Source organism: Dipodomys spectabilis, unplaced genomic scaffold (assembly GCF_019054845.1).
Source record: "Dipodomys spectabilis isolate Male_0828 unplaced genomic scaffold, ASM1905484v1 ptg000018l, whole genome shotgun sequence".
In the NCBI taxonomy this organism is placed as follows: domain Eukaryota; kingdom Metazoa; phylum Chordata; class Mammalia; order Rodentia; family Heteromyidae; genus Dipodomys; species Dipodomys spectabilis.
In genome coordinates, this window is record NW_024870695.1 from 13,878,472 (window position 1) to 14,159,771 (window position 281,300).

Below are 281,300 nucleotides of genomic sequence, written 5' to 3' on the forward strand. Positions count from 1 at the left end.
GCCCCGGTGGAGCCGGGCCCTCGCGCCTCCCCGTGCACCGGCAGCTGGGCTCCGGAGGCCCTGAACCACCTCGGGGAACAGACCGGGCGGTCCGGCGATCCCGACTCCCCGGACGGCGAGGATGCCGACGTTGCGGTGTGCTGGAGCGGCGGAGAGAAGGAAGAGGGCGGAGGCAGTTTCCCGCACTTGGGCTCTCGTTCCTGCGCACCTCCCGGCCACTGCCCGGAGCCCCGCAGTCCTCGGGAGTCTTCGAACAGCTCCGCCTCGTCTCCGCCTAGACCAGCTCCGGGTCTCGAGTCCCAGCTCGATCCAGCCGCCAGCCCGACTCAGGAGCTCAGTTCCCAGCCTCCGCCGCCACCTGCGGGCCTCTCCACCGAGACCACGGCCCCAGAGGTGGCTCCGGAGCGGTCCCTGCCGGGCCAGGAGGCGGAAGACGAGGGGAACCTTCCTCCTGCGGCCCCCGAGGCTGAAGCCGTTAGCCCCTCGACGGCCAGCGCAGCTCCGGCCGCGCCCGGCGATCAACGCCAGGAACATTTCGATCGTCTGATCCGCAGGTCGAAACTGTGGTGTTACGCGAAGGGCTTCGCCCTGGACACGCCGTGTTTGCGCCGGGGGTCTGAGCGGCCGCCGGCGAAAGGGCCAGCCCGGGGAGCAGCCAAGAAACGCCGGCGGCCAGCGCCGCCCCAACGCAGCTTGCAGCCCCGCCGCCCGGCACCCACGCTCCCCTCCACCAGCACCTTTAGTCTCCTCGACTGCTTCCCCTGCCCCCCGGCCCTGGTGGTGGGGGAAGATGGAGACTTGGGGCCCGCCTCTTCGCTTCGCCTCCAGGGAGACGCCAAGCCACCGCCTGCCCACCCATTGTGGAGGTGGCAGGTTGGGGGACCCGCTGTCCCCGAGCCCCCCGTCCTCAAGTCCTGGAGGGTCAATCTGGAAGAACTCTGAGCGTGGAACATCATCTGGCAACGGGGAAAGTTGGGGCCTTGGCCAAACTGCGGGCTCGAGGAGAGCTCTTTGACTCTCAACATTTGTTTCTACTTTTTTAGGCTGTGGGTGACCGACCGAGGGACCTCAAATGGCAGTGATCTTCAAGCATCTAGAAGGTTGGGTTGACGTTCTCTCCAGTTCATCTTTACAGAGGAGCCAAAGGCAAGAGTCCCGGAGTGGGCTTAAGTGAAGAAGACTTGAGTGACACAGATTCCAATTCCTCCTCCGTCGCGGCTCTCTGGGGGCAGAGCCTTCACCCTAGGGGAGCAAGGAGGCCACTGCTCAAAAAAAAAAGACCCAAAAAAGGGAGAGAAGGACCTTGATGATGGACAAACCGGTTGTTTCTGTGTCAGAAGGCAGGCCTGGGAGGTGTGGGGGCTGTGGTGGGGGTGGGAAGGTGATTGGCAGCTCCCTGGGGGCATCCCCCACTCCCCCAGCGGCCCAGACCTTTAACCCTTCACTCCCCTTAACCTTTCCCAGCACTCTTAGCACCAGTGGAGTCACGATGGAGAGAAAGAGGCGGGTCACCTCTTTCCTGTTCCCTTTTAGTCTTGCCTCTTCCCCCCTCCCTCAGTTCAGGTGACCCCCTAATGGGTGAGAGCTTCTGTCTCAGCCACCAAAATCCAGTTTATCCAGTTGTGGAGTTTCCTTTTCAGTTTTCCGTTTGCATTCGGTTCATAAGGTCTAATGGGTGAAAAGGACCCCCTCCATCTTGGTAAAACGGCTCCCTCCCCCCAGTTGACTCTCCTAGGAGGAGCTGGGTTGGAGGTCTGGCCTCCTCTCCCCACTCACACACTTTGCTTGGGGAAGGGGCCTGAGATCGTCCCAGGGAAAGTAATGGAAGGTGGAAGAAATCAATAAAATCAGACCAAACAAGTTGCCTTTCGAGGTCCTCTCCACCGATTTCTGGATGGGAGAGGGTTGGAGGTATAGGACCAAGCCGATTTGGACCCCAAAACTCAGCCCCTGTAAAGAGTGGTGTCAAAACCAGTTGCAAAGAGTAAAGAAAAGGACCCTCGGGGGCCTTCTGGGCCCAGGAGGGGCAAAATGGGGAAGTAGGTTTGAGCTGCCCCCCTGCTTCCTCCATAGCCAGAGGCATTTGGGAGTTGTCAGGGAGCTGATGGATCCGAAAGGGGCTGGGCCTAGGGATTAGCTTTAGGGTCAGAGGTTCTGTTTTCTTGGTGGTGGAGTTGGGCCTGGACCACACCCTGGCCAGGAGAGCTCCCTGAGTCAGCACAGAATAACTGCCCAAGGTGAGGTCCAGGGAGGCCGGGGAGATTGAAGGTGGGGTGTGAAGGGCAGCTGGGCTGGCTCCCATATCTGCCCACCCCGCACTAGTGGCTAGTTGACCCCTCCTTCCCTAAAACCGGTGAGGGAGGAACAATTCCCACATGGGGGCCCCCTGGGGAAGGACTTGTCTCCTTTTCTGTGAAAATGCTTTGTAAAAAGTTGTTATTGTTTGCATAGAGCAGATTCTTGAGAAAAACTGTTTGGGACCACAAAAGTTGTGTTTGTTTTCAAAACTGTCTCCTTTCATTTTTCTTCCCTAATGAGGGAATTGGTTGGGGGGGGTGTGTGTGTGTGCCCCCGACCCTGTCTTTTTCCTTAACATCTGGCCTTTATGAACCCTGCTGACCTCCCCTCCCCCTTCCAGCTGTGTTGTGGGGAGGAGGAAGGCTGTGGGAGAGTGCCTTCCATTTCAGTGTGGTTAAGGGGGTATCCATCTCCTCTTGCCCCCATGAATGGAGAAAGGGAGGAAGAAGGCAGACCAGAATCCCCTCTGAAGAGGGCATGATATTATGGGAAGAAATTGGAAAGGGCTTACTTAAAATTTCCTTACTGTTGCTAATGTAGTTGGGGGTGGGCTTTGGCCCAGCTGGAACTAGGGGCCTGTTTCTACCATTTAGGGAAGGGAAAGGAGGATACCGGTCTCTTAAACTCCCTTTTGTGGGGGAGGCTGATTGGGAGTTTTACCCTTCTCCCCCTCTAAAAGGCTCTTCAATTTGGGAGGAGTGGGGCTGGGAAGGTGGCTCAGTGGTAGAGCGCTTGTCTTGCATGCATGAGCCCCTGGGTTCGATTCCCCAGCACCACATAAGCAAAAAGAAAAAAAGCCGGAAGTGGCGCTGTAGCTCAAGTGGTAGAGCACTAGCCTTGAGCTGAAGAGCTGAGGGACAGCGTCCAGGCCCAGAGTTCAGGCCCCATGAATGGACCCCAAAAAAAAAAATTTGGGAGGAGTGGCCTTTAAGCTTATTTATTTTTGCTGGTCTTAGGGCTTCAACTCTGGGCCTGGGCACCGTCTCTGAGCTTCTTTTGCTCAAGGCTAGCACTCTATCACTGGAGCCAAAGCGCTACTTCCTGCTTTTTCTGAGTAGTTTATTGGAGATAGGAGTCTCAAGGACTTTCCTGCCCTGGCTGATTTCAGATCTTAGCCTCCTGAGTAGCTAGGATTACAAGTGTGAGCCCCCAACTCCCAGCATCCTTTAAGTTTAAACACACACATTCACTCACCTTTTAATCTGATATCTAGAACATCCCTCCCTAGAAGCCCAAAATGGAGGTGTCACAGGCTGTGCTACCCAAAAGCTCTAGGAGAGTCCTTTCCTTTAACCAGCTTTGGTGCTCCCAAGTTCTTCTACCTGGTCTCCAGCCCAGCTTAGTCTCTTATAGTACCTTTGAGTAGCTTTGAGCCCACCTAATAATCCAGATTTATCTCATCATGGCATTCTTTATTTCATTACCTTTTCAAGACCCCTTTTTTTCTGGCCAGTGCTGGGGCTTGAACTCAAGGCCTGGGCACTGTTTCTGAGCTTTTGCTCAAGGCTAGCACCCTACCACTTTGAGCCACAGTTCCACTTCTGGCTTTTTCTGTTTATGTGGTACTGAGGAATAGAATCCAGGGCTGCATGAGTATTAGGCAAGCACTCTACCACTAAGCCATATTCCCAGCCTAAGAACCCTTTAATTTTCTTTTTTGTTGGGGGGGTGGGGCCTGAACTCAGGGTTGAGTGCTGTCCCTGAGCTTTTGTGCCCAAGGCTAGCACTCTACCACTTTGAGCCACAACACCACTTCCAGTTTTCTGGTGGTTAATTGGAGATGGAGTCTCACAGACTTTCCTGTCCAGGTTGGCAATGAACCTCGATCCTCAGATCTTAGCCTCCTGAGTGGCTAGGAGTATAGGCATGAGCCACCGACGCCCGGCTAATTTTTTTTAATATGTAATTTTATTATTATTAAGGTATACATAAGTCTGGTAATCAGTACTTTTTTTTTTTGGACAATGTCACTTCTTCCTTTGCTTTCCCCCAGTTTCCCCCTCCCAGCCCTGCCCACGTTACAGTTACATAGTTCATTTTCCATATTTAACACCTTTTATTTGACCTGGGGAAACTCATTCCCATGCAGAAATGAGTTGTCTCAATGTTCAAGGGAGAAAACACATAATGGAACAAGTGTTGGGATTGGGTGGGCAGAACTCAAGAGCTCAGACCCTGGTCTGTACCGAGAAAGGAACTCATTACTGACCCTTCTGTCTCCCCTGCCTGCCTGAGAGATGCTGGGACTCCCCTCCCCTGCCCCTTAGAGAAGGGAGGAAGCTGCTAAGGTCCCAGTCCACCCCCCTAGCTCCTAGGCTCCCTAGGCACCCATAGCTCCTGCTTCCTCCCCCCCTTTCCTCATCTTCTGGTATTTGAAGTCCCAGGTCTTGGTTTCCTTCCATCTCAGGGTTTTCTTGCCCTTCAGGGTCTCTGCAGGACTCACAAGTGACACATCATTGGCTCACCTCAGTCTCCTCTGCTTAGTATCTTTTCTCCTGTCAGCCTTAGCAGCCTTGGCACACAACTTTCAGCCTTTGCAGTCTGGCTTCTCCCCTTGAAATTCTTTGTGCTAGGGTCACTGTAACTGCAACTCAAATGGCCACTTCCCCGCCCTGACACCTGGGTTTCTCCGTGGCCTGTGATGCTGATAGATACCCCCAGGGCTGTCTGTCTTCAAAGATCTCTGTCTTTCCCTAGGATGTCTTACTGCTGCCTGTGCCCAATTTCCCAGGAAATTTCCTTGTCTTCCTCACCCACCTTCTGTCCTTTTCTCCCAACTCATTCTTCCATGTTGACTCTGACAGCTCATCTTTGTATTGAATATTAAGTTCATTGTCCCTGCTTCTGCTCACATCAGTCCTGGTCAAGTCCCCATTCTGGTTACTTGGTTTCTTTCTCCCTATCACCTCCCCCAGACTCAGTACCTTGAGTTCTCAGCCTGCTATTCCCCTTGAAGCCCCAGTGATTTCAAAACCACCTCCCGTTTCCTGTTTCCCACTTGCTTCTACAATCTCCATTCCAACACGCTTCTGTGATCACTACCTCAAGCCTGGGCTGTTGTAGTAGTCACCTGTCTCCTGAATGTCTGTTGTTTTTTGATTTTTGTTTTGTTTTTCCCTCTAGTCCCCTCTGATCAGATTACCTTCTTACTAAGCTAGCCCCTTGATTTTATTAAATACAGCCTCCTTGGCCGTCATTTGGGATCCCCTGCTGTCTGGCCTTGACTCTCCTGTCTAGCCTCATCCACTTCACTTCACTGTATGGGCAGCGCATCTACCAAACTGAAATGCATGTCCTTCCCCAGCCACGCACCCCTTCCTGTCCCTTCTCCAAAGTTCATCTGAGCACTTTTATGACCTCCCTTCCTTCCCTCCTACCCTCCTTCCTTCCTTCCTTCCTTCCTTCCTTCCTTCCTTCCTTCCTTCCTTCCTTCCTTCCTTCCTTCCTTCCTTCCTTCCTTTCCTCCCTCCCTCCCTCCCTCCCTCCCTCCCTCCCTCTCTTTCTCTTTCTTTTTCCTCCCTCACTTCCCTCCCCTCTCTGTAGGGAACCTGGGTCAGTTGTCCTCTATCCTGAGTCTGCATTTTATGTCCTTGTCCCAAACTGAGAGTCACTGATACATAACACCACTTCAGAACGACTCCTGACATTGTAAAACTTCCCCCAAAGATAGCTTCTGCCAAGACTCTTAAACAGAGTTTATATTTTCTTTCCTTTTTTTAGCTCTCTACCACTGGAGCCACAGTTCCACTTCTGGTTCCTTTTGGTGGATAATTGGAGATGAGAGTCTCATGGATTTTCCTGTCTTGCCTGGCTTCTAACTGTAATCCTCAGATCTCAGCCTCCTGAGTAGCTAGGATTACAGATGTGAGCTACTAATGTTATTTCTTTTTTCTCTTTCTCCTTCCTTCCTTGCTTCTTCCTTCCTTCCTCCCTTCCTCCCTCTCCCTCCCCTCTTCGTCCTCTCTCTCTTCTTTCTTTCTTTCTTTCCTTCCTTCTTTCTTTCTCTCTTTCTTTCCTTCCTTCCTTCCTTTCTTTCTTTTTTTCTTTCTTTCTTTCTTTCTTTTTTTTGTGGGTCCAGTCATGGGGCCTGAACTCTGGGCCTGGGCGCTGTCCCTCAGCTCTTCAGCTCAAGGCTAACGCTCTACCACTTGAGCCACAGCGCCACTTCTGGCTTTTTTCTTTTTGCTTATGTAGTGCTGAGGAATCGAACCCAGGGCTTCATGCATGCAAGGCAAGCGTTCTAACACTGAGCCACCTTCCCAGCCCTCCCTCTCTCTCTCTCTCTCTCTCTCTCTCTCTCTCTTTCTTTCTCTCTCTCTCTCTTCTTTCTTTTTCTGGGACTTGAATTCTATACCTGATGCCTTTGCTCATTGGCTAGTGCTTAACCCCACTTTTTTTTTTTTTTTTTTTGGACTTTTTCACCAGTCCTGGGTCTTGAGCAAAGAAGTTCAGGGATAGTGCACAGGCCCTGAATTCAAGCCCTAGGACTGGCAAAAACAACAACTACAACAACAAACTAGAGTAAGAAGGGTATAATCATTTGTGATTTTTTTCCCCCTGTTGTAGGGCTTGAACTCTGGGCCTGGGCGCTGTCCCTGAGCTCTTTAGTTCAAGGCTAGTGGACTACCACATGAGCCACAGCACCACTTCCAGTTTTCTGGAGATTAGTTTTACAGATTTTCCTGCCCATGCTGGCTTTGAACCACAATCCCCAGATCTCAGCCTCCTGACTAGCTAGGATTACAGGCATGAGCCAGCAGCACCTGACCATAATTCTTTTTTTTACTTTTTTACTTTTTTTTTTTTTTTTGCCAGTCCTGGGGCTTGAACTCAGAGCCTGGGCACTGTCACTGACCTTTTGTTTAAGGCTAGCACTCTACCACTTAAGCCACAGTGCCACTTCTGGCTTTTTCTGTTTATGTACTAAGGAACGGAACCCAGGGCTTTATGCATGCTAGGCAAGCACTCTACCACTAAGCCACATTCCCAGCCTCATTCTTCATTTTTTTAACATAGTGTATATTGACTACAATGACTTTCATCTCTTGCTTCTAGGTCCTGGATCATTGTTGGGTATACAGCAGGCAGTTAATGAATGCTTGCAGAATGAAGAATGAATAGTCAAAAAAAGCTTTATTTAAAGGACTACACTGACACTTGGCCAAAATGAAGTTCCAAATTTTGTCCACTAGATGCCGCTGTCTGCTAGCACCAGAGGAGGAGAACTGGTCAGACAAGAGTGAGAGAAGCGATTTGTTCTCCCAAGCATCTCAGTAGCTTCCAAGGCTGAGCCCAGTGCTAAGGCCTTAAGAACTACAGATATGGCTCCCGCACTCCAGAAACTGGAGTCAGTGTCAGGTTTTATTATCTGTTTAACAGATGAGGAAGTGGCATTCAGAGAGGCTAATCAGTTTTCTTGAAGTCACATAGCCAGTGAGGAGAGTTTAGCTCTGATCAGTTTGCCTGATGATAGTTGTCATAGCAAACACTTCTAGGTACATGCTGGGAAGCAGGCATTGTTCAAGGAATTTATGCTTAGTTAATCATTTAATAATCAGAACCACACTGGAGTAGGCTAGGTTCACCTTCAGAAGGTAAGCCCATGGAGCTACAGAATTGTGGGAGCAAGGAGGTGGCCTCTTTCTTTCATCATTATGGCCGGAGGACCTACCTCCAATGTGTTGTGAAGTTCTGTTTAACATAATCATGGTGGTAGAATACCAGCCTTAAGCAGAAAAAGCCAAGCATAGGGCACTGAGTTCAAGCCCCACCACTTACAACACACACACACACACACACACACACACACACACACACACACACACACACGAGGAGTGGGTTCAGAACTGGTATGAGGGACAATCTGAGTGTGGTATGATCAGGGTAGAGGCAGGGAGCCCAGGGCTGTGAGGACCTGAAAGGAAACAAAGAGGAGAGGCCTTGGTAGTGCAGACTTGCCAGGCCAGGCATGGGCTAGAATTGCTGGAATCCCACGTGCCCCTTGTCCATTGTCCCTGGTCAGCCTCTCAAAGGGTTGGATCTTTTTGGCCACAAGCACAGGGTTGTACAGGAAGAGCCAGGGGAGGTGCGAGAGTGAGAAGAGGGGAAAGCACGGAGCCCCGAGGGCCAGTCCGGTGACCAGGGAGCAGGGAGGGGCGCCACGGAAGCTCTGGCACCCACTGCTGCTATCCGCTAGTGTCAGTGCTCCAGGGCTGCCCAGGTGAACTGGCTTCCCAGCCTCCTGCAGACAGGTGACTCCATTCCCACCAGTGGGCTACAGGGGGCAGTGGTGTGTTCCCTTCCCTATGGGTTTGAAGCCCTAGGGAAGCCTTTTTTCTCTGCCCTTTCCCCTGCTGGCTGGTAGGATTCCAGCATGGCAGACAACCAGCTTTGGTCATGAGACAGTGCTGGAGGGGGTAGCACAGAGTCCCGTGGAAAGAGCCCGAATCTCTGGATGGCTGAGAGCAAACGCTCCTGAGTTTCAGTTCTTGGAACTCAAGAAAGAAATATACTTTACCTTCTCTTCTTATTTTCCTTCTTTCTTTCCCTCTCTCTCTGTCTCTCTCTCTGTCTCTCTCTGTCTCTGTCTCTCTCTGTTTCTCTGTCTCTCTCTCTGTCTCTCTGTCTGTCTGTCTGTCTCTCTCTCTGTCTCTCTCTCTGTTTCTCTGTCTCTCTGTCTGTCTGTCTGTCTGTCTGTCTCTGTCTCTGTCTGTCTCTCTCTGTCTCTCTCTCTCTCTCGTCAGTTATGGGGTTTGAATTCTGGGCCTGGGCGCTGTCCCTCAGCTCTTTAGCTCAAGGCAAGCAGCTCTACCACTGGAGCCACAGAGCCACTTCATATTTTCTAGTGGCTAATTGGAGATAAGAGTCTCACAGACTTTCCTGCCCAGGCTGGCTTTGAACCTCAAATCCTCAGATCTCAGCCTCCTGAGTAGCTAAGATTATAGGCGTAAGCCAGTGGTGCCCAATTCTTTCCTTCCTTCCTTCCTTCCTTCCTTCCTTTCTCTTTTTCTTTCTTTCCTTCTTGGATAATTTCTTAATTACTATAAGAGCCAAAGGAGGGGCTGGGATCCTGGTTCAGTGGTGGAGAACTTGCCTAATGTGTTGGATGCTGTGAGTTTGATCCACAGCCACAGTGCAGAAAGAAAGGAAGGCAAGGGAAAGGGAGGAGAGGAAAGGAAGGAAGGAAGGAAGGAAGGAAGGAAGGGAAAAAGAGAGTGCCAGGTATCGGTGGCTCATACCTGTAATCCTAGCTTCTCCAGAGGCTGAGATCTGAGGATTAGGGTTCAAAGGTAGCCTAATCAAGCCGGGCGCTGGTGGCTCACGCCTGTAATCCTAGCTACTCAGGAGGCTGAGATCTGAGGATCGCGGTTAAAAGCCAGCCTGGGCAGGAGAGACCGTGAGACTCCTATCTCCAATAAACCACCAGAAAACCGGAAGTGGCGCTGTAGCTCAAGTGGTAGAGCGCTCGCCTTGAGCTGAAGAGCTGAGGGACAGCGCCCAGGCCCAGAGTTCAAGCCCCACGACCGACAAAAAAAAAAAAAAAAAGGTAGCCTAATCAGGAAAGTCCATGAGACTCTTATCTCCAATTAACTAGCAAAAAGCCAGAAGTGGCGCTGTGGCTCAAGTAGTAGAGCACTAGTCTTCAGCAAAAATGCTCAGGGAGGGCTGGGAAGGTGGTGGCTCAGTGGTAGAGCGCTTGCCTTGCATGCCTAAGGCTCTGGTTTGATTCCTCAGCACCACATAAGCAAAAAAGAAAAAGCCAGAAGTGGCGCTGTGGCTCAAGTGGTAGAGCACTAGCCTTGAGCTGAAGAGCTGAGGGACAGCGCCCAGGCCCAGAGTTCAGGCCCTACAACTGGACCCCCCCCAAAAAAAATGCTCAGGGACAGTGCCTAGGCCCTTCGTTCAAGTCCCAGGGCTGGCACGTGCGCACGCACGCACATATACGCGCGCGCACACACACAATTAGGCAAGAGAGGAACAGATGAAAGAGAAAGCAGAAAATACTGTGGTCCTGCAAAGATCAAATGAAATGAAGCGGGGAAAGGTCCACTGGCCTTGGCAAACAGGAGGTCACTGGTCAGGCTAGCGATCTCTCCCAGGCACTGAGGAGGGGATGGAACAAGAGAGATGGAGGTCAATCCTGTAATAACATCATCTCTTCTGTGAGTGAAGGAAGGACAGAGATGTGGGGAGGAATCTAGAATGGGGCCCAGAATGCAGTGACTTAGGAGAGGTTGAGAGTTGAGGCTACTGGACAGAGGCTGAGCAAGGCCCTAGGAGGGCTGGGTCCAAAGCTCAGGTGGACAGGGAGGGGGAGTGTGTTCCCCAGCAGGCTCTCATACAGGTGTCTGTGTGTGTGTGTGTGTGTGTGTGTGTGTGTGTGTGTGTGCGCGCGCGCACGCACGTGCGGGCGTACTCTCAAGAGACAGCTGCAAGGAGAGGCCTGGAGACAGCTGTGGAGGGGGAGGGGGAGGGGAGGACAGCTTCTAGACAGCTTCCACTTTGTGGAAGAGGTGGGAGACTAGGTTGAGGGGTGTGGCGGGGGAGGAGAAGAAGGAAGAGGACTGAGATGCTTGTAGGAAATGTGCTGATGAGAGAAGGACACAGGAACCAAGCGAGGAAACCAGCACTGGGGGGAGGCACAGGCTTCCTGGGCAGGGGCCTTTTTTCCAGTGGGGCTCATTATAATCTAGGAGGGCAGCAGACAGGGGGCAGGGTGGGGGAGGTCCCACTTCAGGCAGAGCAGGTTAAAGACCACCAGGAAAGTGAGGATGAGGATAAAAGGACAGATTTAAGGGATTGGTTGAACCTGGAAAGAAGCTGAAGCTGGAGATGGGGGATGGGTGGGTGGAGTTAAAAAGCCCCATAGAAACCCAGCAGGCAGCACCGGTGGCTCCCGCCTTTAATCCTAGCTACTCTGGAGGCTGAGATCTGATGATTGTGATTCAAAGCCAGCCCGGGCAGAAAAGTCTGTGAGACTTTTAGCTCCAATTAACCACCAGAAAATAGGAAGTGGTGCCGTGGAAGAGGGCTGAGCTTCGAGGTATGTCGGAGCTGGTCAGAGGAAGCTTCCTGCTTTCTGAATTTTGCAAGGCTCCTAGGCTGCATGCCCAGAAACTAGATTACAGGGGAGTTCTGGCGCATATCTGTAAGTCCCAGTCCTTGGGAGACTAAGACTGACAGAAGGATCTGGAGTTAGAGAAAGCCTGGACTACATAGGGCACTCTGTTTCAAAAGAAAAGAAAAGAACACACACACAGAGCAATAAAAAACAGAGGTATGTTCAGCACTGGTGGCTCATGCCTATAATCCTAGCTACTCAGGAGGCTGAGATCTGAGGATCACAGTTCAAAGCCAGTCTGCACAAGAAAATCCTTGAGACTCTTACCTCCAGTTAACCACCAGAAAACTGCAAGTAGAGCTGTGGCTCAAAATGGTAGGGCTCTAGCCTTTAGCAAAGAAGCCCAGGGACAGCACCCAGGCCCCTAGTTCAAGTGACAAAAACAAACCAGACTCTGGCAGTCAAGCACCAGAGTCATGGTAATTTGAGGGGTGTGGGAGGAATCCCCAAAAGAGTAGGGAACATTGTGGCACAAGTCCTTTCCCTCTGTCCTAGCCCCTATCCTTGGGTCCCCTGCTTGGCTACTTATAAAAGGTTGCCATATTCCTTCACATATCAGTAGGTATTTGTTTGTTTGTACCGATCCTGGGGCTTGAACTCAGTGCCTGGGTTCTGTCCCTTAGCTTTTTTGCTAAGGGTGGGGCTCAACCACTGGAGCTACAACTCTACTTCTAGCTAGCTTTTTGCTGATTAATTGCAGAGGAGTCTTATAGACTTTCCTGCCTGGGCTGACTTTGAACTGTGATCCTTAGATCTTAGACCCCTGAGTAGCTAGGATTGCAGGCATGAGTTACCAGTACTCAGCTCTATTTATTTATTTATTTTAATCATTATTTTTTGAGACAGAGTTGCTATGTGGCCCAGGCTGGCCTCAAACTTAATCAGCCTCCCAGGTGCTGGGATTACAGGTGTGGACAATCACACCTAGTTTAGTCATCATTTTAACAGAGGAAGCACACAGAGACATTAAATGCAATGCTCAAGATCCCTCATGGTCCCTTACCCCATTTTTTTTTTCTTTTGCCAGTCCTGGGGCTTGAACTAAAGGCCTAGGCACTGTTCCTGAGCTGTTTTTGCTCAAGGCTACCACTCTATTATTTGAGCCACAGCACCACTCTGGCTTTTTCGTTTATGTGGTACTGAGAAAGCAAACCCAGGGCTTCATGCATGCTAGGCAAGCACTCTACCACTGAGCCACCTTCCCAGCCCTGACCCCTAATTCTTTGACCTCCACAAGTGTGACATATGACCTTGAGTTAGCTGCTATAGGACAAGGGGCCATTAGGTTCCTGTGGCGCATGCCTGTCCCAGTTAGTCAGAAGGCTGGTTTGAAGCCAGCCGAGGCAGGAAAGTCCGTGAGACTTATCTCCAGTTAACTACAAAAACAAATCAGGGGCTAGGAAGGTGGCTCAGAGGTAGAGTGCTTGCCTTGCATGCATGAGGCCCTGGGTTCGATTCCTCAGCACCACATAAACAGAAAAAGCCAGAAGTGGTGCTGTGGTTCAAGTGGTAGAGTGCTAGCCTTAAGCTGAAGAGCTAAGGGACAGTACCCAGGCCCAGAGTTCAGGCCCCATGACCGACAAAAGAAAAAAAAAAAAGAGAAGTTGAGCTATGACTCAAGTGGTAGAACACCAGCTCCAGGACAGCACAAGCCCAGAGTTCAAGCCCCAGGAAGAACACAAAAATAAACAGACAGACAAGGGAAGAGTCCCCTACCTTGGTCTCAGGGGGCACCTGGGCTTGTGCAATTCCTTGCGGCAGACACAGTAGAGGGAAGAGGGGAGGCTTGGAGCCTATTCATGGGTTTGGGGATCTCTGATGACATGGGTATGGAGGAAGGCCTCTTTCAGTGTTTCTGGTGTTTCAGCCTAGAGGATGGGGATATGGGGTGGAAGCTGGAGAGAGAGTGGAGAATTACTCTTGTTGTTGTTGTTGTCAGTTGTGGGACCTGAACTCTGGGTTTGGGCACTGTCTCTCAGCTCTTCAGCTCAAGGCTAGTGCTCTACCACTTGAGCCACAGCACCACATCCAGCTTTTTCTGCTTATGTGGTGCTGAGGAATCAAACCCAGGGCCTCATGCATGCAAGGCAAGCACTCTACCACTGAGCCACCTTCCCAGCCCGAGAATTACTCCTTTTTTTGGGGGGGGAGGGGGGTTGTTGTTGTTATTGGTTGTGGGGCTTGAAGTCAGGGCCTGAGTGCTGTCCCTGAACCTTTGTGTGCTCAAGGCTAGAGCTCTATCATTTGAGCCACAGTGCCACTGACAGTTTTTTGAATGATTAATTGAAGAGTCTCATGGGGACTTTTCTGCCTGGGCTGGCTTTGAACTGCAGTCCTCAGATCTCAGCCTCCTGAGTAGCTAGGATTACAGGCCTAACCCACCAGCTCCTGACTCTGTTGGGAACTCTGTGTTTGCACTTTATGAGTTTCTGTGTGTCATTTGTTTGTATGTCTGGGCAGTTGTATGTAGTCCTTAGGTGTGTTCCTGAACTGGGAAGATGCCTTTGGATATACAGGTACAACTCTGAATGTGTTTGGGAATGCATGTCAAGAGTCACGTTGTAAGTTCCTGCGTCGGTATATCTCAAGCGTGCTCAGTGTGTCTCTTGATTACATACAGCTTTATGTCTAGCAGTAAGTAAGGATGTAGCCCCTGTGCATTGAGGTAGAAACTAGGTCAGCCTGGAGACGTGCAAGTGCGAGTGAAGTCAGTGATCAATTTTCCAGTAGAAACAGGCTAATGGGGAAAGATGGCAGGGAAGGGGGAGGGGCTGGAAGTGGTCCTGGGGAGACCTGGGAGACCTTATCCTCTTCCTAACATCCTCCCTGGAGGGAGAGGCCAAAGAAGGAAGTGAGAATAGGGAGACCTTGTAACATAGGGATCAGAATTTTGGGGTAGAGGAAGCAGGCAAAAAGAGGGAACCATTGGTCCTGGCCTAGTCTATTGGTCCTGGCTAGGGACCAGCTGCTTACACAGAACAGTTATCTGGGACTTTGGTCAAGAAAAATGGCTGCTTGCAGAGTGCTGGTGGCTCACACCTGTAATCCTAGCTACTCAGGGGGCTGAGAGCTGAGGATCATGGTTCAAAGCCAGCCCCAGGAAAGTCTGTGAGACTCTTATCTCCAATTAACCCCCAGGCAACTGGAAGTGGAGCTGTGCCTCAAAGTGGTTGAGCTCTAGTCTTGAGCAAAAGACCTGGGAGACAATGCATAGATCCTCAGCTCAAGCCTCACAATAGACCATATAACAAAGAAAAACTGTCTTTCTTGGAAAAAGCGTTGACATCCCTCCATCCGAAGCCAGATGTGGCTGGGGGATTCTTGTACTCCCCTAACTCCCCGCTACCTTCCTGATTCACACCCTGGACATAGGAACTGCAGGTAGAGCCTAATGGAAACAAGGCCGGAGGCCATCTGAGCTGACAGGTGAGGGGATTGGACTTCATTAGGACAAGGACATGGCACCTCTCACCTGCCATTGGGAAAGGGCTTTGTTTTCCCCTGGTCCCTGGAGGACATGGAGGGACAGGGCACCTGTCCAGGGACCTGGTGCTAGAAAGGGCCATCTATTCTTGAGAAGGAAATCCTCCAACAGGGAAGTTTGTCTGCTCCCTCTGTGCCCCTTTACCTAGGGTAGATAGCCCATGTGCCCCGTGTGTAATGGGAGTGGGGAATGTGGGGGCCAGAGCCCGGGTAGGACCGTGGACCCTCCTGGTCCTGGCTTCCCTGAAGGAGGAGCGCTACCCCATGCCAGGGCCCTGTGCCCGTTCCGCCTCCCTCTTCCCACTTCCTCCTCCATCTGAGCTGGCACAGCGGCACCTCCTCTTTCAGCACCTTCCAACTGGGCCCAGCTAAGTAGCACTCAGCCCACAGCAGCCTGCGCTGGCACGCACCCTGGTGCCAGAGCCTTCCCTCTCCAGCTTTCTCCTGTCCCTCCCTCTGCCTGCTTCATCTTTCTTGAGATGTTCATGGGGAGCCCCCCTCCCCCACCCAGGTAAGCCTGAGGCTCCTCCTTACACTGTTTCAGATCCTTGTCCAGCCAGGCCTGCTGAGTTCTGTCACCCCTGAACCAATGGGGTGTCACTGTAGTCTCCCTCTCTCTCTCTCTCTCTCTTTGGTGGTACTAGGGTTTGAACTCAGGGCTTTATGGTCACTGGGCTTACTTGGTTTGCTGGTTCTCTACTATTTGAGGCATGCCTCCAGCCCTGCATTTTGCTTTCTGACTCTCTTTTTCTGTGCGTGTTGGTATCAGGGCTTGAACTCAGGGCCTTGTGCTTCCATGCAGCTTTTTTTATGTTCTTGGATAGTGCTCTACTACTGAAGCCACGGCTTTTGTCCAGCTTTTTAAATTGTATGCTGGTATTGGGACTTGAACTCAGGGCTTTGCCCTCTTGCTTGACATTTTTTGCTCAAGGCTGGCTCTCTACAACTTGAGCCACACCTCCATTTCTAACTTAATTGGAGATAAGGGTCTCATGGTTTGTTTTTTTTGGTCTGGTCGTGGGGCCTGAACTCTGGGCCTGGGCACTGTCCCTCAGCTCTTCAGCTCAAGGCTAGCACTCTACCCCTTGAGCCACAGCGCCACTTCCGGCTTTTTTCTTTTTGCTTATGTGGTGCTGAGGAATGGAACCCAGGGCCTCATGCATGCAATGCAAGCACTCTACCACTGAGCCACCTTCCCAGCCCTCAGTGTTTTTTTTTTTTTTCTGCCCAGTAAAGTATCAAACCATGATCCTCAGATCTCTGCCTCCTAAGTAGCTAGGGTTACAGGTGTGAGCCACCTGTGCCTGGCTCTCTATTATTGTGAAGCAATGTCTATACCATGTTAGTCAGCCCCAGCCCCATTGGGGTCAAGGCCACTCCAGGCCCTGTGAGCTTCATCCCTCTGAAGCTGCTCTGGGCTCCTTGATGCTCAGGCCTGGGCCTTCTAGGTCCGGTGTGGGCCAGTGCAGGTACCACAGGGTTATCAGTCCTTGCCTGCTCACTACCACAGACAGATGCCAACCTTACCTGCCCTCCATGGATAACGTCCCTGGGCTTTAAGATACTCTGGATTGCTTTGGTTCTGTATGTGCTGTGTCCAGTAGACTTCCTGTGACTTCAGTTCTTTACCTCTGACTGGACTAGACCACAACCTGGACCACTTGAGTGGTCCCAGGCCCCACCTTCTTCTGGATCAGTCAGCCTTGTCAACCAGACCCCCAGAGATCCTACATACATACATTCCAGCTTGAGAGATCCTACATACATACATTCCAGCTTGAGAGATCCTGCATACATATATTCCAGCTGGAGAGATCCTACATACATACATTCCAGCTTGAGAGATCCTGCATACATTCCAGCTTGAGAAGTACCAGTGTCTTTTTTTTTTTTGGCCAGTCCTGAGGCTTGATCTCAGGGCCTGAGCACTGTCCCTGAGCCTCTTTTGCTCAAGGCTAGCACCACTTCCAGCTTTTTCTGTTTATGTGGTACTGAGGAATCAAACCCAGGGTTTCAAGCATGCTAGGCAAGCACTCTACCACTAAACCATGATCCCAGCCCCCAGTGTCATTTTTTGTGTATGTTAGTACTAGGGCTTGAACTCAGGGACTGATTGCTGTACCTCATCCCTCAGTGCGTGTTTTTTTTTTTTTTTTTTTTGGTCAGTCGTGGGGCTTGAACTCTGGGCCTGGGTGCTGGCCCTCAGCTCTTCAGCTCAAGACTAGCACTCTACCATTTGAGCCACAGTGCCACTTCCGGCTTTTTCTGTTTATGTGGTGCTGAGGAATCAAACCCAGGGCCTCATGCATGCAAGACAAGCACTCTACCATTGAGTCATCTTCCCAGTTCCCCCTAAAGTGTTTTTGTTCAAGGCTAGCACTCTACCACTTTGAGCCACAGCACCACTTCCAGCTTTTTTCTTTTTGCTTATGTGGTGCTGAGGAATCGAACCCAGGGCCTCAGGCGTGCAAGGCAAGTGCTCTACCACTGAGCCACCTTCCCAGCCCCCTACTTTTAAGCCATGATCCTGGGCTGGGAAGGTGGCTCAGTGCTTGCCTTGCATGCATGAGGCTCTGGGTTTGATTCCTCAGCACCACATAAGCAGAAAAAGCCGGGAGTGGAGCTGTGGTTCAAGTAGTAGAGCGCTAGTCTTTTTTTTTTTTTTGTCGGTCGTGGGGCTTGAACCTGGGCCTGGGTGCTGTCCCTCAGCTCTTCAGCTCAAGGCGAGCGCTCTACCACTTGAGCTACAGCGCCACTTCCAGTTTTCTGGTGGTTTATTGGAGATAGGAGTCTCACGGTCTCTCCTGCCCAGGCTGGCTTTGAACCGCGATCCTCAGATCTCAGCCTCCTGAGTAGCTAGGATTACAGGCGTGAGCCACCAGCGCCCGGCAGAGCGCTAGTCTTGAGGTGAGGAGCTGAGGGACCGCGCCCAGGCCCAGAGTTCAGGCCCCATGACTGAGAAAAATAAAAACAAACAAACAAAAATCACATGATCCTCAGATCTCAGTCTCCTGAATAGCTAGGATTAAGGCATGAGACACAGGTGCCCGTATTACCACCCCCCCACACACACATTGGTCAATAGACCCTGTCATGGTACCATATTGGAGGCACCTGTGGTTCTAAGCTGAGTTGAGGTGTGCTTCTTATGACCCCAAGGTCCCTGCTTCTCTCTCTTCTGTTACCTCTTCCACGCCGAGACCTTGCCTTGAACCAGCTCCCTTCTCCAAAACCAAGTGCCTGTTCTCTTCCTTGACTGAGTCTCTGCTCCCAACCCCCACCGCACAGAATTGCATTGCACAAAGGGCTTTTGTCACCCCCTACTCTGAGCTCAGCTTTGGGGCTCCCACTTGACCTCCCTCCCTTCCTCTTATCCGAGGCCACCCTGGCTCGAGCCTAGAGGCTGTGCAGTAGTTTTCCATGATCCGCTCCCTGCCTCACACACGCACTGCACAGATAGAGCCAAAGTCTATATCTATATATACCTCCCCACCCCCGGACAGCGTGCGTCTCCTTTGCCAGGCTGTGGTGGTGCAGTCTGTCGCTCGTTAAGGCACTGTCTCAGATTTGCATGTTTAATATTTTATCCAGGAAGCGCTTCTGGCTGGGGCTCTAGGCAGTGGTGTGAAACCAGCAGAATGTCAGGGCCCGGAATGGATGCTCACCAGTGGTGACGGTGGGACTCATGTCTGGGGGACAGGAGCATGGTGATGCCAGTTTCTAGCTGTTTCTTTGGCCTTCAGCATTGGGGTGGGGTGGCAAGGTGAATATGTGGGAGATCAGTTCCAGCAGCCTGCACAGAGAATGTCCTTTCCTTGGGACACACAGCAATCATGAAGATGAACCCTGATTTGAAGCTGCTTCTTTCCCCTCCCCCGCCACTCCCCTGGTACGGGGACTGGGTACTGTGCTTTGGCTTTTTTGCTCAAGGCTGGAACTCTGCCATTTGAGCCATACCTCTGATGGCTTTTTTTTTTTTTTTTTTTGGTCATGGGAATTGAACTTGGGACCTGGGCACTGTCCCTGATGCCTTTTGTTCAAGGCAAGCACTCTACCACTGAGTCACAGCTCCACCTCTGGCTTTTTGGTGGTTAATTAGAGATAAGAGTCTCATACTTTCCTGCCTGGGCTGGCTTTGAACCATGATTCTCAGCTCTAAGCCTCCTGAGTAGCCAGGATTACAGACATGAGCCACCAGTACCCCTCCAATGGCCTTTTGCTGGTTAATTGGAGATAAGAGTGTCCTGGCTGGTTTAGAATCAGGATCCTCAGATCTCAGCCTTCCAAATGACTAGGATTTACAGGACTGAATCACCAGCTCCTGACTTAAAATTGCTTCTTGGGTTTGGCGGCTTTACTAGGACTTGGACTACTTCAATGTTCTTCCTCCAATGTGAAGAAGCCTTTTGACTCCATAGGGTACTTTTGAGAAACTCATCTTCTTACCATGGGTCACCTCATACCCAGGGTTCATCATGTACGGGGACAGAGAGCCTGGCTGGTATGTGTGCCCTTTGGGGGCGTCTTTGAACCCTCTGCATCCAGCCTTCCTGCCTAGCATGTTACAGACGTGAGTCAGTGGCCAGCTGCACAGAGTATTGTAGACACATCTTCTGTCTGGAGGGCAGGATGGGAAAGGCGGGAGGAGGAAAGGAGGCTGTGGCCCAAAGACAGATGCAAAAATCTGAAGATGGGGGGTGGGGTGGGGTGGGAGCAGACAGACACAGGCCTTTCATTCCAACCCTTTCAAAGCATGAAACACCCGATTATGCTTGTGTCCAGAGGGTTTAGTGGTCGGAGAAAGAAGTGAGAGGCCGTTCCATCCCCCAGGCCTCTGGGGAACAAGATCCCCACACATTCTGCTGCTGCCTGGCCCAGCTCAAACAGAAAGGATCTCAGCAGAGACAGTGTGTGTGTGTGTGTGGGGGGGGGGGGTACATGGCTTGAGGTCCTGCTTCCCTACTGTTTGCTGAGGTTCAGGCCCTAGAGGTCTATCTATGTGAGATTTCTGGACTCAGCCTTGGTGGGGGACAGAGGAAAAACGGGGGGGGGGGGGCACAGGGCGGATGTAGTAGACATAGATCTACCCCCCAGACATGTCTCATGTTCCTCTCCTAGATGACTAGGTTAGGAAGTTCTTCCTGGTGTCTATTCACTTCAGTGGGATGACTCTTGTTCCACTAGAGGGTGAGGATTAATAGGGATCCTTGTCACCCAGGTTTCATGGTCTGGTCTGCTACTCCCTTCCATGCTCTGAACACATACATAGAGTGAGACTCTCTCACAGGTATTCCTGTCACTCATTGGTGACAAGGAGCCTGGGAAGGAAGCTGGGAGGGGCTCTGCAGGGCCACCACACAGCCACCAAGACACATAGTTCAACTCAGGATTTCCCATCTAGGTCAGCAGTTTGCAACCACCCTTTGGGACTTTTTGCCCAAAGGATATTGCACCGAAACAGAGAAAACCAACACGGGCTGAGTTGTTGGAGAGCCACTGAGGGTGGGGGCCCAAGAGACCAGCCTGCTGGTACTCTGCACCCACTCCCATACCTCCTGGGGTTTCCAGAAGTCTCTCAGGACTCCAGGGCTTCGCAGGGCATTGTTAGAGAAATATGGCAATTGTGGGGCTTGAATTCAGGGCCTGCGTGCTGTCCCTGAGCTCTCTTGCTCAAGACTGGCACTCTACCACTTTGAGCCACAGGGCTGCTTCCAGTTTTCTGGTGGTTAATTGGAGATAAAAGTCTCACAGACTTTCCTGCCTGGGCTGGCTTTGAACCACAGTCCTCAGATCTCAATTTCCTGAGAAGCTAGGATTACAACCGTGAGCCATTGGTACCCAGCAAGAACGTATTTCTTTTTGGAAAATGTCACTCCTTCCCTGTCTCTGTCTGTTGGTCTCTTTCTTTGAGACAGGCTCTTTACTCTTAGCCTAGGCTTACCACAAACTCACGATCCTTTTGTCTCGGCCTCTGAAGTGCTGGTGTTATAGGTATAAGCCACCCACCTAGCCAATACCTTTTTTTTAAAAACCCCAGAAAGTTATTGACCCACAGCAATTTGGTCCACAGAGACAAGGAAAGAAAGAACCCATAGGAGCCAACTGGATGACAGGAAAAAGGTTAGCGGGGTGCTGGTGGCTTACACCTGTAATCCTAGCTATTCAAGAAACTGAGATCTAAGGATTGAGGTTTAAAGCCAGCTGGGAAAGGAAAGTCTGTGAGACTCTTATCTCTAATTAGTCACCCGATAACTGGAAGTAGAGCTATGGCTCCAGTGGTAGATCACTAGCCTTGAGCAAAAGTGCTCAGGGACAATGCCTAGGCCCTGAGTTCAAGCCCCAAGATCAGCACAAAAACAAAACAAAGCAAAACAAAACAACAACAAAAAAAAAAGAGATTGAAGAGCACTAAAAAGTGGCACAGAAGATGTGGTGGTGTCACATAGTTTGGAAGTCACCTTGATTGCTGTCAAGAATCTTTATGGTTGAACTGAATTATAGTGCTTTCTCAGAGTTCAGGCTGGGCACCAGGGAAGACCTTGCTTGGTGGAAAGAAAGGAGAGAGCCAGGTACCAGTGGCTTGTGATTTAATCCTAGCTACTCAGGAGGCTGAGATCTGAGGATTATGGCTTAAAGCCAGCCCAGGCAGGAAAGTCCAGAGACTCTTTTTTTTTTTTTGTCCAGTCGTGGGGCCTGAACTCTGGGCCTGGGCGCTGTCCCTCAGCTCTTCAGCTCAAGGCTAACGCTCTTCCACTTGAGCCAGAGTGCCACTTCCAGCTTTTTTCTTTTTTCTTATGTGGTGCTGGGGAATCGAACCCAGGGCCACATGCATGCAAGGCAAGCGCTCTACCACTGAGCCACCTTCCCAGCCCAAGTCCAGAGACTCTTATCTCCACTTAACCACCAGAAAGCCAGAAGTGGAACTGTGGCTCAAGTAGTAGAACACTAGCCTTGCACAAAAGAGCTCAAAAACAGTGCCCAGGCCCTGAGTTCAAGCCCCAGGACCAGCATAAACAAACTAATAAAAGCTAGAAGAGAAATATTAGACGGCCTTTGGTCTTTTGAGCCAAATCCTTAGCTCACTCAGTATGTTGACTCTCCCAAAGGGCTCGACCTTAGATTTTTGGTTGGTGTCCTTTCTTCTTCCCACCCTCTCTCCTTTTCTTTCTCTTTCTCATCTTTCTCCTTCTCTTTCCCTCCTTTCTTCCCTCCCTTTCCCCCTCTCTCTTTTCCTCTTTCTTTCTCTTTCTTTCTGCTTTGTTTTTGAGATAGGGTATTACGATGTAGCCAAGGCTGGCCTTGAATTCTTCATCCTCCTGCCTCAGCCTCCTGAGTGCTGGAATTATAGGCATACACTACCACCCCCAGACTTCAGTGGTGATCTGAGCTGGAGTAATTTTACACTCTCCTGGGTATTTGGCAATGTCTGGGGACATTTTTGTTTGTCAAAGTCAGGGGTTGCATTGGAGGGACAGCTTTCTTTGTTTTGTTTTGTTTTTTTTTTTTTTTTTGGTCGGTCGTGGGGCTTGAACTCTGGGCCTGGGCGCTGTCCCTCAGCTCTTCAACTCAAGGCGAGCGCTCTACCACTTGAGCTACAGCGCCACTTCCGGTTTTCCGGTGGTTTATTGGAGATAGGAGTCTCATGGTCTCTCCTGCCCGGGCTGGCTTTGAACCATGATCCTCAGATCTCAGCCTCCTGAGTAGCTAGGATTACAGGCGTGAGCCACCAGCGCCCGGCGGAGGGACAGCTTTCTAATGGACAGAGCCAGGGGTGTTGTAAACATCCTACAGTGCACAGGAAACCTGCTCACAAAGACTTATCCCGTCGAAATCTCCACAGTGCTGAGCTTGAGAAGATATGGGAGTCTTTACTATATTCATTTGTTTTCCATAAGAGAATAGGATGTTCCTATTCGTTCCTGAAGCCTGCTTGGCCTTAGAGAAGGCATGTCCTATTTCTATTCAGTGACCCTATCTACAAGGGTTCCCGACCCCTGCAACCCTGGGGGAAATCTGGGGAGGGCTCACCCACAAGTGCCTGAGCTATTGACTCAAAAAGAACAGATGCTCATTCCTGGTACAATTTACATCTCATTTGCATATTTCTTTGAATATAATTTGCATACTGCTCCTTTAAAGTCAAAAGGCATGGATCAGCTGGGTGCCAGTGGCTCACACCTATAATCCTAGCTATTTAGGAGGCTGAGATCTGAAGATGGATGTTGAAGCCAGCCCAGCAGGCAAATCTGTGAGATTCTTATCTCTAACCACAAAAAGCCAGAGTGGAGCTGTGGCTCAATTGGTAGAGCACTGACTTTGAGCAAAAGAGGTTAGGGGCAGTGCCCAGGCACTGAATTCAAGTTCTAGTACACACACACACACAGACACACAGACACACAGACACACACACACACACACACACACACACACACGGATCTCCTGGACCCTGTCCTACTTTTTTGCTTCCATAATATGGGTCCCCAACTCTATTTCCTTGCTCACTCTCTAGGGAATACTCACCTGTAGGTCACATATTTGCTAGTTTCCCTGTAGCACGGCACACACACACACACACACACACACAAATCAGGAAACCTATTAATGGCCTCTCAATCTCTCTCTCTCTCTTTCTCTCTCTCTCTCTCTCTCTCTCTCACACACACACACACCTTTTGAATTCCATTTGCCCCTTACAGTCAATATCATGGCCTCAGTATCAACTAGCCTCTAGCTGTGAGTCTAGCCCTCCCTGAAATGGGATCATGATGTGTATGTCATTGAGTGACTGTCAGGACTCTATTAAAAGTGCAGGCTTTTTTTTGTTTTAATTTATTTTTGTACAGTCTTGGGGCTTGAACTCAGGGCCTGGGTGCTGCTCAAGGCTATCACTATACAACTTGAGACACAGCTCTACTTCCAGCTTTTTGGTAGTTTATTGGAGAACAGAGTTTCATGACTTTCCTGCCAGGGCTAGCTTTGAATCTGGATCCTCAGATCTCAGCCTCCTGAGTAGCTAGGATTATAGGCGTAAGCCACTGATGCCCAGCTCTTTCTTTCTTTCTTTTTTTTTTTTTACTTTTTTGCCAATCCTGGGGCCTGAACTCAGAGCCTGGGCACTATCCCTGAGCTTCTTTGGCTCAACTTTAGAGCACTCTACCACTTGAGCCACAGCATCACTTCTGGCCTTTTCTTTTCTTTTCTTTTTTTTGCCAGTCATGGGGCCTGAACTCTGGGCCTGGGCGCTGTCCCTCAGCTCTTCAGCTCAAGGTGAGCGCTCTACCACTTGAGCTACAGCGCCACTTCTGGTTTTCTGGTGGTTTATTGGAGATAGGAGTCTCATGGTCTTTCCTGCCGGGGCTGCCTTTGAACTGTGATCCTCAGATCTCTGCCTCCTGAGTAGCTAGGATTACAGGCGTGAGCCACCAGCGCCCGGCTTCCGGGTATATCTTTTCCCTTCCTCCTGTATTAGTCATGTATTGCTGTGTAACACATTATCCCCACAAGCTTAGTGGCTTCAATAATCAACAGTTTTTAATCTCACATCTTAATGAAGTCTCTGAGTCAGGAGCTGGAAGCACATGCCCCCCTAGGGCTATGTGAGGTTGTCAGCGGGATGCAGTCAGTGAACAGCTAGAGGGCTTGCTCCCCCCCCCCCCTCACAGGCCGGTTTCTCATTGATAATGGTTAGCAGGACCCCCCTCAATCCATACCTTGCCACAAACATTTCCATAGAGTACTCTGAGGGTCCTCAGAATGTGGCAGCTAGCTTCCTGCAGCATTAGTGGCTGAGAGGAGCCTGTGTCTCCTCACCTTATCCCGGAAGTCACACCCTGAACTTCTACCAGGTTCTCCTGGGCTGTATTCTTTACGAATGAGTCACTAACTCCAGCATACAAACTGAAGTTCCATCCCATAAAAGTGAGGACTATCAAAGAATGTTGGACATGCTGAAAACCACCCCCTCCATCCCTCCATTTAGTTTTGTGGGCTTGGATGATCAATGATGTCTTTTTTTTTTTTTTTAATGCTAGTTTGAACTCAGGACCTGGGTGCTGTCCCTGAGGTCTTTTGTTTTTTGTTTTTTTTTCTCTCAAGCCTGGTACTCTACCACTTGAGCTATACCTTCACTTCCAGCCTTTTGGTGGCTATATGGAGATAAGAATCTCATTGACTTTCTTACCTAAGCTGGCTTTGAACTATGATCTTCAAATCTCAGCTTCCTGAGCAGCTAGGATTACCCGCATCACTGCCTTTGTTGTGGCAGTGACCTCCTGCCTGGCTTTCTTGCTTCTACCCCTGACCTTAACAACTTGTTTTCCACAAAGCAGCAGAACAGCTTTGGAGAAAGTTGGGGTTTTCTGGTTAATGATGATGAATTGCATGTGCCTTCAGCCTCCTCCCTTTTGAGGTTCCACTAAAATGGTAGTAAAGGAAGAAGGAAGGGCTGAGACCATGGCTCAAGTGGTAGAGTGCCTGTCTAGCAAGTAAGAGGTCCTGAGTTCAAACCCCGATATGGAGGAGAGAAAGGTTAGGTATGGTGGAGCAGGCCTGTAATCCCAGCACTAAGAAGGTTGAGGCAGGAATATGTCAAATATGAGGCTACTGGTTACACAAGACACAGAAAAAGAGAAGAAGGGGGGGGGAGTCTGGGGGAGAAGGGGGGAAGGGGTGGGGGAGGATTTGGAGAAGCCAAATTAGGCAGTGGGGCAGAGGTATAGTACAGAACAGGCCTGTTGTCCTGAACAGAAAGGCAAAAAGAAGCTCCCTGCCTCCAGGCAGAAGAAGACCAAAGTTTTCTTATCTGGAGAAGCTGAAAGACTTCAAAACAAAATTCCATAGCTAACATTTGGAAGTTTTAGAATGAACCAGTTGAGTAGTTGGCTTTTTGCCCAATCACTGAAGAACAAAATCGCCAGTAAAATGCCTTCCTCCTGGTGCTCCTGAACTCCTAGTTTGACTTTTTATTTTTTTTTTGCTGGTCCTAGGATTTGAACTAAGGACCTAGGCACTGTCCCTGAGCCTGAGCATTGTGTGTGTGTGTGTGTGTGTGTGTGTTTACGTACTTAAGGCTAGTTCTACCACTTGAGCCACAGCTCCATTTATGGCTTTTTTTTTTTTTTTTTGGTGGGTCGTGGGGCTTGAACTCTGGGCCTGGGCGCTGTCCCTCAGCTCTTCAGCTCAAAGTGAGCGCTCTACCACTTGAGCTACAGCGCCACTTCCAGTTTTCTGGTAGTTTATTGGAGATAAGAGTCTCATGGTCTCTCCTGCCCGGGCTGGCTTTGAACCATGATCCTCAGATCTCAGCCTCCTGAGTAGCTAGGATTACAGGCGTGAGCCACCAGCTCCTGGCTGGGCTGGCTTTTTTTTTTTTTTTGGTCGTGAGGCTGGGGCTTGAACTCTGGATATGGGCACTGTCCTTCAGCTCTTTAACTCAAGGCTAGAGCTTTGCCAATTGAGCCACAGGGCCATTTCCAGTATTTTGGTGGTTTATTGGAGAGTCTTTCCTGCCCCAGGCAGGCTTTGAACCATGATCCTCAGATTTCAGCCTCCTGAGTAGCTAGGATTACAGGCATGAGCCACTGACAACTGGCTTGGCTTTTTTTTTTTTTTTGGTCAGTTATAGGGCTTGAACTCAGGGTCTTCAGCACTGTTTCTGAGCTCTTTTGCTCAAGGCTAGTGCTTTACCACTTTGAGCCACAGCTCTGCTTCCAGTTTTTGAGTGGTTAATTAGAGATAAGGGTCTCACGAGAACTTTTCAGCCCTGGCTGGCTTTGAACTGCCTGAGTAGCTAGGATTATAGGCATGAGCCACTGGTGCCTGTTTTGTTTTTAATTTCTTTTTTTTTTTTTTTTTGTCGGCTGTGGGGCCTGAACTCTGGGCCTGGGCGCTGTCCCTCAGCTCTTCAGCTCAAGGCCAGCACTCTAACACTTGAGCCACAGCCCCATTTCTGGTTTTCTGGTGGTTTATTGGAGATAAGAATCTTATGGACTTTTCTGCCCAGGCTGACTTTGAACTGCGATCCTCAGATTTCAGCCTCTTGAGTAGCTAGGATTACAGGCATGAGCCACTGACACCCAGCTTGCAGCTAACATTTTTTAATTAAATTCTTTTTTTTTTTTTTGTTATAGGAGTCTCATGGACTTTCTTGCTTGAGTTGGTTTTGAACCCTGATCCTCAGATCTCAGCCTTCTGAGTAGAGTATTACAGATGTGAGCCCACTGGTGCCCACCTCCCAGTCTGACTTTTAATGCTTTTCTTTTAGGCACAAGTGGCTGATGGAAGAGAAACTGGTGGTGGTTCTAGTCTTCTGGTGGAATAGTCTGGATGAATGCCAACCTCCCCACCAAAGCCCATTAAAGGTTTAGATTTTTATGCGGCAGTGGCAGAATCTTTAGGAGGTATGGACTAGTGGAAGGAAGTTAGGTCACTGGGGGCATGCCCTTGAAGGAAATATGGGGGCCCTGTCCCTTGCCCTCTCCTTTGCTTCCCAGCCACAGGTAAAGATGCCCCCTTTACCACAAACTCCTGCCATGATGTACTGTGCCATCACAGCCCGGAGACATCCAAAGCAGGTGATCATAGATCTTTCCTTTTGCTCAGTTAATTTGTCTCAGGTATTTGTTACAGTAATTGTAAGCTGACTAACACATCTGGGAAACACACACATAAAGAGTTTTGCTGGGAGCCGGGCGCTGGTGGCTCACGCCTGTAATCCTAGCTACTCAGGAGGCTGAGATCTGAGGATCGCGGTTCAAAGCCAGCCGGGGCAGGAGAGACTGTGAGACTCTTATCTCCAATAATCCACCAGAAAACCAGAAGTGGCGCTGTAGCTCAAGTGGTAGAGCGCTGGCCTTGAGCTGAAGAGCTGAGGGACAGGGCCCAAGCCCAGAGTTCAAGCCCCACGACCGACCAAAAAAAAAAAAAAAAAGAGTTTTGCTGGGGGTTGTGCTATGAGGCATAGAAAAAGGACATAGCAGAAATAGACAAAGTCTTCAGGCCATACTGGGCACTGGTGGCTCACACTAGTAATCCTAGCTACACAGGAGACTGAGATCTGAGGATCACGTTTAAAGCCAGTCCAGGCAGGAAAGTCTTTGAGACTCATACCTCCAGTTAATCACCCCAAAACAGGAAATGGAGCTGTGACTCAAATGATAGAATGCCAGCCTTCAGTGAAAAAGCTAAGGTATTGCACCTAGGCCTTGAGTTCAAGCCCCACTACAAAAAGAAAAAGTCAAGCCAGGCTCTGGTGGCTCATGCCTGTAATCTTAGACACTCAGGAGGCTGAGATCTGAGGATGGAGGTTCAAAGCCAGTCCAGGCAGGAAAGGCTGTGAAACTCTTATCTCTACCACCAGAAAACCAGAAATGGTGCTATGGTTCAAGTAGTAGAGTGCTAGCCTTGAGCTGAAGAGCTGAGGGACAGTGCCCAGACCCCGAGTTCAAGCCCCATGACCAACAAAAAAGAAAAAAAAAATTCAAGTCACAATGTAGGGCTGACATGTGTGAAGGAACAAAAGGAAGGAGTGTTAGGAAAATGGCGGAGAAAGGAAGGAAACAGACTGGACTTGATCTCAACAGACTAGGACTGTTGATTGCCAGCGAGGGACACAGACCTTTCCGTGGGTGTGGAGGTTGGGTCAGGGGAGTGGGGTTGGAGTCAAGGTTTCTATAGGATTTGAGCAAGGAGACAGGAGTTACATGAGTTTAATATAGGGGGGTGAGTGCAGGTGCAGGCAGAGAATAGGGTAAGTATTCCCTTATCCAAGGTCTCAAGCTTTTTAAATGTTCAAACAGCTCTACATCTGTCTTGCCTAGACAGTTTGACCTTCACAGGATACAGTTTTTAGTCTTCCAGCCTCTTAACCCTTTCCTGGCCTCACAGCTTGGCCTCAGAGGCTTATAGGCTAGGCCACCATGGGATGTTGACAGCTAGGCTTAGGTAGATTGCCCTGCCTGTGTCAGGCAATCTGTGCATATCTTGGTGGCTTGCCTGGTATCTGTATGCAGATACAGATACAGAAAGAGGGTGGGAATCAACCCTTCAAGGAGGACCAGGGAGGCAGAATCTCAGGCTGCAGCAAAGTTCTGAAAACCTTAGTATAGAGATTGCCTACTGGAGGAACCCTAATGGGCACAAGTGTCCAGGCTCCAAATCTCCCATCATGCTCAGGGTTTAGCTATAGCTGCCTGGGGAAAGCTGGTCCATAGTTCAAATGTTGGTGTTGATCCAGAAAGTACTGCAGCCAGAGATGCTGGCTACGCCCTCACCTGCTTACAGAGGATTCATCTCCAAGTGAGAGCAAGTGCTGTTTTCTTCCATGGCTGCCATGTTCCCAGTATAAAAGAGAAGGACCAAGCCAGGTGCTGGCGGCTCATGCCTGTAATCCTAGCTACTCAGGAGGCTGAGACTTGAGGATTGCAGTTCAAAGCCAGCCGTGGCAGGAAAGTCCATGAGACTATTATCTCCAATAAACACCAGAAAACCGGAAGTGGCACTATGGCTTAAGTGGTAGAGCGCTGGCCTAGAGCTGAAGAGCTGAGGGACAGTGCCCAGGCCCAGAATTCAAGCCCCACAACCACCACCACCATCACCACCACCACCACCACCACCACCAACAACAACAACAACAACAAGATTTGAAGCCAGACAGGAAGTTCATGAGACTCTTATCTCTTATGTACTCAGAAAATGCTGGATGTGGTGTTGTGGTTCAAGTGGTAGAGTGCTAGCCTTTTGTAAAAGAAGCTTAGGTTCTGCACCTAGGCCCTGAGTTCAAGCTCCAGGACTGGCAAAACAAAAAAAAGAGGGGGGGGGGGCGCGGGAGAAACTAGGTGCATTGGCTCACACCTTTAATCCTGGCTACTCAACTCAGGAGGCTGAAATTTGAGGATTACAGTGTGAAGCCAGCCCAGGTAGGAGTCCGAGAGACTCTTATCTTCAACTAACCACAAGAAAGTTGTAAGTGGAGCTGTGGCTCAAGTAGTAGAGTGTTAGCCTTGAAAAAGAATGCTAAGAGACAATGCCGGGGCCCTGACTTCAAATCCTGGTACTGGGGGCTGGGAAGGTGGCTCAGTGGTAGAGCGCTTGCCTTGCATGCATGAGGCCCTGGGTTCGATTCCTCAGCACCATATAAGCAAAAAGAAAAAAAGCCGGAAGTGGCGCTGTGGCTCAAGTGGTAGAGCGCTAGCCTTGAGCTGAAGAGCTGAGGGACAGCGCCCAGGCCCAGAGTTCAGGCCCCATGACCAGACCTCCCCCCCCAAAAAAAACCACAAAAAACAAATCCTGGTACTGGCACACTGGTACAGTGCACATGTGCGTGCATGCACGCACACACACACACCTCAGAGAAAGAGAAAGGGGAGAAAACCCGCCCAAAATTACAAAAAAAAAAACCTAAGGAAAAACAAAAACAAACAAAACAACAACAACAACAACAAAACCAAAGCTTGGTACTAGTGGTTCAAGCCTGTAATTCTAACTACTCAGGAGACTGAGCTCTGAGGATGATGGTTTAAAGCCAGCCCAGGCAGAAAAGTTGGTGAGACTCTTATCTCCAATTAATCAAAGAAAAAGCTAGAAGTGGCTCTGTGGCTCAAGTGGTACAGTGCTAGCCTTGAGCACAAAGAGACTCAGGGATAGTGTCCAGGCCCTGAGTTCAAGCTCCAAGACCAGCAAAAAACAACCCCTCAACCCAAACCCACATAAACACATAAACACATTCCCCCGATAATAAATAATCTCTAATAACTATAAAAGAAAAAAGAATAGGATGCAGTAAAACAAGTCATAAAAAATAACAGAGCTCTTGGAAATTAAATTAAATAAGGATGTAGAGGAAATTAAATTAAGTAGGCAGGTTGGAGATGAGATAAAAATAAAAATCACCTAGAGATTTGCACAAAAAGACAGCGTGATGAAATTGCTTCGGCGGGGTAAATATCTGTGGAGTAAGCCTCTGTTGAGCATCCTTCTAGTCAGAGGAGAAACAGCAGCATCTAAAGCTGACAGAGTGCTTGCTCTAAGTGCCTCTCAGGAACAGAAATGGGTGGGGAGAAGATGGAAGGCTAAGGTGCATCTCCAACTTCTGATTAATAGGAGCTCCTGAATGGAGGAATAAGAAATGAATTTACCCTCCCACCTGAAACAACTAAAAAGCCAGCCTCTCACCTTAGTTTTCTGAGTGCTGAGATTACAGGCGTGAACCACCATGCCCAATTCAACAATGGGTTTTTAACATGAGGCATCAGGCAGAATAGGGCAGTGAGCCTTCAGCAGAGCATGGTTTCTTAAATGAGACACAGTGTCAAGGGTCAATAATAGTTGCTTGGTTAACAAGTGTCCAGGGTCCCCTTTACCAACTTTTCTGGGAGAATCTCTTGGAATACAGTTCCTATGTCAAACTTAGCCATATTAAGCCACTGAGTTCTCCTATGTCCGCAGGAATTTGCTGCTCATGTTGGTCCATGATCCTCAACTAAAGAGGTGCCCTTGCCAGTCACCCAGAGAATGACAAAGTCAAGGGGGTATGGTGACAGGTGAATTCTCTGCCTTCCATCCCCACCCATCCCTCTCATAGTACTCTTCCTGCTCACAGCTACATGATTTTTTTTTTTTTGGGGGGGGGGCGTCGGTCATGGGCTTGAACTCTGGGCCTGGGCACTGTCCCTGAGTTCTTCGGCTCAAGCCAAGCACTCTACCACTTGAGCCATAGCTCCACTTCTGGTTTTTTGGAGGTTTATTGGAGATAAGAGTCTCATGGACTTTCTTTTTGTTTTGTTTTTTTTTGGGTCCGGTCATGGGGCCTGAACTCTGGGCCTGGGCGCTGTCCCTCAGCTCTTCAGCTTAAGGCTAAAGCTCTACCACTTGAGCCACAGTGCCACTTCCTGCTTTTTTCTTTTTGCTTATGTGGTGCTGAGGAATCGAACCCAGGGCCTCAGGCATGCAAGGCAAGCGCTCTACCACTGAGCCATCTTCCCAGCCCCGACTGAGCCATCTTCCCAGCCCCTCATGGACTTTCTTGACTGAGCTGGCTTTGAACTGCCATCCTCAGCTCTCATCTCATCCTCCTAAATAGTTAGGATTTCAGGCATGAACCACCAGTGCCCAGCTAGCTACATGATTTTTCTTTTTCTTTTCTTTTTTCTGTCGGTCGTGGGGCCTGAACTCTGGGCCTGGGCACTGTCTCTTCAGCTCTTCAGCTTAAAGCTAGTGCTCTACCACAGCACCACTTCCAGTGTTTGCTGCTTATGTGGTACTGAGGAATTGAACCTAGGGCCTCATGCATGTAAGGCATTCTACCACTGAACCACCTTCCTAGCCCCTGCTGAGGAATCGAACCCAGGGCCTCATGCATGTGAGGCAAGCACTCTATCACTGAGCCACCTTCCCAGCCCCACTACATGATTTAAAAAAAAAAACAACTTTTTGTGACAGTCCTGGGGTTTGAACTCAGAGCCTAGGTACTGTCCCTGAGCTTTTGTGCTCAAGACTAGTGCTCTACCACTTGAGCTACAGCTCCAGTTCTGAACTTTTTTGGTAGTTACTTGGAGATAAGAATCTCACAGGCTTTCCTGCTTGGGCTGGCTTTGAACCTTGATCTTTAGATCTCAGCCTCCTGAGTAGCTAGGATTACTGTGTAGGCAGAGCCACCAGTGCCTGGCTTTGATCTTTATGAATCCCGTCACTGGAACCTCAGTGGGTATCTACAGGACACACCTCTTTTTTTTTTTTTTTGAGTCCGGTAGTGGGCCTGAACTGGGCCTGGGCGCTGTCCCTCAGCTCTTCAGCTCAAGGCTAGCGCTCTACCACCTGAGCCACAGCACCACTTCCAGCTTTTTTCTTTTTGCTTATGTGGTAGCTGAGGAATTGAACCCAGGGCCTCAGGCATGCAAGGCAAGCGCTCTACCACTGAGCCACCTTCCCAGTCCCTACAGGACACACCTCAAGCTCCTTAGCTGCCATTCTCCCCACACGTCTCCTCCAGGGTCAATCTGTCCTGCCTCTTCTGCTGCCATTGCCTTTGCCAGCCCTGGTTCAGGGACTGCAGCCCTGGCTTCCCACATCTGGAGCTACTTCCTCTTCTCTACCCACCAAAAGCATAAAGTTGTTTTTCTTTTTCTTCTGGTACCTAGGGTTTGAACTCAGGGACCTCTTTCTCACTTGGTTTTTTTGCTCACTGCTGGCCTCTACCACTGGGACTATGTCTGCAGCCTTGCTTTTTGCAAGGTTATTTTTGCTTGGCTATTTTTAGTGATGGGAACCTTGTGGAGTTTTCTGCCTGGGTGAAGCCTTAAACTATGATCTTCCAGATCTCAGTCTCCTGAGTTGCTAGCATTATAGGCATGAGACACCAGTATTGGCCTCCCTCCATTTTTATATAATTTCATTGTTATTATTTAGGTGTTATACAGAGGGGTGACCATTTCATAAGTCAGATAATGAATACATTTCTGTTTTTGGTCAATCATACCCCTTCCTGTTGCTTTCCCTCAGTTTCCCCTTCCCATCCCTGCCCACAGTTACATAGTCATTTTCTGCATAGTGTATATGGAATAGCATGATTGTATTTATTCATCCTTTCTCCTTCCCTAAAACAAAACAAAAAAACAAACCTAAAGCTGGGGCTGAGAAGGTGGCTCAGTGGTAGAGCGCTTGCCTTGCATGCCTGAGGCCCTGGGTTTGATTCCTCAGCCCCACATAAGCAAAAAGGAAAAAGCCAGAAGTGGCGCTGTGACTCAAGTGTTAGAGAGCTGAGGGACAGCGCTCAAGCCCAGAGTTCAGGCCCCACAACCGGACCAAAAAAAAAATAAAAAGCCTAAAATACAAATAAACTGTAAATTTGAAATAAAAAAAGAAAAATTTTTACTCAAACAAAAAATCTAAAGCAAATAAACAAACAAATACCACCAACTAAAACTGTTCTTTGGAAGGACAGGGGTCTAGAACTCACAGCTTCTCACTCACTAGGCAATTACCTTACCACTTGAGCTATGGCTCCAGCCCGTCCCACAAGGCTTTTCCAGAGCCCTTTCCCTGAGGACTGACAACTCCTTCCTCCGTGCCCAGCTGTCCCAGTGGCATTTCAGATCCCAGCTGTTCTGCTGCTGCTCCTCTGGGCCAAGGACAGGCGTGACTGGTCTCCTGTCCCCACTCTCACCAGCCTGCTAGATGCTAGCTCAGTTCCCTCTAGGGTCCTTAGTACCTGTTCTCAGCCCCCCACTCTGGGCTCTGAGCCCTAGAGGTAGCAGGTGTCTCCCTCATCCAGCAGGCAGGAAGGCTCTGGTTCCACCCTGCTTGGCTGTGTGTGAAGCTGTAGTACAGATGGGGATGTCGAAAATATCTGTGACATATTCCAAACTGGCCTACTTTCCTATCATGAGAGTCTGAGATGGAGATGGGCGAGGATGGGTGAGATGAGAGCCTGGGACCTGTTCCCACCTCCTTCCTCCCCTTAGTTCAGTTGTTAGACAGGAGAGAGACTTGCAGCCTGCCTGTACCACCACTCCATTCTAAGGCTGTGTGATAGGGAGATGGGGAAAGGGCGGCACAGGAGAGCAGGGATACAGAGGGCTTAGAATTGTTGATAAAGAATACAGGGAAAAGCTGGGTGCTGGTGGCCTGTAATCCTAGCTACTCTGGAGGCTGAGATCTGAGGATCATGGTTCAAAGCCAGCCCAGGCAGGAAAGTCCATGAGACTCTTATCTCCAATAAACCACCAGAAAACCGGAAGTGGCATTGCCACTCAAGTGGTAGAGGGCTCACCTTGAGCTGAGGAGCTCAGGGACAGTGCCCAGGTCCAGAGTTCAAGCCCCATGACAAAAAAAAAAAGAATCCAGGGAAGGAGTCCTGTGTCCTACTCAGGAAACTTCCAGTCCAAGAGCCATCTCATTAAACATGTGGACAGAAGAGCTGAGTCCTGTGTGTCATTACCAGGGCTTTTGGTTTTTGTTTTCTTTCTTTTTGTTCTTGTATTGGGGCTTGAACTCAAGGGTCTTGTTTCTCAGCTTTTCTTTTTTCCCCCAAGGCTAGCAGTTTACCCCTTGATGATTAATTGGAGAGAAGAGTTTCATGAATTTTCCTGCCTGAACTGGCTTTGAACCTGGATCCTCAGATCTCAGCCTCCTGAGTGGCTAGAATTACAGGTTTGAGCCATCTGCACTGGGCCTGCCCAGGTTTCTGAAGAACTCTGGCCTTTAGTTTTCTCCTCAGCAAAATGGGCTGATCAAATGCTGCCTTTCCCTCTTCAGTGATGTGAGGGGTAGCTTTGAAGACACTAAAGCTCTTGGGCCTGCCTTATGAATGCAGCTATCAGCCTCGTCCCCTGGGGGAGACTGGGCTCTCATTTATCCAGGCTTTTGCCACCCAGAGGCTTGCCTGGGCCTCCACATTTAATCTCAGTTTAATGATCTCCAAGTAGGGAGTCCTCCAGAGTCCTCCCCCTTGAGGCTGGGCCAGCATCTCCCTCTCCACATTGCCAGGAAGTTTGAACTCAGAGCTAATTTCAATCTCTCTTGCTGACAATAAGAGCCCTGGGGTGTTCTCCAGCTTGCCTGCCCCATTTGCTTTGCACAGGAGGTGATTGTTAGTTTAGTTTCTCCCTTTTCAGGATAGACAAGCCCTCCTTCCCTTGGTTTCTCAAGGTGGTAAGGATCCTTCTAGCTCTTGTGAAACTGGGCTTCTTCCAGTTTTCAGACCTTGTGATTTAAGCAGGTGTATTTGAGGTTGGGTGCGCAGGGTGGCCCTCTTGGGAGGGGCTGGAATCTTTAGGGGGCAGGGCCTAGCGGGAGGTCTTTAGGTCATAGCTGGGTAGGGGGATGTGCTGGAAAGGGATTGTGGAACCTCAGTGACTTCCTCTACTGTTTTGCTCTCTGGCTCCTGATATATGTCATTTTGTTTCACTACTTGTTGCTGCCATGATGTGCAGCCTTCCCACAGGCCCAAAGCCACAGAATTAACTGATAGTGGACTGTAACTTACAAAACTGTGAGGCAAAATAAATCTTTCTCTTTATAAATTTGTTATCTTCAGGCATTATTTTGTTTATTTGCTTGCTTTTTGTTTGGTGGGTAGTAGGGCTTGAACTTAAGGGCCTCAAGCCCTGGCTCATAGCTATTACTTTACCACTTTAACCATACCTTTTGCATGTGTGTGTGTGTGTGTGTGTGTGTGTGTGTGTGTGTGTGTGTGTGTGTGTGTGTCGGGGGCTTGAATCTGGGCCTGGGTGCTGTCCCTCAGCTCTTTAGCTAAAGGGGAGCGCTCTACCACTTGAGCCACAGCACCACTTATGGTTTTCTGGTGGTTAATTGGAGGTAAGAGTCTCACAGATTTTCTTGCCCTGGCTGGTTTTGAACTGCGATCCTCAGATCTCAGCCCCCTGAGCAGCTAGAATTAAGGCGTGAGCCACCAGTGCCCGGCTTTTTATATATATAATTTGTGTTTGTTTTTTTTTTTTGGTTCAGTCGTGGGGCTTGAACTCTGGGCCTGGGCACTGTCCCTCAGCTCTTCAGCTCAAGGCTAGCCCTCTACCACTTGAACCACAGTGCCAGTTCCGGCTTTTTTTTCCCCTGCTTATGTGATGCTGAGGAATCAAACCCAGGGCCTCATTTATGCAAGGCAAGCGCTCTACCACTGAGCCACCTTCCCAGCCCTATATTTTGTTTTTGAAGTTTGGTCTTGTGCTTACTTTGCCCTGGCTGGCTTTGAACTTGTGATCCTCCTACCCCCATCTCCAGAGTCTCTTTTGGGTAGTTCAGGAAATACAGAAGAGAAAGCTAACCCCATTGGCTTTGGTGTCTCCTGCTGTACAGGAAGGACACAGATCATTTCCCACACTGAATGTGTGGGATTTCTCCTACCAGCAGGCAGGCAGGCAGTTCTGCAGCAGACAAGAGCCACAAAGCCCACAAATACAGTTTAGTTCTGACAGAGTCTACCTGAAGATGGTGTTAGAACTCATAGGCTGATGATGGCTCAGTCCAGGAGCCTGCCCTCCTTCTTCCTGCCAGTCTCAGAGCACTGGTGTTTTACCTGTGTTTCTAAAGATTGGCCCACAACTCTCTTCTCAGATTCTGTTAATTTGCTTGGATGGCTCACAGAACTCAGGGAAAAAAATGTAACTGACGTATCCTTAGAAATGTATTAAGGGGTACAGATGAGGAGATGCCTAAGGGGAGGGGCTACACTCTGGGGGAGGGACTTTGACCTCTCTGGGCCACCCATTTGGGGACCTTCACATACTGAGTTATGTGAAAAATCCTGAGCACTGTTCTGTTGAATTTTTATGGCAACTTCATTGCGTAAGCATGATTGCACGGGGAAACCCATTTCCCCAGCCAGGCCTGACATGCAGCTTTCACAGCATTCCTTCCTTCCTGGAATAGGTCAGGATCCCTCTAAGATGAGGCCTATGAGCTGCTATTGGACAAGTCTAGGCCAGAGCATTTCTTCAGATGCTACTGAAAGGAAGAGGAGATCAGAGTTTCTAGGTCTCACCTTAAGGAAAAGAAATTCTAGATTCTATGGCTTGTCTTCAGGAAGGAGTTATAAGCCAGGGATTTATATGTGTGTGTGTGTATATCCATATATATGTCATTTATATAGTTATGTATATGATATTTTTATATAAATTAAACTTTGTGATTAATGGTTTTGCTTTTTTTGTTGGTTTGTTTCCAACTCAAGAGTCTCAAACTCTCATTCAGCTTTTTTGCCCACAGCTGCTCTACCACCTGAGCCACATATCCAGTTTTAGGTAGTTAATTAGAGATAATAGTCTTATGGATTTGTCTTCCTGGGCTGGCTTTGAATCCTGATCCTCTGATATCAGACTCTTAAGTAATTAGGATTACAGGCGTGAGCCACTGGTGTTCAGTTTGTGCTTTTTTTTTTCTCTTAAATATCCAAATGAGATTCTGCACCCATATTTCTGTAAAATACAGTAAAAAACAGTCATGTGTCTTAATGTTGTGGTAAGTCAAATCTCTGTAAGGAGTCCTCAAGTTTTCTCTCCATTTCTGTACTCCTAACTCCAGCAGTTAGGCCAGCACTGGGCTATGGACATTGTGGGTAGCTGTGCCCCAGGGATCATGGGCTACAAAGGTCATCTGGGTACAGATATTTGTCATTGTTGAACATATGTACATTTGTCTAGGGAGAGGACACAGACCTGTTGTCTGAATCTCAAAGGGTTCAGGGTCCCATAATCCTCTGCTGTAGGGAGTGGGGAACCAGTGAGGGTCTTAGAGTAGAAGGGTCTATGCAGGGATCAGTAAACATGTATGATTCATCCTAGAGTGTCTCCCCACCCGACCTGTACCCTGAGCAGCCTGTCTAGCCTGGGCCTAGCCCCTGGGGAAGGAAGTAGGGTAATGTAGATTCCAGAGAGGAGGAAGGCTACCTAGGTGTGATTGAAATCTTTGGTGGTAAAGAAAAACAGAAGGCATTTTAAAGGTATTCCTGCAACAAGAAAGTCATGGAAGGGGTCTGCCACTGGGGAACCACAGAGTTAGTTGCAGAAACTGAATTGAGCTCCTAGTACAACTTAACATCTGCTGCCACTCAGGAGGGAGGCAGGACTTGGAAGGGAGGCTCCTACTTGCAAAGATAGAAGTTTTGTAGGGGCAGTCTGGGTCTAGAAAATAGTACCCTGGCCCGGTGCCAGTGGCTCATGCCACCTCGCTACTCAGGAGGCTGAGATCTGAGGATCATACTTTGAAGCCAGGCTGGGCAGGAAAGTCCATGAGACTTTTTTTTTTTTGGGGGTCTGGTCGTGGGGCCTGAACTCTGGGCCTGGGCGCTGTCCCTCAGCTCTTCAGTTCAAGGCTAGCACTCTACTGCTTGAGCCACAGCGCCACTTCAGGCTTTTTTTTTTTGCTTATGTGGTGCTGAGGAATTGAACCCAGGGCCTCATGCATGCAAGGCAAGCGCTCTATCACCGAGCCACCTTCCTAGCCCTTTTTTTTTTGTCAGTCGTGGGGGTTAAACTCTGGGCCTGGGCACTGTCCCTGAGCTCTTCAGCTCAAGGCAAGCACTCTACCACTTGAACCACAGTGCCACTTCTGGTTTTCTGGTGGTTTATTGGATATAAGAATCTTAAGGAGGGCTGGGAAGGTGGCCCAGTGGTAGAGTGCTTGCCTTGCATGCCTGAGGCCCTGGGTTCGATTCCTCAGCACACCACATAAGCAAAAAGAAAAAAGCTGGAAGTGGCGCTATGGCTCAAGTGATAGAGTGCTAGCCTTGAGCTGAAGAGCTGAGGGATAGCGCCCAGGCCCAGAGTTCAGGCCCCATGACTGGACCCCCCCCCAAAAAAAAAAAAAAAAGAATCTTAAGGACTTTCCCACCCAGACTGACTTTGAACGGTGATCCTGAGATCTCAGCCTCCTAAGTAGCTAGGATTACAGGCATGAGCCACCAGTGCCTGGCTTCGGTGAGACTATTATGTCCAATTAATCAGAGAAAAAACTGGAAGTGGCTCTGTAGCTCAAGTGGTGCAATGCTAGCCTTGAGCACAAAGAGGCTCAGGGACAATGCCCTGGCCCTGAGTTTAAGCTCTAGGTCAGGCACCCCTCCCCTGCCCCTCTACCTCCCCCCCCCTCACACACAAATAGTACCCTGTGATCCTTTGATCATCTTCTGAGAGTATTTAGAATACATGTTGGGGAAAGGCTGTGGCGTGTTGGACATAAGCTCTTGTTTCCAAAGTAGGTAACAGAAACATTCAGATGGTGGCACATGCCTGTAATCCATCACTAGGGAGGCTGATACAGAAGGATTTTGAGGTCAAGCCTAGCTTGAAAACTAGTGAAAACTTCTCTCAAAAAATTTGCAAAAAAAGAGTATTTTTTCCCAGATGGATTGACTCAGTGAACCTCCTGTTAGCTCCTATTTTTATCCTAATTTTTAAAAATTGAAGTGACATAGTAACAAACTTTTTTTTTTTTTTTTTTTTTTCCGTTGCTTGTGGAGCCTGAACTCTGGGCGTGGGCACTGTCCCTGGGCTCTTCAGCTCAAGGCTACCACTTGAGCCACAGTGCCACTTCTGTCTTTTTCTGCTTATGTGGTGCTGAGGAATTGAACCCAGGGTCTCATGCATGCAAAGCAAGCACTCTACCACTGAACCACCTTCCCAGACCTATTTTTTTTTTTTTTTTTGGTCTGTTGTGAAGCTTGAACTCAGGGCCTGGGTACTCTACTACTTTGAGCCACAGCTCTAGTTCTGGTTTTCTAGTGGTTAATTGGAGATAAGAGTCTCATGGACTTTCCTACCCACTGTGCTTTCAACCATGGTCCTCAGATCTCTTGAGTAGCTAGGATTACAGGTGAGAGCCACCTGTGCCCAGTGTACAAACTAGTTTTCATAAAGTGAACAACTGGAAGTGGCGCTGTGGCTCAAGTGGTAGAGCGCTCAGGCCAGAGTTCAAGCCCCATGACCACCACCACCACCACCAACAAAAGTAAACAACTCAGTTGCATCTGGTGCCTTTGTGACGCTACACCACCACCTCCATTTAACTACTTCCAGCATCCATTACACAATTGTTCCATTCTTCCCTTCCCCAAAGCAAGTCTGTACGTTGCCAATCTATATTTTATCTATGCAGAATCATCTAACATGTGTCATTAAGTGACTGACTTATTTCCCTTATCATGGCATGTGTTTAAGGCCTAGTCAAACATGTTGAAGCATGTTTTTTTTTGTTTGTTTGTTTGTTGGTCATGGGGGCTGAACTCTGGAACTGGGCGCTGTCCTTGAGCTGATTTGTGCTCAAAACTAGCGCTCTACCACTTAAGCCACTTTTTGTTGTTGTTGTTGTTGGTTTTGGGGCCTGAACTCTGGGCCTGGGCGCTGTCCCTCAGCTCTTCAGTTCAAGGCTAGCACTCTACCACTTGAGCCACAGTGCCACTTCTGGCTTTTTTTTTTTTCTACTATATGGTGCTGAGAAATTGAACCCAGGGCCTCATGCATGCGAGGCAAGCGCTCTACCACTGAGCCACGTTCCCAGCCCCTGTTTTTTTTTTGTTTTGTTTTTGTTTTGGCTTTTTTTGTTTTAGTCAGTTGTGGGGTTTGAACTCTGGGCTTGGGCTCTGTCCCTTCGCGCTTCAGCTCAAGGCAAGCATTCTTCCCCTTGACCACAACACCACTTCTGGTTTTCTAGTGGTTTATTGGAGATAAGCCTGCCTGGGCTGGCTTTGAACCGTGATGCTCAGCTCTCAGCCTGCTGAGTAGCTAGGATTACAGGTGTGAGTCACGAGCAACTGGACTATTTATTATTTTTTGTGTGTGCCAGTCCTGGGGCTTGAACTCTGAGCCTGAGCACTGTCCATGAACTTTTGTGCTCCAGGCTAGTGTTCTACCACTTGAGTCACAGCTCCACTTCAGGCTTTTTGGTGGTTAATGGAGATATAAGAATCTCTTGGGGGGCTGGGAAGGTAGCTCAGTGGTAGAGCGCTTGCCTTGCATGCAAGAGGCCCTGGGTTCGATTCCTCAGCACCACATAAGCAAAAAGAAAAAAGCTGGAAGTGGCGCTCTGGCTTAAGTGGTAGAGCGCTAGCCTTGAGCTGAAGAGCTGAGGGACAGCGCCCAGGCCCAGAGTTCAGGCCCCACCACCGGACTCCCCCAAAAAAACAAAACAAAACAAAAAAAAAGAATCTCTGCGAGATCCTTTTCTGGTTCATAAGCATGATAATTGGGTTCTCACACACTTACGTGATATGTGCCTCTCTCTAAACCTTGTTATGACGTGGGCACATTACCTGTCTGACGTGAAAAAAAAAAAAAAGAATCTCTTGGAAGCTGGGTGCCTGTGGCTCATGCCTGCAATCCTATCTACACAAGGGGCTGAGTTCTGAGGATCACGATTCAAAGCCAGCCTGGCAGAAAAGTCTGTGAGACTCTTATCTCCAATTAACCACCAGAAAACCGGAAGTGGTGCTGTGGCTTAAGTGGTAGAGCGCTCACCTTGAGCTGACGCGCTGAGGGACAGCACCCAGGCCCAGAGTTCAAGCCCCACAACCAACCAAAAAAGAAAGAAAGAAAGAAAGAAAGAAAAGAGGGCTGGGAAGTTGGTTCAGTGGTAGAGTGCTTGCCTCCCATGCATGAGGCCCTGGATTCCATTCCTCAGCACCACATAAACAGAAAAAAGCTGGAAGTGGCGCTGTGGCTCAAGTGGTAGAGTGCTAGCCTTGAGCTGAAGAGCTGAGGGACAGTGCCCAGGCCCAGGGTTCAAGCCACACGACTGACAGAAAAGAAAAGAAAAGAATTTCATGGACTTTCCTGTCCAGGCTGTCTCTTAACTGCAATCTTCAGGGGCTGGGAAGGTGGTTTAGTGGTACAGTGCTTGCCTCGCATGCATGAGGCCTTGGTTCAATTCCTCAGCACCACATAAGCGGAAAAAAGCTGGGAGAGGCACTGTGGCTCAAGTGGTAGAACACTAGCTTTGAGCTGAAGAGCTGAGGGACAGTGCCCAGGCCCAGAGTTCAGACCACAGGACTGGAAAAAAAAAAAAAAAAACTAACTGCAATCCTCAGATCTGACTCAGGTAGCTGGGATTACAGACATGAGTAACTGGTGTCAGCTTATTTTTCTTTTCTTTTTTTCCCTCCTTCTTTCTTTCTTTTTTATTGTTCATTTTTTAAGTCAGGGTCCTGGGATAGGGATGTGACTCAAGTGGTAGAGCTCTTGTCTAGCAAGCAAGAGGCTCTAAGTTTAATTCAAAGTACCATAAATAAATGAATAATTAAACAAATAGCCTGGAGTCTTTTGTCCTATTCATTGAGTGGGTCTTGTTATGTAGCTCAGGTTGCTCTGGAACTTGCCATCCTTCTCAGCCTCCTGAGGAATTACTAGCAAGTACCACTATGCCCAGCTCAAAGCAATTCTTAGGCCTAGGGGACTGAGTGGGTGGGGAAGGAGGTAGGGTGCTGCATGAGTGTTCATGGACCACCATTACAAGCTCCTCATCCCTAGGCCCCAGGAGGTCACCCAGAGAAGGTGAAGTGGTAGAAAGCCTCTCTCATCCATTATTCTCTCCTCCTCCTGCCAGATGATACTCACCAGCCTTGGTAGTAGGAAGCATGCACTAGGCACACATCAGGGACAGAGGCCCACAAGGCCCACTCTGGTCATCCCTCTCCCTCAGTATCAGTGGCCAAGCAAAATACAGACAGGAAGTAGGAGCCAGGGATGCATATGGAGCTGAGAACCAGCCTTAGTAGTGATAGGGAGGGAGAGGAGTACATTCACTGCACCAAGATTTTCTAGGCACTGCCTATGTGTGCCAGACCCAGCTGGGACTTGCCTCAAAGCCACATTTGTAGACAAAACGCTCAGCTGGAAAAGCAAAGACAAAGGATTCCCCCCTTACCCCTCCCCACCTCAGTCCCTGCCCTTCTTCCTCAAGTGTGATCCTTGGCCAGTAGCAACAGTATTTGGGAAGTTGTTAGAAAAACAAACATTCTTGGGGCTGGAAATGTGGCTTAGTGGTAGAGTCCTTGCTTAGCATGCTTGAAGCCCTAGGTTAGATTCCTCAGCACCACATAAACAGAAAAAACCAGGAGTGGCTCTGTGGCTAAAGTGATAGGAGTACTACCTTTGAGCAAAAGAAGCTCAGGGACCACGCCCAGGCTGAGTTCAAGCCCCAGGACTGGCAATAAATAAATAAATAGACATTGCTGGGATCTGAGGATCTCATTCTAAAGCCAATCCAGGTAGAAAAGTCCTTGAGGCTCATCTACAATTAACCAGCAAAAAGCCAGATGTGGAGCTCTAGCTCTAGTGGTAGAATGTTAGACTTGTGCAAACAAACAAACAAACAACAACAACAAAAAACCCCTCAGGGACAGTAACTAGTGCCTGAATTCAAGCCTCAGGACTAGCACAGAAGAAAGGAAAGGAAAGGGGGGGGGGGGGAGGAAGGAAGGAAGGAAGGGAAGGAGGGAGGGAGGGAATCCTATATTCTCAGGCCCTTCCTGAATTTGGTAAGGGTGGACATCTTTCTTCCTCTAACAAACCCTCCAAGAGGTTCTGCTTATCCATTTAATGTAAGAGTCATTCCGTTAGTTTCATGAGGAAGGCCCACCTCAGATTCCAGGAGGATGGGAAAGATAGTCAGCACCCCTGTCATCAGACAGAGAAGATGGTGCCTTGGGCTCAGAGACCCCCACTCAATGGGGGCACTGCTGGGCTCCTCTGTGAGGCTTCCTAGAGCCCCTCCCAGCAGGAGACACCTGGAAGGGGTTCTTCAATGAGGGGGCTGGACCCCAGAGAACCCCTTCTACTTCTCCCTGTGTTCTTCTGAAAGCAGTTTGAAGTGCTAATGAGAGCCATCAATTATTGAGCACCATTTGCATTCATTACAATAACAGGCCAGGAGAGGGACCTTGGGGAGTTGTGGTGGGGGGGATGTTTTGAATTTATGTCACTGACTCCTGGACATTGGAGGGGGAGCGAGGTAGATGTAAAGGTGCTTGGAGACTGGGCTATGGTTGAAAGTCCAAGATGCAAGTCGGACAGAGGAAAACATCATCTCTCTTCCTTTGTGTCCGCCACCGTGGTTTCTGCCCCAATGCCTGATCATTCTTCCCAACACAGAAACAGGTCCTAGCCTCCTTCATTGCCTTTTGCTGACTTTAGTATAGTGTGTCTGCCTTATGGGATTCATCCCTTTTTTTCCCTTTTTCTCTTTGTGTCTATACTGAAGCTTGAACTTAGGGGCTTGGATGCTAGCTCTTAGCTTTTTTTTGCTCAAAGGCTAGCACTGTACCATTTGAGCCACACCTCTACTTCTGGATTTTTTTGGTGGTTGAGATAAGAATCTCAGATTTGAATGCCAGGACTGGCTTTGAACTGTGATCCTCAGAGCTCAGCTTTCTGAGTCACTAGGATTACAGGTGTGAGCCATTAGGGTGCCCAGCTCTTGGGGGGATCTTGAGGAGAGTGCTCTGAGGTACAGAGTAGGCAGTGCAGGGGTCTTGGCCATCATTTCCGAATGACCCTTTAACCTGCATCTTCTTCTGCACTCCTTTCAGTCCGCCTAGGCTCCTCTCCCTCCTGCCTAGATGTTTGCCCAGGTGCCTCCCCACCCTCCCACCCACTACTGTGTCTTGGAGGAAAGGAAAGAGAATCTTCACCTGTTGGTGCTCTCCCAGTCCTCCGCCAGAAACAGACAAGGTGAGTCATTAGGACCTGCTGTTCCAATCCTCAAATGTGCCAGCTGCCCCCCTGTGGAGGAGCTGAGCCTGGCAGAGACTCAGGGAAGGGCAGGGGCGGGGTTACCTGTTGAGGAATGAAAGTGGGGGTGGGTAAGCACCTGAGGCATCTCAGGTGGAAGCAGCTGGCACACTGGTTGTGCTGGGCACCATGCCAGCTTAGAGAAGCAATCCTCCTTTCTTGGCTAGAGAAGGAACTACTCTCACCCTGATCAGGAGGTGGCACCCCCAGCCTTGTCCTTATACCAGCCTCCTGTGGAGGCCTTATGACAGGAGGGGGAGGCCTGTCTTCTCTGGGAATGGAGGATCCAGGAAGCGTGAGTGTACTAGGCCACCCCAAGCTCTGCTTGGGGTTTTGATTTTTTTTGGGGGGGGGGAGGGGACATTCCTAGGGCTTGAACTCAGCCTGGGCACTGTCCCTGAGCTTCTTTTGCTCAAGGCTAATGCTCTACCACTTGAGCCACAGCACCATTTCTGGCTTTTTCTGTTTATGTGGTTATAAGCAATCTAACCTAGGGTTTCATGCAATACTCTACCACTAAGCCACATTCCCAGCCAGCTTTGATGTTTTTGATCCAGTTCAGGAAGCTTCTTTCTTCTTATTCTTCTATGAGACCCACAGGTCAGCTCTGTGTGTGTGTGGGGGGGGGGGGGTAAGGTGGGGGACCTTGTTTCCATAGATGAAGCATCTCTAGATGGGAGGGAGAATTAAATGAACTCCTAACTCAGATGATCAGAAACATGAAGGACTCATGAAAAGTGAAGTACAAGCCAGCAAGACTGCTCAAAACCTGTAATCCTAGCTGTTTGGGAAGTGGAGATGGGGGAATTATAGTTGGAGGCCAGCCTGGGCATAAAAAATTTGTGAGATTTCATCTCAACCAGTAGATGAGCATGGTGGTATGTACCTGATAATCCCAGTGACAGGGGAAAGCACAAATAGGAGGATCAAAGTCCAGGCTGGCCAAGGCATGAAGCCAGACCCTATCTGAAAAATAACCAACACAAAAAAAGTTAGGGGGCATGGATTAAGTAGTAAACAGCCTGCCTAGTGAGTATAAGGCCCTGACTTCAAACACTAGTACACTAGAAATAAGTAAAAATTTAGGGCAGGTGCCCACTGGGTGGGCAATTGTGGCTTCAAAGCCAGCTGGGGCAGGGAAATCTGTGAGACTTATCTCCAATTTACCACCGGCAAACTGGAAGTAGAGCTGAGCTCAGAGTGGTATGGCTCTAGCCTTGAGCAAAAGAGGTCAGGGACAGTGCCCAGGCCTTAAGTTCAAGCCCCACCACTGAAAAAAAAAAAAGAGGATTGCAGTTCAAGGCTTTCTTTCTTTTTTGCCAGTCATGGTGTCTGAACTCTGGGTCTGGGCACTGCCCCTCAGCTCTTCAGCTCAAGGCTTGTGCTCTATCACTTGAGCCACAGTACCACTTCCAGCTTTTTCTGCTTATGTGGTGCTGAGGAATCTAACCCAGGGCCTCATGCATGAGAGGCAAGCACTCTACCACTGAGCCACCTTCCCAGCCCCAGTTCAAGGCTTTCTGTGCAAAAAGTAAGTGAGCCCCATCTCAACCAACAAGCTAGGATTTGTCGGCTCAACTACACAGGTGTTAATAGGAGTGTTGTAGTCCAGGCTGGACTCAGGGAAAAAAAGTCAAGATCCTAATCTGAAAAACAAGTAAAGCCAAAGGATCTAGGGGCATGGCTCAAGTAGTAGATCGCCCCTGAGTATTGGGGCACTGGTGGCTCACGCCTGTAATCCTAGCTACTCAGGAGGCTGAGATCTGAAGATTGTGGTTCGAAGCCAGGCCCAGGCAGAAAAGTCCCCATAAGACTCTTATCTAGAATTAACCACTCAGAAACCAGAAGTGGCACTGTGGCTCAAGTGGTAAAGGGCTAGTCTTGAACACAAAGAGGCTCAGGGACAATACCAGACCCTGAGTTCAACCTCCACAACCAACTCCCCCCACCACAACAAAAAGGCTCTGAGTTCAAACTCCAGTACCACCACCAAAAACAAACAACTCACCCATTTCACAAATGAAAATTACTATCTGAATCTGATTTAAAGCCCTGCTCATGGAGGGAGCCCTCATGAAGGAGTTCACTTAAGAAGAGAAAAGTCAGGGATACCTTGTATCTAGTGACACCTTTGGAACCAGTGCCATTTCCTGAGGGCTTATTCATAGACCCTTTCCCACCAGGTACTACCCAGTGGCTTCTTGGCAACTAGTGTTAGGACAGAAGATCTGCAGGCTATGGGTCAGCATCTTTCCAATCATCGTCACTTACAGGAGAGTACCCAGGTCCCCATCACTGACAGAATTCCTGTCTTAACTTGGAGCCCTAGTCCTGCTCCTCACTCTACTAACAACGATATGGTGATGAGACTTGGTGTCCAGGGCTCTCCTAGTCTACAGGTTAGGTGAGGGCAGGGGTGGGGAACATTGGCATCAGGCACACCAGTTTGTTTGTTTGTTTTAAGTCAGGGCCTCTCACTTGCTTAAATAGGCATTCTTATTGCTAAACCATGCCTGTAGCCTGATTTTTTTTTTAGGGGGGGATGCCAGACCTAGGGCTTGAACTCAGGGCCTGGGTGCTGTTCCTGAACTTTTGTGTTCAAAGTGAGCACTCTATCACTTGAGCCACAGGGCCACTTTCTGCCTTTTGATGGTTAATTGGAGATAAAAGTCTCATAGGTTTTCCTGGCTTTGAACCATGATCTTCAGACTCAGACTCCTGAGGTAGTTAGGATTAAAGGCATGAGCCACAGGTACCTGGCTTCTAGCCCTGATTTTTGCTTGTTATTTTCAAGTTTGGGGCTTGCTTTCTGCCCAGGTATGTTCCCGGGCACAACCCACCCAGGTGAAGCTTCCTGGTAGCTAGGGTAGCAGATTCAGGCCACTATGACTAGCTCTTTGTTTAGAGGAGTCTCTTGAATTTTTTTTCCTTCTTCTTAGAATGGTTTCAGACCTCAATCCTTACCATCTCAGCTGCCCAAGTAGCTAGGGTTACAGATGTGAGCCTCCAGCATCCAGCACAATTTTACCTTTGAGACTCTTAGGTTGGGCAATGGTCTATATTTCTTTTTTTGGGGGGGGGGGTCGTGGGGCCTGAACTCTGGGCCTGGGCGCTGTCCCTCAGCTCTTCAGCTCAAGGTTAGCGCTCTACCACTTGAGCCACAGCGCCTCTTCCGGCTTTTTTCTTTTTGCTTATGTGGTGCTGAAGAATCAAACCTAGGGCCTCATGCATGCAAGGCAAGCACTCTACCACTGAGCCACCTTCCCAGCCCAATGGTCTATATTTCTCTAAGCCTCAATTCCTTTATCTCTGATATGAAGTTGAAAACACCCTTTTCTATAGGGCTGGTGAAAAGATTAAATAGAGACCATGGGTAAAGAGTAGGCAGGAATCTAAGTTGGGGCAGAGTCTTGTTTAGTTAAGTGGGGGCCTGAATACAGGTGCAGTGTATGCCCAAGAGCTGGGCTCCCAAAGACTTGAGAAGTAGTGCCCTGCAGATGAGGGGAAGTTACCCCTATCCGCTCTGACCCCCTCCTCTGCACAGGGACTGTTGCCTCTCATGCCCATCCTGGGCAGGCAGCCAGGCAGGGAGCTGGACAGGTGCCCACTGGGTGTTCAGAGGCTAAAAGATGGGCACCATCCAGTTGGCAGAGGGAAAGGCAGCTGGCCCAAGAGGGAACAAGTCAGGGTGCCGACTGCTGGGGTCGTGTGCCCAGGCAGTGTGTTGTGTTGTCTGGTACATAGCTCTTGGCTGCCCTCCGGAGCTGTCCAGCTGGAACTCGCAACGGCCCCTCCTCCAGTCCTGGCTCTGTCACCTGAGTTACTGAAGCTGGACATTGATCTGTAAGGGGTATCTGGGACCTTGCCCCTAACTGGGCATGTGGCTGGTTTAGAGGCAGGCCTGGAGGCGGGAAGGAAGGCAGGAGTGCCCAGATTAAGGCAGCCACTGGGTAGATCAAGAAGTGGGGAAACCGGTTTGTCATTTGGGCCACTTGGGGTGGGGTCTCTTCTCCTGGGCTCTCTGTGTGCCTGCCACTCTATCCTGTGGCCTTAATCCGAGATATATGTATTGTGCTTGTCTGAACTGACTTTGGGAATGCCAGGAGTAAGCAAAGGAAGCAGGGGGCTCAGCCCACCCTCTCCTTCCCAAGAGAGTCTGGAGAGAGAAGGGACTTGCCAGAAAACCAGAGCAACAGAAGGATGGAGCAGTCTGAGCTGCTCAAAGATGGGTCAGCGTCCACCTGGGTTGGAGCGAGAGAACTTGGAGAAGCCCACAGGTAAGCCAACCACAGTGGACCAGGAAGGGGTGGGGCAGAGCCGAGCTCTTTGCTCTGCTGGCTGTGGTGGAAGTAGCAATGGCGTTGCCAAATACTGCATGCAAAGGCTAAGAGCCAGTAGCTCAGGTCTGTAATCCTAACTACACAGGAGGCTGAGAACTGAGGATCCCAGTTTGAAGCCAGCCTGGACCAGAAAGTCCATGAGATTCCTATCTCCAATTAACCACTAAGTGGGAAGTGGAGCTGTGGCTGAAGTGGTAGAGTGCTAGCCTTGAATACAAAAGCTAAGGGTCAGTTCTCAGGCCCTGAGTTCAAGCCCCAGGACCAGCAAACACACACAAAGGGTCTGGGAGTGTTTTACTTTTGTTGTGGAGGAGGGGAGGGGTCTCACTTGACAGAGGAGCAGAGTCCTCTCACTCCAGAACATGCTGCTGTGAAGCAGGGGTCACAACCCCAAAGTGGGGGCTAGGAAGCTGTCCAGTAGGGAGCGCCCAGGAGGCGGGTCCCTCCCGAAGAGCTTGGGCTGAGGAGTGGGGAGAGGCCCGAGGTGAGGGACGCGCCCACCGAGGCAGAGAATGGACCCGACTCTCCCGGGCCTCTACAACCATCCTTGCCTTCAGAGGTCACCTTGGCTGAAGAGTGCCCCCTCCCTTTTCCACGATCTTGCAACCTGTCCCACACCTTCCGTCCTGCCCCGCCTCCCCACTAGTGCTTTTCCATGCCCGGACTTGGAGCCCCTGGGGTCCCCCACCCGCGAGCTGACCCGCTCCCTCCCTTGGCAGGTGCTCCCTCAGTGGCCAGTCCTGGGTCAATGTATTTGTCTCTATTGTGGCTGGAGGATGGCTTGCGGTGGGGGGGGCGAGGGTGGGGGGTGGAGCAGGTGGAGTGGGGAGGGGAGCGTGAGCGCGCCCCGCACCCCTGCTCCGGCGGCGCGCTGCGGGATCCCGCGGTGCAGCTCGGAGGGCGCGAGAAGGCGCGGTGCCCCTTCCCCCTCCCCCGCTCCCCCGCCACCCCCGGCGGCCCTTTGTACCATCCGGCCACCGCCGAGTGCGCGCGGCGCGCGCTCCCGCCCGCAGTGACACACCCGCGCCGGCCGCGCGCGCGCTCCGCTCTCTCTCTCTCCCTCTCTCTCTCACACACACACACACTCGCTCTCGCACACTCGGTGACACGCCCGCGCGCGCGCGCGCACCCACACGCCCGGTACCGGCGCCCTCCCAGCTGGTCCACCCCGGCGGGGCCCGCGCCCCCGGCCCGCCCGCCTGGCACCGCGCCCCGGGGCTGGGGCCGAGCGAGGAGCCCGCGAGGCGGCGAGAGGGAGAGCGCCAGGCAGGCAGGCAGGCCGGCCCGGGGCCCCCGCCCCCCCGCGCCCCCGCCCGATGGGGAACGCTCCGTCCCAAGGCATGTCCCTGTCTCTCTCCTCCCTAATGTGCCTCCATGCTTAAGTGGAAGGTATTTCTGTTTTCTTTGTGTGTTTTCCCCTCGGCCGGGGGCGGGGGCGGCGGCCGGACGCGGGAGGCGGCGGCCCGCGGGGCGAGGGATGCTCGGGCCGCAGGTGTACGGGGCGAGGTGGGGGTGGGGGTGGGGACCTCGGATCACTACTCGCCGGGCTGGGGAGGATCCCTTCGGGAGAGTGTTGGGACCCGACAGGGGGTCAGGGGTTGGCGAGGCTGGAGACCGGGCGGATCGGGCCTGGCGGTGCCGGGGGGAGGGGGGCCTGAGGGGTTGAAATGCTGAGGGGCTTGTGTGGAGGAGGGGTGGGAGAGGAAGAGGAGAGATGGGGGAGGGGAGGGGTCCATCAGCCGAGCAGGCCGGGGGAGGTTGGAGGGGGGATGGGAAGAGGATGGAGAAGTGAAGAGCAACACCCCCCCCCCCCACACCCCTCACCCCAGCCCCAGCATGGGGTGCAGGCGCTGGGCCGACGGTGGTGGGCCCTGGACCAGCCCCCTCCTCGGGAAAGGAAGGGGCTCGGTGTATTCTGGGGTTGGCTGTGTTACCAGGATACAAGCCTGTATTCCTCACCCCACCCCTGGCACCTCGAGGCCCTAGCCCTGGAGACCTCTGAGCCTCAGCAGCAGTCGCAGAAACTGGGGACCAGCTCCCCGCTCGGCTGGAGGGTAGAGAGGGCCCTCAAGGGGGAGGGTCTGGGGGAGGGGCTATTGGTTCTTAAACCCTCCCTCTGGAGAGGCTAGAGGGCAGGGGAGGGCGCCCCCAGCTGGGGAGGGCTTTCTGGGTGAATGAGGAGGTAGGGACTGTGGAGGGATAGGGGGAGGGCTGAGGGCCAGAGGGCGGGGCTGGGGAGGGGACTAGCTCTGCTCCCCCCTCTCTACGCGCCCCCCCCTCCCCTGCTACGTCAGAAGCTCCCGGGCCAGCACCGAGTCCTGTCGGTGGGGGCAGCAGGATGCTGGTGGCAGCAGAGGGGGCCGGCCGGGTGCCTCCGCAGCTTGGCTGGCAGGGCCCGGCGGGGCGTGTGCGGCTGCTGGTACGCGCCCCCCGCCCCAGGCCTCCCCATGCAGCCCTGGCAGTGCCTCCGGCGCTTTGCCCTGGCCTGGTGGGAGAGGACCGCGGAGGGCCGTGCCCGCTCTCCCAGGGAGGAGGCTGGACCGAGGGACGCTGGGGGCCGAGGGGAGCCAGGTGAGCCGGATCAGCGGTGTTGGACAAGGAGGGGAGCCTGGTTTGGCTGTTAAGCTCCTTTCTTCAACATACTGCGAGGCGAGGAGGTCCTGCAGAGCCCCCAACTTTGAAGACAGTGGGTTCCTCCAGCTGGGAGTTCATGGCTGAAGCCCTACAAAATGAGAGATGTACTAGCTTCAGTCTGGGAGAAAGGCAAAGAAAGTGGGGGGGGGGGGAGAGGAGGAGGGAGTTGGAGGAAGCTGAGCAGACTTCAGATCTGTGGGTCTAAATGTTCTTTTGGGTGGGTTGTGAAGACTTTTGAGGGGTGGCGGTTAAGGTATCTTCTTCCCAAATGTGGGTATCTTGGTTTGGGTGACCTTGAGCCATCTGCTTTGCTGTCTAACTCTGTGCCTCAGTTTCTCCCATTCCTTTCCCTATCCCTCTAGCTGGTCTTTAAAAATTGATGATGCATTTGATGGAGACTCAGTGTGAAAATGTGCGGCTGTCATCCCTGGTGGCAGCTGGGATGGTGGCGGTTTCTGGCATGGTTTTGTGTGTATGTATGTATGTGGGGGCAGTTGTGTTTGGGGGGTTTCACCCGTGCTGGTTGGATCGGGGCTACCCTGAGTAAGGGTCAGGGGCTGCATTCACATTGGAAGAAGTGTTCCAGGCAGGCTGAGAGTTGTCCAGGGAGGTTTTGCAGGTGACTTTGTGTAGAAGCAAGGGATGGGAATGAAGGCTCTGAGTAGAAGGGGAGGGGGCTCCCAGAATAAGATGCCCCCCCCAACTCCCCAACCAGACTGCCTGGCACCCAGGCACCATTGGCAGCAAGTGCAAAGGCTTTGCCCTGGCCTGCTGCCACCCTGCCTTGGGGACAAGAGGGTCTTTGTCCAGTGCCCCCCTCTAAACCTGCTCCTTCCGCCTTTTCCATGATGACTGCTTCTCTGTGATGACCCTCGGGGTTGGGATGGAGATGTGATGGGTTCCCCTTTCTGGCTTCTACTGTGGAAGAAGCAACTGGGGTCTCAGACAGGGAGGGTACCTTTCTAAGGAAAGAGCCCTAGAATGAGCCCTCTGGAGGGCTCTCCATTTCAGGCTTTTACTTATTATTCTGCTTGTCTAATGCAGGGGGTCTGGGTCTTCATGGCCTGATTTCTGCATGGCTCTAAGATTCTTAAAGATGTATAGAAGACCTGCCAGGGCACTGGACCTCTTTAATGCTGTCTCTCTGTCTCTTTGGCCAGGGACCCACCCTAGAAAAAGGGTTTAATTAGAACCATTGATTCCTTCTTTAGCTGCGGGCATTGATCTCAACGGTGTGGTCAGAGGCTGGGGAGGGAGGAGTGGGGAGAGCATGACTGCTGTTCTGCCCAGTGCCAGCCTTAGCATTCTCTGCCAAACCCCTGATTTGGAAGTGAGGAGAAAGGACTGGGTTCTTTGAAGTAAGTACCTGGTCTATTTAGCTCCCCATCCCCACCCAGGTTAAGTCTTGGGGAAAGAAGGGAGGTAGGGCTGAAGATTTGAACTGTGGGACCTGTGTTTGGGGTTAGAAGATGGACAGTTCCAAATGTTTCTCCTCTGCATAGTGGGCTAAGGGGTACAAGAAAAGGGATTGAGAGGGGAGTCAGGAGGAATGGAGGGGCCCGTGAGTGCCTGAGCAGGTAGAATTAGGGAAGGATCCAGGACTGGCCATAAAAGCTTCTCTTTCGAGGAATCCCAAGCACTTGTCTTCTCCAAGTCCTGGCAAGGAGATCTGTTCTTCTTTCATTTATGTCTTCCAGGCCCAGAGAGGGACAGAGGCTGTCTCTAGATGTCCCTCAGGCCCAGGTCTGGTGGGTAAGCTTGGCTCCTGACCTGGTATCCCATGCCTGTGCATGAGGTGTTAGGGATGAGGTTCCTGGCAGCCGAGGCTTGGTCCCCAGGGCTGGAGGGGGTGGGGATAGGTCGTACCCCAGCCCTTGGTGCCTGCAGTGGGAGGGCTGGTGCAGGTGCAGCTTCAATGAGGCACTCAGCCGCTCTTTGAAGAATCTCTTGCTGGCTTCCCAGGGCCCATTTGAGCAAAGATAATAAAAATCTGGCCGTCAGCGGGTTTGAGGGCTGCACTGGCTTCCCCTTCTTTCATTCCAGGCTCTAAAAAGCAGAGATGAAGGCTTTGGATTTGGCTGGGAAGCAGTGCCTGCTTGCCCCGAGGGAGGGAGGAGGGAAGGGAGGGAAGCAGGAAGGGAGGATGGGTTTCCTGGCAGGCAGGGTAGCTGCTGGGGAGGTGGGCAGAGGGGGAGAGGCATTGTCCCCAACTCCTGCAGATAGCCTAGCACCTTATTGTCAGGTCTCCTATACTCCATATCTGGAGTCCACACTGTCCTCCAGGTTTCCTCTGGGCACTCCTGACCCCACATTCCTCTCTGGGCCTCTCAGACTTTCCCACCATCTCCCCAATCCATCAGTCTCCTCCTTATTTCCTTTCCCTCTCTGCCCCCATTTCCACCACTCTGCCCTTCATGTGTTCTTTCTCTCCCTACTCCCCTGCCTCCCTGTCAACCTTCTTTAGTCTCCCCCTTTCTCCCTCTGGCTGCCCCTCCCATCTGTCTGTCTTCTTTTCCTTTTCCTAGCAGCGGTCTTGCTTTCTAGGACTGTCTGGAAGGTTGAAATCCAAAGAGGGGGAGGGAGGTGTGTGCTCAGAAAGCAGCCGCAGCCTCAGAAGGGATGGGTCTGGGCTGGCTATTATGGTCTGTCAGGTGCCATAGTTATTAGAGTCCAAGCAGTAGGGAGATGTTGTGCGTTTAGGGGTGTGTGTGTGTGTGTGTGTGTGTGTGTGTGTGTGTGTGTGTGTGTGGTGAGGGCGCCAGCCCCTCCCCGCAGCAGCACCTTGTCCTGACATTGGGCTCTTCCTCTCTTGCCTCAGACACTTCAGGTATCCGGCTAGCTTGCTTCCATTTCCAGAGCAGGTATCGATTTACCCAGTGCTAGCCCCAAGCCCCTTTGTACCCTTGGACTTTCAAGTTTCCTGCTGCCCATGCTCACTGTTTCTTTGCAGACTGCCTCCTGCTCTGAGGAGAGGGGGAGAAGGGAGAATGGAAAAGGAATCCAGGAAACAGTTGGGTTCCATTCATCTCCCAACCCCTGGCCTCTGATAGGCTGGGCTGGAACCCCAGTCAGGCCTTGGGCTCCTTTTGCCCAGTTGTAACATTCCCCTCCCCCAAAAGAAAGACAAGACCATCACAGAAAGAGTGCTGGACTGAATCAGGAAACCTCCTTCAGACCCAGCCTCAGTGCCCAGGTGTCTGTGTGACCTTGAGCAAGTCCCTTCCCAGTGCAGGCCTCTCTCCTCACCTGTGAAATGAGGGGGTGTGAGCTGATTCTCCAAGGTGTCTCCTGATATTCCAGTGATGTTGTGTCTCTCTTCTGGGTGACTTGCATATGCTTTGCATATATTAATAGTGCCTGCCTGAAGGGGGAGGGCACCACCCACACTGAGCCCAGAGCCCCACCCACTGTTCCAACTCCCCTTGCCCATTGGCCGAGGCTCCCACTGTCCCAGTTTCCCAGAAGGGGGAAGCTGAGCATTCCCTGGGCAGGTGGGTCTGGCCTGGTATCCCAGCTTTGCAGAAGCAGGATGGTGGAATGACCTTTGTGGAGGGAATTCTGAAGGTCCAAATAGGAATCCAAGTGCCACAGTCTCAACCACACTCCCAGGCAGGGACACTCTAGATTCCAGGAGCTTTACCAGGTCCCCTCAAGGCTTCATTCAGTGCCCTCCACCTCAGCCTTAGTCCCACCTTGATTTCTTCCATCCACATGGGGCATGGCTGGGGTAAAATTGGGTAGCCTGGAGAAGATAGTGTTAGACCATTGACTAATAATGAAAACCTCTGAAGGAAGAAATTTTAAAAAATCTTCTAAATCATAAACTCAACAAGGAGAATTGGACTAGAGAGAATACAGCCAGGGTGGTCAAGATTCTGCTTAATCTTAGGGAAGGACTGCCATAGCTAGCGGATTCTTTTTTTTTTTTTTTTTTTTCTTTTTTGCTGGCTAAAAAGCTGTCCCTGAGCTTTTGTGCTCAAGGCTAGCACTTTGCCACTTGAGCCACAGCTCCATTTTTTGTCTTTTTTTGGTGGTTAACTGGAGATAAGAACTCAAGAACTTTCCTGCCTAGGTTGCCTTCAAACCTTGGTCCTCAGATCTCAGCCTCCTGAGTAGCTAGGATTACAGGGGTGAGCCACTGGCCCCCGACTCTGGGTTCATTTCTTATCATGGAGTAGTGGTAAAGAATAAATTAAGGGCTGGGAAGGTGGCTCAGTGGCAGAGCGCTTGCCTTGCATGCCTGAGGCCCTGGGTTCGATTCCTCAGCACCACATAAGCAAAAAGAAAAAAAGCCAGAAGTGGCGCTGTGGCTCAAGTGGTAGAGCGCTAGCCTTGAGCTGAAGAGCTGAGGGACAGAGCCCAGGCCCAGAGTTCAGGCCCCACGAATGGACCAAAAAAAAAAAAAAAAGAATAAATGAAATACCAGATAAAAAATATCCAGCACTGCACCTGGTACTTAAATGGTACTAGAGAGAGACTCAGAGACTTCTGGCTGAGCTTGGGACTCAGGATTTGGTAGCATGATTTCCTAGAAGAGCTGTTTCTCCCAGGCTCAGGCTACGGTCCTCTATCTTGCCCTTTGTGCCCTACACATGCAGGGACTCAGAATTAGCCATACTGGTGTACCCTGCCTTTATCCTTTCATATGAGAGAGTGAGCAAACAGAGGGTTTGGAGGCTGGAAGCCTGCTTTTCTCTGCATAGGACAGCTTGAGAGGAAACAGGCCCACGCTGCAGCAGGAGGAGTCAAGGTTAGATGGGAAGAAAAATTGTCCTGTGCATGAAGGTTTGCCACATCAAAAATAGGTGCATGAACACAAGTGGGCTAGTGTTATACTTGGTGGCATGGGGCTGGTCAATATGACCTTCCAAGGTAACCTTTGCACATCCTGAAGAATATGACCATTGTAATTGGCTGAGTGCAGGAGTCTAAGATGGGGAGGGGTCCAGAGAGAGTAGAGAACGGAAGGGAATGGGAAGTTACTGTTCCATTCTCCAGGGCAGAGAGGTAAGATGCAGTGCTAGAGCTTGTTTACACTGTTATCAGGTGGTCTGTCTCCCCTGATGTTGCATGACCTTGGCAATTTCATTATCCTCTCTGGCCTTCAGTGTCCTTCGTACAAGTAAAGTGGGACTAGAGGGTCTTTATGTTCCCTTCCACCAGCTGTCATCTCTTCTCCCCAGAGATAGTTAAGGTCTTGCCACAGGAATAATGGAGATTAAGGTCAAGACAATATTAGGTGCTATGTGTGGTTGTATGTACACACACACACACACACACACACACACACACACACACACACATACACATACCCCAGAGAGTCTTACAAATACTCCTCCTGTTTCAAAAGCATGCCTTGCCCCAGCTGTCTTTGGGCTAGGGGATGAATTCAGGAGTATCTACAGGATCTGGATGTACTACAAACTCCCTGTTTTTTTTCCACCCTGGCAAAACTGACTTTGCCACACTTCACCCCATCCAGAAACTATAATCCAGTCCATGTTTTCTCTCACAAAGCCCATCCACTTCCACGCCACCACCCAGCCAGGTTCCTGTACTTGTCAGCCAGCAGGCTTGGTTGCATGTATGTCCTGGACTGGAGTAGTTTGAGCCTGGAAAGGATGTTTCCATCCTCACCTCCACCAGCCATCCTCTCTCCAGTCCTCTGGTGTCCCTCAGTTCCGGCCATAGCATAGGTGGGGTATGCCATACCCAAAGGCTCACAAAAGGGCCCCAGACTCAGAGGCCTCAGGGCCCAAAGCCTCCACAGAAAGACCCTAGCTAGAATTAAATGTTTGTGGAGAGCCTGGAAGGGAGATGCATTCTGTGGTCTCCCCCATCCCAGGGTGCCTGATCATTGCAGAGGCAGCAGGCATCTCCTGTGTCACCCCCAGCACCAGCAGCTGCCTCTTTGGGGGAGAATTGATGATTCCAGCTATCAGGGAAGGCATTTTGAGATTCATTGCAGCCCTGACAGACACAGCTTTGTTCATTTGCATCTTCTCCTGGGCCCCTCCTCCATTTTGTCCTTAGTCTCTTACAGGTTAGGCCTCTACAGAAAAGACTGACATAGATCCTCACTCTGTCAACTGTCAGGCTTTTTGGGCCTCCTCAGCTTAGATCTTCTGGTAGTCAAACGTGAAGGGGCTTTTGAGGAGCTCAGGAAATTTTGGACTTCCTCTACTGAGCCTGACAGCTCTTCCTTTCCTCATTTGGCAGTCCAGAGTCAGAAACATCTGCCCCTCACCCATCCTGGAAGACTCCTTCTGATTGGATGAGGCAGAATCCTGCAGGCCAACTGTTTGCCTTGTTTGATACTCTTAGTAGGAATCAACAAATGAGAAAATTTGATTGAGCTTGTGCTGGTGGCTCACAACTATAATCCTAACTACTCAGGTAGTTGAGATGGGAGAATCTTGGTTTGGAGCTAGCTAAGTAGACAAATGAATCTCCAGTTAACCAGCAAAAAGCCAGAACTGAAAGTGTGACTCACGTGATAGAAAGCCAGCCATGAGTGAAAAAGCCAAGCAAGAGCCCAAGGCCAGGAGTTTAATCCCTAGTACTAGCACACCCAGACACAGACACACACAGACACACACAAACACCCCCCCCACACACACACCAAGATTGCTATGATACCATCAACTGTACATTCACTAACCTTACATTACAGCACATTTATCTTTATGGAACTTATTTTCATTTTCATTTTTATGTTTTTGCTGGTCTTGGGACTTGAACTCAGGGCCTGGGCACTGTCCTTGAGCTTCTTTTGCTCAAGGCTAGAGCTCTACTATTTGAGCTACAGCTCCATTTCTGGCTTTCTGGTAGTTTATTGTTTTGTTTTTTTTTTTGTTGGTCGTGGGGCTTGAACTCTGGGCCTGGGCGCTGTCCCTCAGTTCTTCAGCTCAAGGCGAGCGCTCTACCACTTGAGCCTCAGCCCCACTTCTGGCTTTTTCTGCTTATATGGTGCTGAGGAATTGAACCCAGGGCCTCATGCATGCAAGGCAAGCACTCTACCACTGAGCCACCTTCTCAGCCTGAGTTTTTTTTGTTTGTTTTGTTTTGTTTTTTGTCGGTGGTGGGTCTTGAATTCTGGGCCTGGGTGCTGTCCCTGAGCTCTTCAGCTCAAGGAGAGTTCTCTATCACTTGAGCCACAGCGCCACTTCCAGTGTTCTGGTGGTTAATTGGAGATAAGAGTCTAAAGGACTTTCCTGCCTGGACTGGCTTTGAACCAAGAGTCTCAGATCTCAGTCTCCTGAGTCGCTAGGATTACAGGCCTGAGGCACCTGTGCCTGGCTTATTGTGAGGTTTTGTTGTTTATTTCTGGGGTTCAAACTCAGGGACTTGAACATGTTAGACAAATATCTTACCACTGAGCTACATCATCAACCATATATAGTTATTTGAGCCACAGCACCACTTCCAGTTCTTTTCTATGATTAATTGGAGATAAGAGTCTTATGGAGGGCTGGGAGGGTGGCTCAGTGGTAGAGTGCTTGCCTTGCATGCCTGAGGCCCTGGGTTCGATTCCTCAGCACCACATAAGCAGAAAGAAAAAAAGCCGGAAGTGGCACTGTGGCTCAGGTGGTAGAGCGCTAGCCTTGAGCTGAAGAGCTGAGGGATAGCGCCCAGGCCCAGAGTTCAGGCCCCATGACCAGACCCAAAAAAAAAAAAAAGAGTCTTATGTACTTTCCTTCCTAGACTGGCTTCAAACTGCTATCCTCAGACCTCAGCCTCCTGAGTAGCTATGATTACAGGCATGAGCTACCAGTGCCTGGCAGCTCATTTTATTTGTTTTCTTTTATAGTGTTACTTGGGATCAAACCCAGGGCCTTACATGCTAAGCAAGTATTCTACCCCTGAGCTACACCCTGAGCCTTTTAGCTCTTTTTTCTGTAGGCTATCAGAATCTAGAAAAACAGATAGGTATTATTTTTGCCAGTGGAGATTCCTTGAAACTTGGTCTGCTGTGTGACATAGATAGCCATATATTATATTCCTGCTTATTTATTTATTTTATTTTATTTTATTTTTTGCCAGTCCTGGGGCTTGAGCTCAGGGCCTGGGTGCTGTCCCTGAGCTTCTCTGTGCTCAAGACTAGTATTCTACCACTTAAGCCACAGCACCATTTCAGGCCTTTTCTGTTTATATGATACTGAGGAATCAAACCCAGGGCTTCATGCATACTAGGCAAGCACTCTACCACTAAGCCACATACCCAGCCCCAGTGCACTACTATACCTAATATCAGTACTTCACAAACATTTTCAGAAAAATTGAAGGGAAGGATTATTTCTCAATTCATTACATTAAGTTCATTGTTATGTGAAAAGTTTACAGAAACATCAAAAGAACAAAAAACTTTTGTGACAATATCTTTTCTGAATTCTCCTGAATATAGACAGAAAACGTCAACAGGATACTTGTTAACTGAATACAACAACATAGGAAAAGGATTGCCCATCATTACGGAGTTGTGAACCTGCGCTGAAACCATTTTAGATGATTTCATATCTATAAGCCCGTTATTATATCTGTGATAGCCACACTTCCCAAGTTTCCTCAAGTGTGTGTGTAAGTGTGTGTATGTGTGTGTGTATAACATGGATATGTTTAGTACCTTGATTCTGGAGATGTATTATGGGTGTATGGGTAAACTTATTAAATTAAATATACTAGGATAACACAATCATTTGCCTACCATCCCTAGGATGAAGTGGAGAGACACTGAAAAGAAATCTTGTCTGGAGCATGCAATGGAAAGATTAGACGTCAGTCAGAGCTTTCCAGATTGCTTTGAATTGGAAGTTAGTCAAAGATTTGGGAGGATGGGTGGGAAATAATTTAGGCCTAGGCCAAAAACTCAGGTTCTGCAGTCAGATAGATCAGAACTGGAACATTCATTTGCTGTGTGGTTTTGGGCAAGTGGCTTCACCTCTTTGAAGCTCAATTTCCTTATCTGTTACCTGAAGGTATTAACAGTAGCTTCCTTATAAGGGTGAGTACCCAGAATCACTGAGGTAATTTAGGCCGAGTTGCTGACACTCTGAAAATATTCAATAAATAGTCATTTCCTTGTGATCTTCCTCCTCCTCACTGAGTGAGGGAAGGGGACCTACTCACAACTGAGGAAGGGGGCTTGCTCAGGAAAATCTTTAAGGACTTGCCTAAGACCTAGAGCCTCACCACAGCTTGCCTGAGACCAGAACCTGGGGCTGCCATTGTTAGCTCATTGGTAATTCCTAGCCACTCAGGAGGCTGAAGACTGAGGATCTTGGTTTGAAGCCAGCCTGGGCAGCCAAAGCCAAGAGATTTTATCTTCAGTTATCCAGACCAAAGCTCAAACTGGAGATGTGGCTTAAGCATTAAAACTCCAGCCTTGAAGTAAAGAAACCAAGCAAGAGAGCAAGGCTCTGAGTTCAAGTCCTAGTACTGGTACAAAAAAAGAGGAAGTTGGGCTGGGAAGGTGGCTCAGTGGTAGAGCGCTTGCTTTGCATGCCTGAGGCCCTGGGTTCGATTCCTCAGCACCACATAAGCAAAAAGAAAAAAGCCGGAAGTGGCGCTGTGGCTCAAGTGGTAGAGCGCTAGCCTTGAGCTGAAGAGCTGAGGGACAGCACCCAGGCCCAGAGTTCAGGCCCCACGACCGGACCAAAAAAAAAAAAAAAAAAAGAGGAAGTTGGGCTGGGGAGGTAGCTCAGTGGTAGAGCGCTTGCCTTGCATGCATGAGAGTTCGATTCCTTAGCACCACATAAGCAAAAAGGAAAAAAGCCGGAAGTGGCGCTGTGGCTCAAGTGGTAGAGTGCTGGCCTTGAGCTGAAGAGCTGAGGGACAGCGCCCAGGCCCAGAGTTCAGGCCCCATGACCAGACCCCCCCCCCCCAAAAAAAGAGGAAGTGATAGGCTCCAAGTCTGTACTTTTACCCTCCATGGTAACCAGTCTGCCTCTCACTTCTCCTGACTGTGGCCTCCACTGCCCATCCAGGGGGCTCCCTAGACCCATTAGTGAGCCTTTTGATTGCTCCTCTAGTCAGTGTCCTGACATCTGGGTATGGCAGCTGTTTTTCCCTGGGATGTTGGTGTGTTGGGTAATCAGTGGGAAAATTGTCACCATGAGATTGGCAGGGGTCTCTGAAAGCAACTTGTAGCCAGATGTGATGTGAGTATGGATGGGTCTGGTCCCTCCTGCCCCCAAGTCCCCTACTTGCAAGAAGGAACTCCGTATAGAGGCATGGATGGCCACTGCATGAGGGAGATGGAACAGCTTTAGGAAGGACTTCCTGCAGGGGTAGAGGAGGGTCTGGTAGACAGTTGTGGGAACGCCCATCCTGGCCTTTTGAGGGCTGGGGGTTATGAGGGCAGGCCCTAGGGGAAGGGGCTTCAGGCAGGGCAGGCTGGGCACAGGTGCATCTTCCACACGACCCATCCCAGTGTGAGTGTGGGCGCCTGTGGCTGTGTAATGCTTGTGTTTCCTGTTGTGAGCCTTTCTCAGGGGTGAATGGACAGATGGGGGTCTCTTGGGCCGGGGAGAGGGTGGTCAACCGTCCTCTCTGACCTCGAACCCACTGACCTCCCAGAGTGGGTGACCTTTGATAGGGAAAGCAGGTGGGTCCTCTAAATGCTGTTATTTGGGGTCTTGCATGGGTGCACCTGTTAAGATACTGACTCCATTTCTGGGAGAACAAAGCCTGGCTTACTATCTGTCCTAGGAACTTAGTTCTGGGTTCCCCCTGCCCCGTTTTCTGTGTTGTCCTACTGTCTGTCCTTTTGTCTGTCTCTTGCAAATGTCTCTACCCCTTCAGTCCTGCTCTTCCTCCAATACCCAATCTCTACCTTGCCGCCCCCAGGACCCTGGTGGGCCCCAAAGGGACAGCTCCTAAGACTCAGCTTTGCTCTGTCCCTGACCCCCTACTCCCCTGTGGGCCCCACCCACCTATGTTGGGAGCACATGCCCAGTCCCCCTCTCACCAGCTCCCTCCTCCCAGCCTGTCTGGGCATTCATTCATTCATTTCCTCCTTTCCTGTCCCTTACCCAGGGCTCCAGCGTGCTTCCGGAGGGAAGTCTCCAGGACTCTGTTCCCTCTGTTTAAAGTCTCCAGGTTAGTAAGCCAGGAGGGGCCTCCCATGTCCACCTCCCACCCCCTAGTCAGATACCCTCCCCAGCCTAGAGGGCCAGAGTGGGGGAGGGGCTATCCTTGAGGGGCTGGGAATGGACAGCGGATGCCCAGCTCTGGGAGGTCACCTTGTCTGGCAGAAAATGTGTTTGTGTGTACATGTGTGTGTGCATGTGTGTGTGCATGTATATATGTGTGCAAGCTGCAAAGCCGCTGTGTTATCTGTGCCTGAGGAGGAGGAAGAGGTTCCAGGGGTCATCTGAGGGGGCTGGCAGCCTGGGGAAAGAGATCAGGTGCCAGAGCTATGTTAAGGGGTGGTGGTGGGGTTGCTGCTGTTCCTGTGTTGGCCGGAGGTGGGCGTAGGAGGGCGTAGGCTCATGTGATGTCAGGGCGGGAGGGCAGTGTTGTTTAGTTTACAGGCAATTGCAAACTTGCCCATTTGTTTCATTTATACAGTCACTCCTTCCCTCCCCTGTTCACTCAATAACAATCTATTGAGCGCCTTTTCCTGGCCAGGCCAGCACCAGGCTAGGTTCTGAGGGCATGCTGTGCCTTAGTGGGGAGCTAACGTGAGGGTGCCATTTAGCAGCTGTCCACGCGATGAGCTACGGTGACTATGTCCCCTGATGTCCTATGAGGCCCTGTTCCTGCCAATAGCTCCTTGGTACCTCATGTCCCTGTGGCATGTCCCCTGACCCAAGGGTGCTCTCTCCAACATGGGACCCTACCAAGAAAGTGGGGGGTCCAGATCCTGGCCCCAGCAGGGTTGGCCTGGTTGCTGGTTCCCTTTCTGTCCCACCCTTTGGAATTGGCAGCCCTGGGGGCTGTCTGGGGGCTGCCTACCTCCTCTGAGGGAGGGGGGCTGCAGGAACTCCTGTCAGCAGTCTTCAGGCCCCTCATCCTCCAGCCTCTCTCCAGTCAACCACAATCCAGGTGGGCAGCCGGGGGAGGCTGCCCTCCTTGCCACTGTGGCTGCTGCCGCCGCCTTGATGGCTTTTTAATAACTTTGCTCTGAGACAATCTGCAAAGCACTCGTTTGTCTGCCTCTTAATTAAAATTACCATTTTCCTAAAAGAGCAAGGATGTTGCCTGCTGCTCCCTTCCCTCCCCCACCCTCAGCTGCTGCAGAGGAGGAGGCAGAGCCCTGGAGACCAGCCCTTCCCCTCTGACCATCCTGGTCACGGGGCAGCCCCCAAACAGAAACCCTGACAAAAGCAGAAGGCTGGGAGGTGGGGGGTGGGCTTGGGCAGGGACAGGGACAGGGCCTCTAGCTCAGGTTTAGATGTTCTTCTTTCATCCACCCCTCTTGGATACCCCCAATAATGGAGAGCTCAGTACTTCCTGAGACTCACTGCATCTCTAAAGAGGTGGAGCAGTCCAGGCCTGCTTTGTTACCAAAGCGGAATAACATATGATGGCTTCGGGAGAGTGCCATGAAGATCGTTAACTCACTGTGGGGTGAGGGGCTTTGCCACTGTGGGTGGTCACAGTTGACCCCAGTGTCAGATCCACAAGCCCCATGAGCCCAGTGGACCATGAAGGGTTAGAGGGGGGTAGGCAAGGGTGTGGGGTACACTCAGACATTACTGAGTTTTGAAAGAAAAAAAAAAATCTCTGCTGTTGAGAAAGCACGGTGGGCCAGCATTTACTGGGCTTGTGCTGGGAGTCTGTGCAGGCTTAGGCTCTGTACTGAGTCAATGGCGGGCCTCAGAGAACTGTACTAAAATGTCTGAGTATTTATTTGGGGGGCGGAGGAGGCAAATGGTTCAGTAACCTGCCCCAAGGTTAGACAGATAACCCCAGGCTCCACTGGGCAGCTCCAGGTCCACATTCTCTCTGTTGGCCTTTCTCAGGTCTAGCTTAAATCCCCAGGCTGTACATGGGTAGCTTTCCCCGTATTTCTCCAGGTGGAGTTCCTTTGTGGTCCATCTCCAGCTCATCTCTGCCTCACTTGCTCAACCCTACTCCTCCTGAGATGTCTTTTTTTAATGTGTGCTGGTTCTTCATCCTCCCTTTGTCATCTCCTCTTTATGCTCTTTCTTTAGCCAGTTCTTTTCCAGCCCATTTCTGGCCTTTGTTTTCTGAGCCCCCAGAACACTGTCTCATGGCTCTCAGTGTGATCTGCCTTGAATAGTCTAGCTTTGTATATCATCACTGAGTCTCCTGGTCTGATTTTGCTCAAGGGTACAGCAAATGCAGTACCCTTAGGCACAGGAAATGAGTGAAGCAACAGTGAGGACAGTAGGGAATGGTAGAGACTGTGGTAAGGAGAAACACACGTTTACTCCTTATCGGCAGTACAATGTAAAGAAACAATGGAAAAATAAACCAGCCAGACAAGATGCCCAGGCACCAGTGTGGCCTCAGTATGACCCCCGCTAGACCATGTTACATTGGTCTTGTCACCTTCGTGTTGGCTAGTACATAGTGGAGATTTATTGTTTGTTGAGTGGCTATATGATTGTGCCCATACCAGGCACTGTGCTAGAGACTTTGCATACTTTTTATTTTTATTTTTTTGCCAGTCCTGAGTCTTGGACTCAGGGCCTAGGCACTGCCCCTGAGCTTCTTTTGCTCAAGGCTAGCACTCTACCACTTGAGCCACTTCAGTTTTTTCTGTTCATGTGGCACTGAGGAATTGAACCGAGGGCTTCATGCATGCTAGGCAAGCACTCTACTGCTAATTCCCAGCCTCCCTTTTCCCACCCTTAACATTGGCATTATTTCCCTGTTTTGCCACTGGGAAAACTAAAGTTTGGAAAGGTGAAAAGACTCGTTCAAGGTCAGAGCCTAGTGAGATTTGACCTTTAGCTTGCTGTATCACACAGGAGTGTGTGTCTATGTGACATCTGATCCTATATTCAGGCGCTATTTTGGATAACCTGGAGCCCTGGGGTGGCCACTCAGTTCACCTTGGGGAGGGAAGGTTGGGGGCGCTGAGGGTAGCAGAGACTGGAGGGAGCTAGTGCTCCTCACACAAAAGCACCCCTCCCTTTCAGCTTCCGGCCCATCCCAGCGGTCTGGGATGCGGCGTGGTGACAGGTGCCGAGCTCTAGCGATGACAGCACTGCTCATCTCCCCCCATAATTACTGTCTGATGAGATGCCAGAATTAGCCACTGTGCGAGCATGGGATGCAGACACGGGGCACGGTGTGGGAAGCAGCTGGGGGAGGGGCAGCCGCTCCTTCAGAGAGCTTGGGGCCCTCAGCAGCAGGGCTGGGGCAGCACTGGGGAGGAGGAAGTAGGTTAGCAAGGAGGAAGCACTGTGTGGTTATTGTACATCAACTATTGTCCTGTGGGCTGTGGTTTTCCAGTCCTCAGGGGGAGGCTGAGCGTGCCTCTGAGACGGCTGACTGGCAGCTGGACAGGGCACCTAGGGCCCCAACCCACTAGCCAGAGAATGCCAGGCAGGGCAGCTGCTCACTCAGTCTCCTGGCACGCCCTTTGATGTCTGTATCTTAAGTGGGCCTTGGTGGGGCTCTGACGGGCCAGCTGCTAGGAGATCAGATGCAGAGCAAAGCCCTCAAGTCGCTGGGAGAGGCTCAGCACTGAGGCAGACGGAAACATCCTGGAGGAGCAAGCCATTTTAGCCAACTCCGCCAGGGGAGACACACAGCTCAGGCAGGAGGTGCAAGCTGGCCCCTGAGGTCCAAGGTCAAGGCAGCCTGTGCCCCAGGAGCAGGCAGCTGGGAAGGTACGTGCTGGGATTGGAGCAGGGGTGTCATGCCCCAGGCATCCATGCAGGGGATGGAGGGAGGGCTGGTGAAGGCATTTAATAGCAGAAGCAAAAAGGGGTCATGCACTGGGCTGCTGAGATCTTGTCAGGGCCTCGGGAGCCAATCTGAAGGCCACTAGCTAAAAGGGGTGGTGACATGGTGGGGGGGACGCAGTCCAACCAAGGTCAGTACAAATGGCAGAGGCTGGAGGCCAGACCATCTAGAGAGGATCTGGGCCATGGGAGGAGGTGCAGGGTGAAGAGGGTTTTGAAGGGACAGATCAGGACCTTCTTCTGGGCCCCTATGAGGGTCCATAGATGATGAGTGCTCTGGATGTAATGAAATCTCCATTCCAGGAGACCACCAAGTCCCCACTACTGGGCTTGAGAATGGAAGGACTTGCAGGATTGGCTTTACACGGGCTGAGGCCAGCTGGAGGTGATTTTGTACCCACAAGGTGCCCACCAGGGGCTTGAAGAAGGGGCTCCACGGGAGGCCTGTTCAGGACATCAGGGACCTTTCCAGCCTGGACTCCATGCTTCTAGGTGGCTCCTTTGCCTGCTGTCCTTCTGCCCTTCTCTCTCCATCCCTCACCTAATCCCTGGAGGCAGGTCTCCCCTGTCTCTACCAGGAGAGGTTTGCTTGAGTGTCTTTCCTGGAGGGGATGACAGGGACATGGGAGCTCTGGTCCTCATGAGACAAAGGCAGGGATGATAAGGTGGCAGAATCAGCCTCTGTGTTAGGGGCAGGGGGAAAGATGGGAGGCTGGGCTGAGAACCTTGGTTACAATTTGGCTCTTCCTCCACTTTACCCACTCCTACCTGGGACAACATCCTTTACTGAGCCTCAGTTTCATCGCTTGTACAGTGAGAGAGTAGCCTTACACAGTGACTATGAGAATTAGGTCTCTCGTAGATGATCGTGAGACAGGGCTATCAGAGGTCTCACTTCGCCAAAACATTTTATTTTCCAGGCACCCAATAAGCCTAGGTTGGTTTGAGTCTTCCTCTGTTTTTTTTTTTTTTTGTTGTTGTTTTTTGTCAGTTGTGGGTCTTGAACTCTGTGCCTGGGCACTGTCCCTGTGCTCTCTAGCTCAAGGAGAGCACTTTACCACTTGAGCCACAGCACCACTTCCAGTTTTCTGGTGGTTAGTTGGAAGTAAGAGTCTCACGGACTTTCCTGCCCAGGTGGGCTTTGAACGAGTCTCAGATCTCAGCCTCCTGAGTAGCTAGGATTACTCCTGATGTGTTTGTGTGCATATGGGTGTAGTGTACGTCCAAGATGGCTCTTCCTCTGTTTTTATCTACCACTTCATTTATTTGGTTTTTGATACTGTGGATAGGCAAGCACTGTATCACCCAGTGCACCCTGAGCGCTTGAAATCCCAATGCCCGGGCTTCAGACTCTTCACTCAAGATGGTATTGCAGATATGAGAAAAAGGAGACTTGAAGCTTCAACAGATAGAAGGGAAACTGGCTGTTTTCTCTGACCTTCCGCCTGGGCTCTGCCTTTCCAGACTCTTCAGGGATGGGTGTTGGAAGGGCTCAGGTTAGAGAACTTTCCTTGGTATTATCTGGTCAGGCTTGATTTTCTCTGGATATAGCAGCCAGGCAAGAGAGTCTCTTCTAATTCTGGGCTCCCCCTTTTCCCTACTTTAGGCTGCTAATCTGGGCACCCCTAGAGAGAGGAAGTAATGGGGTACAGATTTGGTGTTCTCAGTTGACTTACAGGGTGATAGAGGTGAGGGCTGAGAGCTTTTGCCTCTACCTTTCAGCAGCAGCTAGAAGCTGGGGTGATTACCTGCCTAATGCCATGTGCTAGGGGCGGGGCCCAAGCAGAACCAGGGCTCAGAGTACTCCAATCCTAGAGGAGAATTTCAGCCTTGGTGTTGCCTCATTGGTTACGTATTGATCAGTCTGGTGGCCTTGAGGTCTCTGGCCCCATCACTCTAGTATATGAGATAGACACCTCAGCAAGGACCCCCTGATCTTGGCAAAATGGGAGAGGGTTGAGGAGGTACCTGAGAGTTCCCCAGGAAGGGCAAATGGGAGAGGGTTGAGGAGGTACCTGAGAGTTCCCCAGGAAGGGCAAATGGGAGAGGGTTGAGGAGGTACCTGAGAGTTCCCCAGGAAGGGCAAATGGGAGAGGGTTGAGGAGGTACCTGAGAGTTCCCCAGGAAGGGCAAATGGGAGAGGGTTGAGGAGGTACCTGAGAGTTCCCCAGGAAGGGCAAATGGGAGAGGGTTGAGGAGGTACCTGAGAGTTCCCCAGGAAGGGCAAATGGGAGAGGGTTGAGGAGGTACCTGAGAGTTCCCCAGGAAGGGCAAATGGGGTTCCACATTATTTTTTTCACCAAAAGCTAGAGATGTACTGACCTGACACGAGGGAGCCCCTGAAAGCCTTTTGGGGAGACTTGTGTGCTCCTGATGTGTGTACATGGGCACACTACAAGTGTGCCAGCTATCCAGGTGCATCCAAGATGGCAGTTAGGGAGTCAGGGCAGTATGAGTGGTGGTCTGGGTCCTGGCTGGGCTAGTGAGTCCCATTGAATGCTGGGACTGTGGACCATGCAGGCAAGGCAATCTTGGGCCAGGCCTGTGCTGGCCACACAAGTATGACCACAGAAGTGAGAGCCAGGAGATGTATGTCTAGGCCATTGAGTCTGTTCTTGGAGCCTGCAGGAGCCCCGATTATGCTGGTGACTAAGAAGCTGTCTGTGGCTGGGGCTGTTTGGCTGGGTCAAGCCTTGGAGGAGAGACTGACAACAGGGAAGACAGTCTTCTGCCTAATATATATGAAGCTCTTCATGAATACTTGGTATGGACTCTATGTCCCTTTGGTAGGATGGAGCGGCCAGTGGCTCTTCTTCACCTTTTGCAGCAGGTTGAGGTAAACAAAGGTCCTCTGCCCATACTCAGGGCTCCAAGTACTGCACCCTAGGCTGGAACACTCTAGAAATCTCCTGCAAGCTAGGAGGACAGGCACCTTGCCCCCTTCTTCACCATCTCCTGTTTCTTCCCTCCCTCCCAGCCTGTGTTTTTTTTCCCCCAATGCCTCTCCAAGGAGAAGTGTTCAGGACACCTTCCCTGGGCACGTGAGCGGTGGAGATGCAACACAGGAGTCAGCTTGTTAACAGAGCTTCACACACGCCAGGGCTGTTCCCAGCTTTTCCAGCTCAGGCTTCAGACTGAGGGTGACATGCTCCTTCCTGGATCTCTAACCCCTCCCTTCCCAGGGAAGCCAATTAGCTGAAATTTTCATTAGAAGCTAAAATGTAAAAGCCCATGGTCCCCATATGATACAGCTCTGACAGCCGAGTGAGAGAAAACAAGGCTGTGGGTAGATGGGAAGGAACTGGCCCCCACTCACCTTCTTGGCTGAAGGCATTGTATATAACCTGCATGGCTGTCTGTGATGGGCTTTGTTTTGTTTTGTTTTTTAAACAAATGAGAGGACTCAGGCTCAGAGAGGCCTCTGACCTCCTCAAGGTCATGCAACTAATCAGCAGCAGAGCTGAGTTTGAGCAGAGCTTTGTCATCCAGAAATTCAGTGACAATTTTGGCTAATGCCACAGCTTTGCCGGCTGTGTGTGGGAGGGGAGGAACGGCGGGAAGAGGGAGGGCTGTGTATCTGAAATTCTGATGTGTGGCCCTTTTGCAAAGAGGGGGAGGGGGGGGTCTTGTCTGAGTGTGTGGTAGGGTTATCATGTAGAGGGGCCCAGACTTCTGTGTGGAGTGTATCCCCCTACCAGGCTGGGCTGTGACCCCTGTATGTGTCTGTTTAGGCCCTTATGCTGCAGTCTGTTTTCTGACTTGGAGGTTGTTAGTCTATGATCTCCTGGGGCCTAAGGCCTGGCAAGGGGTTCCCTTGGCAGTTGCTTTCTGGGAAGTGGCATAGTGGAATGAAGTCCTTGTCCCCAGGGCCCAGGACACCTGGGTTCTACTTCTGGTTCCACTGCCAGGGTCAGCATGGGTAACCTGGGCAGGTTTGTTCTGTATGCCTTGGTTTCTCTACTGTGACAAGCATTTGCTCTAGAGCAAGAGCATGGTGTGATTTTTCTGGGTATGGTGGGCTAGGGAAGTTCTGGTGACATTTCCACCCAAGAGGCTTGTGCTGGGGGGCCTCAGGCCAGCAGGGTTAGAGAGCTGCCATGTGCCTGGGGCCCTGGGGAGTTGGATGAAGTCTGGGGAGAGTGCAAAGACTTCATAGCCACAGAGCTAGGCAGCAAGCAGAGGTAATACCAAGAACAGGCCTGGCAACAAAGATGCCAAGCCCTCAATTCCCCGATTCTATCCTTGAGACCACCTAATCTAGACTTCAGGGGTATGCTCAGTCTAAGGTGGGCTGCAGTCCTGTCACCAGCCTGGGAGAGAGAACAGAATAAGCAGGACCATCAGGGGTAGGTAAGAAGGAAAAGTTGGTAGGGGAGGCATCTTTCGGCCACCCCCAGCCCTAGCCCAATTCTCCAAATGCAACCTCCCCTTGGAAAGCTCCTAGAAGCTCTATTGAGAATAGCTAAAGCCCAGGCCCCACCCTCCCAGCTCCTAGGCAGGTGAGCTCTCCTTCCCCAGCCCTGATGAGGTCCTTTAATTAGATTCCAACTCGTTTACCAACTAAGTGGCCTTCGGTGGGTTTTAAATCTGCACAAATTGGTTTGTGTTTTTCTGCCTGCGTGAAGCTGTGACTGGCAGTGCCCTGCACCCTCCCCGCCTCCCTCCATGGCTCCAGTGCTCCTGGCTGCCTCTAGGGCTCTGTCATCCCCTATGTCCCCAGAGTCCCCATGCTAGGAAGCAGGGGGCCCTGGGCCTGGGAATGGAAACCCACAGAGACATAGGTCACAGATCGACCCCTGCCCCACCACCTCTCCGGTAGGGAGTCCATGTGGTGACTCAGGCTGTCAACTTCTTGGCTGTGCCAGGAGGAGAGGCCCCCAGGCTCTGCAGACTAGAGTATGAGGAAGAGGCTTCAGGTGTGTTACCAGCCAGGGATCCCCTGAAGCCTTCTGACCTTGCCCACTTTCCCTTTATCACTGTCAGAGCCTGGGTATTGGATTGGATCCATCTGAGTGGGGAAGGGCTCTCCCTGGCCTCTTCTCTCTTCTCCATCTTCCCAATCGTAGATCACAGCCAGAGAGACGGGTCCTGACCCTCCTTGAGAACCAAATGATGGTAGCTTGCTTGGCCTTGCCTTGTCTCCTTGGTATTTCTGTCTCATGTCACCAAGAAATCACCTTTGTTTTAATTTAATTTTTTGGTAGGTTATGGGGCTTGAACTCTGGGCCTGGATGCTGTCTCTCAGCACTTCAGCTCAAGGCTAGCACTCTACCACTTGAGCCACAGCGTCACTTCCAGTTTCCTGGTGGTTTATTGGAGATAAGAGTCACAGATTTTCCTGCCCGGGCTGGCTTTGAACTGTGATCTTCAGATCTCAGCCTCCTTAGTAGCTAGGATTACAGGCGTGAGCCACCGGCGCCCGGTGAAATCATCTTCATGGTCTAGTCTCCACCAGGTTGTCAGTGTCTTTTCCTCCCAGCCTTTGCCTCTGATGAGGTCGCTTCCCTTTCTCCCCCTCCCCTTGCTCTCTGAGGTGGCTTGACGTTTTTTTTGGGGGGAGGGATAGTTGAGTTGGCAAGATATGGGGAATCCCAGGGGATACAGGTATTGGGGACCCCTTCTGAATCCTCAGTCAAGGTACCACCTCGCCCTCAATCAGCTGTGCTCTCCAGCCCCCCATCTCCAAGGCTTTTGTTAGAGTGACAGAGAGACTCAACAGGGCGCTGGGCATTAGCAATTTGGGGGGATATTATACAGGAATGTTTACAGAAAGGCAATTGCCCGGAAAATGACTTTGGTTGCTGTGGTATGAGGTGGAAAAGCTGGTTCTAGAAAACAGACACAGATGGTCTTCTGCTCCAAGGACTCACAGATAGCAGGGTGAGGAGCCTAGGCACAGGAAAAATTGCTAGGCCCCTAAAGGCAGAGACTGAGTCCTTCACTGGGTGGGTGAGGGCCAGAGATAGTTCCCAGGGTGGATGCCAAGCTTGAGTCAGAGCTAGTCCTGGGTGACCTTTGGCCTTTGACCTCCAGCTTCTGTGTTCAGCTTGCTTCCTGACCAAAGCAGCAGGATGGAGTTGTCAGGCACAATTAATGGTGGCAGTGCCTTAGGGCTCCTCCTGGGTTACTCGGGCTCCTCTTGATTCAACTGTTGGAGGGGAATGGAGGAGCCTTGTGCTATGTGTGTTTGCATGTGTGCATGTGCGGGTGTGCATGGATGTGGCACTGTGGAGTGTGAGGTGGGCCCTCTCCCCTTCTAGTCACCTACATACACTCACGGTGCCGGGTGACCTGTGGGTTCCCAATGTGGTGTCACTCTGAGAGCTTCCTGTCTTCCCTTCCTGCCCAGTCGCTACCTCTGCCCAGACAGGAGACAGGGGACACACATGTGACAGAGACAGACCTTGTTTGGCCTCTGATATCCTGGGAGATGAAGACAGATCTTTGAGCTTGAGGGTTGAGATACTGCCTGCCAGCAGCGTTCCTCCCTGCAAGTCCTTTCCTTTTTTCTGTAGCTGGGGCTCCTCCTCTCCCTCTACTTTTTCCCTTTGTCTCTGTCGTCCTGCCTTCTCCCTCCTGCTCCCCTCTCCTCATTCTTTTCTCTGAAGATGATGTCATGGGCAAACATTGCCCAGCCCTAGCTAGAGGACAGAGTAGAGAGTGACATCTGGGGTAAAGATGCCAGGTGGGGAGAGCCTGAGTGCTTATGACATGGTGTCACTAAGATGTTGGGATCTTGATTCTCATAACGAGCTTACAGTGATCTCATGTAAAAGAATGTGGTGGAGGATAAAAATAAGTCAGGCCCATGAATAAACGTATAATTTAGAATCGGTGGAACAAATAACAATGTCGCTGTCCTCCCAAGCCTTTATCCTCTACCTTCCACTGGGGGGCACCCACTGCTTCCTACTCACCCCTACCTCAACCACTTTTACCTCTCTTGCCCTGGTTCAGCTGAGTGACAGAGGCCCCGCCCCGCCCCCCTTCCTCACTCCCTGCTTCCCTTTATTCAGATGCTCCAGTTCACTAATGCTTAGTGATCAGGCATTATACCCTCTGATTGTAGTGCTGGGCATGGTAACAAACAACTGTAATCCCAGTCCTTGGGAGGCTAAGGTAGGAGGATTGCAAGTTCAAGGGTAGCCTGGGCTACGTAGGAAGACTCTGTATTAATCAATCAGTCAATCAATCACAGCATCATTAAACAAACAAAACAAAAATAAAGAAGACATGATAGTTGTCCTTATATACTGAGTGTCCTTGGAGAGACAGGGGACCCTGCAGTTCCTCCCTTATTTTTCTAGCTCTTAATCCCCATGCTCCCCTCCAAGTATACCCAGTTCTGCTTCCCTACCTGCAGAGTTTCCTGCTCCTGCCTCTCTACTATTGGGCCCTCATTTTCTATATCCCTCTCTTATGGAACACAGCCCAGATCCTGAACACCAATAGGAAACATTGATTTACCCAGGCCCTGAGGCCTGGATCCTGCTGCTTGCTCTATTGGAATCAATCTCCCTGGCTTTTTCCCTGGGCTGCTCAGTTGGAAAAGGGTCAGGACAGCTGAAGGACTGGTTTTTGGCTGAAATAGGCTCTGAGGGAATGGGGAGGTCATCCTGCTGGGGGCCCAACACCCACAGGTCAGGAATGTCTTTCACTGAAAACAATGCACTTTCTCCTCCATTGTCAAAGCTTCTCTCTCATTCTGGGGGCAGTGTTTTGGAGGTTAACACCCCATTTTCCAGATTAGACCCTGTACTCAGTAGGGAAGAAGCTTATAGACTGAATGAATACCTAAAGGAATGGCTGGCCTGGGCTCCCTGTGGGGAGGTGCTGACTAAACTCTGCAGTCCCTGGCAGTGTGTCTCCCTTCCCTCCCTGCTCTGACTTCAGGCATCCTGCAGGCTCAAGAGTGATCCTCAGACCAAGGCTATACTTGTCTCTCTCTCTCCTAAGGGCAACAGGACTGTTCCAACCGGAAACCTCAGCTAGGCCTCCCAGCTGCACCTCCACCCGTCCCTGCAAGAGACAAGTTCAATGTGTACCCAATAGCCCGGGGTTACCCAGGCTTCAGCCTTCTCTCTGAGCCTCAGCTTCCCTCCTTTGTTTAATAAAGCCTCGCATCTTAAAGGTTCTTAAACTGTAAAGCTTCTCAAATCTGCCTATCTGTAACAGCAGATTGCCTCCTCCACCTCTCTCTAGGGGCACCTCCTGCCACTTTCTCCAGTGTCTGAGGGGGAAGTCGTGACCTGCAGGAGGCAGTTGAGGGGCTCTTCCTTGCTCCCCCTTTGCCAAAGCCAACTCAGCAGTCCCCTTCCCCTGCCACCAGGGAAGACTTAGGGGAACTCCATCAAGGGTTTCCATTCTTCTCTCCCCTGGCCTGCTCCCTGCCATTCCCAATGACCCCCCCAAAGTCCCCCATAGTTACTGCCCACTTCAGGCTTGCAAACCATCTCTCCCACCCCCAGACACACTAAGATCCACTCCCACCCCCTCCAGGGAGGAAAGAGGACTGGCATGGAGGGAATGAAGGGAGGGATGGGGTGATAGTGGGATAAGAAGCTCTTCTGGAACCAGAGGGGAAGCAACTGGAAAATGAAATCTGGAGAATTGTCACAACAGCATCCACTTGTGTCCAGAGCCCTCACAGAGCAGAGAAGTCTGGCCATTGGCATTAGGGGAGGTATCCTGGCCCAACAAGGCTAGGGCTGGACCCAGAGCTAGGTCCAGAGCAAGGCCTGCACAGAGAAAGGGCTCCTGGGATGTACAGGTTTCCATGTGCTCAGCTGTATGCAGTGGGACTGCAGACTTCCAGCTGCTGTTCAGGGCCAGCCAAGGAGGAGAAGGAGGTGAGGGTCATGGGAAGCAGTTCCCTGGCTTTAATTGGCAATCTTTCTTCAGCACCAAGATCACCCTCAGCATTTCCCCCAGTATATTAAACAGCGTCCCCCAGTCCCACTCACTGGCCACAAGCTATTAAGGATCAGAGACTGGGCTCTCAGTGAGATGGCCTCAGTAGTCCTAGCCTCATTGAGTCAGCAATGGTCTTCCCCAGTTTCCTCCATGTTAGGGAACTCTATTTGCATCATCTTTGCTTTGTTTTTATGCTAGTACTGTAGCCTGAACTTAAGAGTCTTGTGCTCTTGCTGAGCTTTTTCATTCAAGGCTGGTGCTCTTACCATTTAGGACACTCTTGTCACTGATTAATTTTTTTTACTGATTAGTTTAAGATAAGAGACTCATGGATTTGTCTGTTTCAGCTGGCTTTGAACTGTGACCCTTAGATCTCAGTTTCCTGAGTAGCTGCTAATAGCTAGGATGACAGGCATGAGCCACCATGCCCAGTTGCAATGTTGTTTTTTTTGTTGTTGTTGTTGTTATTGTTATTATTATTAATTCAACTCACTTTGAACTTAAAATCATTTAAGAGGAAACCTTATCTCACTGCCATCCCTAGGAACAATGAAGCCAGTGGTTTGACTTCTCACTGGGATTTGTTCTAACCCTTTGAAAATACAGGTATGACTACTGAATATAAACCAATGATTCTCTCAAAGTCATCTCTGTCTCTGGACCTCACTTTGGGGAGCACAGCAGTGACTAGGGGAGAGAGAAGAATACTTGGGGAAGAGAGGAGCAATCCCAGATTAGCAGCTGTGGTGGGGAGACCAGGGGCAGGTAAACAAGCAAGTCCACACAGTGTGGTGCTGCATGGTGCTGCTCAGTGCTGTGTGGTCAGTGCCCGCTCCACTAAATAAACAATTGTCATCTGTCAAAGGAAGCATGGCTGTGAAAACCTAATAAGTACTAGGGTCAAATCAGGCCTGTATCACTTGCTGTGGCTTTGGGCTTGTCACTGGGCTTCTGAGCCTCAGCAGCCATCTTCCAGCCATCTCTGAACAGAGGACTACACTAATACCCCACAGGAGAGTTGGGGGACTCTCAGACCATGGAGATGATAGAGAGGCCCTGGGGAGCAGTGTCCATGGTATTTACTATGGTTTTGGTGGGAGGTACAGGATCCTTTAGCTGTGTGCTCCAGATGTCAGATGTGCCTGCTTCAGCCTCAGCTGGGTGTGTGTGTGTGGAGGGGGGTGGGGGGGCTGACGCTCCTATTTCCACCTGTGGTTGTGCAAGGGATGACTGTGACCTGGTAGCAGGCCTGGTAAACCATGGCTGTGTGTAGGAAAGAAGATGCTAAGAACCCACTCTTCAAGGACCCCCTGGGGTCAGGTGGTCGAGGCAGAGCCCCAGGCCTAGGCTTTCTTCAGGGTATGCCACTCTGGTTGATGATGGGAAAGGGGTGAGCCTAGGAGATTGTTCGTACCACTGGGAGTGACGTCTGAGGGACCGGAAAGGCAAATCTATGCTTCATGCCCAGGAATATGGCTAACTAAGATGGGCCCCCTAGCCAGGCCCCAGGGGGTAAGGGTGACCTGTTTGGCTAGAGGATGGGGAACAGAGGGCTAGGCCTGGGAAGGTGGGGTGAGGAGGGAAGGAGGGATGGCTAGTTGGTATTTGGGTATTTTTGAAGGGACTCAGAATTCTGTATGGGGACCTCAACCCCCGGCCTTTTTAATTTTTCCTCAGTTTTGTACTGTCCTTTGTCCCCTGTGCGTCTCTTTAGGGATCTAGAACCTGCCTGTGTTGGGAGAAGAGATTGAAGAAGGGGAGGAGAAGTGGGAGGGAGGGGGCAGGGCTCAAGCTGTTCTGTCTGCTTTCTTTCTCCTTTAAGTTTGTCTTTAATCCATCTCTCACTGTTCTCTCTGTGACCAACCTCTCTTGTCCGTCTGTCTGTCTGTCTGGAGGTGGGGTGGGGTGGGATGGGGTGGGGAGAGAGCTTGTCCCTTGCCCTAGACCCTGGTCCTCCATCCCCTTGGGAATTCCTGAGAGGGTTCTTTGGCCTCATTCCCACGTTTCCTATGCCTGATTCCTTTCCATGACAGCCTCCCGTTTAAAGATCCATACCAGTCTGAGGGAGGAGACTAAGGCCTCCAGCCTCTCCTTAGAAAATGTTCTAGAATAGCCTACAAGCTCCTTTCTCTCTAATTCAGGAGCGTACAAAAGGCAGCTCCCTTTCCCTCTCTGTGTCCACCAGCTTTAGAAAGGGCGAGGAGGGGTGGTGTGTAGCAAGGGAGGCTTCCAGGATACCTCCCTTCATCCTTTCATTACACACCCCTTCCCCCTTGCCCAACGACAGCGTAACTGCAGTTACTATGGCCCCAAACCCACAGAGGAGGAGCCAACTGCTTCCTGGCTTTGCTCCCCTCCCCTCCACTGGGGCCTCAGGTGCACTTTCCACCTGGCACCCCGGTGAAGGGTGACACCCTAGAAACGTCTCTACTCCTTCAGGATCCCGGGTGGAGGATGGGCAGCCCCAGGCCGGGCACGCCATGACCCACCGCGCCCCTCTCCCCTCTCGCAGATCCCGAGCGGAGCAGCCCCCCCATGCTGTCTGCGGACGATGCCGAGTACCCGCGGGAGTACCGGACCCTGGGGGGCGGGGGCGGCGGGGGCAGCGGGGGCCGGCGCTTCTCCAACGTGGGGCTGGTGCACACGTCTGAGCGGCGACACACGGTGATCGCTGCCCAGAGCCTGGAGGCGCTCAGCGGACTCCAGAAGGCCGATGCCGACCGCAAGCGCGATGCCTTCATGGACCACCTGAAGAGCAAGTACCCGCAGCACGCCCTGGCCCTGCGAGGCCAGCAGGACCGCATGCGAGAACAGGTGAGTGGGGGTGGGCTGGGGGGCTGCGGGCTGGGGATGGGGTGCGGGGAGGGGGGCGAAGTTGGGGAGCTGCCTCTCTCCGGGGTATTGGCCTCTGGTAGGTCTTTTCTGAGGCCTGGGGGAGGAAAGTGGGGCTCAGCTTCCAAACCTCTTTCGCTGTCCTGGAATTTGGAGCAACTGGAGTTGGTCCCAGGTTGTTTGGGTGGAAGTGCAGGAAGGCGTGTCCTAAAGGAGTCGTTGCAAGGGAGGAAAGGGCAGGGACAGCTTTGGGGACCGACCTGCTGGAACAACTGAAGTTGGACCCAGTCGTAGAGTTGGGGAGCTTGGACTTGGGCGGGAGGTTCCAGAAATCTGAAATCTAAGCGACGGTCAGGCCTCAGGAGCCTGATTGGGTAGGCTGAATCTGACCTGGCTCTAGTTCTTGCAAAGGCAGAGTCCAGAACTGGGGTCTTTTACCTCTTTCCTCTCTGACCTCGCCACCGCTCCTCCTCTACTCTCAGTGGCTTAGATCTCTGGTGCCATAAGGAAGGTTGTGAGAGGTGGGGGTGGAGGGACCAGAACCTGTCTCTTCCTATATTCAACCTTACCCAGATCCTTACATACCCTGAATGGACCCCTCTACCCAAGCGTGAGCTTCTCAGTTATGAAAACTAGTATTCTGCCTTCAGTCCTGCATTGGGGTGGATGGTGTGTGTCTTAATGGTGGCTGGTGTATTGGCTGCTAGGACTCTGGCATTGCTCCCTTTGGGAGAAGGAACAAAGGAATGGTAGTAAATCCCATCAGCAGCCTTTCACTCACATGTTGGGGTGTCAGGCCTTGCTCCCTTTTCCAGGTAGTAGTGGACGTGACTGGGATGTTGGCACATTTCTGGTACCTTGTCTGTCCCCCTGATGTCATCTCCAGTTCTGTCTGGCTTTTGCCTTTTCATAGCTCCAGAGTCCTGGGAGCAGCATCCAGGGTGGGAATAGGAAGAGTTGCGAGATGAGAGTATGGCCTGGGTCCTCAGGGAGCCCCCTTCAGTGGGCTCTCTGAGAGCTCTGGCTTGGAGGGGTGGGGCAGGGACATTTGTCATCAAATGTCATCCTTCCTTCCCAGCTAAGGACATTTGCTATGAATGCTAGCTGGGAAGAATGGTTGCTTAAATTCTGTTATAAGAGGTACAGCTCTTCGAGAGGGGTTAAGGGGCAGGACATCAGGTGTGAAGGCCTGTTCAGAAAGGCTTCCTGAAGGAGGAGTTACCTACACAAGATCTAAAAAGATGGGATTTGAATAGGCCGAGGAGAATATTTAGGAGGCATGGGGTGGGAGGCAACATGAGCCCAGACTTGGGTTTGGGGAGTGGTGCAGAGGTCCCCCTGGCTGGTGCAGAAAAGGCTTAGAGAGTGTGTGTATGGGAAACTTGTGGGACCAGTTGACACTAGGGCAGGAAGGTGGAGACTGGATGTGGAGGCAGGGTTTGTGGTATTTGGGAATCTGGAAGCAGGAGGACTGGGGGTTCGGGAGGGGAGACTTAAGCTTCTAGGAGGCAATGACAGGGGGAAAAAGTGGAGACAGGGAGATGTCGGTACCTTGGAGAGAAACAAAAGGGTAAGGAAGCATGTGGGAAGGGAAGGAAGACCATAAAGAGTGGGTGGGGTCTTCACAGCTAGACAGCATATGTGCAGCACTGGACTCCAGTGAGACCATTGTTGGGAGACCTGAGCATGGTCAAAGCAGATATGGACATGGGATGTGAGATCTGAGAGTAAGAGCCACCTAGGACTAATGGAATCTAAGATGAGAAGGAAGTCTGTGATGATTAGGGAGAGGATCCCAGAAACCCTGAGGGGAGCAGGAGAAAGGCCCCTGAAAGAGGGGCTGGCAGGAGAGACCTAGCTTCAGAAGTTGAAATGATGGGACAATCACTGGGATTGGCAAGGAGTTATGGATCCATTTGGTGCTGACAGCTCATGTTGGGAGTGTAGTATAAAATAGCGGGCTGGAGAGACTGGGTGGTGGGGCTGGGAAGGTGGTTCAGTGGTGGAGTGCTTGCCTTGCACGCATGAGGTCCTGGGGTCGATTCGTCAGCACCACATAAGCAGGAAAAGTCAGAAGTGGTGCTGTGGCCCTTGAGCTGAAGAGCTGAGGGACAGTACCCAGGCCCAGAGTTTAGGCCCCACAACCAGTGAGAGGGAGAGAGAGGAAGAGAGGGAGAGAGAGACGGGTGGTGAGCAACTGGAGATGTCTCAGGAGGTGTAGCTGGAGAAAGCTGAAAAGAGCCAGGATGGCAGCTTCAAAAGGTGATAGGCCTGGAAGAGACAATGCTTCTGGCCTCAAAGGCTGCTGGCATGTTCCCTAGCACAAGGAGTCTGGCTGGTAAACACTCAGTAAGTACTCTACAAATACTCAGGGAATGAATACAAGCACAACCCTATCACAAGTTCATTCCTTTCCTCTGTCATGGTGAACCATTCAGTCCTTCAGAGGGTGAGTACAGACACCCACCAGGGCCTGTTCAATTGCCATGGAGTAACTGGTGCCAGAGCATGGCGCTGGCTTGCCACATAGGTGACTGAGGAAAGGAACAACTGAGAGACAGGACAGAGGACATTAGGGAACAAGCAAATTCTGAGGGAATCAGGGCAGGTGGCCTTGGAGTAGAAGGAAGACACATTCATGGAGATGGCAGGGACACACTCTCTATGCATATAACTGGGGTGAGCCTCTCTTGCTCAGTGGTCCCCATCTCTGTGAGGTTGAAGGGGACATACTTAGTGAAGAGTGATCAGGCCCTCACCAGGGAGGAGCTGGTGATCAGAATTTCAGGGACTTGTACTGGGGAAGACCCTACCCTTGCCAGAGAGGAATGACCGACACCCTAGAGGACCCAGCTAATGGGAGAGACCTAGTGTCCCTCTATTGTGTGAGCCTGATATCCAGGCTTGCCTCAGGAATGCCCCTGCCTATCCTATCCCAGCCCCCCTCCCCAGCGGCTCCTGCCCGCTCCCCCTAATGGGGTGTCCCTGGCTTCACACACACAGGTTGGCGGCTGGACCGTGGACCCTGTGTGCCTCCTCAGCTCCCTCTGCTCCCACCTCCATGGCGACTCCGCCCCCTCCGGGGCTGGCCAGCCGGCCCAGGTGAGTCACCCACCTCCACCCCCACCCCAAATCCATGCTGGAGCTTGGCTTTGGGAAGGCTTTTTTTTTGGAGGGGGGATATTAAGAAGAATTATTTTGCATCCCTTTCCTTTCATGTAGGAACCCCCCATTTGCAGGAGACTTTCTATGTCCTATGCTCACATCCCCACCCCCATTGTCTAATTTCTTACCACTACCTCCCCAAACCTGGTTGGTTTGAAGGAACAAACTTTTTGAGGGACAATCTCATGATTTAAACATGTGCACACACACACACACACACACACACACACATAAGTATCTCCTTTAAACAGGTGAACTTCTGTCTTACTCCATGGCTTTTCAGGAGCCTCTTATTCTTTTACCACCCCCCCCCCCCCGACCCCAACTGAGATCATCTTATCTCCCTATTCACATCGTACTCTTCCATTTCTGAACAGTTAACCTTCCCCCGACTTCTGACCAGGAAGTTCTACATGATGTTTCTCTCCCTTTGTTCTTGTGATGTCAAGATTTAATCTCAATTTTTTTTTTTAAAAAAAAGAGATTTTGGGGGCTGGGAAGTTGGCTCAGTGGTAGCTTGCCTCGCATGCATGAGGCCCTGGGTTCAATTCCTCAGCACCACATAAGCAGAAAAAAGCTGTGGCTCAAGTGGTAGGGCTCTAGCCTTGAGTTAAAAAGCTGAGGAATAGTGCCCAGGCCCAGAGTTCAGCCCCCACGACCAAAAAAAAAGAAAAAAAGAAAAGGAAAGAAAAGAAAAAGAAAAAGAGAATTTAGGCATGTAGCCTTTGGTTCTGAATTTATTCCCTAGTTCCTCACCAAACCTCAGTATGCCTGATGGGAAGATAGATGTCAGTGTAGACAGTGGCATGCTTAGACAAGATACTAGGAGCTGGGTTCCTCTGGATATTTATTGTCAGGGAAGAATAATAAGGCCAGAACAGGGAGAAGGGACCAGGGAGTTAAGAGTTGTGGAGGGGAGAGGACAACACAGGAAGGTCTCAACTAAAGGATATTTATTTTGTATGTGTGTGTGGACGAGTGGGGATAGAAGCAGCAAATCCAGGGTGTGGAAGGGGTCCTGGTCTTCATATACCTAAAGGTGACAAGCCTTGACTTTTTCAAGAAATAGTAAATGAAAGGTCATTGTGACCACCTAGGAAATGACAAGCCTCCACAGTCTGGGCGTTTTGAGTTGGGCATAACTCAAGTCTAGCAATCGACTGACACACTTGGCATCACTCGCAGGGCATTGAGCCCACTACAGCCCCAAGTTAGCCCAACTCAGGAATAAGGAGGTGTCTTTCCCCCAGACTGGATGACAAGTGGGACTGACTTGTCCTGAGCAAGAGGAGTGTGCTATGGAGACCAAAGTGGTTGGGACAAGGCTGGAGATAAAGCAGAGGACAGGTGCAGTGTGCACAGGTGCTTGGAGTTCCCCAGAGGAACATCTAACAGAGGGGACATCTAAGGGTCGAGGTGATTGATGTGAGGCTGGATTCTGTGATCTGTTATGGTCTGTCCACATCTGCCATCTACTCTTAATGGAGGGGAGAGGAAACTTCCCCCAGGCTGTGTGCAGGGCCTTGGCATTACTTGTTACTTGGAGCTTAAGACACTCTTTGTCCCCAAAGATAACTCTGAGGTTTCTTTCTGTAAAGTCAGAGACATTTAGCCAAGGGCCAGAGTCACCCAGCAGAAGCCATCAAGAAAACTTAAGCATCCTAGGCCTTCCAGACTCAGGAGGGAGTTCAGTCAGCAGAAGAATGAAAAGGGAAAGGTGCACAGCTGAGACTCTGGTGAGCGGAGGCTGTGGGCTCGAAAGGTGGAGGCGGTAGATCCGACCTGTGTGGGTGGAGGCAGTGAGGAGGACCCTGGGAAGAGATCGGGAGGTTAGAGCAAACCACAGCCCCTCCCCCTGCCTCCCTCCAGCCTGTCTAACCTCCATCTCTCCTGCTGCAACCCGAGTCCCGGGCGGCGGGCCGGCAGATCGGGTGACCGCGGCGACGCAGCCACCAGCCTCCGCCGCTCCTCGGCGGGGCTGCGCCGGCGGGGCCGCGCCGGGGGAGGGGGCCGGGGAGGGGATGTGCACGGCGGCGGCGGGCGCGCCGCGCAGCGCCAGGTGGAGTCGTGGTTACCGGGGCGACCGGGGCCCGGGCCGGCTCGGTGGCGGCGGCAGTGGCGGCTCTCGCATTGCAGCAAAGGGCATCGGCGGCGGCGGAGGCGGCCGGGGGAGGGGAGAGCCGGGGCGGTGGGCGTAGGGGGCCGCCCTCCCTTCCCCCGCCCGACGCAGGATCTGGGGCTGGGGGCCCCCGCGCTTACACCTGTAGCCGCAGGTAAGGTTGGGGGCGGTGGCGGGGGGGGGGCGGGGAGAGCGGCTCTGGGGGCCGGGTCGGCGCGGGGCGGGGACACGGACTTGGGGTTCGGCTCCGTAGCAACGAGGGGCGGTCCAGGGCTGGAGGGTGGGGGGCTGCGCCGTCATTGCGGGTCTCCCGATGTCGGAAAAACACCCCCTTCCTTTCCCCGCCTCATCAGGTGCTTTCCATGTGGGCCAGCCCCCACCTCCAAAATGCGGCATGCGTCCCCGTCCCTCCTCCCCCCCCCCCCCCCCCCGTCCCCCAGCCTCGGAAAGTCATGACCTTCCCGGGGTGCACCCTCGCCCCCGCGCCGCTCCTGCAGCAAGCACACCCCCTCCGCGCGCGCGCCGCGCCGGGCAGGCGGGAACCGGGGTCGGTCCTGGCGCGGAGGGAGGCAGGGAGGGTCGCGCGTGCGCGCGGAGCCGGGGGGAGGGCGCCGTGAACCCCCTCGAGCCAGGGGCGCCTGTTTACGGAGACTCGTGTTCACCCGAGTTGAGAGGTGGGTGTGTGCGCCCGGCTGGCAGAGTCAGATTTAGGAGCGGGTTGGGGGGGAGGGGGGTGCGAACCCAATGGTTGTCTCTTTTCCCTGGAGGGTGGGTGGTCGTCGGGGCTCGGGGTCAAGGAGGGGTCATGCACTCACCTAGTTCTCCGAGAATGTTGGCCCTGAGGAGGTGCGGGGAGGACCCCCTCCCCCATGGGGCTAAGGCTCACTAGAGGGGTTCGGTCCCCGCCCCTCCCAGAGCTTGGGTTGCGAGGACTCAGCCAGCTGCAGGGGGAGGGACCGTAGCCCACGGCGAGTGGCTGGGGAGGGGGAGAGGGATGGGCAGAGCTGTTTTTTCTGCTCTTCAGGGAGTTAGTTTGCTTTCCTGGGTTTCTGCCGAAGTCCCTTCCCCCATGGATGGAAATCCTTGTTCTGAGGCATGGCTGGCTTCCATATTACCCTCTTAGTGCCCTCTCAGCTCGCCCCAGCCTCTGTAGGACTCTGCTTTGCAGCTTTGATCTAGGCATTGGCCTTTCCTTTGCAGCCTCCCCGACCCCCCCCCCCCCCCCCCCCCACTTCTTCACCTTCTTCCTGACTTCTGGGAAAGCCCGGCCCTTCCTGAGTGTAGGAGAGGGCATAGCTTGGCCTTGGTGTTGAGTGTTGAGGTGCGTGTGTGTGAGTGTGTGTGTGTGTGTGGTTTTTGCTGGGGTGAGCAGAAAGATCCCAGAGGCACTCCTGCCCTCTGCCTTCCCTCCAGGGGCTTTCTCATGTAGGGAGATTCCCAGGGAATGAGCCCAGAAGACTGAAAGGCACTTGTGCCAGAAGATGGAGATGAAGGGAAAAGGGCCAGGCTGAGTATTCAGTCACCCCTCCCCCACAGGCTGGTCTTATTTTGTTGGCATTTATTCATTGCCACCTATTTGTTCAGGGCCGGCTATATACTAGACACTGTTGGGCACAGCACAGGAGGAAGAAAGGGGGGACTGGAAGTTGGGTGAAGAATGACTGGGAGTGTCCTCCTTGGAGAAGAGGGGAGGAGCCTCTGATCTCAGCCACCCAGGGTTGTCCCATGGGTTAACTCCTGGAAAGAGACAAGGGGATGGTTGGTCTCCACAGAGGCCTCTTCCTCCTCCAAGGGTAGTGAGTTGCCAGGAAACTATGTACCTCATTCCTGGTGGGGCTGGTTGGAAGAGGATTATTTTCCCCACTTTTTGGACACAGGACAAAGGAAAGAGGTAGGAAAAGGCATGCTGAGGTTCAGAGCCAGAAGTCCTGGGATAGCATCTTAACATCACTCATCCGTCCATCCAAGTTCATGGAGCACCAATGCTCCTCTTCCTTCTGCACCTTTTCCTGGGGCTAGGCTGACCTGGAGCACCGATGCCACCACAACCTTTCCCTTGGGCCCCTTTGTGACCTGGTCCTACCAGGTGACCACCAGTGGATCTCGCAGGCTTAGAACTCAGGGTTTACCTCTGTCTCCCCTCCAGGAACAGCAGGGGGGAATCAGAAGATCTGTACAAGGTACCCCGAGTCCACTGTGTTGAGATCAGTGCAGGATTGGGGATAGAACACCTGCCTCTTAATTAAAGAGATCACATCTCCGAAACATCATGTCTGGCTAAGGTGGTCAGAAGCCTCCTGACCAGCTAGTAGGGGGAAGGGGATTAAGGACTTTTTCTGTGAGGCCATGAGCACGTGCTATGTGTGTGCTACTCTGTGTTTCTGTAGCCTGAGTTGTGTGTGTGTGTGTGTGTGTGTGTGTGTGTGAGAGAGAGAGAGAGAGAGAGAGAGAGAGAGAGAGAGAGAGAGAGAGAGAGGAGTATCCCTGTTTTTATCTGTGACTTTAATGTATGTTGAGGATGGGTGTGACTGATGTTCAGGGACTGGGTATATCTGTCTGTGAGACAGTGTGATTGAGTCACAGTCCTGGGGATCTGGGTGTGCATCAAGGGGGGTGGTCTCTGAATGGATGCCTCTGAGTTGCTAGGTTTGTTTCTCACCGCTTCTCTCTACATGCTGTGTGCCTTCGTGGGTTGGGTGTTCTTGCTCTGATACATCTAAGGATGTATCTGAGAGTCCATATGTCCTTGTGTGGAAGGCTCAGTGCTCCAGGGAGCTGTGAGTGGCCCCTGTGTCCATTGCCTGAGCCTGGTGTGGTGGTAGAGGTGGGTGAGGGGTAAGGCCTCCTCTGCAGAGCCGTTTATCACTCTGGGTCTGCAGACCTGACTCTCATCGTAAACCTTCCACTGTCCTCTGCCTGTTTCTACTGCCTCCTGTGTGTCTACTCCCTTTGCTTCCTTCCCCTACCATTCAAAGGCCAAAAGCAACTGTAACTCTGGCCAGGGCCCACCGTGGACCCTCCCCTCAGCACCCGTGGACATCCACTGGACCTTGGCTAGTCCAGGCAATGGCTGGGCACATGCTCTGTGTCCCCTTTTTCTGCCTGGTATGTGACCATTTTTCTTTCATCTTTCAAAGCTATCGCTGTGGGAGAAATGACAGTTGTGGCTTGGTGTGTGTTGTGGGCAGGGGGGTCCTGGCAAGTCAAGTTCTTTAGTTCACCTCCAGCCCAGTGTCACCCCCACCCCAAGGTGGGGTGCTTCAGCTAAGCCTATGTTAGGTGATTCTGCAACTTCTTGCCACAAAAGCATTCACATGGCACAGGCCACCCTAGCTTCATGTCCTTCCCCCTTCAGGGATATCTCCCAATGTCCCTCTCCTCTGCCAGTGACTCTGAGGCCTGGGGAATCTTGTCTGTTTGTGCCAGGCACCCCAGGGCTCGGCCATCTGCTGCCTCTGTCCTGCTGAGCCTGGCCCCGGTCAGCAGGGTGCCCTCAGCCTTGCCAAGAACCAGCGTGCTCTCTGGACTGCTCCTTCCTTGTCCCTAGCCATCTGGAAGGGCCTTCTGGTCTCTAGGGAAGGCAGGGTGGCCCTGGGTGACTGTGAATGAGGGGGAGCAGTCTCAGTCCCCTCCCCTCTTACAACCCTCCTCTGTCAGCTCACCAGCCCTAGGCATTGCATGTCTCCCAGACACCCCAACTGCCTTTGCTGCTCATAGCTCTCCATCCTTTGCCCAGTGCAAGGAGGCCATTGGTATCCACTTTTCTCCACAATCCAAGCCCATCCAGTCACACAGGCCTGCTTGTTCTGTCTGAAACCTCAGCCACTCTCTTCCACTCCCTCTCCTCAGCCCTGTTGGAATCCTGTTCTGATTCCACTCTGCCCCATTTGTGTGTTTCTCACTTGCCCACCCAGTTAAATCTGGATCACCACATATTCTCAGTGTCCTGCCCCAGTGCCTTTGCAGCCTGGGAAATGGCAGATTAGGCTGCATTCCAGCCCCACTGGTATGCAGACGACACTTCCTCACTCTTTCGTTCTGCCTGCCTGCCCCTGGCCACCCTCCCATGCTTCCCCTTCCCCTTCATATGACTTTCTTCCCAGTCTCCAGTGACTCCATTTTTAAGACCCATCTCAAATGCCATCTTTTCCGGGAAAATTTACTCAGCCTCCCCTAATCAGGTGCCATCTCTCTGACCTCAAAGTCCACATGAATTCTTCCCCTCTTTTAACTGTCTTGTGGGCTCTCTGCATTACAGTCATCTGTGCTTTTCTTCCTAACTGTAAGTTTCTGACAACACTTACTATAGCTATAATGTGGCTTGCAAACATTGGAATGTTCTTTCCTGCCTTCCCTCCACCCCATCCAGCAGACTAAAAGCCTGTCCATCCTGAGTGCACCAGGATGTTGGGGTCTCAGTAGAGAATGAGATATATTTCATAGGAAACGAGATGAGCATTCCTTTCTTCCTGCTTTTGGGAGTGGGGTGGAGGGCCGTGGAACAAGACTGAGTTCTCCAAGGGTCTCAAACCTGTACCTTACCTCCTACCTCCTCATAACCATCTCTTCTCTTATTTCCATCAGCAGCCAAACTACTGGAGTTTCAAGGTCAGTGTGTGATGCTTCTGCTCCCATGACAATTGCATGTGCTGCCCCTCCCTGCCTCTCCCCTGCACATGCTTTGCACCGGGTGTGCGTCTGCACGGGTCCCCTGTGATGCGGGAGGTGGACCCAGGGCTGTTGGCTGTGGCTGCTGCTTTGGGATAGTCTGGGTTCACCTGCCAGGGACTTATAGATCCAGAATAAGGTCCTGATGGACATCCGGACTGTAGAAGATTAGTCCACTAGGAAGGAGAAAGGCTGAGATAGAGACTTGGAACCAGGGTATTATTTTGGGATCTGTTCCCTGACATCAAATTTCACTTCCTAGCCAGGCATCATGTCTGTAATCCCAGGCTCATGTCTGTAATCCTAGCTACTCAGGAGGCTAAGATCTCAGGATCGTAGTTTGAAGCCAGCCTGGGCAGGAAAGTCTGTGAGACTCTTATCTCCAATTAACCATCAGAAAACTGGAAATGGTGTTGTGGCTCCAAGTGGTAGAATGCTAGCTAGCCTTGAGCCAAAAAGCTCAAGGACAGTGCCCAGGCCCTAAGTTCAAGCCCCCACAGCCTCCCTTCCCACACCCTCCCCCCAAATTCACTTCCTTAGGCTGTCCTGTGACTTCCTTGTTTTGGCTTTTCATCATAGGGGAGTTGATTGGTGCCAGGAATGACCATTCCCAGTCTTGTATCCCTAAACCTACATGTATATAGAGGACCAGACTCGGGGGTGGTACCTAACCATGTCTCCCCTGAGAAGTTTAGGTAATTCAGAGCAGGAGAGCTAGACAACCTGTTGACCCCTACGCTCTCTTATCTCTCTTTTCTGGTTAGACTGCTGTATGTTTCCTGGAGTCTCTGGCTCCTAGAATCCCAGGCATCATGGCAGGGTATGGGAGGCCACCATTCAGACACACCAAGTATCTTGTTTGCACACATTCTTCCAGAGCCTTGCAAGGAGGTGCTTGAATCAGAACCTTATGGATCCTATTGTCAGCTCAGCTTCTCTGGACGAGGTGGGAGACAGTGATGTTAAATACACAGGCCTGAAGCCGGAGAAGCTGAGCTTGGTGGGGAATTCCATCTACTATTAACTCGCTTGGTGACCTAGGGGCACTTTACATAATTCCCTGGGCCTTGATTTCTCCTCTGTGAAGTGGATCAGTGTCTGCTTCATAGAATTATTGTAAAAAAAAAAAATGAGAAAATGTATGTCGTAGCCAAGCCTTACCAGAACCTAAACTCAGCAGCTGTCAGAATCATGGATGATGATCTGATTCTAACACTTGGACACCAGAATCATCTTAGAAACCTGTTAAAACCATAGGCTTCAGCCCACAGAGACTGATATAGTGAACATGGGGTCCTGGAAGAGAGTTTGTCAAAGCACCTGAGTACTTCTGCTCCAGTCCATGGACTGCTTTTGGGAAGTGCTTACTGCCTCCCAGGGCAGCCCCTTTCCTGTCTTTGGGAGCTCTGGTTGGGCCACTGTTTCCTTCTCTTGCCATCTCTCTGTTGGTTGGGAAGTTCTTCTAACATGTCTTACTTTCTTCTGCCTAGAGATGGAGAGCAAGGCTCCCGGTCTCTGCCTCTTTTTGGGAGGGCTTTGAGGATGCTCTGAGGATGGCAGTGTGTCTATGGGGCTTGGATGGAGGCAGGAGCAAGTGGTAAAGGGGATGTAGCCATCTGTCCTCCCAGGATTCCTCCTTCTATAGTCAGCTACCCCTAGAGTCTCACCCCCTTCATTCTGCCTGTTCCAATTTTCCTGGTGTCTCACTGTGCCCCTGACCTGGCCTGGAGGCCCCTTCTACTCTTTCTCCTTGTTAGCTGCCTCCTTCTGTAGCTCCTCAGCCTAGCAAATGCTGACCTTTCAGTTGCCTGGCAACCCCATGCCCATCAGCCCACCCAACACTGTTACAGAGATCCCCAACTGTGGCTTCACTGGGACTGAAGGTCTCGGAGGGTGCACAACCTGGTGTTGGTGGTCAGCTTAGAGCTCTGTGCCATGGGGTATAAATTTGAGCAAAGATTTCCTCAAATGAGCACAATTCTTATACTACCTCACTTCTTCCCAAGATCCATGTTCACCCACTGGTCAAGACATTGTACTTGAGGCTGGATGACCCTTACTAGCCCCAAAATCTGATCTTCCACATCCCCAAACTTCAAGGACACTTTCGCAACAACTGGGCACACTGCCCATGAGAGGAAGATGCATTCTCTTTTCGAGAGTTCTAATCTAATTGGAACATTACATTGGGCTAATAGGAAAGTGGAGATTAATTAGGGGTTAATCAGGATTTGGGGAAAAAGGGAGCTGAAGAGGAGAATAAATTACTCCTTTGTAGAGATACTTTTATTGTTGTCTTTTTTAATTATAAAAGTAATATATTCTGATTGGGCAAAATCCACTTAATTTTTAATAGAAATGTAGAAAATGAAAAAAGGAAGCTCTCTCTGGCAACCTGGATATAATCTAGCCAAAATTAGTGGTTTTGAGTGGTATGTTGTTAAAAAATAATTTATTTTACAGGAAAATACAATTGGGCATGTTCTTTTGGTAACTATAACTGTGTGTATGTATACGTATATACATGATATATATATATATATATACACACACACACATCATCTTACTGTTTTAAATAACTGAGTTTCTGCATAACAACTAGGCATTAGGGGAGGTACTGGGGTCTAATGGCAGGAGCTGTGGCCTGGGTGACAGCCCCAGGCTTGAGCCAAAAATAGACTCTTAAAGTACAGTTGAGACTATAGTGAGACACATGGCCTCCCATGAGACAGAAATCAAGCTGTCCTGTGACACCCCTCCTGACCCAGCCAGTGCCCACCCTCAGCTATAGTGCAGTAAGGCGTTGTCATGCTGGGCACTGCTGGCTGTGTGGCAGGGAGGGGCTGAGCTTGGTCCCTATGCATGTGCTCACGTGTGCGCTGTGTGTACTCCACAGGTGGTCTGTCTGATGCTGGGGTCCTGCTGGCTCTCTGGGGTTTAGAAAAGTTGTCCTAGCCACTCTAAGTCAAGGACATTCTCACCACCCCATTTTGCAAGGGCCACAACTTCTACCACTGGGACCTTGGGGGCCTTCGATCACTCTGCTTTCTCCCTGGGCCCCAGCTTCCTAGCTCACCCCAATCCTCTGAACTCCATGAAGAATAAATTTCGCCGCTCACAAACCCGCCGCTTAATTAATGTCTGGAACTAATGTCCCAATTTGCTCAACGATTCTGCTGCTCACCTCGGTGACAAATTTGTGTTGTTGTTCTTTGCTGGCTTAAAATAGCAGGCATGCCCATGGCTCCTGCTCAGGTGCTTCTTGTCTGGCTTCCCAGGGTGCCTGAGTCCTTTGCCCACTGCTTACCTGCTGGGTGTCCTAGGGAGGCTACAGCTCTGCTGCTACCCCATGAGTCTGGAACCTCGGAGACTCTCCTGCGTGTGTGTGTGTGTGTGTGTGTGTGTGAGAGAGAGAGAGAGAGAGAGAGAGAGAGAGAGAGAGATGCTGGCTGGTGGCAGGGGGCTCCCTGAGCCTAGATGGATGGAAGTGGAGGTGGTGGCCGCGGCCAAGCACAGCAGAGCTGATATATCTCACCCTGCCCTGCTCCTGCAGACCCGCAGCTCACGCCACACTCAGGGAGCGCAGCCAGGGCTGGCAGACCAGGCAGCCAAGCTGTCCTACGCTTCGGCTGAGTCGCTGGAGACCATGTCGGAGGCAGAGTTGCCCCTGGGCTTCAGCAGGATGAACCGCTTCCGACAGAGCCTGCCCCTCTCCCGTTCTGCCAGCCAGACCAAGCTTCGTTCACCAGGTACTGGCTAACCTGTCCATCTTCCCTCCAGGCCATAAGCTCCACCCTCCACTCTTCTCCCTAGCTCCCCTCTGGCTGCGAGTCACTGGATTTCTCCTCCAGCACAGATCTACCTCCCCCAACAGTCCCCTCAGTGGGCCTCTCCATCCTGAGCTCTCTACTCCCCTCCTCTTCTTTCAGACTCTTGTTCCCCCTCCCCACCCCACAACCCTCTTTTCCCTCCAAGCCCTTTCCCTTCCAGGCAGGTTTCCTCTCCTTTTCCTCCAGCCCTTTCTTCCCACTTCTCTCTCCAGCTTTCCATCCTGTTTCTTGTGGCATCCTTTCCCTAATCCCACTTCCCAGGCTCCAGCTGCCTGGGGTCGAACTGGGTGTTTTGGGGGAGACTGCCCAGCGGCCTAACGCCCCAGCATGAAGAGTGCTTGGGTGCACCTGCACTCGGGGGCGGCGTCTGGCCTCAGACCTTGCCACTGCGGGACAGGGACCAGCGCAGCTCCTCCGGACGCCCATCCTCGATCTCCAGGCGGGCGGCATGGCGGTGGCGGTGGCGCTGACCGCAGGGGCGGCGTCTCCTTCGCAGGGGTGCTGTTCCTGCAGTTTGGGGAGGAGACGCGGCGCGTGCACATCACGCACGAGGTCAGCAGCCTGGACACGCTACACGCACTCATCGCGCACATGTTCCCGCAGAAGCTCACCATGGGCATGCTGAAGTCGCCCAACACCGCCATCCTCATCAAAGACGAGGCGCGCAACGTCTTCTACGAGCTGGAGGATGTCCGGTGGGCGTGGCCCCGAGCGGGGTGGATGGGAGGACTTCCCCCAAATGCTCGGAAGGACCCGAGAAACCCTTTCCCAGCTTCTTCCTGACCCTCCTTCTGCCTGCATCCCCCTCCCTGCTAAATCCTCCACCCCTGCTGGTCCATCAGGACCTGAGCTGACCTGAAAATGGCTCCTGTGGCCGAGGGAGAGATCGGGTGGAGACTGCTGTGTGTGCTGGTGGCAGGCAGCTAGAGCCACCGAGGGAAGGACTTACAAGGGATTGGGGTGTCCAGATCCTTCATCTCTTTCCTGGGAGTAGCTGTCCCCTCCTCATTGTGCAGGGCAGATGGGCTGCGTGGTGACCCTCTGCACCCCTTTCCTCCCCCAGAGACATCCAGGACCGCAGTATTATCAAGATCTATAGGAAAGAGCCTCTGTACGCTGCTTTCCCTGGCTCTCACCTCACCAACGGAGACCTCCGGGTATGGCTCCGGGGATGGCCAGGGTATTGGGGAGAGGCTGGGGAGGTGGGGTCCAGACGGGCAAAGTGTGGACAGTTGCCTGTCGCCTGGGACCAGGGCCAACTTTAGAGAGGGGTAAACGGGGGGGGGGGGGGGGGACTGAAGCAATCCTAGATTGTGGGGTTATGGCAGCATCCCTCCCCTCATCCGCTACTAGCTCTGTCCAAAAATCTAGGCTTCTAGATTTTTGTGAAGTTCTCTCAGCAGCCACCCCTTCCCCCACCTCACCCCCACCACGGTGTGGGCTGAGGGTTGCCTTTGCGATGCCTCTCCATCTGTCGTCCCCCCTCCCCCATGCTGGGAGCCCCGATGGGAAAGGGACCCCAGATGCAGCCGGAGAGAAGGAAGGCAGAGGACAGGAGGGACTTTTCTTAAGCATCAGCGGAGAGATGCTGGTTCCTCAAGCTAGGGGAGAGGGGTCCCCTTTGTGACTAGTCCCACGGGGTTCCGGGGCTGTCTTCTGCGCAGAGAGAGATGGTGTACGCGTCGCGGGAGTCTTCGCCCACGCGGCGCCTCAACAACCTGTCGCCGGCCCCGCACCTGGCGTCTGGTTCGCCGCCACCGGGGCTGCCATCGGGGCTGCCGTCGGGGCTGCCCTCGGGCTCGCCATCCCGCTCACGCCTCTCGTACGCGGGGGGACGGCCGCCCTCTTACGCGGGCAGCCCGGTGCACCACGCGGCCGAGCGTCTGGGCGGCGCCCCGGCTGCCCAGGGCGTCAGCCCCAGCCCCAGCGCCATCCTGGAGCGGCGGGACGTGAAGCCGGACGAGGACCTGGCGGGCAAGGCGGGCGGCATGGTGCTGGTGAAGGGCGAGGGTCTCTACGCCGACCCCTACGGGCTGCTGCACGAGGGCCGCCTGAGCCTGGCGGCGGCGGCCGGGGACCCGTTCGCCTACCCCGGCGCGGGCGGCCTGTACAAGCGCGGCTCGGTGCGCTCGCTCAGCACCTACTCGGCGGCGGCGCTGCAGTCGGACCTGGAGGACTCCCTGTACAAGGCGGCCGGCGGCGCGGGCCCGCTCTACGGCGACGGCTACGGCTTCCGCCTGCCGCCCTCGTCGCCGCAGAAGCTGGCCGACGTGGCGCCGCCGCCCGGGGGACCCCCGCCCCCGCACAGCCCCTACTCGGGGCCCCCCAGCCGCGGCTCCCCCGTGCGCCAGTCCTTCCGCAAAGACTCGGGATCCTCCTCCGTCTTCGCCGAGAGTCCCGGAGGCAAGAGCCGCAGCACCGGGGGCGCCTCCACGGCGGGAGCCCCGCCCCCGGAGCTCTTCCCGGGGCCCGGGGAGCGCTCCCTCGTGGGGTTCGGACCACCGCCCGCCAAGGACACGGAGACCAGGTGAGCCACCCGTGAAGCCTCGGGGCTGTGTCCGTGGCTGGGAGAGGCACCCGAGGGACGGTGGGTAGGCTTGACTCAGAGAGGTCTGCGGGGGACCCTGAGTAGTCTTGATGAGGAAAGGGGCCAGATGGTCCCCGAGGTGGCAGGGAGGACCACTGGAGAGATGGGCCGCCATTTCCCATCCATTCGCAAATCCCGAAGGGGCTGGCGAGGGAAGGCCCCAGATGAGGGACTCTGGAGATCCAGCCTCAGTTTCCCTTGCTGTAAAATCAAAGAACTGGACGAGTCCTTCTCAGTGCCTTCCTAGCTGGGACTCAGAATGTGCAGCTGGAGAGCTGTCCAGCATGGGTCCAGCTGAAGTCCACTGGGGTGAAGGTAGGAACGGATAGGATATTGTGTGGGGAAAGGAAGTCCATTGGGTTGCCTAGCTTCCCACTGGGGAGGCTTGGCTTATCACTAAGTGGGGGACAGGATACCCTGTGCACTGGGACAACACTGCTGAGAGGCCACGCATTTTCACACACTTCTCTTGTGGCCTATGTAAGCCCTGCACAGGGTTCTGTTCATACCAGATTGGAAAATCCAGCTCCTGCTATTGGGGAGTTACACTTGAAAGAAGAAGGAAAGGGAAAGAAAGAAAGAGGGCTGGGAAGGTGGCTCAGTGGTAGAGCGCTTGCCTTGCAAGCCTGAGGCCCTGGGTTCGATTCCTCAGCACCATATAAGCAAGAAGAAAAAAGCCGGAAGTGGCGCTGTGGCTCAAGTGGTAGAGCACTAGCCTTGAGCTGAAGAGCTGAGGGACAGCGCCCAGGTCCAGAGTTCAGGCCCCACGACCGGACCCCAAAAAAAGAAAAAAAAAAAGCAAGCAAGCAAGCAAGCAAGCAGTCCCTTTGGATGATTTGGAGGGACTTCCTCCAGGCTACTGGGTCTTTGGGATGACTTCCTAGAGGTGGTAGGGAGAAAGATATGGGAGACATGCAAAGTATATGAAGGTCAGGATGGGACCTCTCAGGAGGCAGTAGTGAGGGATGCAGTGGGCCGCTATAGGCTTGCTCCTTAGGCACTGGGTGTCTAATTGTGTGCTTGCTACCTGGAAGGGAATGGTGTTTCCTTGTACCTCTGGGGGTCTGGGCAGAAGACTGAGCAGATGGGACCTCATGATCAGAGGTGGGGTTGCTCAAAGCCATCTTCTTCCCCAGAGAGCGCATGGAGGCCATGGAGAAGCAGATCGCCAGCCTCACAGGCCTGGTGCAAAGTGCCCTACTACGAGGCTCAGAGCCTGAGACCCCAAGGTGAGCCCCCTCTTTCAACACCCCTGCCAGTGCCTGAACTTGGGGCATTCAGAAGAAGTGCGGAGCTCAGGGCTCAGCTCTGCCCGTGTCTCACTGGGTGACCCTGGATGAGTCCCTTTCCTGCTTTTCCTGCTCTGGGACTCTGTGTCAAGATCAGGGAGCTGGAGGAGATGGCATCAGCTTTGATGGTCCAGCCTGGCCTGGCATCCTGATGGCCATCTTCTTTTCCCCTGTGCCACAGTGAGAAGATTGAAGGCTCCAATGGAGCAGCCACCCCCTCAGCAGGTAAGGGACCCTTCTACCCTCTCCCATGATCTCTTCTTTGAGTCTCAGTTTCCTAATCTGTAAAGTGGGGCTCAAACACTAGCTGCCTCATTGGGCTTTCAATGGATAAATGGGTAGTCACCTTAGTCCAAAATGTCATTGCTCTGGTGTTTGGCTCCCCACTCTGAAGGAACAGAGTCAGAATCCTGTGCCAGAGTGGGGGTGGTGCTGCCCCAGCCCCTCTCTCAGGCACACTCTTTGCTCTTTTCTCCCATTCTCCTGGTCCTTCGCTACAGCATGTGGGTCTGGTAGCCGGAGCAGCGGGGCCACCCCAGTTTCTGGCCCTCCCCCACCCTCAGCCAGCAGCACTCCTGCAGGGCAGTCCACTGCTGTCAGCCGTTTGCAGATGCAGCTGCACCTGAGGGGCTTGCAGAACAGCACCAGTGACCTGCGCGGTCAGCTGCAGCAACTGCGCAAGCTCCAGGTACCTCAGCCCCACCGGCCTCCCAGGAGTCACAACTCACCACACCTCTTTCTTACAAGTCCCACCCCATCTCCTAGTCCTGTCTTCACCAATCCATCTCCTTGAGCTACTTCCAAGTCCCTAGCAGATCACACACTGATCTCTCCCCCCTCCCCCAGCCTTTCCCCCTTTTTCTCCTAGCTCTGGATTCCTTCTTAAAACTCTGCCCCCTTTGGGCAGGCCCTACTCTCCAGCTCTGCTTCTTTCCACTGCTCTCCTGGAGCCCACAAGCCAACCTCATCCTGACTATATCTCAGGACAGTTCCAGTTCCTCCGGCCCAGCTCTTCTGGCCCCAGCGTCCCTTTTCCCCAAGGCCCCTCCCTCCTCCTACCTGAATCGGGATAGTCTGCCCTGCCCAGCCTGGCAGATGGTGCCTCCTGTCAGGAACCTGGCATCACTGTGCCCCTTCCCCAAGAGGGGCCCATCAGGTGATGATAATGAGCAGAGACAGGCTGAGGAGGGGGCAGAGAGTTACCATCTGGGCCACTGGTAAGCTCTCCCCTATCCATCCCTACTGTTTGGGCTTGGGACAGGGTCCCATCCTTCATCTTTGTGTCTCAGCCTCACCAACCCCCCCAGGGCTTGAGTCCTTTATCCCAGGACAACCCCTCTTCAAGGCTTTTCGCAGCTACAACGAGGCAGCCACACTGTCCACTAAGCCCTAGGAAGGGTCACTCCGTTCCCAGGCCCCACGTTTCTTTCCCATTCTCCTCCAGTTTGGATGCTTTTTCAGAGTTTAACCCTGCCTTCTGCCCCTCGTTGCCCCACCCCTTGCCACAGCCACGCAGCCCCGCCATCTGCACGACCCAGTAGAAAACGCTGCCCGCTCAGCGGTCCCCGGGGTGCTCTCCAGCCTTTGTTTTTCCCACATTTCCCCACCGCCTCAACACCCCCCATCGTGCCACGCCTTCGCTGGTGGAGTCTCACCCACTTAGGAATGCCCTCTGCCCGCCCTCATCCGCCCTTCCCCGACTGTGCGCCTCTCCCTCGGTCCCCAGCGAGCCCACGAGTCCATCTTCCTTACGCCCCGCAGCTCCAGAACCAGGAGTCGGTGCGCGCGCTGCTGAAGCGCACCGAGGCGGAGCTGAGCATGCGCGTGTCGGAGGCGGCCCGGCGGCAGGAGGACCCGCTGCAGCGGCAGCGCACCCTGGTGGAGGAGGAGCGGCTGCGCTACCTCAACGACGAGGAGCTCATCACCCAGCAGCTCAAGTAAGACTGGGCCTGGCCGCGGAGGGAGGGTGGGCAGGCGGAGGCGGGAGGCTGGGGCAATGGTGGGGGGGCGCCGACCCGGGTGACCCCACAACCTGGTTTCCTTCGGAACCCCAGGTGACGTTGGCCTGTTCCGAAGCCCAATTTCATCCTGCTCTGTGACCTGTTTTTCTCAGTGACCCACAAACCTTTGACCATCTGGCATAAGTCCTGATTTCTTTCTTCTTTTTTTCTGGCTTGGTCCCTGCTTTTACTATGGTCTTGCTTCCCTGCGGACTGCAGCTTCACTCTCCTGTGGCCAGTTGCCGGGTTTCCCCCTGCCCTCTGCTTTATTTTCCTTCTGGCCTGTGATCTGTGTACCCAAGTGGAATGCTAGGGTGTTGTGACCACCCCCCCCCCAGCCTGATGCTGACTGCCCAGCCACCGTTGCTACTGCTTTCCCTTCCCTGATTGCTGAGATCAGGTATAACCAAGGAAAACCCTCCTCCCTCCGTAGCACAGCTGAAAGTGGGTTCTAGAGTTCTCAGAGGAAGGATAGAGATCACACCATCCCAAAGGAAGGGTTGACAGAAGACAGTCTGTGGTCCAAATTTAGCAAAAGGCTGCTTGGCCACAAATCAATTGTCTAGTACCTCTGAAGGGAGAATTGGTTCTTCACTGTCCATTCAGGGACTAAGCAGCCGCACTCCACTACAGCTCTCTCTTCTCAGACCTAGACTCTGCTACTTCCTTTGTAACTCCCACCCCCACCCCATACCCTCCCCACACCCGCCATAACAGACCACTAGGAGGCCTGGGATCCAGCGCTAGCACCAAGGGGTTGTAAAATCAGGGCTGTTCCTATCTGCCTCTGGGCCTCAGTATTCTTGTTTGTGTCCAGTACTAAGATTTTTGCAGATCTTTCCGGAGAGAGGTTGGGTTGTATTAAGGGGTAGTCAGGGCTGGCTAGAGACACAGGAAGTCAGTAGAGTTGCTCACAGGAGTTAGATTTTCTTTACTAAGTCATATTTGGAGCCATTGCCTTGAGAAGGAGCCTGGAGCCCACACAGCCTCGTGGTCCTTACACCTGTCAGATGTACAAAGCAAGGAGTCCCATGACACCACAAGGCTGAGATGGAGTAAGGGACCATCTTTGGCATGGAAATAATCCAGAAGTAGCCACGCTCAACGCTTGAGGTGTGGTAACTTAGTGACAGCTGCAGCCAGATCTCCAAGTAGACCAGCAGCTTCCTCCATCCGCTCTATCCCCCCGGGAATTCCATTTATCCATCTTCTTTGTCCTTTCCTTGTCCTTTGCATTCCACACCGAGAAGCTGGTCAGAATTTTCAAAAGGAACTTTACTGAGACATTAAAGGGAAATTCAAAGAAATCTCAAAGCACAGAAGTGGAAAAGATAAAAGGCAGATTTATATTCTGGTTATTATGAGTGTCTGGTCCCTGGCTTCCTGGGGGTCTTAGTTCTGTAGGAATATAGAAGCTTCTCATCCTCATCTTTTATCAAGCCCATTACTCAGACTGCTCACTTGAGGGAGCCAAGGACCCAAACGACTACTTCTAGCAGGATTATCCATCCTGGAATGGACTCCTTTCTCTTTTTCAAGGATAGGGCGGGCTGGCCTTGAAAGGCCTCTCTGCCTAGCTCCGATAGCCTCCGTAGGCATGAGCTCTACACCTGTGCTGACCCCTGTTCTGGCTGCAAGCCCCTACCTACCTGCTCTAGCTTTATTTTGTGGTGCCCCTTGCTCTTTCCTGGCATCTTGCTGACAATCTTTCCACTTGGCTCACTCAGCTGTCCGTCTAGCCAAGCACGTGGGTTCTGTCTGGACATTTCCTTTTTGGGGTTGTCTCTGCTAGCTAAATCCCATTGGTTCCTGGAGTCTGCCTGTTGCTAACCCAGGACTGGTTTTGGAGGCATGCCACCTATGGGGGTACACAGGGCTCTGAGTTCACTTGGGCCCTGTGTTTTGTTCAGGGCTCAGCTATCCTCTTGAAATCCTAAGTAATTTTTTAATTAGGGGCAAGAATTCTCATTTTGTGTTTGGTCCTGACAGTTATTTAGCTGTCCTGTCCTGGCCCTCTCATCTTGACTCTTCCACAACTAAATGTGCATATGAAAAGTCTAGACACTGCTATTTTGTTGTTTGTAGTGCTGGGATTGAACTCAGGGCATCAGGCTTGCCACTTGAATAATGCTTTCAGCACCTTTTGACATTGGTTTGTGTGTGAGGTGTGTGTGTGTGTGTGTGTGTGTGTGTGTGTGTTGGTGCTGGGTCTTGAACTCAGGACCTGGGCACTGTCCTTGAGCTTCTTTTGCTCAAGGCTAGTGTTCTTCCACTTGAGTCATAGCTCTACTTCTGGCTTTTGTGGTAGTTTAGTGGAGATAAGAGTCTCACATAGTTTCCTGACTGGGCTGGCTTTGAACCTTGATCCTGAGTAGCTAGGATTATAGGTGTGGGCTACCCGTGCCTGGCTTACATTGGTTATTTTCGAGTAAGGATTTGGCTTTATACCTAAACATGCCTGAGCTGTGCCCCTCCTCTTTGTGCTTTCCAGTGTTGCTGAGGATGACAGGCATGTTTCCCACTGTGCCCATTTATTGTGCGTCTGCTCTAGCATGGGTAATATACTCACTACTGGGCCCAGCCATTGGCTATGATGGAGTCTCTCAAACTTCTCTTTGCCTAGCTGGTCATCTCTCCAATCTATACCTCCTAAATTGCTAGGATTGCGGGCTTGTCCTACCCAAGTTAGAAGCTCTAAAACATTAGCAGATTGTATAATCAGAAAATGAAGGTGCTAAAGGAGTTTGGAGGTAGATGTAGGGCTAGTCCTTTCTTTGTGGTCCTTGCCTTCTGCGCCCCCCCCCCCCACTACTTTCCTACCTCTTTGTTGTTGCTCTTGGCCATACCACTTGAGGTTCAATGTTATTTCCCCTTGAAGGCTCACCAGAGTCTTCCCTTAAATGAGAGAGGACTTCTCCCTCAGAATGATGCTTGGGAGTGACTATTTTACAAAGGTGGCCTAGCCTGGACTAGTCAGGTGTCCCAAACACAGCAGGAGAGAGTTGTTCTTTCCTGTGTGGTGGAACAAGGGCTGAGTAGGCCAGCAGGTGAGCGGTGGGTGATGTCTGCCCATTGTGGAAGCAGATACAGCAGAATCAGAATACAGTGGGCTTGAGTGAGATCTGAGTATATACTATTTGGCCATGGAGTATAGTTGTATGGCTTTGGACTTGTGAATGTCTAAGTTTCCCTAGGCTTTTTATTTATTTTTTAAGTAATGCCAAAGCCTCACGTAGAGTATCATTAAATGAGAGCAGCTACTATAATAAACAAGCTCTGAAATTGTATAAAAGTTCAAAAATAATAGATATTCTCTTCTTTGTCAAGAAACAGTTTAGGGTGGGTTAGCAGGGTGGCTGTCTTTCACGGATCCAGGCTGATGGTCTCTTCAGTAAGTGCCTCTCAAGATCACTCATGATTTCTTTTTTAGTCTTTTTAATTTAAGGACTTTTTTGTTTGTTTATGTGGTACTGAGGAATCGAACCCAGGGCCTCGTGCATACTAGGTAAGCACTCTGCCATGAAGCCACCAATCTCAGCCCTCAAATTATGATTTCTTAGCCAGATGTGAAAAGGTATGGAAGAAGCCCTCAGGGGCCAGATCTAGAAGCAGCATCTACCCCTTTTACTTATCCATTGAGTAAGTCTTAGTTGAATGATTACTTCTAACTGCAAGGGAGCCTGAGAAATATAGTCCAGTGTTGTAACCACCTTTTGTTTATGTATAAAGGGGTATTGACTATGTCCACGTGTCCAAAGTTTGTTTTAAAGTTAAAAGAAGGTAATGAATATCAAGGGTGAATATGGCACAGGACATACAGTAAATCCTTCATACAAGATAGCTTTTTATTTGGTAGTGCGTGGTCCCAAGATTTTGCCCTGCTCTGTCCTTTTACCTGCTATTTGTTTTTGTTTTTGTTTTTTTTTTTTGTTTTTTTTTTGGGGGGGTCCGGTCATGGGGCCTGAACTCTGGGGCCTGGGTGCTGTCCCTCAGCTCTTCAGCTCAAGGCTAGCGCTCTACCACTTGAGCCACAGCACCACTTCCGGCTTTTTTCTTTTTGCTTATGTGGTGCTGAGGAATCGAACCCAGGGCCTCTGGCATGCAAGGCATGCGCTCTACCACTGAGCCACCTTCCCAGCCCCTTACTTGCTATTTGGATGAATATGTCTCTGGCCTGCTGATGAGATTCGTTGATGACACAGAGCTTTGAGGCGAGCAAAGCTGTTGGATGATAGGACAGATTCAAAAGTTGTTTGCACCTGGATTGTTGAGCTGAAATGCAGCAGATGAGATTTGACAGGAATGTATGTAAAGTTGTGCATGTGGGTCAGGTATGTCAGCCACTTAAGTACAGAATTGAGATGACCTTCCAGTGGCAATTTCTTCCTTTTACTTCTTTATTCATGCAGCAATTAGTTACCAGGCATCCACTCTACACCAGGAACTGTGCCAGATGCTGGTGATCAGAGATGAGTCTGGTAGACATTCCTTGTCTGCCTGGGGCTAGAGTTCCAGAAGGTTGTACAACCTAGCAAATAGGAGCATGAGGTGTTTGCAGTGTGGGGGTTGCAAGAAGCAGACCCCCAATTCCCAAATGGAGGGATTGGAGGAGAGTTTACCATTGCAATCTGAGCGTGAGTAGAAATGTGTGTGTGTGTGTGTGTGTGTGTGTGTGTGTGTGTGTGTACATGTATGGAAAGTTCTAGTTAGAGAACATGGTGTTTGAAGGATAGAGAAAGCCAGGTGCTGGTGTTCATACCTATAATCCTAGCTACTCAGGAGGCTGAGATCTGAGGATTGTGGTTCAAAGCCAGCCTGGGCAGGAAAGTCTGTGAGATTCTTATCTCCAATTAACCACCAGAAAACCGGAAATAGAGCTGTGGCTCAAAGTAGTAGAGTTTAGCTTTGAGTGAAAGAGTTCAGGGACAGTGCTCCAGCCCTGAGTTTAAGCCCCATGACCAATAAAAAACAAACATCAGCAGCAACAGCAACAACAAAACAACAACAGAGAGGACAAAACACATATTGGACCCCAGAAGGATTCTGAATGGTTTAAAGGGAAGTAAACCAGGTAGGGAGGGAGCTGCTGCTGGAGGGAAAATGAGCAGCTCCCTGGGAGCAGCTCCTCTGCATTAGCTCAATTAATCCTCACAATGACCCACCGGGGAGGAACACTTAGCATCCCCATTTCTTGAGTGAGAGGATTGAGGCCCAGAGATTAGGTAATTGCACAAGATCTCTCTGCTGGGAAGGAGGTGCTGGGATTGGAGTTTGTATTTTACTAACTAGAGCCACTATCCAAATCCCTGCCTTAGAGAGTTTGGGTTTTAGCCTCAGGACGATGAATTTATTTAGGGTTTAATACAAAGGCTGATGATGTGGCCCGGTTTACATTATAAAAAGTTATAGACTCTTAAATGGCACAAGCTTTGTATAAACCAACTGAAAATCTCGAATTGCCAAGGAGGCAGCAGAGGGCTTGGCAGCTAAATGTAGGTTGGCCCAGGGGTATCTCCCAGACAGAGCCCCCCCCATGGGCACACAGAGCTGCCTCTGGTCCTCTGAAAGGCTGCCAGATTCTCTCCTCCTAACTTGACTGAATGAGAGTCAAAGGCTACAAGTTACAAGGAGGGAGATTTGGGCTGATGTTAAGATTAGAGCCTCTCCACTATGGCTCAGGGCGCCTCTAAGAAGCTCTTCCGAGGTCTTATCTATGAGATTTAGCATTTCTGATTTCACTTGGGCATGCGGCCTGGTAGATTGCTTTCAATTTTGATCTGACTAGTGGCTTGATTTCTTTCCAGCTGCCCAATTTCAGGGGGCTGGGCTGGGGCCAGAGGGGCTGAGAGGGTCTCTCTGTGGCTGCAGTGACTTGGAGAAGTCAGTGGAGAAGATCCAGAGGGACATATCTCACAACCATCGTCTGGTGCCCGGCCCTGAGCTGGAGGAGAAGGCACTGGTGCTGAAGCAGCTCGGAGAAACACTGACAGAGCTTAAGGGTGAGCTTGTGTTGGTGACAGTGGCCTCTGAACCAGTGTGAAAGGCCCTGCTATGATTCTAGCAACACCTCCTGCTCCCCAGTCCTTCCTGCTTGCTCCCTTCCCTTTCTCCCTCCCTTCCTCCCTCATTCTTAGCTTATTACCTCCTGTGCCCTCAGCTCACTTCCCAGGCTTGCAGAGCAAGATGCGGGTAGTGCTGCGTGTAGAGGTGGAGGCGGTGAAATTCCTGAAGGAGGAGCCACAGCGCCTGGACGGGCTCCTCAAGCGCTGCCGTGGGGTCACAGACACACTAGCCCAGATCCGCAGGTCATTTCCTCCCTGACTTATGATTTCCTGTACGTGTGTGTGTGTGTGTGTGTGTGTGTGTGTGTGTGTTCCCACACAGGGTCAGATCCTTTATCCTGTGACTCCTGAATGCTGTAGGTGTGGCTTGCCCTCACGCTCCTCTCCAGGCCTACCCATGTCTCTCCTGCAAGATCCCTCAGCCCTCCTCACACCCCAACTTCCTCCAAGGGGCCACCACCCCTCACCTCAGCCTCACAGCTGTTCCACACTCTCCCAACCACAGGCAAGTGGACGAGGGTGTGTGGCCACCCCCCAACAACCTCCTCACTCAGTCCCCCAAGAAGGTGACTGCGGAGACAGACTTCAACAAGGGCTTGGACTTTGAAATGCCACCCCCTAGTCCCCCACTGAACCTCCATGAGCTGACTGGGCCGGTTGAAGGAGCCCCTCTCACCCCTAAGAGCAGCAACCCCAGCAAAGGCCTGGACACTCCTGGCAAGAGAGGCATGGACAAGGCTGTGTCTGTTGAGGTACTGGGGCCTGGGACTGGGCGTGAGGGGCGTGATCTGTGTTCTCAAGTTGTTGCCATGACTCTAGAGTGACAGGCGCCAAAACAACGTCATTTTTTTTTTTTTTTTGCGGGGGAAGGGGGAGGAAGATCAGTTCTTTAATGAAAGTGTAAGAAGCATAATGAGGAGGGTAACATTAATCTTTCTAGACAGAATGCTTTAGTATTCAAAGCAGTATGGTGTTAGCTTATGCTAACACAGAAAATGCGGGCACCTGTGAGCAGTTCACCCTTAAGCTCTGTGCTCATACCTGTAATCCAAGCTACTAAGAAGGGTGAGATGGTTGGGAGTCCAGTTCAAGACAACCTGGGAAGGGGGAAAAAAAAGTTTGTGAGATTTTTTTTTTTTTTTTGTCAGTCATGGGGCTTGAACTCAGGACCTGGGTGTTGTCCCTGAGCTTTTTCACACAAGGCTAGTGCTCTACCACTTTGAGCCACAGCTCCACTTCCAGTTCTCTGGTGGTTAATTGGAAATAGGAATCTCATGGGCTTTTTTGCCCAGGCTGGCTTTCAACTGTGATCTATAGGTCTCCACCTTCTGAAAAGCTAGGATTACAGGCATGAGCTACCAGCACCTGGTGTCAGAGGTTTTTTGTTTTTTTTTTTAAATAATTTTTTGGCCAGTCTTGAGGCTTGAACTTAGGGTCTGGGCACTGTTCCTGAGCTGCTTTTGCTCAAGGCTAGCATTCTACCACTTGAGTCACAGCCCCTCTTCTAGCCTTTTCTATTTATGTCATACTGAGGAATCAAATCTAGGCCTTCATGCATGCTAGGCAAGCACTCTTACCACTAAGCCACATTCCTAGCCATGAGATTTCTTCTTAATGAAGAGCTGGACCCAGTGGCCCATCCTGTTAGCTACTAGGAAACCTACATAGGGGGATTGCACTTAGGCACTGACAGGAAGTGAATCTCTCTGAAGAATATTCAGAAAAAAAAAACAAACCTAGAGTTGTGACTCAGTGGTAAGCGTGCCTGCTTAGCAAGTATGAGGCCATGGGTTCAAACTCTAGTAGTGCCAAAAAGAAAAAAAAAAATCCCAAAGTAAATAGGATATATGGTCACTGAAACAGAAACAGAATAGAACATCCAGAAACAGAACTAATAGGCATGGCAGCCCTGACCCTTGGGGCTAGTGTATAATATCCACGTAGAAAGGCCCAGGGTCTGCTGGGGCTGTATCACAGTGAGGTTCCCTGTCCATCCCTTCACATGTAGCTGGGGGAAGTGTCTGAGTCCTGGAGCTCAGGAGGAGCACTGTCAGGACAGGAGTCCTGACCCTCAGTCCCTCCTGTCAAGGCTGCTGAGCGAGACTGGGAGGAGAAGAGGGCAGCTTTGACCCAGTACAGCGCCAAGGACATCAATCGACTGCTGGAGGAGACGCAGGCTGAGCTGCTCAAGGCCATCCCTGACTTGGACTGTGCCAGCAAGGCCCACCCGGGCCCCACCCCCACTCCAGACCACAAACCCCCCAAGGTGCCCCACGGCCAGAAGGCAGCCCCTCGAACGGAGCCCAGTGGAAGGAGGGGCTCAGGTAAAGCAGAAGGGCTAGTGAGGAGCCCAGAGTTGGGGAGCCCCATCCTCAGAGTTCTTGGTTGATGGAGAGGTCCTGGGCTGTGAGCCCCATGATAGCCAGGCTGCAAGACTAGGGGGTATGGGCCATCAGTAGCCAACCCTCAGCTACTGAAGAGAGATCAGGACTCAAAAGGGGAGGTTAAGCTAGACTCCAGTGAGACTCTTCACGCTGCCTTGAGGGCCATGGAGAGAGGACAAATACATTCAGCCTGGCACCAGGTTGCACTGATAATGTGTGCCATGCCTGACCTGTGCTGACGTCGGTTCTTGGCTCCTAAGCCTGAAGAATTGTGGAGCAGCAGAATCCGAGCAGACAGAGAAGTCATAGTTCATTCACTGATTCCAGCAACACATCTTATTAAAATATCTACTGTGTGCAAAATGCTGGAGAGAAAGAAGTCAGAGCCTGCTTTCAAGGAGCTTAGGATTTAGCGGGCATAATATTCCTGTTCGTGTGTGCAAGCACTTATGGCTCTATGATGAGAACTGTCCAAATGTCTTCTTCTAATGTCACAACAGCCCCGGGGGTGGGGGGGCAGTCAGTCAGTTACTCACAATTCCCACTGTACAATCAGGACATTACCACTCCAACTGGCTAAGTAGTCTCCCCACCCCCTTGCTATACCTAGTGTGTAATTCAGAATGAACCCAGGGGCCAAATGTGGTCAGTGAAGTGACCCATGCCTGTACTGTCCTCAAGGAAGCCCTGGGTGGCCGAGGGTGGGGCTTGTAAAAGAGTAGACATTCCCCAGCCAGCCAGGGAGCAGGCCCAGCCCTGTAGGGGCCCCTGAGATTCATGTTTGCCTGACCACGGTCTACCCTGGCAGTGACAAGCAGAGCAGAGACTAGGGGTTGGCAGGGACAAAGAGAAGACCCTGGCCTAGGAAGCCTGGTCTATTTTGGGGTGATGGGGAGCCACTGCAGGATCAAAGACAGGGGAATGTTACAATTCAAGTGACCTTTCAGCAGATTGCCCTGGAAACAAGGCTGGGGAGGGAAGGTGGACTGAGGAGGACACTGGTAGGTAGGGCCAGGCCCCAGCTCTGAGCCTAGCAGGGGCCGAGGGGCAGTGGCAAGAAGATGGATTGGAGCTGTGCTTCCCAAAGCTGACCAAGTGTATGACTCGCTGGGGAGCTGTTGAAGTGCTGGAGCCTGAGCAGCAGTTTAGCCATCTCTCAGATGCTATGTAGGGCTAGATGGTGTGGAGAAGCAAGTGGAGAAGGCAAGCCCCATGTCCTTTCCCTTGAGCCTTCCTCTTTCCTCTCAGTCCTCCCTGGAGGAGGGAACAAGGTTTATCAAACCTTTGCAGTCAGATGCAGTGCTGAAACTTCAGGACTCGGGGTGGGGGTGGAGGTGAACCTCTGACCCTAGCCTCTTGGCTGCCTGCAGATGAACTGACGGTGCCCCGATACCGCACAGAGAAGCCCTCCAAGTCACCCCCTCCTCCCCCTCCCCGCCGGAGCTTTCCTTCCTCCCACGGCTTGACTACCACACGCACGGGAGAGGTGGTGGTCACCAGCAAGAAAGACTCAGCCTTCATCAAGGTGCCACTCCAACCCGGAGGGGATCCTGGGGGTTTGAGGGAGGGAGAAACCTGCAATGACCTCCAGAAACCCTCGGAGAGTGGGAGGGGTCCTTTCTCAGAGACAGTGGGAGAGAAAGAGGTAGAGCCCAGTAGATCCCAAGATCTTGGTAGATCCCAAAAATGTGGATTTGCATCCATCCTCCCCATGCTCCCTGCCTGGTGTGGGTATTTTAGTGAAGATGGAGGAAGTAGCAGGTGCTGAGCTGGGGTAGTGGGAGAGGGCCTGGAGGCCTGGAGGTAAGCTGATACTGGAGCCTGCTCTTGATGGAGCTCCTGGATCTTGCAGAAAGCTGAGTCTGAGGAGCTGGAGGTGCAGAAACCCCAGGTGAAGCTACGCCGGGCCGTGTCTGAGGTGGCCCGCCCCGCATCCACACCACCCATCATGGCTTCTGCCATCAAGGATGAGGATGATGAAGACCGCATCATCGCAGAGCTGGAGGTGGGTTAGGGGTGTGCCTGGCCCCCAGGCCTCAGCCAGGCCCAGTTCCCTGCCAGATTGGCTTGAGGCAGTGGGACTGGGGCAGACAGTGAGTGCTAAGCCTAGGATCCAGCCTTGCCCACATTCCTTCACTGTAAAATCACGCCTGTAATCTTAGCGACTCAGGGGGCTGAGATCTGAGGACCACAGTTCAAAGCCAGCCCAGGTAAAGAAAGTCTGTTGAGACTCTTATCTCCAGTCAATTACCAAAAAGCTAGAAGTGGGGCTGTGGCTCAATTGGTAGAGCACTAACTTTGAGCAAAGAAGCTCAGGGACATCTCCCTCCCAAGCCCCAGGACCAACACACACACAAAAAAGAGAAAAATGTCAAAAGTCTCTCTTTGGAGGTGGTACACACCTGTAATTCTAGCACTTGGGAGACTCTTCCTGGGCCCCTCTTTAGAGGTTTTAGTTTTTTATCGTAGTCTTTGAGATCCACGTCAACACCCCCAAGACCCACTGTTCTGTGGAAGCTCCGTGCCTGCATATTCTGAGATTATATGATTGAGGACAGCTAGTGTAAGGTGAGACCCTGACCTGAGTATTCTGAGCATAGAATTCTTGAGGTCTCCATTGTCCAAGGACCCTGTGGCTCTCCAGTGCTGTGAGCCACCGCACATTCTTAGCCCTCCGGCCTCCCAATCCCTCTCCTCCCATGCCTGGAGTCCTGAAGCATCAGGAACTTCTGAAAGAGGAGAGAAAATGGAGGGCAGAGCCTTCCAGCTGCTATGGTGATGGGCTAAGGGGTGAGGCTGGGGACCCATGCCATCCCAGGCTACCCTCCCCATGGATGTCAGGACCAACAACCAGCACCCTCATCCTCCCTGGAACCCCCTCCTCCAAACCTGCCCCACCTTCTGCTCCCCAGGTGTTTGAGAGAAGCTCAGTGTCCTCCCTCCCCCCTACACCCCGCCGTCAGCCGATCCCCATCTTGCTGTCCCCTCAGGATCTGGGGGTGCCCGGGGGCTCAGCCCCAGGCCCCACACGGAAGGTAACGGGGCTGCCCCTCACCTCACACAGCTTCCTCTCTGCCTGTGCCTCCACAGCTTCCTCTCTGCACCTCTCACGCTAACCTGCTAACACGCCCTCACGCCAAGCCCTCCCACCACTGCCCCTGCTTCCCACCCAAGGGCCACACACAGCTCAGCCTTCCTGTGACCTCATAGGTGGGTCTTCCCCAGAGATTCCAGTGGCCTGGGTGTGTGGTGATCCTTTGAGTCCTTGTTCTTTTACAGGCGTGGTTCCCAGTCTGGTTTGTAGTGGTCTGAGTGTTTTGTTTGCAGCATGGGGTTAGATTCTGGCCCAAAGCCTGAATATTGTTTTGGGTCACGAGTGTACTTTGAATCTGGCTCAAAAGATGATGGGGTCCAACTCAAAATACTTCGGCAGGGCGCTGGTGGCTCATACCTATAATCCTAGCTACTCAGGAGGCTGAGATTTGAGGATCAAGGTTTGAAGCCAGCCTGGTCAAAAAAGTGTGTGAGACTCTTATCTCCAATTAACCACCAAAAAACTTCGAGCTGTGGCTCAAAGGATAGAGTGCTAGCCTTGTGCAAAAGAGCTCGGGGACAGTGCTCAAGCCTTGAGTTCCAGCCCCAGGACTGGCTTAGTTTCCTCCCTCATGCCCTGCTCTGCTGCTTGTGCCAGGGGAGGTGGTCTGCTTTTCCCACTGGAATCTATGCCTTGCACTGTGGGAGCAAGACAGCTCCCCTACAGTCTTCCCCTGTCCCATGTTCCCTTTGATTGGGAAGTTCTTCCTTTTCTCTAACTTCAGTCCTTTGCTATTGTTCCGCTCCATTTATTTTCTCTTTATTTTTTCTTGGGAATTTGGGGGTGGATGTGCTGTTTGTACCCTATGGGTCTGTGACTGGGGAGGGGATGGTAGAGGGCTGGGACTATTCTCTGCAGGTTGGGGCACAGGAGCTGAGAAAGGAGCCCTGAGACAGGACAGTGTCCTGGTCACATACGTCTTCACCTGCCTCTGTGGTTCTTTCTGGTGCTCAGTGGATTCATGATGGTACCCACCTGAATTCTGGCCTTGCTTGAGGCCTTGGTGGTGCTTTGGTCTCCTGGGAGACAGACAGAAATCAGACCCTGGGCAGTGCTGTGTGCCAGGCTGGGGATGGCACAGAGCTGTCTAGAGAGCCATCAGGCTGACTGATACGGGAGAGACATGTCCGGGGGGCTGTGCGCTCAGTACCAGCTCTGCTGCTGTCCAGTTCTGGGGACCTGTCCTGTAAGGGTCTGGTGAGCAAGGCCCTTTCCCTAATCTTTTGAGCCTGGCTGTCCCTCTGCATCCTGAGTGTCATCCGGCAGTGGAGCCGGGCAAGTGGGGACTTCCCTGCCTGTCTGCAGCCCCCCACTTTCAGGTAAGCAGGTACAGGGCTAGGGGAGGGGTGGCCTCGGAAGGGGTGGTTTAGGTCTTTGTTTCCCCAAGTATCCCTGCATAGCTCCATTTAGTGGAAAGAGCACTGGACTTGGAGTCAGGCTGTCTGGATTCAAATCCCGGCTCTGCCACTAACTGAGGGTCTGTGACGGTGGGTGACACACCCAGCGTCCCTCCCCTGTGAGGTGGGGACAGTGAAGGGCAGTCCTTTCATGGTGGCTATAAGCATCAAAGATGAGGATTGAGACAGGAGCTGGCATATGCTTGAACTAGGCCACGATTCGCTCAGATTGGGAGTTCCATGGGGTCCTCTGTGGACCCCAGTCAGGGTCAGAGTGGGGATGCTCCCACAGGAGCAGGTGCCCAACGGTGTACAGAAGAGGACCAGCCAAGGCTGAGCCCCACCCTTGACTGTGAAGCCCCCTTAGGAAGCATTTATAATGGCAGAGGAATCAGGAGCCTCTGGCTGGAGATCGGGATGGTGGCTTCACCCTGACAGGCCGGGGCTGACATCGGCTCTCCACCCTGGGAAAGTCTGGATCATTCCACTCAATTCAGCAAATAGCCTGTTCACCACATGCCGGGCACTATGCTCTGCACATTCTCACATGAACTCACTAAATTCACCCCCAGCCCTATACTACTGCAGATGGGTGGACTTATGGGGTTAACCCTGGGACTTTCCCCTATGTTCAATCTGGGTGATGAGAAATGAATATATAATATATATTATATATACCTTACTATATATAATATAGTTACCCACATTATATATAATATATATAATATACACATACATACATATATGCATACATACACGTATATATGTGTATATGTATACGTATATATACCTGAGCTTCCAGGTAAACTGGTATTTACCTGGAAGCAGGCTATGCCTCCAGTGGCCTGGGTAACCATGGTTACCCTTCTCCTGCTCAGTGTCCCCCATCCGGTACAGGAAGGGTCTAGGGCTTTGGCTTGTTGGGATCACATTCTTCCTCACTTTTCTTCTCCCTCCAGGCTGCCCCAGGTCCCAGGGCATTCTGTGTCCCACAGATCATCTTGACAGAATGTCCCCCCAGTTCTCCTTCCCCACCAGAAGCCAGCTTTGAGAAACCAGGTCCTAGGATGGCTCCCATGCCGAGACCACGGACCCTGGCTGGCAGTAGGAGGGCCTGGAATGGACCACAGGCCCTGCCAGGGTGGGTAGCTGAGGCTCCCTGGCCTAGGAACAGCCTGATGCCCATGGAGGAAAGAGAAGCTCTGAAGAACTGGGCCACAGGAAGTCAAAGCCCAGAAGATTTAGGAGCCAAAGTCCCCTGTCCTCTGGGACCCACTCTGGAGGAGACTCAGGCGCTTTCCATTACTGAGAAGCATTCAGAAGAGACCCCCAAGGACTCTGGACGAGCTGGCCAAATCTGCACTGGAGAGCAGCCTGCAGCTGGCCTCACCCTGCAGCGGATGGACAGTCTAGAGGAGACGCTCTGGGAGCTGGAAGCCACCCTGAATGAGATGGGCACTGTCCCCACCGTGAGGCACCCTGGAAGCACCCCGCCCCTGCCCCCCAGACCCCAGGTGGATGCCTCCCCTTGGTCTTGTGCTGTCTTCCTGTTCCAGATTCTGGGCCTTCAGAGTGGAGGGAGTGGGAGCTGCTGGGGTCCCACACCAGCTCCCCTCCCACCCTTCTCTCAGCCCACCACCTCCTGGGAGCCCACTGCCAGGCAGGAGGATGTGGTTGAGCCTGGGGAGGCTAGGAAGCTAGCCAGCCCAGGACTTGGCCCTCTCAGCCTCGGCAAGAACCTGGAAGGACCTCTCCCTCTCTACTCTGTATCTGTAAACCAACGAATAAAGATCTACCCCCCCCCTCGACCATTTCATGCTCCCCACTCCTGTTTCTGATTCTCTCTGTCTCTGTCATTTCTGTGCTTGCACTTTTGGGTCCTCAGAGCACCTCTGGGCAGGCGTGGTATCTGCGGTGGTGGGGGGGTGCTATGCGAGCCAGGCTTGCTCATCTTTGGGATGATTTTACCTTCCCCTCCATTAAAAGGCCTAAGGTTGCTGATCCTGCTCTGTTCTTAGAGAATCCCCCTGCCCTCCTCCACCAAAAAGAAAAAAGCAAAAGCTGAGGATGTAGCTCAGAAGTAGCAGGTACAAGGTCCTAGGTTCAATCCTCAGTACAGAGAGAGAGAGAGAGAGAGAGCCTCTCTGCCTAACCCGGTGCTTCTGGAACCACTACGGTGTGTCCCTTGCCAAGAACGGACACGGTGCTGGGGACCATCACCTCCCCAGAAAGGCACCAGCTGCCTCTAGGCCACTCAAGGAAGCCACAAAAGAGGCCCTGGAGGTCAGAGTGGGGCTGAGTGTGCGGTGGAGCCCCAGGGAAGGGTCTCGGGAGGATATCCCAGCCTCTGCTGAAGGCTCCACATGAGACTCTCCAACCACAACTATTTTTCTTTTCACAGAGTGGCAGTGGCAGCGTGCCACCCATGAAAGTGGTGACTCCTGGGGCCTCTCGGCTGAAGACGACCCAGGGCCAAGTGGGCAGTCCTGACAAAGGCAAGCACAGCAAACAGAGGGCTGAGTACATGAGGATCCAGGCCCAGCAGCAGGTGAGAGCAGGGGTGTGTGTGGGGGGGGGTACATGTGTGCTCCATCCATGTATGCTGAGCCGCTGCTGCAAGTCACTATTCCTGTCCCTGCCAGGCAGAACTGGCCCCCACCTCCCTCCAGTCCTAGCATCTGGCTAACTACCCCTAGGAATCTTCTGCTTGGGGACCAAGTGCCATGGTGACACATCACTTGCTCCTGGGGGAGGGAGGACGATTAGATCCTTGACCACCAGCAGCCACCTCCCTGCTAAGGCCAACCTGTGCCAGGGGCCACACTTCTGCCCACCTTACTTGCCTCCTCCCTCCTCCCCATGCTTTGGTTGCCACTTGATCTTTGCTCCACTATCTTCCCAGCCTTCCCCAGCTGAGAAAGCAGCGGCTTTGCTTCTGGTTCACCGCTAGGGTGGCGCTTAGGGGAGGTCATTTGGCCCCCAGATGAGAACAGGTAGAAAGGGGCCTGCAGGGGGGCACAACCACCCTGTGCCCTCACCCATGTGTGTTTGTGGCCCATAGTCTGCAATGTGGTCAGGGCTGGATGTTGAAAGATCTGCCAGGCATTTGGTTAGCAGCCCCAGGATGTCAGGCCCATTCTGATGTCAAGGTAGGCCTTGCTTTGTCTAGATGCTCTGACTTCCAGAAGGTTCTAGGCACAGAGGCAGGAAGTTAGAGTTGCATGAGGTGAGTGACCTCCTTTATAGATGAGGGGACAGCTCAGACCAAGAAAGGGACTTGCTAAAAGGGCACATAAAATGGCATCAGCCAGGAGTGGCATCCAGATAGCTCAAAGCCACGGCCACGTAGGTGAATGGTCAGCCTGCCTGTCTTCTAGCCATCCTTCCTCCTAGCTGCTCCTTACCAGCCTCCACCTTCCTCTTGATGGCTCCCAGCACTCCGAGAGGCCCATCTCTAGCTATTTTTCCTGCTGCTGTTCTGGATAAGTGTCCTATCCAGGCTGGTCCTTCCTCTGTATCGTAAGAACAGCTGAACATTCTAGGCTGTTCACTTGTGTCCAGCACATATGCTGTTTCCGTTCTCACTTACTGTGCCCATTGGATAGGCGGGGAGACTGAGGCTGGGGAGCAGGACACAAATCAGGACCATCTCACAGGTCTCCCCCTGTACACACATGCGCTGCCTGTAGTTCTGCCCCACTGTTATGCATCCTGTCTCCTCCGTGCCCCAGAGCCTCACCTCTCTACCTGTCGCCTCGTGTCCTGTTTTGCCCTGTGGATCAGGTACATACCTCTAGGCCTGATCTTCCCCAAGTTCCTCAGCCCCTTCTGGCTGAGGAAGAGCATAGTGAGGTCTCCAGTGGCCAAACAGGTTCTTTTCCTGCTTCTTCCTCCACCTGTGCGGTGGGGTCTGTGTATATACCCACACCCTCCCCCCCTGTGGCTAGGCCACCCTTCCTGCCTTGGTGTCCTCCCCACCCACACTGCCCCTCAGGCCAGCTCTTCTACTCCTTTCTGGACATTTCTCTGCCACCCACTCCTTCATTTCTCCATTCTCAAATGCCTTGGCCCTGTCTCCTCCCACCACACCTTTCTTTTTCTGGGACTCAGGCTTCCTTCTGACTCTGCTCTGCCTGCCCAAGTCTCTGTGCTGGGCTCCAGTCCCTGCCCCCCTTGGCTAAGTCTTAAGGGTCCTTGGGTATCTAGGCCTGGTGCCCCTCCCAGCCAGTGACTGCCTTCTTTGCTGGCCCCACCACTGGGGTCCTTCCGGACCCTCATGCCTAAGGAGGCACAGCGGTCCCTCTGCACCCTGCCTCGGTCACTTTCCTATGCTAGAAGAGTTCATTGAAATTTCTTCTTTCTGATGAAGAAATACACATCTCCTCCTCCTCCTCCTCCTCCCCCTCCTCCTCTTGCTCCTCTTTCTCCTCCTCCTCCTCCTCTTCCTCCTCCTGCTCCTGCTCTTCTTCCTCCTCCTTCTGCTTCTCTTCCTCCTCCTTCTTCTTCTGCCAGTCCTGGGGCTTGAACTCAGGGCCTGGGCACTGTACCTAAGCCTCTTTTGCTCAAGTCTAGAACTCTACCACTTGAACTGCAATGCTACTTCCAGCTTTTTCTGTTCATGTGGTGCTGAGGATTCGAACCCAGGGCCTCATGCATGCGAGGCAAGCACTGTACTGCTGAGCCACCTTCCCAGCCCATTTCTTTCTTTCTTTTTTTTTGTTTGTTTTTGGGTCCGGTCGTGAGGCTTGAACTCTGGGCCTGGGCGCTGTCCCTCAGCTCTTCAGCTCAAGGCTAGCACTCTACCACTTGAGCCACAGCACCACTTCCAGCTTTTTTTTTGCTTATGTGGTGCTGAGGAATCAAACCCAGGGCCTCAGGCATGCAAAGCAAGTGCTCTACCACTGAGCCACCTTCCCAGCCCCTTCCCAGCCCATTTCTGATGGAAATTTTTAAAAGTAAAACAAACCATAGGGCTGCTGGAGTGGCTCAGGTGATAGCCTGCTTAGCAAGTTATGAGGCCCTGAACACAATTCCTCATTGTGTTGAAACCCCAATATGGGGTGGGGGTGGAGGAGAGAGAGAGAGAGGGAGAGAGAGAGAGAGAGAGAGAGAGAGAGAGAGAACAGAGAACAGAGCGAGTACAGAGGGAGGAGGGCTAGGGTATACTCAGTGGTAGAGCACATGTGAGAAGCCTCGGTTCCATCCTCAGTACTGAGAAGAAAAATAAAGGGATCCCGGTGGTGGCCCATGCCTGTAATCTTAGCTATTCAGGAGGCTGAGATCTGAGAATCAAGGTTCAAAGCCAGACCAGACAGGAAAGTCCATTAGACTCTTATCTCCAATTAACCACCAGAAGACTGGAAGTGGCTCTGTGGCTCAAAATGGTAGAGTGTTAACTTTGAGCAAAAGAGCAGGGGCAGTACCCAGGCCCTGAGTTCAAGCCTCATTTCCAACCAGAAAAAAAAAAAAAAAAAAAAGATGGGGGTTGGGAAGGCAAACCATCCTTGTCTTGTTACCTAAATTCATGATCTTCTAAGGTCACCCTGTGACTTCTGCCACCTCTGGACTATTTTCTCAGAACTGGGGGCTTTGTCAAGTGCATATTTGATTAGCATTCTCTCACACGCAGCATTTAAAAGTCCGTCCCTTCTGCTTCCAGCTGGAATCCCTTCCTTGCTGCCCAGCGTCCTGCACTGTCAGCTCTGTTGGTTCCCTTGCTGGGGGCCTCCTGTGACCCCTCCTCCCAACACTAGTGTGCTCCAGTCACTCCCATCCCTGTTCCGGCCAGCCCATGCTGTGAGCTTGGTCCTAGCCCTCTGTTTTCTCCAGGCTTTCTTTCCTTATCTGTACAAGGGGACAAAAATGTGCAGCAGGTTCTGAGATCACAGATTCCCCATGGCATAGGGAAGAGCTTTGAAAAGCCATGCAGTGATCTATCAGGGGGAGAGTCACCAATGTCCTCACTAGGCTGGAGTATGCATTTGCCAGGGACGCCTCTGGTGTTCCTGCTTGGTGGCCAAGGTTCTCTCTCTCTCTCTCTCTCTCTCTCTCTTTTTTGGTCAGTCATGGGGCTTGAACTCTGGGCCTGGGTACTATCCCTCAGCTCTTCAACTCAAGGCAAGTACTCTACCTCTTGAGCTACAGCACCACTTCTGGCCTTTTCTGGGTGCTGAGGAATTAAATCCAGGGCCTCGAGCAGGCAGGGCAAGCACTCTACCACTGACCTACTTTCCCAGCCCTCAAAGCCTACTTTCACATTGATGAGATTGAGGGGAATAAGAAATAGGGGGAAGAGCCAGGCACTGGTGGCTCACACCTGTAATCCTAGCAACTCAAGAGGCTGAGATCTGAGAATCATGGTTCAAAGCCAGCTCCAGGCAGGAAAGTCTGTGAGACTTTTATCTCCAGTTAACCACCAGAAAATCAGAAGTGGTGCTATGGCTCAAAGTGGTAGAGTGCTAGCTTTGAACAAAAAGAGCTCAGGGACAGTGCCTAGTCCCTGAGTTCAAGCTCTGTGGCTGGAAAAGAAAAAGAAAAAAAGAGAAAGAAATGGGAGAAGAGCATTTATAGGAGGGGGCATTGCAAAAAGTCAGTGCCTAATGGTACAGAGGCCCTGGAGGAGATGGCTGAGAAAGAGCACCAATTGTTGAGCTGAGGATGAAAGGGTGGTGGAGATTTCTCAGAGTGCAAGGATCAAAAGCTTGGGGTAAACCAGGCACCTGTGGCTCATGCCTGCGATGCTAGCTACTCAGGAGGCTGAGATCTGAGGATCGTGGTTTGAAGCCAACCTGGGCAAGAAAGTCCATGAGACTCTTATTTCTAATTAGCCAGCAAAAAGCCAGTACTGGAGCTGTGGCTCAAGTGATAGAGTGCCAGCCTTGAACAACAACAACAAAAAAAACTAAGGGGCAGTGCCTAGATGCTGAATTCAAGCCCTAATGCCAGCAGGCATGTGCATGTGTGTGCACTCACACGTGCGCACACACACACAGAGCTTAATATGGACACCCCTCTTGCACTAACATTAAGAGGCCTATAGATCACACTATCTCATGGCTCATATGAGGGGCCCACCTAGAGGTGAAGGGACAGATGGATGTTGAAGCACCCAGGGATGAATAGGAGCAGTGGCTCCTGAGGGGAAATTGCAAGGGGGCATAGCACTGTTTCCTGCTCTTGCCGGTCCCTGGGAGGCCCTGGCAGATGAGGTGGCCAGCAAGGTCTGCAGCAGCAGGACCATCCGCTCTTATAGGGATCTCGAGTCAGAGCATGGGCTGGGTAGTACCCTGAGGCCCAGAGCACATGGCGCAGTGTGATCCTCAGGCAGACAGGTGAGGGGGCAGCTGTTTTCCTAACGAAAGCTGAACATCTATGAAGTTTCTTCCTTCCTACAAAGAGGACAAAGTTCTGCTACTCTGGACAAACTTGGGACCCACAGAAGAAGACTGGCAAATAACAGAAATGACAAGAAGCCCCGGGAGATGGGCCACATCACCTGAGCAGCACAAGATGGAAGCATCACCGGGCAGGGCGTGGCCTGCACCCTCAGCCTGACCACTAGGAGTTTTGGGTTGACTTGTGGTGAGAGTCTCCTGGGAGGGAAGATGGCCATGAGGACCTCATAAAACAGAGCAACCACGAGTGATCTCTGTGACAAGGGACTCTGGAGGTAGCCACAGAAACTCGTGAACACAGGATGTCTAAAGGCTGTGCACTGGGAGAGGAAGAAGGGCCCTACAGTCAGCAATGGCAAAAGCTTGAAGTCAGGTGTTCCAAAGATCAAAGCTTGTAATAGACCAAGTTGCTGAAAAGAGGCTAAAGGGAACAGAAAAAGCTTTTAACTAGAAAGGCCGGTTCTGAACAAAGAGGATAGCCAGGAGGAAACCAGCATCTTGCAATTGAGGATGTGGTGGATGTGAAGGGACACCAGGGAGACAGTAGATGTGTTCTCCTCCCATGGGGCTCCAGGCAAGGAAGGCTGGAATGGGGAAGAGGTGGGGAAAGTGGCCCCAGGATGGAGGGGGTGGGGGGGGCAGGGGGTGGAGCACTGGGCTGCCCTGGTTGATGTATCTCCAGCTCAGGTACTGGAGTCCTGGGAGAGCTGAGTTTGACCCATGGCAGGGGACAATAATTGGTTGGTCCTGAGGCTATAAAGGAGGAGCAGCCAAGGTAGAGTGGGACAGAGTGGAAGACCTGCAGTCATGCCTTGACTTTGATAAAGGGGAAATGTCCATTGCAAATGGCAGTGTCCTAAAACCTGATTCATCATCCAGTAGGCCATTTGTGCCCCTGGGGAAGAAGAGCTGGCCATCACCAGTAACAGAGTAGCTCCCTAGGAGTCAGGCCAGCTGAGGCCTGCTGTCTTCCTACTGCAGAAGGCAGGGCTTGCATGAGACTTGAGCTTTCCCCTGTGGGAAAGCCTATGTGGAGCTAGTCACAGAGAGTTATCTGGTCATATGCCTCACAACTCTATTTTCAGTGTGTGTGTGTGTGTGTGTGTGTGTGTGTGTGTGTGTGTGTGTGTGTGTGTGTGTGTGTGTGTGTGTGTGTGTGTGACTACTGAAGCTGGAACTCAGGGCCTGGGTGCTGGCCCTCTGATTTTTCACTCAAGATTGGCGCTCTACCACTTGTGTGTGTGTGTGTGTGTGTGTGTGTGTGTGTGTGTGTGTGTGTGTGTGTGTGTGTGACTACTGAAGCTGGAACTCAGGGCCTGGGTGCTGGCCCTCTGATTTTTCACTCAAGATTGGCGCTCTACCACTTGAATCACAGTTCCACTTCTACCTCTTTTTTGGGGGGAGGAGGGGGTTAACTGGAGAATCTCACAGACTTTCCTGCCCCAGCTGGCTTTGAACCACAATCTGCAGATCTCAGCAACCTAAGTCGCTAAATTACAGGTATGAGCCACTGATGCCAGGCTTTTAGTCTTAGTTTGCTTGTTTTTTTGTTTAATATCTTATTTATTTATTTATTTTAATGTGAAAATACTGTACAGAGGAGTTACATGGGCAAGATAATGAGTACATTTCTTATCAAGCATTGTAGCCTCCTCCTTTGTTTCCCCTTCCCATCCCTTCCCATCCTCCCCCCTCCCCCCCCCCCCCCGCACCCCTGCTTGTTTTTTTTTTAAGACAAGTTCTGGCCTTGTAGCTCAGGCTGGCCTCAAACTCTCAAGTCTTCTGCCTCAGTCTCCTAAGGGCTCTTCAGTTGTCACACAAGGAGCTAAATAAGCCTATCAGGCATAGTGCATACAGTTACCCAGAGAATCCAGCCTGGTTTATTTTATCCTAACCCAGGGGTTCCCCAAGTTAAATATGTAGCAGACTCACTTAGGGATTCTCCTTAAAATACACATTCCCCAGCTCACATCTGAGAGAGTTCTAGAAGGGAACCTGGAGTCTGCTTATGTGACCCATGCCACATCTTACCCCTTGGAGGTGAGAGCACTGCTCCAGAGAGCAACCCTCCAAGACCAGCACAGACCCAGGGAGTCTCTGGGAGGTGGGAAGGAAGGTGAGCAGAAAGTTCTGGAGCCAGTCAGGGAGTGTAGCATTTGCCCTGGGGGGTGGCCTCTTTTCTACCAAAAGGGTTGCTGAGAGTTGGGGGACACTGCTTCCATGGGGCCTTCTGTACCTTGAGGGGAGGCTGGGCATCACAAGTGCCTTCTCACCCAGATTCCCAGCTGGGGCTTTTTGTAGTGTCAAGACAGGTTCACGCCTGCCTCCCCCAGAGGCCTCCAGCTGAAGCCTGGATGTTCCCTGATTGCTGGGCTGGGCTGCTGACCCCTCTGCTTCTGCCTCCAGATGCATCCCTGTCCCAGCTAACCTTTCATTCTTCTCCCTTCCCTCTCTCCTTCCTCTCCCCCCACCTTGTCCCCTCTGCCTGTCCTGGGGGCTGGGTCTCTCCTGTGCTTCTTGGTGTCTCTCTTCGGCCTTCTCTCTTCCCTCTCAGTAACCATGGGTGGCCCCACCCTACTCTGGTTTTAGACCCTTTGATCCAAACCCCACAGCCCTCCCCTGCTTCCTTTCTGTCCCTGCCCAGTGCCCCACCTCCCCAATTCAGGGGACCGCTGTCTCCAGATGCCCCTCTGGTCTCTCGCTTTTGCAGTTAATTCTCTCTTGGATTTATGGAGGTTTATCCATTTTTCAAAACTTCAGCTGGGAGCCAGCGCCAAGGCAGGCTTTCCTGTGCTCTCTCTGACCCCTGACCCCTGTTTTTGTTCCAGGCCACTAAACCATCTAAAGAGATGAGCGGGTCGAATGAGACCTCGAGCCCAGTCTCAGAAAAGCCCTCGGGTTCCAGAACCTCCATCCCTGTATTGACTTCCTTTGGGGCGAGGAATTCTTCCATCTCCTTCTAGAAGCCCCTCCCATCTCCCTCCCAGCCTGTGCCCTCCCTCACTCCCGCCATCACCCCTCACTTCCTCCATCTCCACTCCACCTCACCCTCCAAAGGCTCACCACGTGCGTGGGGCCCTCCTCGGACCTCGTATTCATCCCCCATTGGTGTTTTTGGTTTTTAAAATGAATCACAATTATCTTTTTTTTTTAATTTTTAAAAGCAAAAGAGTACAAGTAAAAACCAAACACACCATCCTTGACTTCCTCCTGTTCTCAAACGGCCTGTCCTCCGCCCACGTCCTTCTCTTTCACCTTCTTCCTCCCAAGTCCATCCTGAAGTTCCCACCTCCTACCCCTATCCCCACTCCCACCCCTCCTACCTTCCCTCCCTAATTTCCCAAGAATACCTGGAACAAACTCTGAGCCACGGAGACTTGGAGCAGCAAGAGACTCCTCCCCTTACAGCATCCCTTCCTGGAGGAGCGGTGGACATTGGACCAAACCCAGCATCAGGCTGGACCATGGGACAAGGGAGACCCTGGCCCTGGAGATGCCCCACTCCCTGTCCAACCTCAGAAGAGACAGTGAACACTGCTGCTACTCTACTTACTCCCTTCCTCTCCAGCCACAGTGGGCAAGAAAGACAGATGGGACTGACCATAGGACTGGCCAGAGACAAGCCGAGTCTGAGAGGCCTCAGGCTGGGGGGTGAGGCTGGACCCTGGGTCCCGGGGGATGATCTGGTTTACTGGGGCCCAGTGTGGTATGGTGGAGGCGGCTGGGCCGGTGCTATGGGAGGAAGGAGGCCGGGTGGAGGGTGGTCTTGCAGACATTCTGCCGCTGGGGCTCTGCCTTGGGAGAGGGCAGCGCAGGGAGGGGCATTTTAGTTTCCTAATTTAGCACTTTAAATGCCATTAACTTATTTAATGGGGGTGGGGTGGGTGAGGTTGAAGGGCCTAGATTAGATTTGGAGGCCTGAGGGTGGGGAGGGAGCAGTGGTGAGGGGAATGGGGAAGGACTGAGGGCAGTGATGGGGAGTGGTGAGGATAAGCTGGCTTTGACCCCGCAGCTGGGGGAAGCTTGGCCTTCAGCCATCTTGGTGATTTGAGGGTTATCACAGAACGGGGTGAGACCTGTGGGGATCCAGTGATCACTGGTGAGATGTCTGAGGGTCCCCAAGGCCTGAGCAGCAGGCCAGGTGCCTTCCCTTGCTGAAGCCCCTTGTAGGGTGAGAGCACGGATGTCCATTCTCAGTCCCGCCCCCCCCCCGGGGGGGGGGGGCACAGAGGGGCCAGCAGGGAGGTGATGTGGAGGGGGAAGGATGGGACGGGCTCCCCAGGTTCCATTTGGAGCACAAGGTGTATTAAGCACAAGGAGTGGGCCTTGAGATTGGCTCCCCCTAAAGCACAGGACACTGAAGGAGACAGAACCCCAAGATTCTGGGATATGGTGGGGGAGGCTGGTGCTTGGGGATCAGGCAGAGGAAGCTGCTGAGGGCTTGGGGAGGGGTGGGAAATGGGGTTATATTCATTAATTTGGTTTTTGGTTTCTGTTGTTTCATCTTTGTTTTTTAGCTTTGGATCATTTTTGTACCAAGGCAAGCAAGCCTTTTTGAAAAATAATAAGAGGAAAAAAAAAAAAATCCCTCCTGGAAAAGAAAAAGAAAGGAAAAAAAAAAAAAACCCTAGAAAATAGGAGAAAAAAAAAAGACCTCATAAATGATGCAATTACTTTTAATTGCAGGCAACTCTTTACATTTAAGTGAAGTGTCTTAACATTTTATATTGTTTTAAAAATATATTTACATATTATATATATATGATATACGTAATATAAATATATATAAATATTTAAAAAACGAAAAAAAAATCACGGCACTCTCCCTAGCCGCTGTTTCGGCGGGGGAGGGGCGCTGGGGACAGGCGCACGGCCTGGCCTGGCTTCTGTGGTCCAGTGAAGCGGTTTGGTTTGATTTGGCTGTACAGAGACCCCTGACTTGGGAGGGGTGGGGGAGAGGTGCCCCCCTCCTCCCTTCACGCCATTACACTCTGCTTGCTACTCTTTGCTTGTCCCCCACTCAGCCCTGTGACCTGAGTGTGTGCCCCACTGTCATTGTCTTGAGTTGAATGTCCCGTTGTGGGGGGAGGAGGGAAAGGGGGGAAAGCCCATCCATGAGGGGCCATGGAGGGAGCCGTGCCCCACCCCAGCCTCTCAAGTAGAGTCCAGCTTTCTTCCCTTTGGTTCCTGCACACTTATGGGCTTGGAGGCATTTGCGTCTGAGTGTGTGCAGCGTGTGTGTGTGTGTGTGTGTGTGTGTGTGTGTGTGTGAGTGCATGCTAGCACAAGCCCAATGATCGTGTGTGCAGATGCATGGGACATGCGTGCACAGGCATGACCTATCACATGCAGGGGAGGTGTGTGCACATAGATGCATGTGACCTGTTTGGGCATTGGCATGCAAATGTGTGAACATGTGAAAAGTGTGTGCAAAAATGCCTGGCTATTTGTGTGGGACCACGTGTGGATGGACAGGGGTAGTACATGGAGGTGCATGTGGCCTGTGTTTGCAGGTGTGTATGTGTGCACATGTGTGCTGGTGCAGACAGGAGTGTGGGAGTCCCTCTATGGGTGTGTGCGTGTGTGTGCACTCGTGAGTGTCCCATCATTCCTGCACTACCCTCACGGCTCTTCCAAGCCCCTGTCCCCCTGGCCTCTCAAAACCCACAGCACGTCAATGACCCCAGCTGCATGCGCCTCGCTGCTCCGTCCATCAGTGTGTGCTTGACCAAGAGAAACTATGATGTCCTGGGGACCCCTGTACCTGGTCCCCTTGCCCCTGCCCACTGTGCTGTGTTATTCGCATGGGGGGTTTCCTCTCCTGCCCCTTCCACAATACACTGTTTCCCCAGGAGCTTCAGGGCTGAGGCTCTGAGTGGGGTCCCGGGAGGGATCCCGGGGCCATCCCGGCTCCACACCTGCCCTGTCCACCCCGTAGGGCCCATGTTGGTGTAGCAGTGATGGCTTCTGTGGATATTCTGTGACCTCTGTCGGTGTAACTTGACAATTTCTAAATGGAAAAGGGTTGCTGTGTTTTTTTTCTGTCTCTTTTTTAATGTCCTTTTTCTTCTCCCCACCTTCCTGCTCTTTCCTTTTTGGTTTTTCTAGCCGAGTGTTTGGGGCTTTAATAAAACTTTCTTTTTCCTCTCCTGGATCTCCTTCCTGTCTGCTGCTGTCTGATTATTTCTCGTGTTCACTATTGAGGGCATGGAAGGAGCTGGGATGGATGGGTTGGGCAAGGGGGCCAGTACTCAGGGCTTCAACCTCTGAGAGCAGGGTGTGGAGGAGGAGGGACAGGACTTAGCACAAGGCCCATGAGAAGCAACACCATCTCAGCTGCTGAAGAGGAACCCCAAGAGCCAGCTCGTGTGAGCACCCCAAGAAATGCTGTGTGTATTTCCTATGGCTGCTCTGCCACTTCCTACACAGGGGACTAAGAAGTCTGCACTGGGAGATGTTGGGCATCTGTCCAGAGTCATACAACCAGGGAGCTATAGGCTCTGGATCTGAGTCTGCCCGACCCCACAGCCATGCTTTCCCCAAACCAAGTAGGGTCAGCTGGCTTCCAGCACTCTCCAGGCTGGATTTCAGCCTCCTGCCTCTGTGTGGGGTGACCTTTCATGATGACCCCAGCCCTCTACAGCTTTCAGACTTCTGACTCTGGGACATGAACACCATCAGCCTTGAAGCTGTGGACACGCATATGCAAACGTGTAAGGAAACAAGATGCAGTGACTACACACCATGCACGTGGAGCAGGCCAGAGGTCCTGCTGGATGCTCTCAGGAATTCCTGGGATGTGAAGGCTGTGTCCCTGTTTGTGTGTTCTAAGCTCCCTTGAGGGAGCTCCAGGTGCTTGGCTGAAGCTTGCCCTAGAACACTTAGCAATTCCGTCCCATATGGTGAGGGCAGTGTCCGGCATCCAGTCTTCCAGCCGTTGCTGGAGCCCCAGCTGCACTTTGTTCCAGCCCTCTGGAACAAAGGAACAGGTTGGGCATCTGCTCACTGTCTGCTACCACATGGGTCCCCCTCCCACCAAGGCCCCCAGAAGAGCCAGTTCTCATCCTACCTGGAAGCCATCCACGTCCGTGAGGATGTCGGCAGATCTCGCCTTTTCTTTCGCATTCTATTCCCAGAAATGGAGCATAGCCAATACCACTCCCATCTCTCTGAATCATCACTGACTGAAGACCCGGGAACAAATGGAACCAATAGCTGCCTGTCAGGGCTCACACCAGGCATGTCTTTACCCCTTCCAACCCCTTCTGCCCGCTGAATGGCAGTCCTTGTCAGTGTGCGCATGTGCTACACAGGACATCCAAAACTGACTGCTACTTGGAGAAGGTGGACGTGAGGGCAGGTAACCCAATCCTTGTATCCTCTCCCTGGACTTTTGACTTATCCATGGGTCCACACTTACTAGCAGAGTGACTTTGGTCAAGTTGTCACTGATCTGTGCCTCAGTTTCCTCACATACAGAATGGAGATGACTGGTGTTGAGTTCATGAATGCAGAGAATGGAATTGACACACAAAGCACTGAGCCCACATTAACATTAGCTCCTAGCTCACATAGACACAGGACATTCAGAGCTCTTTCCAGCCCCAGCATTCTTGCCTGGATTGTCTCTGATGGATGTCATCTGCTCTTCTTTCAGTCACTACGGGCTCATCAGGGGGTACCTGGAAGCTGGCATGGTGCAGGTACAGCACCACAATGTAGAGGAAAGCCCACACTACACCGTATCATGCAACTAACCCAAGATACAAACCCCACACTGTTCTTTGGCAATATTGTCTTGGCCTGGAGGGCCTAGACTGGTAGCCTTCCAAGCCTGTTTGGTGGGCAGCACTTTCGAAGTCGTACTGAAGGCTGGCAGACCAGAGAGGCAGGAGCTGTGCAGCTGCCTGGCCCCTGCAGGAGAGAGCTGATGCCTGAAGGCACCTGCTACCACTGCCCTCACAGCTTGCACCCATGCCCGCGCCACTGCTAAGACCAGTCTTCATGCCACTTAGAAGAAGCCTCCTGAAGGAAGAGGCTTGCCTCTACCTCGCCCAGCCTGGTTGTCCTGCCCTCCTGGGGCCTGGGGACCTCACCTGCTTCCCATCTCAGCCCTGCTCTGTCCCCCCCCCCCCCCCAAACAAGCGAGACAGCTGACTCATGCCTCCAGGAAGGCTGTTTATTTCCAAGATATAGACTGTACTTTGAAGACAGGACTTTTCAGAAGCAAGAAAATCTTAGTTGTCGCCTAGACGGGTGTGTCAAGGACACAGTGAAAGAGCCATGCGGAAAGGGCGGGGAGGAGCTTTATCCAACACTGTTACAACACTTTAAAATGAGCAAAACATCTTTAAAAATCCTTATAAATTCTTTATAATATGTTACACATTTAGAGACAATATTTACAATAAAGGGCTGGGAGAGGGAGGACAGAGAAATCTACAGCAAATCTTTGCATAAAAGGAGGACTGACAGAAGGGGCAGGGCTTCCCTGGAATGAGTGAGGGGTCAGCAGGGGTCTGGTGCTCTGAGGTCTATTTACAATACTGGGGGGGGGGGGGGGCTGTGAAGGGGGCGCTGGGCCCTGCCCATCCTGCAGGAACAGCCCAGCTCAGACCCCATAAATCAGTGTGTGAAAGAGACAGACACCAGGGTGTTCCTGACTATCCCCTCCTAGGGGAAGAAGGGGGGGGGGGGAGTTCTGGGGGCTGAGCTGTGGACAGAGCAGGCCCAGCTGGAGGAACCAAAAGGGGGAACCCTGGGTCCTCCCAAAACTGAGGAGCGGGGTAGCTCCCCTTGGTCAAAACGCTTCATGGGGTGACTGAAGAGGATGGCAAAGGGGGGTGGGGATGAGCTTGGTGAAGGGTTCAGTCTTGCCGCTGTGGCGTGGCCCGAGCCTCTTCCCCCGGCTCTAACAAGCATGGGGGCAGGGATCCTGTGTGCACCGAAGGCAGGGACCTTGGGAACGGGCAAGGGGAGGAAGGGAGCAGAAGCTTCTACTGGAAACACCTTTGGACAGTGACTTACACACTCTCACACACGCGTACAAATCCTCTCCCCAGACACAGGCCCCTCCTGAGCCGGGGGCTGGTGGGGGAGGGCAGAGGAAAGAAGCCAAAAGCCAGTGATCACCCAGTATCTTTCTTCTAGCCTGGGTCTTGGGGCTCCCTCTCACTTCCCATGGCCAACAAAGGTCCCTAAGTGCAGCCTTATAAAGGCCCTGTCACCAATCCAGGGGACACAGACCCCAGCGGAGCCCCCCGCCCCCCCCTTCCCTTCACCTTTGTCCTGCTCCTGGCTTCACCTCGGCCCGCGCCACCAGTTCCAGCACGCAAATCCCAGCGGCCTGTGTCCTCTCGCTAGCACCCTGCTGTGTCTAGGGGCAGTAGAAGTGGGGGTGCCAGCCAGAGGGGCCCTGTGGAGGCCGAGGTGGGGGGGGCGATGGAGAGGGAGGGCGTTACAGACACTGATGGAGGCGGGAGGCGGCCTGGCGGCGCGGGGCCTGGCTCTGCAGGGCACTCGGGTCCCCGGGCGGCAGCGAGGCGGCCGAGGCCCTCGCCTTGGTGGACTCCAGGCTGCTGAGGCCCGAGTCCTTGTTGTCGCTGAGGGCTCGCGCGCCGGGCGGCTCCGGGGCGCCCCCTCCGCCCAGCTCCTTCCACTCGTTGAAGTTGAGATCGGTCAGCGGGCTCTGCACCACCACGGTGTGGCGGCGCCAGCTGCTCCGGCGGCGCCGCGTTTCGGGGGACAGCGGGCGCCGCAGCCTCACGGCCAGCATGTCGTCGGCGGTTCCCCGCAGCCGCAGCCGCAGGGCCTCCAGGCGCGAGGGCCGCGCGCCCAGCACCGCCGCCGCCGCGGCCGTCGCGGGGCGCAGCGACTCCTGGCTGCTGGACGAGGCGGAGCCCGGCGGCTCCGGAGCGCGGGGGCCGCCGCGGCCCACGCCGGCGCCGTCGGCGTCGGGACGGCTGCGGGACAGGCGGCGGCGCGCCAGCGTGTCGCAGGGGATGAGGTGGTGCGAGCTGAAGGAGGGCCGGCGCCCCAGCCGCGCCCCCGGGCCCGCGCCGCCCTCCGTGTCCGTCTCCACCAGGCTCAGCTCGCTGCGCTCGTCGTCCGCCTCGTCCCCCGCGCCCGCGCGCCGGCCCTCGGCGCCCGAGCACACGCTGCGGTCCATGGTGGACAGGGTGGAGTAGCCCGACACGATGGAGCGCGTGTCCGCCGCCGGCCGCTCCTCGGGCGCCGCTGAGGGGCTGAGGCGCCCGGGGGCGGTGGGGACGGCGGGGCCCGGCCGGGGCTCGTCCGGCTGCTCCGGGGCCCCCGGCGTCCCCGCCGCCGCCGCCCCGGGCTTGTGCGCCTCCTGCTCCGAGTCGTCGTCCGTGCTACTGCCCAGGCCCCGCGCCTCCCGCCGCTTCTTCCGCTTGCGGTTGACGGCCGAGATGAAGGAGATCGCCAGCATCTCCCGGGTGTACGGCTCCTTCTTGGGGGCCCACGAGCCCTGCGCGGGAGGAAGGGTGAGGAGGGCGAGGGTTAGGGGCGGCGCAGACTCGGAGTGCTTAGGCCTCAGGGGTTCAAAGCCAGGCTGCACCCCTGAGAGCCCGCACTCGAGGCTCCTCCTCCACCTAGGTCCGGCTGGAGCACCACCCCGGTGATCGCTGCCCCTAGGCGGCCTGGCAGTCCCTGTGGCCCCGAGTCTACTCTCCCCGGCCCCCTCTGGGCCCCGGATCCAGCCCTGGCAATCCTTTCACACAGGGCTCCGGTGGTGGCCAGCCCATTCTGCAGACTCTCTCCAGGTCGTAGTGACCAGTGCTTCCGGCACACTAGTCCCCCAGGGTGCCCAAGATCCCTTCTCTGACCACAACTACCCCGTCCCCTTTCACTCCCTAAGCCGGGAATCCTGCCTTTTCATCTGCAAGGTAGGTACAGCCTCTCCATGGCCTCCAGTTACTCCTTTTCCCAAGCACCAACCTCCACCCCAGACCAATCCAGGCGCCAGCATGGAGTCCTCTTCCCTCCGATGGTTTGGATGGTGGCTGTGCTCACAGCTAAACCCTGTGGCCTGAGTGAGCTCAGGGGCCTGCAGACCTAATGCATTTGTTAACAGGGTCTTTGAACACAGGCCTTTCCAGAGCAAAAGTGCAGTATTTTCCTCTGCCTTTTGAGAATCCTGAGACCCAAAGTGACACAGGGATTTTCTTCCCAGTGTATGTGACTAATGCAAGTAAGTATTCTCATGTTGCCAGGTATTTTGCCTCTAGGTTAGGGTCATGAGGTTACTTCTAGAGTGGCTAGGGACATCTAGCTGGGAGCTCAGCTTGGAGGGGGACCTGGAGTTGGTTACTGCTTAACACCCTCCGGGTACAGTGGAGCTGGTCACTGGCCCATGCTCCTGTCAGGAACAGCCAGACCATCCTGGCGGAAAGGCGGCGTTGCAGTGTGATTGTAACTTGGGCTGTGATAGGCTTTGTTCAAATAGAATCCTCCCTGGAGACTCAGCTATGTGAAAGAAAAGTGTGTCCCCACCGCTTCCCGTCTGCTGCTCCATGCAGCTAGTGGTGATGATGACTCTAGAAGCTCCAGGAAACAGAGAACACTAAGAATTGTTCACTGACTTGACAGGCCAGCAGTGGTGTGAGCTCCCAGCACCTGGTCTTCACCCTTGGAAGCCAAGTAGGAGGGCCAGGGCCTGGTGCCTAAGGTGGCCCTATCTTTATGGTCAAGAAGGGGATGTGGTGAGCTCTTCTTGCTAGGTTCTGACACCTGGCATCCCCAGTGGATCAGACTACCCAGACCACCCACTATCTGTGAGTCTAGTCTCCGTCCTCCTGGCAGATGTTCCTCTTTATTACTAATAAACTGGCAGCCTGGTCCTTGCCTCATTATCTCTATCTCAGGGGCTTGTCTGCTAGTTTAGGCTAATGCTAAGGACAAATCCAGGCAATCACTGCATCAGAAAAGCAAGAAACACCCAGAGCTGGGCTGGGAATGTGGCTTAGTGGTAGAGAGCTTGCCTAGTATGCATGAAGGCCTGGGTTCTATTCCTCAATATCACATAAAACAGAAAAGGTGGGAAGTGGCGCTGTGGCTCAACTGGTAGAGTGCTAGCCTTGAGCAAAAGCAGCTCAGGGAGAGGGCCCAGGCTCTTGAGTTCAAACCTCAGGACTGGGAAAAGAAAAGAAAAAAGAGAAAAGAAAAAAGAAAAGAAAAGAGAAAGAAGAAAGGAAAAGAAAGAAAGGAAGGAAGGAAGGAAGGAAGGAAGGAAGGAAGGAAGGAAGGAAATACCCAGAGCCTGAAAGCAGAGGGTCAGACCTGACCCCAGAGCATTCACTGTGGAAAGAAGCCATCTGACCTGCCTCTGCCCATGCCCAGAATTCTAATTACCTAAACTATCTGAGCCTTGGTTTTCCCATTTGTAAAATAGAGATAGTAAAAACAAAGATAAAAAACAAACAAAAACCCCTCAAGGGTTTTCTGTAGGGACAGCATGGAATGGGTACTGGTGAGTTCTCTGCACAGCCGCTGGCGCCTGGCCCGTGCTTGGCCAGCATGAGGCTGTCTCTCTTCCTGTTTCACTCCAGTAATTCTAAGCTAGGGTCACAGTGAAGTCTGAGTGGGCTTACAGCAAAGCTGCACTTTCTGAGACACATGCTCTGTGCATGTTCAAGGTGCTGAGGCTGAGCAGAAGCCTCCTGAAGAGCCCTCAGGCTTAATGCAGGCCCAGAATCTGCTGGTCAGGGAAACAGCAGCCTGTGAACTGGGTGGAAGTCAGTGCCGTGTCCACTGTGGGTAAGGGTCACAGTGGACAAAGGAGGAGCCAGGCCATCAGGGTAGGATAGGACTGCTGGGCAAAGAGCTGGCTCCCAGTCACTGTGGACTGCGGCCACAGTCATTTCTGAGGCCTCCCTTTACCCCCAAATCCTTAATACTTCATGGCTCCTTTAGGGATTCATCTGCTTCCCTGAGGCCCAATTCAGGCTTCCTTTACTGCCTAGCCTGCCTGTTCTCCTTCACTGAGCTGAGGCTCTCACTTCCTTCACAGAGGAAAGAGCCACCAGTGCCACCTGCCTCCTGTCTCTCTCGTTATTGCTCTGGGGAAGCGTCTTCTGCCTGCAGGGCTTGGGTCCCAGCTCTTCTCCATCCACATGACTTGACTGTTCTTGAGCAGCCAGGCTTCTGCACATGCTCTTTTCCCTCCCTCACTGAGGAACGAGCGTTAGTATCTTCGCTTCTGCCTCCGCCCATGGATATGGTCCTTCTCTGCTCATTAGTTTAATGTCTGTCTTCCACTTGAGAAGACTAGCCTTGGGAGGCCAGGAACCTATCGGCTTTGCTCGTTATGCTTTCAGAACCCAGCACAGTGCTGACATGTTGCAGATGTTCAGTAAGTATCCGTGGTCTGACTAAATAAATAAACCCACCCTCCGGAGACATTGTCAGACTAGGGTGTCAGGGTAGTGCTGATTTTACAGAATGAGTTGAAAAATGTTTTTCTATTTTCTAGGGGAGATTGTACAGAACTAGTATTGTCTTAATGCATCCATGTTGTGTATCACTGAGCAATGTGGATGCGTTCCAGGAAGTACGTGGTCAGGTGACTTTGTGGTTGTGTGACTATCATAGTGTGTACTCATAAACCTGACAGTACAGCTTAGTACATACCCAGGCAATATGGGTCTCAGACGTATATGCTCCATTATGGACCAAAATGTTATTAGGTTGTGCACAACTATTTTACCTCCGTAAAGCAGATACGCATGTGCGTGGAGCGGGCTCTCTGGGTGTGAGTGGGGCTCCCTGCGGCTGGCAGCCTGGGGATAGTGCTGCTCTTTTTTTTTTTTCTGGTTGTGGGGCCTGGCCTGGGCGCTGTCCCTCAGCTCTTCAGTTCAAGGCTAGCGCTCTACCACGAGAGCTTCTGGCTTTTTTCTTTTTTTTTTTCTGCTTATGTGGTGCTGAGGAATCAAACCCAGAGCCTCATGCATGCAAGGCAAGCGCTCTACCAGAGCCACCTTCCCAGCCTCTGCACAACTATTTTAAAATAATACTATTTCATAATTAAAATATTTTAAAATTAAATAAATCAATTATTGAAAATAAAAATCTGGATATTTGGTAACATATAATCTTAGCACTGAGGAGGCTTAGGGCAAGAAATGTAAGTGTAAGCTTTTGCTCAAGGCTAGCATTCTACCACTTGAGCCACTTCCAGCTTTTTCTGTTTATGTGGTGCTAAGGAATCGAACCCAGCGCCTCATGCATGACAGGCAAGCACTCTACCACTAAGCCACATTCCCAGCCCAGGTTATCCTTTCTTAAGGTGAGTTTTGATGATTTGAGTCTTTCAAAGTATTGATCCATTTCTTCTAAAGTATGAGTTTATAGGCATAAAGTTGCTAACAGTATTCTCCGGTTATACTTTTAGTGTCTGCTGTGATGTCCCATGTCATCCCCCTACTTCTGGCAATTTGCACCATCTCTTTTTACAGTCAGTCTGGTTAGAGGCAGACTAATTTTATTTATTTTTTCAAAGAACCAGCTTTTTGTTTCATTGATTTTTTAACTGCTTCTAACTTCATTGATTTCTGATCTCATCTTTATTGGCCCTTCCTTTTGCTTGCTTTAGGCTCCCCAAAGAATACTTATCATATGAGACATCCTGATTTATCCCCATTTTACAGATGAAGAAGCTGAGTATCAGAAAGAGGTTAACTAACATGTTCAGTGTCCCCAGACTACTGAGTGGCAGAGTCAGGACTCAAACTCAGACTGTCTGACTCCAGAGCCCGTGCTTCTAACCCCCGAGCCACACTGTCTCCTGGCCACTGAACTCCCTTTTACTAGACCAGATATCTCACCAAGCACTGCCTAGGTGAGCTACTTCTCAACTTATTTTGGATACTAAGGATTTCCCACCTTCCTTCCCAGGGACCCTAACTTTCCTCATGGTCTAACGATCACCCTCCCAATTCTCTTGACTGAAAACCAAGGTGGGCTGGTGTGGATAGGGAGAAGGCCTTTAGAACTGCCTCGTTGCTTACCTTGGACTTGGCTGAACTACAGGTGGTGGAATCTGTTGGTAAGAAGAAAGAAAATGAAGTTGGATCAGGGCAAGAGAGGACTGAGTCTTAGGAACAGAACTCGCTTGCCTCAAAGGCTTTAGAAACCAGGGCAGGGCATTCTCCCTAGGCCCTAGGAGTGTGATGGCATTTTCTACAAGCCAAAAATGATGTCAGTCACTGCTTCCTTTTCAGGCAGGAAGTGACATCATGCTGGGGGCGGGCTGCCATCTGTCCAGGGTTAAGAAAAAGGAGGGCTTTTCTTTGGGTCTGGTTCCTTCCCCTACCCCTTCTGTCCCAGCGCCTCTAAAGCACTGGAGAGAAAATGCCAAATATCAGATGCAGTCCACCAAAACCACAACAGTGCAACACAGCAAATCACAGATGCTCTGGAGAAATGGAGACCACACAGTGCATGGAGAGGTGGGGCTTATCCCCCCAACCAACCAGGCCATGAGACCACATGAATGGGTCAGACAGAAGCAGTAATGAAGTGGGGGGGGGGGGACCTAGGGGTTACAGTGGGCTGCTGATTGGAGGGAGGTTAATCCCTGTTACAGCCAATCACAAAAGAGGACAAAGCCTCCTGTCTGTGAGACCAGGGTCCCATGTATGTCACAGCATTCATTAAGTGGAGAAGGAACCAGAAACAGGTCCCCACCAGGGCTGGAGAGGGGCAGGCTGATTCCGCAGCCTCCTGGGGTAGTGGGCAGGTGGGGTTAATACACTCTCACTGGGGCAGGCAGGTTAGAGGCCCCCCCAGCCCCTCCCCCAGCACACGGTGAGAACAGCAAGATGGGCTGACCACACACACTGGACGGCCGCAGCAGGTGATTAGAAGAGACAGAGGGCTCCTTCCTGACCCCCCACCCCCAAACGCTGTCTTACAAGGAGGGCTGAGCTCTGCCTGGGACAGAACTGAGGGGCCACTGTGTGGGGGGAGGAGGCAGTGGCTGGAGCCAAGAAGGGCGAGGCCATTCTTTTGCCTCTGAGGACAGAGGGTCAGAGGCCTCTGAAACAGGAGCCTAAGAGCCCAGCGACCAGGGGCTGCTGGGGGCAGCTTCAATGCGCTCCCTGCAGAGGCTGGCCCCGTCCAACCTTCCCGAGCCCTAGCAAGTCAGAAGTGACCAGCTTCCCACAGAGAGAGGCTCACTTGGGGGCTGGGAAGCGCAGCCAGGGGTGGGCCAGGCTTCGGCTCCAGTAGGAGCTTCCTCCCCCCTGAGGAGGAGGCTGGGGATGGGAGAGGAGAGGTGGGAGAGAGCGTCTGCTGGTGTGTCCGGGCGGGGCTCTCTGCCCGGAACCTTCCTGCCTGGCTCTCAGGCCTGCCCAGCCTTCTTATAATCACCCGCTACTGTTAGTGACCGAGGCCGCAACACTGCACAGTACCCTTTAAATCTCCAACAGGTCCGCTGGAGGAGGGAGGCGGGAGAAGAGGAGGGTGGGGTGGAGGGGAGGGGGAGGGAGAGCAGGGGAGAAGAGGAGGGAGGGCGGGGTGCAAGGAGAAAAGGAAGAAGAATTAAAAAGAGGAACTCCCATAGAAGGACACTGCCAGCCCGGGAGAAATGAGACCAAGGAGAGAGACCGGAGGAGGAGGCTGCCGGAGCCCTGCCCACCTGGGGGCGGGGCTCAGCAGACCCGAGGCTGGATTTCCCCAGACAGGGAGGGGCCCCGACAGCCCCAGCCGTTTTCCTAGCGGGGAGAGGCCACAGCCAGGCTGAGATTGTGACAGGGAAGCTGGACTTCTGGACAGGCGCCTGGGACCCTCAGGAAGGCAGAGCCCACCCCCCTCTGCCCCCCACCCCCGGGCTCCTGCACTCACCTGAGCCTGGGTCGCCAGGGGGCCCTGTCCTGCCAATGTTGGGCAGCAGGTACTCGATGTTAGGCACTGACTGTGGCTCCTTGTCATCCACAGGGGTCTGCAAACAGGAGGAGGGGTCAGCCAGAGGCTCCCAGAGGCTCCCCCTTGGACATCTCAGAACCGAGTGTCCTGACAATAGGGCCCATGTCTCCTCATCAGATTGGGGCTCACTAGGGCTCGCGTGGCAGGCAGGGGCCAAGGGCAGGGCCTACATGTCCTCCACAGGTCTGTTCTGTGCCTTCCATACGGAACAGGATCCCAAAGGCTCCCTCAGCTGAGGAGGAACAGACATGTCTCCCCCATCAGACTAGCGCTCCCCACAGCCTTCCCTCAGGGTGGAGGGCAGTGCGGCCTGGGCTAGTGGACTGGGTCTCCTGGGAACCAGGCCCCAAACTCCCCCGTGAGACTGGGGGTTTGTGAAGACAAGGCTGTGTCTCCTCCATCAGATGAGATGGCCAGGGCTGGGACCTTGCCAGGCTTCCGTCTTGCTGCCCACTCTGTCCCCAGGATGGGGGCCCAACTCAGGACGGACACACACACGTGTACACACACACACACGTGTGCACGCATGTGTGCGCACCCCCCCCATCACTTACTCGTTCTCCCTTGTCCTCATCATCGCTGAAGAACCAGTCTGACTGCAGAGGAGACAAAAGGAAGGGGTGAAATCAGCACGGAGAGGGCTGAGGGCTCAACCTCATGGCTGAGGACCCACAGGCACCGCCTGGGAGCCCAGGAAGGAGGGCGCAGAGGTGAGGGGAGCCCAGCTCTATGGACTAGAGAAACACAGGGGCAAGTGGGGCCCAGTGTGGGAGGAAAACAGACACCCCCCCAGTGCAAGGAGGCCAATTATCAACCCGTGTCGGGCTTGGGGGGGGGGGGGGCATCTCACGCAGATGACAGCCTGAAGGCTGGGGGCAGCAGTGCCCTCTAGTGCTAGCCATGTGTACGTGCAGAAAAGGCAAGACATTACATGTCGCTGTGTTCTCTCAATCTCTCTCTCTCTCTCTCTCTCTCTCTCTCTCTCTCTCTCTCTCTCTCTCTCGCGCGCGCGCGCGCGCGCGCGCGCGCGCACACACACACACACACACACATACTGACACATTAAGGATCAAAGTATCATATTCTTTACCCAGAAAAAGGTGTTAGGATGTTCTTTCAGTGGTGGACGAGCAAGAGCTTTTTCACAAATTCCAACCAAACAAGACAAATAAAAATGAAACACTTAGATATATTTAATTTAAGAGATTAAGAATCTTGAAGAAGTCTTTCTCAATATTTGCTGAGGAAAAAGAAAATCAGGGCCATGTGGGGTGGTGCATACCTGAATACTATTTTCTGGGAGGCTAAGGGAGGAGGAGCTACAGTTGGAGGCTAACCTGGGCCACACAGTGAGCTTTACAGCACTATGGACTACCTGCAAGCCTGCAAGACCCTGCCACAAACCAACACCAAACCCATCCAAATTAAAACAGATTGCTTACAAGTAATCAATGATCACATGTTCTTAGAACTTTTAGCCACACCAGACATGGGAAGATAAGAAAGAAATAGAAACTCTGGACTTACTTTTCTTTCTTTGTTAAGACATGACTTGAACTCAGGGTCTGGGCATTGTCCCTGAGCTTTTTTTTTTCCCCCTCAATGCTAGTGCTCTACTACTTTGCGCCATAGCACCACTTCCAGTTTTCTGGTGGCTAATTGGAGATAAGAGTCTCAAGGACTTTCCTGCCTGGGCTGGCTTTGAGCCAAGATCCTCAGATCTCAGCTCCTGAGTAGCTAGGATACAGGCATGAGCCACCAGCACCCAGCTGGACTTAAGACTTTTGTATAATGTTGGATTGATAAGACTTTGAGAACTCTTGGAGATGGTCTAAGATGCATTTGCATTATGAAATGGACTTGAGCTTTTGGAGGCTAGGGGTAGAATGTTATGGTTTGGTTATGAATTATCTTCCACAGGCTTATCTGTTGGAGCTTAATTCCTAACATGTTATTTTGGGAAGAATGAGACATTGTAAGAGGCAATACCTAGCTGGAGAAAGTAGGTCACTAGGGGAATGTGTCTTGTCTTTCAGTGAATCTTATAGTCTTTCCTCTTCCTGGTTCACTCTCTACTCCCTGTCTACCTAGAGGTTAAGAAGTTCCTCCACCACAGGCTCCTCCTACCAAGATGTTCTGCTGGAGCCCAAGGACAGGCAGTCATGGATTGGGTCCTCTGAACCTGTGAGCCAAAATAAATCCTTTCTCTCCCTCTCCCTTTTTTGTGCCAGTCCAGGGGCTTGCATTCAGAGCTTGAGTGCTGTCTTTGACCTTTTTTTTTGTCAGTTGTGGGGCTTGAACTCTAAGCCTGGGCACTGTCCCTGCACTCTTCAGCTCAAGGCTAGTGCTCTACCACTTAAGCCACAGTGCCACTTCTGGTTTTCTGGTGGTTAATTGGAGATAAGAGTGTCATGGACTTTCCTGCCCAGGCTGGCTTGGACCCACAATCCTTAGATCTCAGCCTCTGGAGTAGCTAGGTTACAGGCGTGAGCCACCAACTCCCAGTACTTGAGCATTTTTGCTTAAGCTAATGCTCTACCACTTAAGCCATAGCTCCATTTCTGGCTTTTTGGTAGTTAATTGGAGATAAGAGTCTATGAGCTTTCCTGCCCAAGCTGGCTTCAAACCATGATCCTAATCTCAGCCTCCTGAGTAGCTAGGAGCCACTGGTGCCTAGCTTGATCCTGCTTCTTATTTTTTGCTCAGTCATGAGGTTTGAACTCAGGACCTAATCACTGTCCCTGAGTTCTTTTCTTAGTGGGTGGTGGGGCTTGAACTCAGGCTTGGGTGCTGTCCCTGAGCTCTTTTGCTCAAGGCTAACACTCTACCACTTTGAGACACAGATCTACTTCTGGTGTTATGGTGGTTAGAGATAAGGGTCTCATAGACTTTCCTGCCTAGGCTAGCTTTGAGCCTCGATCCTCAGATCTTAGCCTCCTGAGTAGCTAGAATTACAGGCCTGAGCCACCAGCACCTGACTGATCCTGCCTCTCTTTAACAAATGAAAAAGTAGAGGAAGCTACAATGCTTGATAAGAAATGTACTCATTATCTTGCCCATGTAACTGTAACCCCTCTGTACAGTATTTTCACAATAAAAAATAAATAAAAATAAAAAAAAAGAAAAAGTGTGTGTGTGTGGTTGGGGGGCGGGTGTCTAGAAGAAGCATTTAAACAAAGCAGCGTAGAAACTATGGAAAATCATGAGTCAAAAAGGAATCTTCCATACTGGTACAGGAACAATAGATTAAGAAGTACAATAAATCATAGTATATATGTATTGAACCTCTTAATACATATTAAGCAACAATTCATAGAACTACAGTGAGACCAGAAAAATTAAATATTGTAATGAGCCAAAAAAATTAAAAGTAAAAATGCAGATGTGCTGAACAACAGAATGGACCAGTCTGGCCATGCTTAGAACCCTGCCCCCAACCATTAGAGAAAGCACACAAAGCAATCAAATAGCAACCAGACTCTGGGATACAGACAATGCTCTCTGCTCATAATTGAAAAAGGAGAGAAATAATAGCAATTTTTTTTTGGTTGGTTGAACTCAAGGCCTAGGCACTGACCCTGAGCCTCTTTGTGGTCAAGGCTAGCACTCTACCACCTGAGCCCCGGCGCCACAATTCTGGCTTTTGAGTGGTTAATTTGACTGAAGTCTCACTGACTGCCCAGGCTGGCTTCAAACCAAGATCCTCAGATCTTAGCCCCTTGAGTAGGTAGGATTACTGGTGAGAGCCACCAGTGCCAGCATTCCATGAGACTTTTATCTACAATTAACCACTCAAAAAACCGGAAGTGGAACTGTGACTCAATTGGTAGAGCTCTAGCCTTGGGCACAAAGAGGCTCAGGGACCACATCCAGGCCCAGAGTCCAAGCCCAACAAAAACAAAAACAAAACTAACAATGGGGCTGGGAAGGTGGCTCAGTGGTAGAGTGCTTGCCTTGCATGCATGAGGACCTGGGTTCATTCCTAAGCACCACATAAGCAGAAAAAGCCAGAAGTGGCACTGTGGCTCAAGTGGTAGAGTGCTAGCCTTGAGCTGAAGAGCTGAGGGACAGTGCCCAGGCCCAGAGTTCAAGCCCCACAACCGGCAAAAAAAAAAAAAAAAGGCCAAGAACTGGAGGATTGTGGTTCATAGTAAGCCTGGACAGAAACATTTTAGAGACTCCATCTTCAAAAAATAACCAGCATAAAGCATGGCTAAAGGCATGGCTCAAGTGGTAGAGCATCACCCTTGACCTTGACAGTGCCCATCCCTGGGTATTAAAAAAAAAAAAAGCCTAAAGGTTTGGCTCAAGTGGTTGAGTGCCAGGAGAGCAAACAAGTTAAACAACGCATGAGGCCCTGGGTTCAAGCTCTAGTATAGATTAAAAAAAAAAAATTAGCCAGGTGTTGGTGGCTCACGCCTGTAATCCTAGCTACTCAGGCGGCTGAGATCTGAGGATCCCGGTTCAAAGCCAAGCCAGGCAGGAAAGTCCGTGAGACTCTTATCTCCAATAAACCACTCAGAAAACGAGAAGTGGTGCTGTGGCTCAAGAGATAGAGCCCTTGCCTTGAGCTGAAGAACTGAGGGACAGCGCCCAGGTCCAGAGTTCAAGCCCTATGATGAACACCCCCTCCTCCCCAAAAAAATTGCATTCTGTGAAAGATAAATGAATTAAGAGGCTGAAGGATGAAAAGAAAAGCCAAAGACTAAGAAAAATATTGGCAAAGATATGTCTGATAAAGAACTATTGTGCAATATATACAAAGAACTCAAAAATAAGAAAACAAAGCTATCTGATTAAATAGGCCAATGACCAGGACACCTCACCCAAGAAACACAGATGGTAAATGACCATATAAAAAGATGCTCCACCACATATGTCACCAAACAAATGCAAATTAAGACAGGAACCATTACACAGCTATTAGACTTGAGCCAAAGTCCAGAACACTGACAGTTCCAAATGCTGACTAGAATGTGGAGCACCAGGAAGACTTATTCATCACTAGTGGAATGTAAAATGGAGAAGTCTCTTGGGGATACCTGTTTGGTGGTTTCTTATGGAACTAAATAGCTCTTCTCATATTAACCCAAGGAAGATGAAAACTTCAATCCATGCAAAAACTTGCACGTGGATATTTACAGCAGTTTTATTTATAACTGTCCAAACCTGGAAGCAGCCAAGGTGTCTGCTATGGTTTGGACAAGTGTTCCCTAAGGCTCAGGCATTAATGGCTTAGCCCCCACATGGTACTTTAGGAGGTAGGGCCGCAGGGGAGCTCCTTAGGCCACTGGGGGCATGCGCTTGAAGGCGATTGTGGGACCTAGCTCACTCTCTTCCTCTTTGCTTCCTTGCAGCTTCACAAGTCAAAAGCAATGGGGTCAGTCATGAACTGGAACCTTTTCGACCACAAAACACAATAAACCTTTTTTCTTGCTAAGTTAATTCTCAGATATACACTAACAAAAAGCTGACAAACACATGTCCTTCAGTAGGTGAATGAATAAGTAAGCCATGATACATCCAGACAATGAGAAATTATTCAGTTTCAAAAATAAATGGGCTGGAGCTGGGTGCTGGTGGCTCACGCCTGTAATCCTAGCTACTCAGGAGGCTGAGATTTGAGGATCACAGTTCAAAGCCAGCCCGGGTAGGAAAGTCCATGAGACTCTTATCTCCAATAAACTACCACAAAAGCCAGAAGTGGAGCTATGACTCAAGTGGAAGAGCACTAGCCTTGAGCTGAAGAGCTGAGAGACAGCGCTCAAGCCCGGAGTTCAAGCCCCACAACCGACCCTAAATCAATCAATCAATCAATCAATCAATAAAGGGCTCAGGGTGACATTGTCCAAAAAGAAATGTACTCATTACCTTACTTAGGTAACTGTAGGGGCTGGGAAGATGGCTCAGTGGTAGAGTGCTTGCCTTGTAATGCATGAGGCCCTGGGTTCGATTCCTCAGCACCACATAAGCAAAAAGAAAAAAGCCGGAAGTGGCACTGTGGCTCAAGTGGTAGAACGCTAGCCTTGAATTGAAGAGCTGAGGGACAGCGCCCAGGCCCAATGACCGGACCAAAAAACAAAAAAACAAAAACAAAAACAAAAACTTAGGTAACTGTAACCCCACTGTATATCATCTTTATAATAACAATAAAAAATATACAATGAAGCAGGGCGCTGGTGGCTCACGCTTGTAATCCTAGCTACTCAGGAGGCTGAGATCTGAGAATCACGGTTCAAAGCCAGCCCGGGCAGGAGAGACCGTGAGACTCCTATCTCCAATAAACCACCAGAAAACCGGAAGTGGCGCTGTAGCTCAAGTGGTAGAGCGCTCGCCTTGAGCTGAAGAGCTGAGGGACAGCGCCCAGGCCCAGAGTTCAAGCCCCACAACCGACAAAAAAAAAAAAATATATACAATGAAAAAAAATGAGCCAGGAAAAGACATGGAAATCACTTTACTGTATATTACTAAATGAATCCAACTACAAGACATTCTGGAAAATTCTAAACTCTGGAGACAGTAAAGGGACCTGTGGTTATAGGCGTTATGGTAGGGAAGATGACCAGGCAGAGCAAAGAGGAGGTTTTAGGACAGTAAAAATTCTTTGTCTGATACATCATACATCTGTTCAGACTCATGGGAGATACAAGAGTGAACCTTTATGCCAGCTATGAACTTGGGTGATTATGATGTCCAGCTGTCAGGTTTTTATTTTGTTTTATTTTTTCAGCACTGGGGTTTTAAAGTGAGGGCCTTACATTTGCTAAGTAGGCACTTAACAACTTAAGCCATACCTCCAGTCCTTTCTACTTTATTTTTTTAAGTTTTCTTTTCTTTTTGTCAATAGTGGGGTTTAAACTCAGGACCTGGGTGCTATCCCTGAGCCCTTCAGCTCAAGACTAGCACTCTACCACTTGAGCCACAGCGCTACTTCTGATTTTCCTGCCTCGCCTGGCTTTGAATCAAGAACCTCAGATCTCAGCCTCTTGAGTAGCTAGGATTATAAGTGTGAGCCACCAGTGCGTCTAGCTCTACTTTATTTCAGATAGTGTTTCAGCCCAGGGCTAGCTGGAATGCAGTCCTCCTATCTCCAGAGTCACAGGGATTACAGGCCTGTTCAACCACACCCAAAAGATTTTATGTTTTCCAGGGATAGGGCCTTGCTCTTGCTAAGCACACCCCAGCCCTGGGCTATTATGATATGGTCCACGTGAGCTCCCCAATCACAAAGAAGGCAGGAGGTTGACACTACAGGGGGCACACAGGGGCCCTAGGCAGAGGAATCTCTGTACCTTTCTCTTGATTTTGCTATGAATTTAAAAGTCCTCTAGACAAATAAGTTTTAGAAGTAAAAGTGAATTTAAACAGCAATTAGAAGAACTGATAACAAATGAGCTAAGCAATTTACTTATAAAGGGGTAACAGACCCAAACAAAAGGGACGAAATATCCTTAAAAGCAGGGAAAATAACCAGTATAGCAACACAGTAGAAAGTCAAAAACAAAGTATCTAAAATGATCAAAAATTAGAACTGAGGGCTGGGACGGTGGCTCAGTGGTAGAGCACTTGTCTTGCATGCATGAGGCCCTGGGTTCGATTCCTCAGCACCACATAAGCAAAAAGAAAAAAAGCCGGAAGAGGCGCTGTGGCTCAAGTGGTAGAGCGCTAGCCTTGAGCTGAAGAGCTGAGGGACAGCGCCCAGGCCCAGAGTTCAGGCCCCACGACCGGACTCCCCCCCAAAAAAATTAAAACTGAGCTGGGCACCCAGTGGTTCATGCCTGAAATCCTAGCTGCTCAGGAGGCTAAGATCTGAGGCTCAATGTTCGAAGCTAGCCCTGGCAGGAAAGTTTGTGAGACTTTTATCTCCACTGAACTATCCAAAAAGCCAGAAGCAGTGCTGTGGTTCAAGTGGTAGATGCCTGACCTTAAGAAAGCTCAAAGACAGTGCCCAAGCAGGCCGAGTTCAAGTCCCAGGACTGGATGGACACACACACACACACACACACACACACACAGTTAAAACTTTTTGTACTTTGAAAAAAATCAGAAAAAAAAAAAACAAATCTCTGACATATCTGATCAAGATAAAGAGAAGGGCTGGGAATGTGGTTTAGGGGAGTTTGCTTGCCTAGCATGCATGAAACCCTGGGTTCTATTCCTCAATACCACATAAACAGCAAAAGCTGGAAGTGGTGCTGTGGCTCAAGTGGTAGAGTGCTAGCCTCAAGCAAAAGAAGCTCAGGGGAGCTGGGAAGTTGGCTCAGTAGTAGAGCGCTTGCCTTGCATGCTCGAGGCCCTGGGTTCGATTCCTCAGCACCACATAAGCAAAAAAAAAAAAGCCGGAAGTGGCGCTGTGGCTCAAGTGGTAGAGTGCTAGCCTTGAGCTGAAGAGCTGAGGGACAGTGCCCAGGCCCAGAGTTCAGGCCCCACGACCAGACCCAAAAAAAAAAAAAGAAGCTCAGGGTCAGTGCCCAGGTCCTGAGTTCAAGCCCCAGGATTAGCAGAGAAAGAGAGAGAAAGAGAGCGAGAGAGACAGAGAGAAAGACAGAGAGACAGAGACAGAGAGAGACAGAGACACAGAGAGAGACAGAGAGAGAAAACAATACAGAAGGGAAAGAAAAAATAACTATAGCTAGAAAAGATATTTGAAATGTAATAAAGATTTCAAAGGATAGGGGCTGGGAAGATGGCTCAGTGGTAGAGTGCTTGCCTTGCATGCCTGAGGCCCTGGGTTCGATTCCTCAGCACCACATAAGCAAAAAAGAAAAAAGCCGGAGGTGGCGCTGTGGCTCAAGTGGTAGAGCGCTAGCCTTGAGCTGAAGAGCTGAGGGACAGAGTTCAGGCCCCACTACCGGACTCAAAAAAAAAAAAAAGATTTCAAAGGATAGATAATTCAGATAAAATGTAGAACGTTGCCAAAATTGACAAAAAGAAAAGTTAAAAACAAACAGACTACAAACAACTAAATTCATTTAAATAATCACTCAAACTCTACCCCCAAAGCACTGTAGACCTTGGCATTTTGTAGCTTCAATGTATCGCTCCAATATTCCAAGGAATTTATAATCTCTGTCTTCACGGGTCATTCTAAAGGTGGGTAATGAGGGAATACTAAGGCCAGGCATGGTAGCATTCATCTGTAATCCCAGCTACCAGGTGGCAGAGGCAGAAGGATTGTAGTCTAAAGCTGGTCCACCTCCTCTGGCCAAGTGCCAATATCATTATTTCTTAGACCTGAGTGGGCACCTGGGTCTCAGATTTAGATATGGAAATGTGATGATTCATAAAAAACATCCTGAACCTCCAGAAGAGGGCAGAGCTGCCTTTGTAGCTTGAAACACAAAGGCCCCCTGCGCCCTCTGCTGGCCAGTTGGTAGGCTGCGGAGTGGAGTCTGGGAGGGAAGCACAGGGCTATGGTGAATGGACAATAGTACTCAGGAGCTGGGCGCCAGTGGCTCACACCTGTAATCCTAGCTACTCAGGAGGCTGAGATCTTAGGTTCCAAGTTCAAAGCCAGCCTGTGCAGGAAAGTCCCCGTGAAACTCCTATCTCCGATTAACCACTCAAAACCAGGAGGTGGCGCTGTGGCTCAAGTGGCAGAGCCCTTATTGCCTTGAGCACAAAGAGGCTCAGGGACAGTGCCTAGGTGCTAAGTTCAAGCCCCACAACCAACAAAAACCCCAAACAAACAAAAAATAAAAAATGAAGAATAATTTAAAAAACTAATAGAACTCAGGAGGTGGGGAGAGAGGACTGTAGGTGTCTTCAGGGAACCGGAGCTGAACCAGCGCAAGACATAGGAATGAGAACGGAGGAGCTTGCCCTGGGGCCATGCTCCGTGCTGCTTGCCTATCCTAGTCGCCCTGTCTCCCACCCTCAAACCCAGGAACCTTCCTGCCTCCCTTCTCTTGAAGCTCAGGGTCCTCCTGGCCTCAGAACTGATGGACTTCTCCGATCCAATCCTGTTTTGCCTGGAAATGCAGCCAGCCTGTCACTTCGAAGGCATGGCCACCCCAGCAGCTTCTCCTTACCTGACAGCCTCACCCAAAGCAACCCAACCCAGGCTTGCCTCTCTCTCTCCCTCCCTCCTTCCCTCTCTCTCTCTCTCCCCTCCCCTCTCTCTCTCTCTCTCTCACACACACACACACACGCACACGCACGCAATGGGCACGTACATGCTGGATCAGCGTCTCCACGATCTTGTAGCGGTCAGGCATGTGGGTCACCATATCTGTCATGTTGTCCTCGGATGTCCTCACCAATGTTGGCCCAAAGACCAGGGCCAGGTTCCGTGGCTCCATCTGGGCAGGGAAGCGGGCAGGCCAGGGTCAGTGCCTAGCTCTCCCCCCCAGCGCTTCTTCATTCCCCCTCCTTCCACGCCCCTGACCTCATCCTGAGCTGTCCCTAGCTTAGGGAATGGACATCTTGCATGGACAATGGAGGTAGCTTGGCAAACGGAGAACAGGCCAGACAGCCAGGAGCAGTCCCTGCCCGCACACCTGTACAGGATGGGACTGAGGGGTTTGAGCCAGCTGTGGGGGCACTGCCGTGGGATAGCTGGTGGAGGGCCCAAGGGTATTAGACCCAGGAGAAAATCATCACTGCCCTCCATTTTCTCACTATGGAACCAAAACACTTCAGGGGCTCGAGCAGGAAAAGATGGCGCCTATGGCGCCTAGGCCTCGAGCTTGATCAGAGGACAGGTCTCAGTGACACAGGACAGGCCACCTGCTTTTGAAAGCCCTCCGTACTTAGCAAAAGCCCTGGCTGACATGCGGGGGGGGCGGGGGGCAGGCATTGCTGAGGAGACCCCAGTGAGTCTATTCCCCCTCCCAACTCCAGCCAAGCCCACCCACCTTGTTCTTCTCTGAGTGGTCGGCGATGGTCTTGAGATGGCCGACGAGGAATTTGAGTGTCTCGTAGTAGTGTCCCGGGAGATCTCGGATCTGGGTGGGTGAGAGGAGGGTAGGGACGAGGCTATGACAGACGCTCGCAGCTTCCAACGCGTCTCCAGGGGCGTCCCCTGCCACACCTCAGACAGGCTGGAATCTACTGCCCCCTTTCTTTGGTACAGATGGAGAAACTGAGACCCCCAAGTGGAGAAGGGCTGCTCCCAGGCCATTGGGGGACTGGCACTGGAACCCAGGGCCTCCTGGCACAGACGTGCTCTTCTGCCCTCCCCCCTGCGTCTGCCCAACTGCACCCCCTGCTCACCAGCTTCCGCAGCGTCTTCATCCGCTCCCTGGAGTCTTCAATGCGGTTGGCCTCGATGAAGTCGTTGTACTTGTCTAGAACACAGGAAGGGCTCCTTAGCAAGCGAGGCGCCCCCCCTCCACACACCTGGGTGGGCTGAGGACCCCTGCCGGGAGCGCTGCTTTGTGCCCATTTCAGTCTAGTTTGGAGTCCTTGAGCCCCTGAATGTCCATAGGCCAAGCCAGCACAGCTGCACAGGTGCACCTGACCTGCAGCCCAGATTGTCCACTGGGGAGGAAGCAAGGGCTGAGCCGCTTGCTGATCTTGGAAGGGGTCCCGTCCCACTCTCCAAGACAAGAAGCCAAGGCTCCGCAGGTCAGGACACAGAAGAGAGGCTTTTGGGTGCTTCTCCCTGCAACCCCCAATGCCCGAAGTTCCCAAAGATGTCCACAGCGAACCTCACAATGAGCCACAATGAGGCTGTTCTGACTTCTATCTGGGGCTGGGTGGAGCTCAGTGGTAGAGCTGTGTGTAGCACACATGAGGCCCTGGTTCCATCTCCAACACCAAAATACAAAATTTACCCAGATGTGTACATGCACACAGACAGCCAGGATATTTGTTTGCTTGTTTGAGTTAGAGTCTCATTATAGAATCTAAACTGGTCTAGGATTCACAATCCTCCTGCCTCTGCCTCCTGAGTGCTGAGATTATAGGCATGCACCACTCTATCCAGCTCATGTTCAGTTAACTGAAAAGGTCAGAGGAAAATGACAACCAGAAGAAATATTTCCAAATACCAACAAAGGGTTCAAATCTACAATACTTGTTCCCACAAATCACTACTGAAAATGATAAGCCAGCAGAAAATGGACATATACTATGCACAAGCAATCGCAGAGGAAATAGAAAAGGCTAATAATAAACTGATACATAAATGTATGCATGGCTCTAATCCTAGTAATCTAGGGGCTAAGGTAGGAGAATCTCAAGTTTAAGGCCAGCCAGGGCTTCAGAGGGGTTCTAGGACAGGCTGGGATACAAAGCAAGGCCTTATCTAAACAATAATCAGCAGAGGCTGGGAATGTGGTTTAGTGGTAGGGCGCTTGCCTACCATGCATGAAGCCGTGGGTTGGAGTCCTCAGTACCACATGAACAGAAAAAGCCAGAAGTGGTGCTGTGGCTCAAGCTCAAGTGGTAGAGTACTAGCCTTGAGCAAAAGCAACTCAGGGACAGTGCCCAGGAACTGAGTTCAAGCCTCAGGGCTGGCAAAAAAAAAAAAAAAAAGCAAAACAGCAAGAGGAAAGGAAGATAAAAGTGCTGTGGCTCATACCTGTAATCCTAGTTACTCAGGAAGCTGAGATCTGAGGATCACAGTTCAAAGCCAGCCCAGGCAGAAAAGTCCATGGTAACTCTTTATATATATTCAGCAAAAACAGTTTTGGAGGCATGCATCAGTAGTAAAGTGCTTGCCTAGCAAGAAATGGCCCTGAGTTCAAACACCAGAACTACAAACAACAACAAAAAAATCTAATCAGCCTGGCACTGGTGGCTCACGCTTGTAATCCTAGCTATGTAGGAGGCTAGGATCTGAGGATCATGGTTCAAAGCCAGCCCTGACAGGAAAGTCTATGAGACTCTTTTTTTTTGTGAGGTCCGGTCGTGGGCCTGAACTCTGGGCCTGGGCGCTGTCCCTCAGCTCTTCAGCTCAAGGCTAGTGCTCTACCACTTGAGCCACAGCGCCACTTCTGGTTTTTTTTTCTTTTTGCTTATGTGGTGCTGAGGAATTGAACCCAGGGCCTCATGCATGCAAGGCAAGTGCTCTACCACTGAGCCACCTTCCCAGGCCTCTATGAGACTCTTATCTCTAATTAACCACCAGAAAACCAGAAGTGGTGCTGTGGCTCAAAGTGGTAGAGTGCTAGCCTTGAGCAAAAGAGCTCAGAGACAAAGCCCAGACCCTGAGTTCAAGCCCCATGATTGACAAAAACAAAAATAACTAATGCAGTAAGATTTAATCTCCCTGGTAATAACGGAATTCAATGAAAACAATGAGATTCTATTTCCTCTACTGACTAGTAAAAGTTTAAAGTATTAATAACAGGGCCAGATGCAATGGATCATGCCTATAATTCTAGCCACTCAGAAGGCTGAGATCTGAGGATTGAGGTTAAAAGCCAACCTGGGCAAGAAAGTCCATGAGACTCTTTATCTCCAATTAACTACTAAAAAGCCAGAAGTGGGGCTGGCTCAAATAGAAGAACACTACCCTTGAGCAAAAATCTAAGGGACAGCATCCAGGCCTTGAGTTCAAGCCACAGAATTGGCACACATACATAAAAAGTATCAATAACATGTGTGCCAAACTCCAGGTTTGACCCCAGTGAATTACATCCAATGCCAAGAGGGAGGTGGGAGACATGCTGGCCTGCAAAGGGGTGACCCAGGCCCTCCTCAGCATGCAGTCTGACTTTAGCTCTCAAAGATATTCAGCAGTATACTCACTTAGCAGTTGCACACCTCCTAACCCAGGGAGCGCAGAGGCAGGCATGCAAGGACACCTCCAGGAGTCACTGACTAAGGCAGGGTTTGGAATAGGGAGAATCTGAAGACAATCTAAGCACCCATCAGGAGAGGAGTGACTAGAGAAACGACTGTCTCCCCAGACTGCAATCCTACGTGGTGGATTTAAAAGAACAAAGTCAAGCAAGGCACCAGTGGCTCACGCCTGTAATCCTAGCTACTCAGGAGGCTGAGATCTGAGGATGGCGGTTCAAAGTCAGTCCGGGCAGGAAAGGCCGAGAGACTCTTATCTCCAATAAACCACTCAGAAAACTGGAAGTGGCGCTGTGGCTCAAGTGGTAGAGTGCTAGCCTTGAGCTGAAGAGTTGAGGGACAGCGCCTAGGCCCAGAGTTCAAACCCCACAACCAACAACAAAAGAATGAAGTCAAGCTTTCCATGGGGACATGAATGAATCTCAAGATTACAACCTTGCTTTTGTTAGGAACCAATCCCGGGGTGTGCTGCGGCCTGCTCACACCAGCTCCTGAGAATGTATTATGATCATCTCTTCCCAGTTTCATGTTGATAACTTTTTTTTGGGGGGGGGGAGGAAGGGGTGGTCCTGGGGCTTTAACTCAAGCCCATGCACTGTCTCTGATCTTTTTTATTCAAGGCTAGTGCTGTACCACTTGAGCCACAGCTCCACTTCAAGTTTTTTGGTAGGCAATTGGAGTTTCATAGGCTTATTTGCCCAGGATAGCTTTAAACTGTGATCCTCAGATCTCAGCTTCTTGAATAGCTAGGATTACAGGCTTGAGCCACCTGGCTAATGTTAATGACATCTTGTTTAAAATAAGCCACAGTAGGAGAGTTATACCAGGGAAATTGAAATACGCCACAGATCAAGGGCATTTCCCCTAGACAGCTAGATCTGAAGTATTTAGCAGCACACCATTGAATGCAATCGCAAAGCCCCTGTAGGCATGGGTGTCATCCATGCGCACAAGGGCAGGAAGGAAGCAACAACTGTGAACAAGCAACTCAGGACCTGATCAAGAACTGAGCTCTGTAGTAGAATCCTGGCTCTGCCACATACAGGCTGTGTGACCCCTGGGCGAGTCACTTGACCTCTCTGAGCTTCCTTTTCCTCTTCTTGTGAAGGAGTGGTGACTCCTTAGCACTGCCCTTAGGGAGCTGTTTTCAGGAGCTGGACCTGGCACATTGCGAGTGTGCAGGAAGCGTGACCTGGGGGATGCCAGCGGGAGAAGGACAATGTCCTCTGCGTCTCGCTTTACAGCTCAGCATTTCATACAAATGTGTGTGTGTGCGTTACACAAACAAACCAGGTTTCCGCTCACTTCCCCTCCTACTTCTGCCTCTCACTCACCATCAGTGAAGAGAGGCTCAGGCAGCTTCCGGAAGAAGGACTTGAGCAGGCTGCTGATCACATTGAGGTCTTGCCAGCGCTGAGGAGAGATAAAAGATGTCAAGCTACACACGGGACCAGCCAGGGTTGCCCAGGTGCCCAGGCTTCTACATCAGTCCAGAAAACACACACCTGGCCCCAGGAAGTCTACCCCAACACTCGAAACACCCATTACAGAAAGTACCCAGAGCCTTCTTTGGACCAGGCCCCGTGGGGAACAGAAATGAGCAGGAGCCACCACATAAGCCTGCCCTCAGCGCCTCTGTTGGACCAGCGAGTACCAAGCCCCCACCCAGTGAGAATCACCCACCGACCCAGTCTATGTGTCCACAGCAAGCAGTTGTATGCCTCACTCCTCCTTGTCTCAGGCCCTTTGCACATGCTATTCCCTGTACTAGGATTCTACTCCCCCATCCTTCACATGGCTAGCTCCTCATCTTACCTGACTGCACTTCCCTGTCGGCACCTCGGCCTGATTTTGTTTCTTCCATGGTGCTTACCCTTAAACTCAGGGCCTGGGCATTGTCCCTGAGCTTCTTTTTGCTCAAGGCTAGCACTCTACCACTTAAGCCACAGTGCCACTTCCAGCTTTTTCTGTTTATGTGGTAGGGAGGAATTGAACCCAGGGCTTCATGCATGCAAGGCAAGCACTCTACCACTAAGCCACCTTCCCAGTCATCATTCTCTTTTCTTTTCTTTTCCTTCCTTCCTTCCCTCCCTCCCTCCTCCGCCTCTTTCTTTTTGCCAGTCCTGGGGCATGAACTCAGCACTATCCCTGGGCTTCTTTTTGCTCAAGGCTAGCACTCTACCACTTGAGCTACAGCACCACTTCCGGCTTTTTCTGCTTAGGTGGTACTGGGGAATCAAACCCAGGGCCTCATGCATGCAAGGCAAGAACTCTACCACTGAGCCACATTCTCAGCCCTATCCTTTTGTTTTCTTTTTTTTGGGGGGTCCGGTCGTGGGGCCTGAACTCTGGGCCTGGGCACTGTCCCTCAGCTCTTCAGCTCAAGGCTAGCACTCTACCACTTGAGCCACAGCGCCACTTCTGGCTTTTTTCTTTTTGCTTATGTGGTGCTGAGGAATCGAACCCAGGGCTTCAGGCATGCAAGGCAAGCGCTCTACCACTGAGCCACCTTCCCAGCCCTATCCTTTTGTTTTCTTATTCATTATTATCACCCATGGGGAGGGGAGCCACTCATATCAATGCATATAGCCAGGAATATTGGTAAATTCCCTCCATTAGGAAGACACCCTTCTCCTTTGGATACGTAATTATTTCCCCCCAAATGTTAACCATGCCAAGGTAAAAACTCTAGTCTAAATAAATGGCTGACTAGAATGAATGAATAGTGGGTCACTACTCATTCTATCCACAAGAGGGCACCATCACCCTGTACCATGGCAAAGTCAGGCCCAAATAACCTGCAGTGAAGTACGGTGAACTCCTGACCAGAAAGCAAATGGAAAATTCTCAACAAAGAGACCCAAGGGACAATGTGCACACTCATCACAATCAAGCTGTAGCTTAATGCCAGACAATTCCCAAACAACAGACTCAACACTGAGGTCTAGCAAATGACATCCATCTATGACTGACAGCAGCCTGGGCCTGCCCAGGCTCAAGCCAGCCCTCCTCCCTCCAGCTCCTGACTCAGGCCAGGGGAGGCGCTTCACTGAGTGCTCACCCTGTGCCCAGCCGGGCTCCTGCCACGTCTTTCCACTCATTCCTACCAGCCCTCAGGGATGGGTCCTGCTACCTCGCAGCTGTTGAACCTAGGATCCCAGCCCAGCCTTCCAGCCTTCTGTCCCCCTCACCCAGCCTTCTGGGTGTCCCTCTTTGGCCCCACACACCCCAGGCCACTCTCTGGTCCACACAGTCTAGAGCCTGAGGCTGCTGTGACCCCATAAGGGGACTTATCGATGGAGATACGAGCTGACTCAGCCCCGCTTCAAACTCTTCCTAAGCCACTCTGTTCTTCCCACCTGTCAGAGGCCCATACTCAGCTCCCCAGTCCCCAGCCCCAACACCTGCTGTTCCTGCCCCTCCTTCCTCTCTGCAGTCAGCTCCTGGACTAGTTCCCTCCTGCCTGTTGCCCTCCTGATCCTGTCTTTTTTAGAGCATCAGCCATCTTCTCACACCTTCCCCAGTTACTGGCCACTGGATCAAGGTCAAAGGTTCACCCTTGATACCTCTATGCCCAGAAGATGCGTCCATTCTGTCCAACCATCCAGTCCTCCTCTGGGCTCTGGGCAAGTCCATCATCCCTTACCTGTACAGCCCTCCTTTGTGTCCTTAGAGGACTCAGCTGCGGTTGCTGCCCTGACTCCCACCCTCACACGTCTCCCTCCCTCTGCTCACACAGGTCTCAGTTCTCTTGTGCATGATATCACAGCTGCATGTCTTTCCCTCCCCTCTCCCAAAGGCAGGAAGGGGCTTCGTGCTGTGTGATCATGGTGCTCATGGCTCAGATTTATGGTTTTCTAAAGCATCTTTTTCATCAGGACCCTTGTGGTCATGAAAACCCAAACTGAGCCAGGCGCTGGTGGCTCACACCTGTAATCCTGGCTATTCAGGAGGCTGCGATCTGAGGATCATGGTTCAAAGCCAGCCCAGGCAGGAAAGGCCATGAGACGCATATCTCCAATTAACTACCTAAAAACTGGAAGTGCACTGTGGCTCAAAGTGGTAGAGTACTAGCCTTGAGCAAAAAAAAAAAAAAAAAAAAATCTCAGGGACAGTGCCCAGGCCCTGAGTTCAATCTCCACAACTGACCAAAACAAACAAACAAACAAACAAAAAGGTGACAGGCAGAACAAAGAGAGTGGGTCTTGTCCCAACAAGGATGGAGGTCCTGGTCTGTCCTTGACCTATGTCAGCCTCTCTGAAACCCTAGGATGCTGGGATCAGCATTTGAGAACCCACGGGCCTGCTACAAACTCCTAAGTGTGGCTGTCCACTCTCTCTAGACAGGGTTCATCTGCCCACCACACTCCCCATGACACAAGCCCTCTTCCGCTCATGGGGTGCTCCTCTTCCTCTAAGCCAGGGGTCTGTAAACCCCCATCTGGTTTTATTTGCCCCCTGGGCTAAGTATGGCTTGTGCATTGTTAAAAACTACAGTGGAGAAAGGGAGGGAGGGAAGGAGGGAGGGAAGAATGAAGGGAGAGAGAGAGGGAGGAAACAGCAAACCAAAGCTTAACGTGTTTACTAGCTGGCCCTCTCCCAGAATTCACTCATTCCTGGCAAACATTCTGTTACCAGGCTGTTCCTCTGCCTGGACCTTGAATCTGGCTTCCTCTCGCTGGGGTGAATCCTGCTATCCTAAAGGCTCAGCCAAGACTGCAAGCCTCTGACCTCGGGGCTAGGGCTGAATTTCGGGTGTCCTCAGCCTTGGGAGGTGGCCACCTGAATAGGAAGGGCCCACAGACCATGGAACTGTCCCGACAGGTCCCCTCCCACCATCCCTGCCGCACCCACCTCATCCTGCAGGTTGATGTCACCAGGCCCGCGGTTGAGCTGCTCCTGTAGACTGGACACCACTGCATTATTGCCAGGCACCCGGTAAATGCCGGTGGACTCCAGCCCCCGAGCCTCCACAATACGGCAGCAGGCAGCTACGATGAGGGGGACTCGCTGGGGACACAGGGAGATCATGGTCAGGGGGCCACCCTGGCTTGGCCAACATGGGAGTAACACAGGACCCAGAGATGCTGCTGGCAGCTTGAAGGGATAAGAATTCATCATGGAGGGTGGGGTCAGGGAAAGCAGCAGGAAAACACGCACTGCACACTCTGCCTACATCCAGACAGTGGCTCCGTGCCGCCCCCAGAACTGGTGCTGGAACTTCACCACAGACCAAGAAGGAACAGGGCTAGGCTGTGCCCTCCAGAGGACAGACAGCATGGGGCAGGATCTGTACAAGGCACAAGGCTGTCTGCATGTCCCCTGCAGCTTGGCATCTAGACCAAGGTTTCTCCTGCCCTGCTGCTCTGGAACAAGATGGGAAAGAACTTACCTGGTTCTCTGTGGCAGGCTGACACTCCTCTAGCCGGATCCCAAATGCCCTTGGGGTGACCTTCTTGTTCTTCTTGATGATGTTGATTCCCCAGGGAGTTTTAGGGGCAGCAGCAGTGTCATCTGGAATGGAGGAGACAGAGAGAGCCAGGATGAGCTGGGGGAGGCCCGACGGGGCGCCCACACTGTCACATTCACACGAGTTAGTACAAAGGGACTCCACCAGCGAAGTATTCAGGGTGCTGGGGGGGGAGGGGAGGCTGGGAAATTTTATCTGTTTGCCAGTGCCAGCGTGTGAACTCAAGGCCTCATACTCGCTGGGCTTGCTTGCTCAGCTGGCACTCTACCACTTGAGCCACAGCTCCAGCCCAGCATTTTGCAGGTTATTTTTAGAAGTGGAGTCTTGTGGACGTTTCTGTCTGGGCTGGCTCGGAATAGTAATCCTCTGTGTCTCCACAGAGTCTCAGGCATGAGCCACTGATGCCTGTCTCCAGATTGTTTTTGTGTTTTCTTTTTTGTCAGTTGTGGGACTCGAATTCTGGGCCTGGGTGCCGTCCCTCAGCTCTTTAGCTCAAGGCTAGTGCTCTACCACTTAAGTCACAGCACCACTTCCAGTTTTCTGGTGGTTAATTGGAGATAAGAGTCTCATGGACTTTCCTGCCCAGGCTGGCTTTGAACCGTGATCCTCAGATCTCAGCCTCCTGAGGAGCTAAGATTACAGGTGTGAGCCACTGGTGCCCAGCTCCAGATTGTTTTTGAGATAGAATCTGGTTAACTTTTCCCAGCCCTGGCCTCAACATCCAATCTTCCATGGTGGCCTCCCAGTATCTGGGATTAGGAAGACCTTTCTAAGTATATAAAGATGGACATGGCTATCTGCAGAGTAGGGTGAACCTCCCACCCCAAAGTGACACAGTGTGGACTGGAGGTACACCGGGCTGGGATGTCATGAAGGGGGGATTAGGCTCCAGGTCCTTCCAGCCTGGGAACCCCAAGGCACCTCCCAGGCTCACACGTGTGGATGGGCACCCTAAGAGCGCCCTCAGCACACCTGCACACACCGCCAGCCACCCAGTCTCAGCAGCCACCTTCCTACCCTTGTTCCCTGCAGGCTGCTCCTGAGTCCTGAGGCCACGGGCTGCACTCTGCTTGAGGAACTCAGACTTGAGGCCCCCCAGGCCCCGAGAGCCCTTTGGGGAGGAATCAGCTTTGGGCCCAGAGCTATGGCTGCAAGAAGAAGGAAGAGAGGAGGAGTCTTCAACACGGTGAGCCTAGCATGCAAGCCACCCAAGTCTCTACCCCTTGCAGCTTCCCTTCCCTCCTAAGACAATCCCACCCCCACCCCACCCCCGCATGACTGTGTGGGGAACTAGAGATGCTCCATGCCCTGCCCCAGGCTGGAGGTGAGCCAGGATGACCAGATGACCGCTGCTGCCTAGGCCCCCAGAAGCCCCCTCCCCGCCATGGCAGGCTGTTCTGTGAAGGCTAAGCCCCTCACCTCACTTTGCGGTAATCATTAAGCTTCTTGCTGATCAGAGCTTGGTTGGCACAGCCGGGGTCCTGGAGGAGGAGAGAAAAGAATAGCTACATGAGTACTCACATCCTGTCCACCATACAGCCTGTCCCTGGTCCCTGCCTCCTCCTTCCCTTTCCTCTCTTCCATTCTCAGGGTCTGTGAGCAGCACAGATGCAGCTGTGTGACCCTGAGTATGACACTTTGCCTCTCTGAGCCTCAGTCACCTCCGCAATAGATGTAGGGCGGCTACACCCTACAACCCAGGGTTGGGGTGAAGAACTGTGCACACTGCACTTATTGCAATCCTGGTAGACATGAGAGCAGCTACCACGGGTCGTGAAAAGTGACACAGGACCCCCTGGCAAGGCCCTGTTGGGGACAGCATAACCAGGCTTCCAGAGCAGAAGCCCGATTCTAGGTGCTTCTGCCCCTGCTGTAGGGAAAGATGCCACCCTGAGCCGGGCAGGGCCTGGTCAGCCAGAGTTCTCAGAGCAGAGGCTGTGGCCCAGGGGCTAAGTGCCTCTCTCCCATGGCCAGAGAGATGCCCACCTGGACCACATCCAGCCTCAACCCCAAGACCCTACCTGACTGTCTGCAGGTGGGCGAGACACATTTGTGCACATGTTGACTGAAGGGGGATGGGAATTCAACCCTTGGTGTGTGGCGCTAGCTCCCAGGAGGGCTACCAACCAATCCCTGCCAAAGCACTTGGCTCTGCCTGCTGCCAGGGCCCAGGCCTCCTGGCCTCCTCCCAAGGTCAGTGCTCACCCCCCTGTGTCTGGGCCGGCCCTGCTGCAGTCTCGACAGGGGCACCTCATTCTAGAACCCGCTCCATTAGAGACTCAGCTCCCTGCTCTGCTGGCCTGAAACTGACCTCGCTATGCCAGGGCCCGCCCCAGGCTGTCCTGACAATGGTAATAATTACCATCGTTACTGTAGTTGTTATTGTTCCTGGCGGCCATTGAACCAACCCAGGACGCCAAGCACTCTGGGAACGACTATTTATGTGCTTTTCCTCACACCTGAACTTAGGTGGAGAGCGGTAAGGTGAAGTCTTGCTAGCCTTTTCTAGAAGGAGTGAGGCTCAGAGAGGCAGCCCTGCCCTGCTCTGCCCCCGTGGCCCAGCTACACTGCAGGCCCAGGCCTCACCTCGCCCTCGGCCCTGCTGTTCTCCCGGATCGCTCTGATCCAGCCCAGCATGTCATCCCGGTCCTCAGCCTGAAAGAGATATTCACAGAAGTCAGCGGTGGTCAGCCGGAACACGTGCCTCCTCTTGGTCTCGCTGTAGGAGATGTCCACCAGGCAGGAGCCGATGCAGACGGGCGCCGCCTCGTCCTCACCTGCGCCGGCCGCCGCAGCCCCCACCGCCGGCCCGGGCTCCCGCCGCTCCTTGCTCAGGGAGAGCGAGCGCGCCCGCAGCGCGGCGTACACCCGCTTCCACTGGCGCAGGCCGCTGCCCGCTTTCTGCAGGGAGACATAGGGTGGGGGAGAGATGGGGTACAGGTGAGATCTGGGCCTGTCCCTGGGGCCCCAAGCTAAGGAGCCAAGGGGCCAAGGGCAGCAGGTCCTGGATGGCAATGGAGACAGACCCCCACAACCTGCCCCATGTCAGGAGGCCCAATCTACCCAGCCTCACCTCACCAGCCTCGCAGCCCCATCACTCAGCCTCTTCCCAGAGGCCAGCACTGCCACCTAGGCATCTAGCAGGGCCTCTGGAGAGGCATACAAGCCCCAGCCGGCCTGACCCTTTTAAAATTAAAACTTAAAGCCATTCCTCGTACAAGCCCCACCCCAGATTCACCGCCCTGCGTGGAAAAACTGGTCAGGAGCTGCCCACACTCGGGGAGGGGCTGTCCCAATTCTTTGCCAGTCCCTCATGACTCCATTTAGCACCCGCTGCTTAGATGCAGCTTTCAGGATCACCTGAGACTACCATGTAGCCACTACCAGTGTCCATTTCCTGCCTCTCCCTGCTAAGGCCTCTCTGGCATTAGGGGCGCCATATTCCAGATATCTTCTACTGGCTTCTTCTTGGGCTCCCTGCACTGCCCTCTGCCCATGCTCTGATATACGGTTCTCCACCTAGGAACCTGCCTCTTGGGGACAGTTGTCTAGAGACAGGCGTGGGTAGAGGCCAAGGATGCTGCTGAACACCCACCATGCATGGATGAACCCCACAACCAACAGATCTGAAGGTAAGAAACCTGCCCTTTAAAATGAGGCTCCTAGCCGGGCACCAGTGGCTCATGCCTATAATCCTAGCTACTCAGGAGGCTGAGATCTGAGTATTGGGGTTCAAAGCCAGCCCAGGCAGGAAAGTCCATGTGAGACTCTTATCTCCAATTAACCACCAGAAAACCAAAAGTGGCTCTGGGGCTCAAGTGGTAGAGTGCTCTTCTTGAGCTGAAGAGCTGAGGGACAGCGTCCAGGCCCAGAGTTCAAGAAGCCCCACGAGTGACCAAATAAAATAAAATAAAAAATGAGGCTCCTGAGCTTTGTCCCGCCTCTCCCCTCCCCTCCCTGCAGGCCTCCCGCTGGGACCTCAGAGCTTTAAACCAGGTGTGTCTGCTGAATGGGGAGGGTGAGGGGGTACATGCACAACCCTGGCCCACGAGACACCCCAGCCCAGTCCTGAACTTCTCCTGGCCAGCTCTGTGCGTCCACCTGCACATCCCAAAGGCCTTCCACTACAAGGCCCAGGATTCTCACCCCCAAACCTGTTTTCCTTCCCCGCCCCCTTTGGACTCAGTCAATCCACCCAATTGCCCAGAAACCTGGGAGTTGCCCGACTCCTCCCTTTTCCTCGCCCTTGATGTCTAACGCCTCAGGAAGCCACAGCTCCAAGGCTTCCACAGTATCACCTGTCTCCACCATCTTGCCCACATCACCGTTGGCACAGATCTTCTCAGTTCCCCTCACCTTGCCAGCCCTTTCTCCAGCCTGAAGCTGCGCCATCGTTTCCAAAGGTTAAGGAGAGCATGTCTTTCTCCCTGGGCAGCATCCTCTCATGGAAGCCCACCACCCTTGAGCCAAATCCAAGGTACTCAGAGGTGCAGCCCTGTCCCCTCTCCCATTTCATCTCTTTCCTCCATTGGCAAGCTGCCAGGCCTTTGCCAGTGAACTCCCAAAATCTTCTTTTTCTCAGGACCTTTCTTTCTTTTTTTTTTTTTTTGGTCAGTTGTGTGGGGCTTGAACTCAGGACCTGGGTGCTGTCCCTGAGCCTCTTTGTGCTCAAGGCTAGCATTCTACCTGCTTGGCACAACACCACTTTCAGTTTTTGAGTGGTTAATTGGAGATAGGAGTCTCACAGGGACTTTTCTGAACCGTGATCCTCAGATCTCAGCCTCCTGAGTAGCTAGGATTATAGGTGTGAGCCACTGGCACCCAGCTTCTCAGGACCTTTGTACTGGCTGCTGCTTCTGGGGGAACAGGACCCAAACTCCCTTATTACTTCTGTTGCTAGGGATCAAACATAACTTATAGCACATGCCAGGAAGGGTTCTATCACTGAACAATGCCCCTAGTCCTGGGGTGTTTGAGGCAGTGTCCAGTGTCTTGCTGGCCCTCCTGCCTCTGCCTCTACCTCCCACTTCTTTATGTGGCTGCCTCCTCACCCTTCAGATCTGGGCTCCAAGGTTATGAACACCTCCGGGATGAGGCCTTCTCTAGCTTTTTTCTGGATCAGTCATAGGGGCCTGGATATTGTCCCTGAACTCTTTTGCTCAAGGCTAGCACTCTATCACTTTGAGCCACAGCACCACTTCCGGTTTTCTGGTGGTTAATTGGAGATAAGACTTTCTTGTCCAGGCTGGCTTGGAACCATGATCTTTAGATCTCACCCTCCTGAGTAGCTAAGGTTACAGACATGAGCCACCAACACCCAGCTTCTCTGGCTTATTATTATTATCATCATTATTATTATTATCACTGCTATACAGGGTTTGAGCTCAGAATTTTATTTATTTAATATTTTTGGCCAGTCCTGGAGCTTGAACTCAGGTCTGGACACAAGCCCTGAGTCTTTTTGCTCAAGGCTAGTGTTCTACCACTTGATCCCAATTCTAGCTTTTTGTGGTTAACTATAGATAAGTTTTATGGACTTGCCTGCCCAGGTGAACTCAGAACTTTTTGTTTGTTAGCAGGTGTTCTACCACTTGAGCCACACCCCTAGCCCTTCTTGCATTTGTGTTTCTTTTGTGCTGGTAGCAGGGTTTAAACTCAAGCTCTTGCTCAGCTTTCATGCTTACAACTGACTCTGCCATTTGAGCCATACATCCAGTCCAGCATTTTGCTGGTGAACAGGAAATGGATTCTCATAGACTTTTTTTCTTGGGTCTGGCTTCAAACTTCAATTTTCTAGGTCTCAGCCACCAGTGAGCCACCAGTGACTGGCTGCTTTATTAATTTTTGTATAGGGCTCACTTTTTGCCTGAGCTGACCTAGACTACAATCCTCCTGGACTACATTTCCTGTGTGACTGGGGATGACAGACAAGAGCCAGCATACCCAGCCTTTTATTCATTGAATGATGAGCCATGGGTGCCTGGCTTAGGTCTTGAGAACTTTTTGCCCAGTCTGGCCTCTAACCACCATCCTCCTAATCTCAGCCTCCTGAGTACTGTCACTAGCCAGGACACTGGTATGAATCACCTTGGCTAGCTCTAGCCATTTTTTTCCCCCTGTTAACAGCAGTACCACAAATCTCAGCCTGGTTGTGGATTTCTCCAATAAATGGCTGGCCAGCTATTGAGGGCAAATGCCCACCTCTCCTCTACCTCCAGAGCCCAAAGCCTCTAGAGACCAGAGCAAGGCAGGTATGCATCAATATTTACTGCTTAACTAGGTTAATCTTTGGCATGTCTTGAGGGCAGGGGATCCATCTCCCTAAAGACAGGAGACAGGGTGGACACAGTATACACTTGGCCTCCTTTTGGGTTAATCTTGAGCAGTTAAGCAGTGAGCCCTGTTTGCTCTTATAGAACTCCTGGGCCGGGACATAGATGCCCAGCACAGAGACAGCAGCCCTTATAATAAAACAACTGGACTTTTCTGGGGAGACTCCCAGAGAACCCCTCGGGCTAAATTAGCTGGACCACCCTGGACACATTAGGCCTCTCCCTGGTACTGGTGTTCCTTGCTGGTGAAATGAGAGTTCAACTGGAAGTCTTCCTGGTGGTACCCCGCTCAGTACTGGCTCTTCCTGCAGGAACGGTGCCCCATGCACGCTCACATCCAGTGAGGGCTGTCTGACAGAGGCTGAGGACTGGGAGGGGGCAGGGAGGCTGGAGCAGGTGGCATCAGGACGCTGAACAGATCACCGGGCAGACTCAGGATACTCTTCCTCTAACCTGCGGACCTTGGCTCCAAAAGTGACATTAGTTTGGGCCAGCAAAGTAGACACTCCTTGTGTTCGTCCAGTGAATGCCTTCTTCTCTTTTTTTGGTCTCTATGGTTGGCCTCACCTTCTCATCCCTCACTTCCTCCCAAGGCCCTGGCCTTCTCCCTGTACCCAAGGCCACAGGTACCCAAGGCCACACCTTCCTGCCACACCCTCAGAGCGTCCGTCCCCAGGACACCCCTACCAGGGGATGTCCGAGTCCTCTGACTTCATAGAGTCTCAGTGGAACACCATGGCTTCATGAGGCTCAGAACCCATCAGCCTCTACCTGTCTGTCTCACAGCCCCAGCCAGGAAGCCAAGAAGACAGCACCACCTCCCCCTTCCTCAGTCTTTCCTGGTCATCAGCAAGCCCTGGCCACCCTTTCCATAGAATCTCTCATTCTCTCTAGCTGGTCCCCAAGACTTGATCATGCCCTCCTACCCCCACACCTAGACACGAGTCTTAACACTGTCTCTTTCTGTCACAGATAACACTTGTCTATTGGGTCACACCTCTCCACTCAGCCTCCCTCGTGAGTCTGTGGACAGGGAGGAGAAGGTCTCGGGTGTCCAGGCCATGCGCTGTGACAGCTGCCAGCGCTCGCGTGTCTTCCACATTCTGCCCTGGGCGCTCAAGGCATCCAGGCCCTCAGCATACACGCACCTCACCTCTCCTTCCTGATGAGGGTGGCTCCCCTAGAAACTTTCTCTTTTCTTTATGCTGGTCCTGAGGCTTGAACTCAGGGTCTGAGCATTGTCCCTGGACTTTTTTTTTTTTTTTTGCTGGTCATGGGGCCTGACCTCTGGGTCTGGGCGCTGTCCCTCAGCTCTTCAGCTCAAGGCTAGCGCTCTACCACTGGAGCCACAGCACCACTTCCGGCTTTTTCCGTTTATGTGGTGCTGAGGAATCGAACCCAGAGCCTCATGCTTGCAAGGCATGCACTCTACCGCTGAGCTACCTTCCCAGCCCCTCCCTGGACTTTTTTTGCTCAAGGCTAGTACTCTACGTTTAGGTCACAGCTCTACTTCTGGCTTGCCCCCCCCACACACACCTCTTTCTTTCTTTCTTTCTTTCTTTCTTTCTTTCTTTCTTTCTTTCTTTCTTTCCCTCCCTCCCTCCCTTTCTTTTTTGGTGCTTAATTGGAGTTTAGAGTCTCATGGAATTGCCTGCCTGGGCTGGCTTCAAACCAGGATCCTTCCTCAGATCTCAGCCTCCTGAGTAGCTAGGATTACAGGCGGATGCCACAACACCCAGCCCAGAACAGCCCTTCCTGTTTCAGATTTCTGGGTACCTGCTTCCCCCACCCCTACCCTTCCCTGCCGAAACCTCCGAGCCCCCATCCTGACAATCTGTGCACTTGTCCCTGCTGGGCAACATGTTTTCTCTGTGATTGGGAGTGAGGACTGGCTGGCCCCTCCCACTGTGTCCTTACAACCTGACAGGAGGCTGAGCAAGGGACCTTAGCATTGCTTGGGTTGAGGGCTAGTCCTACCTGGACTGCGTACCTCACTCCATCCCACCACAGTACTTGGAGAAGAACAATATTGTCCCATCTTACAGATCAGAAAAGGGAAGCTTGGGAAGTTAATGAGGTCCCCAGAGCCCTGAGCTTGATGACAAGGCCTGGGCAAGAGCTTCAAAGTATGTCTCATTAAAACACATGCTCAGGGCTGGGAAGCTGGCTCAGTGGTAGAGTGCTTGCCTAGCATTCTTCAGTACCACATAAGCAGAAAAAGCCAGAAGTGTCGCTGTGGCTTAGGTGCTAGCCTTGAGCAAAAGAAGCTCAGGGACAGTGCCCAGGCCCTGAGTTCAAGCCCCAAGACTGGCAAAGCAAACAAACAAAAACCCACATGCTCTTCCCAGGTTCCACAAAACCCCCTAGGGACAGTGTGGGAAATTCAGGTCAGAATATCCAGGCTAGCCCCCTGGGTCACCACTTTCCACATCTGTGTATTCAACCAGCCATGGACCAAAAATAGAGAAAAAGACTATCTGTACTAAACATGGGCAGACATTTTCTTGCCATTATCCCATAAACAATACAGTACAATAGCTATTTACTTGGCATTTACATTGTATCAGGCATTGTAAGTCATCTAGGGGGAACTTAAAGGGTATGGGAAAGTAAGCAAAGATCAGATGCAAGTACTGCCCCATTTTACAAAAGGAACTTGAGTACCTGTGGACTTCTGACATCCACAGAGGGGCCTCAGAGACAGTGGTGTGGTAGCAGTAAGGTAGACAGCAGCCCCCAAGTCTCAGGGCCTGGGAATTTTTTTTTTTTGGTCAGTCGTGGGGTTTGAACTCTGGGCCTGGGCACTGTCCCTCAGCTCTTCAGCTCAAAGCAAGCACTCTACCACTTAAGCCATAGCACCACTTCTGGTTTTCTGGTGGTTTATCGGAGATAAGAGTCTCACAGACTTGCCTGCACAGGCTGGCTTTGAACTGTGATCCTCAGATCTTAACCTCCTGAGTAGCTGGAATTATAGGTGTGAGCCGCCAAAACCCGGCCCTCACCCATTCTTCTGTCATCTTTTCTTCCATCCTACCTCTCACTCATTCATCTGTTGAGCTGTCTTTCCATCACTTTTCTTTCCTCCTTCCATCTTTTTTTTTTTTGGTCCGTTCATGGGGCCTGAACTCTGGGCCTGGGCGCTGTCCCTCAGCTCTTCAGCTCAAGGCAAGCACACTACTACTTGAGCCACAGCACCACTTCTGGTTTTCTGGTGGTTACTTGGAGATTAGAGTCTCACGGACTTTCTTTCCCAGGCTGGCTCTGAATCGTGATTCTCAGATCTTAGTCTCCTGAGTAGCTAGGATTACAGGTGTGAGCCACAGGAGCCTGGTTCCTGGGAAATCTTTTCCTTTGATATTTTCTCCTTTCTCTTTTTGTTTCTTTTTTTCCTTCCTTCCTTCCCTGCCTCTCTTCTTCCCTCCCTCCCTTCCTTCCTTCTTTTCTTTCTCTTTCTGTGCCAGTTCCTGGGGTTTGAACTCAGGGCCTGGATGTTGTCCCTTAGCTTTTTGCTCAAGGCTAGTGCTCTATCACTTGAGACACAGCTCCACTATTTTTTGTGCTTAATTGGACATAAGAGTCTCATGGACTTTCCTGTCTTCAAACTGTTATCCTCATATTTCAGCCTCCTGAGTAGCTAGGATTATAGGCATGAGCCACCAGCTAGATCATTTCTTTTAATCCCCAGCAACAGGTTGAGAAACAGATTACTGTCAGCCCCACTTACAGACAGGACACTAAGTGACAGTGTTCCTCAGAGCACTATCCCAGACCCTCAGAGCTATAAGCAAGGCTATCAAGAGTGAAACCTAGGTTTTCGTGGTGGTTTTGTATGGATGGCTTAGAGATAGAAGACTGAGGAGGAGTGCAGAGGAACTTCGGCTGAGGTTCATGCCCTAGGCCCCATCTTCTCTTAGGGCCCTGCTTGCCCTCCGTCTGTGTCCTTCCTACCTCCTCTTCCCAGACCTTAGGTTCAGGCTTTTCATCTCTCACCTAGATCTTTATTTTGGGTCTGGTCGTGGGCCTGAACTCTGAGCCTGGGCGCTGCCCCTTATCAGCTCTTCAGCTCAAGGCTAGCGCTCTACCACTTGAGCCACAGCACTACTTCCGGCTTTTTTTTTTGCTTATGGGTGCTGAGGAATCGAACCCAGGGCCTCAAGCATGCAAGGTAAGCACTTTACCACTGAGCCACCTTCCCAGCCCCTCTCACCTAGATCTTTGTAGTGAACTCTAACTGGTCTTATTTCTACTATCTTTCTTCCTTTCTTTCTCTCTTCATTTCTTCCCTCCCTCCATCTCTCCATTCCTCTCTCCCTCCCTTCCTTCCTTCCTTCTTTCCTTCCTCTCTTGCTTGCTTTACTGGGAATAGAACTCTGGAGCTTTCTAGGTAAGTACTCTACCACCTGAGCTATATGCCCCGTCCTTTGGGCTTTACATTGGATCTCTTTTTATCCACTAGCCTAGCTATAATCTTCCTACCTCTACTTTCCAAGTAGCTGGGATGTCAGGCATGTTCCACCATACCAGGCCTCTGTGGTAGTTTATAACAGGTCTTTAAGTTGTTTTTTTGTTTGTTTGTTTGACCAGTACTATGGCTTGATCTCGGGACCTGGAGCTGTTCTTTGGCTTGTTTTTTGTTCAGGGCTGAGACTCTACTAATTGAGTGACATCTCCAGCCTAGCTTTTTGCTGGCTGATTAGAGATGGACTGTCATGGACTTTACTCCTGAGCTGCCTGCTCAAAGCAGGCAGCTAGGATTACAGGTGTGAGCCCCCAGTGCCTGGCCTAACTGTGCTTTCTAAGCCATCCTCAGGAAGCGATGTGGCTCTGAAAATTCTAACACTCCTCAAAGGACCACCAGGGTTTCAAATGCCCTTAGGACAAGAACCTAGCTGCTGCAGTCCTGAGAAGACTGCCCTCTGATCTCTTCCTCAGCCTCAGCTCCTCTGTGATTGACTTAACCTTTTCTCATGAGCGCCAGTGGCCATTTTCAGAGAGGTTAACTCAAATCACTGTGTGATGGTTTGTCAGGATTCTAAACACCATTTAATCAGACCTACCCACCCCCACAGCAAAGACCACCTCTCTTGTAAACCTTTTTGTGAGTTCTTTAATTCCTCCTTCCCTTGAAGTTCTTCCTAGTCTCTAACCTCTATCCTTCACGCTACAGGCTAAGCAGGTTCTTTGTCACTTCACAGGCTACAGAGTAGGTGTAGGAGTTGCTGGAGAGTTCTGCCAAAGCCAGCTTCCATCGACCCCTACTTCATTCCTGGTCCACCTTACCTTCCCCTTCTTCGTGAGGATCTGCTTATAATATAACCAGCCTTCTCTCCTGATATCGCTGAAGGTCGCATCTGAGAGGTCAGAGGTTGAGTGTCGCTTTGAGGGGGCGTCAGCATCCTCGGAGGTGCCCCAGCTATCCAGAGACTGCAGGGAGACAACAGAGGGCAATTTAGGGTGGCTCCCACAGTACCAGCATCGCAGGAACCCCATGAACCACTGGCAGCCACGCGGCCCTGGCCTGTATCTGTGCCACACTCCGATGGGCTATGTGACCTCATGGGTCTTGCTTGTGCTGTGAGTGTCTGGACCATTGGTGTTAAGGTCATAAGACGTAATGGAGAAGCTAGAAAGGAGGAAAGGCCAGCAGAACACAGGCCAATCTGGAACCTCTTTTAACTTTATAGCCTGAAAGGAATTAAGGAAACAGAGGAAGCGGTGGTGTCAACAAGGAGTTAAGTAAATAGGGGAAGTGGGAACAACAACAGAGACTGAGTGAAGCAGGTAGCTGTGTGCACAGGAGCACCAGAGGAAACGATAGTGTCAACAAGACTCAGCCACCAAAGGGACTCAGCCAGGGAGAGTTAAGTAAGCTGAGGAAGTGATAAACAAGCCAGGCGGCAATATCTTGAATGTGTTAAAACTCAAGATATGGAGGGTTTATATCACCATGGATTTTGCAGTCCATAAATAATCCAAAAGAGGGGTTACGGTTGTGACTCAGTTGGTTGAGCACTAGCCAATGAGCAGCAGGTGCCAAGTTCGAGTCCCAGTCTCAGACCTTTAAAAAAAAAAGAACGGGGGGGGGGGGGCGATGAGAGGGCGGGGGAGCCAGGCTGGCATTGGTTTTCGCACTTCTAAATCCTAGCCACTCAGGGGTCTGAGAGCAGAGGATCACAACTGGAAGCCATCCATGGCAGATACATCTATGAGACATTTTTTTTTCTAATTAACCAGTAAAAAGCTGTAAGTGGAAGCATGGATAATGTGATAGAGCACCAGCAATGAGAGAAAAGGTTGAGCAAAGAGTACAAGGCCTTGAGTTCATGTTCCTAGTACTGACTAGCACCCACACCCACACATACAAAGAACTGTGGGGTATGGAGTGCATATCAGTAATAGACAGCTTGCCTAACTCACATAAGGTTTTAATGCCATCACACCACAAGGGAAGAGAGGAGAGAGGGAGAGAGAGAGAGAGAGAGAGAGAGAGAGAGAGAGAGAGAGAGAAAGTGTTATAGCCTAGACACCCTGATCTTTTCGGATCCTTTGCCCCCATCCAGGTCCTGAGTCTAAATACTTAACCCCCTCTGTCAATCTGAGCCATGTTCCCCCTCCACTCCAGGGCAAACACTACAGTTCCTTCCTGGGCTAGTTGGGTGACAGGCACTAGGGCTCTAGCAGGGAACAAAACAGAAGAAAGCCTATAGTATTTGTCCTTTAGCTAGGGAGCCAGTGAGCAAGCAAAACATACAAAGTAGCAAAAGGAGAAATGAACTGTTGAGTGGAGTTTGAAGTTTCAGAACAGGCCAAAATGTCCCAAAGAAAATAAAAAGGATGCTGGGTGCTGGTGGCTCACGACTGAGCTCTGAGCTCATGATACTTTTTGTTTTGTTTTGTTTTGTTTTGTTTTTGTCGGTCAAGGGGCTTGAACTCTGGGCCTGGGCACTGTTCCTCAGCTCTTCAGCTCAAGGCTAGCACTCTACCATTTGAGCCACAGCACCACTTCTGGTTTTCTGGTGGTTTACTGGAGATAAAAGTCTCACTGACTTTCCTGCCCACTGGCTTTGAACCGTGATCCTCAGATCTCAGCCTCCCAAATAGCTAGGATTACAGGGGTGAGCCACTGGTGCCTGGCTCTCATGACTCTTATTTCCAATTAACTACCAAAAAAAAAAAACCAGAAGGAGAGGTATGGCTCAAGTGGCAGAATGCCAGCCTTGCGTGAAGAAGTACAGTAGTAGTATGAGGCTCTGAGTTCAAGCCCCAGTACTAGCACCAATAAACAAAAACCACATGAGCCATGTGTTTTGGGGGTGGGACCTCTAGAAAGAGTTTTTCCAGATGAGGTGAGAGACAGGCTCAATGTCCTTAGGTAGGAGGTGCAGTGTGCAGCCCGAGCCCACAAAAGCAAGGTGGGTCAGGAGGGTAACACAGAGGCAGGGGGAGTGTGTGTGTGTGTGTGTGTGTGTGTGTGTGTGTGTGTGTGTGTGTGTGTGTGTGTGTGTGTGTGTGTGTGCAGGGAAGAAAGAAACAGGAATGCTGGGGTGACAGGAGCCACAGGGCCTGAACTCACTCCCAGCCCTCCCTGCCACCCTCCTGCACATGCGCAGGTGCACCCTTGTTGCTTACCCCATCAGTGAAGAAGCTTCGAAGCATCCGCAAGCTGGGGACGCGGTTTGGCAGGCGCCTGGGGAGCAAGGGCCGAAGGTGAGGGCTGTGGGAAGCACAGTGAGGACCTCACTCTCTTGTCACCCACCCAATGCCAGAGCCAGCCTCAGGAGCAGCTGGCCCAGACGGCAGAGGCCGCCCCACCCCACATTCACGCAGGGCCTCACCGAAGCACCCGGCCTTCATCCCGGAAAGTGTTGAGTCCATCATCGCAGGACTTGGAGCGCTCTGTGGTGATGGCCAGTAGGTAGGAGGAGCGGCGGCCAGTCTTGATGCTACCTGCAAAGCCACCCATAGCGGGCCTCAGGGGCTGTGGCACTGGAGGCCCAGGCTGCCCAGAGCCCCCCCCCATTCTGGGTAGGGCCACGAGGGGGTTCTCTTCATAAGTCCCAGAGGAGCAAACACCAATTGGAAGAAAACAGAAAATGGGTAGTGGAAGGCCCCGCAGAGACCCCTGGGGAATAGGCAGTTGGAGAGGTATGGGGGAGGGGGCGAGGGGGTACTCACTGCAGTCCTGTGAGTAATGGCGGCCAAGGGCAAAGGTGAAGGTTGGAGAGGATGGGCTAGTGCCCAGGACAGGGGCTGAGTTCATGGCACTGGAGACCACTGCAGAGGCAGGGACGTGTTTGGCCTGGAGGTCGATGCTGGGGCTGGTGGGTTCATCTGGGAGCAGAGGAGGGGAGATATAAAGCTGCCAGGAGGCCACCCTCCCTGACCTGCCCCAACCCTGCCAGCCCTTAGGCCTTGCACCCCTGAGTTCAAAGCACACACTATAGGCTGGTCAAGCTCTGCTGGAAACACACATACACACATACTGTCCAGAACGACCCACCCACCAGACTAGGAAGCATCTGTACTCAGCAGGGACTGAGTCTCCCCTCACATTGAGGGCATGCCCCCTCACACTGAGGAAACCTTTCCACATATGGAGGGACCCCTTCACATCGAAAGAACCCAGGAATGGGGGGCTGAGGCCACACTCCTTAAAGTGGACTCTTGAAGTAGAGCCAATATTCCTCCATCAGACTGGAAGCTTCCTGAAGGCAGGGACTATTATCTCCTCCACCAGATAGGAAGCATTTTGAGGGTAAAGGTAGTCTCCCCCATCAGCGAGGGACTTCTGTGGGTAGGGGCCACATCTCCCTCTCAGCTTGGAAATGTCTGACAACGCCCCCATCTGTGGACTTCTAAAACAAGCTGTGCTTTCTCAGACTGGAAGCTATAGTCAGTGAACCTCCACACTCGCCAGACTTCTTCCTGACATCTTATGTTGGTCAGATGCAGCTACATTCTCTGGACCTGTTCCCAGCACAATCATCTAACATCCCCATCCAGACCCAGCCCAGTCTGGCCTGTTCCCTCATGGATGGATGCCTCATATCCCACGAGCCCTAGAGTTTCTTCTGCCCTTCCTGATTCTCCAATAGTAGAATAACACACTGCTCGCTAATGAGGCCAGAAAGCTGAGAATCACCTTGGCCTCTCTGCCTTCTTGTCTCCTCTTTATTCACCATCCAACCTATGGGCTTCCCTCGCAGCCCCCTCTACTCCTAGGGTAAAGTTCAAGGCCCTAGCAACTGGTGGGACACCTTGGACAGAAAGGGCCTTGGGAACTTAGAAGAGCATCTGCCTCTCCTACTACAGTCCAGGTTCTCCCTAAACATCTACCCCCCATAACCTTCTTCTCATCCTCCAACTCTCAGCTAAAATGTCCTTTTCTCAAGATTCTCTCCCTGGTTGCCACGCCCAATCTGAACTGCACAGTCCTACCCTGTCCTCTTGGAACTCCCTGGATCACTCCCACACCACCAGCCTGTTCTGTCTTACTGATTATCCCTATGGACTGCCCAGTGAGCCTGCTGACAGAAATATTTATTGGAAGGATGGAGAGTAGATGGAAAGAACAAAGAGAAAAAACACAAAGGAAAGAGGGAAGAAAGAATGGAAGAATGGAAGACTAAAAGAGTAGTGAATGAATGAATGGAAGGAACAAATGGACAATGAATTAAAGAGGGAAGAAGGAAAGCTGGTTGCCTGTAATTCTTTTTTTTTTTTTTTTTTTTGGTCGGTCCTGGGACTTAAACTCTTCCTGGGCACTGTCCCTCAGCTCTTCAGCTCAAAGCTAGTGCTCTACCTCTTAAGCCATAGTGCTACTTCTGGTTTTTTCTGAGTGGTTTATTGGAGGAGTCTCACAGACTTTCCTGCCTGGGCTGGCTTTGAACCACGATCCTCAGATCTCAGCCTCCTGAGTAGCTAGGATTACAGATGTGAGCCACAGGTGCCCGGCCTTATGCCTGTAATTTTAAATACTCAGGAAATGGGGATCTGAGGATCACAGTTCAAAACCAGCCCAGGCAGAAATGTCTGTGAGACTCCTATCTCCATTGAAATACCAAAAAGGAAGAAAGGAAGAAGGAAGGAAGGAAGGAAGGAAGGAAGGAAGGCAGGCAGGCAGGCAGGCAGGCAAGAAAGGAAGAAAGGAAGGAAGGAAGGCAGGCAGGCAGGCAGGCAGGCAAGAAAGGAAGAAAGGAAGGAAGGAAGGAAGTAGAGATGTGGCTCAAATGGTAGAGTGCTAGCCTTGAGCAAAAGAAGTTCAGGGACAGTACCCAGGCCCTGAGTTTAAGCCCCAGGATCCCAGGACCCCAAGACCAGCACACGCGCGCGCACGCACACGCACACACACACACACACACACACACACACACGCATGCAAGCGCACGCGCGAGAAGGAAAGAAAAATGAAAGAGGAATGGCTAGGTGTTAAGATGGAAGGAGGAGGGGCTGGGAAGGTGGCTCAGTGGTAGAGTGCTTGCCTTGCATGCATAAGGCCCTGGGTTCGATTCCTCAGTACCACATAAGCAGGGGGAAAAAAAGCTGGAAGTGGTGCTGTGGCTCAAGTGGTAGAGTGCTAGCCTAGAGCTGAAGAGCTGAGGGACAGCGCCCAGGCCCAGAGTTCAGGCCCCATGAACGGACCAAAAAAAAAAAAAAAAAAAGATGGAAGGAGGAAAGAAAAGTGATGGAAAGATAGTTCAACAGATGAATGAGTGAGAGGTAGGATGGAAGAAAAGATGACAGAAGAATGGGTGAGGGCCGGGTGTTGGCTGCTCACGCCTATAATTCCAGCTACTCAGGAGGTTAAGATCTGAGGATCACGGTTCAAAGCCAGCCTGTGCAGGCAAGTCTGTGAGACTCTTATCTCCGATAAACCACCAGAAAACCAGAAGTGGTGCTATGGCTTAAGTGGTAGAGTGCTTGCCTTGAGCTGAAGAGCTGAGGGACAGTGCCCAGGCCAGAGTTCAAGCCCCACAACAACAACAAAAAAGGATGGGGGGCAGTGAATAGTGGATGAACAAGCAGATGGATAGAAAAACAAGATGACTCTGTCAGCATCCAGCCCACCATCTTGTGCATAGTAGGCATATGAGTGGGGTAACAAGGCACAACCCGTTTCCCAAGAGAGCCATCTGCACCATCACTCACCAATGAAGGGAATGGAAGCCAGGGAGTCTTCCGTATTGGCCAAAGGAGCCACCTTCTTGCCTAGACGTTCCCCTCGCCCAGTGGCCTCTGGCTCTGAAGACTCGTCACTAAATCCCAGGTTCATCTGTCTTGCAGGGGTCAACTGAACCTTGCGGCCCGTAGGCGGTTTCTGCCTCAGGACCACCTCATCGCGGCGGTCCTCCGTAGGGGGATCCATGGCGCGGGTGCTGGCTTCTGGCCTGACGACTCTGGGTGGTTCGGAGGCCTCTGGCGGGAATGGTGCAGGGGACTGGGCCAAATTGAAGGTGGGTAGACCCCCAAAGGGTGAGTCCCGGAAAGAGAGTGCGTGCAGGAGGCCAGTCCGTCGCTGGAATGATGGGCTGTAGCTCCGGTACCCGATGTAACCAATGTCATCCAAACCCTGTAGGCCGCTTGGGGGTGGGGCCTGGGATCCAGGCAGGTCCCGAGGTGGGCAGGCAGAGGTGCGTGCTGAGGGACGCTGGGAAGCCCAGCCACAGCGCTCAAGGCGAGGTGACACCAGTGCTCCTGGCCCCAGTGCTTCGGCAGAGCGGGTTGCCCGGCTCAAGTAATCATCCGAGCGAGCTCGGTGCCAGCCCTCCTGACCCAGCTGGCTCAAGGCGTCCTGGGAGGTGGAGCAGGGCCATGGGCGGTGGGCAGTCACATCCTCTAGCCGGTCCTGGGAGGCACTGCGGGCCCGGGGTGGCATGGCTGGGCACCGTCTTTCCCCCAACCTGCGGGGTACCTGGTTGGACAGCCAGTGTGACAATGCCTGCTGGCACTCCAGTCTGCTAGGGAGCACCCGGTTGCCAGGCTCTGGGAAGGCACGGGGGGTCCGCGGCTCAGAGGAGAGGTGGGGGAAGGCACCAGGGCTGGGGCGGGAGTGGCTCATCCCCAAGGAAGAGTTGTCCAGATGGGCACGGGTGGCAGGTAGGACACGGGGTCCTGGGTCACTCCAGGTAGCAGGACTCCGGGGATCACTGGGCAGAGCTGAGATGGGCTCAGGCACCATAGTGGCCCAGGCGGAGACCCGGGCTGGTGGGGCGTAGGTCTTCCGGGGATAGCAGAGTGGGGGCGGCTCTGGGATGCTGTGTGCCTCTCCAGAATATGGCTCGTTCCCCTTCAGGTAGGCATCCTGGGAGTAAGCCTGGCCGGAGACACAGAGGGAGGTGAGCAGAGCCCAATAGGAACCATGGGAACAAAGCTACAACAGCCCTAGGACTAAGCGAGGGTGTCTTTAGCAGTTGAGAGTGGCAGGATGAGCTCCAAAAAGTCTAAGGGAAGACAAAGAAGAGGCTTCACATACCCACACACACTCTCAAGAGCCAGGATTGCTGGAAGACTTAGGGTGGCTGGAGGGTGGCTTTTTGCCACAAACATTTTAACATGTTTTCTGGGGTCCTCCCCTAATCCTGGCCTTTGCTATGTCCCTGTTCCCTCAAGTCCAGAGATGCCCACAGGCCCTGAGTGGAGCTGGAAAACTCCAGCAGAGCCCAGTCTAGGTGGCAGATAACAGGGAAGAAAGGCGGCCGAGGGGCGTGTCCAGGGTGGGGTGGGGTGGGCTGGGAGTGGGCAGAGGCTGGGAGAGGGAAGCTGGGATAGGGAGCTGTAGATCAGCTTCTGAATGGAGGGGTAAGGAGGAAGTGCCCAGCCTGGGATCTCTAGAGGCCAACTTGGAGGAGGGGCAAGACTGGCTGAGGGGCCTTGGGCCACCTTCTGCCACCCGTAGGCCTGGAATTTGGCACTGGCTGCTGAGGCTGACGCTGCATTGCTGAGGAGTGACAGGGCCTGTGTCAGGCCCAGCCAAAAAAGGAGGCAGCCCCTAGGGACAGAAGCCTGTGGCCCTGGCCCAGCTGGGCCCTGGATGAGCTACAGGGCGGGGAGGAGAGGGGGACACTGTTTCAGGGTGAAGTATCAAAGGGCGGAGGAAGGGGTAACCCAAACATACACATACACCACACCACTGGAGACACCGGAAGATACGCACCCGACCGAGACACACACACACACACACACACACACAATGAGACACACACAAATAACTACTCCTCCAGTCCCAGGCGCAAACATCATGTGATGAGTTAACCACACCCCCATACCCAGCCCCTCCAGCGCACTGGCACAGGGGCACACGGCCGGCCGGCCAACCAGCCCGGACACACATACCTCTCCCTCCTGCCATCCTGCTGGCTCCCGGAGCTCCCTGAATCACGGTGCTGGTGGCAGCATCCCGCCCACCTCCAAGCCGCCACCCTAGCCAGCAGCTGCCCCCCCTCCCAGTCAAGGCTTGCCCCTCCCACGGCCTCTGCCCTGGCCGGCCTGGGGTCCCTCTCGCTGTCCTCCCTGCGACTCCCCCTCGCCCCCTCTCTAGGCTGGCTGGCTGTCGGGAGGAGGAGGGAGGATGGGTGTGGAGAGGCCTCGCCGCGTCGGTGGTGGCGTCAGCAGCTACTGCCACCTGATTGGCCTCCAGCTTTGGCTCCCAACCACAGGAATGCCTGGGCCCCACCCTCTGGCTGCTCAGAGATGGGGGGTGGAGGGTTATAGAGGCCCCCAGATGCTGACATCTGGGGCTGCTGGTCCACTCCTGCTGGGCAGCAGAGCTCAAAGGGGCTGCCTTCTAGTCCCTATCAGCTGGAAAGAGCAGAGGGGCATGAGGAGGAGGGGCTGGGGCGCCCTGGGCCGGCCCCACCCTGTCTCCCTCTCATAGCTGGTCTCTCTGCAGGGGAGGTATACAGGCCGGGCCATTGAGACTTGAGATGAGCCACCCACTTCTCTAAGCCCCCCTTTTTTTCCTCCCTGTCTCCAGGAAGAGCAAGGGGACAATTGAGGTTGGGGATGGAGGTTCCCAGAGGGGCATTGTGCCAAGTGTGGCCCATGATTCCAGTGATTAGGAGAGAACATCCAGGGCCTACGCCAGCACAGCAGCTCCCAGGGCCTCCGGGGCTTGGCCCTCGGCTGTCCCTGGCTGGACAGTGACCTCAGGGCCAAGCAAGCTAACATCTGGCTGGGGGCCATGCGGCCAGGGACATGGGTACTGAGCAGGGAAGACTGGTCCTAAGCTCTGGCACAGGGCTGTGGGTGTGCCTCAGACACCCTCTGTGGGTCGTGCTCTTGATCTGCACACTTCATGGTCTAGCTGAGTGAGCTGGGGACGGTGCAGGTTGTCTATCACCGCTGTATAAACCAGATCCCATGACCCTGCTGAGCACAGGTGCCTGAGCTGGGCTGGAGCACGCTCCCGTGTGGAGGGCACACCAGTGGATATTTGTGTCCCAGTGATATGGAGTTGAAATCTACGCATTGTGACAGATTTTGGTGTGGGCACTGGGGTAAATGTTGCTGCTGGTGAGCAAGCTATACAGTCTTGCTGTTTGAGGGCAGAGGTTGGGTAGTGTGCAGTGGTATTTTGAGGAGGGACTTTGGTGGTACTTAGGTTTATGGCTTAGGTATGGTGTGGTGCATATGTTATGGCACACTGTACCATATGGTGTACCGTATGAAGGGGGTTTTATGGGTTGTATATCTGGTGTTTCGCTGAGTGGTCCCCATGGCAGTGGGGTACAGGAGGGCACACGGCGGGCGGGCGGGGGAGAGCATATTTGTTGTGCATGCAGGTCTACACCTGCGGAAACACTCATTGAGGTCAAGGATGAATTGGGGTGGGGGGCACAGGAAACAGACACCTTTCACAGAAGCAACAAGAACATGCCAGTCTGGCAGGGCCCGCTGGGCCACTCTCCTTCCAGATATCCTGGCAGGAATCCTGCCTGCCAAAGCACAGAGCGCAGAGTTGCCCTGAATGAAGCAACCAGCAGCCCCAGCCCAGGGATGGGTCTGGCAGCCCAAGTTGGGCAATACCAATCTGTGTTTCCTTCTCTGTATTCTACAAAGGCCAATGTAGGAGAGAAGGGCTTCTTCTGCCCCTGGGTTCAGTGGCTGAACTCACCAGCTGAAGGATGTCCTCGTCCTTGGGCATGATGGAGAGCTCCAGGGTGTCATCACTGCAGACACAGGGAGAAGGTCAGGCCAGGCTGAGGAGACCAGAGATCCTGGTACAGGACCCCAGGACCAAGGGTATGGGGTGGGCTGGGAGCTCCTGGAGGAGGAGGGAGGCAGAGGGAGCTCACCTGTTCTGGATCAGAGCTATGACCTGGGAGTAGGTTTTCCCAACGACACTCTCCCCGTTTACTTTCACCAGCCGGTCTCCTGAGGACAAATGGCAGGCAGGGCTTATATGTGAGCGGCCAAGGCGTGTCTATGGCCCCTATAGGAATCCCTATGCCAAGTAGGAATGACACCAGAATTCAAGAATTCCATCCTGGGGCTGGGAAGGTGGCTCAGTGGTAGAGTGCTTGCCTTGCATGCATGAGGCCCTGGATTCAATTCCTCAGCACCACATAAACAGAAAAAGCTAGAAGGGGCGCTGTGGCTCAAGTGGTAGAGCGCTAGCCTTGAGCTGAAGAGCTGAGGGACAGCGCCCAGGCCCAGAGTTCAGGCCCCATGACCGATTTAAAAAAAAAAAAAGAATTCCATCCTAGCTGTATGCTAGTGGCTCACACCTGTAATCCTAGCTACTCAGGAGGCTGAGATCTGAGGATCAAGGTTCAAAGTCAGCCCAGGCAGGAAAGTCTGTAAGATTCTTTTCTCCAGTAAACCAGCAGAAAACTAGAGCTATGGCACAAAGTGGTAGAGCACTAGCCTTGAGTGAAAGAGCTCAAGGACAGCATCCAGGCCCCGAGTTCAAGTCCCCCAACTGACAAAAATAAAAATAAAAATAGTTTCATCTCATCTTGAAGGTAGGGATCAGAGTCCTGAGGGTAGTGTATGGTGTGTGCGTGTGTGTGTGTGTGTGTGTGTGTGTGTGTGTATGCATGCAATAAACAAGGTAACTGAGATAACTCACCTGTTCGAAGCCCCGCCCTGTGGGCAGGGCCATCATCCTTCACATTCTTGACAAAGATGGTATCCATGGGCTCCAGGCGGTGCCGGGGGGAGGGTCCTGGTGGTCATCAGCCAGGTTAGCTGGGGTAACTGCTGCTAAAGGTCAGCCACACCCATCAACCCAGCTACACACACATACCACACACACACACACACACACACACACACACACACACACACACACACGGTACATGCAAGATTATCACACTATCAAAGACACAAGCATACACGGAGCCACACATCCATACTGGGACACTGGGAACAGATTCACAGAGCCAGACAAGAGGTCATACCTGAGAGAAAGACTACTTTCCTGGACACAGAAAGAGCTGCTATGTAAATAAACCAGACTGAATAGGGCATGTATATTCAGTTCTTTCCCTCACTGTCTACTAAGGAGACAGAGTCACAAACACTAGTCACAAAACCAAGAGGCCATATCAAGGCCTGAAGATACCTGGCGGGGGAGACACAGGCATCCAAAGAAATGTCCGCAGCACAGACCCAGAGGCATCCGACACTCACAACCCTGCATGCTCCCTTCTCCAAGGTCCAGGGTGGGGGAAGGGCTTCACAAACAGTCCTGAGCACCCTGGGTGGGGCATGAATCCCATTATACCCCAACAATAAATCTCTGTCCTCAAAGTAAGCCTGTTCTAGGGCAGCCATCTCCCTACCTACAACACAGCCTGTGGTACTGGGACTCAAGAAGTCAGGTCCAAGAAGGCTGCCCATTTAGGAGTTCTGACTCAAGTACCCTGGCAGGCCCGTGGAATAGCAAAGCTGACAGCAAGAGGAGTTAGGTTTGCATCTTAAGAAAGACCTCAGGACCCACCTACTTCCATGAGGACCCACTGTCTATCCATCAGGAGAACCTTTCCTCAGAGCATCCCACCACAGTTCCCCAAGCCCTGCAGCCTTGGCTTGGGCAGAGAGAAACTGGAGGGAGGCCAGGGACCACAAGTGTCAAAGAGATACCCATTGATGAAAGGGACAGAGCCTTCAAGGAGATAAACCTGAGGACAGAAAGGGAGGAGGAAATGCCCAGGGTGAGCCAGATCAGGAGGCAGAGAGAAGAAGGCAGGAGTAGAAAGTGGGGCTGAGTAGAGAACTGGAAAGAAACAAGCCAGGGTGAGTGCAGCCACCACCATGACCACCCTAGCCCCTGGAACCTGCCTGCTCCAACCACCCTTACCTCCTCCGGGGCCTCTGGCTCGGCCTCCATTCTCTTCCTCCTGCAAGGAACAGAGAGGTAGGTGTGGCCTCAGGTCCTGCCCTCAGCAGCATCTACAGCTTTGGGGAGGGCCAAAGGGCCAGCTCCAACTCCACTGAGGCCTGGGAGGCCCCTCCAAGCTCCCAACACCCCTTATCTCCTTTCAACTGGCTGGCAGGGAGTGGCAGGGCTATCAGCGGGAGCACGGAATCCCAGACCATATTCCCCACCAACATGTGCTCCCCACCCCTCACACATGCCAATTCCACCAGCTTAGCGTCCTAGCCATCTGGGAACCCCCAATCCACCAGGGACCCACCCCTCCTTCCCTTGGGAAGCTCCTAGGAAAAGAGGAACATTCCACATCCTCCTCACACACAGAAGGCTAAGGCCAACACAGATAAGCAGCCCGACAAGTGCAAGTAGTGCTATCTCAGAAGAAGGGGACAGGAAGAGCTGATTAGCAGTCCTCTGGGGGAGGAGACTGTAGGGCATGTTTGAAAGTGGCTGGAGCAGGCACTCTGGGGGAGGGGAGGGGGTGTCAGCTGCTCCAGCAGGAAAAGGCAAGCACATGTAGGGCTGGGATCTGCTGAGCTGAAGCAGAAGGTCAATACCAACAAATGGCAGAGGTCAGGTTTGGAAAGAAAGAAGAGGGAGCCAGGAAAGAGGGGTCAGGATCCTAGTAGCTAGGTTCAGAGAGTCACAAGACCTCCTAGGAAGCTCAGGAGACCATTCTGCTGAGGTGGAGGGCACTGGCTTTATGGAGCAACTAGAAGGAGGTCAGAGACAGGCCAAGCCAGCAGGACATGGCATTTCAGAGCTGGACCACCTTCAGTATCATCTTGTCCAACCCTCTCCATAGGCGCTTCCATTTTACAGAGGACAGGCATGCCATGTCCAAGGCACAGCAGTAGAACCAAAGGCTGGATCCTGGGATTTACTGGCAACCTAGTCGGGCCAGAGTGGAGCAAAGAAGGCTGTTGGATGCTGCTGGAACCCAGGCCCTCTCCTGTGTGCGGTGTGTGCCCACTGATGTGAGCTGACAGCAGGGAGAGCGGGTGGCAGAGGCAGACAGATGCATTAGGACGGCTCAGTTCCCTGCAGGCTCCAAGGCTGCAAAACTGGGCCTCCTCCTGCCTCTAGGCCAAGAGCCCCTCCCAATCCTGGGCAGGTTTTAGAAACTGAATGGAACCACTCCTGACTTGCCCTGCCCCAGACTTTGCCAGTGCCCATGGGAGGAGAGAGCTGCTTCGGCAACTGTCTCCCTCAGCAGGGTCCTCTGAGAGAAGATGGCAGGGGTCTGGGAGGAGGGGCGTTCTGGGGAAGGAGAGGAGGAAAGACTGGGTTTCAGGGAACTCAGGGGATATCCTGGGGCTTTTAGAGGTAGACAGTGCTACAGGCCATCAGCCCCCACTTTGGTTCCAGGCACAGCTGCAGCCAATGACCATAGTTATGCAGGCACCCCTGATTCAGACATGTGTAAGAGATGCAGTGACATATGCACATTACCTAAATTAAGTGTATCTCTATGTATACATAATATAGATACACGTGTACATGTCCAAGCCCAGCATAATTGCATACAGGTGTGCACTGAGACACGCAAGCAGCACACAAATACAGTGACATGTGACATCTAGGTCCTCTGGCAGGGTGGGACCAAGGTCCCTAGGGTTAGCATCCCAGTCCTGGGGGAAGGAAAGAGGGGCTTTGCTGACTCCAATATAAATCTCTTTCTGTAGGAAGAGATGTGGAGGAGAGGCCCTTGTGGGGAGCCCTGGTTGCTGCCAGGCACCCATACTCCTCCTCTTCCCTTGGGGACCCCTACCCCCCAGCCTACAACTTGGATTGAGCTGAGGAACCCTGGCTCCCTGACTTTGGAGAACTTGATGTTTATATTAGGGCTTAAAATGTTCTTAGAGATCGAAGCAAAAACTACCCTCAAGCTACAGCAGAAAAGGAACCGGAGAGGGATGGAATGGTCCCCAGTCCTCAGGGAGTTAGCTGCGGTACCAAGACGACAGCCCAGGGCTCTTCTGTCCTATTCTGGAGCTCTTTCCAGGCCACAGAACTGTGGCAGGCGGAATAAACACGGGGCACTCTGGGAGTGTGTCAAATGCCCTGATCTCTCGGGCTAGGTAGGGCTAGGTAGGGCAGACCCAGCTCACAAGCATCCAGTGGACAAGGAGTCCCAGGAACTCCATCTTTCTTTTCCAAGACAATGTTCCCTTTTCAGAGACCAAATGTTATGGTAGGGGCATCCTGACTCCCCATCTTTGGATCTACTACTCTCAGCCAGCCACCACTTTGCTCCTCCAGAATAGTAAGGGGGTTTGCTTATGGTCTCATCGCACCCATGTTCCAGCCCCTCCAGCTCACTTCCCTGAAGCCTTCTTTGACTTCAGCAGAAGTCAGGCAGGACCCCAGGAAGGGCTGCTTCTCTGAGAAGGTTCTAGGAAAAAGGAGTCACACACCCCTCCCTCCTCCCCCATCAAGCTTCCCCGACTAACTGGAGCTGGTAGGTGAGCTGGGCGTACCTTCAGGCTGCAGTGCACAGCTGAGTCGGGAGGGTACACGATGAAGTGGCGCAGGGTGAAGCCAAAGCCATCCTGGAGACTTTTGCGCAGCAGCAGTGTCCTCGGCCCCTGCCAGGGGAGGGGCCGCCCAGGAGGGAAGCCATCTCTTGGGCCCAGTGGCAGCTGCAGAGTACAGGGAGATAGGGTAAGTGCTATGTGACCATCACAGTTCCGGCCGCCTAGGACCTGAAAGGAATCACCAGGCATCCCTGGCTCCAGGAAGCCAGGTACCCTAATCTGCCCTGGACCTCCAATTCCTTCCACCCTACCCTTATCAGCCCAGCAGATTATTCCTTCCTTGTTTTCCTTTCAGACCCGTCCAGGTTCCTTTGCATAGCTTGCTGCAAACCAGGCATTCATTCAACATTCACTGTACACCTACTATGTGCTGGGCAGAGAGAATGCTGCAGATTAAGCACATCCACAGACAAACAGGAACATGTACACACACACACACACACACATACAGAGGGAACATGCCACAGACAGGCACACATACAAACATGCACATGGACAGAACCACAGACGCACATATGGATGAGTACACACACACACACACACACACTTATGCAGACAGACATATTGACATAGCGCACAGTTGCACATACTCAGGCTTGCATCCACAAGTGCGCACACACACATCTGTGTGCAGACTTGAACACACATCCTTCAGGAACAGCAGCAGGAACACACCAGGGACTAAGAACCACAAAGGAGTAGAGCAGACATCAGATAAGTGAAAGGACTTGCCTAGGTCCCAGAGCCCAGCCCAGCCCAGAGGCCTAAATGGTTCACCAGAAAAGGGAGGGTGGGAGACCTTCAGCCCTCTATCCCACCTGCCTGCAGGAAAGAATACTTGAGATTTCCCTAGATGACACGGCTGTGAGTATCTGAAAACAGGGTTAAGGGGGCCACACAGGACTGTTTTGGGGGTCAGGGGGCAAAATAAGACAATTGGTGCCTAGGAGAAGTCTGCCTTCCGGTCTTCTTGGACACCAAGAATGGCAGGTGACAGAAAAGTGTGAGAGAGGCTATACAGAGGGCCTGGAAGGAGAAGATAGGAGTGAGGGAAAGCAATTAGTTGGGGGAGGGCAGGAGGCTTCTCTAGGGTTCTGGGGGGAAAGAGAGGTGGCCACAGGAAAAGCTGGGAGGCCTCCTTCTCTCAAGGACTCTTCAAGCCTTCCAACCCCTCCAGGGGCAGCCTGAGCAGAGTAATGCCTCTAATCCAAACCTTCAAGGGGCAGACACTGTCTACCCTCATAGGCCACCATGCCTGGCTCCTCAGCTCAGCCTAAGCCTGCAGCTGTAGAGAAATGTACAGAGGGCTGGGGACTAGCGAGGAGAAGCCCACCAGATCTGGGCTGAGCTCTCACATCAACCTAAATTATTTTAGTGGCTGGAGGAAACTGGAGGACTCCTGCACTCTAATGCCTTGATGCTGAGAAGCCCATGTCCAGCATAGTCCACCCTGAAAACACAGCCAGCCAGGGAGGGCTGCGCAGTGCATGTGTGCAGACCTCTGCTAGGGCTAGAAGGCTGAGCTGCAATGGAACAGGCTTAGCGAGGATCCATCCCCAAATCCCAGAAGATGAAAGAAAAAATGGGACAGAGGGAACAGGCTGGCTGGTTAACAGCCCCAGAAGACAGAGGCGGGGGAAAGACACCAGGAGGCTGAGAGAAGCTCCAGGCAAGAGAGACCTCATCATACACAATGTGGAAAAACAAAACAAAACAACCCCAGCAGTGAGGTTGGAATCTCCCAACCCTAGAAGGGTCCAAAACTGGACCACTCTCAGTCTGGGAAGCCTTAGCAGGGATTCCAGCATCAGGACTGAGATCGAGTGATATTCCTCTGCTCTTCCCACTTACAGCTACAGCATGGACTCTTCCACTGAGTCCCACAGCCCATGAGGGTCCAGAGAGCCCAGAGAACATTCCGTGGAAATTCTGCTGAGGTCTGAAATCCCCTGGATTTCCTATCTCTGCTGACCTGGCAAGGAACTGATCAGGAAGAAAAGAGGACCTAGGGTGGGTCCCCTCCCACCCAGAACACACTGGCTTTTCTGCAGAAGCTCCTGCTCCTGTTTAGTGTGGGCTGCCTCCCCTGCTCCACCCCATGTCCCCACTCATACACACCAGGGCTCTGAGCTGAGGCTGTTTTCAGGGCTCATTGTTTTGGTGTCCTGGATTAAGGTTTAAGCCACCAGCTGCCCCAGTGATGAGAAGTGGCTGGGACAGGTCCCCACACGCCCCCTGCCCCTCCCCCTGCACACATCCTGACTGGAGCTGCCAGCTGTCTAGGGGGTGCTACTCCCTGGGGAGACCTGCCTATAATCCAGGACAGTGGGCCTGCCTTCCTCCAGGAGGTCCATCCCCTCCTAGTTCTACTGGTGGCCCCTGCCTTATCTCTGCTTCTTCCCTTCATTTGTTCCTTCCTCCAGGCTCTCTTCTCTCACCCCTTCCAATTAGGCTCCCGAGAACATCAGCAATGCCCTACCACAGCTACCACACTTGTGCCTGAAGAGGAGACACCACAGACCCAGATCCAGATGGTTCCATTCCCTCTGTGGGAAGTTCTTTCTCTGCCTTAACCTCAGTCCTTCATGCTGTTCAGTAGGTTTCCTCTCCTCCCCTCTGACCTGGTACAACCCTGAGTCTTATTCTCGTCTTGAGGGAAAGGGAGGTGACAGTCACAAAAACAAGAAAACAGAAAAGTGATTAGACTGGGAAGAGGTACTGCCCACCTCTCTCCAGCTCTGCTTCTCTCTGATATAAGAAAAAAGACAGGGGAAGGGCAGGGGGCCTAGGGACGTGACTAATTAAACTTTCCTGGGCTAGAACTAGGTGCAAACACTTTCATCCTCATGTCAGGAAAGAGAAGAGACAGCCAGAAGCACCAACTGGTATGAGAGAAGAACAGAAGGCCCCAGGTAGGCAGAAGTGGATATACAGCCTGTTGGTGATACCAGAAACTAGAACCCAGGAGGCCTACTCCCCTGCTCCCCCCCCCCCCCCCCCACTCCGGAGCATAAAGAGGTCATTACAGAGAGTACAACATTCAGGCTGGGCATGGAGCCCGGTGACTCATGCCTACCAGCCTAGTAGATCCCGGACATCAGAGCTAGCCCTGGGGCTCCCGAGATCACTCACTACCTTTTGGGGCCCATTTTGCCATCTCAGCCTCCTTTGCCCACAAAGCCCTTGTGGGGCCCTAAATCCGGGTCCTATCAGAGAGAGGGTGCGGTGGTACCTACTGCTCAGGTTAATGGTACCGGTGCCCAGCTCTGGCTCCAGTCCCTGCCAGTCTACACACTCCAGGAACCCTAGATCAGGTCCCTTCCATCCTTCCACACCTAGAGGGTTGAGCCCAAAGGAAAGCCACCACACCCAGAGTTGGGTGTGGGGGCTATTCTCCAGCACCCCGAGGAAAGTCACGCCACCAACTCTGCCACGCTCACTCCCATCTCAGCCTCCTGGCGCACTACCCACGCCAGGACATCAGTCCTACAGGGCACGGTGCACACAGCTGTAAAGTCTCAGGGAGTTGGTTGGGCGTCCCCAACCCCTGCCAACACTTGGCTGCGCTCCCCCCGCCCCTCGCCAGCCCCGGTGCTGCTCACCCTGGCACGGTGCAGCCCGGGCGCGCGGCGGTTGCTGTGGCTGAGACAGGGCAGCCAGACGCAGCGTGGCTCCGGGGCGCTGCAGTCCACGCCGACGGCGCGCTCCCAACGCCAGCCCCCGGTCCCCGCGCGCTCCACGCGCCACACGGCGCTGCCCACGAGCGCCGCAGCCGGCGGGGGCCTCCGGGCACGACCACCGCCCCGGCCCCCGTGCGCCCGGGGCCTGGCTTCCGGAGCGGGGCGCGCCGTACCGGGACCCGCGGCCACTGCTCGGCGCGCGGTGGAAGGCGTCCTTGACCCCACCGGCAGCAGGTGGACCCCGAGGGTCCCCGCCCGCCCCCCGGAGCCGCGGGCCCGGGGCCCAGGCGCCCCGAGGGGACGAACGGCCCGCGCAGACGGAGGCAGGACGGCTGGAGCAGCGCCGCGCCTCCCGCGCCGCCCCACTGAAGGCGCTGGGGCCGGGACAGCCCGGGCAGTCGCACAGGGCAGACGCCTCCCCCTCCGGGGCGGCCCCTGAGCGCGGCCTCCCCACCCCGCACACACGCCCCCACGCGCTTGGCGCGCCTGACATTCCCCGCACCGGCTTACTCGCTTACTCGGGCAGCCAGCCCCTTACCTTGAACACCCTGGTCCCCTCCCAGTGCGCAGGTGGGCACACACACGCGCGCACGCGCGCACACACACACACGGTCAGACCCCTATAGATTCCCATGGACACCCACAAACTCCACACCGAGAGATGTCAGCTTCCCACTGCACAGTGCAGTCTAACCTGTCACGGCCACCGGCCAGCACAGGGTACAGGACCTACTCTGACCACCCACACAGATACCCTCAGGGGGCGGATAGAATCCTCACCCCCCCTCCCCATCCGCTCTAGAAGAGGGGCCTCTGCCAAGCCAACAGCTCCAAGCTCTGTGATCGCCCCCATCCCTAAACCACTTCACTGTTCACAAACAATGCTCTTGGCCGCCACAGCAGTGGCCCACGTTTGTAGAGGACAAAAACTATGGCCCAACAGCACCCAGCTTGTCATGGCGGCACTGAGACACCAAAATCCAGAGCCCCACATTTCAGCTTTGGATCGTGTCCCCAGATCCACGGGAAGAGGTTGGGCCCTGGGGGAGGGGGGGGGGGCAGGATCAAGGGAGGGAAGGGAGGAGAGAGGAGGAAGGGTGAGGGCCAGGGTGAGGCCCAGGCAGCCTGTGTCAGCCAGGGAGCGGTTTTGTTCTCCTGTTTCCTGTTTGCCGCTTGCGGGCCGCCCACCCCCTGCAAGAGCTGGACCCCCACCCCCACCCTGCGGAAGCCCGAAGGGAAGAGCAAGGCTGCCACCAGCTGAGTCAGGAGGACCTGGGGGACCAGGGGGAAGGACCGCAGTCAGGAACAACAGGGCAGTCAGGGACAGTGGGTTGTGTCTCTGTACCTCCACTGTCCCCTCTCCCTTCTAGTCCCTACAAAATCAAGAACTCTGGCTCTGACTAGTTCCTACCCTGCACCTCCTTGGTACCCCCCAACCCCAAAGCCCTCATAGACCTCATGGATGGCTAGAAGTGCAGCTTAAGATGTCCACCTCAGTCATGCTGGCCACGGGGAGGGGTACGCTGCAGAGAAGGCAGAGGCTGCAAGGCTGTCTCCCAGCGTGCAGCCAGGAAGTCCTTCTAGCTGCTTAACTGCCTTTCCTCAGGCTTTAAGTTCAGGGCCAACAGGTACTACCTGCCTGGGATCAGAACTTCAGAGGATTCTGGGGTCTGCCAGGCGAGGAGCAGTGGAGATGTGGCCTGAGGTTCCTGTCTCAGACCTTGAAAGGGAACAGCTGTCTCTGATGTGAACTTCCCAACCTGGCAGGGGCAGCAAGGTCGGACAGAGAAGGTAATAGACCCTTTCAGTCCTCCTTCCCTTTGCCTTACTGCCTCCTCAGAGATGCACATAGCTTGAATAAATGATTCCGAAGGCCTGGGGAGCCTGCTCCCTCCCCTATTTCCTCTGGGAAAGGAATGTGGGGTGGGCCCCAGAGGCAGTGGGGGAGGGGGCCGAGGCCTGGGAAATACCAGGCGTTGCTGAGATTCTATTCCAAGCCTTCCTGCCCAGAGAATCCTCCCCCCCACACACCCTGCCCAGCTTCCTCCCCCTCCACGGCAGGAATTACCCCACTGAGCAGTCCTTCCCATCCCCCTTTAGTTTGACCAGCTTGCAAAATCCATTCAGCCTATCTTCCTTAGGGTCCCTGGGAATACAGGAGTGCTCCCCCAAAGGGAGAGCATGCAGTCTTCTTCCTCCAGAGATAACCATCCCCAAATGCTTGTAAGTACTTTCACTAGTTTTCACGGGGACCCTAAATGCTGGGTATCCAGGGATTGCTCTTCATACCCCCACTGTTTTTTGTTTTGTTTTGTTTGTTTGTTTTTGGCTATAGAAACAGGTTCAAAGAGAACAGTGGTCTGGTTAAGTCATCGCTGTTTTTAAGCTGAGACCAGCTTCCAGGGTTCTGAGCCCTCACCCAGATCTTTTGTATCACTCTGCCCATTCAACCACCACATCTGGTGGAGTGCTGGGAGCAGGGGGGAGGGGAAGGAGCGCCAAGCCAGGAGCTTTTGAAGACTCAGGTACCCTCCATCTCTGCCTGCCACCAGAGCCCTTAGGGTTCTTTCAGGCATATCACCCAGCTCCTGAAGCCCTTGGGTGGTCCCTAATTTCCTGACAGACTCAGCTAGTGTCTTCACCACCAACAGAGACCCCACCAGGTACCAGGAGACCCCTGACATGCCATCAGAGGCACCCGAGTTAGGGCCTTGGGCTTCAAGAGCGGAAACCTGCAGGGCCAGAGCCTGGTCATCAGGAACTGGGGAAGGGGAGGAGATCGTCCTGAAGCCCAGGGGTCAGGGACATGAGACAGAGGGACACTGATACTGCTGCAGAGCCTGTGGCTCAGGAAGTGGGAAGGAGGGCCTCAGGGTCAGTCAGCCTGTTTTTCCTTCCTCTAGCTTGCTCAACACCTCTTCCCAGAATGCAGGCCCCAAACTACAAGGTGACCAACAATGCCCCAACCCAAAAGTATGATCCAGATGAAGCTCACCTGATCCCACCAAACACCAACACATAAACATCATCCCACAACCTCTCACATAGCCAGGGAAAATCCACCTGACACCATGGCTATCCCAGGCATGCAGGCCATGTGATTTCCCCAAAATGCCCTCCAGCCCATGCCTTTTACCCCTGTTCCAGTCTCCTCTCTCATGGGCAGCCGCCTCCTGGGCCTCCTCCACCCTTTAGCCCCATTTGGATGCCTGGTTCCCAGCACTGCTGGTGAGGAGGCCCCCACCTGACATGCCCCAACAGGCCAAGTTGATAGGCCGGTCAAGCAAGCCTGAGCTCCCCGCACCCTCCACATGCACACAACCTGTATCATCAGGAACTTGAGGACCCAGCACTAAATCTGACAAAGGGTCTCTCCAGATCCTGTGTCACACTCTCCCCTTCTAGGGTCACTTTGCCCTGGGTTCAGATGAATTGTAACAAGTCACTCTTCCCCAAACTAAGCCAGAGCTATTGAAGGCTAGGGCTAGTGAGGCAGCCCGAACTTCAGATGCCACACACCCCAGCACAATCTTGGAGAGGGGCCAGTACAGGAGCTCTGAAGTCCTCTAAATGCCAAGACCTCCTGGATCCCAGTCTCATGTCTACCCCTTTTGAGCTGAGAGACCCTGGCCAGTTAAGTTATCCAAGCTCTTTGAGGCTTGACTCCTCACCAGTAAATGAGGAAGTATGTAACTTTCACCTCAAAGGACTTTAGGAGGATTAAGTCAATTAATGCTTACATAGCTGGGCGCTGGTGGCTCATGCCTATAATCTTAGTTACTCAGGTAGCTGATATCTGAAGATCACAGTTCAAAGCCAGCCTGGGAAGGAAAGTCTATAAAATGCTTAGCTCCAATTAGACACCAAAAAGCCAGAAGTGGGGCTGTGGCTCAACTGGTAGAACATCAATTTTGAGCAAAAAGCTAAGGGGTAGTGCCCAGATCCTGCGTTCAAGCCCCAGTACCACTTAACGTTTAACATAAATAAGTTATCTAAAAAAAGAGGTCACAGCTGAGCACTGGTGGCTCATGCCTGTAATCCTAGTTACTCAAGAGACTGTGATCTGAGGATCGAGGTTCAAAGCCAGCCCAGGCAAGAAAGGTGGTGAGACTTATCTCCAATTAACCACCAGAAAACTGGAAGTAGAGATATGGCTCAAAGTGGTATGCTGCTAGCCTAGAGCAAAGAGCTCAGGGACAGTGTCTGGCCTTTGAGTTCAATCCCATGACCGACCAAAAAGAAAAAAGTCTTAGCACAGGGCTGGAGCACACAGTAGGGGTTTTATAGATGTAAGCTGCTTGGATTGCAGGCTCTCACACCCAATCACTTACATTCACATATGCAAACAGGGCCTAGTGTGCACAAGGCCTGGTGACACATACAGACACCTAGGCAAACACATTTGCATGGAGATGACTCCTTCCCCTTCCCCTAGCAGTCCCAGGCACAACTCTAGCCCTAGCTCATCGGCCCTTTGGGAGTCAAGAAAGGGGGTAGGTGACATGATACACCAGGATGAAGCTGCTCCTAGTGCCAGGCTGGCAGGAGGGCTGGGGCCTGCCACACGGACGCCAAGGGAGGGGAGACCAAAGAAGAGCATCTTCATTCATGGTGGGAAATGAGTACTTGCAGAAGAGGGCAAGCTGGGAGCCAGCCACAAAGTAAACAACCGGCAGAGCCATGGCCCAGGCAACCACAGGCAGAGTGGGACAAGGGAATGCCACAGACTCCCCCCGCCCCCCTGGACCCACTCCACCCAGCAGTGAGTCCCTGGGCTGTCTGGGGCCTTCTAGTCTCCAGGCCTGCCAGGAGACTCCTCAAGGGGAAGAGGCCTCCCCCATCAGACTGGGAGCTCTATACCTTGACAGTAAGGGCAAAGCACCACCCCAGTCTAGGTTTCCTACTCTAAAAGCTGAGATTTGAGGATTGTAGTTCAAAGCCAGCCGGGGCTGAGAAGTCCAAGAAACGTATCTCCATTTAACCAGCAAAAACCCAGAAGTGGAGGTGCCACTCAAGAAGTAGAGTGCCAATTATGAGGGGAAAAAAAAATGAACAAGAACTCAACACCCTGGAGTTCAATCCCCAGTCTGGCACAAAACAAATCAACACCCCCTGCCCCCAAAAAAGGTTTGATGGATGATGACAATGTGGAGAAATTAGAGACCTTGTGTCCTACTTGTGGGACTCTATTAGGGTGCAGGTCCTGTGGGAAATAGTAGGGATGTTCTATAAAAAAGAGAAATATAAAATTATTGTATAACCCAGCAATTATCAGTATATATATATATAATAACTGAAAGCAGAAAATGTTTGTATACTCATATTCACACATGTGTATTCAAAACAGTCAAGAGGTGTCAGCAGCCCAGGCGTCCATCTATGCTTGGGATGAACAACATGTAGCCTACACATATATTCGAAATGTGGTCTATCCATATAATGAAATACTATTCAGCCTTAAAAAGAAATGAAATTCTTCCCATGCTTCAATATCAATAAGCCTTAAAGATACCATGTTAAATAACAATAAGGCAGACACAAAAGAGTAAATATTATACTATTCCACCTATATGACACACTGACAGTCATAGAGACAAATTAGAATGAGTAGCCAGGCAGTGGAGAAGGAGAATGAATGGGGAACTCCCATTTAATGTGTATTGACCATGATCTGAGGAGGATACAGAAGTTCTGGAGATGAGGGTTGCACAATGTGCCACAGAGCTGAATATTTAAAAATAGCTAAAGCCAGGCACCAGTGACTGACTCATGCCTGTAATCTTAGCTACTCCGGAGGCTGAGATCTGAGGGTAATGAATGGGGAATTCCTATTTAATATGTATGGACCGTCATCTGAAGAGGATACAGAAGTTCTGGAGATACAGGGTGATGAGGATTGTACAATGTGCCACAGAGTTGAATATTTAAAAATAGTTAAAGCCAGGCACCAGTGACTCATGCCTGAAATCCTAACTACTCAAGAGGCTGAGATCTGAGGATCATTGTTCAAAGCTGGCCCAGGGAAGGAAAATCTATGAGACTCATCTCCAGTTAATCACCAAACAGCTGGAAGTAGAGTTGTAACTCAGGTGGCAGAGTGCTAGCCCAGGCTCTGAGTTCAAGCCCCAAGATTCACATGCACATGTGCATACACACACACACACACACAGGTAAAACAAACCAGCAAGTTTCCTTGCCCTCTACCACCTGGCAGAGGACCCAGGGCTCCCACTATTTGGTTCACCACCCTCTCAAGGCTCTGATTACTCCTGTGTGTGTGTGTGTATGCATGTGCGCGCGTGCGCCTGTGTGTGCTGGTCCTGGGGCTTGTACTCAGGGCCTGGGCATTATCCCCGAGCTTTCTTTTGTTCAAGGCTACTTTTCTGCCCAGGCTGGTTTCAAACCAGGATCCTCAGGTCTCAGCTTCCTGAGTAGCGAGGATCACAAGTGTGAGCCACCAGTGCCCAGCTATTCCAATCACTCTTGATGGAGATGACCACCCTTGGAAGCTGGACAGCAGATGCACCGGTGCTTCCACATCCTTCCAACTTGCTGAGCTGGCAGGATGATGGAAGTTTCCTTGGTAGAAGCCTGGCCCATTGTGGAACTCCTACCCCGAGACCCAACCCCACTGAGCATATACACCTCAAAGGTCTATTCCAATCCCCCCATGAGCTTGCACGCTGTAATACACATCACCTGTGTGCCTACAGGCATCTATGCTAAAAATAAATAAATACATAAATAAATAACCAACCTAGGCACTGCAAGGTGCCCCTTATGGTCATGCAATCAGGGAAGACACCCCATCTGGCCGGTCTGTGGGCAGCAGAGCCCCCTGCTGGCCTAGCCCTAGCATGCCTGCCTTGTCTCCCTTAGAACTGAGGGGCAGGCAGTGTGTGCTGCTCTCTATCGGCTGGCAATCTACAGGCCCTTGAGCTCTAACCACAGCCTAAAACACCCTCTCCCTATCCCTACAGAGAAGAGGACAGAACTACTGTGGGTTTCAAGGTCTCCCTTTGGCCCAGGAGAGAGGGGCCAAAGCCTGCTTTAGGGTAGACTGAGTGACGCTGAGGAAGTCAATCCTGGAGGCAGGAAATACCTGCAGTGACTCTGCTCCCAAGTCAACACATCCATCCCCGCTGGACAGCGCACGTCAGAGAACTACTGGCTAGGTGTGAGTCACTTTATGATCCCCTCCTACAGAATTCTTCCTGTTGTCTGACCACCTGCTTAGAGACAACAGGTGCATCCACTGCTTTCTTTCTGAGGAGAACTTAGGTCTAGTCAATCAGAGCCCACATTCCCCCCCCCCCCACAACAAGTTTCAGCAGGCTTCTCCCCAAAGGGCACAGAGGGCTCCTTGCAGGGAGAAGCTCTCAGCCCCACCCCTGAAACCACCCACCCCCTCACCCTAGGCCTGCCCAACCTGCCCAGGTTACCTCGACATTCATACATGGCTCTGCCTGAGAAATAGAGGAGATGGTGGCTGTGTAGGGACAAATTGCCTCCCTGGGTTTCTGCCCCTCAGAGAGCTGAGATGTCTGGGTAAGACTGTGGTCAGAAGAGAACAGAAGGTATCACCCTGGGCCAGACTCTTCCTTCAGTGGGTCTGGCCCACATGGGAATGTGACAACATAGTGCCTATTTGTTGAATGCATGTGATATGCCAGGGCCCCTGTGTGGCAGCACCATGGCTAACAGCAGAGTGGCCTCTTTTGTTTTCTTTTTTCTTTTTTGTTGGTCATGGGGCTTGAATTCAGGGCCCGAGCACCATCCCTGAGCTCTACCACTTTGGTGATTAATTGGAGATAAAAATCTCAAGCCTCAGGGCTGGGAAGGTGGCTCAGTGGTAGAGCACTTGCCTTGTATGCATGAGGCCCTGGGTTCGATTCCTCAGCACCACATGAGCAAAAAGAAAAAAAGCCGAAAGAGGCGCGCTGTGGCTCAAGTGGTAGAGCGCTAGCCTTGAGCTGAAGAGCTGAGGGACAGCGCCCAGGCCCAGAGTTCAGGCCCCACGACTGGACCCCCTCCCAAAAAAAATCTCAAGCCTTTCCTGCCTTAGCTAGCTTTGAACCTCGATCTTCAGATCTTGAATGGCTAGGATTACACGCATGAGCTGCCAGTGCCCAGCTCAGAGTAGCCTCTTGAAGCAAAGGTGCTGGCCACCCTGCAAACCACCCTAATTTCTCCCCTATACTTGAACTTGAGCTAGGAAGGGAATGCACAGAGGAGAAGGAGACAGGACAGCAGTGTCCCTAGGCTGGCACCTGCCTAGCAATTGCAAGGTCAAGTTTAAACCCTATCGACAGGAGGAGTGGGGAAAGGGGAAAGTGAAAAATGGCCAGGCTAATCATTTCAGTTGTGCTCCTTTCTGACTAAGTAACCTCAAGGTCATCATTTAAGGTCACATGGGCTCTCACTTGTTCAGCTACAAAATGAACTTGGGAGAGAAGCCTAGCAAAACTGCTAAACATTCATCTAGGACTAGCTGGGCACTGATGGCCCACACTTATAATCCTAGCTACTCAGGAGGCTGACATCTGAGGATTGAGGTCAGAAGCCACCTTGGGGAAGACAAATCCAAGAGATTCTTATTTCCAACTAACCAGTAAGAAAGCCAGAGGAGTAGTGGCTCAAGTGTTAGAGCACCAACCTTGAGTAAAAAATGTTAAGGGAGGGGCAGGGAGTGTGGCTTAGTGGTAGAGTGCTTGCTAGCATGCATGAAGCCCTGGGTTTGATTCCTCACTGCTATATAAACAGAAAAGGCCAAAAGTGGCGCTGTGGCTCAAAGTAGTAGAGAGCTTGCCTTCAGCAGAAAAGCTCAGGGACAGCACCCAGGCCCTGAGTTCAAACCCCACAACCAGGGGGGGAAAAAGTTACAGGAAAGCCTGAGGCCCAGAGTTCAAGCCTCAGTACCTGCACAATAGAATTCATCCAGCACTGGCATGTGTGCAATGCCATAGCTCCACACTCCATCCCATCTTCGGGGTGTACTCTGCCTCCCAAATGCCCCCAGCCCACCCCCTCGCATCCACCACCCTCACCAAACTGCTCTGTAACCCTCTGTCCCCTGGCAGTCCAGGCTGATTGTCTTAAGGTTCTGACCAGCAGGCCCCATGGGACAGGCCTCCAACCTTCACACCCCCTCCACCCTTCTTCTATGTTCCTGTCCTCCTGGCTTCCTTCCAATTTCTGAAAGGACAAGACAACTTCCAGCCTGGGGTCCTTTGCACTGCTGTTTCTGGAATGTTTCTCTCTTTCCCTGATTCCCTCCCTGCCTAAGTAATCCACACCCTAATTAACTCCTACCAACCTGGAGTCCTCAGCACAATTGTCCTTCCCAAGCCAGGTGCTGGTAGCTCACGCCTGGAATCCTAGCTACTCAGGAGACTGAGATCTGAGGATCGCGGTTCAAAGCCAGCCCAGGCCAGGAAAGTCCATGAGACTCTTCAATTAGCCACCAGAAAACTGTAAGTATCACTGTGGCTCAAATGGTATAGCACTAGCCTTGAGCTGAAGAGCTGAGGGAGCCCAGGCCCAGAGTTCAAGCCTACGACTGACCAAAAAACAAAACAATGTCCTTCCCCAAAGCATCTTCTAGCTGGTGCAGATCCATGTGAGGCTAGACTGACCAATACAACTCAGCTGCTGTGAGTCCCCGGGGGTGAGCTCTGTGCTGCTTTGCAGGGGGTAGGGACACGTAGCCCAGCATGGGTGCTCAGCACATTGATTCTGAATGTGGGGGATGCAGGAGCCTCTGGGCACAGACCCACCCCCTGGGGGTCTGCCATTGCTGCAGCTGCTTCAGTCTTGGGTTCATATATTTACACCCCCACCCCTTCCTCCTAGGGAACCATGTCTGAAAGTGGGGAGGGGGGGCCACTGGAACAAGGACGTAAGAGTAGGGGAGACAAGGGACACGGCTTCCATCCTTCCTACAGCTGTGCCTCTCCCCTGCAAGTCATGCCTGGCACCAGCCCTTCTCATAGGGTCTCAAGCATCTCAAGCATGCCAAGCTTTTGCCCCAAGGCATAGCGCTTGCCTATCCGGTCCTCAGTGTGCTCCCACTGCTACGCAGCACTGCGACCTGGCACTTGCCTTTCCTCCCGTGTCTTGCCTTGATGGACCCCTGTCCTTCAGGACTCAGCTGAACAGTTTCCAAACAGCTTTCCTAGCTGGCAAACTGAGCAATGTGCCAGCGTTCCACGGCAGCAGCGTTAGCTCAGGTTCCAGCCCAGGTGTGTCCTCCCATCTGCCAACAGAGCCAGGCTCCCAGCCACCTCATCTCATGCCTCATTACCACCAGTTTCTCCCTTTAGGCCCAGCCCAAAGACACGCCCCCTCTCTGGGGCCTCAGTTTCCTAGTGTGCACTCAGACACAAGGAAGCAGCTTGGGGGTGAAATCTCAGGAAGAATGGCTTAGTGGAGGAAGATGGGAGGGCAAGTGGAGAGACAAAGGAAGAGGGGAAAGAGAAAGGAGAGAGGGAAGGGAAGGATGGCCAGCCAGGAGTGAGGAGCGCCAAGTATGCGAAATACGCCAGCCCCTGAGCTATGAATAGTGTAGCCTGGGCTGGCAGCCCAGGTGAGCCCTTCCTACAGCAGCCCCCCACCCGATCCTTCCCAGTGGAGTTTGCAAGCGGGCCTGAAATAGGGCATGGGCTGAGGATGTATGCTTCTGGAAATAAAAGCTGAGCAGTAGAAACGAAGGGTGTGGTCATGAAAATGAGATGTAAATAAATAGCAGCAGGCATCTCTGGATTGGTGGATCCCTGCCCAACTGGAGCTCTGGTTGAATAGACACTCAACAAAAGGCAGTACCCAGCCCCCAGCCTCTGCATAGGGCCCCTGCCCACAACTTGCTGGGGCTGCATTTCCCAAGCTGGGAGGTCCACTCTTGCTGTCCCATAGCTGAAATCCCAGCAACACAGTGTGGCTTCTGGAGACTTCTCACCTTCTCTGCCAATGCCCTAGAAAGATTCTACCCCCTTCAGTGATGTCCCTGACCACCCCAGCCCCAGACCAGCCTTGCCTCCTCCCAGTTCATAGATCTAATAGACAGCTGAAAACAGAAAGTGACAACTTCCCCAGCCTCCTCTCCTTCCTTCCTTCCTTCCTTCCTTCCTTTGCCAGGAATGGGGCTTGAACAAAGCCTCATGCTCTTACTTCACTTCTTTCTCAAGGCTGATACTCTACTATGTGAGCCACACCTCCACTTCTGGCTTCTTTGGTGGTTGAGGTAAGAGTCACACAGACTTTCCTGCCTGGGCTGGCTTTGAAGGCCAATCCTCAGATCTCAGCCTCTTGAGTAGCTAGCATAGGTATGAGGCACTGGTGCCGGGCCTCCCAGGCACTTTCTTGTCAGGGAATATAATAGTGACCACAGAGCTAGGAGTAGGAAAGAGAAAGGCCCAATTTTCAATTTGGATGCTGGGTGATATTTACCCTCTCAAGTTCTCAGTTCTTGCATCTTACATGCCAACACCTTGTTTGTTTGTTTTTGTTTTTGGGGTCCGGTCATGGGGCTTGAACTCTGGGCCTGGGCGCTGTCCCTCAGCTCTTCAGCTCAAGGCTAGCACTCTACCACTTGAGCCACACTCGCCTCTTCCAGCTTTTTTTCTTTTTGCTTATGTGGTGCTAAGGAATCGAACCCAGGGCCTCATGCATGCAAGGCAAGCGCTCTACCACTGATCCACCTTCCCAGCCCCCATGCCAACACCTTATGATGGCCTTTGAACCTCTATCAGAAGGGGTTTCTCTAAAAAATTCTCAACTTGGGAGCTGAAGCTGTCACTCAGTGGTATAGTGCTTGTCTGGACTGTATGAAACGCTAGGTCAATCACCCTTCCCACAACAAGAAAAAGGTGGGGATGAGTGGGGGAAATCCTCAGCCTCACCAACTAGTCTTTCTCTCTCGCCATCTTCCTTTTTTTGCAGTTTTGTGTATGTGTTTCTGGGAACTGAATCTAAGTCTTTAATGCTAGGCAAGCAAACTACCACTTAAGCCATACACTCAGTTTTTTGCTTTTATTATTTTTTTTGCATGCATGATAGTCCTAGGGTTTGAACTCAGAGCATAGGTGCTATCCCTGAGCTTTTGTGCTCAAGGCTAGCACTCTACTACTTGAGCCAAAGCTTCATTTCTAGCTTTTTTTGGTGGTTAATTAGAGATAAGGGTCTCACAGACTTTCTTGCCCAGGCGGGCTTCAAACCTCAGTCTTCAGATCTAGGCCTCCTGAGTAGCTAGGATTACAGGCATGAGCCACCAGAGCCCAGCTGCTTTTACTAGTATTGTTAAAATTGCCCAGGGTTGGCCTTGAGCCTGAGATCCTTCTGACTCTGGTATGATCCTGGGAGCTCCACTTGAGGAGCTAGGATTAGAGGTATATATCACTATGTACTGGTTATGGCAGTACTGGCTATGGCAATTCTATCCAGCTACTCTGTCTCCATCTTTTTTTTTTTTTTTTTTTTTTTTGTGAGTCATGGGGCTTGAACTCTGGGCCTGGGCTCTGTCCCTCAGTTCTTCATCTCAAGCCTAGCATTCTACCACTTGAGCCACAGCTCCACTTCTGGTTTTCTAGTGGTTTATTGGAGATAAGAGTCTCACGGACTTTCCTGCCTGAACTGGTTTTGAACCATGATTCTCAGATCTCAGCCTCCTGAGTAGCTAGAATTGCAGGCATGAGCCACCAGTGCCCAGCTCTGTCTCCATCTTTAAACTTTATCCATCACCTTTGTGACATTCACACTCACAGAATGTCACAGTGAAGTATCTGTGTCTGTGCTGGGTTCAGGTTTTACATTATGTTAGTAAAATCTTGGGTGAGGGGATCATAGTTGTATTCTGGACTGGCAAGTAGTGATGTAATTCTCACAGGCTATGTTTCAAAAGTCATAGTGGAGATTTTCATTTGGTTTGGGGGCAGTCAGAAAAGCAGATAAGGAACCTCTAGAGGGGTCAGGACTGTGTTTTATTCATCCGGGTCCCAAGAGCATCCGGAACACAGATCGCATGCTTGTAATGACCACCTACAGAACCATGGCTGGTTTGCTTTAACATTCTGCTCACTGCCTGTTTTTTCCCAAGCATGGAGCCTCCCATGCCACTCTAGGCTGAATTAGGGAAAGAGCAGGAAGGACAAAGTATGCCAGCCTTGCCTGGGAATGTACTCAGCAGCCCCAAGCCATGCCTGATCTCTCAGAAAGTCTTCTCCTTACCAATAGAAGACCAAGACCTCTGGGAGCCAATGGAGGAGACAGAGGTTGCGGGGGGGGGGGGGGGGGGGGGGGGAGGTAGGGGACTATTGTCCTCTCACCACCGGCCCCAACCTGTCATATGGGGCCCTCATTTCCTGCCTCCTCTCTTTCTGATGTTCTCCCTCTCTGGGCTCCAGGCCCACCTCAGCTGCCCCCACAGGTCCCCCAGGTGCAGCAAGGTGGAGGGGCCCAGGGCCAAGGCTTCATTAGAGCTAATGAGGGCTCCGCTCTGCAGATGCCAGCCCAAGATACAGGCAGCACCAACGTGGCTCCGGGGACCTCAGCTCCCTCCTCCTCTCTGGCCACACCTCCAGGAGACTTCCCAAATACAGCAAGGGCAGTGGCAGGTCACTTAATGATGGGCTGCATTCTGAGAAGTGCTCAGGGGGGTGATTTCATCACCGTGAGAACCCCACGGTGTACTTACACAAGCTGAAACGGCCACCATTTCACTAGGTTGATATCATCTCATGGGACCACTGACACAGGCTGCATCGAGCGGTGGCTGAAATGTCACTAGGCAGGGCAGGGCAGGACTGTGCAGTGCTGTGACTCCAGAGAGGGGGATGGGGGCTTGAATTAGATCGCAGCATCAGAGTGGGACAAGGCTCAGGGCACCCTTGTCCACTGCGCAGTCCAAATCCAAACACATGAAGCCCCACTTCCTCCTCAAAACTCTGGGAACTCACCAGTAGAAACCTGCTCCTTCCTCTCCCTCTTCCTGGCCTCACAGCAGGTCAAAGCACAGGCTCTTCCACCAGCTTCCTTCCTTCTTGCCTATCCCTTCTGCTCTGCCTCATCCTCTCGGCCTGTCCTTTCTCTAAGCCTCAGTTTCCCCAAAGGGAAAATGGAGAGACAGGAGAAGAGGTTTGGCCTCCAATATTCCTCTATCTGAAACAGACAAAGGTGTGCCCTCTCTAGTGGGCTTTCCTCTCCTTTCCTCCCATCCTTTCTCCTTCTTTCTCTTCCTTTCCTTTCCAAAATCATACTGTTTCCTCCACATCAAAGGTAAGGGAAACTGTGGTGAAGAGTGGAGGTCTCCACTCAGCCCTTTCTAAGCCTTCTAAGGGCTCCTTGGAGCAGGGAAAGCCCAGATGGCCCAGATCGCCACTTCCCTCCCTAAGGCTCTAAGACCTACGTGTCCCTACCCAACTACCCAATGCTCCCAAGGAAGAAAAAGCTGCTGGTTTAGGAAGCCAGCGGCAGACAGAAATCAAACTGGAGACATAGAAACCAAGCTCCCGGCCAAAAGGAACTCTGCCTTTCCCTACATTGACCCCCACCTTGGCACCAAGACCCCTGGTGGCTGTCTTCCCACATGGGTCCTATGTGCTCCCCCAGCCCGCCACATTCCTCTAGGCCCCAAGCCTCCCAGTGCCTGCCCACCCCACAGAGGCAGCCCAGGCTCTCCACCATCTTACTGTCTCCTCCCGAGCTTTGAAAGGGTCTCACTTCAAAGACAACCTGCCTGCAGAGGGCTCAGCCAGACCTAGGGCCAACTCCTCGGCCAGATTCCAGGGCAGCGAGGGACAAAGGCCCCACTGTTTCCCCGACCCCCATACGCCCCCAAATGCATTGGGCATAAGAAGGCTTTCTTTCCCCAGTTCCGCTCCTTACAGACCCAGGCTCCTTGTCACAGGGAGTAGCCCTGAAGAGGCTTGGGGGGGGGGGGGCAAGAGCTCCCAGTTTCCCCACCCCTAACCCTACCCACTCAGACCCCTCAGGCATGCCGGATGACCAGACAGCCTTGGGGTGGGCTTCAGGATCAGTGACTTCTTGACTAATGGCTCAGGCTCCTCCCCACCCCTTAGCCTCCAAGCCCTTCAGCACTGTGATGGCCTCCTGCCTGTTTCCACCCACCAGAGCCATGCCCATCCTTCCAGGCCTCCTCCAGGCAGGCTCTCAGGTTCCCAAGAGGCCAAGCATCTGACTCACTCCCATAGCATGAGAGAGGAGGTAGGTGTCTGATGGCTTATCCCACAGCTGGTCCTAAAGCAGAGCCCTAGGGTTTCCTGGGCTGACCTCTCCTCCAGTGACTGAGTTCTCTGCGGTCCATATTTCTGTCCAGTCTGATCTTGTCCATCTCTGGTGATGGAGGCTTTGTTACCTCCAGGATCAGCTGACTTCTTTTTCACATTACTCTGACTATCAAAGGTTCCTTTTATTGAGCCAAAGGTGTGTTCTCTGGGCTTGTCTAGCATGTGCAAGGGATCTAGGTACCACTCCCAGATCAAAACAAACAAAAATATCTTCTCATTTCCATCCATTGATTATTGTTTTAGTTGCTGCTAATAGTTGGGATTACCAAATGATATTCATTTTGCCTGTGTTACCTCATTCGATCCTTTTGATAATTTTGTTATTATTTCAGGGATAAGAACACTGAAGCTGAGCTGGGAAGGTGGCTCAAGTGGTAGAGCGCTAGCCTTGAGCTGAAGAGCTGAGGGACAGCGCCCAGGCCCAGAGTTCAAGCCCCACGACCGGACCCCCCCCCCCCAAAAAAAAAAAAAGAACACTGAAGCCAAAGCTAGGTGCCTGTGGCTCATGCCAATAATCCAAGCTAGTCAGGAGGTTGAGATCTGAGGATGGTGTTTTGAAGCTAGTTGGGTAGGAAAGTCTGTGAGACACTTATCTCCAATTAACCACCAAAAAGCCAGAAATGGGGACTGTGACTCAAGTGGTAGAGCACCAGCCTTGGGCAAAAAAAGCCAAGGGACAGTGTCCAGACCCTAAATTCAAGCCAGAGCTCCAGCACCAACACCAGCACCAAGAATAAAAACAGAAACACTGAGGCTGAAACAATTAAGTTGTCCAATGCCACACAGCGAATTATGGAAACCAGAACTTCAGCAGGCTGAAGCCAGGAGGCGGTATACTAAACCACAGCGGGTGGCCAGGCCCAGGCTGCTCCTCTTCCCACACTGGCCTGCTATGTGAGACGGTAAACTGTGTCTCCTACACGTTCTATCCTATCCTAGCATACACTCCCCTCCCACCCCCATCACCCACTGTTAGCACAAGATGAAGAATGACCTGGAACATTGACTAATATTAATTCAAACCAGCGAAGAAAGAACAGTGAGGGGGAAGGGGTCATCTGCTCAGGTGCATAAAGGTTGGAGGAGGACTGAGATGTCCCTGGACCTAAGGTTTAGGGCTGAAGATGATTAGAAATCCAATACTTTTTCTTGCGAGAGATGAAGAATTGATCGTTATGATCTGGGGGTATCACTCAATGGTTAAGTGTTCGTCCAACACAAGAGTTGCTTAAAAATTGAATTATGGCCAGCTAATGGAAGCTCATGTCTGTAATCCTAGCTACTCAGAAGGCTGAGATCTGAGGATTGACCTTCAAAGCCAGCCTGGGTAGGAAAGTCCGTGGGACTCTCATCTCCAAATAAGCTATTCAGAAAAGGCTGGAAGTAGTGCTGGGGCTCAAGTGCAGAGTGCTAGCTAGCCTTAAACAAAAAGAAGCTCAGGTGGGGCTGGGAAGGTGGCTCAGTGTTAGAGCGCTTGCCTTGCATGCATGAGGCCCTGGGTTCAATTCCCCAGCACCACATAAGCAAAAAGAAAAAAAGCCGGAAGAGGCGCTGTGGCTCAAGTGGTAGAGCGCTAGCCTTGAGCTGAAGAGCTGAGGGACAGCGCCCAGGCCCAGAGTTCAGGCCTCATGACCGGACCCAAAAATTTAAAAAAAAAAAAAGAAGCTCAGGGACAGCACTTAGGCCCTGAATTCAAGCCCCAGGACCAACCAAAAAGGAAAAAAGAATTGAATTATGACAAGCCCTGCCCCAAACTAGACTCAGGTCACCCTCCAGCTTGACAGGGACAGTCTTTCCACAAGGTGACACACTGAGATGAACACATGAGAGCCAGAGGGATGGTCTAACCCGTAGTCTTTCCCCACATGCTCATTCCTCAGCATTGTCCTCTTTAAACTCTCCGCGAAGAAGCAGACTGAGAACAAGAGAGAATCAGGAGCCTGGGATCCCCCAGTGGCCTGTGGTGGCCTAGGAGGGGCAGCTGGATGAGCTCTCCCTCCCTCGAGCTTCAACTCAGACCTCTTGGTGTAGAAAACACCTCCAGGTTCCCTTCCCAAATCCCCAACCCCACCTTCTTCCGAAGGATTAGGTTACAGGAGTCTGTGGTACGCCATATCCTGTCCCATCATTCATGAATTTTAGTCAGTCATCCAACAAGAATTCTTGGGGTACCGGTTGCATGCCAGGTTCTGTGGGTGACCAGACAAACATGATACCTCTGGGTTGCTTGGAATGAGATTACAAGCATGGTCAACTTCTCAGCTCTGCCACTTCTTTGTTGTGACACCTTTGTGTCAGTTTTCCCATCTGTTGAATGGGACTAGGATAATGTACTACTCAGTGGTAAGCACTATGGCTATGGTTGCTATTATTATTTTTTTCTTGCCCTTGAGCAACTTAGGATGTGGAGACTGATGTGTAAGGGGACCATGACAATACCAGGGAGAGAGATGGTCGCAGGGCACCCCAGGGGCCAGGGCCCAGTGGCTCCCCTGGCTTGTATTTCACAAACATTTATGGAGAACTGCTCAGTGCCAGGCTCTGTTGCTGGTCACTGGGGACACAGAGATGAACAAGACACATTGTCCACTCAGTCCTGCCCCTCTCTGCCCTCCCCTCTCTGTCTCAGAGCCCAGTGCTACTGGCAGGGTGGGGGCAGGGGACACCCAGAACAGAAGGATGGAGGGAGCAACTTGGTCTGGAAGTCAGGGGGTCACAGCTGGGGCTGTGTGGCATCAATGTCTCGCCCTGTAGTCTGGGAAGTTGGACAAGATGGCTGCTTTAGTCTTAACTATTCTGACAAGTGATATACACTCAACAGGGCTCTAAACTTCTCCAGAAGTCCCAAGGCCACCTGAGCCTGATGTCCCACTGAGGCTACTGGGGAAGAGATACCCGCCTGGTACAGCCTGGCACTGCCCTGCTGACAAGCTGGCACAGTTTCACAAGGCACAGGGGCCTGGGTCTGAAGGCAGGTTGTGTGGAGGGGTGGAGCGCCTGGGGAAGGCTGTGCCAGCTCCCACAGGCCCTGTTCATGGCACTGTCTGCGGAGGGTGACAGAGCAGGATCATTAAAACCAGGCTTTGTCCAAACCCCTGAGCAAGCCAATACCCCACCTTTGAATCCCTGTAGCCAACAGAGCAGGGCTGATGTGCCTTTGGAAAGAGAGCTCCGACTGGCTAACCCAGGACCCTGGTGCGTGTGGGCTGGTATGGATGGGGTGGGGAAGGCTGGAGGAGTGGCTGGACAGATCCACCACCTGCATCCATGGCCGAACATCTGGGCTTCATCACCCCTGAGGACAAGAACAAGACAAGTGACCAAGCTCCAACCCAGAAAGAGACTGACTTGATCTGGGGCTGTGTCCACGATGGACACAGATTTGAGGTGGGCCAGACAGGAGAGGGAGGTGCTGGAAAGTCCAATAGGGAAGGTGATGGCTCCATGTCATGCCAATGGCCACTTCCCACTCTGGCTCTGCTACTTACTACCCATGAGACTTTGTGCCTTAATGTCCTCCCTCCACTGCAACATAGGGACAGTAATGGTACCCCCTCACGGTGATACTGTGAGGATGAAACAGGTAATCTGCATAAAACCTGGCCCAGAGGAACTGCTATCTATGCCTAGTTATCAGCAACTCTCCTTAAAGTACTAAGTCCTTCTTGGTACTTCTTCTTAAAGTACTAAGCCAAGTGCTGGTGGCTCATGTCTGTAATCGTAGCTTACCCAGGAGGCTGAGACCTGAGGATCTCAGCTCAAATCCTAGGCATTAAGTCTGTGAGACTCTTATCTCCAATTAATCACCAAAAAGCTAGAAGTGGAGTTACGGTTCAGGTGATGGAAAGCCAATCTTGAGCAAAGCTCAAGGGCCTGGACAGTGCCCAGGCCCTGAATTCAAGCCCAGCACTGGTACACACACACACACACACACACACACACACACACACACACACACACACACACACACACACACACACACACATGAAAACACACACACACAGAAGAGGAGCATTAATGTAGGTGCTCATCCGACTATATTTGTGTGCTCTGGATATCTACATTGGGATCAATTGAAGGAAACATCCCTGCATGATGCTCTAGACTGCTCTGTAGTGGTGCACCTCACAAGCTTGACCTTGGAAGTTCTCCTGAATATCTAACTAGAGTCCCTTACATCGTCAGTCCAGTCTTGCTTTGTAGTCTGTCTTTGAACATTACACATGGAAAAGTCCTTCAAAGCAGCCCTGCAATGAGGGATGAAGCAATTTGCTGCCCACTCTTGCACTGCCCTGCTCTGTCACCAACACCCTCCCTCACCCCCGTTCCTATTTATGTCAACAATGTTTCACTACTTCACCTTAAGTTCAGAGTTGGGCTGAGGAGGGGACACAGAGAACCCCCAAGCAGGCTGCCCTCCCACAAGGCCTGCTTTCCAGGTCCAGTGTCCTTCTGCGTCAGCTGGGAGCCTCTCAAAGCCATCTTCTAATCACTTCTCTCTTCAGTGCCCTGGCTACCATCAGAAGACCCAGTCTCTATCCCTGCAATATCACTGAAGAGATCAGACTCATCCTCTATAAATGGCTACAGTGACACTCACACCTCCCTGGCCATTCAGGGCTCTGAGGCCCTGGAATTGAGCATGATCCAACCTCAGCCTGGGGGAAAAATCTCTGTTCTCTTCCTTCCCAAGGGCAAGGCAGGGCCTGGGACCCAAGACCTTAGAGTTCCCCAGCCACCTGGGGGCCATTCCAACTACACAGCCAGTACGTGGTGAAACCAGCTAGGGCTGGGGGACTTTAGGCCAGAGTTTGGAGGTAAAAGGACTGGTTACATAATGGATATTGAAATGGCATGCCAATGAACACATCTCAGCAGAGCTGGCCACTTTTGAAAAATGGGGCTGTTCGCCCTGGCAGAGGGGAAAGGAACCATGTGGGATCAGCAAGCCATCCACCCCCAGCTGGGCCACCCAGAGAGGGTGGAGATAGAGGGGAATGGAGATGAAGTATGTGTTGTTGGGGGGGTTGGGGGGTGGGGAGATCCCGGGGACTCATGCTTAATGACCTCCACCCCCGCCCCCTGTCCATCCTGAATTTCAAGTTCATAATGAGGAAACATATTTTGGCTGCAGGGATGGGAGAGAGAGAGAGAGAGAGAGAGGCAAACCAAGGAAGAACTGAGCAGAACCAGCTCCAGAGAAACAGTTCTGTCCCAGAAAGAGTTTGCAAAGCATATGCCTGCAGGGCCAACCCTGGAGAGGGCTGGAAAGAAGAGGGGGTGCGGCTGCCCTGCACCCCATCCAAAGAGAAAGAGGCTTCAACTCAGGCCTTGACCGACGCTAACTTGGACCCCAGGGAACTTCCTTTCCAAACTCAGGAAAACTACTGGCCTGACAGTGCTTGCGCCTTCAAACTTGAGAAGCCTCTGTGCGGGTGCTTGCCTAGACCAGGCCTAGGGACTAGGGGAGGCAGGGGACTGGCCCCATGGTGGGAGGGGGAGTGCCCCCCCCAAGGCCCTTGCTGGCCCTTGCCCAGCCTCAGCAGCTGGCAGATGAAAGAACCCAAGCAAAGCAGCCCAGCGCTGAGTAATGCCCCTGGCACCCCGCGCGCCCAGACCCACCCACAGCCAGCCGGAGGGGGCAGGAGGGAGGGCAGCCCGGCCTGCAGGGCTGGGGTCCCGGGCCTGGCGGCTCTCTTCTTCAGCATCCAGAGGAGCGGCGCCCCCCAGCCCCAAGCCTGGTAGCCAGCGTGTCGCGCGAGGGTGGACCCGGCGACAGGGGGCGAGTGTGGCCCGGGGCCGGGGACGCGGTGCCCGGCCCCTGCCCGCCCGGCCGCCGCCGTCCCGCCCGGGACCCCCTCCCCCACGGCCTCTCCCTCCAGCTGTGCCGGGCCAACGGAAAACGAAAACTCGGGCAGAGGAAACGGCGGCAGGAGCCCCGCCTGAACAACCCGGACAAAAGGCGCCCCCCCCCCCCCCCCCCGCTCCCTGCGGCCTCGCCACAAGGGGCCTGGCACCGCCACCCCAGGGGTGGCCCCTGCCCCGCCGGCCCCCCGGGCCTCCGCTGAGCTCCCTCCTGGCCGCCCCTGGGAGGGGCAGCTCGCTCTTCGGCCCCCACCCCAGCCCGTCACCACCCCCACGTTCCCCGCAGCGCCCCCCCCACACACCCCGGTGTCCGGGGCCGTGCGCCCCAGGCCCGCGCCCGCCCGCCGTGGGGAGTGGCAGCGACCCGGGCCCCGCCGCGCCCGGACCCGCCCCTTCCCGGCCCAGCGCCCTCACCTGGTGGGGCCGGGGCTCCGAGCGCGGCGGGATCCCGACCAGGCAGAAGGCGACTCCATTCATCGGGTGGCAGCGACGGCTCTGCTGCCCGGGCACTGCTGGGGGCGCGGGCCAGAGACCCGGGGGGGCGGGCCGGGGGCGGGGCCGGGCGCGGGGTGCCCCGGGCCCGCCCCCTCGCTCCGCCCCCTGACACCCCAGTGCTGGCGACCGACCCGGCGCACCTGCGGCCTCTGTCCACTCGGAGCAGCAGGGGTCAAAGCGGGCTGAGACCTGGGTCTCCACCCAGCCTGGCGCAGAGATGAGATCGCAGCTAAGGAAGTTTGTGTCGGCCTTCGGGGGACCGGCCCGGATAGAGGGTGCTCCAGGACACAGAACCCAGGGAGCAGCATCCGGAGAGGCAAAAGGCAACGGCCAGAGATGGCCAGAAACAGAGCCCCAAAGAGCCAGAAAGCACGAGAGGCAGAGCCAGAGACCAGACGATGCAACCCGGAATCTGAGTGAAGAAAAGGCCGGGCTTAGCTGCAGGCTAGAGACTCTGCAAAGTCGAGGCATCAGGGAAGATCTGGTGTGGGGATGCCCTGGCAGTGTTAGCCAGGAGCTCACAGTGGACTCAAGGCTGGGAGACACTGGTCTGGTAGATGTCTGGCCCTCTGGAGCCCACCTTCACTGAGGCCTGTGGCTCAGACACATGCCCCTCACGGTCACATGGTCTTCATGGCTTCACTCTGAACTGGACCTCAAAAGACAGCCTGAGCCAACTTCTCATTTCCCTGCACTCAACAGGATCCCTCCAGCTCATCCTCTAATAACCAAGAAAGGGTAGCCCCTCCTGTCTCTCATTGGGCTAGAAAGGTGTTTCTGCTAAGTCCTAGTCTTCCTCCTCCTTACTTCCTACAGCCCATGATGACCTCATCTCTATGCCTTTTTGCAGATTTTGTGTTTTTATTTTTTATTTATTTTTTGCTGGTTAGTCCTGGGGCTTGAGCTCAGGGCCTGGCCACTGTCCTTAAGCTTCTTTTGCTCAAGGCTAGTACTCTACCACTTGATCCACAGCACCACTTCCAGCTTTTTTCTGTGTATGTGGTACTGAGCAATCAAACCCAGGGCTTCATGCATGCTAGGCAAGCACTCTACCACTAAGCCACCTTCCCAGCCATGTGTTTTTATTTTCATTTTGTTCTACTGGGGCTTGAACTCAGGAAGGCAAGCACTCATCCAATGAGTTACACCCCCAGCCCTTTGCTTGCTTTTGGCCTGGGCTGGCTTGGGACTGAGATCCTCCTACCCTTTCCTTCATGTAGTGGAAATTATAGATGTGAACTTCCACAACTGGCTTGTTCTTTGAGACAGATTCTTTCCCAGGCTGGCCTCTAATTGTGATCCTCCAATCCTCCAAACTCTATTTCCTAAGTAGGCCTTCTTGTGTTTTTTTTTGTTTGTTTTTTTTGTCAGTTGTGGGACTTAAACTCTGGACCTGGGCACTGTCCCTCAGCTCTTCAGCTCAAGGCGAGCACTCTACCACTTGAGCCACAGCACCACTTCCAGTTTTCTAGTGGTTTATTGGAGATAAGAGTCTCATGGACTTTACTGTCCGGGCTGGCTTTGAACCATGATCCTCAGATCTCAGCCTCCTGATTAGCTAGGATTACAGGTGTCAGCCACCAGTGCCCAGCCCTTCTTACAGTTTTAAAGGTTCCTGTAATTCCTGGGTTATGAAGAAAAGATAGAAGCCATAAAAAAATAGGAGATTTGGGGGCTGGGAAGGTGGCTCAGTGGTAGAGCGCTTGCCTTGCGTGCCTGAGGCCCTGGGTTCGATTCCTCAGCACCACATAAGCAAAAAGAAAAAAGCCGGAAGTGGCGCCGTGGCTCAAGTGGTAGAGTGCTAGCCTTGAGCTGAAGAGCTGAGGGACAGCGTCCAGGCCCAGAGTTCAGGCCCCATGACCGGACCAAAAAAAAAATAGGACATTTGGAGAGGGCAGGCCAGTGTAAGCAGGGAGCTGATTCTGTTTATTGGAATTGCCAACCCTTTGGACCAAGGAGTTCTCTTTTTCTCCTTTTCTTTTTATGGCAGCACTGGGGTTTGAACTCAGGGCCTCCGGCTCTTTTTTTTTTTTTCTTGTCAGTCATGGGGCTTGAACTCTGGCCTGGGCGCTGTCCCTCAGCTCTTCAACTCAAGGCAAGCACTCTACCACGTGATCCACAGCGCCACTTCCGGTTTTCTGGTGGTTTATTGAAGATAAGAGTCTTATGGACTTTCCTGCTTGGGCCTCCAGCTGCTTTTTTTTTTTTTCTCAAAGTTGTTGCTCTACCACTTGAACCACACCTCCACTTCTGGCTTTTTGCTGGTTAACTGGAGACAAGAGTATTTTGGATTTGTATGCCTTGACTGACTTCACCCTGGGATTATCACAACTCCGCCTCTTAAGTAGCTAGGATTATACATGTGAGCCACTATTGCCCAACCCAAGGAGTTCTCTTAACTTCTGTTTTTGTTACCATCAGCAGCGCCTGAACACTGGTCAGCCCCAAGTCCCATGTTTACACCTTTGACAAGAGGTCAGGAGCTCAGGTCCTGGGAAGAGAGTGAAGTGGCCCAGGCTCCAATTACATCATCCCTACTCCTGAGAGCCTCTGGGAGATCTGGACTGTTTTCTTTCCTATTTTATTTTTTTATTTTTATTTTTGGGTCCGGTCATGGTGCCTGAACTCTGGGCCTGGGCGCTGTCCCTCAGCTCTTCAGCTCAAGGCCAGCGCTCTACCACTTGAGCCACAACGCTACTTCCGGCTTTTTTCTTTTTTCTTATGTGGTGCTGAGAAATCGAACCCAGGACCTCAGGCATGCAAGGCAAGCGCTCTACCACTGAGCCACCTTCCCAGCCCCATGTTTTCTTTTTAATTGTATGGCTTTGTTTTGTGTTTAGTCCTGAAGCTTGAACTCAGAGCCTCTTTTTTTTTTTTTTTTTTTGTAAGTCATAGGGCTTGAACTCTGGGCCTGGATGCTGTCCTTCAGCTCTTCAGCTCAAGGCTAATGCTCTACCACTTGAGCCACATTGCCACTTCTGGTTTTCTGGTCGTTTGTTGGAGATAAGAATTTCATGGCCTTTCCTGCCCAGGTTGGCTTTGAACTATGATCCTCAGAACTCAGCCTCCTACATAGCTAGAATTACAAGCGTGAGCCACAGGTGCCCTTAGAATCTCACAGTCTTGCTTGGCTTTTTCATTCAAGATTTGATATTCTACCACCTGAGCCACAGATCCACTTCTGGCTTTTTTTTTTTTTTTCTGGGTTAATTGAAGATAAAAGTCTCACAGCCAGGGCTGTCTTTGAACTTTGATCCTCAGATCTCAACCTCCTGAGTAGAGATGATTACAGACTTGAGCCACTGGTGTCAGCCATTTCAAGCTTTCTTACTTGGAGATAACGGTTTCATAGATTTGCCTGCCCAGGTTGGTTTCGAACTGTGATCCTCAGATCTCAGCTTGCTAAACAGCTAGGATTATAGATGTGAGCCACCAGGGGTCTGCTGGAAAATGTATGCTTTTTTTTTAAGTCCCCCGTAGTCAACAGAAAAGAATCCTCTTTATAATTATGCAGGGGCAGCTAATGACGCCTTTTCCTCTCCACCCCTTTTCATCATGGTCTTGCGCAGCCAGAAGGGATCCCCTTCTTCTAGAAAGTCCTCCCTGTGCTCTAATTGCAATCTATCATAGTGCCCGGATCTTGTTCCCTAATCCAGTCCCTGCGCTGCCTCTTTCTCCCCTGTACCTCCAGGCGCCCATTGTCCTCTGGGCACAGAGGTCTTTCCTCTCAGAACAAAGGGGAGTGAAGGGTTGGCATCTGAAATCCAGGCTGAACTGAAACTGTGGGGGTCAGGAGAAGGGTGGTGGCCCCTGGGGTACCCCTGGCTCATTTTTTCCAGAGCCTGATGCCCTCAGCCCCTGTAGGAGGTGGTAAGAGGAAATGAGCTCACACTGACCGGCAAGCGAATTCCTCCCTCCACAATGCACTCACAAGCCTCCCCCACCCAGTCCCACTTCCCAGAAAGTACTGCTCTCCCCCACCCAGCTGCCCTCCCCACCTCTTCCTGCACCTTGACCTGTACCCCCCTCCTGCCTGGCCCTTCCCATCCATCTTCTCCAGGCCCTCTTCCCCCTCTCTTTCCGGCCCCTCTAGTCCCTCCCCGCCCCCTCCCAGCTTCTCAGACTCTGTGTCTCACTCTCTGCATCCTGCTGTATACCCCAAGTCCAATTTTCTCCATGGATGTTCTTCCTTTAGGATTTGGAGAAATAGAACTCCATATGTGGTGGGTAGAGCATGACCCACCCTGAGAATACTTTTTTTTGTAGGAGGGGAGGTCAGCCGTGGGGTTTGAACTCTGGCCTGGGCACTGTCCCTGAGCTCTTCAGCTCAAGCTGAGCACTCTACCTCTTGAGCCACAGCACCACTTCCGGTGTTCTGGTGGTTAATTGGAGATGAGTCTCACGGATGGACTTTTCTGCCCGAGCTGGCTTTGAACCGTGATCCTCAGATCTCAGCCTCCTAAGTAGCTAGGATTATAGGCGTAAACCACTGGTGCCTCATAAGAATACTTCTTATATGCCACCTTTTCAAGTCTTTCCCAAGCAAGTGTCCTTTCTGCATCCACAAGAGTAATTTGGAATCCCTCACCTGGGAGGGCATAGGGGAGATCAGGAGGGCAAGCTAGATGACGTTGGGGATATAAAAACTGTTGAACTTCTCCTCTTTTTTTTTTTTTTGGTGGGTCGTGGGGCCTGAACTCTGGGCCTGGGCGCTGTCTCTCAGCTCTTCAGCTCAAGGCTAGTGCTCTACTGCTTGAGCCACAGCGCCACTTCCAGCTTTCTCTGCTTATGTGGTGCTGGGGAATCAAACCCAGGGCCTCATGCATGCAAGGCAAGCACTCTACCATTGAGCCACCTTCCCAGCCCCAGGCCTGGTCTTCTTAAATCTTGACTCTACTATAAGATCCCTGCCAAACAGAGCTGGCAGGCCCGAGAGCTGACTGCAAAAGATGCAGTCTGGCTCTTTGAGATTTTGTGAGACAGGAGTGGCTGGAGAATGGGGCACCCCAGAGAAAATGTTTATCTTGGACAAAGGTAGAGTGGCAGGAGAGAGCAGGCTTCCGGGGTTGCATGGGTAGGAAATGTGGAAGGATGTGAAAGGAAATGCGGGATGTGACAGAGGAATGATGGGGCCTAGACACTTAGATTCTAGACTGGCTTAGGCACAAACTTTGAGAAGAGATGTGTCATGTCCCCTCTGGCAGGCAGCAGGGATGACAATGGAAAAGATCGAGCTAAGAGATTAGATGAGGAGGAGGATTACCAGGTCAAGGGGCAGGGAGCAACAAATATCAGAGCTTTGAGCCCTTAAGACCTAGGAAGGAGGAAGAAAAAAGATAGAAGAAGTTGGGTTCCAGTGGCTCATGCCTGTAATCCTAGCTACTCAGGAGGCTGAGATCTCAGGACTGTTTCAAAGCCAGGCAAGAAAGTCCATGAGACTCTTATCTCCATTTAACTACCAAAACAGTTAGAAGTGGAATTGTGGCTAGCCTTGAACACAAAAGGTTAGGGACGGTGCCCAGGCTCGACTGGCGTGCACACACGCGTGTGCATACACATACACACAGAGTTAAAAGAATCTAGAACCATTCCAACTTGGAATATGAGATAATCAGTTGTCTAGTTGTTCCCGGAGAGAGTGAACAGGCTAGTTGCTAAATCCTTTGTAAGGATTATTCCAGTGAAACTTTACAAAGACTCTGTAAAATACATTACTTTGTCTAACAGATAAAGAAAGGGAGGCCTAGGAAACTCAAGTATCTTACCCAAGACAACACAGGATTTTTTTTTTTTTGCCAGTCCTGGGGCTTGAATTCAGGGCCTGGCCACTGAGCTTCTTTTGCGCCATGTTAACACTCTACCACTTGAGCCACAGCACCATTTGCAGCTTTTTCTGTTTATATGGCACTAATGAATCGAAACGAGAGCATCATGCATGCTAGGAAAGCACTCTACCACTGAGCCACATTCCCAGGCCCAACCACACAGAATTTAAACCCATGTATATTAGCTCCAGAGTCCACACAGGACTTGATACCCCTGCCCAAGAACCATGAGGCTCAATACCCTTGCCCAACATCACAAGATCTGCTTTATTAAACTTCCCACTTGGAAGTATTCCTACGGAATTTGTGTTGATGTATTGGCTCACACAAAGTCCAAAGTCAAAAATTACTGTCTGTGGAGCTGGGAAGATGGCTCAGTGGTAGAGCGCTTGCCTTGCATGCATGAGGCCCTGGGTTCAATTCCCCAGCACCACATAAGCAAAAAGAAAAAAAGCCGGAAGTGGTGCTGTGGCTCAAGTGGTAGAGCGCTAGCCTTGAGCTGAAGAGCTGAGGGACAGCGCCCAGGCCCAGAGTTCAGGCCCCACAACCGGACCCCCCCCCCAAAAAAAAAAAAAAGAAAAAAAAATACTGTCTGTAATGTGTGACCTGTAGGTTTCAAGAGACTAAAGGCCATAACTAAAGACTACAACAGCGGGGCCCATCCACCAAAGGGGAAAGCGCTCCCCCTGGTGGATAAGATGAGAAAGCAGGTCTTGCACCCATGGCTTTTCACCCCCACATTTTCTCCTGTCCCCTCAAGACAATTCTACATCCTCCCAATTTGGTTCTCTAAAGCAGGTGGGATCCAGTTCAATCAAGTCAAATGATACTTATTAAGCATCTACTGCATGCAAGCTTCTGTGTGGGCTACTGGGGACAGTTTGATGAATCAGGTGTTGCGCCTGCCATTAATGAACCCCTATACTAGAGAGGGCAGTGAACCCAAACAAGGATGCCTGGGGTGCTACATGGTGCTGAAATGAAGGAAGAAGGCAGGGGAGCTTGGAAGGCAGGCCAGACTTTGAAGGCCCTCAACTGGCACAGAAAGGCCAAGGTAGGGTATTGGGTGGGGCAAGGAAACACTAAAGAGCATGCCAGTCCCTACTGCTATCCTGGTTGCCAAGTCCCTGAGGAGTCCTGTGAAAGAAATCCCACCTGAATGCCCATTGGTGGGGGGAGGAAAGCTAAAGCTTTACCCATGGGAAAAAGAGCACTGGGAAGCTGACAAACAGCCAGGCAACCTCTGAACGGCTGGCTCCAGGTGCAAATGAGGGACTGCAGTTTCCCTGGGCCAGCAGCAGGAAAAAGAGAACTACAGCCAGCTATGCCCTGGTCTGACAAATTGACAAAGATGCCTTGTGCCTGCCACTCTAGACCGGAAGTCTTTGGGAGAGTTGTGCTTAGAAAGCCTATGTCATGGGCCAGGAGAAGAAGAGGTCTTGGGCTGGGTCTTGGCCCTACTGGCTCCTAACTGTGTCACCAGCACCTGAAGCTCCAGCAACATAAACTGCATAGTTGAGCATGTAAGCAAGGCTTCACGGTGACTTATAAAGATTAGGGCATCCTCTAGCAGGGCTTTGGAAATAGTAAGACAGAGAGCAAAAGACCTGAAATGCAGAGCACCTCCTATCTACCACGCTCTTTCCATACTTAATGCCCACAGCGGCACTGGAAGATGAGTTGTTAGCCCCACTATGTAAATGAGGAAACAGGCTCAGAGAGGTTAAGTCAAGTACCTAGGAACTTCCAGCTAGAGCTCAAGACTCCACAGCAAAGCCTTTGTTCTTTCTGGGGTGGCACATTCCCTCTGGAGAGCATGGGAGACCTATCAAGCAGACTGTTCCAGCTCCAGGATACTGGATCCTATAATTCTGCCGTTCTATGTGAGGAACTTTCTGTTCTTCCTCTTCTGCTGTAGTCCCTGCCCCCCCCCCCCAGACTCTATCTAAACACCCATATTACTACCACAAGAGGCTTGTCCCACTCACCTGCCTGTCTATTCTGCCCTTCTGAAAGGTGCTTCTTTGAGAGATTCCAAGAAATAAAAGGGGAAAAAGAGCTCAGCCTCCAGTGGCTCATACCTGTAATCCTAGCTACTCAGGAAGCTGAGATCTAGGGATTATGGTTCCAAGTCAGCCTCAGCAAGAAAGTCTGTGAGGCTCTTAACCAATTAATTACCAAAAAGCTGGTAATGGAGCTGCGGCTCACAATGGTAGAGTGCTAGCCCTGAGCACAAAAGCTCAGGAACAGTGCCCAGTCCCTGAGTTCAAGCCCCAGGAATGACAAAAAATAAAAATTAAAAGAAGGGTGAGAAAGGAGGGAAGGGGGACATGGAGAAAGAAAGGAGAGGAAGAGAAGGGAGGAAAGAAGACAGGAGGGGTGGTTCCCACCTCCCCCAGGAAGCTCTGGAAATCCCCAGCAGCTGCTCCTCTCCCCTGTCTGGCCCTGAGCCAGACGTGGGTGGAGCGAGAAGAGTCCAATGAGGAGAAAGAAGGGGTGGGCCGACTATGGGGTGGGAGGGAACCCCCTTCAGTCCTGTCGCCCACTCCACCCGTAATTCCAGCCCCTTTGAGAGATTCCAGGCATGCTCCCCTTTAAGGAAACCTTACATGCCAAAATCCACACATACCAAGCAGACATATCAGCACTTGCTCTATAAAAGGATTCCTTGCTTTACAAGAGGGCTCAGCACATGGAGAACTTAAAATAGGAGCTCTCCCAGTACATGGAAAGCAGCTAGGATCTCAGAAGCACCCATACACGCTGTTTTCTGAGACCTTGAGCATCAGCAACTAGCCTGGCCCACCTAGGCCCACCCCCTCCATTCTCATGTGTGCATCATGAGAATGTCTATCATGAGAACAAGCTTCTAAGTGTCCAGGGAGCAAGCTGAGGTGCTGTGCTTGAGAGAGGTGTCTAGAACATCTAGAGAGCCACACCCCCATAGCCAGGGAGATTTCATAGCAAGCTAGAAAGTGCATGCCTAGCTGAAGCTTCCTAGTGACTCTCTGCAGAGTCAGGGCAGAAGCCCATGGCCTAAAGCTATGCATGGTGGTTGTACACCTGTAATCTCAGGCTCAGGAGGCTGAGGCAGGAGGACTACAAGTTCAAGGCCAGCCTTGGATACATAGTGAGACCTCAAGAAGAAAAAAGGAAGAAAGGAAAAAAGGAAGGAGAGGAAGGAAGAAGGGAGGGAGAGGGAGGGAAGGAGAAATGAAGGAGGTATGAAGGAAGGAAGGAAGGAGGAAAGGAAGGAAGAAGGAAAGAAGGGAGGGAGGGAAGGAGGGAGAAAAGGAGAGAAGGAAGGAAGAAAGAAGGGAGGGAGGAAAAATAGAGGGATGGGGCCATAGGTAAAGAGATTAACACAAGCAAGGAAGAAAGAGAGAAAGGGAGAGAGAGAGAGAGAAAGACAGAGAGGGGGGAGAGGGAGAGGGAAGGAGGGAGGGAGGGAGGGAAAGAGAAAGAGAGAGAGAAGAAAGCAAGCCAGTTCAATGTACGATGCCCGACTCTTCTCCCAGGGGAGGGGCTGGCCAGGTTGGGGTAAAGGAAAGCACTGGCCCCTAGAATAAGTAAAGAAAGGAAGGACACTTTGACTGTGCTGTAGAGGACAGAATTGGTGTCCCTAACCTTGCCTCTACTTTAAAATTGTGTGTGTGTGTGTGTGTGTGTGTGTGTGTGTGTTGTGTGTGTGTATTAAGGTGAAACATAACACAATACTCATTCTTTTATAATAAGCATTTCAGTGGCATTTAGTAGCCACTTGCTTTTTTTTTTTTTTTTTTTGGCAGTAATGATAACAGCAGATAATGAAGAACGGAGTCTTCTTTGCTTTGCCAGCCCTTAATGCTCTGGGGAGCTGCCACTGGACATTTAAATTAATGCCCAAGATGCCAAACAGATCTAGAGGTAGAGTAGCTCACAGCCCTGCCCCAAACATCCTGGCCAGCCAGAGAAGATGCCTAGAATACTTCAAACCTCCCCTGGACCCCTCTCGAACGCCCCAGAACTTAGGTTCCCACTGTCTGCTGGGAGCTCCCCATCACAGGGAAACCTCCACACAAACCCCTCGGCCTGAGTTTCCACAGAACCCAGGGCCCCAGAGCAGCCCCAAGGAGCCTGGGACAGGGAAAGAGAGCCAGGTGGAAGACTCAGAACTTACAGACATGACTAGTGGCAGGAAAACTCACCCCACCTCTCCAGACCACACCCCAAAATCTCACTCCCAAGAAGCTGGGAAAAGAGAGAGACCACAAGAGGAGCATCTTAGCTAGTGCACTTTGCACCCACCGCCCAGCTGCCCCTCTTAGGAGCAGGGGCTGTGATCATTGATGGTTAGTCTGGCATTTGACGAGGTGCATCCAGGATGAGGGCTGGGACTCTGTGTGTGTGTGTGTGTGTGTGTGTCTGTGTCTGTGTCTCTATGTGTGTGTGTGTGTGTGTGTGTGTGTGTGTGTGTGCTTTCCCTGGCTACTATGCCCAGTCCACACCTTTGGAGCCATGTGAGGGATCCGGTGTGAAAGACAGACAACCTCCCCCTGCGCCCCCCCCCCCCACAACACACACACACACACACACACTGGTTGCAGTGCTGCATTTGGGGCACATGTGAAAACGTCTCCCACCCCACCCCACCTTCTCACTGCCATGAAATGGTGGCAGCAGCTGCTGCAGCTGCTCTAACTGGGAGAGGAGGCAGCCCGGCTGGGAGAGGTCCCTTGACGGGGAGGGGGAGGGGGAACTGTATTCTAAAGTCCCACATGGGGGGCCGGGGTGGGGGTGGGGGCAGGGAAATTAATTGTATGGTTGGGAGACACCTCTCCTTATCCGCCCTCTCCACACTCCCCCCCCCCCCCCCGCAATCGCCCCCTTCATTCTGCAGACCTGCTGCTGCCCCTTGTTGACGAGGGCAGGGCTGGACTTAGCCTAGAAGGGGTGGGGGGCTTGTAAATGTGGGGTGCTGTCTTTCCGGAGCGGAGGTGGGGAGGGCGCCTTCCCAGGGTGTCAGCGCGGGGACACCGGCCGTGCCCCGCCCAGCGCCCCCGCGCCCCCACCCGGCCCCGCGGGGCCTGGCCCACTCTGGATCCTCACGCGCCCACCCTCAACCCGGTCAGAAAGCCCGCACGCCGGCTCGGAGACCCGCACCCCGCGCCCCGCGCCCGCTCACCTGCTCCATGCTGCGCCCGCTATGTCGTCCTCGCCGCGTCGGCCCCGAGGGGCGCAGGGGGCGGCGGCAGCCCCTCCATGCAAGACCTGGCAGGGGCAGCTGCACCCGGGGACCGCGCGCCGCCCGGAGCGCCTGCTGTCAGCCACCCAAGCCCCCTCCCCGGCCGCCGGCCCCGCCCCGCCCGCCCGCCCCGCCCCTCCGCCCGCCCCCTCCCCCAGCCCGGGGTGGGGGCCGCGCGGCCAGAGGCACCCTCCCCGCAGTCACCTTGCCACTCCCGGGTGCGCGCGCGCGCGCACACACACGCACACGCACAGTGCACACGGGCCTCACACATCCAGGGGGCTCCTCCTGCCTCTCACACCCCCTCCCCTCCAATTCTGCCTGTCCTGGGGTCTCGCAGGGGAGGGAAGGTGCCCTTGTCATTGCAAGCGAGGTCGTCCCTCTCCTCACTCCTGAGGTTAAGGGGGTCAGAGGACTCCATCTCACATTTTACAGGCTTTAGAGAGGGGCTTGGGCAAGGTCACCAGGCAGCTTGGTGGCAGAGCTGACGCCAATGCCCCACACCGATGGCCTCCTAGGCCAACGGGCCACTTCAGAGGTGTCTGAGAAAAAGAATGTCAACCCACAGAATACAGGGAGATGCATCCCCACCGGGGATGGAGGTATAAACACGCAGCTATGTGTGTGTGTGTTGGGGGGGGGGGGGCGGTGGTTAGCTGCTCCAGGCCACCAGGACCCAGCCTCTATGCAAATGGATGGATGGAGATTGCTGTTACCCAGCCACGGTGCCAAGCAAGCTCCAGCCATGTGCCAAGCAGGATGCTGACTTCTTTATCCACGGCCAGAGAAAGAGCACGTGAACTCCAGATGTCACCTGGGAACTTGAGTTGGGGATGGGGGGGGGCACCCACTCTGGCAAAGACCAAAGAGGTGTCAAACACACTACTTCCCCAAGTCGCCTTTAACAGGGGTGGTTCCTGCAGGGCCCACTGCCTGTGTCCTGCCCCCAACAGGGCAGGGCCAAGCAGTTACATCACATGATAAGGCATGTGAGAAGCAGGGGCGGGGATCCTTGAGGCAGGCAGTGAGGTGGGGCATCCCTGTGCAGAGGCTGGCTGCATTAGCCCTCTGGGCCAGTGTCCAGGCCGGCATGAAGGTGGCTTCATTCCTTCTCAATAAGCCCTGGCCTCTTCCTCAGGCACCCGAGGGTAAAGGGAGAAGGGGGCAGGGAGCGGAGATGGAGAGTTAAGATCCTCAATGGGCTAGACAAAGGGGGCTTTATAGTCTGGGTGCGTGTGTGGGGTGTGTGTGTGCTGGGGGTGGGAGGCAGGAATGTAAGCCCAAGACCCTGAGCTCCCAGCTGCTCATTTGGGGGCTGAGTTGGACCCCTTAGGCTCTCCCATCATTTGCAGTGCATTGGCAACTTTGCTCCTGAGACTAGAACCCTTCAGGCACTCACCCATTCCTGGTGAAGGTCTGGTTGGCACTTCCCACTTACTCTGCCCAGCTGCCTGTGGCCTTTCTCAGCTTCCTTGCCATGCCCTCTAGGTGGCCTCATGCCCCTATCTGCTATGCAGGGCTGCTTGGGGAAGGGAGGGCACACTTGGGTGGGGTCATAAGGCTATGAGGTCAATGGGGCTCTTTGTCCCTTCAGATGAAATCTGTCCTGAACTAAAGAGACAGAAGACAGAAAAGGGCCAGCCAACAAGTATGCTGTACATGTAGTCCCCCTGCTTCACACCACCCTACGGACCCTGAACCGGCCTCTCTCCCAGACCCTGGTAGAGCTTCCGTCAGGCTCCATTCTTTCTCATTGGCTTTCCCCTGGTTTGTCTTTCAGTGCCTGGGAGAGAAAGGTAATGGCAGCCACCCATTCTGAGCTTGATCAAGTCTAAGTTATGGTATTCTGCTTTACAAAGTAAAGAATTCTCTATGTAGTCAGGCACTGGTAGCTCACACCTGTAATCCTAGCTACTCAGGTATATGAAGTCTGAGGATTGCAGTTCAAAGCCTGCCAGGGGAAAAAAAGTCTGTGAGACTCATCTCCAAATAGTTGCCAAAAATGGAGCTGTGGCTCAAGTGGTAGAGTACTAGCTTTGAGCACAAAAACACAAAAGCTTAGGGATAGCCCCTAGGACCTGAGTTCAAGCCCTAGTACTGGCACCAAAAAATAAAAATAAAATATTAGCCAGCAGAGAGCAGAACTGGAGGTTGGCTCAAGTGAACAAGCAAGCTGAGTTAGAAAATCAAGCCAAGCAAGGATGAGGCTCTAAGTTCAAATCCCAATACCATTAAGAGAGAGGAGAGGGAGGAGAGGAGAGCTGAAGGAAGGAAGGAAGGAAGGAAGGAAGGAAGGAAGAAAGGAAGGAAGGAAGGAAAGAGGGAAGGAAGGGAAGAAGGAAGGAAGGAAGGAAAGAGGGAAGGAAGGAAGGAAGGAAAAGAAAATGTCCAATTTTCCTTAGCACCACATTTACCAACCATCTCTTGGTAAGGCTTCAAGTCCCACTAGAGGGAGACAGATCAAGATTAAAATGCACGAGTGGCCGGGCGCCAGTGTCTCACGCCTGTAATCATAGTTACTGAGGAGGCTGAGATCTGAGGATCACGGTTCAAAGCCAGCCCAGGCAGAAAAGTCCATGAGACTCTTATCTCCAATTAACCACCAGAAAACCGGAAGTGGTGCTGTGGCTCAAGTGGTAGAGCACTCACCTTGAGCTGAAGAGCACAGGGATAGCGCACAAGCCCAGAGTTCAAGCCCCAGGACTGACAAAATAAATAAAAATAAAATAAAATGTGTGAGTGGTGATCAGCTGAGTGATGATCTTGGGCAAGTATCCTCACCTCCCACACACAAGCTTCCGCTCTGTAGACCAGGAATGATAATAGTGCTGCCTGACAGGCTTCTTGAAAGATTAGATGCAAATGTGGACTGTGAGGGCTTGGTCCACGGGCAGGCTTACAAACACCCAACACTAGTTAAGTACTTTCTACAAGGGTTGAATAAGTTCATTTGACATTGATTACTAGCTTTAGTTTAGCAGGTGACAATTTCTGGCCTTGTCACCCAATTCTGAAAGGCCATACCTTAGCTACAACCCAGTGTTCTTAGAGGGGAGGGCACAGATATAATCATGGGTACACTCTAGCTTGGTCTCCTACTCCCTCCCTGTGCCATCACGGGAGGACCCACAACTCAAAGGTGCCATGGACCTGGGAAGGTTTGGAGGAGGGAGGAATGGGGGGGGAGGGGAGGTCCTGCACCTGCTGCTCTGAGAACAAAGCCAAGCATGATGCAATCCTGGTTGGGTGCAGCTGAGTCTGCCAGGCCCTGAGAGAGGAAAGTGGGTATTGGGTAGGAAGGGCATGGGTAGCAGAGTAGACACATATTTCTTTGGACACCTGATTCTGGATTCACAACCCAAGATGTGGCTCTTGTGTGGCTTCTGGCCCCCTTCCCAAGCTCCTTACCCAACAAGGCTAGGCCCCTCCCCAAATAGTCCCTAATGCCTTATGGACAGGAGCCCGACATGATGCAATGAAGGTATCATTGTAGGCAGCCTCCTCCCCTGGGTGAGGGACACATGAGAGTGTTACCCAGCATGCCTTGGGGTTCAGTCTCTGCTCCTTTCTCCTCTCTTCCTCTCTCCTCTGGAGACAAAAGGGCAAATCCTCCAGAGAAGGTGGAAGGCAGCTTAGGAGAACCCCATCCCAAAGCCTGCACAAAACAATATGTTTGGGCGCTGGTGGCTCACGCCTGTAATCCTAGCTACTCAGGAGGCTGAGATCTGAGGATCGAGTTTCAAAGCCAGCCTGGGCAGGAGAGACTGTGAGACTCCTATCTCCAATAAACCACCAGAAAATCGGAAGTGGCGCTGTGGCTCAAGTGGTAGAGCGCTCGCCTTGAGCTGAAGAGCTGAGGGACAGCGCCCAGGCCCAGAGTTCAAGCCCCATGACTGACAAAAAAACAAAACAAAACAAAAAACTGAATATGTTGATAGAATTAAATAGAATCTAGGGCAGAAACTAAGTGGGTCTAGGACCTTAGCATCTGTCACTAGCCAATGCCCAGGCAGCAGGGGTTAGGTGGGGCATGAGCCTGGAATACACCAACTTGGGGTGCACAGCTTCAGTTTCTAAACCCACCACCAAGAAGCCCATAAAACAAACACTTCCGGGCTGGGAAGGTGGCTCAGTGGTAGAGCACTTGCCTTGCATGCATGAGGCCCTGGGTTCGATTCCTCAGCACCACATAAACAAAAAGAAAAAAGCCGGAAGTGGCGCTGTGGCTCAAGTGGTAGAGCGCTAGCCTTGAGCTGAAGAGCTGATGGACAGCGCCCAGGCCCAGAGTTCAGGCCCCATGACTGGACACCACCCAAAAAAAAAAAAAACACTTCCCACTCCCCCCCTACCTGCACCAAGGTAACTTGTTCTACAAGCAAGGGACAGGTGGAGGATGTGAAGACCTGTATTGTCCAGGAGCAGGGCATAAAATGGGGCAGAAGAGGACTGGAGGTGATGTTTAAGAATATTTAGCTAGCCAGGCACCATTGGCTCACTTCTGTAATCCTAGCTACTCAGGAGGCTGAGATCTGAGGATCACAGATCAGCCTTGAGAAAAAAAAAAAGTACGAAACAGGGCTGGGAAGGTGGCTCAGTGGTGGAGCGCTGCCTTGCATGCATGAGGCCCTGGGTTTGATTCCTCAGCACCACATAAGCAAAAAGAAAAAAGCCAGAAGTGGCGCTGTGGCTCAAGTGGTAGAGCGCTAGCCTTGAGCTGAAGAGCTGAGGGACAGCGCCCAGGCCCAGAGTTCAGGCACCACGACCCGACCCCCCCCCCCAAAAAAAAACCAACCAAAAAACCCCTAAGGAACAGTGTCCAAACCCTGAGTACTAACTAGCATACTGTATTTCTTCACCTATCATTGCCTAAACTTGAGGGGCGGCTGAGTGGTCTAGCCTGTGCAGCCACTAGGTGGCAGGAAAAGGCCAAGGACTCTGGCTTCCCTTTATCACTACCAGCAGCAACTTCCTCCCGGGCCTGCCTCCTATAGGGCAGCCAGCCCTCTGCAGCCTCCAACACAGGGCTCCTGAAGTCTATACATTCCTCTCAATGCCTTCTGAAAGGCAGATGTTCTGCCTTCAAAACATCATTTAAAAACGATCAGACCAAACACCCATGCCTGTAATCCTAGCTATTCAGGAGGCTGAAATCTGAAGATCGTGGTTTGAAGCTATCCAATGCAGGAAAGTCTGTAAGATTCTTATCTCCAATTAACCACCAGAAAACCAGATATGGAGCTGTGGTTTAAGTGGTAGAGTGCTAGCCTTGAACACAAAGAGACTCAGGGACAGGCCCTGAGTTCAAGCCCCACAACAACAACAAGTCCCTTGAGATGGGTCCCTATTAGAGATTTAGCAATTTAGCTAGTACCTTTCCTGAGTTGGAATCAATTCTGTGTCTTTGGCTGAACATGAGAGGGAAAATGGTGGGTGTTCTGAACTAAAAGTGCGCTAAGATTGTACACAAGCTTCTCACACTATGAGAGGTTGGAGGGAACCAAGAAAGATAAGGAACCCACTTTTTTCATCTTCAATCAGGCGACATACAACTGACTGGCATGGGGAATCACCTACATTGTTTACTCTTGGCTTGTAAATTACGTGTCTATGTGCTTTACCTCGGCTATAGAAGGCAGATAGAACAGCCTTTGGGATAGAATAAATGTGGTAGTTGGAAGGTGTAAACAGGGAGCACAAGAAATGGAAGTTTCACGGAGGGGGATGAAAAAGGCAGGAGAGGTAGCTTTATATTTGACTTTCCTGTCCAGACTGACTTGGAACCATGATTCTCCAGATGTCAGCTTCCTGAGTAGGTAGGATTGTAGGCATGAGCCACTGGTGCCTGACCTACCTATACTGTGTGTGTGTATATGTATGCATGCACCAATACTGGGCTTGAACTCAAGACCTGAGTGCTATCCCTGAGCTTGTTTGCTCGACTAGTTGCTTTGCCCAAATAGCCATAATTTATTAGATTCCAAGTGAAGCATTTTCCCTTGTAATATTCCTTTCATTGTTCAAGCTATTTCTCTTCCTCTTTCCCCCCTCCCTCTTTGTCTTTCTCGGTTTGTGAGGCAGGGTCTCACTGTATAACCCAGACTAGCCTCAAACTTAGGATTCTCTGATCCACCCGTTTCATCCGAGTGCTGAGATTATAGGCATATACCACCCTTGCTTCCGAGAGGGAATACCAGGAGCTAATGCCACCAAAAAGACTATCAGAATTGACTAGAGATGGTTCCATAACAACAAAAGTTGTACTGGGGACTCGTAAAGAATTTCAAGACTCCTTTCCTTCTCATCAGGCCCATAGAAATGACTTCCTAGACATGGAAGTCATCTTATTTGGTGTGCTTCCCTATTCTCTGCAGAGAATTTCCCCAAAAGGCACAAAGGTAGTCCATCGCCTCCTACAGGGTGAACTTGTAGAGAGATTGGGTGGGAAAGTGAAGCCGGGAGATCTGAGTGGGTCCAGGAACAAACTGGTGTAAGTCAAAGGAACATAGCGGGTATTCTCTCCAAACGGCTCAAGAGGTAATGGATAGAAAGGCAGTAGGAAGGAAGAAGAACTGGGCATGATGCTTGCTGGTGTGTAATCCCAGCACTTGAGCGGTTAAGGCAGGATTGCAAATTCTAGGCCAGTCTGGACTACATGGAGACTCCCTATATAGGCTCAAACAAACAAGTCAACTCCAGAATGGTAGCTGGAGAGATATGTAGATGAAATGTATAAGAAATCTTGACTACCCACCATGGGATAACCACTGCCCAAACATGGGAAAATATGAAATCTCATAGGCAGGGCCTACACCACTGCTCACCAAGGCAAGAAGCACCCAGAGGCTCTCTGGAATCTCTTGCACTTCCTGGGGAAGACCAAAGAGCCTTAAACAATGGCCATAAGCCTCAGGGGTTTTCCAACACCTCTACCAAGACCAGCTCAGCATTAGGTGTGTCAGAGCTATTGACATCACACCTTCCCATCCTGAGACAGGTGAGGAGGCAGAAGATGGGAGAGAGATTGAAAAACCACAAACTCCAATGGGATGAAATGATTTCTAAACATTTTTATTTCAAATCTCTTTTCACCCCTCCCCAAAAAGACATGGGTCGGTACAGCAATCATAAAAAGGAGATACAAACACAAGAGTCAAAGGTCTCCCGCACTGACACTTACAAAACCTGGGAATTGTACATGGGATTTCCAAACAGGACCTGCAGCAGCTACTAATGTCCCTTTACAAGAGTCAAACATGCCTATTAATACAGTATATACAGACACCCCATTCTGGACCTAGTCTACAGGGACATCCCAATGCCCACCCCTCTATACCCAGAAAAATACCAAAACACACCCAAAGTGCATTTGTTTTGTTTATATCAAAACATCTTTCCCTCTCCCTAGCCCTCCCTCAGGCCCTCCCCCCCCCATTTAAGATTGGCCTGCAAGTCTATTTTAACCATTTAGTCATTTTTTATAGTTTATGAAAATAAATTATACAGCAACTATTTTAATAAATTAAGCACAAAAGGGGAGAGGGAAAGGACAACTAAATGGGAAGACAAAAGCCAGGCCACGCTTTGGCTTGGAGGGCAGGGGTGGCTAATTGGGACAGGGTGGTTGCAGGGAGTGGCTCCCCTTCTAGTGAACTGGCAACCACATGAAGCCAGAACGACACCCTTCATCATGGACTTCCTTAAAAACAACCAAAATGTACAGCAGTGGCTGTGCCATGGCAATACCGCTTTGGGCATCCCAACAACTGGCCTGCCCACAGGGTGGTGCCCGGATCCTGCCTGTCCTATGAAGCACCAGGGATGGAGTGGTTAGACCAGCCTGCCACTCCATCGGAGCTGGTTAGGGAGCTGCGGACACAGCCGAGTGTGGCTGTGTACAGGTACATGATTAGCCCGGATGGGTTCTAATGAATAGTGTCCTGTTTTCTTTATGTTTTTGTCTCCAGGAGCAACTACAATCGCAGTCCAGCTGCGACCTGATATAGGTGTCTTCTCGCCATGGTTGGCTGCTTTTGCCGGCCCCTTTATGCCTCCTGGCATGGAGGAGTAGGAGAGGGGAAGGGAGCACTTCTAGGAACCCTCTAAAACCTGCTGAATGAAATGGGAGTGAAGGCATGTCACAAACTCAGCATGCAGGGCTGGCTTCCTGGGAGGTAGATGAGAGTGGGAAGGAATGGGAAAAGGTGCAGAGAGGGCAGGAAAGGAGACAGGAACAACTAGGTGATCCCCCTACCCCAATACACCCCGTGCCCCAAAAAGCAATGAAAAGGACAAAGATGACATGAAATCTGCTGTAAGAAAGGTCTCTTCCTCTGGCAGATTAGAGAATCCATATTGTAAATGCAACTCATTCCTCTGTTTCTGAACTGCAGTACCTGAGTCCCCAGTGCCTGTCTCTGTGATTCAACCCATCTCATTTCTCCAAAAACGTTTCCATTTGCTCGAGGCCTCCTGTCATTCTGTGCTGAGCATGAGGGCTCCAATGTCAAAACAGGATACATACTGGGACTTGTGGACTTCTGTGGCCCCATAATCCTACAGCTATCATAGTATAATAGGGCATATTTTTTTTCTTTTTCTTTTTTCTTTTTTTTTTTTTAATAAAAAAGGTTTTACTCCCCAGGAGCAAATAAATCATTTTGAACTACTGATAAACACTGCTGCAGTGAAAAAGAAAGATGGCTACATGTATGCAATAGCACAAATTCAGTGTAAAGACAGCTGTGTTGACGACTAGAGATAAAACCCACTTATCCATCTCTCCCTTTCCCACAAACCAAACCAAGAGGATTCCCATAGGGAAAATGTCTAACTCAAAAGCTCTTCCCCTACACATGGGGGCCATGTCATTCTCTTTAAGTGGAAAACAAATTCCAGTCCCCCACCAGTGGAGATGCTCTCAATACTCCAACTAGACACAAGACTTCTGCAAATGAAGACACATATACTCATTCACTCACCACACACAGACTTGCAGACCTTTCCAGTAGTCAGAGCTACATCCTAGTGCCTGGTCCTCTAACCTCTGGGCTCAAAATGAAGGGAGAGACAGCAGAGAGGAAAAAAAATCTCACTTTGGGGGAGAAACCTCATCCTATCCCCAGTTCCTTCTGGATGGGGACTTCAAGCAGACTGTGCTCTGCTGGGAGCTCAGTAGAAAAGGTTGGCTCTATTCCAGTCTCACACGCCTGGACCTGGGAGTTCTGACCATCTCCACTCAATCCTTCCAGATGAATCCTGGAGAGGATATGCTATCTCCACATCATTTCCAACCACACAATCAGCCCAAATGAAAAGAAGGAAAGAAAGAAGAATCCAAGAAGCTCCCTGTCATCTTTCTTCTCAGGAGGTTGATACTGCCATCCATGTTCTCTTTTATCTTGGCATAGGTAGGAGACCAGGCCAAGGTCGTCGTAAGTGATCCCCAAATTATTTCAAGGACCAGCTGTCACTCATTTATCTAGTTCCCCACACCAAAGCCCCCACCCTGTTACTCCTGTGCTCTAAATATAATACAAGCATTTCAAGTAACAGCAGGTTGCAGCAGTAGTTGACACTAGCTCACATTGGTGCATACCAAGCTGAGCAATACAATAGATCAGTCATAAACAAGTAAAGGACCTGAGAGTACTGACACTCCCTACCCACAACAGAGAAACCAACAATGCGTCTCTAGAAGTAAGAGCCTTTCCTAGTTCATGACTTTTAGCATAGAAGTAGAGAGGAATGAGTACACTGCACACTGCATTTCCACTGGCATGCTCAGCCCTGGACAAGTGCTAACCACCAGCCCTGCTCCTACTTTCCTCTGCTCTACTGACTCTAGCCAACCCGCACTTTAGTCAACAGTCTCAGTCCCCTTCTCTCCACTGCTTATCTAACTTGTTCTATACAAGGCCACGCCCATCTGCACCAAACACTCATACCTGATGGAGATTGTGATGTCCTTTGCAGTGTATTCAACTAAGGAAGGGTCAGGCCAATCTAAGCTGTGAGAAAAGCAGATAGACCACATATATGTAAACAGTCTTCCCCAGGAACTGGTGGGGGAAGAGAGAGACAGGCAGTTGGGACATGCCTCTGCAAGCCAGTTTGGTTTTGTTCCTGAGTGTATGAATTCTCTACTGCAAACCCCAGTACCACAAAGGTACTCACTGTTGACTACTATCATCTCCTTCAGAGTTTGAGCAGATAAAGGTCAATAGTGAGGGGCTGGGCCATTGATAGTCACTTGGCTGATTTCTGGCTTTGGCCTCCACCTACCAGATACTTTTAACTTTTAGACCTGCCTCATGCCTGAGAAGCTTCCGTCTAGACCACTGCACTGATCGGATTTTGTAATGATGGTGCTCTGAAAAAACGGTATACTGCCCAGCACACACCATGCGGATTTCTGCTTCATCGCTTTTGTTCATGTATTTCTCTTCTTATGCTTCCCCTGCCTACAACCCAAAGCCTCACTGCTGCAGCGCTCTCCCAGACCATCTGGTCTTCCCTGATCTCACCCACTCTAAATGTCTTTAAAGACAGGCCTTGATTCTCTGCTACAATGAGTCATTCTCCAATTACATCATGAGCAGCAGTGACTTGAAAGTTCCCTCAGTCCAGGGAACATGTTTACTAACTAGCCCACAGCCATGAAAACACACTAAAAAAATAATTTTTAAATTATGAGTAGCTAAAATGGGGGGTGGGTGGGATGAAATTACAGGTAGTCTGCATATTAGCCACTCAAAGACCTCATTGGGTTTCATACCTCAGGCTCTATGGTAGGGTAACACTTTCTGCAAAATGGCAAACAACTTACACTCACCAGAGGCAAGACTCACAGGTTAAGCCAATCTTTGGATCACAATCTGTGTGTGTGTGTGTGTGTGTGTGTGTGTGTGTGTGTGTGTGTGTGTGTGTGTGTGTGTGTGTGTGTGTGTGTGTGTGTGTGTGTGTGTGTGTGTGTGTGTGTGTGTGTGTGTGTGTGTGTGTGTGTGTGTGTGTGTGTGTGTGTGTGTGTGTGTGTGTGTGTTGGTACTGGGGCTTGAACTCAGGGCCTCCTGCTTTTTGCTTGGCTTTTTTGTTCAAAGCTGATGCTCTACCACTTGTGAGTCATACCTCTACTTCTAGCTTTTTGCTGGTTAACTGGAGATAAGAGTCTCATGAACTTTCCTGCCAAGGCTGGCTTGTAACTGTGATTTTCAGATCTCAGCCACTTGAGCAGCTAGGATTACAGCCAAGAGCCATCGACACCTGGCTGGATCACAATTTTATAAAACTGGTATTGAAACCAAAGAAAGGAGAGGTACCGTAGGATATTGTGGCTGGGTTTATGCTGCAAAACACATCTTGTGGGTCATCTCTTTGTAGTAATAATGCATATTTCCTCTCTGTTCAGCTACAAGGAAGAAAACTGATCCTTCCAGGCAAGGCTTCCAGATGAGGCAGTCCTATAAAACAACCAAGACAGAGGGACCTTGCCCCCAAACTGACAGCATTATTTGTCTCCTGATCTGAGGCAGACACAGCATAGACATCCAAAAGACAGTCACATAGAACACAATGTAGAAGAGTAATAAAGACCCAACAGCTCAGCTGTCACATTTTAACAGCAAACCTCTCCCATAGAGAGTAACTATGAGAAAGCAAACTCACAATATTGTATGATTGGCAATGGCTGGCTGCAGGCATAATTAAAGATCACTGAAAAACACTGAGTTTTTATCCTCCGTTTTTCATGTCCAGTTGTGAAACAAGCCATCTGACAGAACTTCCCACTGAAAGGAGGACAACAGGATCTGACTCAGGAAATGTCTTGGTTGCTAGGATGAACATAAAAATAAAGAAGCCATTGCTATCTCTAGAACAACAGATAAACCCAAAAACCCGAGGTGATACTCTTCCTCTGCACTAAGGAAATCTCATTAAGGCTGAGACACTGGGCTTCCTCTAGGAAGAGCACAATACTGTTTCTCACCTTCTTCTACATTCCTTTTCACTAACAGATGGAGGCAACAAGGATGCCTAAACCATGGCCCCTGTTTGTCATGAAGTTACCGGAAGCATGTTCCATTAACCTCAGCATCCCAGATTGGAGCTCTGTACTGCTCAGGTGATAGAGCAGCCTCACCAGCTGGTAGAAGCAATAGCAGTGGAGGTAACAGGATGTTACCAGACTGAAGTGAAATGGACAGTTATCTCAGGGGAAAAGGGCTAAGGGTAAAGGGAAAATGGTGGTAACTTCAGGTCACAGAGCTTAAAGAATGAAGTAAAACAGAATGAAGACATATTCTGAAATCAAGTTTCCAACCCTTAAAAGGGAGGCTGTGAGGAGTCACTACTTCCTCTAGCTAAGTATTTGCCAGTCTAACAATCTTCCTGCCAAGCACCACCCTCCTTTCTCCCATTCCTACTGACTCTTGGCACTGAGGAGCTGATTCTCCTTCCTGCAGAAACTTCCAGTTCCACTTTGCCCTTCTCTGACTTCTTGCCCTTCCTCAAGATCCATGGTGAGGACTCATATTTTTTGTTACTAGCTGAACTAGACTCCTCTACTCCCAACCCTTTGGACCTGATCTTCCTTTATACTACTTTCAGTCCAATGGGCACAAAGCTTAGCTGCCTTCAAAGTGAGTTTTCCATTCTGAGAAATGGAAATATCAAAAACAAAACTTATTGAAAAAAAAACAAAAATAAAAACAGTGTTGAGACTTCTTCCAGTTTTTCAAGGAGCTTATCTAGTTCTGGGGTACCATGGGGATGCAAAATGCTGGAGCCCCACTCAGAGTATGGCTGTGTGCTTCTTCCAAGCCCCAGGGCTATAGGGGAAACAAAGTCTGCACAGAGACTCCCAATTCTTCATATTCTCTCTTGTTTTTCCTAGTTCTTCTTTACATTTGGCTCTTCAAACTGGAGCTTGGCAATCATATGCCTAGGTAAAACACAGAAGGAAGAAGATGGTTTGGTTCAACAGTATACAACTAAAATGGAGTGACAGAACTAACTGCTGGAGGTTGGAGAAGCGAAGCTGAAAAGGAGAAGAGCTTAGACAGCCAGATGCTTGTGCAAATATCTCAGCTGGCTGGGGATATGGAGATTACTTCTGTGTCAAGCATATTATTGAGTGCCAAAATGAGGTTCTGAAATAAATGAGGAAATATATCTTATAACATTACTCATATTCTCTATTCTCTTACCTTTTAGTTTACTACCACCCACTTTCCCTTACTTTTTCCTCTGACCCACTTGGTCTAGAGGCTAAAAAGAAAACTAAGACAGGAAGTGGTATATTTTTCAAAAACAGTTATTTTTCAGATAAGGTCTCTTATTTTTGCCTAGAGCTATTCTCAGACCCCAGTCTTCCAACTTATGTCTCTTATATATCTGGAATCACAGCTGTGAACACCACCACTTAGCTTGTTAGTTGAGATGAAGTTTTCACTAACTTTTTGCCTAAACACATTCCACATTTTCTTTCTGTATTTTTTTTCCCGGTTTTGGTGCTTGAACTTTGGGCTTAGGCGCTGTCCCTTTGCTCTTCAGCTCAAGGCGAGCACTCTACTGCTTGAGCTACAGTGCCACTTCCGGTTTTCTAGTGGTTTATTGGAGATAAGAGTCTTACGGACTTTCCTGCTTGGGCTGGCTTTGAACCGTGATCCTCAGATCTCAGGCTCTTGTGTAGCTAGGATTACAGACGTGATCCACCAGGGCCCAGCTCCTTTTTTTTTTTTGGTCAGTTGTGGGGCTTGAACTCAGGGCTTGGGCGCTGTCCCTGGGCTTTTGTGTTCAAGGCTAGTGCGCTAACACTTTGAGCTACAGCGCTACTTCCAGTTTTCTGGTGGTTAATTGGAGACAAAAGTCTCACGGATGGGGCTGGGAAGGTGGCTCAGTGGTAGAGTGCTTGCCTTGCATGCCTGAGGCCCTGGGTTCGGTTCCCCAGCACCACATAAGCAAGAAGAAAAAAAAAGCCGGAAGTGGCACTGTGGCTCAAGTGGTAGAGTGCTAGCCTTGAGCTGAAGAGTTGAGGGATAGCACCCAGGCCCAGAGTTCAGGCCCCAGGACCGGACCCAAAAAAAAAAAAGTCTCACGGACCTTCTTACCTGGGCTGGCTTTGAACCATGATTCTCAGATCTCAGCTTCTTAAGTAGCTAGAATTATGAGGATGAGCCACCAGCACCTGCCTACTTGGCACATTTTAAAGTATTTCCTGCCCCCACCCCCCTCCTTTTCTTCTTTTAGTGGTAATGGGACTTGAACTCAGGGATTTGCATTTGCTGGGCAAGTGTTGATCCCTTGAACCATGACCCTAGCCTTCTTTCTTTCTTTCCTCCTTGCCTCCTCTCCTCTCTCCTTCTTTTTCTTTGTGCTGGGCCTGGGGCTTGAACTCAGGGACTAGATAGGTGCTATCTCTGAGTATTTTTGTTCAAAGCTAGTGCTCTACCATTTGAGCCACAGCTCTACTTCTAGCTTTTCTTCTTCTTTTTCCCCTACTTAGAGATAAGAGTCTCACAGACTTTCCTGCCTAGGCTGGCTTCAAACCACAATCTTCAGATCTCAGTCTCCTGAGTAGCTAGGATTACAGGCATGATCTACTGGCACCTGGCTTTATGTTTTTTGGGTATATGTTTTTTTTTTTGTCAGTTGTGGGGTTTCAACTAAGGCCTGGATGCTGTCCCTGAGCCTCTTTGTGTTCAAGGCTAATGCTCTACCACTTGAGTAACAGTGCTACTTCTGGGTTTGAAGTGGTTAATTGGAGATAAGAGTCTCATGGGCTGGCGTTGAACCATGATCCTCAGATCTCAGCTTCCTAAGTAGCTAAGATTACAAGCACCCAGCTCTTTTTTTTTTTGGGGTCCGGTCATGGGGCCTGAACTCTGGGTGCTGTCCCTCAGCTCTTCCAACTCAAGGCTAGCGCTCTACCACTTGAGCCACAGCACCACTTCCGGCTTTTTTCTTTTTGCTCATGTGGTGCTGAGGAATCGAACCCAGGGCCTCATGCATGCAAGGCAAGCGCTCTACCACTGAGCCACCTTCCCAGCCCCCCAGCTCTTTTTTTAAAGCCTATATATAATTCAGTCTGGGAGCTGGGAATGTAGCTTAGTGGTAGCGTGTTATCTAGCATGCATGAAGCCCTGGGTTTGATTCCTCAGTACCACATAAACAGAAAAAGCCAGAAGTAATGCTGTGGCTCAAGTGGTAGAGTGCTAGCCTTGAGCAAGAGAAGCTCAGGGACAGTGTCCAGGTCTTAAGATCAAGCCCCAGGACTGGCAAAAAAAAAAAAAATCTAGTCTGACTTTGAATCAGTAATCCTCCTGTTTCAGTGCTAAGATAATAGTCATGCACCATGCCCAGCCTAAGTATTTCTTGTCTGACTTTCTTCTAAACAGAGTACATACTCCTTGGTGAGTCCAGATGCCTGGACTGGGGGTACACATGGGAAATTGTGGGGAGGCATGATGCTCAACACATGATGAAAACTGCCCAGTACATAGGCTGGGCAGGGAAGCAAAGAGTCCTTACCCTTGGTGGTGACCAACAGGAGGCCCTCGCTACGTGGAGGGCTCTACCTCTTGCTTCTGTTTGGAAATGAGCTGCGCTTCCTTTAGAGACAGGTATACCTCTTCCTGAGGATCATAGTAGTAGAACTTTCGGATATAAGATATCAGAGGTCTGTGAAAAATAAGGAGACACATAAAGGATAAAATTATAAGACATACTCTTTTTTTTTGAGTCATGGGACTTGAATTCTGGGCCTGGGCACCTCAGCTCCCTGAGCTCTTCCACTCAAGGCTAGAGCTCTACCATTTGAGCCACAGTGCTACTCCTGGTTTTCTGGTGATTAATTGGAACTAAGAGTCTTAAGGACTTTCCTGCCCAGGCTGGCTTGGATCCAAAATCCTCTAATCTCACCTCCCAAGTAGCTAGGATTATAGGCATGTACCATTGGTACTCAGGCAAAATATATTCGGTTTTTTTGTTTTGTTTTGTCGGTCGTGGGGCTTGAACTCTGGGTTTGGGCACTGTCCCTGTGCTCTTCAGCTCAAGGCAAGTGCTCTACTGCTTGAGCCACAGCACCACTTCCGGTTTTCTAGTGGTTTATTGGAGATGAGTCTCACGAACTTTCCTGCCTGGGCTGGCTTTAAACTGTGATCCTCAGATCTCAGCCTCCTGAGTAGCTAGGATTATAGGCGTGAGCCACCAGCGCCTGGCTACTCCTTTGTTTAGCTCTTCTTTCTTCTTCATTCCTCTATGACTAACATAATACCAAAGACTTTATGTCAACCTAACAAAATTCCTGCCTTCTCCTTCATTACATTTTTCTCTCTCTCTCTTACCACTCCTACTCTGCTCTCCATGGGGCCCACAAAAAGGGCTGATAAACTCTCTTTCTCCACTTTCAGCTTCAGTGTGACAGTTCTAGAGTTAAGACACATGAAAAATGAAAGTATACTGCCTGTGAATACTTTAGGCCAGCCTCTGCCTGTGTCAGCAGCTTGCAGGACTCATTGCTATTTGTAATCCACCCCAATTCCTTCCCCAATCTAAACAACCCCACTGTACTTAGGCAGTGGGAGATCCGGGATGTGATCTATTCGGACGAGCTGTCGGATCCGGAATCTGCAAAGGTGCTGCAGGGATTTGACATTGCTGAATCGGGACACTGGATAGAGCAGCTGAACTGGAGTTGGCGGCAGTCCTTCAAGAATGAAAACAAAGAATATTCAGAGGGAACGATGAAGCGAACTACAACTTCCTTATGAATAGAGTCCAGGGAGAGGGCTTCTTTATATATACATTCTGCATAAGTCTTTCCACAAAGGGCTCATTTTCCACTTGCAAAATAACTACTACAACATTTCACACTCAAGGAACTTGTTCTCCTCTACACTTTTGTGGGTGTGTGTGTGTTTGTGTGTCTGTGTGTAGCTCAAATATAGGGCCTGGGCACTCTCCATGAGTTCTTCTGCTCAAGGCTAGTGCTCTACCACTTTGAGCCACAGCATCACTTCCAGTATTCTGGTGGTTAACTGGAGATGAGAATCTCACAAACTTTCTTGACCCTGCTGACTTATAATCATGACCCTCAGATTTCAGTCTCTTGAGTAGTTAGGATTACAGGTGTGAGCCACCAGAACCTTGCTAGAAATACTTTTCAGCTCTACAACATATATTATTGGTTCCCAACTGGGAACATTAGACTTGAGTGAAAAAGCTCAGTGCCCAGGCCCTGAGTACAAGTCTCAATACCAGCAAAAAAAAAAAAAAAAAATCCAATTTAAAGTGTGATTTTTTGGTGGGGGGGGAAGGGGTGTCAGTCGTGGGGCTTGAACTCAGGCTTGGGCACTGTCCCTGAGCTCTTTTGCTCAAGGATAGTGCTCTACCACTTTGAGCCACAGCACTACTTCCAGTTTTCTGGTAGTTAACTGGAAATAATAGTCTTTCAGACTTCCCTGCCCAGGCTAGCTTTAAACCATGATCCTATCAGATCTCGGCCTCCTGAGTAGCTAGGATTACAGGTATGAGCCACCAAAGCCCAGCTTGCAAAGAAATATCTTACCTATGACACTCAACATAGGTCTTAAAAGACAGCACTATACTAATAAACATATTCTACCTTCTTCATGTAGTTTCCACAAGTGCCAACAAGTTCAAATTTTTTAATATGATTACTGCTATCTTTTTCTGTGATAAAGTAATGATCAAGAATCTGACCAAAGGCTGGAAATGTGCTTAGTGGTAGAGTGCTTGCCTAGCATGCATGAAGCCCTGGGTTTGATTCCTCAGTATCACATAAACAGAAAAAGCTGGAAGTGGCACTGCAGCTAGCCTTGAACAAAAGCAGCTCAGGAATAGTGCCCAGCCCTTGAGTTTAAGCTCTAGGATTGGCAAAAATAAGTATCTGACCAACTTTTTAGCATAACAGTTACCTAATAAACAGTAGTCTTTTTTTGGGGGGGGGGGTCTGGTTGTGGGGCCTGAACTCTGGGCCTGGGGCGCTGTCCCTCAGCTCTTCAGCTCAAGGCTAGTGCTCTACCACTTGAGCCACACACAGCGCCACTTCGGGCTTTTTTCTTTTTGCTTATGTGGTGCTGAAGAATTGAACCCAGGGTCTCATGCATACAAGGCAAGCGTTCTACTACTAAGCCACCTTCCCAGCCCTAGTCTTTTTATAATATAAGAACGTTAGTTAAAATTTCTGTAGACAGAAAGAATACATTTGGGAAATAAAATGAATTGTGAGGAGTCCAAGGTTCTAGTCTCTTAATACTTAAAGCAGAGATGCTACGGAGTCCTGATTCCTCTCTGAGTTACACAGCATACTCACAAGCAGCTGATTACCATGCCCCTGTCAATCACCACCATGGTTGGTACTATATATGGCTCTTGCCTTTGTTTTCCTACTGTTCCCCTCTTTATGGCTACCAGCTGTTTGAGGGCAGTGATATGGCTTAATTTTTATACTACATTACAAAATAAAGGTGTTATTAAATACCTCCCAAATCCACAAGCTTCATGAACTGCTAGGCAGTCATTTCCTATGAGGAAGAATTCTAACTTTCCCTTCAACCAAGTTAATGGCATGAGATCCAACTGTGTTGACAGTACTAAGGCAAATACTAAATGAAGTGAGAATTAATACAGTTCACATCCTGTCATGCCTTATTTGAATCACCTGAGATATAAAACATTCATATCACCTGGTTCAATCATGTTTCTGATGTTCTGCCTGAGGTTCCCCAGCAACTCCTTTTTGGAGCAACTTCTTGACATACTGTTTATTAATCTTAATTTAACTTAATAAAAAAGTATAAAGTTTTTGTTTGTTTGTTTGTTTTTGTCAGTCATGGGGCTTACACTTGGGGCCTGGTTGCTGTCTCTTAGACCTTCAGCTCAAGGTGAGTACTCATGGACTTTCTGCCTGAGCTGGCTTTGAACCTCGATCCTCAGATCTCAGCCTCCTGAGTAGCTAGGATCACAGGCATAAACAACCAGTGCCTTACTCTCTCTCTTTTTTGTGCCAGTCCTGGGGCTTAAACTCAGGGCCTGGGTGCTATCCCTGAGCTTTTTTGCTCAAGACTGGTGCTCTACCACAGCTCTACTTCTCATTTGTCAGAGATTAATTAGAGATAAAAATCTCACAGGGGTGAGAAGGTGGCTCAATGGTAGAGTGCTTGCCTCCCATGCATGAGGCCCTAGGTTGGATTCCTCAGCAACACATAAGCAGAAAAAGCTGAAAGTGGTACTGTGGATCAAGTGGTAGAGCACTAGCCTCGAGCTGAAGAGCTGAGGGACAGTGCCCAGGCCCAGAGTTCAGACCCCATAACAGACACACAAAAAAAAGTCTCACAGACTTTCTTTCCCAGGATGGCTTCAAACTGTAATCCTCAGATCTTAGCCTCCTGAGTAGCTAGGATTATAGGCATGAGCCACTGGTGCCTGGCCTAAAATTCTCATTTTAAGTTATTGGTTTCCTACAAATATCTAGTGCTTGTCAGTTTTCTTTTCTCAGGGCTAGAAAAGCAGATTCTGGGAATGGGAAGGTGGCTCAGTGGTAGAGTGCTTGCCTCACATACATGAGGCTATGGGTTGGATTCCTCAGCACCACATAAGCAGAAAAAGCTGGAAGTGGTACTGTGGCTCAAGTGGTAGAGTGCTAGGCTTGAGCTGAAGAGCTGAGGGACAGCGCCCAGGCCCAGAGTTCAGGCCCCACGACCGACAAACAAAACAAAAAACTAATAGAGATGGCAAGTTTATCACAATATGGGCAACCCTACAACAGATACAACAGATACCTCCTAACAAAGAATGAATCTGGCCTCCTAGACATTTACTCACCATTGCCTTTTTGGTGAACACCTCATACACCTTTCTGCTTCTTAGAAAATGACCTGAGATGTTTTGGGGGTTTTGTTGTTGTTGTTGGTGGTGGTGGTGTTTTTGCCTTTTTTGTTTTTGGTGTTTTTCCTTTTGGGAGGGTTACAGGGGTCACAGAAAGGATGAACAAAAGCAATCATGAGGACTGGGAAGTGGCTCAGTGGCAAAGTGCTTGCCTTGCATGCATGAGGCCCTGGGTTTGATTCCTCAGCACCACATAAGCAGAAAAGGCTGAAAGTGGCATTGTGGCTCAAGTAGTAGAACACTAGCCTTGAGCTGAAGAGCTGAGGGACAGCGCCTAGGCCAAGAGTTCACACCCATGACTGACCCCTCTCTCCCCCACTAAGAAGCAATCATGCTATTCAGTGTATACAAAGTGAAAAATGACCTATATAACTTGTGGGCAGAGACAGGAGGGGGAAATTGAGGGAAAATAAAGGAAGAGATAACATTATCCAAAAAAAAGAAATGTACTCATAACTTATGAAATGGTGGCCCCTTGTATGACACATCAATAGTTAACAACATTTTTTTTGGGGGGGGGGGGTCTGGTCGTAGGGCCTGAACTCTGGGCCTGGGTGCTGTCCCTCAGCTCTTCAGCTCAAGGCTAGTACTCTACCACTTGAGTCACAGTGCCACTTCAGGGTTTTTTCTTTTTTGCTTCTGTGGTGCTGAGGAATCAAACCCAGGGCCTCAGGCATGCAAGGCATGTGCTCTATCACTGAGCCATCTTCCCAGCCCCCAATTTTTTTTTTTTTTTAAAGAAAATGAACTGAGAACACTCTCATTGTTCTTGCATGCAGTGCTGAGATGCCTGGATCATCAAGAAGACATTGTAGAATTTTAAATGTTTACATGATGCCTGGACATCAGGTGGGAGCTGTTTTCTCAAATTTATTAGAAGCTAAGTATGTTGCAGGATTAACATACAAAGGCAGGAGATTAGCCTCTGCACTTTAGGAAGAATGCTTTTTAATTTTTTTTTTTTTTTTGGGGGGGGGGGTCTAGTCATGGGGCCTGAACTCTGGGCCTGGGCACTGTCCCTCAGCTCTTCAGCTCAAGGCTAGTGCTCTACCACTTGAGCCACAGCACCACTTCCGGATTTTTTTCTTTTTGCTTATGTGGTGCTGGGGAATTGAACCAGGGTCTCATGCATGCAAGGCAAGCACTCTACCACTGAGCCACCTTCCCAGCCCTAATTTTTTTTTTTTGTCAGTTATGGGGCTTGAACTCTGGGCCTGGGCGCTGTCCCTCAGCTCTTCGGCTCAAGGCGAGCGCTCTACCACTTGAGCCACAGCGCCACTTCTGGTTTTCTGGTGGTTTATTGGAGATAGGAGTCTCAGGGTCTTTCCTGCTTGGGCTGGCTTTAAACCACGATCCTCGGATCTCAGCCTCCTGAGTAGCTAGGATTATAGGCGTGAGCCACCAGCGCCTGGTTTTTAAATTTTTTTTAATTTTTATTTTTTATTGTGATTAAGTGATTACATACATTTCACAAATGTCATAATCTTGTGAGATAGTGATACTTAAAGTCAAAACACATTCTAAACTTCATGGGGCAAATTGTCTTTATTGTGGGGAAGAATGCTTTCTTAACCACTAGGGAAAAAAAGCTTAAGTGTGGCCTTTGGAAGCAGGGAGAATTTTGATACTATATTGGATCATACCAAGTTTACAGACAGCCTTACCTGGAACCCTGGATCTCAAGAAATAGAGAAATTTCCCATTTTTAGAGTGCATGATGGCTCTCTTGATGAACTCGACCACAGACTGACAGCGATCTTCAAACTTGGGATGGCACCATAAGCTGAAGGTTCCTGAAATGTAAAGTTAAGAAGTAAAACTTTTAATATGGACATGGTAGCTCATGCCTATAACCTGGCTACTTGGGAGGCTGAGATTGGGAGAATCCAGGTTTAAGGGCAGCCCAGGCAAACATTTCAAGAGATTCCATTTCAAAAGAAGCTGGGGCTGGGAAGGTGGCTCAGTGGTAGAGCACTTGCCTTGCATGCTTGAGGCCCTGGGTTCGATTCCCCAGCACCACATAAGCAAAAAGAAAAAAAAGCTGGAAGTGGCACTGTGGCTCAAGTGGTAGAACGCTAGCCTTGAGCTGAAGAGCTGAGGGATAGCACCCAGGCCCAGAGTTCAGGCCCCACGACCAGACCCAAAAAAAAAAAAAAAATCAAAAGAAGAAGCTGGGTCTAGTGGCGTAAGTCTGTCTTGGGAGCTACAGAAAAAAGTATAAAATAGGAGGACTGAAATCCAGGCCTGAGCAAAAAGCAAAAAGCAAAACATATCTCAATGTGAAGGTTGGAGATATGGCTCAGTGGTAAAGCACTTGACTAGGAAGTACAAAGCCCTGAGTCCCTAAGTTCAAACAATAGTACCACCACAAAGAGTTTTCTTTTTTTTTTGTCAGTCATGGGTCTTGAACTCTGGGCCTGGGCGCTGTCCTTGAGCTCTTCAGCTCAAAGTGAGTAACTCTACCACTTGAGCCACAGTGCCACTTTGGGTTTTCTGGTAGTAAATTGGAGATAAGAGTCCCATAGACGGGGCTGGGAAGGTAGCTCAGCGGTAGAGTGCTTGCCTTGCAAGCATGAGGCCCTGGGTTCGATTCCTCAGCACCACATAAACAGAAAAAGCCAGAAGTGGCGCTGTGGCTCCAGTGGTAGAGCACTAGCCTTGAGATGAAGAGCTGAGGGACAGTGCCCAGACCCAGAGTTCAGGCCACATGACCGGCAAAAAAAAAAAAAAAAAAAAGAGTCCCATAGACATTCCCACCCAGGTTGGCTTTGAACCAGAATTCTCAGATCTCAGCCTCCTAAGTAGCTAGGATTACAGGTGTGAACCACCAACACTTGGCAAGAATTTTTTTTTTTTTTTTTGGGTCCGGTTGTGGGGCCTGAACTCTGGGCCTGGGCGCTGTCCCTCAGCTCTTCAGCTCAAGGCTAGTGCTCTTCCACTTGAGCCAGAGTGCCACTTGCAGCTTTTTTCTTTTTTTTTTCTTATGTGGTGCTGAGGAATCGAACCCAGGGCCTCGAGCATGCAAGGCAAGCACTCTACCACTGAGCCACCTTCCCAGCTCTCGGCAAGAATTTCTTTAAAACATACTTTTTTTATGGAGGTACTGGGGATTGACCTCAAAGCCTCATATATATTAAGAACTCTATCACTTAAGCTAAATCCCCAGCCATTTTAATCAATTAATTAATTAATATTTTGAGACAGTCTCCCTTACCTTTGCCTGGGCTGGTTTCAAACTTAAAATCCTCCTGTTTCCACCTGTAGAGGAGCTGCTATTTATAGACATGTGCCATCACACGTTGCTACAAACTTTAGAAAGATGAGAAGTGCTGGCTGTGGTGATACACATCTATAATCCCAGCACTTGGGAAGTTAAGGTAGGGTGATTTAGCATTTAAGGCCAACCTTGGCAACACAATGAGTTCTAGGCCAGCTTAAGCTATATGGAGAGATAATCCAGCACCTCATCCTCCATGAGGGTATAACTTCTAGAATCCTATGTCTCAACATGTGACTACATTGCTATCTTAAGCTCAAGTCTAAAATCCTAGCTATGCAGGAGGCTGAAATCTGAGAATTAAGGTTTGAAGCCAGGAGACAAATCTGAGACTCTTCAATTAATCATCAAAAAGCTAGAACTAGCCAGGCACCAGTGGCTCATGCCTGTAATCCTAGCTACTCAGGAAGCTAGGTCTTAGGATCACGGTTCAAAGTCAGCCTAGGCAGGAAAGTCTGTGAGACTCTTAATTCCAATTAACCACCAGAAAACCAGAAATGGCTCAAGTGGTAGAGTGCTCACCTTGAGCTGAAGAGCTCAGGGACAGCGCCCAGGCCCAGAGTTCAAGCCCCAAGACCAATTAAAAAAAAAAAAAAAGCTGGAACTAGTGGCATAAATCAAATGATAGAATGACTGTTGTGAGTGAAAAAGCTGAGCAGGAGCTCAAGGCCTTGAGTTCAAGTCTCTACTAGCATTTGAAAAAACAAAAGACCCTACTCAAACTTCAGAATACCAAGCCAGAAGGAAATGTGAACATTCATGACTTAAAAATCAAAACAAACAACCCAGAAAGCTTCAAAAGCTAAAAGCACTAGATTCCAAAAGAATACCCACAAAAAATGATACAAAGGGGCTGGGAATGTGGCTTAGTGGTAGAGTACTTGCCTAGCATGCATGAAGCCCTGGGTTTGACGCCTCAGAACCACATACACAGAAAAAGCCAGAAGTGGGACTGTGGCTCAAGCAGAATGCTAGCCTTGAGTAAAAGAAGCTCAGGGACAGTGCTCAGGCCTGAGTTCAAGCCCCAGAACTGGCAAAAAAAAAAAAAAAGATACAAAGGAAGTATACTAATCACTCCAGGTAACCACAGATTTCTTTTTCTTTTTCTTTTTTTTTGTGGGTCGTGGGCCTTGAACTCTGGGCCTAAGTGCTGTCCCTCAGCTCTTCAGCTCAAGGCAAGTGCTCTACTACTTGAGCTACAGCGCCACTTCTGGTTTTCTGGTGGTTTATTGGAGATAAGAGTTTCACAGACTTTACTGCCCAGGCTGGCTTTGAACCATGATCCTCAGATCTCAGCCTCCCGAATAGCTAGGATTACAGGTGTGAGGCACTGGTGCCCGGCGTAACTGCAATTTCAAACCTCTAGCTATTCTTACAGTATATCACTTAAAATGATAAAGAATAATGTCCCACTGCAAACTGGCAACAGAAAGGCCTCCATTTATTCAAGGGAGAAAAGCTTTTTTCAACAAGAAGTAAGTAGAGAAAGAAGTAATTCAGAAAGCTTTTATACCATCAGGAACCTAAAGACCAGATATTCATCATTCTCAAAATATAGTCATTTATCATTTTCATAAGTTTAACAAACAGCTTCCCTCTGAAATACTTTGTTTTGTATTTGTTTTGTCTGTTTGACTTTGGTTTTAAGGAACAGCAGGAAAATAGGTAACAGTCTCCCTGGTTGTTTGGGGTTTTTGCTTTTTGTTTTTTGTCAGTCCTGGGGCTTGAACTCAGGGGTGGGCACTGTCCCTGAGCTTCTTTTTGTTCCAGGCTTACAGTCAGGGCCTAGGCACTGTCCCCGAGCTTTCTGGCCTAAAACTAACGGTCTACTTGAGTCACATCTCACCTCTACTTTTGGCTTTTTGATGTTTCATTGGAGATAAGAGTCTCACAGACTTTCCTGCCCAGGCTGGCTGAAAAACCTCAGTCTTCAGATCTCAGCCTCCTGAGTAGCTAGGATCATAAGCATGAGCCACCAGCACATAGCTCTTCATGAATTTTTCATTTTTGGTACCCCCCTCCCCCATCCTGGGGCTTAAACTTGGCCTCAGCATTGTCCCTAAGTTTCTTTTTGCTCAAGGAGAGCACTCTACCACTTGACAGACACAGTGCCACTTCTGGCTTTTTTGAGTAGTTTATTAGAGATACACGTCTCATGGAGTTTCCTGCCCAGGCTAGCTTAGAACCACGACCCTCAGATCTCAGCCTCCTGAGTAGCTAGCATTATACATCGTGGGGGCTGAACTCTGGGCCTGAGTGTTGTCTCTCAGCTCTTCAGCTCAAGGCTAGCACCCTACCACTTGAGCCCCATGACTGACAAAAAAAAAAAAAAATTTCCATCAGTCATGCTTGAACTTGGAGTCTGAATGCTATCCCTGAGCGCTCTCTACTCAGGCTAGCGCTCTACCACTTTGAGTCATAGTACCACTTTTAGTTTTCTGGTTAACTGGAGGTAAGAGTCTCATGGACTTTCCTGCCCAGGCTGGCTTTGAACCATGATCCTAAGACCTCAACCTCCTGAATAGCTAGAATTATAGTTGTGAGCCATCAGAGCCCGGGTCCAATATTTTTTCTAGTGACTAAAACTAGAGCCCATGTAAACATTAAAGAGCCTATGAGGGGCTGGGAAGGCGGCTCAGTGGTAGAGTGCTTGCTTCGCATGCATGCAGCCTTGGGTTCGATTCCTCAGCACCACATAAGCAGAAAAAGCCAGAAGTAGCGTCATGGCTCAAGTGGTACAGCGCTAGCCTTGAGCTGAAGAGCTGAGGAACAGAACCCAGGCCCAGAGTTCAGGTCCCACGACCGACCCAAAAAAACCCAAAACAAAACAAAACAAAACAAAAAGAGCCTATGAAATTCCCCCCATCCCCAATTTCTAGTTCCATTCCTGTAAATCCTTCCCATGAGGGCTGGGAAGGTGGCTCAGTGGTAGAGCAATTGCCTTGCATACATGAGGCCCTGGGTTCGATTCCTCAGCATCACATAAGCAGAAAAAAAAGGCCGGAAGTGGCACTGTGGCTCAAGTGGTAGAGCACTAGCCTTGAGCTGAAGAGCTGAGGGACAGCACCCAGGCCCAGAGTTCAGGCCCCACAACCAGACCCAAAAAAAAAAAAACCAAAAACAATCCTTCCCATGAAAAAGTCAAATACCACAGAGGGAAGAAGGCTAACAACAGCAATACCTCTTACCTCTATAATGCTCCATTCTAGTGTGGTGGGTGATACCCTGGGACCGGAAACTGAGGCTCAAGATGTAACGAGGATCGGAGCTGTCTCGTACCAGGAAAGAACCATCGGGTTTCCCTTTCAGCTTCATCTCTGCATCTTCCCAATTCATTGGCCCCCAATACCAACCACACTATCAAAGACAGGAAACAGCCAACTAGTTAACAGAACAGAGAAGGTCAAAGTTTTCAGCACAATCTGTCTCACCAGGGGGAACCCCCATTCTCTAAGACATGTGAGTATGTAAAAGCCATTAGAAGATTCCCAACTATGCTTCTACTCCTCTAGGTAACAAAGACTCATGGGCTGGGAAGGTGGCTCAGTGATTGAGTGACTGCCTTGAATGCATGAGGCCCTGGGTTCGATTCTCAGCAACATAAGCAGAAAAAGCTGGAAGTGGAGCTATGGTTCAAGTGTAAAGTGCTAGCCTTGAGCTGAAGAGCTGAGGGACAGCGCCCAGGCCCAGAGTTCAAGCCCTATGACCAAAAAAAAAAAAAAAAAGACTAATTTTACATTTTATTACTCAGGGACTATGAAGAAAACACTAGGTTTTCTGGTTAACTGGGTTAATCTAACAAAATCGGACTGTTTAAACATTTCTGAATTTAATTACATTTTTTGGCTCCAGTCTTGGAATTTGAACTCAGGGCCTAGGTGCTATCTCTGAGTATTTTTGCTCAAGGCTAGTGAGGTACCTCCTGAGTCACAGCTCCATTTGTCTTTTTTTTTTTTTTGGGGGGGGGGGGAGGGGTACTTAATGGAAGGTAAGCGTCTCATGGAGTTTCCTGCCTAGGCTAACTCAAACTTTGATCTTCAGATCTCAGCCTCTGAGTAGCTAAGATTAACAGGCCTGGTGCCTGGCTCCAAAACTCAGTTTTATTACATCTCTGGTGGAGTAAAAAATACTGTTCTGTCACTGTAAATATGGAAGCAAGGAAACTACTTCTAAAAATAATGAGAGCCTGGGTTCAAAACTCAAAACACAGGAGAAATGGTACCTGCCAGTGTTCAGGAATGACTTACCTTCTCCAACTCTCGGAGGCTGGCTGCAAAACTGCTTGAGTCAGGCCGGTAGAGGGGACACTGGAGGTGCTGAGGGGGCTGGCTGTGCAGAGACTCAGCTGCTCGGATGGGAGCAATGCGGGGAAATGCATCTACAGGGCAAGAGAGTGAAAGTTACTTGTTCACCATCACTGCTCCCACCCACACGCAAAACACTCCCCCCAAAAAGAGATGCTAACTGAAGAGGGGAAAGGCATTAGAAGCTAAGCTGGAAAGGGTAGAAGCCAAAGCAGTGGGAAAGAGCTGAATGGGCTGGAACAAAAAGCTGTGTGGGCTCGTGTAAGCTGTGAAGGATGGGTGGGGGCATTTAACCCCAGAAAAGAGGTAGGGGAGCTGCTCACTAACCTGACTAAGGTGACTACTTCAGGGACTTCACCAGCCTAGAGCGATTCCAACTTCTCCCACCTAGAAGTGAAGTGCCAGTAAAGCAGCCTTGGAAATAGTGACTCGCTTACTTGCCCATGGAGAGTAATGATTTTGCCAGGCAAGTAGAAACAATATGGACTGACTTTGTTCATTTTATTCCCTGGGTACAGGAGGCTGGCAAAGTAGGTATGGGCTACTAAATGCTTAGTACTTATTTACAAGGCTGCAATAAATACTAAAAGCTTAGAAAAATCAAAGAGCTTTGAAAACCAGCAACATCTTAAACCTCTTCACTATCCTAAGAGTAAGGCAGGTTCCTAAGTAACAGCTACTCAAAGACTACAAAGCACTGTCAGCAGTAGGCATGGAAAATTCAGTAGTCTTTTATCCCAAGAAAAAATCAGATTCATCTCCGAGAAACTGGTTAGAAAAAATAGTTCTCGGCCTCAGTTCAAAGTTCTAGTCCAGCCAAGGGGAAAGATTTAAGCTTTCTTAAAAGTTATTTCCATAAATAGATTTCTCCCGTCCTTCCATTCTGACAAGTCTTGCCTCTAAGCTAAGCTAACCTGGGGCATGGGGTGGAGGAGGCGGAGGTAGGGGGAAAGACTGCAAGGAAGACCCCATCGGAGCCACAAGGACTGATGTAGGCAGCGTCCCACTGATATCATCTAGAAGAGAGAACAAAAGCAAAGGGTCATAAAAATGTGCACAGAATGAAGTGAAGGCAAAGAATGGGAGGATTATTGGGCTGCCCTCTGGGGCAAAGTGGTCTGACTTTTACCCTATGTTTTATACAACTTAAAACTGGTTAGCTTTGCTTAGAAAGCAGTAGAGTAATGATATTTGTGGCGGTAGATTGAGGGCAAGATGAGTATAAAGCTAATTAACATATGAACAGTAAACATTACAGCATGCAGGTTTAACTGTCTAGGACGATGACAGGGGAGCTGAGAAAGGGACAGGAAATAATTGGGCCATCATTAAAAACCCAGGAGCCTGTCTGGCTCCTAGAAAAGAGTAAGTCCCTAGAGTTTACCCTCCTATTAAGGTGAGCTGGTAGAAAAGGGAGGAAGGAGACTATACCTAGGAGGCTGAGGCTTCTTCTTGGAGGAGGAGGGGGAGTTGGAGGATGTGGAGAGGTCAGGCCCCGCTGAGAAATATCCACATCCACAAGTGACACTGTTTCACCTGAGGGATTCACAGAGAAAGCAAGTTACAGAAGCACCTTGTCCAAAGCTGAGGGCAAAAGCAAAGTGAACCAAAGGGCAAACAAAGGAGGCTAGAGGTCTACAATTTCAAAGTGCACCAAAAATCTAATACTTCCTAGGGCTAGAATCACCCTGAACACTAATTAAAATTCTATCATTCATTCCTTTGCCCTGTTAAGAGCCAATGTTTATTTATTAGGTTATGGCTGGTACTGGGACTTGAACTCAGGGCCTCACACTTGCTCAGGTTGAGTCACACCTCCAGCCAGCTTTTTGTTAATGGGAGATGGAGTATACCTGAAGATCTCAGCCTCCAGAGTTGCTAGCATTACAGGTGTGAGCCACGGGTGCCCAGATGGGCCAAAAGGTTCTTTAGGATTGACAGTGGAAAACCCATCTAATATGTTCTGTCACTGATTTACCTTAAACTAGAGATGTAACCATGAACAAGGAACCTTTTTATCATATGAAACAATATCATTTGTATTTGCAAACCAATTTCTGCCTTAGGGAGCAAGGCAAGTAGCATGTTATATGCCATGGAAACAGCTTTGCCACAAAGTGTTAAGAACTGCAGGGTAAAGCTGAATGCACACGAAGTTTCCTCGTGTTAGCTCGGAGGGCTTTCCAGAGTATCTACCTGTAAAAAGTATCTACCTATAACATATGAGTTAATTTTTTTCTTTTTCTTTTTTTTTGGTCAGTTGTAGGGCTTGAACTCTGGGCCTGGGCACTGTCCTTCTGCTCTTCAGTTCAAGGCTACTGCTCTCCCACTTGAACCACAGCACCACTTTCGGTTTTCTGGTGGTTCGTTGAAGATAAGAGTCTTACGGACTTTCTTGTCTGTCTTGGCTTTGAACTGTGATCCTCAGATCTCAGCCTCCTTAGTAGCTAGGATTACAGGTGTGAGCCACTGGCGCCCAGCTTCAGTTAGTTCTTAATAGCTGAGGTTACAAAGTCTGAAAGTACACTTGTAACCCTAAAAATTAATTTCCATAATCAGCTAAAAGTCAAAACTTAAGGGGAAGCTCCACAAAGAAACTTGGTGGAGATGGCACATGGTTTCCCTGACTTTCCAGCATGTCATCCAGTCTGTTCTCTGCCATATACCCATATGTTCTTACCATTCATGCCATCTAGACCCTAATTTGAATCACCAGAAAATAAAGGGTATTTCATTATCACAGGTTGGTGGTCAGGTTTGCTTTGGAAGGATTCATCTGTAGGTCAAAACACAGAACTTCTCAAACTTAGCCCTTGTGTGATTTCCAATACCTTTTTCATATTCAGGGTTTAATTAGCTCTTAGCTGTATTTTAATGCTTCCCAATTGAAGCAATGAAGTGTCTAATATCTCTATAACCAGGAGCTAGGTTTTCAGAATCTAAATACATAGTTTCACAAAGGTCTTAAACACTGATTAAGGTAAAAGTAGAGGGCTGGAGGCATAGTAGTAGAGTGTCTATGTATGAGGCCCTAGGCTGAGCTTGAATCCCAACATTGAGGAAAACAAATGAATAGAAAAGCTTTCTTCAAAGTCACCACTTGAGGAAGCTGGTTGGACTCATCACACGGTTTGGTAACCAAGGACCTTGTTGCCCTGAGCAGTGCAACAGGCATGGACAAATGTCTCCCAACATATTAGAGTTCTAGGTTGGAGGTGTAGCAGTTAGATAAAAGATGTAATTCAAGGGCTGGGAAGGTGGCTCAGTGGTAGAGTGCTTGCCTTGCATGCATGAGGCCCTGGGTTCGATTCCTCAGCACCACATAAGCAAAAAGAAAAAAGCCAGAAATGGCGCTGTGGCTCAAGAGGTAGAGCGCTAGCCTTGAGCTGAAGAGCTGAGGGACAGCACCCAGGCCCCAAGACTGGACCCAAAAAAAAAAAAAAGAAAAAGATGTAATTCAAGGACTAGAGGTATGGCTCAAATGGTAGAGTACAAACTATGAGCAAAAAACTTATAAGCAGGCTCAAGACTGGTCAAGTCAATAAAAAAAATGTAATTCAAGAGTCTGAACCTGAAATTACAAATTTACATAGAAAATAATTACTGAATAGAAAGACATGTGGCCAAAAGGATAAGAAATCCTAGGTCTGGAGTAAGAACAGCAGCCACATTTTCTACTACAATCAATGTCTATACAGATACAAACTCATTAGTCCTGACAGCACAGCCAGCACAGCCAGCACAGCCAGCACAGCACAATCTATACAGGTTGGGGCAGGGGGGTGGGGGGAGGGGAGGGGAGATGGGACGACATGATGACAGAACTCACTGACATGCTTAACATCTTCCTTGAAATGCCCATTCCTAAATCATAATCCTTCTAATCACTTTTTCTTTTTTTGTCGGCTGTGGGGCTTGAACTCTGGGCTTGGGTGCTATCCCTCAAGGTGAGCGCTCTACCGCTTGAGCCACAGTGCCACTTCAGATTTTTCTAGTGGTTTATTAAAGAGTCTCGGGGCTGGGAAGGTGGCTCAGTGGTAGAGTGCTTGCCTTGCATGCATAAGGCCCTGGGTTCGATTCCTCAGCACCACATAAGCAAAAAGAAAAAAAAGCCAGAAGTGGCACTGTGGCTCAAGTGGTAGAGCACTAGCCTTGAGCTGAAGAGCTGAGGGACAGCGCCCAGGCCCAGAGTTCAGGCCCATGACTGGACCCAAAAAAAAGTCTCACAGACTTTCCTGCCGAGCTGGCTTTGAACTGTGATCCTCAGATCTCAGTCTCCTGAGTAGCTAGGATTACAGGTGTGAGCCACCAGCGCCCGGCTTCACTTTTTCTTTTTGCCAGTTCCAGGGCTTGAACTCTGTGCCTCAAGCTGCTGTTTGGCTTGCTTGCTCACTTGGCTTGCTTGATCACAACTGGTGTGCTATCAGTTGAATCACACTTTCATCCCAGCTCTTTGTTATTTTGGAGATGGAATCTCTCAGACTTTTCTGCCCTAACTGGCTTTGAACTGTTATCCTCCGATTTTAGCCTCCTGAGTAGCTAGGGTGACAGGCATGTGCCACCAACATGCAGCTCGATCACCTCTTTAGAGGACACATTATACCCTCTTGCCTCAAACTCCCTAGTATGGAATTACAGGTGTGTGACAACACATCCAGCTAAGATTAACATTGTTTTTCAGTAGTTTCTCAGTCACAACTAAGGAGAATTTAACTTTCTGAGACTTGAGGTAACTTGAAAAAGACCTTCTTTCCTATAGTTTTTTTAATCAGGAGCTTCATATCCTATGAACAGAACAGAAGGTCTCCCTCTGAAACAGTTTGCCATAAAATGAGAAAGTAGTTATCCATTACTCAGAGGACATTCAACAGCTTTCCTACTTTAGCAACTGTGTTCCTTGCTAGAAGAGGAAAGACTTAAATTAGATAGAATGAAGAATGCTAACAGCTGCAAGAACTGCTAGCCCCTAAAATAGGTAAGATAAGCGCTCATGTAATCCCTTATGCCCCGAAGTCTTAAAAATAGACCAGATAAGCTGGACACCAGTGGCTCATGCCTGTAATCCTAGCTACGCAGGAGGCTGAGATCTGAGAGTTGCAGTTCAAAGCCAGCCTGGGCAGAAAAGTTCATGAGACTCTTATCTCCAATTAAGACTCTTATTCTCTAGTTAAGAAGGGGAGCTGTGACTCAAGGAGTGAAAAGCTAGTTTCAAGCAAAAAAGCTCAGGGACAGTGAGTTCAAGCTGCAGAAAGAAGAGACAGACTAGATAAACCAGGGGCTGATAGCTTGTGCTTGTAATCCTAATTACTCAAGAGAAAGACCTGGAGAACTACAGTTCAAAGCCAGCCTGGGAAGAAAGTCCATGAGAGTCCATCTCCCATTAATCAGCAAAAAGCTAGAAGTGAAGCTGTGGCAGCTGTGAATGAAAAAGCAGAGCAAGAGCTCAGGGTCTGGAGTTCAAACTCAAATACTGGCACAGACAGACAGACACATGCACACATGCACGCACGCACGCGTGCACGCGCGCACACACACACACACACACACACACACACACACACACACACGCATGAGCTGGGCACTCGTAGCTCACACGTACAATCCTAGCTACTTAGAAGGCTGAGATCTGAAGATTGAAAGTAAGCCTGGGCAAGAAAGTCCGTGAGACTCTTACTCCAATTAACCCCCAGAAAACCAGAAGTGGTGCTGTGGCTCAAAGTGGTAGAAAGCTAGTCTTGAGCAAAGGTGCTCAGGGACAGCAACCCAAGTTCGAGCCCCACAAGCAACAAAAAGATAAAAGAAAAAAGAAAAAAAAAGAGCAGCTATTCATGAATTTATTTTTTTTATTTTTATTTTTTTTGTCAGTCGTGAGGGCTGAACTCTGGGCATGGGTGTTGTCCCTCAGCTCTACAGCTCAAGGCTAGCACCCTACCACTTGAGCAACAGTGCCACTTTCAGCTTTTTTCTGTTTATGTGGTACTGAGGAATCAAACCCAGGGCCTCATACATACAAGGCAAGCACTCTATCCCTGAGCCAACCTCCCATCCCCACATGGATCATTTTTATCAGATAATCTATGAACTCCTTTGGAAGTAAGGATAGGAACAATATGACTTCTAGAGTTTGTTTTTTTGTTTTGTTTTGTTTTGTCGGTCGTGGGGCTTTAACTCTGGGCTTTGGAGCTATCCCTCAGCTCTTCAGCTCAAGACCAGTGCTCTACCACTTGAGCCACAGCGCCACTTCCGGTTTTCTAGTGGTTTATTGGAGATAAGAGTCTCAAGGACTTTCCTGCCCAGGCTGGCTTTGAACCGTGATCCTCAGATCTCAGCCTCTTGAGTAGCTAGGATTACAGGCGTGATCCACCGGTGCCCAGCTGACTTCTACAGTCTTTAATGCATTGTGAGACTATAATTTCTACTTGTAATTTATATGTGATGATTGTAAACTAAGCACTATATAACTGCTAGGGATAGTCAATCATCAACAAGCAGACTATACCTCTTGGTACAAAGCACCGAAAGTCCAGAGGACATTCTACACCATAAAAATAGCTTCACCCTAATGAGGGAAATTACTGTAGACATGCTCAAAGCTCCCCTGGGAGGCATCTGCAAGTGTTTTCTTGACAGGTCTCTAAACACTCAGATGTCAAAAGAAAGAGAAAGACATCATCCTTACCTGTGAACAGGGGACTGAAGGAGACTGGAGAAAAGGCACTTTGAGTTCTTGTCAATCTGGGTTTCCTGGGGAGTAAGAATAGAATAAAAGGGAGAAATGAACATGTATGCATTTAAATTACTACAACTCAATTCCAGATGCATTGAAAAACAAAGCAAAACTCCAGTCATTGTCAGAAACACTTTTTGTGATAAAGCCTAAAATTTAAAGGAGAATAATTAAAGCAATTCCTTAAATAGATTTGGCTACCAAATTCACCAGCTTACAAAGCAGTGAGAAATCCCTTTGAATCTCTCTAAATTCAACACATTAAAAAAGTAGAACACCTTGAATGGTAATTAGCAAGTCCATTTCAAGAGAAAGAGAGTCAGATAGAGTTGATTTTCATTTGGGAGCCAAGAAAAATGCTCCAGACTTGACTAGGCACTTGAAACAATAGCTTTCCTTCTGGGTCCACCTCTAAGAGCAAGAGGTCCCCAAAGAAATTGGTAAAACCAGAAAGCATATTCAGACTTGAGAAGGGCAATACAAGACACCTAACCTTCAACCAGAAGACTATTTCTGCTCATTGCCCGGAGAACTGGGCCAAAGCCCTGGCTAAGCATTCCCAGGACAGAGGCTCTGCCTAGCACCCAAGCACATCCCTTCCTCTCTCAGTCACATACCTCTCACTCTGACTCCTCTTTAATGCTGCTCCAGGAACTATACCTTTGATTACACACCAAAGACTGCTTTGTAGAAATTTCAAATAGCATTTCAGAGAAAATAAAAAGAAATGAAGCCAGGGCATCAGTGGTTCATGCCTGTAATTCCAGCTACTCAGGAGGTTGAGATCTGAGAAGCCAGCCCAGGCAGAGAAGTCCCTGAGACTCCAATTAATCTCCAATTAATCACCAAAAAAGTTGGTAGTGAAGCTGTAGCTCAAGTGGCAGTTTTCCAGGCTTCAGCGAAAAAGCTGAGGGACAGTGCCCAGCCCCTGAGTTCAAGCCCCAGTATCAGCACACACACACACACACACACACACACACACCGAAGACAGTGCCCAGCCTCAGCGCGCGCGCACACACACACACACACACACACACACACACACACACACACACACCGAAGACAGTGCCCAGCCTCAGCACACACACACACACACACACCGAAGACAGTGCCCAGCCTCAGCACGCGCACACACACACACACACACACACACACACACACACACACACACGAAATGAAAAAGACGTTACTCCATTCTTCCCAAAAATATGCTAACCTAAAAAACTAAACAACAACAACAAAAAAAAACCCCTCCACCTAACTACAATGCAAAAATCACAATGCAATATCTTTTTCCTTTTCTTTGTACCAATACTAAGGCCTGAACTCAGGGCCTCGCACTCTTGCTTGGCTCTTTTGCTCAATGTTGTTGTTATACATATACACTTGAGCCATACCTCTACTTTTGTCTTTTTGCTATTAATGGAGGTAAGAGTTTCATGGATTTTTCTGCCCCAGCTGGCTTCAAACTGCGACCCTCAGATCTCAGCCAACTGAATAGTTAGGATTACAGGTCTCTAGGACCCAGCTAAGGCAAAGATATTGAGGTGATGGAAATAGGCTACATGCTCAACGATGTAGTTCTGGAGACTATATAAGTTTGTCAAAATTAGTAGAACTAGACACCCGAAAGAGCTGAATTTTATGGCATTTAAATGATACCTCAATCAACCAGACTTTAAAAAAATCTCAACCTACAATTGACTGATACCAAGCATTATAACTATAATTATGTGGTTCCTGACTACATACATTATAGTTGGCTCAACTTCCAAAAAGATTCTCACCCAAAAGACTAAATAGAAGGTAAACTGTCTTAGCTTTCAATTGCACCAATCAAGAGGGAAAAAAAATCCAAAATGAAATCCTATTTTAAAGTTATTTGGCTTCAGAAGATGTTTGTGTATTTATTTACCTTTCAGAAAAGCTTCATCTGAGCTCCTTAAAATGCAAACAAAATTCTAAAACCGCACGTTCCTCAGAAGGAAACACTGGTGAGTTCCCTTCTCTTGACCAGTCTTCACACCCTGTGTCATGCTGAGGCTTGAGCGATCTAATGGCATACACTGAACACCACACCCACAGCACTATATACAAACAAGACAAACATAGTCCCTCTGTTTATAAAAGTTCTTGATTGATTGCAGCTTGGTGCCAACAATCCAAATGGCTAAAATGGAATATAAATTCCACTGAACATCAACCTTAAGACCACTAAAAAGCTTCTAAACTGAGTTTTGTACGATAACTTGTGGGTACATTAAACTCAGCAAGTAGAAACCAAAGCACTGGCCTTTGAAAAGGTTCACACCTCAGCCATTTGGCTGTTTGCCTCTTTTCAAAGGAAGCTGCATTACTCTGCCATCTGCCCATGCTGAGGACGAGTCTCTCCAGTGCCAAGCACTGAAGAACGGCAGTACCCAAATGCACACATCTTGCGGAGGCCTTCTCACTTCAGCTCATCTTCTCCCCACCCCCGACATTTTGAAGAAGAAAAATCATAGTTCCTAGGCTCTAGAAAAAGAAAAACATCTGAATCTAAACTCAGGCAGAGCCATTTTAGCGTGCCAGGATGGTTTTTCTTGGCAAATAAGGGTGCTTCAGAACTGGAAGCGAAGAAGTAAAAGGTCTAAGAGACTGAGAGGCTAATAATAAATACCTGTACTTCCTTCTCTCTTCAAGGAAATGCTGCCTAACTAAACACCCAAAGCAGCATTCTACTGGCAGTTATTTGTGGGGGTAAAAAAATCTAAATGACTATGAAAAGAGGAGGGGGGCTGAGAAGGTGGTAGAGTGCTTGCTTCCCATGCATGAAGCCCTGGGTTCTATTCCTCCAAATAAACAGTAAAAGCCAAAAGCGGCGCTGTGGCTCAAGTGGTAGAGCACTAGCCTTGAGCTGAAGAGCTGAGTGACAGCACCAGGCCCAGAGTTCAGGCCCCAGGACCGGAAAGAAAAAAAGAGGGGGAAAAAATGAATGATTAACACAAAATTGAAAATTGAGGGTGGCATTTCATTTATCTAAGGGAAAATTTAAATGTAATCAGGAAGCAACACTGGGGTCTTCAAAGGTACTCATAATATTCTAAACATATGCCAAGCTTAATTGTAAGACCTAGGTTTGTATTTGTTTTCATGTACATATATCTTATATATCTTTTTGTATATATTAAACATCTAGAATGATAAAAGCCTATTCTAAACTGATTTTTTGGAAGGCAAAACTTTTTTGGAGAGCATCACGAGTGAGTGATACAGCTTCAGATAAATATTTTAAACTAATCTTCTGTATGACATACCCATGTTATTAATGCCTCCCCACATCTCTCTGACAATGGGCGAGTACAAAGTTAAGCCATTATAATTTTGCCAGTGGGCCACTTGTATCTTAGCAGCAGAAACATTTCAGTGGTAGATTGGGATGAGGTCAAAGGACTTAGGCTAGAAGTCCTTTTGTGTCATTGTCTGTGCCTCTGTTCATCTCTACTGTCTGGCAACAAGATTTATAAGATAAAAGCAGTTATGAGATTAGATAGGACAATACCACATAGATATAACCACTGTCAGTTTTCAAATTCCAAAAAATATAAACAATAAAATAGTAATGCCTTCCACTTTCTTGACCATAGATCCTCTCTACTGATGTCCTAAGACATATACATAGTCTTTTCCAAAGTAATTTCCAAACTAGGATGCCCAAATACTTGGTTGACTTAGGGTCTCAATGTACCTCTTGCCCTTGTTTAAGAACACACTGCCAAGTCAAGCAGCCTGTGCCATTTCCAACACATCATAAGGCAGTGTCTGTCCATGTGCTACAGGCACAAAAACCATGTGTTCATTTTTAGTTCCAATACACAGACATCTGTGCAGCAAGGTCAGATCCAAAATGCCACCCTAAACCAGCTAAAGAACCCATAGAAGGAACTTCCAGGGAAAAGCCACCAGGGAAAAGCCAAGAGGCTCAGTCCAAGTCATAAAACCTTAGGAATGACATTGGCTGGGAAAGTACTGAGATGTGAAAGGCACAAGACTCAAAGGGTTAGAAATTTCTAAAGCCCGGGAGCTAGTTCTAAGAGAGCTGCCAACCACAACTACTTTGTGGAAAGACAGTTAAAAAGATCAACAGAGTGTAGACCCAAAACCCAAACGGCCAGGACTTCCTTACCATGCCATAAAATTATTTTGCTCTCAGCATGTTGTGCTCTAACATAAAAAGACTCCTATAGACCTCAAGACCCACAGAAACAGTGAAAAACTTTCTGAGTTGGGTGTCAATGGCCCAAACCTATAATCCTAGCTTCTTATGAGGCTGAGAATGGAAGGATCACAATTAAGAGGCCAGGCAGAAATTTGTGAGACCCCTCCCCTAACCCTAGCTGGGTTCACTGAAGTGTGACTGTCATTGGAAAGTATACTGGAGGTACACAGCTCCAGGCCATCCAAGGCAGAAAAGTTTGTAAGATTCTTTCTCAACAGAGGGAAGCTAGACACAGTGGTGCACACCTGTCATCTCAGTAGCAACAGGCAGTCTAAATAATAGGCAAATTGTAGTCCAAGTGCATGTCAAAAATAACAAGTACAAAACATGGCTAGAGGCATGGTTTAGCAGCAGAGCATCTACTTAGCAAGCATGAAGCTCTGAGTTTGAACCCCAGTACCACTTAAAAATGAGTTTCTCCTGGGGCTTGGGAAGGTGGCTCAGTGGTAGAGAGCTTGCCTTGCATGCATGAGGCTCTGGGTTCGATTCCTCAGCACCACATAAGCAAAAAGAAAAAAGCCAGAAGTGGCGCTGTGGCTCAAGTGGTAGAGTGCTAGCCTTGAGCTAAAGAGCTGAGGGACAGTGCCCAAGCCCAGAGTTCAGGCCCCACAACCGGAACCTCCCCCCCAAAAAAAACTTTCTCCTGTATGACAGGTCTAAGACAGCAGAGTCCCAAACTGATGCCAATATAGCCTGTAAAAATCATCATAGAACTATGAAGACTGCCAGTAATAGCCTCAATGGTTGAATTCAGTAAAAACAAGTCTTTAAAAGAGAAAGAGAAAAAGGCACCTATTCCCAACCAAGTGTATATTGTATGACAATTCAAGGGCATATCATGCTGTTTCTCACCAAATCCAAAGGAAGACAACCAGCTCAACATATGTGAAGTAGACAAGGGACGTCCACTGCTTTTCCTGAAATAGCAAAGCTCTATATTACATTGAGGCCCACAGGCATCAAGCCCAGTTCTCTGAATTACAACATATGTGTGGTATAAGGCCTAGCCTAGTTCCTAAGAATAGAAACCTGATTAATTGGCAGGCTCATTTCTTACTTCACTTAAAAGGCATTCTCTAAGCCTGGTGTGGCAGGGGGCTCACACGTGTAATCCTACTCAGGAGGCTGAGATCTGAGGATCGTTAGCCCATCTCCAATTAACCACCAGAAAACCCAAAGCGACTTGTGGTTCAAGTGCTAGAGCACTAACTAGCCTTTAGCTGAAGAGCTCAGGCACAGTGCACAGGCCCAGAGTTCAAGCCCCATGACCAAAACAAAGCAAAAACAAAACAAAAAAAAAAAAAAAAAACAGTGTTCTCTAAGCTAACTTATACTCCTTTAAGACTCAGTAATATCTATCCAAGAGGTCCATTTGATAGACCCAAGAACAGGTGAAGGGAAGTCAAGTTTTGCTTAGTGTTAAATATAGGAAATGCTAAGTATTATAAAATGCTAGAAGTACTTTCTAGTCTAGCTGTGGTAAAGGTAGGCAGTAAAGGCAGATGTTGAGAATTATGCCTAGAGGTTATTATAAATGCTCAAATTACACAGCAAGAACAGCAGAGGCCCATAATTAACTCCAACCAACAATAAGGAGGAAGACACACACCCTTTGGCAAAAGACTGAAATTTCTCACTGCTCCCAGGTCCTACCAATCAAGCGACTAAGCTAAAAATCCAAACTCATCCTTTTTCTCAACACAGCAGACTTAGGTGGAGGTACAGATCCACAAAAATCACACCCACCCTAGCCAGATTTACCAAGCTTCTCACAGCTGTGAGGCTGCCAGCAAGACTGGCACATAGTAAGCTGTGGAAAAGCTAACAAGTAGCACCAAATCCTAAGCACAGAAAAAATTTACCAATTTAGGTTTATTACTTCTCTTCCAAAAGGTACAAAATAGTCCATCTATATTTCTTTTGTCTTCATTCTATTTCTATAGGAACAGGAACAAGATAGCTATTTCTCCCATTTTATGGATGAAACAGGGACATATAAAGACAAATTTGGCCTCCATCTCATAGATAATGTTGGAGTTCTAAATAGAATCTAGACTTTCACATTCTTTATACAACATGCTGCCTCCAAATACCAGTCAGCCAAACGTTTACACACAAATGCCTAGCTCTTCTCCAATTCATCAGAAAAAGCCCTTGGACCAAAAAATGTAATTCTCCAGTGCCCTGAACTAAGCTTCTTTGCAGAAGTGGAGCCCAATTTCCTCTGCAGCAAAAATCTGTATTGTGCTTAGTGTGAGGGTTGGTGGCAGAGCAGCCGCCAATGACCATTAAATTCTGCTTCCAAAGGCAAAACATCATATAATATTATATGCCTTGTCCTCTTCTTAATCTACTAGCTGTAACAGCTAATTTCGTGCCACACCTCATATTTTTCATCTCTGGAATATTAGCCCAAATCCTGGTCATTATGTAACAAAGGCAGGGAAAACCACAAGAAAATTAGCAATCTATCCTATGTTATTACCCACAGCTTCAATCCTGCCTTCCACTCCCGTCTGATGAAAATTCTGTCTGTACTGGTAGGTGGATCACCAAATGCAGAGCCTAACATGCACATGCACACACATACACACACAAACTTTTTTAGCAGTCACACACTTTTTAAGACCTGAGTTCTTGGGATGAGTTCATCAGGAAACAGAGATGGTCCTACCTGAAGGGGCAACACATTGATTTCTTTATGGAGTTTGGATTTGGTCTGATCCCCAAGAGAAACCCATGGCACAGCTGTTCAGAAAGGGCAACAAAATAAATTGAGTGCACACTTGCCTCTTGGAACACCAAAATGCCCATGAGAAGTCCATGAGTAAGTGGTTCAATTACAGGATCAACTGGGGAGCTTTTTAAAATTCAAATTTTTGGTTCCAAACATATAAACCTTTTCAAAAAGCTCCACCAGTGATTCTAGTGCACAGCAAGGTTATCAATATATATGATTTACCAGTTCTTTGGCCTTGGTTTTGGGAGAGAGGGAGGGAAAGAAAAGAGAACTCATCATATAAGCCACATCAAAAACAAAACTAGGCCTGGTGTTAAGACCCATTCAGAACTAAAATCCATAATGGCAAGCTTCATCAAACGAAGTCTCATTTCACTGACACAAAACTTGGTTGTTTAGAAACTTGACAGCTTTCTAAACCAATACTACTGATCTCATTCAATGTCAAAAATCAGTCCACCCTTTAAGAATTCAAGCAAAAAACAAAAACCCTCAATGTCTAAGTTTGGAACTTTCATTTATTGGCCTTAATGTTTAAGTTTGGAATTTTCATTAGTTGGCCTCAATACCAATTTTCATTAACTGGCCTACAGTACCCATGTCTACACTTCACTCACACTTAGAATTTTCACCTGGGCTTCAGAGAGAGCAAGCAAAGCTATTTTCTATTCCCACAGGCAGTGGTCAGTACACAGGCTTTAGACAGCAAGTACATCTAAGGGAAACAACCAGGAAAGCATTAAAACCAAATTTAAGATACCCAACTGACTGATGGCCTATACTGCATACGGTCCTTAGCCTCTATGCATGCATGAGGCTGAAGGGAAGAAGGGGGTGCAGGTCCACAGAAAAACCAGCAAGGTGGCCAACATAATAATAAGCAAAGTAATCAACACCCAGCCTTTTGTCCAAGGCCCATTTCCAGCAACCTCCCTGTGGGGGTAACGGTAGACAAGACACCTTAGAAAAACTTAAAAAAGTGAGGCCAGGATGGGGGTGGGCAGATGGTTTCAAGTCATTCCCAAAGAGCATATTGCCAACCAGCAGAGAAGTGTCACGGAGTGTGAACTCTCTAAGAGTGAAAGCTGTTTCCACAATTAGCTCTTGATCTGAAAGCAAGATGTCACCACCTTTAGCCTCCAGTGTGCCTCTTCGCAAAGATCATGAGAACTGTTAGGATGATGCTAACAGAAAAAAAAAAAAAAGGCAAGTTTGTCGCCAGCTCCCCCGACTCCCACCTCCCCGGTCTCACCTCCCCGAGTCCAGCTCCCGGCCCACAGAGCCTCCCATGTCCGTCAGGCTCGCAGCAGAAGCAGCCAGCTCTCCAGAAGGCCTCTTGCCGGTGCCATCCCCACCTCCCGAGCCACCGTTGCAGCTCTTGGTGCGAAAGAGGCGACTGAGGCGGATTTTGAAGGAACCCTTCCTAGAAGGGCCCGCGTGGGGCCGGAGGGGCCCTGGAGGCAGCGGCGGCGGCGGCGGTTGCGGTTGCTGCTGCTGCTGCTGCTCCCCTCGATTCAGCCGCCCTGAAGGGACCAAGTCCTGCAGTGGGAAGGGCGCCGGAGGTAACTCGGGGCCTGGGGGCTGCAGCAGAAGCCGGCTGCCCCCTCCTCCTCCACGGCCGGGGCTGCTGAGCTCCTCTTCCGAGCAGCTGTTAGTCTCCAGGCTCTCGGCCTCCGATTCCAAGCCTTCCAGGACCAGCAGCGCGTCGCTCGTTTCGGTGGGGTCCTCCCCGGCCTGCGGGGCGGCAGCAGGCGGCTGGGGCTGCGGAGGGGGAGGCTGCGGGGGGCACGGGCACGGGCAGCAACCCCCACCGACCGTCTTGACCCCCGGCCCCGCCGGCTGCCCGAGCCCCAGAGCCGCTAACTGTGCCTCTAGTCCAGCGACCGGGCCCCAGGAGCGCTCGAGCGCCAAGCCCGGTGGCAGGGCCTTGGGGTCCAGGGCACAGCGGTGCCGGGGACACAGCAGTTCCGAGGCTCCCGGCTCCGGAGCCGCCTCCGCGTCCTCCTGCTCGGGCGGTCGACCCACGTTGCGGAACACCATCAGCTGCGGCGGCCGGGAGCCCCGCGGGCCGGGCCGCGCGAGGAAGGGGGGCGGCGGAGGGCCATGGCTCGGGGGCGGCGGCGGTGGGCCTGGCTCGGGGGCCGCCTCGCCATAGCCGAGGAGGCGGCTTAGGACACGGTACGAAGCGGCCGCCGCCGCCGCCTCGCCATCCCGGAGCTCGGCCCCCTGCATCGGGGAGAGGGAGGGAGGGAGGGCGGGCGGCTGGGAGCCGGGCTGGGGTGGGGACTAGGCCGGGCCCCGCCGGAGCCCCGCCCGCCGCGGCCCCCGGAGCGACAACGCTAACGGCCGCCGCGGCCTCTTCCTCATAGAGGGGGGCGGGGGGCGCGCGGAGCCCAGCGCGAGCCCAGGCCGCGCGCCGCCGCCGCCGCCGCCGCCCGCCGCCGCCGCCGGAGGACTGTCCCCCGAACTAGCGTCACTTCCGGGAGAAGTGGCCACGCCCCTCTCCGGGGCCGTGCTGCGCTGGTCTCCACTGCGCGTGACGTTGCGCGCATCGGGTCGCTATTGGCCCTAAGCAGGGTTTGTGCCCACGTCGGTCTCCGGCCTCGACCCCTGCGTTTCACTTCCTGGGCACCCAGGCCTCGACTCGTCCACTCTGTAGAGCGCGAGAAGCTATCGTTCCTGAACGATAGCTCTGGCCTTGACAGTTATCGCTAGTTCTTGTCCCACCTATATGTGTCTTGGACCAATCATTTCATTAATCTCCTCCTGGCATTCACTCAACTATGGAAATGTCTACATGAACAAGGTTTCCTGATAATGTGTTTAACAACCAGCTCTCTATAGGAAAGGGACTGTGTGGCATATATAGAGATAAACAAATGGATCACAATTTGTGTTGATAGAAAGGTCGTACAGACCACAATTACTAAATAATAAAATATATTCAGTAGCAAATTCTATATAACTGATGGTCATAGAATGCTTTCTGTGGTTTTTGCCAAACTCTTCTGTGTATTTTGGGGTGCTGGGGACAGAACCTAGAGCCTCATACACAATAAACAGGAACTCAACCACTGGGCTACCACTGGGCTAGTGTTTAGCCCTTACCAAGGAGTGTGACAGGAGGAGACTTCTTTGCTAAATCAGAAAAGTTTTCAGGGGCTAAGAAGGTGCCTTGCATGCCTGAGGCCCTGGGTTCGATTCCTCAGCACCACATAAGCAGAAAAAAAAAGCCGGAAGTGGCACTGTGGCTCAAGTGGTAGAGTGCTAGCCTTGAGCTGAAGAGCTGAGGGACAGTGCCCAGGCCCAGAGTTCAGGTCCCACAACCAGACCCAAAAAAGAAAAACAAAATAAAACAGAAAAGTTTTCAAATACTAAAATAGAGTATTTTCTCAATTTTGTGCTAGTCATAATGTAACAACTATATAACATAAACTCTAAATCGAAATTATTAACATTCTCCCTCTTTTTTTTATTTTTTTCATTACTGGGTTTGAACTCTGGGTCTACTCCTTGGTTATTAGGCACTAATATTGCTGAGCCACATCTTCAGCCCTACTTTTTGTGAGTTATTCTTGAGATCAGGTCTCCTCTGGATATTATTTGCCTGTTAGGCTTCTTAGCTATGAAGGATAAAAAGTAGACTAGATTGGAGCTGGGAAAGTGGCTCAGTGGTAGAATGCTTGCCTTGCATGCATGAGGCCCTGGGTTTGATTCCTCAGCACCACATAAACAGAAAAAGCCAGAAGTGGTGCTGAGGCTCAAGTGGTACATCGCTAGCCTTGAGCTGAAGAGCTGAGGGACAGTGTTCAGGCCCCACGACTTTAGTAGATGAACCAGGATTTCATTGAGAAGGGACATTGTGGACTTTTCTATTCAGACTGGGTCTGCACCAAGTAGGCACTTGGGTCCCCTAAGATTGCAAGTGAGAGCCATCAGCAATAGGCGATTCACTTTCTTATATCTAAGTCATAAGTAAAACAATAAGTTAAACAGTGATTTGTAGCACTCGCCCAGTGGCTGATTATTCCCATCCACCTGACCTTACTAGACAGAGTTAAGATTGTAAGCCAGGTGCCAGTGGCTCACACCTTTAATCCTAGCTACTCAAGAAGCTGAGATCTTAGGATTGTGGTTCAAAGCCAGCCCAGGCAAGAAAGTCCATGAGACTCTTAGTTCCAATAACCACCAGAAAACCAGAAGTGGTGCTGTGGCTCAAGTGGCAGAGCGCCCACCTTGAGCTGAAGAGCTGAGGGACAACACCCAGGCCCAGAGGAGTTCAAGCCCCATGACTGACCAAAAAAAAAAAAAAAGTGGATTATAACATATCTTTCACAATGGGGTAGTTTAATCATGTGCTACATTGAATATAAATAACCCAAGTGCCCAGGTAACATTATTAGGAAGCAGTGGGTTTGGGGCGCTTATTGTATTTGTTTTTGTTGTTGTTGTTCTCCAGAACTGATAACCAAAGTCAGGGCCTTGCACTTGGCTAGTCAAATCCTCTTCCATTGAACTAAATCTCCAACTCCATTACCTTTGCTTTTGATAAACTTATTGTATGATTTTTTGGGGGAGGTCCTGTCGTGGGGTCTGAACTCTGGGCCTGGGCGCTGTCCCTCAACTCTTCAGCTCAAGGCTAGTGTTCTACCACTTGAGCCACAGCGCCACTTCTGCCTTTTTTCTTTTTGCTTATGTGGTGCTGAGGAATCGAACCCAGGGCCTCAGGCATGCAAGGCAAGCGCTCTACCACTAAGCCACCTTCCCAGCCCCTTGTATGATTTTGCTAGACAAAACATTCTATCACTATAATGTACCCCTTTCCCCTCTAAGTTTGCATGATTAAACTTTAAATAGTGGTTATGTTTAACAACTACTCTATAAAATTCCAGACATTTTAACAATTGACTGTCACAAGCTAGTATGAACCTGTTCTATAGTACCATTAGATCTCGATGTTTTCATCTGTAAAATGCAGAACATGCTTTACTTGGCAGGGGTGCTATAAGGATCAAATAAGATCAAGGTCTTCCTGGGAAGGAGGAAAGCCTGAAGAGGAGAAGCCCAAATAAAACTCATTCCAATTGTCACCGAGGGAGATATGGAGATTCCCAGGGGATAAGGAAGGTGGACCAGTCAGCAAAACTTAGAAATCTAAGTGCCTAAACCCACATTGAGGAGAAGGCTGAGTCCTACAGCCTGAGAGACCTTTACAAAGGAGTGTTCCTGCTTTCCCATTGTTCTTAGGCTAAATACAAAGCTCCTTAAGGAGGTCTATGAGGCCCTGGGTGATCTTATCCCTGCCTCTCAGTGTTAGTGTTAATTGTCACTAACACTGTGTCCATTTCCCACATATATGGACATTGCAGAAGCTATTTTCCCTTCTATTCCACCCCCTCCTTTTCCCCCAGTGTTAGTGGTTTAACCAAGGGCTCACATATGCACAGCAAGCACTGGAATATTAAGTCATAGCCTCAAGCCCAGCCATTTTCCCCTTTCTTGGAAGACTTTTCCTTCTGTCTGTGCTTAGTAAACTCCTGTTTACTGTTCATTTTGAACTCTGTCCTAATGGCACCAAGGAGATCTACTTGCCTGGACCCTTCCTCTTCACTGAGCTTGAGGACCACTCCTTTATTGCCCATAAGTGATTTGGTTAAAATCTTTAAAATCTTTTAAAAACTTTAAATTCTATGAGGAAGCCAGCCATTCTGACTTTCTGTTCTCATTGACTCTCCAGAACCAAGGATTGTGGCCTGGCAGAGAAGTAGGCCTTTGATACATAAACACGGAAGGTACAACCTTAGACCTCTTACAAGGTTCCTAATGCAAATCTATCCCTAATTCTCTGAAGCAGAATAGCCTTCAGCCAAGCACAGTGGCTCACATCTTCATTTCAGCTACTCTGGAGGCAAAGATCAAAAAGGTTGCTCTTGGAGGTCAGACAGGGCAAAAAGTTAGCAAGATCCTGTCTCAGTCAATAAGCTGGGAGTTGTGGCATGTGCCTGTGATCTCAGCTGTGCAAGAAGCATAGGTAGGAAGGTTGCCTCTGAGGGCAACCCTGGGAAAATACATGAAACCCTATTTGAAAAAAATGAACTAAAAGCAAAAGGACTCTGAGTATGGCTCAAGTAATAGATTGCCTAGCAAATGACAGGTCCTGATTTTGAACCTCATATATCATCCCCTCCCGAAAAGAAAGATATTAACAGCCTTCCTCAAATGCAATGAAACAAACTAAATCTCAATGAGCCATTTAGCTAAAGTTATTTGGTTCAAAACCAGCTGTTTGAGGATGTAATTCTCCAGCACCTCTCTCCCCAACTACTTCTCAGATATTACTCAGGTTTCTAAAGAAAAGAACATTTTCTATAGCACCCTAAAGCATTCAAGGCCTAAAGAGGCCAACCTCCCAACATCCCTAGTTCTCTCTGGAAAGCTCTCTGGCCCCAGAAATTATTTTATGAAAGCAATGTTTGTGGCTTTGCAACGCCCTCTACTGTCCAGTTACATCCTTAGCATCCCATAAGATGCAGAGTGGTAGCTTTAACTTGCACAGAGGTACATGCAACATCTTTGTAAGATAGGACAAGGATTGCCTCCTTTCTTTGCTCTCCTAATTTTCCAGTCCTATATCCTAAGTGCTGGGGGAAGGGAGAACACTGAAATTAATCTCTGAGAAAAGATGAATTTTTCTGTTTGCTGAGCTGATTTTATAAAAAATATTCCTGCAAGCTGAATGCACTGGTGTGGGAGATGAGGCAAGAGGATCACCTCACTTCCAGGGCAATTGGAGCTATGTAGCAAAACTCTTTCAGCCAAGCACTGGTGGCTTGTGCCTTGTAATCCTAGCTACTCAGGAGGCTGAGACCTGGAGGATCTTGGTTCAAAGCTAGATTGCATAGAAAAGTCTGCGAGACTCCATCTCCAAATAACCAGCTAAAAGTCAGACTGGTGGCATGGCTCAAGTGGTAGAGCACCAGCCATGGATGAAAAAATTGACTGAGAGTTTAAGGCCCTGCATTCAAGCCCCAGTACTAGAAGAAAAATATGTATTTTCTGCAGTGGTAGTGCTTTAGTTAGAAATTTTTATGAAAGGCTGGGAAGGTGGCTCAGTGGTAGAGTGCTTGCCTTGCATGCATGAGGCCCTGGGTTCGATTCCTCAGCACCACATAAGCAAAAAGAAAAAAGCCGGATATGGCGCTGTGGCTCCAGTGGTATAGCTCTAGCCTTGAGCTGAAGAGGCTCAGCTGAGGGACGGTGCCCAGGCCCAGACTTCAGGACCCCCCCCCCCCAAAAAAAGAAATTTTTATGAAAACAACCTAGAGACTCAAAAGAAGAAATTCTGAGGTTCACTTAGTTATTCTACAATAGGTAATGTTTGGGCACTGAGAACTACATTTTCTGCCCCTCTGGACTTTGTGACCGGTCAGATTTGAGTCCTAATTATGTAGTGATGTGGCTATATTACTGAACATACATGACTCAACTTCTCTACATAGTCAGGCATTATTAGGGCAGAGGCAAGAAATTGCTCTGTGACTAGCATGGATATAATAAGCAAGACTCCATCTCAAAAATAATAATTAACAAAACTGAAGCCAGGTGATGGTGGTTCATCCTTGCAATCCTACTGAGGTGGCTGAAATCTAGGGGATCTCTGTTTGAAGCCAACCCAAGCAGAGAATTCCTTGAGGCTGTAATCAAAATAACCAACAAAAAGCAGAGTTAGCAGTGTGGTTCAAGTGGTAGAGCACCAGTCAAGCAAACAGGCTGAGCAAGCTCAAGGCCCTGAGTTCAAATTTCAGCACTTTAAGGCAATATTTATCAAGTGTTTAGCTAGAGGACATAGCTGGCATACAACAAAACCTTTGTAATTGCATTAGTAGCATAGTTAGCTTTGTATGACTGTGTGTGCACGTGTGTGTGTGTGTGTGTGTGTGTGTGTGTGTGTGTGTGTTGGTTGTAGGGCTTGAACTTATGGCCTAAGTGCTGTCCCTGAGCTTTTTTGCTCAAGGCTATATCATTCTACCACTTGAGCCATAACTCAAGCATTTTGGTGGTTAATTGGAGCTAAGAGTTTCATAGACTTTCCTGCCTTGCCTGGCTTCAAACTGTGATGCTCAGATCCTAGCTTCCTAACCTGAGTAGCTCGGATTACAGGCATGAGCCACTGGTACCACACTCCAGTATGACTTTTTTTTGGGGGGGGGGGGCCGGACGTGGGGCCTGAACTCTGGGCCAAGGCGCTGTCCCTCAGCTCTTCAGCTCAAGGCTAGCGCTCTACCACTTGAGCCACAGCGCCACTTCTGGCTTTTTTCTTTTTGCTTATGTGGTGCTGAGGAATCGAACCCAGGGCCTTATGCATGCAAGGCAAGCGCTCTACCACTGAGCCACCTTCCCAGCCCTGACTTTTTATATTAATAAGATCTCAAGTTAAAAGGCAGTACTGCTGTGTGTGTATGTGCACACGCATATGTACTGCTAAAACTTCATGCACATACTTCATGCTCTACCACTGGAGTCATATCTTAGTCTGACATTTTGCTGTTTAATTGAAGATGAGTTTTTGCAGACTTTTCTTCCAAGGCTGGCTTTGAACTTGGATCCTCTAGGTGTCAGCCTCCTGAATAGCTAGGATTATAGGTATGACCCATCAGTGCCTGACAGAGGCAGTTTTGCTAGGTAATTTCAGCTGTTTTGGAACGAAGGTCTTGGGGGTGGGCAGTCTCTGTCTCTGTCTCTGTACCTATGAAATAGGGATAACAATATTCATTATACATGGCTGTGGGACAGAATCCATTGAAATGATGTGTAGGAAAAAGACTAGGGGGCTGGGATATGGGTTAGTGGTAAAGTGCTTGCTTAGCATGCATAAAACCCTGGGTTCAATTCCTCAGTACCACATAAAACAGAAAAAAACAGAAGTGGTGCTATGACTCTAATGGTAGAGTGCTAGCCTTGAGCAAAAAGAAGTTTGGGGGGGGGGGGGGCTGGGAAGGTGGCTTAGTGGTAGAGCGCTTGCCTTGAGCTGAAGAGCTGAGGGACAGCACCCAGGCCCAGAGTTCAGTCCCCACAACTGGACCCAAAAAAAAAAAAGTTTGGGGATAGTGCCCAGGCTCTAAGTTCAAGCCCCAAGACGGGCAAAAAAAAAAAAAAAAAAAAAAGACTTGGGACTGCCTCAGTCTTGACAAAGGCTGATTCTAAAGATCGTTCCTACCCTCACCATTCCCAATCATGATTCTGGCTAAGCAGCAATGTCAGGGCATGCAAGCACCCAGAGCAGACTGCCAGGAGATGCTGCCTGGCCCTTTATCAAGCCTGCTGTCACTGCTGCCAGGAGGCCGAGTGGAGCAGAGGGGGTGGGGAGAGGGGCATGGGCTCATCTGTGGTTGCTATGGCACCCCATCCTGGATTTACCCATCACTCCTAGTGGAGCAGAGGGCAGAGCGAGGGAGGGCTAGGGAGATCGCAACTGGTCCCCTCTCCTTCCCTCCCTTGTTCTTTCTCTGAAACAGATGTGTGGTGGGGGAGGATGGAGAGAGACTGGGACTTGGATCAGAGATGGGGGAAGAGTGGTATGCTAGGATTAAGAGGGTTTGAAATAGGGAACCACAGTGAGAGAGGAGGGGCAAAGCCCTTATACCTACGTCCAGGAGCCAGCTGATGACGTTAGAGAGAAGAAAAAAGCATGCCAGACAGTGCCAGCCTGAGAGAGAGAGAGAGAGAAAGAGAGAGAGAGGAGAAGAGATACATGGAATGCAGGCAGCCCTAGACAGCAGACAGCCTCTGTCAGACCTTTCTTGAGCACCAAATCCCCCAGGCAGCCTGGAATCCAGGGGACCAAGAGCTGTCCTGAAATGGGCACCAGGGCAGTGGTCATGCGCTCTTCTGTGTGGGGGCTGCTGGGCTTCTATTTCCTCTCTGGCTGGGCTCTAGGAGGTCCAAGGTTGCCCCGCTCTCTGCCTCCACTGTCTTCCCAAGCCAAGCCAGGATCGGTGTCCGCGTGGGAGCTCCCACAGGGGGCTGAAGCAGCCCTAGCTTTTCTGTACTCTGGAGAGGCCCAACAGTTGTTGGGGGCAAATTGCAGTGAACGCTTTGAAGCTCATGGGGCAGAAGCAAAGCCAAGACTTCCCCCAATTCTACAGAGAGCAGCGGGCACCCTGACTCAAGCCGCCAACTTTCTCAACATGCTTTTGCAAGCCAACGACATCCGTGAGTCCAGTGTAGAGGAGGATGTGGAGTGGTACCAGGCCCTGGTCCGCAGTGTGGCTGAGGGAGACCCAAGGGCCTACAGAGCTTTGTTGACCTTTAACCCTCCACCAGGGGCCAGCCACCTACAGCTGGCCCTGCAAGCCACCCGAATGGGAGAGGAGACCATCCTTCAAGACTTATCTGGGAACAGGGTACAAGAAGAGAACCCAGCTGGAGACATGGAGAACCCTAATCTACAGAAACGGGTGCTAACCAATGACCTAAGGAGCCTCAACAGTCCCAAGTGGCCACGGGGAGATGGCTATGTGGGGGACATACAGCAGGTGAGGCTGTCCCCTCCCTTCCTGGAATGCCAGGAAGGCCGGCTCCGTCCTGGCTGGCTGGTCACTCTCACTGCCACCTTCTATGGACTCAAGCCAGACCTTAGTCCAGAGGTCAGGTAAGTGGGCTTGTGCGGGTTTGGATGGTTTGATGGGGATGGGGGGGAGGGTAGAAGGGACACAATACTATGCAGCTGTGCATGGTCATTTAGCAAGTACATGTAGATGTCTGGGGACCTAGATGTGTATATTTGCATCCAGCAGTATGTAGTTACAGCCACCTCTGGGAATCTATAACTATTTGTTAATGCATATAGGTGTAAGTGTACATAATGTGTACAAGTCAATCCATGTACAAGTATTTATCTGGGCATCTATTTGTATTTGGGTGCTTGAACACAAGAATGAATGTCTGTGAGCATGAGTGAATATGTATGTGTGGCATACAGGTAGGTGTGCATATATAAACATATATTTATATGTAAGTGTATACACATGTGTCCAGATGTGTGTATGTGTGTGTGTGTGTGTGTGTAGACAGGAAGGGGTCTTGGCTATCAGGTCTGAGGAATGGGTTTGGGATGGCTGACAGTGACAATCCATGTACCAAGCTTCTCAGAGACCCTTGTAGACATTCCAGAAGGACAATCTCTGTCAAGAACTTGGAGCCAGTCAGACACTGTAATCCTAGCCACTCAGGAGGCTGAAATCTGAGGATCATGGTTCAAAGCCAGCCAAAGAAGAGAAGTGTGAAAGACTGTAATTTCCAAAAAACACTACCAAAAATCCAGAAATGGAGCTCTGGCTCAAGTAGTAGAGAGAGAAGAAGAGGAGGAAGAGGAGGAGGAGGAGGAGGAGGAGGAGGAGGAGGAGGAGGAGGAGGGAGGGGGGGGGACAGTGTCAAGGCCCTGAGTTCAAGCCCAGGACTGGCACAAAAAGAGATTGGAGCCAATGTTCAGGAGTTGGCTGCATCACCAGGGACATTCCCAATGACTTCTTTTTTTTTTTTTCCCCTATCATGGGCCTTGGACTCAGGGCCTGGGCACTGTCTCTGAGCTTTTTCACTTAAGGCTAGTGTTCTGCCATTTTGAACCATAGCACCACTTCTGTTTTACTAGTGGTTAAGTGGAGATAAGAGTCTCATAGACTTGCCTGCCCAAGCTAGCTTTGAACCACCATCTCAGATCTCAACCTTCTGAGTAGTTAGGATTATAGGCATGAGCCACTGGTGCCCAGCTCCAATAGCTGTATTTTTGCATAGACCAGGCCCCTCTGTTCTGTCTGTCTTAAGCCAGGAGCTTATGACACTTCCATTTGGGAGCCTATTGGGAAGAGGGTAGTAAATGAACATAGAACTGCAAGGCTTTCAGCAATCAACATGGCCTTGCCAGCTCTGTGTCCCTATTCATTGTTCCCAGAAAGGTTCCCTTCCTGCAAGCAGGCAGGCTGGCTGCTTGCCAGCTCTCTCCCCACTCAGCCCAAAGGAAGGTTGGAAAGCTTCTAGTCTAGGCAGTGTCAGCTTAGGGCTTCTCTGTTCCACACTTCTTTTGCTGTGATTAGTTCATGACTTGGGTAGAGTGAGCATGATTAATAGCTGAGCTCTGTGTGTGTGTGTGTGTGTGTGTGTGTGTGTGTGTATACATACCACAAGCAAGTGTGAAAATCCCCTTCAGAGAGATCATCAGAGCCCTGGTTTCTTGACATGTCTCTCCCCTCTACTAATTGATGGAAACCAGAAAATGACAAGATGTTGAAAAGTGGAGGGGGAGGGAGTTGTTGCCACAGAGACAGTGGAGAAATGGCATGCCTATGTGCCCCACACTACAGTTATCATGCTGAAGTTTGCCAAGACTACAACACAGTCTAGCACCCAAGGACAGATATCCACCTTGGCATCCAATACTAAACCCCTAACTACTAATTCACTGTCCTAGAGGCCAGGTGCAGATGGACATAGATCTCCAGAGTGTGGACATCAATCAGTGTGCAAGTGGCCCAGGCTGGTACTCCAACACACACCTGTGTGATCTCAACAGCACCCAGGTAAGGATGAAGAAGATGAGGGACCACTAGATTCTGCTTTCACTCCTCCTCTCCTATCTCCCATGTGCAGCTGACAAACCTACGTCAGCATCTTAGGGCTTTGAGGGTATCCCCAGGGACCGGCAGAGGTGACACACCAGGCTTTTTAGAAATGACGGCCCTCACAGCTCACTCTATACTTCCTGCTCCCACCCCAAAACGACTACCTCTTCCATCCCTTTGGAGTCTCAGAGTGCCCGCATTTGCTCTCTGTTCTGGTATTCAGTGCTCCTGGATCCTATATCCTCTGTAAATCGTCTCCTTTCCTTCCCCTGCACCACATGCTTCGTGCTAACACAGCTCTAGGCTTTTTATGACCTGCAAATGATACTCCATTATTTTATTAGTTGAAATAAATGGTGTTGGCTGTTGTAATCTAGAAAGAGTCTAACGTTTTTCCCCTTTTTATACTTAGTTTATATATATATATATGTGTATATATACATATATACGTATATACGTATATATATATATATATATATATATATATATATATATATATATATATATATATATATATATATATGTATATCCAGCCCACAATAATCCTCTGCAGAATTGGACTTGGGGTAAGAACAAGGTACATAGTACACAGCTTTGCTTTCACTGCCAAGGCAGGAGCGAGATGGTAATGAATGCAACTCTCCCAGGAGGAGCAGGGCAGAGTTACTGCCCAGCCGTACTTAACATTCATGGGGGTGAAGGGGTTATAGGAGTCAGTTATATGCTGATGGTTTTGCCAGGAGCATGTTCCCAGGGTGGCAAGGCATTCATTAAGAAAAATGGTGACTCCAGCCATAGCTATTGTACTGTGATCATGGCTATATGGGCCTTCTCTACTTTGTTTTCTCCTCCACAAAGCATGTATTCTTCACACTCATCATGAACACCATCATGGCTGTGAAGCCCAGCACTTAGCAATGCCGCCTTTTGGGCCTAAGTGGCCAGCATGGCCATCAATTCCAGGAGGGAGGCCTGGGTGGGACAGGAGTTCAGGAGACTCGGGTGTGGGCTCATAAGACCAGTTCCAGTCCAGCCCTATGGCTTAGCCCCAAGGTATTCATCTCTCCTAGCTCCCTAGGAACCTCAGGGAATCTGGCTGTGGCTCCCCAACCCTGCCTTCTTCACAAAGAAGGAAGTTGAAGAGGTCTGGACTAGTGCATACCATGACTACATGCAGACAGAATCAAAGCCAGGATGTGGGTGCATTGGGATGATGGATAACACTGGTTGGTACTTCCACAAGCCCAATACTGGGAGACTGGAAGGCCAAGGAACCTGGCCACTCCATGATTACTCTGACTGCATGTACTCACAAGCTGAAATGAGGTCAGGGAGGACCCTGAAGCCGCAGCTTACTGTGCTCAGCATAACTGCACACACAGGTGGCCACTACTCTTCAGGATACGTATGCTTGGAGCTAATATGTTCAGAAATACAGAAGAGATTCCCACTACCCATTGTCGAGTTTGATGGGGGAGGGAGGTGTGCACTTGCACACACACATGTACTGGGGACTGAACCCAGAGCCTTTTATGTCTAAGCTTGCACTCAGTTCTTTCCCACCCCCCACCAGTACTGGGGTTTGAGCTCAGGGTTTGGTGCATACTAGATGGGCACTCCACAGCTGAGTCACACCTCCAAGCAGTTTTGGTTTTTTCCAGGGTTTTTTGTTTTTGTTTTGTTTTGTTTTGGTTGTGGGGCTTAAACTCTGGGCCTAGGCACTGTCTCTGAGCCTTTCAGCTCAAAGCAGGTGTTTTACTACTTGAGCCACAGCAACACGTCCAGTTTTCTGGTGAATTGGAGATAAGAGTCTCTTGGACTTTCCTTGTCTGGGCTGCCTTTGAACCGCAATCCTCAGATCTCAGCCTCCTGAGTAGCTAGGATTATAGGCGTGAGCCACTGGTATCTGGCTTCCAAGCATTTTTTACACTAGTTTTTCTTTTTTTTTTTTTTTTTTGCGGGGGGGGGGTCCGGACGTGGGGCCTGAACTCTGGGCCTGGGCGCTGTCCCTCAGCTCTTCAGCTCAAGGCTAGCGCTCTACCACTTGAGCCACAGCGCCACTTCCGGCTTTTTTCTTGTTGCTTATGTGGTGCTGAGGAATCGAACCCAGGGCCTCATGCATGCAAGGCAAGCGCTCTACCACTGAGCCACCCTTCCCAGCCTTACACTAGTTTTTCTTGAGGGAGGATCTTGCTTTCTTCCCTGTCTTGTCCTTGGAACTCCACACCCACCTATCTTTAGCTTTCCTGTTGTAGATAGGATAACAGGCATGTGCCACTGCATCTCCAGAACTTTTCTGCCTGGGCTGACCTCAAACTGTGATCCTTCCAATCACAGCCTCCCAAGGAGCCAAGATTACATATGTGAGTTCTTGTCTCTCTGTTCACTTTTTTTAATCTAGTCACATTTACTTCACTGGGTACACAGTGAGGAGCAGAGCATATTCAAAAGTAGTCCTGGCAAGAGGAGAAGCTGATTTCCTAATAGCAAGTTTCCTAACTCCCCAGGTGAGTCAGGGGCTTAGATATAGAATCTCCCAAGGTGAACTCCATCTTGTGATCTACTGGTGTCTGTTCCAATCCCTCCTCACAACAGATCTGACTCAGCAGACTCTGAGGCCTGCTCAGTCCCTTGCTGGGAAAATATCCATGGGCAGAGGTGGAATAAAGGGCTGACCTAGGCATCCCAGCAGCCTGGTATTAGCCTGGCATTAGGGCCAGGGAAAGCAGTCCTGTACCAGAGCCAGATGCCTCCCGATAGAGGAAGTTGTTCCTCTGCAGGAGCCTTTTCAACCCACCTGTGTGCCAAAGCAGAATGCAGACATAAAGCGTGCCACAGAGCTGACCTCTCCCTGCTCTCACCTCCCCTAGTCTCTTGCCCCAGCAACAGCTCAGCGCAGGGAAATGAGACATAAGGCTCTTGTTACTGCATCTCACCAAAAGGGTGACCTATCCCGTACTCTGTCTCTTTGAAAAGAGGCTTACAATAGGGATAGAACTTCCATAAAGGGAAAGCACTATGGAGGCTACTGATGGGAGTCCCTAGTGTAAACCCGTAAGTCATATGTAAGGTACTATGTGTGACCTCCAACTTCTGGGAAGGAAAGCTCTTCCAGAGAAAAGCCCTATAGAAATACAAGTTGTTGTCAGGCACTGGTAGCTCACATCTGTAATCCTAACTATTCAGGAGGTTGAGATCTGAAGATTGTGGTTCAAAGCCAGCCTGGGAAGGAAAGTCCCTGAGACTCCTATCTCCAATTAACCACCAGAAAACCAGAAGTGAAGCTGTGGTAGAGCACTAGCCTTGAGAAGAAAAAGTGATATAGTGCTAATCTTGAGCAAAAAAAGTTTAAACATGGTGCCCAGGTCCTGAGTTCAAGCCCCATGGCTGGAAAAAAAAATGTTGTTTGTCATCCCCACAGTGTGTCCCCCTGGAGAGTCAGGGTTTTGTCCTTGGCCGCTACCTCTGCCACTGCCGACCTGGATTCTACGGGGCAAGCGGCTCTGGGGGTAAGTGAGTGGACAAAGGGTCAGGCAGGTATGTTACAGGCTAGGCTGGCTAGGAAAGAAGACCTGTAGAAGGCAGGCAGGTTGGGGAAAGCCCTGGGAGGAAACAGTAGAGTGGGGGGCGGGGGGAGGGGGAGGTGGCAAGGACAGAAGATCAAAAGAAGCATAAGAGGCCAAGGGAAGTCTGCCTTCAGAGAAGAAACCCAAACATAACAAGATGATACAAGTTGGCTATCCAATGAACTCTAACCTGGAATCACCACTTCCTGCTACCCTGCCCTCCCCTGAGCATTTGTGCTCAAGGCTAGTGCTCTACCACTCTGAGGCACAGTGCCATTTCCAGCTTTTTGGTAGTTAACTAGAGATAAGAGTTTCATGAGCTTTCCTGCCTAGGCTAGCTTTGAACCACAATCTTCAGATCATCAGCTTCCTAAGTAGCTAGGATTACAGGCACAAGCTGCTGGCATCTGGTTAGGTGCCTCTTCTTAATGCTCATCTTGTTCTTCATAGGGTTAGAGAGTGCTACGCAGACAACCAGGCAATTTGGGTCCCCACAGAGCAACTCAGGGAAGCTATTGCGATGCCAGCCATGTTCTGAGGGCTGCACCAGCTGCATGGACGCAACACCATGCCTAGTGGAAGAAGCCCCGGCACTGAGGGCGGCAGTGCTGGCCTGCCAGGCCTGCTTCATGTTAGCCGTCTTCTTGAGCATGCTGGTTTCCTACCGCTGCCGCTGGAGCAAGGCAAGGAGGTCCCACATCCCACCCTGAACACACACACCCTACCCATCTCCACTAGAAACCTGTCTTGATTCTAAATCTATGTGACTTTAGACAGTGACCTGCCCCCCTTAGATCTGTTTCCTGACCTGACCTGCAAAATGAAGGTTTTAGACTTAAGGCAACAAATGCTAGTTGAAGGTCAACTCTAAACAAAACACTGCAGAAACGCGATGCAGGAGCAAGCAATTTGGTTCCCGGAGCTCTCAGCCTAATGGAAGAAGCACACGTGTAACTAAAATGACAGCACAAAGCTGGGTGCTGGTGATTCATGCCTGCAAGCTTCGCTATTCAGGAAGCTGAGATTTGAAGATTGCAGTTCAAAGACAGCCAGGCAGGAAAGTCCATGAGATTCTTATCTCCAATTAACCACCAGAAAACTGGAAGTGGAGCTGTGACTCAAAGTGGTAGACTGCTAGGTAACCTTGAGCAAAAAGATCTCAGGGACAGCACCTAGGCCCTGAGTTCAAGCCCCATGACCAACAAAAAATAAAATAAAATGGCAGCATAGGAAGACAGGCACAAGGATGGAGGTGGCTGTCAGTTGCTATGGAAGCTCAGGCAAGGGACCCAGTTATCTAGCTTGAGAGGTCACTGGAGGAACACTCTGGAAAAAGTGACAATTGAGCCAGGTTTGATATTAACTGGATGCTTCTGGGGCAGATAGGAGCATCCTATTTAGGCCAGGTATAATCTGCCCCAAAGCTTGGAGCAAGAATAGAGATCCTTTCTAGACTCTTATCTAAGTCCAAGACAGGACTGAGTGTCCATGAGCCTGCAAGAGAGCCATGTAAAACCTTGGCCTTAGCCATGTTTAGAGCCAGTACAGCTAAAGCCTGGTGTGGGAGTGAAGGAGTGGGCTGTAAGTAGAGGATGAAACTAGTGTTAGAGGCAGAAGCCCAGAGTGATCCTTTTAAACAGTCCCTAGACCCTCCAACACCATCATCTAGGCTCAACTCCCCCCCATGGCCCTGCTCACCTGCCTCTCTCTTTCTGGGCTCACAGAGGATCCGAGCATCTGGAGTTGTCCTGCTGGAAGCCATCCTTTTTGGATCCTTGCTTCTCTACTTTCCTGTGAGTCTGTGGCTAGCAGTTGGTCCCACTTTCTGGGATGTCTGGAAATGGCTAGGGGAATTAATCATGTGTGTAGTGTGGGCTTAGCACAGAGTATAAGGGCAGTAGCGAGCAGCTCTTTCTGTCACCTTCCCACCAGGTCTTCATTCTGTACTTCAAGCCCAGTGTATTCCGCTGCATTGCTCTCCGCTGGGTCCGGCTACTGGGTTTTGCCATCGTCTATGGAACCGTCATATTAAAGCTTTATAGGTAGGGCCTAGATCAGGCCTCGATCACTCATTGCTCACCCTAGGTCACCCAACTCATACAATGGAGTTTTTCAAGGCCAGATCCTTACCAGCTCCATTTCCCTGTGCTCCCAAGCCTGTCCCCAGACTTAGCCTTCCCTTCCATGTAACTTTTCGGGGACAGTGAACAATGGGAGGGCCAGGTCAGGTAAATGCAAGCGAGGGGCCAGCTTGGTCCTCCCAAGCTTCTGTGTACACTCTACCCCTTGCAGAGTACTACAGCTGTTTTTGTCTCGAACTGCCCAGAGGGGGCCACACCTGAGCAGTGGGCAGCTACTGCGGCGCTTGGGGCTGCTCCTATTGCTTGTGCTGGGCTTCCTGTGTGTGTGGACGGCGGGTGTCCTGGAGCGAGGCACCCAGCACATACCTCTGGTGACCCGAGGCCACACGCCTACTGGCCGACACTTCTACCTCTGTCATCATGACCGCTGGGATTACATTATGGTTGTGGGTGAGCCATTTCCTCTGAGCCCAGCCTCCCTCTGCCCTCTTACCCCCCTACCCCCCCACCCCCAGAACCTCCAGGGACCTTTTTGCTGCTTCTCCTGTCTTGTTTCCATACTCTGCAGTATGTCCTGCAGAAAGGAAAAAGGCAGGCTGCTAAGGTGGTGTTTGTATTCCATCTGTCTGTCTATCTGTCTCTCCCTTTCTTCCTCCCAACACACACACACACACACACACACACACACAGCTGAGATCCTTCTGCTATGCTGGGGCAGCTTCCTGTGCTACGCCACCCGGGCTGTCCCTTCAGCCTTCCATGAGCCACGCTACATGGGCATCGCGCTGCACAACGAGCTGCTGCTCTCTGCTGCCTTCCACACGGCCAGGTAAGGATGAGTCCATCTGCCCCTGCTCCTTGGCTGAGGTATAGTGGTGGTGCAAGGCAGAGGTCATGGGGTGGGTCTTCTCACCTTGACATGACTTCTCATCTCCCAGGTGAGGCAGGCTGTCCCAGGACCCATTTGACAACACTACTAGGCCTTTCTGTAGGACTAAGAGGAGTCCCATTCATATTCCTCCCCCACCCCATGTCTCAGCTGTGTGAGGAGGTCCTAAGCTACCAGAAGAGGAAGTGTGCCCTACTTCTAATTCCTCTCCCACTCCTAAGCCACCTCCTTAGCACCCCCAACATACCTCTCCCCATATATCTTTCACTTCTCCCTAACTTCTTCTGCACTCTTTAGCCATTCAGGCAACAGGCCTGTGTGTGTTCATGTGAACTGGTCCTAGGGTAGAGGCAGAATCTATCTACAGAGCTATCCAAGCAAAGTGTTGAACACAATTCTGTTCTGTAAGCTAGGCAGTCAGAGAAAATGAGGTGGAGTAATCTGGGAGGACTTCTTGAAGGTGGGCCTTGCAGTTGTATCCACAGCTACAGGAGGGCAAGAAGAGTGCTCTTTTTAGCTGGGCACCTGTGGCTCACATCTATAATCCCAGGTACTCAGGAGACTGAGATCTGAGGTTCGAAGCCACAGAGCAGATAAATCTGATAGCTGTGTGTAACCAATTAATCTCCAGAAAAAAAGCTGGAACTGGCTAGGTGCCAGTGGCTCACGTTGTAATTCTAGCTACTCAGGAGGCTGAGATCTGAGAATCGTGGCTCAAAGCCAGCTCAGGCAGGAAAGCCCATGAGACTCTTATCTCCATTTAACCACTAGAAGACTGGAAGTGGAGCTATGGCTCAAAGTGGTAGGATGCTAGCCTTGACTGACAGATAAAGAAAAAGAAAGCTGGAACCGGAGATGTGGCTCAAAGTACCAGTGTGAGTGAAAAAGCTGGAAAAGCAAGACTCTCTTCTCTCTCCTTCTCTCTCTCGATCTCTTTATCTCTCTTACACACACACACACACACACACACACACACACACACACGAGTACCCCCTCCTTGCCCAGCTCAGAGGTGGGTTGTGAGAATCAATGATGTAAGGTGGGAAGGCTGCTCCCATCTACACCATCAATAATCTCCATCCCTTCTGGCTTTCAGGTTTGTGCTGGTTCCCTCCCTGAACCCAGACTGGACCCTCCTCCTCTTCTTCTTCCACACCCACAGCACAGTCACTGCCACACTGGCTCTGATCTTCATCCCTAAGGTGAGGCCTTTGATTTTCTTGCATGAGGCAAGCCTCAGCCCCTTGGTAAGAGCATAGTGGGTCTGTCATCGCCACAGCACCTTCTCTAGGTCAGGGCAAAGAGGAGACAGTGCTGAGGAGGAAAGTTCTGAGCACCCGGGGCTAGGACTTCAGTTGGGGAAGGAAGTTGCTCCCTGTTTCCCAATGAGGGAAATAGTGCTTTTACTGAAGGAAGTTCTTTAAACACAGCTGATGGAATTCTGAAACTCTGCTCAGAAGCAGTTACAAAGGAATAGGTTGGAGAGCTGATGGCCATCTATGACTTGGAACTGTAGGGGCAGGAGGGTAGCATAGACTCAGTCTCTAAACGAGGGAAGAAGGAAGGGAAATGAAATTCCAGAGGAATTCCAAATCAGAAAAAGAGTGAAGACTCAGAAAGTACATGCACTCCATAAATAAGGCAAGTGAGAATAAGGGTCGGCAGGAAGACACGATGACTCAGTGGGTCTTCCTCCCTGCTGTATACATTCTAGTTCCAGAAGCCAGGAGCACCTCCCCGGGAAGAGATCTTGGATGAGGTATATGAGGATGAGCTGGACCTTCAGCGCTCGGGATCCTACCTGAACAGTAGCATTGCCTCAGCCTGGAGTGAGCGCAGTCTGGACCCAGGGGACATCCGGGTAGGTGCTACCTCCTCCCCAACTCCTTTGATACCAGTTTTTACGGACTGAGTAGAGGGAGCAAGCACGCTGCTCTCCCTCCAGTATTCCCTCCCTTCAAGACTAACCACCCTTTGCTACCACTTCCCTCAAATGACTCACCTGAGTAATCATGGGAGGAGATGGACTACTCAAGTGAAAAGGCCTCAAAAGGCCAAAGCCCAGACTCCAGAGGTCCAGGTCATATGGCAATTTAAAGACATAGTCAAAAGTGGACACTTAAATGCTTCGGGCCTGCATCATGAGGGACAGACTAAGAAACCCCCTGGTCTTCAGCAAAGTGAGACAGTTGTTGACCTTAAGGCCACCTATTGAACTGGACAGTTCAGACAGTGAATGGCCACCAGGATTTCCACCAGAAGTTCCTTTCCCTGCATCTGGCAAGCTGTGAAGCAAGGAAATCCTCCCCAAACTTGCACTTAGAAGGATATTATGCCACCTCTTGTTTTCCTACCCAAGATCATCTATAGACACAGGAACTTTAAGGAAAGACAGTAAGAAATTAGGATACCTGCAGGACTCCTGGGTTTTATAAAACCTAGGCATAGAAGCCATCTTGGGAAGCCATTTGTTCATCCCCTTCAACTCAACTGGGGCCCTTAGACCCTGAGTTGACCACAGCTTGGCAAAGGAGTTGCCCACATGCCCCAGCCCTTCCTTATCCCAGCTGTCTCTGCCCATTTTTCCATGTCCTCTTCACCCTTTGAGTTCTGCTTGCCTTCTGTTCCCTTTATAGAAAATGCAGAGAGGTGGAGAAAATAGCTTTGAAGTATACATGGCTCAGCAGTTGAGACTTATTCCCTGTCTCTCATGCTGGTGATTTTCCACAGTGCCCCTAGAGAAGGAAGGCATTCTAGATCTTGCATCCAGCTTGGAACCAGGTTAACACTGCTTTTGCAGGAATAGAGTGGTAAATTCTGAGTTTTAGAAGCCAGGAAAGAATAGAACTTGGTGGGCTGGGAAGGTGGCTCAGTGGTAGAGTGCTTGCCTCGCATGCATGAAGCCCTGGGTTCCATTCCGCAGCACCACATAAGCAGAAAAAGCCAGAAGTGGCGCTGTGGCTCAAGTGGTAGAGCGCTAGCCTTGAGCTGAAGAGCTGAGGGACAGCGCCCAGGCCCAGAGTTCAGGCCCCATGACTGACATACATACATACATACATACATATTTTAAAAAAAGAATAGAACTTGGTGGGAAAGAGCTCCCCAGAGAAAAATGATCTAAACAAGACCTGAGGGAGAGACCAGCACAACCAGGGCCTAGCAGATCTCAGCTGTCCCCCTTAACCACAGTTCTGCTCTCTTCATCTCTCCTTGCCCTGTAGGACGAGTTGAAGAAGCTCTATGCCCAGCTAGAGGTCCGTAAGACCAAGGAAATGGCCGCTAATAATCCTCACCTGCCTAAGAAGCGGGGCAGCTCACGCCAAGGGCTGGGCCGCTCCTTCATGAGGTACCTGGCTGAGTTCCCTGAGTCCCTGACCCGGCAGCACTCTCGGGACTCGGGCTCCCCAGGCCGCAGCA

At 51.0% G+C, this 281,300-nt stretch overlaps 5 protein-coding genes, 1 long non-coding RNA gene and 1 other non-coding gene across 16 annotated transcripts in view; 5 read left to right on the top strand and 2 right to left on the bottom strand.

Moving 5' to 3' along the window:
* LOC122103315 (elongin BC and polycomb repressive complex 2 associated protein) overlaps positions 1 to 2,473 on the top strand; it is a 3,097-nt gene extending 624 nt beyond the window's left edge. The window contains exon 1 of the mRNA XM_042673867.1: positions 1 to 2,473. This exon is cut by the window's left edge and continues 624 nt beyond it. Within this exon, the coding sequence (XP_042529801.1) occupies positions 1 to 942 (942 nt within the window). The 3' untranslated portion in view covers positions 943 to 2,473.
* Positions 2,474 to 41,562: 39,089 nt separating this feature from the next.
* LOC122103644 lies at positions 41,563 to 41,667 on the top strand. Its single transcript, XR_006146817.1, has one exon. It is a non-coding gene; the product is annotated as a small nucleolar RNA U13 (small nucleolar RNA).
* A 7,381-nt stretch (positions 41,668 to 49,048) lies between these two features.
* On the top strand, positions 49,049 to 122,572 carry Srcin1 (SRC kinase signaling inhibitor 1). 6 transcript variants are annotated; one of them, XM_042674080.1, is made up of 22 exons: positions 49,049 to 49,409; positions 78,414 to 78,715; positions 81,737 to 81,835; positions 88,602 to 88,625; positions 92,239 to 92,434; positions 93,012 to 93,210; positions 93,579 to 93,672; positions 94,180 to 95,042; positions 96,239 to 96,331; positions 96,573 to 96,616; positions 96,892 to 97,079; positions 98,153 to 98,328; positions 104,260 to 104,390; positions 104,549 to 104,696; positions 104,959 to 105,205; positions 106,543 to 106,777; positions 108,208 to 108,362; positions 108,690 to 108,842; positions 109,750 to 109,872; positions 112,288 to 112,842; positions 113,730 to 113,876; positions 121,551 to 122,572. In XM_042674080.1, the coding sequence occupies exons 1-22, from the start codon at positions 49,229 to 49,231 to the stop codon at positions 121,683 to 121,685; spliced, it is 4,488 nt and encodes a 1,495-aa protein (XP_042530014.1). In that variant the 5' UTR covers positions 49,049 to 49,228; the 3' UTR covers positions 121,686 to 122,572. The 6 variants fall into 6 exon arrangements, with proteins under 6 accessions (XP_042530014.1, XP_042530017.1, XP_042530013.1 ...); XM_042674083.1 differs by lacking the exon at positions 112,288 to 112,842; XM_042674079.1 differs by lacking the exons at positions 113,730 to 113,876; positions 121,551 to 122,572 and having other exon boundaries at positions 112,288 to 113,218.
* Positions 122,573 to 126,887: 4,315 nt separating this feature from the next.
* Arhgap23 (Rho GTPase activating protein 23) lies at positions 126,888 to 206,455 on the bottom strand. Of its 3 annotated transcripts, none has more exons than XM_042673991.1 (24): positions 206,390 to 206,455; positions 181,075 to 181,236; positions 178,520 to 178,559; positions 177,287 to 177,382; positions 176,511 to 176,589; positions 176,330 to 176,384; positions 172,366 to 173,530; positions 169,393 to 169,548; positions 169,053 to 169,164; positions 168,847 to 168,904; positions 166,498 to 166,641; positions 157,472 to 157,786; positions 156,305 to 156,366; positions 155,903 to 156,033; positions 154,808 to 154,929; positions 154,270 to 154,425; positions 150,750 to 150,828; positions 146,881 to 146,954; positions 146,523 to 146,612; positions 145,842 to 145,967; positions 136,221 to 136,262; positions 135,586 to 135,682; positions 133,749 to 133,780; positions 126,888 to 129,211 (listed from the first exon to the last, which is right to left on the bottom strand). In XM_042673991.1, exons 1-24 carry the CDS (start codon positions 206,450 to 206,452, stop codon positions 128,180 to 128,182), a joined length of 4,488 nt encoding a protein of 1,495 aa, XP_042529925.1. In that variant the 5' UTR covers positions 206,453 to 206,455; the 3' UTR covers positions 126,888 to 128,179. The 3 variants fall into 3 exon arrangements, with proteins under 3 accessions (XP_042529925.1, XP_042529926.1, XP_042529927.1); XM_042673992.1 differs by lacking the exon at positions 206,390 to 206,455 and adding an exon at positions 184,734 to 184,815; XM_042673993.1 differs by lacking the exons at positions 176,330 to 176,384; positions 176,511 to 176,589; positions 177,287 to 177,382; ... (1 more) ...; positions 181,075 to 181,236; positions 206,390 to 206,455 and adding an exon at positions 174,550 to 174,586.
* An 18,122-nt stretch (positions 206,456 to 224,577) lies between these two features.
* LOC122103283 lies at positions 224,578 to 242,436 on the top strand. The gene is made up of 3 exons (XR_006146733.1): positions 224,578 to 228,401; positions 236,716 to 236,722; positions 242,417 to 242,436. It is a non-coding gene; the product is annotated as an uncharacterized LOC122103283 (long non-coding RNA).
* Socs7 (suppressor of cytokine signaling 7) lies at positions 230,419 to 260,991 on the bottom strand. Of its 3 annotated transcripts, XM_042673815.1 has the most exons (10): positions 259,983 to 260,990; positions 251,685 to 251,749; positions 246,437 to 246,541; positions 245,920 to 246,021; positions 244,949 to 245,079; positions 243,890 to 244,058; positions 239,089 to 239,217; positions 234,086 to 234,221; positions 233,045 to 233,194; positions 230,419 to 230,456 (listed from the first exon to the last, which is right to left on the bottom strand). In XM_042673815.1, exons 1-9 carry the CDS (start codon positions 260,960 to 260,962, stop codon positions 233,074 to 233,076), a joined length of 1,938 nt encoding a protein of 645 aa, XP_042529749.1. In that variant the 5' UTR covers positions 260,963 to 260,990; the 3' UTR covers positions 230,419 to 230,456; positions 233,045 to 233,073. The 3 variants fall into 3 exon arrangements, with proteins under 3 accessions (XP_042529749.1, XP_042529750.1, XP_042529751.1); XM_042673816.1 differs by lacking the exon at positions 245,920 to 246,021; XM_042673817.1 differs by lacking the exons at positions 245,920 to 246,021; positions 246,437 to 246,541 and having other exon boundaries at positions 259,983 to 260,991.
* A 7,596-nt stretch (positions 260,992 to 268,587) lies between these two features.
* The window catches only part of Gpr179 (G protein-coupled receptor 179), a 17,431-nt gene continuing 4,718 nt past the window's right edge, over positions 268,588 to 281,300 (top strand). Inside the window, exons 1-11 of the mRNA XM_042670729.1 lie at positions 268,588 to 269,381; positions 271,197 to 271,305; positions 274,769 to 274,856; positions 275,364 to 275,596; positions 276,638 to 276,706; positions 276,846 to 276,955; positions 277,206 to 277,444; positions 277,685 to 277,823; positions 278,980 to 279,085; positions 279,598 to 279,744; positions 281,105 to 281,300. The exon at positions 281,105 to 281,300 is cut by the window's right edge and continues 4,718 nt beyond it. Of these exons, the coding sequence (XP_042526663.1) occupies positions 268,588 to 269,381; positions 271,197 to 271,305; positions 274,769 to 274,856; positions 275,364 to 275,596; positions 276,638 to 276,706; positions 276,846 to 276,955; positions 277,206 to 277,444; positions 277,685 to 277,823; positions 278,980 to 279,085; positions 279,598 to 279,744; positions 281,105 to 281,300 (2,230 nt within the window). The remainder of the gene's footprint in view (positions 269,382 to 271,196; positions 271,306 to 274,768; positions 274,857 to 275,363; positions 275,597 to 276,637; positions 276,707 to 276,845; positions 276,956 to 277,205; positions 277,445 to 277,684; positions 277,824 to 278,979; positions 279,086 to 279,597; positions 279,745 to 281,104) is intronic.

Bases quoted from the DNA above. Each gene is read 5' to 3' on its own strand.
- Socs7 (XM_042673815.1), bottom strand. From the start codon at position 260,962: ATGCAGGGGGCCGAGCTCCGGGATGGCGAGGCGGCGGCGGCGGCCGCT. The intron at 251,750-259,982 runs GTGAGACCGGGG...CTTACTCCCCAG, and splicing joins CGGGAGCTGGACTCGGGGAG to GAAACCCAGATTGACAAGAA. The intron at 246,022-246,436 runs GTATAGTCTCCT...TCTCTCTTCTAG, and splicing joins AAGAAGCCTCAGCCTCCTAG to ATGATATCAGTGGGACGCTG.
- Arhgap23 (XM_042673991.1), bottom strand. From the start codon at position 206,452: ATGAATGGAGTCGCCTTCTGCCTGGTCGGGATCCCGCCGCGCTCGGAG. The intron at 156,367-157,471 runs GTGAGGCCTGGG...CTCCTCCTCCAG, and splicing joins ACAGCAGGGCCGAGGGCGAG to GACCCCGGCTGTGCCAACCA. The intron at 154,426-154,807 runs GTAAGTTCTTTC...CTGTGTCCCCAG, and splicing joins AGCCTGCCACAGAGAACCAG to CGAGTCCCCCTCATCGTAGC.
- Srcin1 (XM_042674079.1), top strand. From the start codon at position 49,229: ATGCCAGGAGTAAGCAAAGGAAGCAGGGGGCTCAGCCCACCCTCTCCT. The intron at 81,836-88,601 runs GTGAGTCACCCA...TATTTCCATCAG, and splicing joins GGGCTGGCCAGCCGGCCCAG to CAGCCAAACTACTGGAGTTT. The intron at 106,778-108,207 runs GTAAAGCAGAAG...GGCTGCCTGCAG, and splicing joins CAGTGGAAGGAGGGGCTCAG to ATGAACTGACGGTGCCCCGA.